This window comes from Eurytemora carolleeae, unplaced genomic scaffold (genome assembly GCF_000591075.1).
Source record: "Eurytemora carolleeae unplaced genomic scaffold, Eaff_2.0 scaffold202, whole genome shotgun sequence".
In the NCBI taxonomy this organism is placed as follows: Eukaryota; Metazoa; Arthropoda; class Copepoda; order Calanoida; family Temoridae; genus Eurytemora; species Eurytemora carolleeae.
In genome coordinates, this window is record NW_019396233.1 from 50,836 (window position 1) to 265,316 (window position 214,481).

Genomic DNA, 214,481 nt, shown 5'->3' on the forward strand with positions numbered 1-214,481 from the left:
CAATTCCTTTGCTTTGTTTTTAAACATTGTGTTCAGTTTAACTCTTCCCCCTTGGCTGAACAATGAACATGATGATATAACTTGTCAATTCCTTTGCTTTGTTTTTAAACATTTTGTTCAGTTTAACTCTTCCCCCTTGGCTGAACAATGAACATGATGATAGCATGTCAATTCCTTTGCTTTGTTTTTAAACACTGTGTTCAGTTTAACTCTTCCCCCTTGGCTGAACAATGACCATGATGATATAGCTTTGAGATTAAGAGATCAGGATTGCAGGTACAGGATTACATATAAAGGATGAGATTTAAAGACGACCTAAAGCTCTTGTGAAATATGACAATGCCACGGTCGAATTAAATCTGCTTAGATATAGTATTTTATGGCTTATTTATTGATTGGGCTGAGAAAAAGCATGTTTAAAGTTATAAAAAATTGATCTAAATTGAATTCAATAATTAGATAATTATCATAGTCATAACGACACTTAGGTAGCATGTGGTCATAACTTTTAATATCAAAAACATGGATTAGGACAACCTTGCGTCGATAATATAGACGATGGTTGGAACACTTTCTAATATTATTGAAAAGGGTTGGGACACCTTGTTATATTATAGAGAAGGGTTGAGACACCTTGTACTATTATAGAGAAGGGTTGGGACACCTTGTACTATTATAGAGAAGGGTTGGGACACCTTTTACTATTATAGACAAGGGTTGGGACACCTTGTTATATTATAGAAAAGGGTTGGGACACCTTGTAATATTAGAGAAAAGGGTTAGAACACCTGATTATAAACATGGGTTAGGACACCTTGTAATATTTAAGACGAGGGTTAGGACACCTCGTAATATTATTGACAAGGGTTAAGACAACATGTAATGTTAAATACAAGGGCTAGGAAACCTTGACAAGGGGTTAGAACACCTACTTATAGACAAAGGTTAGAACACTTCTTGTAATATTTAAGACGAGGGTTAGGACACCTCGTAATATTATTGACAAGGGTTAAGACAACATGTAATGTTAAATACAAGGGCTAGGAAACCTTGACAAGGGGTTAGAACACCTACTTATAGACAAAGGTTAGAACACTTTGTAATATTAAAGACAAGGGTTAGGACCTCTTGTAATGTTAAAGACAAGGGTTAGGACACCTCGTAATATTAAGGGCAAGGGATAAGACATCTAGTACCGTTATAGACAAGAGTTAAGACAACATATAATATCATAGACAAGGCTTTGGACAACTTAAAATTAAAAATTAAAAGATGAAATAATGTCATGAACTTGACATCAAATGTAGTGCTTTCATGAACTTGACATCAAATGAAATGATTTCATGAACTTGACATCAAATGAAATTATTTCATGAACTTGACATCAAAAAATGAAATGAATTCATGAACTTGACATTAAGCAATGAAATGATTTCATGAACTTGACATTAAATGAAATGATTTCATGAACTTGACATCAAATGGAATGATTTCATGAACTTGACATAAAACAATAAAATGCTTTCATGAACTTGACATCAAATGAAATGATTTCATGAACTTGACATCAAATGAAATGATTTCATGAGCTTGACATCAAATGAAATGATTTCATGAACTTGACATCAAATGAAATGATTTAATGAACTTGACATTCAAAGATGAAATGATTTCATGAACTTGACATTCAAACAATGAAAGCTTAACAATTTAAGGATCCCAAGTGTAGAACTGGATGCTCAAGGGAACTGTGTTGGTGTATATTATACAAATAAGGTAATTGGAAAATAAAGGTTTGTTTTTCTTTTTTATTCCTAAATTATTTAATTCCTATAATCATAGAGAATAGAATATATATATATAGAGAGGAATTTACTAGAAAACAGTGTAAAACGGCCATTTTGTTGTACTGTTTCCATACTGCAGGTGTACTTCACATATTTATGCTATATAACCTTTTGGGCCCTGGAATATCATTTTATAGAAAATCTAAAATTATTGTTAAAAGAAAACCAAATTATGAAATAGGCTGGTTTCATAATTGACCAATGATCATTTCACATAGACTCTATGCCTTCCACTTTACAAACGATGATTTTCCGTTATAACTATAAATCAAATGATGTTTTTTATTCACCTAATTCATTATAAAGTTTATTTAACAGTTAAAAAAATTCGAAATTGAAATGAATAGTCTATGGAACATACTGTATGAATGTACTCTATTGCATATAATTTGTGAACATTTACATTATTTTGTACACTTTGAATTCCCTTTCAGGCTGAAAGGGACTGAAAAAATTCATACCGAGAGATTCTTTAATTTCCCCTCTAATATATATTCTATTCTCTATGCTAATAATTCAAACTTTTACTATTTTACTATTTGGTTTATTGAAAAATTCATAGTTTGGAATATCCTGTCTAATGTGTCCCAGATTCTGAGCTATTATTCATTGAAAATGTATTTCATACACAGAATATGAAAATAGTATGAAAAAGCTTTTACAAAAAATTATATAGTATCTTCATATTTTTTCTTTTTTATTTCTAAGACAAAAAGTTTGTTTAATTTGTTGATATTTTCCCATTTATAATATAAATTTTTCCCATTTATAATTCAAATTTTTCCCATTCATAATTCAAATTTTTTCCATTCATAATTCAAATTTTTCCTATTTATAATTCGAATTTTTCCCATTCATAATTCAAATTTTTCCCATCTCTGATTAAAATTCTTCCCATTTATAATTGAAATTTTTCCCATTCATATTTCAAAACTTTCCCATCTATAATTGAAACTTTTCCCATTCATAACTCAAATTTTTCCTATTTATAATTATAATTTTTCCCATTATAATTGAAATTAAACAATTTATAATTTAAATTTTTCCCATTTATATTTAAATTTTTTCCCATCTATAATTGAAATTTTTCCCATTCATAATTCAAATTTTTCCATTCATAATTCAATTTTTTCCCTTTCATAATTCAAATTTTTCTTATTTATAATTCAAATTTTTCCCACTTATAATTCAAAATTTTCCCATTTATAATTGAAATTTTTCCCATCTATAAATAAAATAGCAAGTTGATGTTTATCCCAAGCTGATTAATAACTGTTTATGATAGAGTATTGAGATAAACAGCAGTGACATAAATCAGCTGATATTTGATCGTGCAATCATGCGCAGTACTCTGGTCGAGGAATACCAGTTTGTCTGTGATAGGTCAGTTGTCACTGTTACAGTTTAATGAATTTGAAGCAGGTCTGAACTCTGGAGACGGAGTTCAACCATACATATCTTTAATCGATGATTCAGGATTTTTCCATGTCCATTATAGACGATGACTACACTTCAGAACTACAGAAACGTATTTGAAACGACTCTAGATAGTTCAGCGGCCTAACTTAGATTTATTTGATTTAACCTACCAGAGGTCCAAACTTTTGAGTGGTTCAAGAATCTTTCCATATCTTGATCAGTCCTATATTATAATATCAGTCCTATAATACCTCTTGAATATTAATTGGTGGTTGTATCCTGCAACAATAGCTAAAATTGGGGGATTAAACACTTACCTCTTATTAAAGATAACGTGTTGTAGATTAGCGTTATTCCACGCCCAAGGTTTCAATCTCTGAATCCTTATTGCAATGTTAGCAACATATCAACATTAAATTAAAAAGATTGACTTAATTTTTTGACATTTTTATTCAAGTCTAGATGGGTACATTCAATGCTTATTGACTATTTTTTTTTGGAAAACTATTGGTAAGCTTACAGGACTTTAACAGTATTTTAGGACGCCTCGTGAGTCGTGGCCCATTTCCTGTTAACAATTTTAGCTTTAAACTGTTGATCTAAAAGTGTCCATTTTCTAATATTCTAAAATTTTGGCGGATTTTTCTAATTAAATGTGCGCATTTTCAAAATATAGATTGTCGAGATTTTTTTCCGGACAATATTGTTCAACTTTGACAAACCTTTCCTGGGGTCGTTTGAGTTGTTTTAACCCTATCTCTGCTGGGGTACTTGAAAACCAGGATATGCTGGGGGGGGGGTAATTTGCCCCCCCCCCTCTAAATCCCATGTTTGATGTCTAAATATGACAAATGATACATCATTGGAAAACTCTTGTGCTCTACTTTTAGAATCTGCAAACAAATTTGCAATTTTGCAAAAATTGAATTTAATATCGCAAAATCCAGTAAAAATGTTTGCATAAAAAAATTTGTCCAAAAAATAAAAAAGATATATACATTTTTGAAAAGCCCTTGACCATGCCATCTCAAATATGCAAAATATTTGGCAAAATTTTAACCCTATTCCTGCTGCGGGGGGGGGTCAATTTGACCTCCCCCTGTATTTTTTTTACATAACTCAAAAAGTATTGGTCTGAGGCTGTTGAAATTTTCTGACTTTTCTTACATACCCAAAGCCCTCCCTTTAGGCCTAAAACCGGGCTTTAATACTAACTGCCTGAGTCCTTAGGCACACTGCATGAATGACTGCTTTTGCCTGTAACAAACTAAATCTTTGTTTTGACCCACTTTCACCTGTCAGATTTTGATAAAATTTAGCTTTTTGGAAAGCCTATGACATAAGGAAACGGATTGCTTAAGTTTTGCGAAAAGAAAATTGCAAATTTTTTGCAAACAACCTGTCAAAATAAATTTGCACATTTTTAGTTTTTCTTGATTAAAAATCAGGTTATTTAAAATTTGGCAAAATTTTTTGCATATTTGAAATGGCATGGTCAAGGGCTTTTCAAAATTGTATATTTTTTTATTTTTGGAGAAATTCTTTTGCAAAGATTTTTAATATATAAATGGATTTTGCGAAAAAAAAATCCAATTTTTGAAAATTTGCAATTTTTTTTGCAGATTCTAAAAGCAGAGCACAAGAGCTTTCTAATGATGTATCATTTGTCATATTTGGACATAAAACATGGGATTTAGAGGGGGGGAGGGGGTCAAATTGACCCCCCTCAGCATATCCTGGTTTTCAAGTACCCCAGCAGGGATAGGGATAAATAACCTGATTTTTAATTAAGAAAAACTCAAAATGTGCAAATTTCCTTTGACAGGTTGTTTGCAAAAAATTTGCAATTTTTTTTCGCGAAACTTGTGCAATTCGTTTCTTTATGTCAAAGGCTTTCCAAAAAGCTAAATTTTATCAAAATCTGACAAGTGGAAGTGGGGTCAAAACAAAGATTTAGTTTGTTACAGGAAAAAGCAGTCATTCATGCAGTGTGCCTGATGACTCAGGCAGTTAATATTAAAGCCCGGTTTTAGGCCTAAAGGGAGGGCTTTGGGTATGTAGGAAAAGTCAGAAAACTTCAACAGCCTCAGACCAATACTTTTTGAGTAATGTAAAAAAAACTGTAGTGGGGGGGTCAAATTGACCCCCAGGAATAGGGTTAAATGCGGGCATATTCTGTTCAGCCATGTTGACGTTTATTGGATACAAACACAAAAACAAATAATTCCTAACAGACAAGCAAAGTATATATACAGATTAAAAGAAATGAAAACTATTGAGCTATTCTCAATTCCACAAAAAAAGTATAAAAAAATAACCCAGGAATTTTCATGCAGGGTTGATTTTAATTTCAAAACAAGCTCTAATTAAACAAATTATTTCCATCTAGTATAAAACTTTTTTAAAAATAAATTTTACTTTTATTTTTTTTAGATCTTATATTCGTCCATACTACAGTGCTCTATACATGCTAGGAATGCTATTTGGATCATTCATATTTGGATTTCTATCAGACACTTTTGGAAGGTAGGAAGGTAGTTTATTTGAAACTAATTAATAAAAAAAAGGAGAAAAGGGTTTTTGATTTAGAAAACCTGAAATTTATCCAAGTCCAAAAAATGTCACTGGAAATAAAATCCTGTGTTTTGTATTCCTGGGACTTTTTAACAGAATTAGTGTGGGGTCTACCAGTGTCATTAAGGTCTCAGGAAAAATATCAAAGTAATAATTTTCGAGGATGTTTTAGTAATAAACCATACTGGAACAAGACACAAATGTCAAATTCTCTTTTTTCCACATACCTTTTATTTTGAGAACTTGTTTTTTGCAAAACCTTGTGCAGAGAACTCTCTTGTTGGGTACCATTGCTTTACTGTAACAACAAAATTATCTCAAATTATTGATTAAGAATTAAAACCCTGATGCTGGCTATTCTCTGGGTTTCGATGGCTGGATTTTTTGGGTAAATATAACTATAATATTTAGGTCATTTCTCAAATTATCTAAAACTGCAAATCCGAGATGCAAGAATAAGAAATTCCATGATAAAATTTAGTAGTTCAGACGTATCTTCTTCTCATTTAAAAATGTATTATTCTTACTGCACAATAAGCAAACTAATTAAAACCAGATCTAGAATCTATATTTTTTTAGTATTTATAAGTAGATTGATTTGAACCTTTATAATAATTGTAATCTCAATAAAAAATGGTTAAAATTCCCCTTCTTAAAATAAAGCTAAATTTCTTTTGATCAAATAATCATTTTTTCTTCTTTGTCCAGCGCTTTCTGTTCTGGGGCTTCAAGCTATCATGGATTTGGAGTGCTAAGATTTTTAACCGGTGAACATTTTTTTTCTAACTCGTTTTTTTCTGCAACTTTTGTGAACATTGTTTTCTCATGAATATTGAATCTTAATTTCAATTTTAACAATTATTTAAATCGATTCTTTTGCAAAAATAAATAAAATAAAATGTTTTCTTTTTTATACAAATATTCCTAAAGGTATGGGTGGAGTGGGTTCCTTCATGGTTTGCTTCGTGATTGGGGTAGAACATGTAGGATATAAGGTATGTCACTTAAATTAGTTCAAAGATTTTAAATCTTTTTTGTGACTAAAGCTACAGATCTAAAGATATATTTTTGAAAGGCCCTTGCAAAATGGATTTAGAGACATGTATATATAAGATATTTGTTAAAAACAAAACAAAAATATTTTTCTAATTTTTCTGACCTTTTTTATGCATTTTTATTAACCCCTCCCTAGCACCCAAACATTAAAGTTATCTGTGCAATATTTTTCAATAGCTGGCCTTGAAAAATTGGGCTTTGAATATTATTTTAACCCTATACCGATCTCTAGGGCCTTTTTCTAGGATAGGCCCCCCCCACCCCAGGCTAAACAAAGATTTAGATCCCCCAGCCCCCATCAAAATTCTTCCCTGAGGTTGGAATTTTTACCTTACTTGGACACACACAAACAAACAGACAAGTAAAACAATAAAAATACAATTTTGTATATGAAATGATGAGAATTTTTGTTAAACAGTTTAAATTTCTAATATTTTTGATTAAGTTCACTATGCTGATGGGAATCGCTATAGAGATACCGTTTGCTCTTGGTGAAGCTGTTCTTGGCCTCGAAGCTTATCTGATCAGAGATTGGAAGATTCTTCAGATAGTTGCATATCTACCAATGGCATGTAAGCCATAATTATTAGTCTTATAGGGCATGTCAATGTAATTTCAGAAGATTCAAAGCGGACCCCATAAACCTTTGCTGATCAAGTCTAAATAAAATATACGTTTATATCTCTCAGAAAATATATTATTTTAATATGTGGCGTCTCTATGAATGTTTTTTTTTGCATATATTTTCTCAGGGTCTTAATTTGGCATAGTGTAAGAATGTAATTAGAATAAAATATTTCAAAATGTTGAACTTAACTTAGATTTTTGTTGAATCTTTTAAAAGGTAAAAACCCATAAATTTTGTTAAATTATGTCCCATCAATAATTGTAATTACTATTGTGTACTTTCAGTACTTCTAACAGTTTACTGGTGTGTACCTGAATCAGTAAGATGGCTGGTAGCTCATAACAAGATTGATCAGGCAAAATCAATCATTAGGTGAAAACAATTGTTTCCTTTATCATAATTTGTAAACAATTTACAATGAGAGTAGGAAGACAACTTAAAGACCCAAAATTTGACTTTAAAAAATCAGATGAATATAAGGATACAGATTTAGCAGATGATTGATAGGTTATTTAATAAGTTACCATAATATTTAACTATTTGCTTGGTAAAAACATAAATATACTTCCTTCTTACATAAATGCTGTCACCTCATATTACATTTTTCTTGTTCTGACTTTAGCCAACTGAATTATTTTCAATTAAACCAATTATACTTCAGTAATTTCTAATATTAAAGAAAGGTTGCCGAAGAAAATGGAAGAAAGTGTCCAGAACATATTTTACAGGTAGATGCATTTATTGTAAATATAATATCACTATTTAAAGTCACTCTAAAATCGAGTTCATTCAAAAATCTAGCATCTTTAAGTCTCTAGTGAGACATAGAGAGTAGCGCTTTAGACTTTTCTATCATTTGTTTAATATTCCTAAACAACCCGTTTGTAAAATTTTTTGAAAAAAAATGATTTTTTTCGTTGTCACAAATTTTGGCAATTTTTCATTTATTTCGTTTTGTAAAATTGTTTGTTCGGTAAAATCTAAAGTTTTATTAAAAATTTGCCGAAAAAATGGTTTGTTCAGTAAAAAAAACGTTTTTTGAAAAGTTTTTCCCCAAAAGTCTTTTCTTCACTTGAAAACAACCATTTTGTCAAAATCTTTTGTATAAGTTTGTTTTTAAAAAACGACAATTCTTCCTTTCTTTGATCGATCCAAGTTGTTCGTCCTCATTCTTTTTTTTTCTAAACGAAAAAATCTTTTACAAAATTTTGTTCCTTCACAAAAATGTTGATAGATCAATTTGTACCGTACAAAATTATCGTCTTAAAACAGTCACTTTAAGAATTGGCAAAAGCTTGAAATAATTCTATTTTGTTTTTCTTAATTTAGCACTTAGCTCCAAACGATGATAAACCTATTTCTACAAAGAAAACAAAGAAGACGACAATTCTAGATCTCTTTAGCACTAGGGTTATGCTAAACAGAACTCTTAATATGTCCTTCCAGGTAAAAGAATCATAACATATTTTGCATGGTGCATATCAACCTTGTAACTAGAATTTGCATTTTACAGAACAGAAATTTATTTTGGAAATGGAATTTACTAGAATTAAAAAAATAACCCTGAAAGCAAAATTCCAATTTGTATCAATCCAAAATACAAAACCGTAAAATATTTGGTTTACATTATGGAACTGTAAAATTTGTCCTATCTATTCAACCAAAACTTTTGACAGTTTCCATTGCCTACATTTTTTTGAATTCATTAATGTTAATTGTTTTAAATTGGTTTACAATATCGTTCTATACCTGTAGAGATAGAATGGTCTGCAAATCAATATTACAGAAAATGCTACATGGAAAGTTATGATATGGTCTTGTTTTTCTCACTGGATTGGATTAATTTTCTTGGTGTACTGTTCCAAATAGTCATCTAAAGTCTATATGTACACTGAACAGCTGCCTGGAATTATCTTACCTCAAATGAACTGAGCCCAAAACTTAAGACAAGTATTGTCATAAAACCCAGTATCGGAAACAGGGTTTCACATATTTTTGAATTTTATAGAAACTAGTATATGTTTCAAGACATTATGATTTTATATGGATAGTTTTATATTCTCTTTCTATTTTCTAATGCTGAATGTAAATCAACAAAAATGTTTATACCCAAAACAGGAAATTTGAGATTTAAATGATATTTTTCTGGCTCTGGAGTTTACAGTGTTGTGAACAAGCAAGCCAACCTGTCCTGTAAGTATTTGTTTATCTTTGAATTATGAAGGCTTTCCAGATGAACACAAAAGCATAAAATGATGCATTTGCAGTCCATTCATTCAAGGTAATTGGTTCATATTTCTATGATGATCTCATTTATCTCCTCTGATTATGTTTTGTTAGTGGTTTAGTGTTACTATGTGCTACTACGGATTGACATCAGCATCAACATCATCCTTTGCTGGCGATGCTTATGGAAACTTCTTTCTCAGGTTAAACTAGTTTTTGAGAGATAAATAAATTGATTAACAGGGAGCAAACTGCTTTATATCAACGAACTAATGAGGAATGAACCATCCAGATCAATGCCCTAGATAACCTACAGGGTGTCCCACGAAACATGACAATAGCAAGACGACTTGAAAGTCGTCTTTGGTATTTGAATTTATTTATTTAGTCTTCTATCTACTTTAACATGTATGATTCTTGAAACAATTATCACATAATTCTCCTAGCCCTGGCATTTCCAAAAAGTGGTCTGCGTTTTTTGTGCTTTCAATATTACCGGAGATATAAAGAGTTTGGTTCAGATTTCAATTTTTTTAAATAAAAGCAAAATTGTCGAAATCTGAACGAAATTCTTCATATCTCGGGCAATATTGAAAGCACAAAAAAGGCAGACCACATTTTGGAAATGCCAGGACAAGGGAAATTTTGTGATTATTATCTCTAGAAATTTACTTCTAAAATTAGGTTGACAAATAAACGCAGCAAATTATATCAAAAATCAAGACGACATTCAAGTCGTCCTGCATACTGTCATGTTTCGTGGGACACCATGTATGCTAAGTGCTGACTGGATAAAAATATACCCAGCCCTTCTTATAACTGATAAACTTTTTTAGTGTTCTGATTGAAATCCCAAGCTACATATTTTGTATCTTTCTCATGGATATTTGGGGGAGAAGACCAATTCTATCCTTCTGCCAGGTACTGGATAGCTAGCAAGGAGAAGGAGGTTTCTGGTATTAGATAGAGGCAGAGGCTAGCTAAAGGCAGGTCAAAAAGGTTTCTTGAAGTATATATTTGTACAGGAAACCTATAGAGCTGGGTCAAGAGGGTTTCCAGCAGTAGATGGCTATCTAGAGCTGGGTCAATAAGGTTACCGGTATTAGGGACGGGGGTAAAAGTGAGCTGAAATTAGTTAAAATGGTTTCCTGTAGTAGATATAGGCAGAAGTAAGCAGAACTTGGTTAAACAAATTTCTGGTAGTAGAAAGATGTAGAGGTGAATTTAACAAAAAGGTTCCTCTAGTTGACAGAGGTTAAGATGAGCTAAATATAATTAAGGAGGTTTCTATAAACTGTAGATAAAGATAGAGGTGAGCTGAATATAATTAAAGAGATTTCTGGGTGTCGATGGAGGTAGAGGTAGGCTAAATTTGGTAAAAGGTTCCTGGTAGAGGTCAGGTGAGCTGAACTTGGTTAAGAAGGTTTCTTTAATAGAAAGAGAAAGAAGCTGGCTAAAGCCAGGTCAAGAAAGTTCCTGTATGTATATATCAGTGCGGGATAACTATAGAGTTGAGTCAAGAGGGTTTCCAGCGGTTAGTAGCTAGCTAGAGCCGGGTCAATAAGGTTTCTGGTTGTAGATAGAGGTACAAGCTAGCTCTAACCATGTCAAAAAGGTTTCTGGTGAAAGGCAGAGTTTAAAGCTAGCTATATAACCAGGGCAAAAAATTGTCAAGCAGTACATAGAGGTGGTGGTAAAGGCTAGCTAGAGCCGGGTTAGTAGTGGAATATAGAGGTAGAGGCCTGCAAGAAGGATTTTTGTATTAGAGGGAAGTAACTTCAAAAATATTCTTATACTCTTTTGTCAATGCTTTTAGATAATTTCTGGTGTATCCTGCATCATTATTGCATTCTTGGAAGGTTCAGGTCTTCAAGGCTTAGAGGTAATGATTTCCAATTAAATAAAATTTTATGTTGAAGTGAAGCATTGAATCAATTTTACAAGTTGTTTCATGTGGCAAAGCATTCAATTCTAAATATAATGTAATTTAGATATTTTTGTCATTGCTGGGGAAATTTGGTGCTGCTGCCTCCTTTGCTATTGTTTATGTTTACACAGCTGAGCTGTTTCCAACTGTTATTCGGAGTCAAGCTGTAGGAACCTGTAGTCTTGTAGCCAGGTTGTATACACTATACAGTTATAAAGTCAAGCTGTAGGAACCTGTAGTCTTGTAGCCAGGTTATATACACTATACAGTTATAAAGTCAAGCTGTAGGAACCTGTAGTCTTGTAGCCAAGTTATATACACTATACAGTTATAAAGTCAAGATGTAGGAAACTGAAAGCTATTAGCCAGGTTATACACTATACAGTTATATGGAGTCAAGCTGTAGGAACCTGTACTCTAGTAGCTAGGTAATATACACTATCCACTACAGTTATATGGAGTCAACCTTGAAGAACCTTAATTCTAGTAGCTAGGTTATATATAAACTATACTGTTTTACAGAGTCAAGCTGTAGGAAACTGTAGTCTAGTAGCTAGGTAATATACACTATCCACTACAGTTATATGGAGTTAAGCTGTAGGAACCTGTACTCTAGTAGCTATTTAATATACACAATACAGTTATATGGAGTTAAGCTGTAGGGACCTGTAATCTAGTTGCGAGGTAATATACACTTTCCGCTACAGTTATATGGAGTTAAGCTATAGGAATCTGTAGTCTAGTAGCTAGGTAATATACACTATCTACTACAGTTATATGGAGTCAAGCTGTAGGAACCTGTAGTCTAGTAGCTAGGTAATATACACTATCCACTACAGTTATATGGAGTTAAGCTATAGGAATCTGTAGTCTAGTAGCTAGGTAATATACACTATCCACTACAGTTATATGGAGTCAAGCTGTAGGAACCTGTACTCTGGTTGCTAGGTAATATACACTATACAGTTATAAAGTCAAGCTGTAGGAACCTGTAGTCTAGTAGCTAGGTAATGTACACTATACAGTTAGACAGAGTGAAGCTATAGTAATCTGCAGTCTAGTAGCTAGGTTGATAATATGATTCCAGACTTGCATATAGGAATAAATTCAATTCAGCAAATGATGAATTCTCATCCTTAGTGGGAACTCTGTATAAATAGATTACATGTAACTTAATCATTATTTAGAATTGGAGGAATAACAGCCCTCTTGCTGGACCTGATTAAAAAGTTCTGGGAGCCAGCACCAGTATTTATTATGGGGTAAGCTTTACAAATCTCTACAGTATGATAAGCTAGTAGGATTTAAATCATTTCTTTGCTTGGTATTCATCGACCGGGAAATGTTACGTAGATTTGAGAAATGTTTGGAAATTAACCCATGACCCATGTTGTGTCATAACCCTATCCTGGTTGGAAATACTTTTGTCCTTGACACTTTTGATTTTACCCTTGGTTTTGAGATAGGGCCGGGAGTTAGAGACAATTCACCACATTTTAAATCATATTAAACCTTTAACTTTAATTGTCATTGTGCTAAGGAGGTTTCAAAAACGTTGAAAATGTACTACGAAAAATTGTTAAAAAATATTTATGTTTGTTTAACAAGTATACTAATAAATATCTACAAATATTTTCACATACATTTTAACGGGCTCTTGAGCTACAAGTACTATAGATCAAATAATAAAAATATTTGGACCAATTTGTATTTTCTGGAAGCAGTTACTCGCTCTTTGATTGTTGAAATAAAAATGAAAATGAAAGAGACTGTACGCGGAGGTGGCTCGGACGAGAATCTGAGAAGAATGTGGCTCGGACGAGAAATTGTGTGGCTGGCCTTCCTCCCCTCGTACGCGTAATTTCCAGTGCCCCTTTATGCAATGTTAATCATGCCCGATTCACAATTTAAAGGGAGTGACCGACTATGTAAGGTAGTTGAACTGGGTATGCAGTGTTTTGGAAAACTTCTTTAGGATTCATTTGAGACATATTAAACTTTTTAAAGATCTTCAGATCCTGAGTTTGAGCGCAAATTCGACGTTTAAAACTCCTACTTTGGGGATGGATACGTTTTCAGATTATTTCGTTTTCGTTATTACATTGAATTTCTTATTATTTGCAGATTTCTTCAAATTCTTCAAATGCCGTCTTTTCAATAATAGTTATAGAAAATCTGCAGAAAATCTTTGTGAATAATGAGAAACCAGAATAATGAGAAAATAGAAACTAATAATTGAACAAGATTACTTATTTTCGATGATAAAATTCATTTTTATTTTCTCAACATGTTCGTCTGTAGTTTATTGTAGAACTTTTTTACATGTTATGTCGTCGTTATTTAATAATTTCAAAAACTAATTCTGAAAACGTATCTACCCCAAAAGTAGAAATTTTGAACGTCGAATTTGCGCTCAAACTCAGGATTCACAGATCTTTAAAAAAGTTTAATATGCCTCAAATGAATCCGAATGAAGTTTTCCACAACATAACATACTCAATTCAACTACCTTACATAGCCGGTCACTCCCTTTAAGTTTGCATATTTCTTTTTAATTTCAATGGTGGAAGTAAAGAGTATGTACATGTGTGTGCTAGTGTTTGCCATTTTTAAGTTAGTAGTAAAACCTCCAATCTATAGCCCCCATCCCCTCCTGGAATTATAACCATATTTTAAATTAGTAGTAAAACCTCCAATCTATAGCCCCCATCCCCTCCTGGAGTTATAACCATATTTTTAAATTAGTAGTAAAACCTCCAATCTATAGCCCCCATCCCCTCCTGGAGTTATAACCATATTTTTAAGTTAGTAGTAAAACCTCCAATCTATAGCCCCCATCCCCTCCTGGAATTACAACCATATTTTTAAGTTAGGAGTAAAACCTCCAATCTATAGCCCCCATCCCCTCCTGGAATTACAACCATATTTTTAAGTTAGGAGTAAAACCTCCAATCTATTGCCCCCATCCCCTCCTGGAATTATAACCATATTTTTAAGTTAGGAGTAAAACCTCTCAATCTATAGCCCCCATCCCCTCCTGGAATTATAACCATATTTTAAGTTAGGAGTAAAACCTCCAATCTATTGCCCCCATCCCCTCCTGGAATTATAACCATATTTTTAAGTTAGTAGTAAAACCTCCAATCTATAGCCCCCATCCCCTCCTGGAATTATAACCATATTTTAAAAGTCGTCAAACATATTTTAAACAAAAAGAAATTAATTTATTAATCTAAACTTGACATTTTAGTTTTACTTTATGTCATAAATTCTCATTTCAAATCTAACTTAATTCAAAACATTTGTTTAAATTAACTTCACAGAGTACATAATTTGTTTTAGAGGACTGTTCACTTCATGATATCAAGTGAATTTTTAAATAAAGAGTTACCGTTACGATTCACAGCGATACCCTTATAAGCTTTGCCTGATCAATAATGCTTAAATCCATTATTTACATTGTTTATTTTAATTTTTGGTTTGCTTTAAACCAAGTTGAACAAGAAAACAGATGGAAAAACATCGATTTATGCAAAGTAGGATTGAAAGGAGGGGCGTATTCAGGAATTTTTCCGCCAGAGGGGGGGGGGCTTAACATTTTCTTTACAGGGGGGAGGGGACTCAAAACCCCCTAAAGTCCAAAGATTTTACTGGTTCTGGGGACGGCTGAGGCCCCTTGAACACGCCTCTGATTGAAAAAGTACCATTTTGAATCACAAATACCTCTCCTTTCAAGAATTAAGTTAACTTGGAAAAGGACAGCCATTTAAAATAAATTATGCATTGTTGAAAATTAATTTAAGAAAACGATTAAGATTTATTTAAAGCCACAAACTCTGATTTTTTTCTATATATATTTGCGAAACAATGTCGCAGACTTTATTTCTCCAACTTTGAATGGTGTCAGATCAAATCGTTTAAGTTCTAAATATCTAAAATTTAAACTGACCAGGGTTGCAAAGATAATGTTAAGTTAAGTTGCATCAATTTTAAGAATCGTGTCGAGTTTGATTTTACTAATTCTCTTATGCTTTTTCGCGTCTCTAAATGAATACAGTTTAGAACTAATAGCGCTTGTTTTTAACCTTAGTTTTTAAAAAATAGTTCGCAACCTTTTAATCACAGTGAACTACGTACCACTGGTTTAAATCCTGAATCACTGATTCAATCAATGAGGATTTGAACCGACCGTAAGGAGTTCAGCCACCTTCTCAATTCATTAAATTCGGTCACTGTATAAACTTTTGATATTTCAAACTTAGACTATTGATCTAATAGAATTCATAGTTAGCATGTTTCCACGACATTTCATTGGGTTGCAGAAATATTGGGATTAAAAAATAAGAGTTTGTGGCACTAACCCAGTTCCTTTATCTAAAATAGCTAATTACTAGGTGTACTGCAACTGTTGCTGGAATGCTGGCTTTACTATTCCCAGAAACCCTGGGAGAAACCTTACCAGACACAATCGATGATGCTGCTAGGTACAGTGGTCGGCAATAATAGCAATACATTAAAGACGACTTTTTATTTACAAAGCTTTGATCGCTAACAAGTATTTTTTAAGTTACAAGTAAATTACAAAAAAATTTTATTGACAAATTCTCTTTGTTTAAATTTTACTGTCTATTTGCTGTTTGAAAGATTCGAAGTCATCAAAAGTCGTCTACATTGTACTGAAAAACAGGGTCTCCCACGAAACATGACAGTTGGTAAATAGTTTAGAATGTCATCTTCCATAATTTGTTAAGTTGATTGATACCAAAAACAATAATAAAAATATTATATGGGAGTCATATTATAGTAAAATTGATTTCAAAGTAAAATATATTTGAGCAAAAGATTTTTTTAACGAAATAAACTGAAAAAAAACTTTTAATATCATAATACAGTATATGTAAGACGACATTCAAAACTATTTATCAAGTTTCATGTTTCGTGGGACACCCTGTATCTACGAGGACTGTAGAAATTCTAAAAATAACACGGCAACTATTTGCAAACAATGCAATCATGAAATTGAACCGCTTGTTTCATCTATAGGCTAGGAACTTGTAAACTAGATGATAGTAAGCTCTAAAGCTACAGGGTGTCCCACGAAACATGACAGTTGGTAAATAGTTTAGAATGTCGTCCTTATATACTGTATTAGGATATTTAAGGTTTTTTGCAGTTTATTTCGTTAAAAAAATCTTTTCCTCAAATATATTTTACTTTGAACTCAAGTTTACTTTAATATGACTCCCATATAATATTTTTATTATTGTCTTTGGTATCAATCATCTTAACAAATTATGGAAGATGACATTCAAAACTATTCACCAACTGTCATGTTTTGTGGGACACCCTGTATGCTGTTAATTATATTGTTTTGTTGTAACTCCATAAGCAGAGTGTCTATGTATATACTGTATTCGTCCAAAGTTTCAAATTACCTTCGGTGTTATAGCCAAAGAGAATAGAATATATATTAGAGGGGAATTTAAAGAATCTCTCGGTATGAATTTTGTCAGTCCCTTTCAGCCTGAAAGGAAGTTCAAAGTGTACAAATCATGTAAATGGTCACAAATTATAAGCAGTAAAGTACATTAATACAGTATGTTCCCTAGACTATTCATTTCAATTTCGAATATTTTAAAGTTGTTAAATAAACTTTATAATGAATTAGGTGAATAAAAAACATTATTTGATTTATAGTTATAAAGGAAAATCATCGTTTGTAAAGTGAAAGGCATAGAGTCTATGTGAAATAATCATTGGTCAATTATGAAACCAGCCTATTTCATAATTTGGTTTTCTTTTAATATTAATCTTAGATTTTCTATAAAATGATGTTCCAGGGCCCAAAAGGTTATATAGCATAAATATGTGAAGTACACCTGCAGTATGGAAACAGTACAACAAAATGGCCGTTTTACACGTTTTCTAGTAAATTCCCCTCTAATATATATTCTATTCTCTTTGGTTATAGCTGATTGCTATCTCACTCAAAAACGTTGAGATATTTTCCTAGAGTTGTAAAAGTTCAATTTCACGTATTCAAAATATCTATTTTTCTCTCCACTCTTCACTAAAATCCTTTATTTCTTCAGTCAGAGAACTGCAAATTATTGCATTGAAATTTAATCACCAAAGTCTTATTTTAGGATAGGAAAAAAGAATTCCCGAGGCCTGTGTCAGTGCACCTATATTTCACCTTTTGCACTGTATAAGGTAAAATTAAAATTTCTATTACACATTTAATTTTAGTTAGCGATTCTTGAATATTTTGAAGTGTACATTTAAAAGAACTGTATGCGTAATTCATGTGACCCTATTTGCGAAGATTGTAACGCCCGATTCACAATGTACCCTTAAAACTTTTATCTGATCAATAATGTGGAAGATATTACCCTTTTTTAGGTTTATAAGTGTTTTTTAAATGTTATCCTGTATTAAAAATAATTAGTTTTAAAATTTTTAAAGAATGGAGGCATAAATTCAAAAAATATTTGAAAGCCTAAATAACCTTTATATTTTAGGATGAGTTAAAAGACATACCGGACAATTTATGAAAATAAACTATAAAGAGTAAGAATTGGAAAATAAATAATGCTGAATAGATTTGAAACATAAAGGAGATCGCTCAAACTTTATAATTTTTAAAAAAGGTCGTCTTATTACAATATTTTGATTAGATTTATAACTTGTTATGAATATGTTTAGGGTTCATTCACGACAAACTAAAACATTATTGTGATTAAATAAGACAAAGATTATATGTAACACTGATTTGAAAATAAAATATACAGGGTAGTTCTCTACAACTGATATTTTTGATTTGCTAAAATTTAATTGAAAAATGCGCAAACTGGGTTAAAAAATCCGGGAAATTGACAAGCTTGAAGGGACTTCATATTCTGGTTGAAAAAAATGACTCCAGACCAAATTGATAGATCAAATATAGATTAAATTAAACGAAAAATATTATATGAATTTCTAGTATGTAACTGAATACATTTTTAAATTTCAACATTTCTGATGAAAATATAAGATAAAGACGACTATTCATTTTATGCAGTTCTGGTTACTATTTTAATTTCCTGGAGTCTTTTAGATAAAATCATCAAAAAATGTATTTATTCTTAATCTTGACAAATCATGTATCCTTAAATCATGTATCCTTAAATCATGTATTCTTAAATCGATAAAAAAGATGAATCATAAAAAAATGTTAGAAACAAACAATTGTCAATTTGTTAATTTCAACATTTTTCGCTACATTTATAATACTAGGCTTTTAGGGCGGTTCGCGCCTATCTTCTTTTTAAATTGTGAACCTGTTCTTTTTCTTTACATTTTAAAACAAAGAAGAAAAAAATTTTGCGGATTTTTTAAAAAAAATATTCGAGGATTTTCAAGAATTTAAATTAAAAACCTTTAAATCACATTTTTTTAATTTTTATCAATCACAAACCTTCGCTGTGGTCAAGTGATGTCCCATAAAAAATTTGGGCCCGATCGGTTCAGCCGTTTTGACGTTTATTGGATGAAAAGAAAGAAAAAATATAATAACCTATCTATAACTTCTGTTGTAAAAAGAACAAAAGAATAAGTTTTTGAATTACCTCAAAAAATAGATTAAGGATAACTCATGAGATCTAAAATAATATGAAACCTTCACATAATAAGAAACGATTTGAAATTTTTTTTTACAAAATAAAACAAAATAATTTGTTGTTTTTAAGATTTGCTTTTAAGCCGCTTCGCACTTACTCTTTAGTAAAAATATAATCTCTTAATGTTTACATGTTTAAGGGACTATCTTATGAGCAGTATATCTATAGAGAATAGAATATATAGAGAGGAATTAAAAGAATCTCTCGGTATGAATTTTTTCAGTCCCTTTCAGCCTGAAAGGGAGTTCAAAGTATACAAATCATGTCAATGTTCACAAATTGTATGCAGTAGAGTACATTAATACAGTATGTTCCCTAGACTATCCATTTCAATTTCAAATTTTTTAAACCGTTAAATAAACTTTATAATGAATTAGGTGAATAAAAAACATTATTTGATTTATAGTTATAACGGAAAATCATTATGAAACCAGCCTATTTCATAATTTGGTTTTCTTTTAACAATAATTTTAGATTTTCTATAAAATGATATTCCAGGGCCCAACAGGTTATATAGCATAAAAATGTGAAGTACACCTGCAGTATGGAAACAGTACAACAAAATGGCCGTTTTACTCTTTTTTACAGTAAATTCCTCTCTATATATTCTATTCTCTATGAGTATATCTATATATGAATATTAGCTGAAGGGCCCGGCGTTGCCCGTGAAAAAAAAAATTTAAAAAGAAAAAAAATTTGAGAAAAAAAGATTTCGATTTTAGTTCAATCGGTCCAGTCAACAGCATATATATTTACGAATGTCTTGTTTTATTATGTACTAGCTGAAGGGCCCGGTTATACCCGTGGAAAAAAATTTAGAATCTTTTTTAAATAAAAAACTTTGTTGAAAAAAAATATTTTTGATTTTTTTTAGCCTATAACACTCCCCGGCCACCCCTGAGTGTCCACAACAAATTTCAGTCTAATCGGTCCACCCGTTTTGCCGGCTATACGCAACATATATATACGAATTTCTTGTTTTTTTATATAGATATAAAGTAATAATCTCCAAGTTGACTTATGTGGTCGATTTACAAGGGGTTCCATTAATGCATCAATAATATCAGCATCAACAATAACAGCATCAATAATAGCAGCATCAACAATAACAGCATCAATAAAAGCAGCATCAACAATAACAGCATCAATAATAGCAGCATCAACAATAACAGCATAAATAATAGCAGCATCAACAATAAAACCATCAATAATATCAGCATCAACAATAACAGCATCAATGATAGCAGCATCAACAATAACAGCATCAATAATAGCAGCATTAACAATAACAGCATCAATAATAGCAGCATCAACAATAACAGCATCAATAAGAGCAGCATTAACAATAACAGCATCAATACAAGCAGCATCAACAATAACAGCATCAATAATAGCAGCATCAACAATAACAGCATCAATAATAGCAGCATCAACAATAACAGCATCAATAAAAGATAAAAGCAGCATCAACAATAACAGCATCAATAATAGCAGCATCAACAATAACAGCATCAATAATATCAGCATCAATAGTGTCAGCATCAAAAGTTTCATTACAACTCTTTTCTGATCAATGCTGACAAAGATCTTTGTAATTATCTGGCTGAAAATCGATTATTTTGAATCGTGGTTTCTTAATCAAAATATCTATTTAGATAGAGGGTTAAAGGAAACCCTTGTACCCAGATAGAGGGCTGTGTAACAATAAGATAGAAGATATCGTCGCTTTTTCTTTTTTATTTCTAAATACTTTTAAATTTTTGTTTTGTTTCCGCATCATAAATAGATACTTTGATTAAGAAACCAAGATTCAAAATAATCGATTTTCAGCCAGATAATTACATAGATCTTTGTCATCATTGATCAGAAAAAAGGTGTAAATTAAACACACCACGCCTACAATCTATGTTTCCATTAAAGAGACAGACCGGCTATGTTAGGTAGTTAAACTGAGTATGCATTATTGTGGACAAATTCTTTAGGATCCATTAGAGACATATAAAACGTTTCCACGATGTATAATTACTGAGTTTGAGCACAAAGTCGACGTTCAATATCATGAATTTGGGTGCGTTCATTTTCAGGTTTTCAGAATCGTTTTTTTTATTATTATATAACGACGACGAAAAATGTAGTAACAATTCTTTAGTAAACTAATAGTATGTTCAGGAACATATTTCTCAAAAGAAATTTGTCAATATATCGAAGTTAGAATTAATTATTTCCTTTTTCATCATTATATTAAATTTCTTATTTTCTATGAATGTGTTCGCAGATTTCTTTAAATTCTTCAAATGTCGTCTTTTTAATAAAGATTCCAGAAAATCTTTGTGATTAAAGAGAGATTTTTAAAACTAATAATTGAAGATTACTTATTTTCGATGATAAGAGTTTATTTGTATTTTCTCAACCTGTTCCTAAATAGCCGGTCTGTCCATTTAAATTAACATTTTGTTTTGTTTAGTTTTGTATTCGTTGTATAATTGTAAATGGAGTGCAACCATTAAACTAATTATTACATAATCATTTGTCTAATTAACAAGCGTTCTCTCTAGCAAGGGCTGGAAGGGACCAGCCACAATAATTCTTAGTCCGAGCCGCATTTTCCTCATTTTTTTATACGATCCAAGTTCTAGGGTTCTTAATCGTTTTTGCAAACGATTGTTAAACGATCGTTTTTTGTTTTGTTTTTCAATCGTTTTGAACTTTTAGAAAACAAACAACGATCGTTTTAGAAAACGGTTGTTTTTTTTAAAAAAACGATTTGTGATTGTTTTTTATACCGTATCACGCAAAAAATCTGTAAGAAATTTGAAATCAGCTTTGAAAAATTACATCTAAAAACGAGTTCTAATATGTACATGTTCACAAAAGTTTTTATTATTTTAAAACGAACCACTCTTTCAAAAAGCGAAACACTTGTTTTTGAAAACTAATAATTCTATCGTTTTTGAAAAAGACCGTTTTTAAAAAACAATATTTTAAAAACGATCGCTTTGTTTTTAATTTTTCTTTGTCGTTTTTGAAACAAAATAATCGATTTTCCAAAAAAGGTTGAAACGACCCATTCCTCCGTGCTGGGTTACCACACACAATGATACTTTTACTTAACTTTTTTATCTCATGCATATGGCTTTCTACAACCTTCAACTTGTTTTTATTGACAAATTCGTAGAATATTTTATTCAACATTTTTTTAAAAATTTGTATTATCAAAGGGATTTTCTAAGTCCTGTGTCTTTGCAACCTAATGGTGTGAAATATTTAAAAGATAGACTATTTGCTTTAACAGAATGTTTTAGTTTGAAATATCGTAGGTCTACAGCTTTGGGTTGCAAAAAGGGTATTCGGCGAACGAAACGTTTCACGAAAAAATGCGAAAATTTTCATTTGTATCTCGCTAACTTTTTTGCGAAATTTCGCATTTTTTCACAAAGCTGAATGAAGCGAAAAATTCGTAAACAAAGCGAAATTTCGCGAAAAAAAAATTTTGCGAACAATATTATCACGAAAACCAAAAGTTGAACACAGCTGTATTTTGTCTTTTTTGATGAATTTTCGCATTTTTAATTTCTGAATTTTTTCGCGAAATTTTCTATTTTTTTCGGGGAAATTTTCGCATTTCTTATTTCACAATTTTTTCGAATATTGGTCGGCCATGTTATTCTTTACTTACTGCCTAATTACGCATCTTCCACAGTGGTGCAGGTTGATATATTAATGCAATGATGACGACATTTTGCTTTCTAACTGTAGAAAACTGAACTTATGAACTTTATAAGATTTATCTCCAAATTAGGCAGATCTTAGGATTAATCTCCATATTAGGCAGATCTTAGGATTAATCTCCATATTAGGCAGATCTTAGGATTAATCTCTATATTAGGCAGATCTTAGGATTAATCTCCATCTTAGGATTAATCTCCATATTAGGCAGATCTTAGGATTAATCTCCATATTAGGCAGATCTTAGAATTAATCTCCATATTAGGCAGATCTTAGGATTAATTTCCATATTAGGCAGATCTTAGGATTAATCTTCATATTAGGCAGATCTTAGGATTAATCTTCATATTAGGCAGATCTTAGGATTAATCTTCATATTAGGCAGATCTTAGGATTAATCTCCATATTAGGCAAATCTTATGATTAATCTCCGTATTAAGCAGATGTCTGTTTGTTTGTATCCAATAAACGTCAAAACGGCTGAACTGGTCAGGCCTAAATTTTGTGTGGGACCTCACGTGGCCCCGGGGAAGGTTTAAGAATGATCAAAATTTCAAATATTTGTCTCCATCAAAATTCGATTTTCATTAAAATTTTGAAAATTTTGAAAATCCACGAGATTTTTTGTTAAAATCCGCGAATTTTTTTTGTTTTGTTTTACAGTGTACACAAAGGCTAGTTATATATCTCTCCTCAAATTTTAATCCTCATGATCAAGCGTTTAAGTTTAGAATAAACACAAGTTTTGACCTTGTTGGCATTATTTCTTATTAAAATTATATCAATTGTGTTAGTTTGAAGACTAAGCTTTGACAGGAGTTTACTCACTAAACTGAGACTTGCTAAACTAAGTTAAGAACATTTCTATTAGAATTTCAATATTTGTGGCAAATCGGCCATGAGGTTCATGAGTTATGATCAGAAATTCAGACAAACAGAGATTACTACTTTATTTATAAATATAACACGAAATATAGTTAAACAGCTCTTGAGTTAAAATGTTGTAACTCCGAAATCGAATATGTCTGGATCATGTCTTTTGGAAAAGTTTTGATGTGAATTCAGTTCTCTGAAATATGTTGGAATTGTTGCAAACTTATAGAAACCATTCTCTCAAATCTCCTGATTTCAGCGAAAGTTAAAATGTATACAGTCTCTCAAGGCAATTCCATGAATCACAGAAAAGTTCTTCTTAACTTTCAGCTTATTAAAGAGATTCCAGATTTTATTTCAAATGAACCTTTATTCAGACAAGCACTCTTTACAGGAACTGTACGTGCATTTTAAAATGAACAAGTTTAAATTCACAACGATACCCTTTAAACCTTTGAATAATAATCGAGGACAGAGTTCTTGAATAATGCGTAAAAAGCCTTTAAATCATCATAGTTTCAGTAGAGTAAATATTTCATTTACTAATAGCGCCGATTGAAGGATTCATAACTCTGATTGGATAAAGAGATAGATAGAAATATAGATGTTACCGCCAAACTTTTTCTATTGGTTCAGAATAGACAACAAACACATGATTGAACCCTGATTGGACCAGGCGATAATGGAGTGAAATTTAAGCTTACACTAGCATTCTATATAAACATGACTTCACATTTTTTTTTTAATTCGAATCTGAATATTTATATATTCTACCATTATTAGAAAGCAATTATTAGTATTCCTTTAAAAAATATCTTGCAAACAAAGTGTTCAAAAAGTAAGGTAAATAAACAAGGAATAGTCAAAATTTAATTTAAATATTTATTTGTACTAAGAAATGTGTCCAAAAGAGGGGTAAACATGATATACTTATTAATCTAAAATATATTTCTCCTTCCCTTTCACCAAATTTTAAAACCAGCAGTATTCTGAGGGTACAAATTAAATAAAACTAGGTTACAGCATAGATGTAGGTAGATTTATAACAAGAACGTTGTAAAATGTGTTTAAACATCTAAACCACTCTAATATCCCGCAGCGTTCGAATATCTAAATAAACTTTGTCAATAGGAATTCCTGTATTACATATGCTCCATGCTACTCAAAAATAGGTTTAAGTCATGCTGTTACTATTGAGCGGGTGATACTTTTGATGCTGTTACTATTGATGCTATTACTATTGATGCAGTTACTTTTTATGCTGATACTATTGATGCTGATATTATTGTTGCTGATACTATTAAGGCTGATACTATAAATGCTGCTATTATTGATGCTTCTTCTTGTGATGCTGCTACGATTAATGCTGATATTATTGATGCTGTTATTTTTGATGCTGTTACTTTTGATGCTGTTATTATTGATGCTGTTATTATCGATGATGATATTATTGATGCTGTTATTATTGATTCTGTTATTATTGATGTTGAAACTTTTTATGCTGCTACTATTAATGCTGATACTAGTGATGCTGATATTATTGATGCTACTCTACTATTGATGCTACTACTAATGATGCTGCTACTATGAATGCTGATACTTGCTGATATTGCTTTTATTGATGCTACTTATAGAACAGTTTCGCGTTTTTGTGCGAAATTTCGCATCATTTGTCTTAATCTATGTAGATAGGGATGCATTTCTCTTGTTTGTCTGTCTGTTTGTGTGTTACCTTTTTCCGTTGGCTGCACTAAATTGTCTTACATTTTTGTGCAAGAAACCTTGTTAGTGATTAATTAGTGAGAAATGACATTAATTGCTGGTAATCGGTATTGTTGGTACGGACCAGTGACCAAAAACAATAAACGTGAGGTTCACCAGGGGTGCAGGGATTATAGTGAAGTGGGCGGCTCTGATTAGTTTAATTTTGGATGAATTTATTTGCTGGAAGTGTTTCTCAAAATTTAACAAAATAGCTCAAATTAACTAAAGAGCAGAAAATAAAGAAATGCGCAAAAACCAATATTTTGTCTAGAATTTGCGCAAAATAGCTTTTGTGCATCAATGTGAAATTATATCAAAATTTCATGCACATTTTACTGTTAACATAAAAAAATCTTTGCGCAATTATTATACAATTTTCGTGCAAATAATTTTGATTAGAAACCCAAATTACTGTGCTTTAGAGGCTACTAGTAATAAAGCTGATAATTGTGATTCTGCTATCATTGATGCTACTGTACTTATGATGCTGCTACTATTAATGCTGTTACTTTTAATGCTGTTACTATTAATGCTTTACTATTAATGCTGTTAATATTAATGCTGCTACTATTCATGCTGTTAATATTATTCCTGTTCACTGTTGATGCTGACACTATTGATGCTGTTACCTCGCTTGGAAGAAAGAAGATGCTGAATTTGTTCTTTTGTTATCAGATTTTCTACTTCTCTCTTACTTAGTCTCACTCCTGCTGATTGAACTAAAACAAATATAATTTAAAAAAATAAAATCAAAAACAACATTCTATATTTACAGTATGTAATATCTACCTAGTGTAGGGATGATACCAGCTTTTTTCCTGAGTCGAAGGGTTTGGTTTTTATAGTTTGATCGTCTTTGCATTGAGTTTTCATTGGCTCGCTTCATTAGTCGGAGAGCTTGGATTGTTCTCTTTTCTTCATTTTCTGACAATAATCTTATAGCCTGGTTAATATCATGAGAATCATTAAAGGATGAACTTGTGATCCCTAGTTCTTTATCCCGCTTCATTAATCGAACCATCTGATCCCTTTTCAATAGTCTAAGAGCCTGATCCCGTTTCATAATCCGGAGTGCTTGATCTTTTTTCATAAGTCTTAGCGTTTGATCCTTTTTCATGAGTCTAAGAGTTTGGTCTTTTTTAGCTAATTCAGGAAATTGATCTTTCTTCATAAGTCTAAGCGTTTGATCCTTTTTCATTAGTCTAAGGGCCATGTCCTTTTTCATGAGTCTAAGTGACTGGTCCTTCTTCATTAGTCTTAAGGACTGGTCCCTTTTCATGAGTCGAAGAGTTTGATCCTTTTTCATTAACCTCAGAGCTTGTGATCTTTTTTCATCTTTATCCTCCACAAGGGCTGGGCTATCTTTCTTCAATAATCTTAGCACCTGGCCAGATCTCTTCCCAAATTCTGGGCTGTCATCTTGCACGCTTTTCTTTGATAACCGAAGCACCTGGCGGGAATCAGGTTTCTTCATCAACCGATATGATTGTCTGGGTTCCACGCTATTCTTCTTGTTAAGCGAATACCATCCTGCGTTGTTTGGTGTATAACTAAAGCCCATGAGGTCGTTCTCCTCGAACTCCATGTCTGGGGCACTTCTTTTGATTAATCTGATGGTTTGTCGACTAATGCCATCTTTAGCTGATCTTCTTAAATAAAATATCTATTACCTGAGTCTTAAACGTAAGTTTAAGTGTTCCCCCATTAAAAAACGGTCCTTTTAAATCGTAAACTAAAATATAAAAAAATGGCAAACCTTTTCTGTGGTTGGATCTGAGTGTACGGACTGCTGGACAACCCAATATTTTCTAGAAATATAAATGATAAAGAATTTTCATGGGCGGCTTATGGTGTATTCTGTGGATAATAGCTTAAAGATTCAGGGGGGGGGGGTATAAAATTAAAATATTTATGTAAAAAAGCAGGAGTAGGAGGGAAAAAGTTTTACTCACTTGTCATTTTTTATATTTATTTTTAATAATTTCATTTAGAATGTTTAAGTGATACAGCAAAAAATTTATTTTTAAAAGTTTATTTATAAAATCTATGTGAAAAGCTAGAAAGTGCCTCAGCCTCTAGTTCCTCCCAAAAGTTTTCCAAGGGGGCATCCCTTCCTTCCCCCACCCCTCATTAAACCTGATAATGGTATATGCCAATTGCATATGCAAAGGAATATTATTACAAGTAAAAGTTTCATTGAGATTGCAATGGCTCCCAAAATTCTTCGTCGCCATTTAAACATCATTCTCAGTTATCTTCTGTTAACAGCTGCAATATAGTTAAATTCCAAGCATTTTCAAAACTCATTAATTTGTTCTTAATTTAGAGGTTTTCAGATTTAAATTTTATTATTTAAAATTGTTTTTTATTAAACTTCTGACCTGAAATCTTGAGCTTGGCCATACTTCTGTGTCCTGGGGTGTTGGAAGCATTCTAGAGGGAAATTATATGAATAAATTATATTAACAAATAAGTCACAAGAAGACGACCTTCAGATTTTTATCGGGAGTGGGACACTCTGATTCGCACGGTAAAATTTCGTTTTAGTTCTTTCCTATCAAGATGTTTCAAGACTAAATAAAAAAGTCTATAAAAAAGTTTACACTTATAGAATATCACAGAATTTCGATAAAAAGTATACAGTAAAAATTGCAAGTTATAGAACTATAAAAGAATTTACAGAATCCAGCGGTGTCTTTTCGTCTTTTTTAGAATTTGCAATAATGAAGGCGCCTTTTACTCTTTACAATTCATCTTAACTCAGTAGCAAAATAAAAATGTCCTTTTTCACAAAATTTGTAGAAATCTTTTTTTCTTCATTTTTTTTATGATCCCACTTAATCATGAGATACATCAAATCATCGATAAAAAGAAATTAATCACTAGCTGAAGGACCCGGCGAGTGCGTTGCACGTAAAAAAAATTTTTGAAAAAAATTTTGAAAAGAAAAGAAAAATTTCCGATTTTTTAGCCTACAACACCCAAGCCTACTCATGAGTGTCCCAACAAATTTCAGCCCAATCGGTCCAGCCGTTTGGCCGGCTATACGCAACATAGATGTGAATGTCTTGTTTTATTATATTTAGATATATTTATATATGCTACATCAATGTGTTTGAAAAGTCAATATACAGACTATACAATCTATATATTTATATATATATATATATATATATATAAATATATAAATAGTACATATATATATATATAGTACAAACTACAGTACGACTAATAAAACTACGGAATGAGAAGACGATTGTTACACTCAACTTATAATCTTAAATAATCAAATGAACAGAAAACCTAGAAATCATGCAGTGTTTTTTGACCCGATTTTTTCCCTAGTACGTTGATAGTCAAGTTACTTGTTTCCACAGTTTTACAACTCATAGAAAATATAAATGTATATTTCGGTAATATTTTACATACAACGATTTATATTTATGTTTATTTAGATTTATCAAGATATGAATATTTGCAGATTTATGGGTAAATAGAGATAAATCATCAAATAATTCAGAAACTACTTTTATTCTATACTTTTCATCCGAATATACAGATCTTAAACATATTTATTTATATACGTCACTTCTTATAAAACATCTTCCTTCATTCACATTTTGAAACTTAGCGCACTTTTGGTGTACCAAGTTAATTTCTTAAAATACGTATAATGTTCGTAGAGAAAAAGTTCTACACTAAAGTATTTCCAGATTTTAAGCAAATCCGCGAAAACGTTTATAAAAACTCAACAAGCTTTTATCTGATGAGATAATTTTTACAAATAATTTAAAACAATTTCGAAAGATTAGTTTGCACATAAAGTTTATTTAAATGATTTGATGTATGTTAGTTAAAAACAAAGTAGAAATATAGATTCTATAAAAAATGTCCCGGGAGCTTTTTTCAACAACCACTCATTTCATTCGATGTTTTTTTTCAGTTGTTTAGAATTTGCTATTTTACCCTTTTTATTTTGGTTGTTTTCTAACTGAATAATCGTTTATTAAAATTGCTTATAAAAAAATTGTTCCTAAAGCTAAAAATGGGAACGATCATTAACGATTTTTAATAGTTTAGAGCTGAAAACTTTAGAATGGCGGATTTCGAGATTAATGCTTGATCCTCTCTTTTTCTTAATATCGAGACTAACCTAATCTTGTACTTGTAACCTGAAAAGTGTATAAAATTCAACCAATCAGGTCGCGCATATGAAGCCGATAAATTTGAAATTTTGCGCGACATGCAAGCTTATATATAGAAACGGGAAAGACTCTCTAATTTAAAAAACCGGTTTTTGATTTTTCTCTACTATATCCAAGTATCCATTGGATGACTACTATGGCTAAATAATCGGGATTAAGGATATTTAATTCTTAAGGTTTCAGGTCTGTTTTTTTTCATCATCTTTTTATTTCTTTGAACAATTTAAAAACGTTTAATGATAGTAGGTTAATGTTTCTAAACGACACTATTGTTAACAAAAAAATTTGAAAAAATTTGTTCGTTTACAAAAATGCTGTTCATCTCCACTAGTTGCGCTTTTCTGATCATTAACATTTTTGTAACTCTATTAAGTCCACGAAGGATTATAAATATAAAAGAGAATATCTTTGGAATGCAATAAGGATAAGAATAGAATACAAATTAAATATGAAAAGTATAAAATAGTCACACACTCAGTTACCAAATTGTACTTACAAACTAACATCCATTTACATTGCTTTTTGGTCCGTTTTCAAAATTCAAATTTTCAGACTTGGGCTCCATAAGGATTTTAAACAGATAGATTTTGAGGTGAAAAAAAAAATTTTATACAGTTTTTGATTAACATTATCTTATTTGAGATGGTTTAACACTGGTTTCTGGTTTATAGAAAATTACCAGAAAAAGTTTTTATGTTCTATTTATATACTGTTTGTTACACTTTATATTGCTTTAGTTAGAGCATGCTAAATAGATTTTGGACCCAAATTTAAAGGTCGAGTGTTCGCGAAAAATGAAAGGGGGTATAGGCTTAATGCGATAAAAAAGCGCTTTGATCGCTACTAATCTTACTTCTATCTGTTACGTCTATAAGGAGAAAATTGTTAAAAACGACTCACACCGAAGAACGCAGCGTCCATACAAATTCGGAAAGATGCAACATTCAACTCGGATCGTAAACAAATCAATTTAATTCCAAACAAATCATTCAGATATTACAAACAATAGTCATCGATTATTTTTCGACGCATTCGTATAAAGTTAAAATTTCATAATATTTTTGATTTTTTTGTTTAAAAATAATTTTCGCTGGTGCTGGGTTTTCGAACATTCCTGGAAAATATGAAAATGTCGTCTTCATTATCAAAAATCCTCGAAACAGAAATAAATGTTTTCAAACGTAACTCTCAGATCATGAAAAATACAAAATATTATGAAATATCAACTATTTACAAATGCGTCGAAAAATAATCGATAACTATTGTTTGTAATATCATTCCATTTAAGTCAAAACTCTTTATTACATGCATCGTGTTAACATAATTGTGTTATAGGTAAATTTCTGAAAGGCTTGTGCACTTGTCATTATGAAATACTTATTTCTAGATATAATAAGCTTGTCAACAATGAGAAATAAAATTCATAAATTCCATTTAAATTGGAATTTTTTTTTGAAATATCCCAAATTTTTAAAGTTTATCTAAAAAGATAATAAAGTTATGCATTTATAACGGTAAATTACGTAAAAAACGTAAGTTTTTGGTGATTGAAATGCTTAAAACGTCCTACAATCTTTTTAAATTATAGAAAAGACGACATTCTATGGCTTTTTTTCAACCCAATTCAGGCGTCTGGTTTTTCGTATAAATTCCAATGCCTACTCTTTATATTACAAAGCTCTTTGCTCTCAGGTATAATATAAAACCTAGGAAGTTCGTAGTTCGCAAAGTAATCCCGCAGTACACATTCACCTTGTTTATGTTTGTAGCAGCGTGCAGTACAGTACAGAGTACATAAAACCAACACAATAAAACCTTAACAACATAACAGAATATTTGAAAATAAAAACAAATTTGAAATTTGGAAATATGTTTGTCTGAAACCATTTTGAAGTATCTATTTTCAGGGCCCCGTGTAAAAATAAATTTAGTTTCAAGAGCTTTAATTCTTGTAAAACGAGGTGTACATAAAACCGTGGAATAAGAAGACGACATTTAAGCAATCGCTTCCATATTTCATGTATCTAATTAGAAATCAATAATTTTATCAGTAGCTCTAAAATCCACTTATTAAGTAAAACAATTCTGCACACTGTACACTGCACAGTTGCCGTGTTTTATGTTTATTGGACCATTTAATATCATACCTTACAGTCGTCTTCCTTTTCTACAATTTATTGGGTCCACTTTTCTTTATCAATATTTACAGGTTCCAAAGATCGAGGTATTTTAATTCAATTTTTGAGTTAATATTTGACAATTTTTCTAAAATTATTTTAATTACATGTTTTACTTAAATTAATTAATAAATTGATTGATTGATTGATTGCTAGTTTTCTGTATGTTCCTGGGTATTCCTGCCATACATTACTGAATAGAGACTCAACAGTTTCTCTCATTTTATACTCTTCTCATCTCCTCTCTTCGCAAAATGTGTTTGTTCCTTCGCTCTCTACTCAAACTAGGGTTTACACTGAATTTTCAGAAACTCAGAATTTGCAAAATAGACGAAATATGTTTTTTTTAAGATTTCGTTTTCAGGAAAATCTTTAATGAATCTCAAAAATCTCAAATATTTGAAGTAATCGCTGAGATTGACTGCCTCCCCTATAAAATCATTATTTGCTTTTTTTAAAATTTTTTTTTAAATTCAAAAAGATTGATATAAAGTTTGAAAAAACATTTCGACCTACTTACTTGTTAATATTTTTTCATAATATCATCCTGGTTTCTTTTATACACCCTATGATATGTTACACATTCTTTAAAGGGACAGAATTAGTCTAATTTCAAATGACCCTTCATGCTAGGTTGGCAAAACCCGATTCACAACTGATTCTTTATAAAATCAACTATGTAGAAGCTATTGACGATATGTGGAAAGTGTTTCATTTTAATAATTTATATAGGTTTCTATGTACAGTGAAACCCCTTAATAACGAAAAATCGGAAGAATTTATTAAATGTCGTCTTCGCAATTGTTCAATGGGTTTTATACTATATTTCGTAAATTTCACTGTGTGCGAAAATAAATAAATAGCCATGAATATGCGGGAACAGTTTTAAAGAGATCCAGAGAGCTCAGGAATTTCAAAGAAATTCTTAGACATTTCTTGGAAGAAATCTAGTGAAATTCTCAGGATTTTATCGAGACTAATTCTACTCTTAATCAGTTCCCCAAAAAATCCGTAAAATTGGTGACCAAGTATAACTGAGAATTTCTCAGGAGCTTCCTGAGAAATTTGCACTATATTTCTTGGGAAAAAATTGCGGAGAAATTCTTAGATATTTCTCGAAAGTAAGACTCAAAGCCATGATACCCAAAAATTGGGGAATAATTACGGATCATTTCTCGAGAATTTCCGAGAAATCAGTCACAAGAACTTGTTTTCGAGAGTTTCCCAAAGTTCTTCAAAGCAAAATGTTTTTGATATTTCTTAGAGATTGTTATGAAGGCGTATAAAAAAATAGATGATTTTTTTACAAAAAGAATTTTCAAATCCCTTTATCGATGCAACCTAATGGTGTAAACCATCGATATTTCAACTAAGATTATTTAATCTAACAGAATTGATTTAGTTTGAAAAATAGAAGATTTACTACATTGGATAGCAAAGATAAAGGAATCAGAAAATCAAAATGTGTGACAAAGAATCAATTCCTTTGCAAATTTTCAGAAAGTATTTTTTTAAAAAAATCCAACATGTGTTTTTCTAAATATATAATGATTATTTTTAAAAGTGCAAAATGAAAATGTCTAAATACGTCATTAAAATTGAACTGTCAATAAATTAACCATTTTTGAAGTTATTTCTAAATAAGAACATTTTGGAAGAAAACTAACGAAACAATTTTATTTTTCATTTCTAAGGGTAAAGGGTAATGTGCAAGTACGCATCAATAAAATCGATGATTTTGAAGCTAATTTTACTAACAAAAATGTGAAATTATAAAATATTCAGAATTGGGATTGGGATTTCCAAAAAGTTTAAAAACATCATTCTCAGTCAATATCTTAAGATTATACGAAAGATTAAAGAAATAAAATCAAAAACGTTCAAAAATCACGTTTCTACTGGTGGCATGCAAAATATTTTTGATTTTTCTTAGTTTAATATATATCTTTTAACCCTATACCTGCTGGGGTACTTGAAAACAAGGATATGCTGGGGGGGGGGTCAATTTGACCCCCCCCCTCTAAATCCCATTTTTTATGTACAAATATGACAAATGATACATCATTAGAAAGCTTTTGTGCTCTACTTTTAGAATCTGCAAAAAAATTGCAAATTTGTAAAAATTGAATTTTTTATCGCAAAATCCAGTTATATAGTAAAAATGTTTGCAAAAAAAATGTGTCCAAAAAATGAAAAATTAAACATTTTTGAACAGCCCTTGATCATGCCATTTAAAGTATGCAAAAAATTTTTCAACATTTTAAATAACCTGATTTTTAATCAAGAAAAACTAAAAATGTGCAAATTTCCTTTGACAGGTTGTTTGCAAAAAATTTGCAATTTTTTTTCGCAAAACTTGAACAATCCGCTTCCTTATGTCATAGGCTTTCCAAAAAGCTAAATTTTATCAAAATCTGACAAGTGAAAGTGGGTCAAAACAAAGATTTAGTTTCTTACAGGCAAAATCAGTCATTCAGGCAGTTTAACTGAGGGCTCAGGCAGTTAGTATTAAAGCCCAGTTTTAGGCTTAAAGGGAGGGCTTTGGGTATGTAAGAAAAGTCAGAAAATTTCAACAGCCTCAGAGTTCAGACCAATACTTTTTGAAAAAAAAACTACAGGGGGGGGTCAAATTGACCCCCCCCCCCAGCAGCAATAGGATTAAAAAGAAAAGAAACCACCACTAACCAATTTTTACTGGCCACCCTACCCAGCCCCCATCCAGTTCATTTAAAACTTTTTACTTTCCACTTGGAAAGTTTATGTAGATAATTTTTGTTACTTTCCTGCATTACATCACATTATACTTTATTATGTAATTTATTGCATGTAGCAAATACCTACTCCAAAACAATTTTACTAGAGACATATCCAGGTGTACTAGATACCAAGATTAAACAGGATAAATTCTCCGATTCTAAATGACGCACAGACAATATCTCAACCATGATTAACTCTCCGGTTTAAAGGACACACAGTCCAAATCTCAACTCGTATAATTCAACGAGGACCCAAGCTATCTTTCAAGCTATATTTGATTCAAGTGCCAATTATCAAGGCAAGAACTACACATGTATGTTTCAACGAGAACCCAAGCTATCTTTCGAGCTATATTCGATTCAATGCTAAATCAACTAGCAATTTCACAGACTATCATGTTTATGTACTTTTTCCTACATGCATACTTAGTTTGTGCCAAATTTCATTTTTCATTAAAAACCAGTGCACTCCATTATGGGAAAACTTACATATCGCAAGCACAATAAGTCTAGTTGCCTATAAAGATGTATGACATATTTCTCATTCCATTTTGCAGAAAAAAATTGTATTCCAAAAGTATGTTTGAAAATTGTATTGGATTCTAAGGCATTTATATAGTGTATTGAAGCATTTTTGCCCTAAACTGATAATAATACATAATAAAAAATGTTTGAAAATCACCAGTATANAAAAATGTTTGAAAATTGTATTGGATTCTAAGGCATTTATATAGTGTATTGATGCATTTTTGCCCTAAACTGATAATAATACATAATAAAAAATGTTTGAAAATCACCAGTATAAGGTAATATTGAAAATTCATATTATTTTCTTGGATTTTTTTACAAACCCGTCTTGTACAAACCCCTTAGAATATGGAAGCATAACTCCAAATGTTGTTAATTTCTGTTAGGTTTACCTAACCCATTCTTCAGAAATATTATGTCTTTGAAATTTAAAATTAAAGAACCTTTAATTAAGATTGGCAAGGTTCTGAATGTCTATAATTTCAATTTTACAATCAAATGTTTCAATTCTACAGTCATCCATGGAAGTCTAAAAAAAAAAATCAGAGACTTAATCAAGACATCTCTAAATCTAATTTGAAATCCTTTTGGAAAATTAAATTTTATTGAAAATTCAATCATTTATCAATTACAAGTCCTTCATGTAATTTACATAACTTCCCCAGAATTAATCTGGAAGGAATTCCTGATTCTTGTTCCGGCAAATCCAACGGATATCTTACTAACTCTCTCCATGTCAATGAGTTCAGGATTTTCAATCTAAACATTGAAAATGTGAAAAATCATAAAATCTAACTATTGTCTTATATTTACCTTAAAAGAAAATAATCCATCAGGTGCAGGTTTATAGTTCTTCTGAGAAAACTCCTCATCCACCTTGCACTCACTAGTCCACTCTATGTCTGAAAATACAAAAAGTTAACCTAAATCTTTATCCATTTTGATTTTAAGTTCAGTACCCGAGCCATATGTAATGTAGTCTGAATTGCAGGCAAAGTTGAGGGCCAAAAAGTTGCTTCTTTCTCCATTTATGCCCATGTCAGTAAATATAGTTGGATACTGTACTTTGATTTGAATCTCTTTGCCAAATGTTGTGCCGTTGCTTTGAATGGGAAAATTTGAATCATCTAAAAGAACTAAACTTAATGTTTCAATCCTAACTCGCCAAAAATCATCAAAATGGTTTGTATCATCCAGTTCTCGAAGATTTATGTCTACTTCTCCAAATGCTTTCAAGTTTTGAACCATATAACTCTTTTTTTCGCCATACATGGCATCACTGCTGTCAATTATAAATCTTCCCGAGAATTCTATCGGAGTCCCATCAATATTCTCATTTGCAGTGACAGAGTTCCACTGAATATCATTTAGTTTCCGTAAAATAATGTCTATTTCATCAGACATGAAAGGTAGGCCATGGTCATCACAGGGGGTAAATGTATGATAGAAATCTGCATCACAGTACTCCATAAACAAGTTCATTATCATTGCTCTTTGATTCATGCTATGTTCTTTAAGACCATACAATTTTTTATGAATACCTCCCATAAGGGAATAGATTTGGTTATTGTAAGCCTCAGCAATTCCTTTAAAATTGTCTTTAAATTTGGCAAAGGAAGCCGTTATATTTTTTCTGTATTCTTCTCTTAGCTCCTGTGTCATATTGGCATAGCGTTCTTCCATGTCCTTTAGTTGATTTTCATAGTCATTTCTTGACTCATCACGGTTCTTTTCAAACTCCTCCTGTTCTTTCAGCAGGGTCTCAATCATTTCTTGGATATATTCAATCTCTGCAATGGTTCTGTTTTTGTCTTCTTTAGCAACAGCTAGTTCATCATTTCTCTCAGCTAGTTGAAGCATTATATTCGCAAAGTCAGAGGCTTCAATGATCAACTGATGCCCAACATCAGACACACTTGTACAGGCCATCATAACATCATCTGCACCTTCAATTTCAAAATCTGTTGCCTGATTCATAGCATCAATTTTGATAGTTGCAGTTCTTTCTATTTCATCAAAATCTGACCCTTTAAGTTTCATATCTACTGCTGTCTGTAGTACATCTTTGAAGCTTGTACTCAGGTTTATATCAATATCTGCCAGGTCATCTAAATCCATATCTTCTATCATATCTTGGATTTCATTACAACTGTCAATCAGAAAAATCAGTTCTATCAGTAACTCTTCTATTTCTATAATGGCATCAATGGCATCTGCAATGTCTTCAGGTTCAAATTTACCTGTAGCCAACCCAATTCCAAAACTAAGCATTGCCTTAAAGATACCCCAAACAGCTTTAACCTCTTGTTCATGCTTCCACTGTTCAATGGCAATTTCAAATTTATCAAATTCAACACTCATTGTCTGAGAATTCTCTTGTAGTCTTTCAATAAGTGTGGTCTGTACATCAAGAGATGCCTTTGTCATTAGACCTAGTCTCTCCACCTGCGTCTGATACTTTTCAATGACCGCATCTATATGAGCAAGAGAGTCTTCAGCAGCTTTCAATGCTCTGGTTAACTCATTCTTTTGCATTTCATACATTTGGCTTTGTATATCATTCAGAGACCCTCCAATCTGGTCCTCAATTCCATTCCTATGCTCAAAACTAAAGTTCCAATTGTTATCAGCAGATGCCCAAATAGCATCCAAAATAGACGCTTCCATTTCAAAATACATCTGTTGTTGTTGTTCAATTATTTCAAATTGGATTTTCATATCTTGGACTCTACCACTAGTACTGAACAAATTACTTTCTTGTTGGAGTTCATTCAATTTATAATCTAGCATACTGCTATGCATAATACTTGCTAAGTCAGAAATTGTATCCACAGAATAACTTGGAACATTGTGCACATTACTTACTGAATTCAGCTCAAGCAACTTCTTAAACTTTTGTGCTGCTAAAAAGGTCTCCCTTTTATTTACAATTGTATCATTATAAACATAGCCAAGCATGAATGTGGAGATGTTGTCTACAAGTTTTGGATTTCGCTGCTTGTTCAGAAGAGTGCGGGCACAAACATAGTTAAGATTTACAAGAGTTGTGTCATACCAAGATGCTATGTCTAATCCTGATCCTTCTACTGAAATAATGTCTGGTTGACAAACTGAATTTCCCTGGATGCCTACAAGTTGATTTACATTCTGCAGAATGGTCAATAGCCCATAGCTCCTCTTATTCATCAGAACTTTTCCAACATGGTAAAATTCCTCCTTAGCCGCCCAGGCTTCCAAATTTTTATTATTCAGAAAACTTTCCTTGGTCATGTTCATTGTTATTGGATATGACAATGAAACAACTCTAGCCTGAATATTAAGCTTATGATTAATGGTTATTGGCTTGGATGTGTAAATTGTATCTGCTTTGATGGTTACTTCTTTAGTTCGGAAAGTGGTGTAGTCCTTAAGAAGACTGAGATCAAATTTTGTTTCATAAAGTGTGAATTTATCTATATATTTTATGTGCTCAAATGATCCATTTTGGGAATTAAAATCTTGGAAAAATTTGTTTGATTCTCCTTCATAATAGTTATCCACAGTGCTTGGCTCCAAATCAGCTGGAAAGTTAAATAGGATATGGGTAAAATTCATATGACTCATGTAGCAGGGTGAATCTCCAAGTCCAATCAGGTTAGAACAGTCAAGAGTCTCTCCATTTTTTTCGCAAGATTCCAAATGAAAGTTGTTCACAGTTGTACAATAATTTGGGGTTAATGAGCTTTGTTCAAACTGCTTGTACACATCTATGTCGGACAAAGAAAGTTCATTCATATCAGCTAACTCACAGAAATGCCAAGATGTTGTTGTATACCTTTCTAGCTTTGGGTTTCCCCGAAGGTCTATAAACTTTAAATTTATCAAATGATCCAGGGCTCCATTTTGAATTTCCATAATGGCATTGTTTTCAAGAATAAGTCCAGTTACAGAACTTAGACCAGCAAAGGCATCCCTCTGAATAAACTCAATTTGGTTGAACGGCATTGAAATCTGAAGCAGGTTAGAAAACTTTGCAAAAGCATTGTCCTTTAAAATGCGCAAGGGCTGGTTTTTAATCTCTAATGCCCATACAGAATCAAAATCAAGGGTGCACCCTTCTGCCAGTAAATCTTCTGGAAAGTTGTTTACTAGTCCTTCCGAGCAAGTAAGTCTACCAGACTGAATAGAGCAGGGGCATATAGCATGAGTGCTGCTAACTACAGCTGCAGCTAAAGCAAAGAGAAGAGGTCTCACCTCCTTCATGTCTAATAGATAACTAATTATCTTTTATTGTAATTTTAGAAATATAGCTTCTTATCTTTAGCTACAGTTTATTTTTTTTTGAGAAAAATAAACTTTCCCATGAACACTAACAAAGCTGTTTATTTCTTTTATCTAGTTTATTACACCTTTGATCGGATTTTTATCTTTCTCGAGGAAAACGGTGGAGGCAGAGGGTTCGTAATCAGGATGAATCCTACCATCCCTATGTAGATTTAACCATTTGATTTTTATTTTTATTTTTATCAATAAAGTATTCGTTTTGTGTTCATTGCGTTATACTTTGGATATTGTGAAGTAAACTAGTAAAATGAAGATTTAGTATGACAGTGAGGTCCATATCTAACATAACAGCCGTTTCAGAGTTTATTTTTGTATACTTTCTTCAAGTGAATGAAAACAGCAATTATGAATGAGTTTGTTTACATTAAAACCAGCTTAGTAAGAGTAGATAGAAAAATATTTGATCAATTATTATTTGTCGATCACACTTTTTTCACCATAGAGCCAAAACAGTCAGATGCATTACTTTCTTTACACCTTATATATAAAACTTTATAAAAAGTCAATTTACAATTTAATCATTTACTTTTAATTAGAACTGTTGTTGCTACAGCAAAATTAGAAAAATAAAACAAACATTACAATGTGTTTTCTTCTTTCAATTGAACGTTGCACAATTCTTGTTCACTCAGTATATTTTATTTCAATTCAAGCCTTTACAATATATCTGAAAATTAAATGGTAAAAATTATTTTCCGATTCACAATGGTACCCTTTTAATATTTGTCTGAGAATATGTTTTTAAGTCCAAAATTAATGGAGCGGTTTCTCTTTAGAATTGAGCAAGATATGAAATTGGAAGTATCTAATTCAAGATATAAACGACAATATCTTCCTTACTTGTACTTCATTTATACTTTTTATTTACACTATTCTAATCTTTGAAGTTGTTTATTTGCATTGAATATCCTTATCTTTTTTCTTGAAAAAAAAAACAATATTTGATTAAGAAAAGTAGATCCATAGTTATAGGGCTAGATAGTAGGGGTGAGACATTTTTCTAAAATCCATTTTACAGAACCAAAATAGTATTCCACTTGGAATTTTAAAAAAACATTTTTCATTAAATACTTAAAAAAGAGTGTTTTTTTTTTAACCTAACTCGGTCAAATTTCATTATTTTAATTCTGTAAATTGATTTGAATTCAGAATTTTCATTTTAACTTATATTAGTGACTTTTTCACAAATTTTTTCATTAAACCCCATTTAAAACAGCCATTTTAATATTTGGGAAAAAATGTATGTCATTGTATTCCAAGAAGAATACTTTTTTATTTCTATAAAAATGTTTCAGAAAAATGTTTTATAATCTGTGTTAGTTAAAGATTATTAAAATTAATGCAAAGAATGAGTCCATCAAATGACTGTTTCCTTGGCATAATTTTTGTTTATTTTTGTGTAAAGGACAAGGTTTAAAAAAATAGAATAATGAATCCAATTTCAGTGCATTAGACATACTTGAAAAACGTTATTTATTATTTTATTTAATGATAAATTGATAATTTTGTTGCTCCATAAAAGCTTTTATTGACAATCCAATATTGAAATTTTTGGAAATTATTCATAAATGTTTAGTTTTGCATGTTTATTTTTCCTCGTAGATTGGCATTATTTTTCATTATAATTGAGAAAGGTAACATATGTATTTTCAATACATTTTTAAATCTACAGTGTACTTAAGTTCAATACGGATGACATGCGATATGGGCGTATCCAGGAATTTGTCCAGGGGGGCCACTTTTTAATAATGCAAAATAGCCCCTGGAAACTATAGTTTTTACTTGTCAAGGGGGCTCATTCCCTACAACCCCCCACCCAATGTACGCCCCTGCAAAGGAATGTGTGTTTAATTAGAACATTTAGTTTCCGATTTCTTTTACCCATTTCGCCCCTGGACATCATCAGGTTCTATTATATATTAAAGGAACTGTTAGATATATTTCGCCCCCGGACATCATCAGGTTCTATATTAAAGGAACTGTTAGATATATTTCGCCCCCGGACATCATCAGGTTCTATATTAAAGGAACCATGTTCGCGTAATTTCAAGTGCCACTTAATGCAAAGATGCACAGTTTACATCGTGCATCCCTTAAAAGTATGAATCAGATATTAATGTGTGCTATTTTAAAACGGATTATTTTTAATTGTGGTTTCTCTACATTTACTTGTGCAATGCGCAGTTCTACTGCAGAAAATCCTAAATGAATCATCAAATGTCATTTTTGCATAAAAGGTCATTTAACATTCCGTTTAGTATCCTTTATCATCCCTTATTTGACATTTTTCACTGTAAAAAAAATTGAAAACTTAATTTTGCAAAAAAAATATCACTGTTTACTTGAGACGTCGTTTTTGCAAATTAAAAAATGTCCTCAGTCTGAGCTGAAAACTTTATAATTGGTGAAATGAAGACTAATGCTTGAATCTTGATCTCTTCTTTTGATTAATCTGAGGATTAAGTTAATCTTACATTAATGTTCGTGCGCGCACGAAAAGAGATAATTAAGAAGACAAGTGCACCACAGTGGATACAGAGATTTAGAAATGTGTATCCAAGTATTCTCTGGTTGGTTGCAAAGTTGATGCTGAACATATGATTTTTTGAACGAACGGAAATTCAAAGAAAGAACGAAAATCGCATGAAAATAAAGATCACACAATGAACGAAGAATAGTCAATTAGAACTACGAATCACAAAATAAGCGAAGAAAGTGACATTCCAAAAAATGAAGTTGAACTAGTAAAGGGTTCTTAAACTACAAGAGTGCTTTCCTAAACGCACTTTAGTTTAACTATCCGCACCTTGTTGAGCAACTTCTGGTATTTCGTTAATTGAGGTCTTTTATAACTATATTATATATTATAAATGATTTTTGTTAAATATAAAAAAAAATTTGAAAATAAGCGAGTTTTTTGTTGAATATAAGAGATTTTTTGGTTAAATTAAAATGATTTTTTGTTTAAAATAAACAAGTTTTTTTTAATATAGGAGATTTTTTGGCTAAATTAAAACGTTTTTTTGTTGAAAATAAACGATTTTTTTAAAATAAAAAATCTTTTGGTTGAATTAAAACGATTTTTTCAAAACAAGCGATTTCGTTAATAATAAGCGGTTATTGTGTTAAAAAAAAGAGATTTTTTTGTTAAAAATAAACGATTTTGTGTCGCTTATTTGGCAGTTACCAACTTTTTCTGCAATAAAAGCGATTTTTTTGTTGAAACAAAGCATTTTTTAAATAAGCGATTTATGTTAAGCGATTATGCGACTTTTTATCGCTTAATTACGACTTTTTAATTTAGAGTGTAAAGTTTACCAAAATATATTTATAAATAAATTTAGATAATAGAAATTATAAATTTCCAGAGTTTTCAATTTTGTTTCCTTCAGCGCATATTAGCTATTCTTAGTTAGTTTCTGGTAATGATATATTCTCCAAGATCTTCTCTTTCTCTAGTCTCCTTGAATTGAAAATCCGGTCTGGAGACGTATCCATATCCTTCAAATCCTTCAAGATTTTGTCGAACTTGGTGACTCTCCTTCTCACGTGCCTCTTTCTCCCAGAGAAGGGAATTTACTTCTTCTTCAAGTTGGTTCAGAACAACATCACTTTTATACTTCTCACACCTAGGATGTAAAATCATGTCAAACTCAAATAGATTATCAAGTACAAGTGGCAACAGAGAAATAGACCAATTATATACGACGTCACAAGTGTCAAATAAAACAAGGAAAACGAAATTTTCTCACATTAGTTTACATGTTTTCCAAGATTAAATAAAAAGTTTAAAATACAGAAAATAAAGAACACATATTTTACTGTAAGATAAGCACTTTATTCTAAAATGATTAATATCATTTATAATTTGACCGCACAAAAAATCTGAATTGACACTTGTGACGTCAGAATACAGCTGTACTGAGAGTGTACAAATTCTATGTTGCCATCTATTGTACTAGAATCTATTTGGTCAAACTTAAATAAATTGCAACGTACAGTTAAATTCTTGTATGTTTTCAATCATAACTCTTTTAATTATGAAGAGCTATTTAGAAGAACAATGACTGTTTTGAAATTCTAATTTATAACAGAACAATTATTTGATTTTTTCATGTTTGCGTGTTAAATCAAATCTAGATAAGCTGCGAGGACACAAAGTCGTATCCAGTGAATTCACTTATATTTTTCCTTCCTCTTCGGTCTTATAGTTTGCAATGAAATATTAAAGAAAACTGTGTTTGTTTATTGCATAACTTATCATACAGGGTTACCCACAAAGGATGAGACTTCAGAGCCGATTGTACGGAATTTTGTTTCGTCCGTTTTCTTGCATTACGGAATCTTCGTAGCCGTAGGCCAAAACTGACTTACTTCTGTGCTTAATTATCCAATAAGCCATCAAAATACTTAATTGAATACAGAAACCGATAATCCAGCTTCCAATTGTCATATTTTTATTTTTGGGTCGTCTTTACAGTCTTATGCTTTGTGGGTAACCCTATATGTAGATTAAAGAATACTGTTGTGAATCAGACATGCCATTTTTTTTTAATAGAGGGCCACTTTAGGTAGGTTACAACTTTACAGTAGTACATGATTAAAGTACAGTATTCTACCTGGGGTGTACTTAAAGGTCAGTGTACTGAGTAAACAATGTTTTCCAGTCATATCTACCGAGTACATGATTAAAGTACAGTATTCTACCTGGGGTGTACTTGAAGGTCAGTGTACTGAGTACACAATGTCTTCCAGTCATATCTACCGAGTACATCAACCCCAAACAAAGCTGAAAAATATGAAAATATTTTTAATCGTAATAAAGGAAAAAGATATTGTTAAAAGACATAATACTTTGTCAGTAAAAGTAAACAACGCTATCTATTCAACAAAAGAAAAACATTTAAATAAAAAGATACGGGTTGACAAATGTATATAATACTACGTTTTTACGATAGGTTTTTAGAGTGCCATCTCACGGCCACTTGTTGAACAAAATACCCATTCAGGGGTTAAGTTTTACAACTTTTAAAAAAATACTCCAATTTTTAAAATGAAACATAACATTTATGAATTCAGTATTTTTTTGAAGATTTTGTATTTCGTATCAGAAGGATCCTTAAATATCCCTGAATACAGATGTTTGCTGATTGGTCGTTTACAGTACGTACACAATAGAATATGCTGTGGAAAATATCGCATATTTTAGCTGATAATCGATCTCTGTAACTCTCTTATCGATCTCTGTAACTCTCTTATCTCTGCTAAATAACAACATTAAGAGACGGCAGCTCTTCAATTTTATCAAACTCGATTTTTTAAATATTCATCTAAACTCAGATTTTATTGAATGATAGAGCCCAAAATGTCTGAAACTTATATACACCAGGGCCTAAGGGGGAGGGGGGGGGAGCTGGGGACAAGATTTTTTTACAGAATTAAATCATTAATTATTACTTTTTTCTCCTTCCCCCCCCCCCCAAGGCTACATAAATAAATCATTAAAAATTACGTTATTTTCTGCGTTCACCCCTTCCCTGTCAGGAGCTAGGAAAAGGTGCCCCCCCCACTTAAAAGCAAAAAAACGTTTCAGACGTTTCAGAGTAAACAAAATATTTGTTAATTCACAAAGATTAACATTTTATTAGAAATAATGAGCTATAACTCACCAATACCTAAAAGTTATTTGCATCTTTTCAAAATTATAACTTGAGTCTAAAAGCAGTCTCCCTCTTCCACATATTCACGATCCCCCTGTATTGGTGGTTGAAATTATACCTGCTAGAGTACATCCTGGTAGGAAGGGGTAAAGTAGACAGCCTGGATGCTTTAACCGGGCTCCAGGTACCCGGTGAGCAGTAGGTTGACCTACGCATACAGATATCAGAGTCAGGGTGTAAACAACCTTCATGTTTAGTAGTCTAGGGTTAAATGAAAACTAATTAAACCTGGACAGGGTTAATAAAGAGGAGGGGGGGGGGTCAAGAAACTCAGATGATACGCCGGTAAGGCTATGATACCGGGTAGCAGGGGGGGGGGGGTTAAAGGTTAGAGGGTTAAACACCTGTAGGCCGGGAAACCCGAAAACCATGGAAATTTGTGCATTCATTTTTTATTGGACTGTTTGGTTGGGAAATTAGGATAAGTGCACCAACGTTTTGTTGAATAGAAATTCGAATTAAATCAAGAATATTTTTTAATGACAACCTGAAACACTTTAATATACGGGACTGCAACAGTACCCTTAAAATATGTTAATGATCAAAAATCAATATCCATGTTTTTCTCTGGGATAATTGATAATTTTTAACTAAGGTTTTTGGTTTCTCTAAATCAACAAACCCCAGTCCCATGCAAGTGTAGTGTAATTACTAAATAGTATCTTAAACAGATTTTCAAAGAAAATAACATTGTTTACAACTTTACAGTTACAGTAACATTGTTGACAACTTTTCAGATACAGTAACATTGTTTACAACTTTACAGATGCAGTAACATTGTTTACAACTTTACAGATGCAGAAACATTGTTTACAACTTTACAAATACAGTAACATTGTTTACAACTTTACAGATGCAGTAACATTGTTTACAACTTTACAGTTACAGTAACATTGTTGACAACTTTTCAGATACAGTAACATTGTTACAACTTTACAGATGCAGAAACATTGTTTACAACTTTACAAATACAGTAACATTGTTTACAACTTTTCAGATGCAGTAACTTTGTTTACAACTTTACAGATGCAGAAACATTGTTTACAACTTTACAGATATAGTAACATTGTTTACAACTTTACAGTTACAGTAACATTGTTGACAACTTTTCAGATACAGTAACATTGTTACAACTTTACAAATACAGTAACATTGTTTACAACTTTACAGATGCAGTAACATTGTTTACAACTTTACAGATGCAGAAACATTGTTTACAACTTTACAGATACAGTAACATTACTTACAACTTTACAGATGCAGTAACATTGTTTACAACTTTACAGATGCAGTAAACCAAAAATATAGAGTAAAGCCTAAATAGATTCGGTACAGTCGTTTCTGAGTCTCATTCTTTGTGGGTAACCCTGCATATTGCTCATCTAATTATTAAGATTTTAAGATTTATAATCTGTATTAGTTTAATCAGTTTATGGTCAAAAGAATATTCAATTATAGATGGGGAGCCGGGATGGGGGGTGTACGATGGGCAGTATACAGATGGAAATGGGTGCATGAAACTCTCAATTGAAACTGCAGTATATAGCCAAAAAAGTTTTGTAGAATCACAGTATATGTCACTCCCTAACCCTTCCCCCTCATCGTAGGTAGTTAAGTGCCTTTTTTGGAAATAGGGGGAGGGTGCTATAAAACATAAGAAAATTTTTCAGAAAATCTTAAAACTTTCTTTTGTTGGCAAAATTTAGATGTACGTTTTGAGAAAGCTTTAGAAAGTAAGTGTTAGGTTTGTTACAAAATACAAATCAGTTTCATCAGTTTTACTAGTAACATCGCTCACAAGCAAAAACATTAAGAAACATTTATCTATCATTTTACATATCATAAAAAAACTTTAGACTGAAATTTCGAATCTTTATAGCTTAGTAAACTTGGACTTTTGATATTTTAAACTAACAAGATTAACCATAATGTTGCAAAGATGCGGTGTTAACCAGAAAATTCTGATATAGGAAGACGACTTTACAGCAATGCCTAAGTGTATTTGATGTTTCCCAAGCTTATTGTATTATCTAAAGTCATAATTTAAGCCTAAAAGTCCAATTTTACTATTTCAAATTTTCTGGCTATCACTGTATAAAAATAGATATTTAGAGTTCCATGTGATGCCACACAGCCAAATGAATTACATATACGAGTACATGAGAAATAGTGAATTCATGAAATAAAAATTTAATTTTCTTGTCTAAACGGTTGTTGAGAGTCTCCATTCTAATTACAACCTATGGCATGATAAGGGATTGTCAACATAACATCTATATGTTTAAGCATTTTTTAAATCTTAGGAATTTTAAAGCCTAAAACGGGTTGAATTATGTCTGCATGCCAAGAAAAACCGATTAGTTGAAATGATAAAATAATTCTCAAAATCGTTGTATTTGTATAGTGTGTACACTTAACAGTTCATTAAAAGATTATTTTTTGTCAGAATAAAATGCCGCTCTACAAACCAGTTGACAGTTTACTTAATAAATGTTTCCTTAGTTTAGAACTTTTAACAGCACAGCACACATTAGAGATTTCTAGAAGGATCTGTTCTAAAGCTGACAGATTGGAAAGGTGACAATGCTTTGTCAGCTCAAATATAAATTATGCAGGGTGTCCCACGAAACATGACATTTAAGAAATAGTTATTTTTAGTTAAACAAATCTTTTGCCTAATTATACTTTGAAATCAATTTTAACATAACATGGCTCCCATTTTAAGCTATTCACCAACTGTCATGTTTCGTGGGACACCCTGTATATGAATCAATGTTTAAAAATTTGACAATTTTCAATTGTGGTATTTCTTCAAAAAAACATTACGCATTTCTATTGCAGATAAATCCATGGAAATTATCATAATTAGACACTTTTAACCCAATTTAGTCTGGCGTATGGTTTATGGGAAATATGAGATCGAAGACGACAATTATTTTTTCTACATTGGTTAGGATGAGTAAGCAGGAGACCCTGGACTCCCAGACCCTGATAGAGTTGACCAGAAACCTAACCAAGGAAGCGGCAAATATGTTCAGGGAAGTTCATCATAGAAATTCATTTCATCGCCATTCATAAGAAATATTTATTGTTTTTTATTACTTTTTGATTCCATTGGGATAAAAACGTAATTTCAAGCGACCATTCAAATTTTCATTAATATTGTGCAAGCTATCATCCTTTTTTGGCTTAAAAAGTGTTTAATTCTCAATAATTTTGCTATTGTTTTTGTTGCAGAAATCCGCTTTTATAGAGACGTACATGCATGAATTAAAAGAATTACCATTTTTTAAAGAATCCATTTGGGAGATCTCATTCGTTTTTACTTGAGAAAGTTTTTAAGGTATAAATGATATGAATCTACCACACCAATTTTAAAATGAACGGTCCCTTGAAACGGACGAACCGAACTATTCGGCAAAACAAATTAACTTTTTATCTGTATAATATAAAGCAATATATTCGCATGTTCCCTCCGAATGGTTGGACCGAATGGGCTGACAATTTTTTTGTGGACATTCATGGATAATTAACCTGGGGGTGACAAAGGCTAAGCAAAGTTCGATTTTTTCTAAAATCTTTTTTCTTTATTATTCAAAAAAAATTCTAAAAAATATTTTTTTTATTTCATGGGCAACGCCGGGCACTTCAGCTAGTATATATAATAAGAGAATCAGTTATAAAATATTTTTTTTCAGTGAGCTTATTTATTCATGTATTCCTGGCCATCTAATACAGGTATAAAGTATGTCATAATTTTGAACAGAGAAAATATGAAAATCATACAGTGAAACCCTTAATAACGAATACATCGAAAGAATTCATCGAATGTCGTATTCTTCACTTTCTGATAATGGAATGTTGCAGATATTTAGTTTTTTAATTAAATGATTATATGGAACTCTTTAAAACTGTTCCCGCATATTCATGGATATTTATTTATTTTCGCAAATACTGAAATTTACGTAATATAGTATAAAACTCATTGAATAATTGTCAAGACGACATTTGATAAATTCTTTCGATGTATTCGTTTTCAAGGGTTTCACTGTAACTTATTGCGTTTGACTCGGCCCTCAAAACTTTGTCTATCCAAAAAGTTTGAAAAGTCCTTCCTTTGTAAATAGGTCCAATATGCTATCAGGGACAGGATTGTCTCCCTTTTAAATTATCCTGGTCCGAGGATTTTCATTTTTGTAACTAAAAAGAACTAAATACTTGCCTACAACTCTTTTTTAAATAATCCCTATATCTTTACAACCTGATTAGAAAACATTATTATGTTTTTACTTAGTTGAGTAAACATTATTATGTTTTTACTTAGTTGAGTAAACATTATTATGTTTTTACTTAGTTGAGTAAACATTATTATGTTTTTACTTAGTTGAGTAAACATTATTATGTTTTTACTTAGTTGAGTAAAATTCCATTATATATTCTTTGTAAAGAAGTTGTAAATATTTATGATACCGCCTGTTGACCAACATTACAGACCCATGATTCCCTGAACAGATGGAAGTCAAGGTTCTTAAAGTCCCTTGGGACATTCAAGTTTTCATGAAATTTTCGGGAAATTAAGGATTTATTTATCCCGCGGGTTCTCCTGGATGTTTTCGTGGCAAACTTGGTTTAGGAAACCCTTTGAGAAGTTTAGTTCTGTAAATTACAATTTTGTACTCATGGCTATTTGAACATTATACTTTGAGGCATATTAATCATTTAAATTCCACAACTAATCCATTTTAGACTACAAGCCTGCATCTACTGCGAGGGCTGGAGCGAGCAGTCAATATAAAAAATGTTTTTCTAAAGAAAGTTGACTGTGATTCAAACATGTGAGTGTTTTTTATTATATTATTATTTTTATAAATTTTAAGGTCTGGAATACAGCACAGTAGAGAGATGTCAATTATTATTAATTTCTCCGATATAATTATTACAGAAAGGTAAAGCTGAAAAGCAACAATTGATAAATAACAAGATGGATTGAAATTATCCGTTTGTACTTTTCTTATCCTTACAGGAACTGTAAACGTTTAATTTAGAATTACAATCCATTTACAACATGGCATTTACAAAATAACAACAGGGGTTCAGAGGGATAAATTTTACGTTGCAAAATTCAAGATAATTTTTTTTGCAATAAAGTTTTTATTCACAGTTGATTTTAAATGTTAAAATTGAAATATACAATCTATTTTCGAATGATATATTATGAAAATGTAAATGGAAAATGTGTGTATTTAAATTAAACCTAATTGATTAGAATATTGCACATATCAAATAAAATAAACAGAATATAATTTACATTAAACTAGAGTAAATTAAACCTAGTTGATTAGAATATTGCAGATATGAAATAAAATAAACAGAATAGAATTTACATTAAACTACAGTAAATTCCACGTAAAATTTACTTCTTATACAGGGTGTATCACGAAACACGATAGTTAGTGAATATTTTTTAATGTCTTCTTCCATATAATGTATTAAATATTTAAGACTTTTTACAGTTTATTTCGTTAAAAATCTTTTACATAAATTTATTTGACTTTGAAATCAATTTTACTACAAGATGACTCCCATACAATAATTTCAAGTAGACTGTTTGGTATCAAAGAACTTAACCAATTATGGAAGAAGACATTTTAAACTATTCGCTAATTGTCAAGTTTCGTGAAACACCCTGTACAAGATGTAAATTAAACATTAAAAACCTTGACCATAGGCGGTTTCAAGGGGGGGGTGGCAGTCCATTACCCCCCCCTGAGTGAAATTAGGGGGGGGTGTACCCCCCCCTGGATTTTTACAAATCAACAACCCAGAAAAGCTTCTTTAAGTTCTAAATATTTTTGTTCAAAATAAAAATTCTGTTTGGTTTGGCAACTTTTTTTTGCAGAATCTTTCCTACTTTCTAAAAGGTTTTACATCGGTATGTTTGACTCAAACTCTTAACTAAATGAATATAGAAAAAATATGCCGGTTTAAGAAAGTTTTAGATAGATATTTGCAATCATCCAGAACAAAAAGTTTTATCAAAAATTAAACCTTAAAAAGTTTTATAGAAGTTTTTAAATATATGCAAAAAAATCATTTCTGACACCCCTAGGCTTTGTACGCCAATATAATTCACCAAAACATACTACAGTCCTTCAATTATCATACAGAGAAATTTTCATCTTTTTAAACATCCCAACGAATGATTTGACAGGCTCTTTTGTTTAATTAAAGTGACCTCAAAGTTTAGTTAATTTTACTTTTTCTTCCAAAAGTGTAAAGAAAACTATTTGAAGAAAGATCAGAGTTTATTTGTTTGTTTGATTTGATAAATTATTGACACTGAACAAGACCAAAGAAGCACATTACTGCATCTGCATTGTAATACTTTAATTATGACCTCCTAGCTCCTGTATTGTTTTTATCTAATAACAAAATAGAAATTCAAAACATTTTTCATTCTTACTTTAGTTGACGTTTATATCCAGGTTGACTAGCTTGGATTTGAGTGAGATACCGAAAATAATTCGAGCACATCTCTTCGATAAACTGGATTCCTTTACAGGTCGTAAAATCTTAGTCGTGTATTAATACAATGAAGACGACTTTCCATTTTGATTTATTCCAAGCTTTCAATTAATAAGAAACAAAATTATGTAAACAAATTTGCAATATAAAAACCGCTTGTCAGGGATCAAAGCATTATTAATAACAAGTCGTTTTCATTGTATTGGTATAAACGCCGATTTTTCATGGCCAGCTCAAAGAAAAAAAAAACCGATGATTTTAATAGTTTGGGTGCTAGGAAGGGTGGAAAAAAATGCCTAAAAAAGGGTAAAAAAATGAAATTTTTATTTTTTCTTTAAACAAATCTTAAAGTGTGACACATGTTTCTAAATGCATTTTTCAAGGGCTTTTCAAAAATAGAGTTTTTAGGTCTGTAAATCACAAATAAAGTTATGGGCTATTTCAGATTTTTTTCACAGACCGGACTTTTTTACCGCCCTGTACCCTACCCTTTAAATTAAAAAAAAAAATGTCAACGAAAAAATTCTTTAAATTACTATTCATTAAAAGTCACAAAATCTCAAGGTGATAGTGTCAAAAATGAGAGTGCTAGGACAAGAAAACTACAGAGGGGTTGTACCGAACGCCCCCCCAGCCTGTATAGGGTTAACCTAGGATCAATTTATATGAAGATTGATTTATATAAAAATCAATTTATCTGAAGATCAATTTATCTCATATCAATTTATACACAGATCAATTTTTATGAAGATCAATTTATCTGAAATTCAATTTCTCTGAAGATCAATTTCTCTGAAGATAAATTTATCTAATCATCAATTTTTATTAAGATCAGTTGTAATGAAGATCAATTGTAATGAAGATCAGTTTATCTAAAGATTAATTTATATAAGGTTCAATTTATATACAGATCAATTGTAATGAAGATCAGTTAACTAAAGATCAATTTATCTGAAGATCAATTTATCTAAAGATCAATTTATATAAGGTTTAATTTATCTGAAGATCAGTTTATCTAATCATCAATTTATATACCGATCAATTTCTATAAAGATCAATTTATAAAAAGATCAATTTATATAAAGATCAATTTGTATAAAGATCAATTGATAAAAAGATCAATTTATCTAAAATCAATTTATCTGGAGATGTATCAAATAGATATAAAATATTTTAATTTTTATCACTTTTATGGATGAACTTTCAAATGCTTAAATATATTTTAGGACTGAAAATATTAAACCTGGGCTCAGGCAAGTATTTTATGAATAGATTTTTTATAATTTATATTATAATTTTTTATGATAGTATTTTATAAATAGATTGCAGAATATTATTATCTCATAGAAATCAGGACTGAATGCTCCATAATTTGTTTAACTTGCCATTAAAGATTTGGAAATCAAACACAATTTTATAGATGAAATATTACACACAAAATAATGCAACAAATTATGTTACGTTCTGCTGCGTATTTAAGGGCTTTATATTTTTATATTTACTAAAAAGTAAATTTAGATTATTTATCATATAAAACCTTTAAACTTTAAATTTTATGATTTTTTTATCAAATTACATATAGTTAAACCCTAAATGAGCCAAAAATCGAAAGAATTTATCAAATCGCGTCTTGAAAATTTTTCAATGAGTTTTATACTAATTTATGTAAATTTCAGTATTTGCGAAAAATAAATAAATAGCCATGAATATGCGGGAACAGTTTTAAAGAGTTCCATATAATCATTTAATTAAAAAACTAAATATCTGCAAAATTCCATTATCAGAAAGTAAAGAATACGACATTTGATGAATTCTTTCAATGTATGGCTTATTTAGGGTTTAACTGTATATCAATTTGTAGGCTACATTACAAAAGTACTCAAGTTGTAATTGTTTCAATTTTTAGCATTTTTGTTTTTTCAAATGATAAAGTTCTTTAGAGTTTATATTTATGATAAAAAATCAATATTTGAGAACCATGATCAAACTGTCATAACGATTTGTTTGACACACTATATTTTGATTGTTGTTTTAAAGGTAGTGGTGGTTGGTCTGATTTATATATCAGTAAATTCATCTCAGGAATCAGGGATTAACATTTTTAATCAAAACTTTAAATTTTTAAATTTTTCAAATTTCGAACAGAATTATTTGGAAAAAAAGATATTTGCATAAAAAAGATGTAATAAGAATATCATAAATCATGACCATAAAACAAAAATATTAAAATAAATTGAAATTTTTTTTTGTAAAAAAAATGTCATTCAGACAAATGAAGTTTTTAACTTCCTTCTCTCTCTGCTACGATTGCAACGACGACATTCTAAAAATTCTGACGAGAAACTGTAAGACGACCCTTCGGTAGGATTTAGGAAAAACGCATATTATGGTGTACACCAGGGGGATGATAGTTCTCTACCTGTGTGCTCAGTTAGCTTTACTGTACACTTACAACTGTTTTCTAATATTGATATACTATAGGTTAGGCCAAGGATGTAATGCAAGGAAAGTTATTTCAGAAGTGTACGCATTTGTGTACTTCAGTGTACTGTCTCTGGGTGGTAATGTAAACACAAGACGGATGTTACAGCCTGACATGGGATCCATCTTTCACATAAAAAAAATCAATGAAATATTCTGGTCATAGGAAACTATTATGTGAATTATCAAAATTATCAAATATAATGCTTTTAACCTCCTCGGATACTAAACGAACACTGATGCATCTATTCTTGTTTACAAATTCTGCCCAAAGAGAACTGGTTTCAATATGTATGCAGAGTATACACGACCGCAATTAACTTTCCTTGCAATACACCCTCAGGTTAGGCCAGAATCTCCTTATAATAAACAAATATGCAGTACGCTCTCGGTATAGTTGATGGCCTATTCACATAGAAAATAGAATATATATTAGAGGGGAATTTAAAGAGTCTCTCGGTATGAATTTTTTTCTGAAAGGGAGTTCAAAGTGTACAAATCATGTAAACGTTTACAAATTATATGCAGTAGAGTACATTAGTACAGTATGTTCCCTAGACTATTCATTTCAATTTCGAATTTTTTAAGCTGTTAAATAAACTTTATAATGAATTAGGTGAATAAAAACAATCATTTGATTTATAGTTGTAACGGAAAATCATCGTTTGTAAAGTGAAAGGCATTGAGTCTATGTGAAATGATCATTGGTCAATTATGAAACCAGCCTATTTCATAATTGGGTTTTCTTTTAACATTAATTTTAGATTTTCTTTAAAATGATATTCCAGGGCCCAAAAGGTTATATAGCATAAATTTGTGAAGTACACCTGCAGTAGGGAAACAGTACAACAAAATAGCCGTTTTACACTTTTTTCTAGTAAATTCCCCTCTAATATATATTTTTTTCTCTTTGCCTATTCAATAAGTAAAGGATTAGCTAACCTCATCACTCTGTACAGTATAACCTCGTTGGTGTACAAGCGCTTATATAGTTACTATGGGAATTTCTCATAGCATACCCTGTATGGTTCAATAACAATAAGAACACCCTGTAGGATCACAACAGCAATTCAATCATCCCGGAGGCCGTAAGGTTGCACTACCATTTTGGACACTCTGTATGGCTACAATAACAATTAGCATACCCTGTACGGTTGAAATAGCAAGTTGGATCGGTAACCGCCAAAAAAGTCATTGGAAAAAAATTTTTCGGAAAAAAAGTCCTAAAATTTCACACTAAAAAAGTCCTGTGGAAAAAAGTCCTTTTATTAAAAAGTCTCCCAACTCAAGACTTTATTTTCAAGGACTTTTTTTCTGGCTCCAGTATGATTTTATACAAAAAAGTCCTCGGAAAAAAGTCCTCTAACAAGTGAAAATGCATGATTCACAATTTTAGGTTTTTCTTTTCCTCTGATTTATTTTCGTACTAGTACACAAATGGCCATGGACATTGGTACCGTTCCAGTTAGACCTGGTTTGGTCACACTTTGAACGTGAAATGGGAAGCTTTAGGATTTTTTTTCCTGAGATCTTTTTTCATGAGACTTTATTGGCATATTAGGAAAAAAAGTCCCAGGAATCCAAAACACAGAACTTTATTTACAGTGACATTTTTTCCAAGGACTTGATAAAATTCGGACTTTTTTCCAAAGTTTTTATTTCCAGGTTTTTTTTCCAGAAACTTTTTTTCCCTGTATGGGATTTTGAACACCCTGTTTTGTTACAATAAATATTTGGACACCCTGTACATTTAAAATAGACTTTTATACACCCTGTTGTCAGATTACAATAAATATTTGGACACCCTGTAGAGCCCGAAAACATGAATTAATAGTTCCGAGGAGAAGAATGAGAATCCTGATTGACCAAATATTTTTTTAGTTTTATTTTTCTTGAGAAGTTGGAAAATATTATTTTGTATGTTTTCCGTTTCCGCTTAAAGCTATCCATAGCTGGTATAAAGACGTAATTGAAGAATACAAATCTGGGATTTAGAAAAATATGTTTTTCAGAATATGCATCATAATGGAGGTCGACAATTTTTTATGAAATAGTTACTGCATCAACTGGATTTGACAGCAAATCTGAACAACTTTGAGAAGAAAAAAGGTTTTAAAATCAATTCAGTTGGCCGAAAAGTATTAAGAAATTATTTCGTTTAATCAAACTATTATATAGACATCTAAAGCTGAATACCTCCATTTTTTGTCTCATAACATTTTCGAAACTGTTTGATTTGAGACAGTAAAACATTTTTTTAAGTAAAACGATTTAATTCGCATGGTTTGAATTTAGTGTTTATAGATTTAGATTTAGAGAAATGTTCAACAAAAACATTTTTAAATAATTGAGTTTTTAATAATAATGTTTTAGTGTTGTAGATGTGGAAATGTGTAAACGGGTAACAAATCAAGGTAAAAATAAAGAAAAAAAATCATGCTTCATTTTAAATTGCGCGGGAATTTAAATTTTAAAAAATCAAGTTGCCCTAAAACTATTTTTAAAATGTTCATCTATCGATTTCGTATTTCAAAGGAAAATAAGGCACTGATAAGGACGGTCATCATATAAGTGACCTCCTGTTTAGTTTGAAATGTCTAATTCACAATTTGATATTTTTTTTGGATTTATGCAGCATAGACAAGGGAAGAAAATTCAGAGAGCTTGTATAATTGTCAGTAAAAGGATGAAATGCTGAATGATACTGCTGTGAACCGGGTGATTACAGGACGAAATGCTGAATGATACTGCAGCTGTGAACCGGGCGATTACAGGACAAAATGCTGAATGATACTGCTGTGAACCGGGCGATTACAGGACAAAAGGCTGAATGATACTGCTGTGAATCGGGCGATTACAGGACAAAATGCTGAATGATACTGCTGTGAACCGGGCGATTACAGGACAAAATGCTGAATGATACTGCTGTGAATCGGGCAATTACAGGACAAAATGCTGAATGATGCTGCTGTGAACCGGGAGATTACAGGTCACCACTTGGAGTCACTTGAATTTTGTGAAGAGTTTCTTTGAATTTTATTTTTATCAAGTTTAAAATTTGTTTAATGAAACTTTAAATCTCCCAAGAGTTTCATGTCTCCAAACCTTGGAACAGACAGTGAAAACTTTAACTATTTTATTTAACTTCTCTTCCCATGTGTTTATATTAGATTCTAACTTTTTTACTCGTCATGCACAGACAACAGATTTTTAAATTTAATTATCTACAAGTTTAAAAGAATCCAAACGAAAGAGAGTCTGAATTTTTCTTTCCGCCCTTTTTCTACCATAAATTTTCCACAATGTTTTCTTAAAATACCTTAACAAATTTTTCACAGATTTCGATCATTTTGGGTCGAGTCGAGTGACCTTAAAAAATCGGTGTTCCCGATTTGACGCCTGTTGGCTAAAAACAGCGAAGCCATATTTACATGAAATGAGTTTTTTACTAAGTTCTTCGCTGTGACCTCTCATTGGTCAAATCATGGATGCTAAATATAAGAGAGAGCTAACACGGCGAGTTGAATTCAGTATGTCTATCTAAAAGTTCCAAGCACAGATCAATTAATCTGTTGCGAAATCATTGGAAAAAAATTGTCAAAGAAATGTTAAAGCAGAATTTATCAAAGAAATTTTGTAAACAAATTTTAGGCTAAAACTTTTTATTTTTTAAAGTAAATTTTGGACATAATTTTCTAAATGAAATTTTGAGAGATAAGAATGTGGTAATTCTGTGGTTTTTTGTTCCACCAATTACTTTCCTAGACTGTATTTGTTCTTAATCGGTAGGTTTAGTGCAAAGACACCTAACATTTTTTATTTTAACACAATTTTATTAAATAATAAGATTTTTACAATAAAGATGGTTGTACAATTCTCGATAAATCATGTATACTTCTTACATCCTAGAAAACCAAGGAAGTACACACTGACATGATTTTGTTGTTCAGTGGATTTCGAATACAAAAAAGTGGCAGTTGAGAACTTTTTCAAAAGCTATTTCATCAAAATTATATATTTGTTTTATATCCAAAAGAAAGTCTTTTGCAACGACTTTAATTCCAATTTCTGAACATCTCTATGTACTTTGTTTATAGCAGAGATAAGAGAGTTACAGAGATCGATTATCATCTAAAATATGCGATATTTTCCATAGCATGTTCTATTGTTACAAGTACTTTACATGACCAATCAGCAAACATCTGTATTCAGGGATATTTAAGGATCCTTAGGATACTAAACACAAAATGTTAAAAAAGACTGAATTCATAAATGTTATGTTTCATGTTTCAAATTGGAGTATTTCTTTAAAGTTGTAAAACTTAACCCCTGAATGGGTATTATGTTCAACAAGTGGACGTGAGATGGCACTCTAAAAACCTATTGTATAAACGTAGCATGTCGTGCCGGGTCAACTTAGGCCTACGTAGCCCACCCTGTGAAAGTAGATACGCAGTCTGGTATTCTCAACGGTATTCTGTGCTGCCTCCTTTTTACTATTTATTGGCCGAATAATACTGTTCATGGAGTTTGGACAAAGAGTATGAAATATAAGGGAGCTGGAAACGACAAGGCCCGCACTACCATATGATTATACATGCTTTTCAGGCGGTACTCCGTTTGAATAATAGATATTTGTCTGGTGTACAGATACCACGTACATGTATTTAGAATAGGTTATTGTATACATTGAACAGTGAAAAGGTAGGCTAAATAACGCCAAATGAACACATTTTTAAGATGCAAAAATATTCGCAATAGCAACATATATCTTTATAATATAAAAAATCGGTTTTATTAGATATGGTACATAAAAAAACAGCATTTAAAAAATTAAAAGGCGACCTTAAAAACTCTTTTTTTGACCCTCAATAAAAAAAAACTAAAATTACTTTTTTGACACTCCTGGCATATAATTTCTAGTTATTCACCAAATCAAAGTTTTATTTGAAGCTCAACTACTCTTAAGGAAAATAAGAATTACTGAAAATGTACAGACTATATTTAGGCGCTGAATATTTAAGTAGCTGCAACAAGATTGAAAATGTACAGACTATATTTAGGCGCTGAATATTTAAGTAGCTGCAACAAGATTGAAAAACTTCACCTTTTTCATACAGGAATAAATTCGCAAGGTTGGTTCCAAAAATAATTTTATTTAATTATTTATGAAACATGATGTTATCAGTTAAGTGTTGTGAATCTTATGATCAAGCATTGAACTCATGTGATTGTCAACACACCCTATAGGGATATATATATATATATATATATATATATATATATATGTATACCCTACAGGGATAATTTTAGTTAAGAAATCAATCATTGAAATTTACAATTTACAATTACAAATTTACATTGGATATTGAGATCAAATGTTCAAGATAAGTAATATCCACACAAAAGCTAAGATCTCTTATCGAAAGGATTCCTTGTTTTCCTTTGAAAATAATTCTATATTTTTATCTTTTTTAAATTCTAGGGCATATGAACTTGGTTCTTTCCTTAAAAAATCTCAAGATACTGGGTAGGTACTTAGACATATGTTTTTCATTCTCCTAACATGAACATATAATGGATTAGAAGTGGTTTTTTCTTTAAGTGACTCTCCATGTAAAGATTACAATGCCCGATTCACAACGGAACCTTTGATACCTTTTCTAGGGTTTGGCATGTTCCATTTTTTCAAACCGTTTCGTTAACAGTTAGTTCCTACCGTTTTAAATATAAAATCTCAGTTAGCCGTTATTTTTAGATGAAAAAAGAAAGTTTGTTTCGTTAACGGTATTTTGCCATTGATTTTTTTAGTTAACGATCTTAATTTGATTAACGGCGTTAACGGTACATGGTCAACTGTTATTTCAAAATTAAAGACGTTAACGGCGCGAACTCCATTTCGTTTTGTTTTCAACTGTAATTTTTTTTTCAAAAAACGGCTAATCCGCTTCGAAAACAATTTAAGAATTGACGGTTTTTGTCGTTTGTTAACGGACTCTTCTGTCTATTGTCGAAAACCTCCGTTTTGTTACGGAGCTTTGCTCCTCCCTGCCTTTATCTGATCAATGGTGTGGAAGATACCTTTGTTTCTTCTAGAACCAAAAGTTTTAAATTCTGATAACATGATGGGACACATGAAGTTACGCTCACAGTCCTTTTATATGCAGTGCTCGCTAATAATTTCTAAAATCATTAGAACTAGAACGATTTATAACAGGAATTAATATCAATTTATTTAACAGAAATATTTATAAAACTATTCAGTTTCAATAATGTACTGCAGGGTTCTTTTCTTTTCGTAATTGCAGTACACTTCGTAAAAGGTTGTTTTTATTTTTTTATTTAATTTTGTTTTGAAGTTAGAGGAGATTTTTTGTGTGAAACTCTGGAGTTAATTGATAAGGAATCATAAGAAAATCTGAAGTCAGCAAAAACTAATCAAATATATTTCAAAAAACTGAAATATTAATTTTTTTCAACAAATTGCAAAATACTTTATTTTTGTAAACAATATACAGTGATAGCCAGAAAATTCTGAACTAAGAAGACGACTTTAAGAATCAAGTTATAAATTTAAAAATACCATCGAGTATGAAACATAGCAATAATAGTGTAGTGTAAACAGACCCATTCACTGAATTAGTGATTTAAGTTTTTAGTTAAACTATTTGCTTTGTAACATCATCAAATACACTTAAGCATTGCTAAAATGTCGTCTTTTAATCCATTGTTTTTGGTTTTCACTGTAAACAAACCCCTAATTCTTGTAATTTGTTATCAATACTAAACCTTTTGTACGAATCAAAGATGGTTGTTAGTGTCAAATAACTCAATTTACTCTAGCTAGATCACTCTATATATATTTGTTAAACCCCTAAAATAACTTAAATTACCTAAAAGAAAGCTCGCAATTTCTATGAAGGATAAGAGAATAAAGAAAGTAGAATTAAGACTTGAAGAGTTCTGGAGTTCAGAAGAATATTATTTTCATGATCTGTATCAAATGCAGCTGGTGCAAAAGGTAAAAGGTGTTTCATTTAAATCGTCATAAAATCTTGAAAAAAAAGTTAGTGAGAATAAAGGCGAGTGTTCAAGAATTCAGCCAGGACGGGGGGGGGGGGCAAGATCATTGTTGAACCCTTCCTCTGAATGCATGCACCACGCATGATGGCTTTCCAAATATTGTAAGAGGTCTATTGTTATTGTATTTTGAAAAGTCTAGTCCTGAGAATCATGGAGTCAATTTTAATGTCGTCATTTCATTCCCATGTTTATTATGACACCCACTACACAATCTATAAACATTCCCATGTTTATTAGGACACACACTGCACAATCTATAAACATTCCCATGTTTATTAGGACACCCACTGCAAAATCTATAAATATTCCCATGTTTATTAGGACACTCATTGCAAAATCTTTAAATATTCTCATGTTTATTAGGACACCCACTGCAAAATGTATAAACATTTCCATGTTTATTAGGACACCCACTGCAAAATCTATAAATATTCCCATGTTTATTAGGACACCCACTGCACAATCTATAAACATTCCCATGTTTATTAGGACACCCACTTCAAAATCTATAAACATTCCCATGTTTATTAGGACACCCACTGGAAACATTCCCATGTTTATTAGGACACCCACTGCACAATCTATAAACATTCCCATGTTTATTAGGACACACACTGCACAATCTATTAACATTCCCATGTTTATTAGGACACCCACTGCAAAATCTATTAACATTCCCATGTTTATTAGGACACCCACTGCAAAATCTATAAACATCTTTCATATTTTTTGAGTCTCACTGTTTAGGAGTAAATCACTTTCTTTTTACAAAACAAGTAAATGGCCATTTTGTTGCTTGTTTTTCTTTAGGAGGCAAATTTACACTGAAAACTAAAGGAATTGAGTCTTTGCCCCTAATACCAATTTTCTAATACCTATATCTTTACAACCAGATGATGTAAACCTTTGATATTTCAAATCAAGATTATTTGATATAACAGAAGTCATAGGTTGTAAAGAGAAAGCAATTTAACAACCAGAGTTTGTGGTAAAGGTAACAAAATCATTTTTAAGATATTCATGTTAATATAGGGTCTGTTAAAATGATTATCTTAAAAATTATTTAAATTTTTTTTTTTAAATAAGTCAAGTTATGTTTTCAGTACTGTCCACTCCTCAGAAAAATAATGTTCCAGTTCAGGTAACTTATCATTTCATTTTTATTTTCATTGTTCTTCATTTATTAGACTATTTTATTATTTATATCTTTTTTTGTTTTAAACTGATAAAGATGTTCTAAGGTGTTAAATACATTAATAGAAATATTTATACTTTTTTGTTTTAGATTAAACAATTATTTTATCATTTATATTTTTTTATGTTTTATGTTGATAAATATTTTCCAGCAAAGAAGTGATGCAAAATGTTCTTTTCTTGGCTGATTTCAAATATCTTTCAGGAATGGCATTTTTTATTTTCCTGGTCTATTTTATAATAATTTTTTATTTTCCTGGTCTATTTTATAATAATTTTTTAAAAAATCTAAATTAATTATAAAATTATTTTTCTTTCTGTGTATTAACACACATTTTCTGAAAAAGGCTTGTTGGTAAAAAATGAAAGGGAGTATAGGTCAAACCCAATTTGAATTCAATATCTAATGTAACAATCTTTTTTTATCTGTGGTTTTAGAATTGTAAAAAAAAATTTGTCGTTCAGAGCAAGTTAGTCCAAACCGGCCCCGTCGCTGGAATTTTGCATTTAAATCTTAAGTTTTTTTTCCAAGAACACTCTCTTTAATTGTGAAAAATTTAAAACCGTGTTTTACAAATAGAACCCCACACATTACTAATTTTTGGAATTATCATTTTAACATAAATGTTACAGATAAAAAAGCAAAAACCATTGAAAATATTTAATCTTTACAATATATTTGTTTGTATTTCTTTTTTGGCCAAATCTATGACAGGATAAATGGTAAACACATAATTTACTTTAACACAACCTCAAATACACCGTAGCTTTCTTAACCCTATCCTTGCTAGGCTTCAAAATTGGTAAACGCCGGGGGGGGGGGGGTCAACTTGTCCTCCTCTAAATCCCATGTTTGATGTCCGAATATAACAAATGATACGCATTTAAGAATCCGAATTTTTTGTTGCAAATGTGCAATAATTAAATTTTTTTTGCAAATCTGCAGATAGTAAAAATGCTTTAAAAAAGGTCCAAAAAATCAATTATACATTTTTTCCATGCAATAAAATTCCCACAACCTCTATTTTTCATTAATAACTTAATTTTGTATGTTTTTGTAATTTATCATAAATGAATAATTACTTACTTACGTAATACTTACAATTTCATAGATTTGTGCAAAATTTAAAACCTGATGTGTAATAAGAAAAAACTAAAATGTTCAAAAAATGTGCAAAATTTATTTTGCGAAATTGTGTAATCTGCTTCCTTATATTATGGATTTCAACTTTTGCTGAAATAAAATGTCAACAAAAGATTTACATTTGTGGGGAGGAGACTTCTATGAGGATGGATTAAATCAGCTTCTAGAACAGGTGTTCATTCATTCAACACAACAAAACTAAGTTTATATTTTCTCAAAATCTTATTTACAAGGATTTTATGACACTTTTGAAGTCTCCATTTCAGATCGATTTCAAATTTTCGCTTATTTCTTTGTTTAAATTTGTGAATTTATAAAAAAATATTTCGACATTTTTTTTTTTCTGGGGTCATGTTAGTTGACTTAAAAATATTGGGCTCAATCGGTTCAGTCATTTTGACGTTTATTGGATAAAAACGGACACACAGACAACAGAAAAGCAAAGTATATAGATAGATGTAATGTTCTATATGAATTTCATAAAATGTTGAAATGAATTTTTTTTATATTATTAGCAAAATGTTCTATATGAATGAGTGTTGAAATGAAACTTAACATTTTGTTGATATTATTTAGTTTTCAACAGCAACAAAAAAATTTATTTTCTTAAAATCTTATTTACGTAACTTTTAGTATTTCTATGCGGAAAATTTTGAAATAAACCGAAATATATGTTGAATTAATTAAGTTATACAATAACAAAAAAATAAATTTTCTTAAAATCTATTTCTGTAACTTCATATTGTATCGGGATTTTTTTTTGCAAATATCAGAAATAAATTTAAATTAAAAAATATAGTAAATTTTTATAAAATCGAAGATTAACCAAAGAAGCTTTTTTAAAAACTTTAAGGAAAAAATGTAATAATTATTTTTTTAGATAGGACCACAGTTGATTATACTTTACCTCATTCATACTGAGAATATGGATAAATCAGCGATCATTTTGATATCCAGGTATGTGATATTTAGGTTTATAATTTTTATATCTTGGAACAAATATAACTTTGATGTCCATGTATAAAACTTTTTTTTTCAATTCTTATATTTATATATATATATATATATTTATAAATCAGTGTGAAATAATAGATAAACGCAAATTTAACTGCAGTTTGGTTCCTATCCCAATAAGCTGCAGACTTTCAATCCCACTTTGACCTATTTAACATGATTTTTTCACATTTTTTTGTATTCTATTTTATTGTAGGCATATGCATTTTAAATTAAAAAAGAATACCAAGAACCAAGAAGTCTGGGTCAATCCATATGAAATCAGCAACCCCCGAGTAGGCACCATCTTCCAGTTTTGTCAAACTTAAATATGGAAAGACCTATGTCAGACATTATATAAATAGAAATTTTAAGACTCTGTTGACCTCCGGGTGCGGAGCACAGGTCAATAAAATTTTGACCTCTGCAAAGAGTTTGCTCTTTTCAATTTACCATGACTTTTTTGCTATTTGAGATATCGGCCTCATTTAAACATTAAATATGTAATGAATATTTATTTGTTTTTTTTTCATAAAATAATCGATAAAATTAATTTGAACATTTGATATTTTGAAATAAAAACTTGTTCCTAAAAAAGAGACATAGTATACTTTGTTTTTTTGTTAAGTTCACACAAAACACTCTTTTATATGTTGAGAAATACTGTAAAAATCCCATGCTTGAGAAATTATCGGTTCAGAAGATATGCACGGTTATGTGACTCACCGGTTTTCAGTGATTTCTGCCCAACCAGCAGAGATAAATAGCTCGCTAAAATAAGAATAAATCTGTATCACATGATCTTCCTTAAATTCATAGATAAAGTTTCTTAATATGTTAAGAATACACTATCAAAACTTTGAGAGTAAGAACCGATTGGTTCAGAAGCTATTTCAGTTTTTATGATCGTATCAGTGATTTCTGCCCAACCAGCAGAGATAAATAGCTCGCTAAAATAAGAATAAATCTGTATCACATGATCTTCCTTAAATTCATAGATAAAGTTTCTTAATATGTTAAGAATACACTATCAAAACTTTGAGAGTAAGAACCGATTGGTTCAGAAGCTATTTCAGTTTTTATGATCGTATCAGTGATTTCTGCCCAACCAGCAGAGATAAATAGCTCGCTAAAATAAGAATAAATCTGTATCACATGATCTTCCTTAAATTCATAGATAAAGTTTCTTAATATGTTAAGAATACACTATCAAAAATTTTTAGATTAAGAACTGATTAGTTCAGAAGCTATTTCAGTTTTTATGATCGTATTTTGTAATACTTATGGTTCACTATGGACATGTTACTTTCGGTTCAACCTAGACAAGATACTTTCTGCTCAACCTTGACAGAATACTTTTGGTTCATCCTATAAAGGATTTTGTCTGACATATTATTAATTTTAGAGTCTGTCCGAATCTTCAAACTCTTGGTTTATACAATTGTGAGCTTCAAGAAGATATGCATCAGGTGTTAAACACAGTAATATTTAAAATAATCAAAAAATATTAGTTCACCCCAACACCTCCGGGCTTAAAAGAGGGACTGAGCTGCAACTGGCTTAATCATGCAGACAAATATGGTAAAATACTCGAGTTTTTGCTGGGGTAAAAATCTGAGCAAAATATTATTAATTCAGTTCAACTTTTCTCAAGAATTAAGAGAGAATTGGGTGAGAAGTCAAAAGTTTAGTTTGAAATATCTTTAATGACTTGTTTTTGATAGGTTTGAAAACTGAGTTTGAGAAAGGTTTTTAAACAGGCTTAAATCAAACTTTAAAAATAGTTTTAAAAACAGGTTCAAGAACAGGTTAAAAACAGGTTTTAAAACATGTTATTGAACAGTATCTAAAAAGGTTTAAAAACAAACTTTTTCAGGATGACCATGAAGGAGAAGACGTTGATCCGTTTGGACCCAGGTAAAAAATATATGGATCCGTTTAAACTCGGACACTAAAGCCATTATGCAAAATTTGCTGTTGCAAAGAGTTTATCCACGTATAAATGTCCATTATTAAAACGTTAATAATTAAAACATTGCATACCAAACCGATTAATATAAGTTTGCCCGTGATACAGTCGACTGATACAAAATGTTCAAATTATAATTTTTCCTAGAGACATAACAAGAAAGACCCAGAATTAATTTACAGTTTATAGTTTACAGGTAATTTCAAACGCACACTAAAGGCAGACCACCTATTGGAATTGGCAGGACTTGGAATATTTTTAAACCATATTTTAAAAAACTAGATTGTAAAGTTGTCTAATTAATGCCGGGTCTTTCTATAATTACACCTATAATTACATTTACTAAAATTTACATTTCTTAAACTTCAGTCTTAATTAACCCAACATAATGTATAATTTTTAACTGTTTAGATTTTGTAGTTAGTACAGTAAAGAATTCAAGGTGTTTTGTTAGATGTTTGTAGTTGTACAGTCAAGAATTCAAAGTTTTTTTTGAAATGTTAAGTAGCTGTATAGTCAAGAATTCAAGGTTTTTTGTAAGATGTTTTGTAGCTGTATAGTCAAGAGTTCAAGGTTTTTTTTTGTTAGATGTTTTGTAGTTGCTTAGTCAAGAACTCAAGGTTTTTTGTTAGATGTTTTGTAGTTGCTTAGTCAAGAACTCAAGGTTTTTTGTTAGATGTTTTGTAGTTGCTTAGTCAAGAACTCAAGGTTTTTTGTTAGATGTTTTGTAGTTGCTTAGTCAAGAACTCAAGGTTTTTTTGTTAGATGTTTTGTAGCTGCATAGCCAAGAACTCAAGGTTTTTTGTTACATGCTTTGTAGCTGTATAGTGAAGAATTCAAGGTGTTTTGTTAGATGGCTTGTAGCTGTACAGTCAAGAACTCGAGGTTTTTTTGTTAGATGTTTTGTAGCTATATAGTCAAGAACTCAAGGTTTTTTGTTAGATGTTTTGTAGCTATATAGTCAATAATTCAAGGTTTTTTGTTAGATGTTTTGTATCTGTATAGTGTAGTCAAGAGTTCAAGGTTTTTTTTGTTAGATGTTAAGTAGCAGTCCACTATTTGTATCATCGAGGTTAATTGATGTTTGTATAACAAGTTCAGAATTGTCTCCTCCTTTTTAGGACAAAATTCTATGACTTTTGTTTCTTTTGGACGTATTCACTGGTTAAAATTAGGACATTTTCCTACTTATTTGATTATTATTTTGTGACATCTGTATATTTCTTGGATCTAGGAATACAGGGGGATTTAGAGAATTTGGGTACAAAGAGCCTCAAATGGAACCATTATTAGAGGTATTCGATTTTTAAAATCATATATATATAAATATATATATATCAATGATGAAAAAGTTATGTATGTGTTGTTGTTTTGTGGTAATACCGTTTATTCCATAACGTTCTGCATATTGTTTATTTATATTTATCTAAACTTACTGCAAAATGTTTTTTTATGTGTAAGTAAGCGTACTGCAAATTGTTTGTTTATGTTTAAGTAAGCGTACTGCATATTGTTTGTTTATGTTTAGGTATGCTTACTGCATATTGTTTGCTTATGTTTAGGTATGCTTACTACATAATGTTTGTTTATGTTTAGATAAGCGTACTGCATATTGTTTGTTTATGTTTAGATAAGCTAATGTTTGTTTATGTTTAGATAAGCGTACTGCATATTGTTTGTTTATGTTTAGATAAGCGTACTGCATATTGTTTGTTTATGTTTAGATAAGCGTACTGCATATTGTTTGTTTATGTTTAGATAAGCGTACTGCATATTGTTTGTTTATGTTTAGATAAGCGTACTGCATATTGTTTGTTTATGTTTAGATAAGCGTACTGCATATTGTTAGCCAATGTCCTGAATCTATTTTTCTTCTTCTCCTCTCCTCAACATTAAACGTAGAAGAAGGTAGAATTTTCAACCTTAAAGGATGTTACATAATCTCGACACTGCTAATCAGCACCAAGGTTGTAATGCAAGGAGATGTACGCATCTTTTGTACTGCAGTGTACTGTCTCTGGGCGGTAATGTAAACACAAGACGGATGTCGAAGCCTGACATGGGATCCATCTTTCACAAAAAAATCAATGAAATATTCTGGTCATAGAAAACTTTATTTGAATTATCAAAATTATCAGAATTTAATGCTTTAAACCCCCTCGGATACTAAAAGAACAATATTGCATTAATTATTGTTTACAAATTCAGCCCAGAGAGAACTGGTTTCAGTATGTCCGCAGAGTATATGCAGCTGCAATTATTTTTCCTTGCATTCCATCCTTGATCAGCACCAACTCCTCTCAACTCAGATCTGTGATAGGGTCTGGACATAGCACTGGTGGGAATCAAGGAGTATGAAATAGAAGGGAGATACAACTGACGTGGCCCGCCCTTTCATATGATTATGCATGCTTTGCAGACTCCAATTGTACTCCATTTGTATAAGAAATATTTATAATAGGTTATTGTATACGCGGTAATTGTACATCAGACAAATATTTCTTATTCAAATGAATTACCGTCTGCAAAGCATGTCAGCGGGCCGCGTCAGTTGTATCTCCCTTCTATTTCATACTCCTTGGTGGGAATGCATACACTCTAATTTGATTGTAACTACATTAGACAGAATCAGAAAATACAGGGATTTAATCCTAAATCTCAGCAGTCAAATTTTAATTTTGAAATTTGTATCCACGAACCCTTTTCTCTCTACCCTTAGTAGATATTCTGAATTGAGTTTAAAGTAAATTGCAGTGCGGTATTTGTTTATCATAAATTAGTTTAGTTCAAAGCTTTAAACTTCAACCAGCTCTATGTGTGTTTCCCGTTTACTTTGAAACTAATATCCATAGGTTTAAACCAGTGTGAAATAAGTGATTTAGACGATTTTTTTTATTTTTGGGTTTTCATAATCATACCATGCAAACTGTATTAAAGGACTTTTTAACCTAATGGATACAAGCATTACAAAATTTAATTCCTTGCACCACGCAACATTAGCATGAAACTTTAAAGAGTTTTATCTAGAGTATTTCTAAAATTTAAATATAAATTTTTATTTATTACGCTTTAAAAATATTAAGTTGCTGATTTGTTTTCAAAATTACAATCAATTATTTTGTTGGAATTTGATCTTTTTGTGCAAAAGAATGAAGAAAAAGGAAAATTCACAGTATTTCATAGAGATTACTGTAGCCTTCTAAAATCTAATTAACTAGGCTTTAAGGGAGCTTCGCGACCATTTTCTATTTAAATTGTGAACATGTTCTTTTTGTTTACATTTTAAAACAAAGAAGAAAATTTTTTTTAATTCGCGGATTTTCAAGAATTTAAATTTTTTTACAAAATTTAAAACCTTTAAAACACATTTTTTCATATATAGATTACTTTTCAAGAATTTGCCTCAACGGATTTTCTATTAAATTCTCGTCAACTATAAACCTATTCCAATTAAACTCATGATGAAAAAAAAGTTTATAGTAAAAATTGTTAAAACACTTTCCGTAAGTCTGATTCACAGAAATACCCTAAATGCTTTGTCTGCTCAAAAATTAATGAAATATCCATGTTTATCTCCTTAAAAACAATATTAATCAAATAAAGGTTTAAATGATACCGTTGTAAATCAGACATGGCTCTGTTTTAACGAAGAGTTACTTGTAATTACAAGGATAGTCATTTTAAAGCTATAACAGAAACTTAGTCCATGAACATAAGACACTCGCACAGCAAATGTGAAAGGTAAACAGACTTAACTGAATTTAAGTGATAGACATTATAATTTTGTTAATTTCCTAGAATACGATTTTTGGACCCCCNAATATCTGTGAAATTGTATACTAGAACGAACACTTTAGTTTTACTGATATCTACATATCTCCTCTCTTGCAGTAAAAACTGGAATCCATTGCAAAATATCAGATGCAACAATCAACAAACTACTTCAACAAAATAGCCTTCGTCATCTCCAGGTTAAAAAGACATATTATTAAAGGGACTGTAAGTGACCCTCCATGCTAAGCTGGCAATGCCCAATTTACAACAGTAGCCTTGAAACCTTTTGTTGATTAAGTATGTATTGGATATCAATGTTTTTTTCTTTTACATGTCTATTTTCATTTGCGGGTTATCTGCGAAAGTGACTTGCGCATGCCTTCTTAATAAGAAACAACGGAGTAACTCACAGAAATAAACTCTTATTGAGTCAGTAAACCGACGGTATCTTCCACATTCTTATCAGATTATGGTTTCATGGGTAGGATGTAAATATGGCATTGTCATCTTTGCATCTTAAAAATACGCTTGCAGTCCCTTTAACGGGACTCTCGATCTAATTTCAAGTGACCTTTATTTTTATGCGTTCTACAAGCCCAATTCGCGCACAAAAATACGCGTCAATACGATGTGAGATATCGTCGTTTACTGTATTGAAAATGTTTCAATTCTCTCCATTCTTTTGTTGTCTTTGTTGCCTTAATTAACAAGTCGCTTATTTAGAGAACCACATTTGAAAGTAATTAATTTTCGGATAAAAACCCTTTTTTTCCCGTCAGGACATTTGTTGGAAAATGTACGCCAGATTCTGACGTGTGTATTTAGCTTCATCAACTGCACTGATCATTGTTATTAGGTGCAGTACGTGGAAAAGGGATATGAAAATAAACCAAAATATCTGGGGGTGGGTGGGGTGATTTTAATCATGGTCTATTTGGGTTATAAAAAGAATTGTAACCTTTTCTTCAACTTAATCTTTCATGATAAATTGGTAAATGAAGACGACTTTTCATAAACATATAGTGCTTCTTGAAAAAAGATTGCACATTAGAAAAGGTCGTCTTCACTTCAACATTAGTGTATATTTAAGAAAAGCCATCAATGTTTACCATTCAATTTTGGGAAGAACTGTTTATTTAATAAAAGTCGTCTTTATTTTCCACTTTATTTTAGAGAGCACTGAATATTAATGAAAATCATCATAAATTTCATATAATAAATATACAGTACTCTTCAAAATAATATATATATTCAAAATAAATGAAGACAGCTTGATAAAAAATATACAGTGCTTCTTAAAAATAAAATTTCTCTCTTCCTTTCTTTTCTTCTTTTTTCCGTTTTTCCTTTCTTCCATTCTTTCTCTTTCTTCCAATCTTTCTCTTATTTCTTCTTTCCATCTTTCCTTGCTTTCTCTTCTTTCTTCCTCTTCCTTTTTTTCGTTCTTCCATTTTTACTATCTTTCCTTTCATTTACTCTTTCATTTTCTCTTTCATTTCTTTCTTCTAATCTCTCTTCCTTCCTCCCCTTTTTTCTTTAATTTCCTTCCTATTCTCCCTTTGGTCCTTCCTATCTTTCTTTTTTCTTTCATTCTTTAACATATTTCTCATCCTTCAGTTTTTTTTCTCTTGGATTGTGGTTGAGAGAACTCTCCTGAAGTTAGTTCACCATGCTTTATTTCGGTGAATTCCACTTCTCTTTTAAATCGTTTGAGCGCCTGGTTGGCATTGATTAAAATTGCCATTAAAGGCCTCAAGACTGTTGTTAGTTGTGCTGGTGTGTGTTTGTTAACTACGTGAAACATACACCACATATCAATGGGAAATACAGGCCGTTTAACTCTTCCATTTCTGGCTTTTTTTTCCCTATATATGTAGCCTTAAAATATGTGAAGAAGGACGACATTTCGTTTAAAACGTTATTTTGGCATATTCCTTGATAATATCGGTATAAACATCTAGTACAAATCCAGGTGGGACAAACACCAACGTTTTCACTAGCTCAAATGTGTTTTGGGTGTGCCCATTTTGTCTGTAACTAGAATATTTCTTCATAATGTTTTTGAAAAGGTTGGTTTGGAAATGGTAGAGGCATCCTGTCACTTTTACCCCTGGATAAACCTTTCGCAGAGCATTCCTGGTGGCCAACTCAAAATCGATAATAACTTGAACTGGTTTTTTTTCAGAATGCTTTGAATAACCCAAATAGACCATGATTAAAATCACCCCCACCCACCCCCAGATATTTTGGTTTATTTTCATATCCCTTTTCTACGTACTGCACCTAATAATAACAATGATCAGTGCAGTTGATGAAGCTAAATACACACGTCAGAATCTGGCGTACATTTTCCAACAAATGTCTTGACGGGCTTTTTTTTGCCGTGACTACCTTTAACTTTTCAAAGGTGAACAGGGTACAGGGTGCAACAGGAAAGCAATTTTTCAAAATAAAGGACATTTGAAATATATCGCCAGTCAGTTTAATATAAAAAAATCACATTTTAAATTATGAATAATTAAGGTATTTTATTCTCACACAGTCATTTCTATAATTTTTATTGTCAAATTAAACTATAAACAGTGAGAACCAGAAAACTAGGACAATTACTTTTAAACAAAAGTTACGAACATAAGTTACTACAATTGTGTGTTGTAAACATTTCGCTTAAAAGCGCTTTAGTAACCAATAAGTTACTAGTAAAACTATTTAGTTTATAACAACATCAACTGTCATTAGGTATTGCTTTAATGTCGTCTTCCGTTTCCACAGTTTTCTGGTTCTCACTGTATTGTATCTAGAGCTTATCAATACCTGGAAATGAAACACTGACTTACCGGTCAATCTGGTCTCTTCTTTATACCTGTACAAAGGAACACGAATAATAATAATAATAATAATAATAATAATAATAATAATAATAATAATAATAATAATAATTATGATAATCATGCTAAATTACGCTAAATATGCACAATTAGTTTTACTGAATAAAAAAATGGTGTCTTTAAGTTAAAATATCTAAGAGACCTAGATTACTGGACAAAATTATCTATAAAAGAGGTAAATTAAACTTCACAAATTTACTGAATTATACTTTACAAATTTACTGAAAAATACATTAATTTACAAACTTACCGAAAAAAAAGACATTAAATTACAAACCTAACAAAATTTACTAAATTACTAAAAAAATACAGTTACTTACAAAGTTACCGCAAAAATGCAGTAAACTACAAACTTCCTGAAAAGAATACATGAATTTACAAACTTACGAAAAAAATTACGTTTATATCCAAACCTAGTGAGAACAAAATTTATTTACATACCGCTTTTAGTAACAGATGAAAAAGGAGGAAAAATTTTGTTGTTTCATCTTTTTTTATCATTATTATTGTAATCCCTGTTAAAAGATCCATAATTCCTTTACTTTTTACAGGTAATAACTACTAAAAATGAAATAAAAAACTAAGTAAAATAACTGAAGATGTATTTGAAGCACTAGTAGTTTTCAATGAAAGGAATTTAATTATTTTATTTTTATTCATGAATTTTGAGGGTTTCTCAAAATTTAATAGAATTTGAAAAAAATGTTCTCTCAATTATTAAGATGTTGAAACCTTTTGATTCATGATTTGAACCCTTCTCAGGCTGGTTTACCCAAATTAATCGAGGGGGGGGGTCCCACGCATTTGTATGCCGATTCCATGCTTTCGCCCCTGATCCAATCAGGGTTCAGTCATGTGTTTAGTGTCTATTCTGAACCAATGGAAAAAGAATGGCGGCAACATCTATCTTTCTAGCTATCTAGAACCCCCCCCCCCCTCATTTTCCTTATTGTGATGTAAATCTATAACATTTGAAACATTTGCTAAAAAATGCAAATTTGCAAAATTTCAAATATTTATTGAATTATCAAGTTTTTAAGAAAAAATGTGCGAAAACAAAAGGTGCATAAAATATGATAATTTAAACATTTTTGAAAATGTTTGCAAAATTTTTCAAAAAAATTTTTTAAAATTAAACCCCCGAATTAAACACTTTTCTAGATAAAACAATTGCAATATTTGTTTTAAAATACTGAGAAAAAGGCTAAAAGCTTATCGTTATGCACTCTTTTAATGAAGAGTGAATGCTTGAAATTTCGTTTACAGTCCCTTTAACTTGTCACTTTACGAAGGTTACATCAATATCTGAATGGATTGTTGAGAACAACTTCAAACTAGATATTGGACAAAGGTATGTTACAATATATTATATATTATTCGGGGTCTCTCTGAAAAAAAGTATGTTAAACCTTATTTCGTTTTATCAATGATGTTTCAATAAATCAATTGAAAAATCTACGGTTCCATGTTTTTACAAAAGAATGGACTAAATTGGATTAACTAATTCCAAATTTTTTCTTTTAGATGGCAGAATAATTTACAAGTTTTACAAATTTTACAAAAAATTCTACTTGAACATAGTGTTAATTTTTTAATCCAACTATCTTTGCCACAAAACCATTTTGGCATTTCAACATGATCGATGTAGGAAAGAAAATGAGTTTTTGCCACAAACCCGGATTTTCTAATCCCAATATCTTTGCAATTCAATGTCGGAGACCTTTGATTTTTCAAACTGTGAATTGTTTTAGATCGTGTAATGATAGTTTATAATATTTAAGGTTTATGCCATCAGTTTGCAAAAATACAGGGATTAGAAAATCAGAATTTGTGGCAAAACCTCAGTTCCTTTATAGATATTTTAATTGTTATTTCAGTTTTCTTTTACAAATTAAAAACATATTTTGCTTTTCTTTAGTTAAAATAATTGTCTATTTGTTAACAAAACTTTCCATTAGATAACCAGAATTGTTAGTAAGATAACAGATTTTTCCATTAGATAACAGAATTTTTCTTTGGATAACAGAATTTATTGTTTAATAACCGAACTTTCTGTTAGATAAAAAATCTTTTTTTATCTGTTAGAAAACCCAAATAACAAACTTGTCCGTTAGATAACAAATTTAATGTTTATATTTTAAATATTTGTAAAAGTTCTAATGAATATTAATTTGATTCAGAGGAAAGGAGCCGGAAGAACAAAAGTATTTGGACAACCTACCCTCCAGTATTATTAATTATCTCATGGGAAAATAAAAAAATAATAAAAAAAATAAAATTTGAAAATAAGAATGTTGGTTTTAGTATTCCCTTTTGGACGATTTTTTTTGATTCAGACGAAAAGGTGGATCGACTATTTGTTTAGGTTACAAAACTGGTTTTATGAAATTATATATAGTTGTGAACCATATCCCATAAACTACCCTGTTGTAAAAGTCGTCTTTGACAAACTACATCTCCGTCAGACCTCCGTCCACTTTCTTCTCCAAACCAAATACTGTTCAAGGTTTCTGCATAAACGTAAACAAAATCCTCGTGCAACAATAAGATTTAAATTCGTAAAAAAATAGAAACAATTTACGCTTAAAATTCAGTGAATCATTTTGCAAACTAATAGTGAATTAATTTTTACCAAATGAATATTTTTTTTCAGAAATTGAATAGTTTAGACTCCGATTCCAACCACTATTCCCGTACTATACGACAATAGATCGTAAGTTCATGTTTGATTCACAATAGTACCCATTTAAAATATTTCATTTATTAATTCCCATCAGTACCTTAAAATATTTCTTGGTCGATTCACAACAGAACCTTTCCTTTAAAATTCCTATTTATCAGTTTCAATAAACATTTAATTAGTTGTAATCAAATAGTTACATTTTATTCACATTTGTTCGTCAATCAAATAGTTACATTTTATTAACAATTATTATTCACATTTGTTCGTCAATCAAATAGTTACATTTTATTAACAATTATTATTCACATTTGTTCGTCAATAACAATCTGTATTTTGTAGGAAACCTCGTTCCTGAAATATATTTTCACCAGAAGTTATCGTCTACGTATATGTGTGGGACTCCGCCTAGAGTTTGTAATTCTTGAGAAGCGCCTTTACCTTGGAGAATATATATCCCGTTCTTACTTTTATTCTCCTACCTCCTGCTTCGAGTTGCATTGCTTTAGCTCCTATTTATCTCCATTTCGAGCCTATATCCTTTTGTTTGGTTCACAATAGTATATATTGTCCAAACCATTTTGTGGATATTGAGATATCTTAACCGTGATCAACTTATCATGTGCCGACTAAAAACTATAATTATAAATCTACATATACTTTTTTATCATAAAATTGTTCCATTTTACCTTTTTGTACGAAATAAGATCTATAATAGTTATAGTAAATTTCATTATATGTAGAGGTGCTATAAATCAATCATCGTGAAATAATGTTAAACTAACCTAATATTAAAGTACGGGGATGTAAAGATTCATTGGTTCCCGGATTTTCTGCAAAAAAAAAATTTGAAACTTTTTTGTAATAATTGCTCTTATAAATAATCAACCCATTACTTTCTACTTTGTGTGGGGGCGGGGGGGGGATGGAAACGAGACCCAGCGAGACCCATGCATACACCTGTGGAATAGGAAGACGACTTTGATCAAATATAGTAATAATGAAACACAACAATTGTAAAATGTGCACTTTGAATTTAACTTCATTAGTTGATGTCCAAGCTACTTAAAAACCTTTTGCTGGATACCAACAAACGGAAATTTTTTGAAATTTAATAGAATCCGTTGTGGATCAATTATAAAATGATGGGAAAAAAAGTATGAACGATTGTTTTTTATAATAATACATAATTATACAGAGGCGTATATAAGCATTTTCTAGTGGGGGGGGGGGGGGGTCAGTTTTAACGTTTTGTGAGAGCAACGCTCTGATCCCCCCCCCCAATCTAATTCCCCCCTAGAAATTTTTAACCCCTTCCTAGACCATTCTGGGATTAACAAACTCTATCAAATAAAAGGCTTCCTTTACCGCCTATCAGATTTCACCTTTCTTAATGTATGCCGTAAAGGTTTTCCACTATAAATTGAGACTTTTTAAACAGCTTATATAAAATAGCAAACCCATCAATATGAGAAATCTGCAATGATCAGCCACCTGTGCCCTAGGAACAAATTAAATGCAGTGTTTTAAAGAATATTCATCATAAAGAAAATTAAGGACATGAAAGAGGAGTGGATGAAAATGCGTTTTGGTAGGTTTTACATTAAAAACTACCATGCAAATTACAACTCATATTTTCCCCTGAAAATTAAGGGCCTTACTGGAAAAAATATACATCCACAGAGACTGCCTTTGGAGTTAGTGTTTCTCATGAAATTTCTCCAAAATCTAATAACCCAGTGTAAATATAAAACTGATAATAAGTAAAAGCATCTTTTCAAAAGTCTCTATTTATAGTGAACACCTTTATGATATATTCATTTATTACATTGACCACATTTATTCTATAAAAAAAAAACTGAATTTAGTTCAATCATTGCATATATCGTAAAAAATGTCTTACTTTTTAGAATGTTATTCTTAATAATCTTGATCTTTAAACATTTTATTCCCCCCCCCCCAAAAAAAGAGCTTTATACCTAATTTGACATGGTACGCTACTGCATCAAAAAATCATGAATTTTGTCAAATTTATTTATGTTACTTTGTTAAAAAAATTAAATATTTTTACTCTTAATGGTAATCATGGACATGTAGACTCTAGGGGGTGGGGATAATTTCCCCCAAGAATTGGAGAGTGGGGGAATTAAACCCGATAACCCTTCCCCCGTATACGCCACTGCATTTATATGTTTTAAAGGGTTTAAAAAATTCTGAACATGCCCACATCTACTTTTACCTATGCATTTATCCTATTTATTTCAATTAATCTCAAGTGTACATTACAGCGTTAGTTCTTTCCATAGAAGATTTCGGAAAACCCAATTCTCATTTGGACACCCTTTATAGTGAATAATGTGCGTGCGTAGGTATAAGTTTGGCATATGAAAATATGAGAAAAAAACATGTCATTTTCAGCTGGTTGTTATTTTATTTTAAAACGACGTAAAAAAACACATTTTTTCATATCTATATATATAAAGTTACAATTTTTTTTGTCCGATCATAACTCATGAACCCTTGGACCGATTTGCCTTAAATATTGATTGGGGAACTCGGGTAACCCACAGTAATGTTCTTAGTTTGGTATGGAGCACTTAAGTTGAGTGGGGTGACTTTAATAGCAAAAATTTATTTTCTCGGTAAAATCGGGTAAAGTTTTACAACCTGGGCAGAGCTGGGTTCCCAATCTAGTGTTCTATAAAGAAGGAGTAAAGAACTATTATAAAAAGTGTGTTTGTATGTTTCCAACTTTGTATTTCCATTTACAGAGTTTCTCTAGTTCTAAGACGACCTTTTAACAAGTGTTGAAATTTCCTAACACCAAGCCAAATCATCTTGTTTATAATATGGTTTCATTAAAAAGGTGTTCTAATCACGCAAAGTCACAAGTGTAGAATTTGAATCTCCAATTTTCCCATTTTTTATGATTATTAAATTAATTTTGCGACACTTTAAAGTTAATCCATCCTTGATAATAATGCAAATATTTATTACTTTTGAATAATTGATGATTAATGATGATGATTGAAAATCAATGATTTAAAATTAATGGAAATAACAGAAAAAAAAAATTTCCCCATTCTTTCTCTTATTATACCCTATTATCATCCTAGTAATATATTGTTAACGTTTGTTTTTATTAATTAGGTGTAAAGGTGTAAGGTAATCTCCACCTAATTGCTATAATACATACATAAAGTAAACAATATAAAGTTCACATTATTTGCCTGTAACATTATAATTATATGTACTGTTAGCAATAAAATATATCTTATATTATCTTATATTACCAGACAGAAAGACAGACAGATAGACAGACAGGTAGCCAGACAGATAGACAGACAGATAGACAGACAGATAGACAGACAGATAGACAGAATTTATGAATGATAAAAATTTTAAAAAATGTGTTTTAAAGGTTTTTAATTTTGTAAAAAAAATTAAATTCTTGAAAATCCGAGAATTTTTTTTTTTAAATCCGCAAAATATTTTTCTTCTTTGTTTTAAAATGTAAACAAAAGAACATGTTCAAAATTTAAATAGAAGATGAGCGCGAAGCGCCCTAAAAACCTAGTAGTCTAAAAAGGCTGTTACATGTGTAGTTATAACATAATAACATAATGACTGAAGATGTTGGTTAATATACAAAGGACCTCATTGGACTACCAAGAACAATACAGAATCTACTTTACATACATTAAAGAGACTATTGCGGACCACAGAAAGAAATTACAGGACTTTGGGGCCTAAAAAGGGCTAATAAAAGATAATCAAATAAAATAGAGGACTTTTCAGACCTGGAAAGGACTTCTTAGGACTACAGAGAGAATAAAATGGCGTTACAGACCTGAGATGATCTTCTTCCCAGGTAACAATTTTGCGGAAAATTTGCGGAAATTCCTAGGAATCTTTCTCAAGAATCCGCGGAAGTTCCCAGGAATCTTTTACAGGAAAATACGGTGAAAATTTCGACAGAGATTCTGAGGAATTTCTCATAACCCATTAAGTAAGGGCAGTACATAATAGAAGGAATTTTTGGGTGAAAAATTTCTGAGAAATTCTCAGGAATTTCATGAGATGATGTCTCTTATTCAGTTCCCCAAAAAATCTCTTAAATTAGTTACAAAGTCCTCAGAATTTCTCAGAAATATATATATGGAGCAATATTTCTGAGAAATTCTCAGGAATTTCTTGGGGAAAAATTCCAGAGAAATTCTCAGGAATTTCTTCAGACTATCCGTGAAATTAGGAACCAAGTCCTGAGAATTTCTCAGGAATTTCCGGAGAAATATTCCAGAGAAATTCTCAGGAATTTCTTGGAAACATTAGTGTGAAGTTTTCAGGAATTTCTCGAAACAAAGTCTCAAAAATATGACCGCCAAAAATCTCTAAAATTGGGGAGTAATTCCAGGGAATTTCTTGGGAATTTCCAAGAATCATTTACAAGAAACTGTTCTCGAGAAATTCCTCGAAAATTCTTAAAAGCAAGTCACAAAAACTGGAGAACTTGGGGAAATTCCTCACTTTTGTTACCTGGGTTGTGATTCCACAAATGAAAATAATTAAATTTTAAAGAAGCTTTACAGGTACTGTTGTATCTCGGGACATTCCACCCTACAAAAGATTGTCACTTGAAAAGTTTAAGTTACATCTACTAGAGATGTCAACGATAGTGTAACGTAACGTAAAATGTACGAGATAAAACGTAACGTTAACAAAAAATATTCTTTGCACTGAAATGCATTGTAACGTACAGAACAATGCCCCAAGGACGTTTCATTAAAGCAAAACGTTTGTCATCTTTAAGATCTTAAACCAAGTGAAAGTGTAACGTAAGGTCTCTGAAAATATTTACCTTGCATGAAAGTGGAACGTTAAAAAATTGCGGTTATATTTCATAAGCTTTAACGCAACGTTGGGGAAGTTTTCTAAAACATCAAATGCAAAAGCGTAACGGAGCTTACTGTTTTTTCAATAACATTTACTAAAGCTTAACGTTGTATAAGGTATTCAAGTGCAGAAAATTCATTACGTAACGTTACTCTATACCATAAAATTTCAAAATGTGCAACGTAACGTTTCAAACGTTAATACTTTTGATGAACACTATCGTAACGAAAGCTAAAATCTAGAAAAATCAAAACGTTGACATCTCTAACATCTACAATTTGTTTAACCCTAAACAGGCTTGTTTTTTGCCCTATCACTCTTGTATTTTAGACGCTATCACTTTGAAATGTTTTACTATTAAAGGGAGTGTCTGGCTAGACGTACGTACATGGAAGTTGAGCTGAGAAAGCAGTATTGTAGAGAAATGTTTAAAAATTCATTTGAGACTTTTTTATGGTATATATTTGTTCAGCAAGGGCGCAAATTCAATCTTTAAAATCCTCATTTGAAAGGGATGATATTGAGATTTGGTTTTTTTCTTAATTATTTAATAACTTTGATGAAAAATGTAACAAACTCTTAAGTAAACTTATTAAATGTTAAGGAACCTATTTCTCAATAGAAATTTGTCAATAAATAATCATCTAACTTATTCATCGTTATAATGAATTTCTTATTCTTCATGAATTTGTTTGCAGATTTCTTCAAATTCGTTGAATGTCGTCTTTTCAATAGAAATTCCAGAAAATTTACGGAAAAAGTTTGTGAAGAACAGAACATTACAAAACTCATAACTGATTTATTTTCAATAATCAGTATTAATTTTTTTCTTAATCTCTTCATACAAGGAGTGTTCGCGAAAAATGAAAGGGGGTATAGGCTTAATGCGATAAAAAAGCGCTTTTGATCGCTACTAATCAATTACTTCTATCTGTTTCAACTATAAAGAGAAAATTGTTAAAGACGTCTCAAACCGAATAACTTAGCGCCCATACAAATTCAGAAAATTGCAACAATTGACTTAGACCGTAAGAAAATCAATTTAATTTCAAACAAATCATTCAGATATTACAACCTATAGTCATCGATTATCTTTCGCCACATTTGTATATAGTTTTTATTTTATAATATTTTTTTATTAATTTGTTTCGAATTTGATTATTTCGGTGGTGTATTTTTCGACCTACACATATCCGCTATACTCCACTTCTGACCTACGCCAAATCCGCTNGGTTAAGACCAGTATGAGGCCAGTTAGCCTAACCCTCAAATAATACAAAAATAAACAGCTGGCGTAGGTCCGATATTGCAGTAGGTCGGAGAGTTAGTAGGTCGGAAGTTCAGTAGGGGGGATATTGCGTATAGACGATGTAACAGTACCGATTATTTCTCTTGTCGCTGACCAAAACAAAGTATATAGTATTTAGAAATAGAAATATGCACTTTGACCCCAACAGTTGTAATATATCAATAGGAAATGAGAGGATTGGTAATGACTGTGTGAACAAATATTTCAAATTTGTTGGACTTAAACTTAAGACGAATTTTTAAACTGGGATTTTCAAATTGAACATATCTCGAATAAAAGTGCTAGCTCAATATTTGCTTTGTCTCAAATTAAGAATATCTTACCATTAAATATTTGTCTTCTTGTTTATAACTCTAGCTTGTAAGGCCTCACATTGAATTTGGAATTGTTACTTGGGGAGGGGTTAAAAACTCTAATCTGCAAAAAATCAGATCTTTGCAACAAAAAAAAAGGCAATCAGAGCAGTTAATAATAGTACTTTCAAGGCACATTCAAATCCATTATTTTCAAAACTGAAAGTTATTAATTTTGATGATACATACAAACTTTGTGTTCTGACATTTATGCATGGATATCAGACCCCAACCATTTATTAGGCCTCAGATTCAACAGATGGACATTATTGATAAAACCTTGGAACCATTGCTGATAAATAGACTGGTTCCTATCAAGAATTTTCGTGAAATTCGTACTCATCTCCAAAGTAATCCCGGTCCCTTCCAAGGATCTATAATTATTACTCCCTAATTTCAATCTATTTGGAGTTATATTATTGAAATTATTCCCCCTTGCAATTGGCAAATTGTCGATTGCATTGGATATCCTAGAGAATAATGTGTCCCACTGAAGGCAGGTGATGAAGAATTCACTCCCAACTTCTCCATGGTCTCCAGGAGAACTCTGATCCTTCTTTCTACTCGTCCTCTCTCTGAGTGAGCCATAGGATACTTTGATCTTAATCCCTAAATCTTCCTGGATCATTGCATCCAAATCTCTCACAGAAAATTTTGCATACTGCAATGCCTTAAGCTGGGTTCCGTTCTCAACATAAATAAATCCAGGGACTCCATATCTGTTAGAATGACGTTCCAAGTCTGCACAGATATCTTGAGTTTCAATGCCTTCAGAGCCATTATATTTGTTGCCCCTGTCAACAGACATACTATGACCAATCCATAGATCTTGATAACAGTTTGAGACCTTTTAAAAGTTTGACCTTTGAATCCATAGCATATGTCCATCATACAAGAACGGAAACAGGGAGTGAAGACAGTTCTTGCTTCAGGGTGATTTACTAACTTTATTATGTTTAGCAAATTTTGCAGCATCTGCTAAACATAATAATCTAATTTTTGAATTAGATATTTCCTTACTTGGTAGACAAAATCTTGGGATTGTTATCTCTGGTAGGTTCACATACTCTGTCTCCAGGTTTCTTGATCTTGCTCAGGCAGTACTTTGTCCCATTTCTTTCCTTTCATTGAACTAGTTTGCAGTACCATCTGAAGTTTGACAGTTTCGAAAGAAACCACAGGGATCATAGAACTCATATATTTATCCTACTATTAAGCTCCTGGTTAATTTAACTACAGTTAATAATCTCTCCGCATCCATTGTAGTCTTGACTGGTTCAATGTTGGGTTTACGCTCTCCTCTTAGTTTCTTGTTGAGGTTTAATTCACCCAAACCTGGTGATAACTCGTCCTTCTCCTTTATAGCCTAAGAGTTTCATTGTTTCTCCGTCATTACTGGCCTTCTCCGATGGTTTTTCTCCGCTCTTTACAAAAAACTTCTCTAGACTACATTCAATACATCAACCAAATACAATTCATTCATCAATTCATACTTACATCCTAACCTATACCTGCTACAGATGTTGTAAAGAACTTCTATTTATCACAAAATTCACAATTTACTGACATTGATTTTTCTAAAAACATCAATTAATTCTGTAAAAATCAAAGTTTTCAAAAATATTATTTTTTCAAATATTTGGGTATAAGATAAGATAAGATAAGATAAAGTTTATTGCTAAAATACATATATCTGTGTACAGAACGAGTTTACAATTACAAATTGATGATTATATTAACAGTACAAGTATAAAGCAATTAGGTGGAAAATTGCTCTTGGCTGTTTTGATTATTTTTTCCACCTAATTTCAATAATAATAATAAAACATTTCAATTAAATAGATTTAAGCAGAACGATTAGAGATCTGGGTGCGAATTAATCTTATGCAAAATAGTTTATACATTAATTTGAATAACTAGAGTTTAAAGTAATTTTCTGACATGTACACAACAAATATCAAAGCATATTAAAACATATCTAATTAGTTTTACATGAATAGCAATTCGGTTTATAACACATTGTCATATAATTTTCAAAAAGAGAATTTAGTAGTCTATTTTTAAATATACTTTATATATTGAGTTGCTTCTTTTTAAGTCAAGAGGCAAGTCATTCCACATCTTAAGAAGAGAGCTTGATGGTAAATACTGTAATTAGCACATTTTGAGAATGTCAAGTTGATAGTTAAGCGATCTTACAGATTATATCTTACAGATCAATTCTTTGGAAATAATTATAATATTTGAAAATTCTAGCAATCCAAGGCCAAAAAGTGGTTCTTATTTAAATTTCAGGTGTAGAGACATCTAGTGGCGAAACTCAGAAGGTCCTAATCTGACCTAATACAACCTAAATCCGACTTAAGGGCACTGATTAGGTTTTGACCAGTTATGACCAGTTTGGTAATCCAACCATGCAAGACTTAATCTGACTTAAGGTTCAAGTTATGAACAGTTAGGACCAGTTATGTAAAGCAACCAAGACCGACCTAATCCAACCCAATCCAGTTAGGTCTCCTGACTTAACTCAAACAATCTTGACCAAATCTGACCTAAGTGGATTGGTTAGGTTAAGACCAGTATGATACCAGTTAGGTAACTCGACCTAACCTGACCTAACCTGACCAAACACAACCTAGAGGGACTGGTCATGTTCCAACCAGTTAGGTCTCCTGACATAACTCAACCAATCACAAACAAATCCGACCTAAGTGGATTGGTCAGGTTAAGACCAGTATGAGACCAGTTAGGTAACTCATTGATTTGCATTTTCTACTCATTTCTGGGATTTACAAACTCAATCTAATAAAGGCTTCATTACATACCTTTCAGCTTCCACCTTCATTTATACACTTCATTATAGTCATTCATTTTACATTAACTACAAAGATCTGTAAAAAAACTGAATTTATTTTATTTTAAAGTAATATAAAAAAATAATAGTTTTACTCTAATAGTTTTAAATCTTTAGAAAAACAGAAGAGGGATCCAACTGTTCTTCAACTAAGAATGTCAAGAACGGAATGGAACGGGGAAGACCGTTCTTCTACTCAGAATGGAACGGAATGGGACGGAACAGAACGAGAAAAGAACAATAAAAAAGAGGAACGAGAACGGAACGATTTAGCTGAAGGCCCTCGTTCTAGAACGGAACGGAACAATTTTAAAAAAGTCGGAACATGCCCAGCCCTACTATAAATTGGAATTCATATAAGTATTAAACCAAGAATAGACTCACATGGACATGGACATGGACCATACAAGTGGCTTGATATTATATGAAATACAGATGTACTAGAACCTGGAGCCTGAATATTGGAAACCTTATATTAGTGTCTTAGATAAATGTATATGATATCTGAAAAGTAAAAGCATAGCAAGTAATATCTACATGTACACGTATCAATATCCAAAATCTTTTATGACTATTATGTCGCTATAGAGGTATTAATTAAAAATCATATAGTACTAAACCAAGGATAGATATGCACGGACCTGGAGCCTGAATATTTTAAATCTCATACGAGTGTCTTAACATTATATGAAATACAGACGTACTCGAACCTGGAGCCTGAATATTTTAAACCTCATACAAGTGTCTTAATATTATATGAAATACAGACGTACACGAACCTGGAGCCTGAATATTTTAAACCTCATACAAGTGTCTTAATATTATATGAAATACAGACGTACACGAACCTGGAGCCTGAATATTTTAAACCTCATACAAGTGTCTTAATATTATATGAAATACAGACGTACACGAAACTGGAGCCTGAATATTTTAAACCTCATACAAGTGTCTTAATATTATATGAAATACAGACGTACACGAACCTGGAGCCTGAATAATGTAAATCTTATATTAGTGTCTTGAGAGTTTGCTTTTACTTTCCATGTACAAGTGTGTGCCGGGTAACTGTTATGCAAGATGCTCCAGTAACAGCATGTGAAAACTACTAAAGCCAAGCTGGGACAACTTCTACCGGAAATCCCTTTATCCAATTTTACGACCTGAATTGAAGTCGGTCAAATGAAGATCAATGCTATCGGTTAGCACACATTGTTAACCGATGGCACTTGTAGATATTGGTGCACTTTGATTTTACTTGATCCAAGATTACTCATTTAATCGTAAAATCGAGAATTTTACAAACCTTAAATTGATTCAACCTCAAACTGCATGTATATAGCTCTTAGTAATTACCTGCATCTCGCAGAATAATTTAGTAATGCACTATGTGCACTACAGTTTTCCACGGACTAAACGGACCAAATAAGGTTCCTAGAATGAAATAATGCCTTAAAAAGTTTACAAGCCATAAAAAAGTCTCCATTCATTAGGGCAGCAAACACGACGCAAAATATATAAGTCCTGTTAACTCTTATCGATTGTTTGAAAAACCAATATTGTGCACAGTTTAATTGCAATTTTTGTTAAATCAAAGTGTACCATTATTTTTATCTTACACAAATGTAAGCAACTCTATTGCAAAAAATGCCGAAAAATTAAGACCAGATTAATTTCCAGACTTGGAAAAAAGATTTTTAAGAATATACTTAATAAATTTATCTTTTATTTCTCGAATCGCATCGACGATACATCTAGCTATAAAAATATAGCTCTGCATATATATATGATATAAATGATTTTTCATGCATAAACAATGTAATTAATATATGTAATTGTTGTTAAAACCATAACTCTAGAAAAATAAAAAAATATTTTGTCTTAAAAAATTCAAGTGGGAAACTAATTAGAACTAGTGGTAACATAAAAATTTTAAGTGGGAACTAGTGGGAAACTAGTGGGAACAAGTGGGAACTAGTGAGAAACTAGTGGGAACTAGCGGGAACTAGTGGGAACTAGTGGGAACTAGTGGGAACTAGTGGGAACTAGTGGGAACTAGTGGGAAACTAGTGGTAAACTAGTAAGAACTAGTGGGAAACTAGTGGGAAACTAGTGGGAAACTAGTGGGAACTAGTGGGAACTAGTGGGAACTAGTGGGAACTAGTGGAAAACTAGTGGGAAACTAGTGGGAACTAGTGGGAAACTAGTGGGAAACTAGTGGGAAACTAGTGGGAACTAGTGGGAAACTAGTGGGAAACTAGTGGGAAACTAGTGGGAACTAGTGGGAACTAGTGGGCAACTAGGGGGAAACTAGTGGAAAACTAGTGGGAACTAGTGGGAGCTAGTGGGAACTAGTGGGAACTAGTGGGAAACTAGTTGGAACTAGTTGGAACTAGTGGGAACTATTGGGAACTATTGGGAACTAGTGGGAACTAGTGGGAACTAGTGTGCAACTAGTTGGAACTAGTGGGAACTAGTTGGAACTAGTGGGAACTAGTGTGCAACAAGTTGGAACTAGTGGGAACTAGTGGGAACTAGTGTGCAACTAGTTGGAACTAGTGGGAAATAGTGGGAAACAAGTGGGAACATTCAAATTTCAAGTGGGAACTAGAGGGTACAAGTGGGAAACTAGTGAGAATTAGCGGGAAATAGTGGGGAATTTTTTCACCTTTTTTGATAATTTTCGACAATCATTGATAACTGTCGACAAACTTGCATCTCAAACAAGATAATTGGGGTTGGGGGGGGGGGAACTCTGTGTACGCCATGAATTGAAGACGCCAATATTAACCCATTAATACCGACCTCGACCAGCTCCCCAGGATTACATGAAATTTCAAGGACAGCTTCCTTTGGGTCCTTAAGAATTTTTTGTTTCCAAACTCTTTTGCTAAAATGCATAGCGCAAAACTTTTTTTGCGTCTATATCAACGCATTTGGATTAACCTTTTATGGTACATGTCCATAATATGTCCTAATATTAACATATATAGACAAATATGCAGACACATATAGAAAAATATACAGACACATATACATAGACAAATATATAGACACATAGATAGACAAATATACAGACACATATATAGACAAATATAAAGACATATATTTAGACAAATATACAGACTCATACATAGACAAATAAAAACAAAACACATGTATAGACAAATATACAAACACATATATAGATATACATATAGACTAATATACAGACACATAGATAGACTAATATACAAACTCGTATATTTACAAATATACCGACACGTATAAATAATTATATAGACAAATATATAGTCTAGACGACAGTTATTTTAGGGAGATAACCAAAATTCTACTCCGGGTTAATGTGAACACTCAAACCTGATTTTTTATTATTTTCACTTGCGGCATTGAATAGATATTAGAACGCTATATATATATATATCAACAGACGCATAAATAGACAAATAAACAAACTCGTATAAAGACAAATATACAGACACATATATATAGAAAAATATACAAACATATGTAAATAAAAAAAATTTGACGACACATCCATATATATTGACGGATGTTGGCTTCCACCTCACTGGCCCTCCCCCCCCCTCTGCTGTTCCCTCTCTACTATCCCCNCCACTGACATATAAAGAAGATAAAAAGGTGCGCAGTTCTAAACTATTCAAATATTCTCCCCTTCAGAACATACAATTAGTGTTAATGTGGGTGCGCAGTTCTAAACTATTCAAATATTTCTGGCATACAGAATACATATACAGGTTTATATGTCTCATGTATTTTGTGAAAACAACATTGAAGCAGGTGTCTCAAAAAAATGATATTTTGAAACTAAAGTCTTTCGACCTTCCTGTCCCTAAACTTTATGCAGGTAAAGGAGTTTAATTTACGTTGCATATTTGTTCAGCAAGAACACAAATTCAATCTTTAAAATCCTCATAGCTCGTTCATTTGGAGGGATGATTTTGAGAAATTTTTTTTTCATTATTTATTAACAACGACGAAAAAAGTATCAACAAACTTAGAGTAAACTAACTGTATTTTTAAGAACATATTTCTCAAAAGAAAGGAACTGAGTTCTTGTTACAAACATACATTTTCTAATAACTATATCTTTGCAACCTGTGGTGTAGTCCTCTGACATTACAAACTCAGATGAATTTAATAGTTTTAAATATCAAAGGTCTACTATATGGGTTGCACAGATACAGAGATTGAAGAACAGAGCGTGTTGCAAGAATTAAGAAATCAATTTCTTTTTCGATAAATCAATGCTAGAATAGATTATTTATATCATTTTCATCATTAAATTGAATTTCTTTTTCTTTGAGAATTTGTTCGCAGATTTCTTCAAATTCTTAAAATGTCTTCTGTTCAATGAAAATTTCAGAAAATCTAGGAAAATGTTTGTGAAAAATGAGACATATACAGAAATATATAGAATAAGATTTAGAGAATAAGAGTTATTTGTTTGTTCTTAATCCGAACATAAACAACTACATTTGTTACATTTTTTGTGGTCATCCGTGAATAATTAAAAAAAAACGACTCCCAAAATCATCACTCCAAAATACATTTAATCTAGGTAAGGATTTGAAAGATTGAAAGTGCTCTTGCTGAACAAATATGCACCGTAAAACCTTCTCATAGGTCTCCAATGAATCCTAATAAATAAATAGCCACTCCTTAAAACAAATGTTGAAATAGATATTTTTAGTTACTTCTCTAATAAGTCAAGAAGTTTAACGCTTAAAATCAATATTGTAGCAAAGATGCTACAATAAAAAAGGAGGAATTAGCTTTTCCAGAAAATCTAAATCTAATATTTCCTCCGAAACAAAATAAATATACAATACTTGTAAGGCGAAGTCAAACCTTACACTGTAAATATACATCAGGAATATTTTTTAAAATTTGTTTCTTAATTTAATTTTTTTAATATAATATTCAAAAATTATGTTTATTTGAAAACTAAAAATATTTTTTCCTTTTATTAAGTTTTTTGTAAAAGATATGTTTTTTCAACAAATGAAATTTGAAAAATTACAAAAATTTTGTANATTTTATATTATTTATTTGATTTTCAAATCACAATTTAATTATAGTTATATTTTAAATTAAATATCAAATGCATGGTATTTCATGTTATTAAGTATGGAGTATTTCAATGAATTTTTATATTTACTGTATGTTATAATTTTTTTCCTCAGTACAATAAGTATAAATAATCTTTTCTATGGTAAATGCGCACAAACTGCATGTGAACAAGGGTGGGGCTGTAGGGAGGGAGGGGGGGAGGGGACAGGAGAATACCAAATGCTATTTTGTACTGTTTACGTATTTATTCAATAAATCTTATTTAATTACCAATTTGTTTTTTTCTGTTTGTGTTTTTATTTAATTAACTTAATATGTGTATAATTCATGTGGAAGTTTTTTGAAATTATTAAAAAAATCTGAATAGTTTATCCAGAAATTTTGATTCGAGAGCTGCCGCATTTGGCCGCTAGGTGGTGTCTACTCTAAAATGGAGGCGGCGCGAATATGTATCCTGAAATTGTTATATTTTTATCCAATTTTTCTTAATAATAATGACTCGCATTATTAACAGTTTTAAAAATATTGTTCTGCATTCAGTTTTTCTTATAAAAATATTAAAAAAATGTGGATTTTTTTTTATTTGCGCCGTTTTCAAAATATTCAAAATTTATGGATAATTTATTAAGAAAAACTGCTGTGATATTTTTTTCCAAAAATTCTTATTTTTGTATTACGTTTTAATATTTACAGTGTATAGAAATCCAACGTATAAAAACAGCTACGTATAGCAACAAGGCGTATTTTCCGGGAGAACATTTTTATATTTTTGAGAAATTAAAAGTTTTTGTAAAACATTGTATTTTATCATTATCATTATCATAATTTCTATTTTTTTAACATACCCTAGACATTAAAGGAGCAAAATAGTGTGCTTAAGGTCAGCAGATTTCATTATGTACTGTCAACATAAATGAATGATTATTTGGTTATACATAAAATTGCATTTTACTATTTAAAAAAATATTTTATAAAAATGCTATCTACAGTTTTATTTTTAGAAAAAAGGAAAATTATGAGGTGAGAAAAGGTTCGGATAAATTAAGTAACGACTCAATTTCAAATGAAAAAAGGGAAACAAACTCGGATTATGATTTGTAAAAAAATGTGTAACCATTCAGAGCAAAGAATGTTTGATATTTGTTTCTAAACTAAAATATTAAAAAAAAATATACTGAATTTAAGTTTATAATTGAATAAAAACTATTTTCTTTAGTTCACTCCTCTACTTCAGTCATAAAGTCTTTAATCTATTTAGAATCTCATACTTGAAGTAAACTCTCACAAGATCCCAAACCTTCTCTAGTTTGCTAACTTTTATATGGCTAATCTCGGGTCCAGTAAGGTAGACATGTTCTCCTGTAGGCTGGTTTACTTAGTTTCATCTAACAATCTTGTTCTCTGTCCTGTGGTAGTTTACATTTCTGACAGTGACATTGAATCAGTTTATAGTATTCCAGTTTATTTTGTCAGTTCCACGTATTGTAATTTACATTTCTCACATTTAATTCATTAATTTTATTCTGTTTTTTTAGAGGTTTGCGCTGTACATAGAAAAGAACTGTCAAACTATTTTTTTGTGTTTTTCATTTTCTTCCAGAAATCGAAAATGTGTCATTTACTCTCAGACAAATTAGAATCAATGGACGCCCTCGGGTGTATCATTGAATCCCGAGGGGGTTTAAATTTCCATTGATTCTAATTTGTCTGAGAGTAAATGACATTCCTTTTTAAAGAGGGGATTCAATGATAAACCCGAGGGCTTGCGGATTTTGCGGATTTTTTTTGCCTTTGTATAAAGGAATGGGTATTCTATTATTCTCCAAAGTTTCATAAATGTCTATTAATAAATATGAGTGCATTTATGCATATGCAAGTCCGGTTTTCTTACTTGCCCTGTAAATAGATAGATCGCTGACTGGCTGGATATATGAATATATAAAGATAGATAGATAGATAGATAGATAGAGAAGTAAAGGGGGGGGGGCTGGAAAGGGGGGGGCCAAAATTTTTTTCGCGCTTCGCGCGAAATATTTCCCCCTAGCCCCCCTCTAACCAAATGTCTAGTTGCGCGCCTGAGTATAAGTTGTACTTGAGTAGAGCGTGTTTGTAGGTTAGTATTAATATTATTTTAGTATTTTTGGTTTTTGTCTCAGAAACTATCTAAAAATTGATCATTTCTATATTTGGTCTCTCTGTAAAAATGACTCGGATATTTATGTAAAGACGAAATTTGTCCAGGGCCTTATACAGGATTTTGTCTGGAGAGTTACTTGAAGTTAAATCTCTTTTCTTTAAAGTTTTAATATTTTACTCCATATTACTATGGAGAAAATACCCCCCTTCTTATATAAGCAGAATATGTTTAAAGCATATTCTGCTTATATAAGAAGGGGGGGGGGAGGTGTTCATTTTTGTAACTTTTTTCTTGAGACTTTACATCTTCTTAAGCAAAATCTCAAGAAAATAGCTCAAAATATGACGGCATCACCCGCAACCTCAAGCGTTAGATACCTGCAGGCACATAAACTGAATTTTAGCCAAGACGGGGGCAAAATTCGATGTTACGTACTTTCCCAAAGATTTTTCCCAAGTGGAAACTTCCCAAGGGTATTTTTCCAAGTGGCAACTTCCCAAGGGTATTTTTCGAAGTGGCATCTTCCCAAGGGTATTTTTACAAGTGGCAACGCCCCAAATGTGCAATTTCCCAAACAGCAACTTTCCAAGTTGTCCTAGCCTCAGCGCTCAGCCCTCGATCTGTTCTTGCCGTGGCGCTTTGCCCCCTAGCCCATCCTAGCTGCTGCGTACGGCCAGAATTTAGCCTGCGGCGCCTCAGAGGGCCTAACCTAACCTTTGGGAAGTTGCCGCTTGGGAAATTGCACATTTGGAAAGTTGTCACTTAGGAAATTGTCACTACAGAAGTCGCCCTTACCGACCCCTGGATGATTTTTGCCCTCAAAGACAATAAGCACCGTCCATGACATTCCTTAAAGAGAAGAAATTTTTTTGTTTTATTTTATTGTTTATTATTTAATGCATAAGGACTTCCAAATAAACATAAGGACTGCCAAATAAACATAAGGACTGCCAAATAAACATAAGGACTGCCAAATAAACATCCAAATAAACATAAGGACTGCCAAATAAACATAAGGACTGCCAAATAAACATAAGGACTGCCAAATAAACATGAGAATTAACAACTTTTGAAATTGTCTTCAATCAACTTTAAATTCTTTCAAAGGCAAATGCAAAAGGCAAAATTTTGAGAAAAATAGCAAATATTTTAAACTCGTTTCCTGGGGGGGAGGGGGGCAATGCCCATGAAGGGGCAGGAGCACTACTGTTCTCCCTGTGGACGCCTATGTCCCTATTTAACAATTATATAAACGGAAAATGCGAGTTCAGAGTCAAGAGTTGTCATAAATATTTAAAGTCCACTTTATATCTATAAACAGTTTTCATGGCAGACACACTTTAAAAAAAAAATTTTAATTAAAAAGGCTTTTTGTTTTTACTTTGCTCGACATATTTTTAATTACAAAGGAACTATGATTTTCTAATCCTTATATCTTTGCAATCCAATCATAGACCTTATATATTTTAAATTATGTTTGCGCAAAATATCTAAGTTTGAATTATCAAAGGTTTACAACATTACTAGGTTGTGAAGATATAGGAACTAGAAACTTATTGATTAAAACTTTTGAATAATAATTTTCTTAAAACATTCTTTAAAAAGAGAATATTTGCAAACTATCTTTTTTCCATTTCATGATCTGAGTTTTGTCCATTTAACAGCCCATTTTTTTAAATAATCTTTTTTGTTTGTTAATTTTCTTGTGGTTTTTTAACATTTTTTATTATCGATTTTTATGGTTATTATAGCGTTAGAACTGAGGAGGGTCAACCCAAATCGGAATATTTTTCTATAAAATGTGGAATTAACTTCCTCTTTAGAGGTTTGGACCATTATTTTAACCCTATTTGGCCTGAGGGGTGAGGGGTTCAATTTTTTTGCGATAAATCAAAAAATGTTTTAGCCAGGAAGCCAGGTTTTTCTAACTAACACATGGCCTCACAAAAGGCTAAAAGCTGGGCTTTTATAACTTAATGCCTTATTTTACCTTTACCAGACTAAATCTATATTTAGACCTATTTAAAATTTCTTAGCTCTTTGGAAAGCCTATAACAAAAGAAAGTAGAAGTAGCACAATTTTTGCAAAGATATTTTGCACAGAGTTTTGCATAGACGCCTTAAAAGGGAATTTGCACATGTTCATTTTTTGCTTAAATACACATTTAGGATTTAAAAATTTTGCAATTTTTTTTTCACGTTCGCATTTGCTGTCTGAAACGCTTTTTTTAAAAATGCAAAGTTTGGTGCAAGTTGCGCAGTTTTTTGCTAAAACTATTTGGATTTTTGCAAATTTGCCTTTTTTTGTCAAATTAATAAAGTAGAGCCCAAGGGCTTTTCAAAAACGTATCAAATGTTTTTATCAAATGGTTGCAAAGTCATAGAAATTGTCTCTACCTACATACATCTGAAAAAATAATAATGTAACCACATCACATATGTATTAGAAAATATTGATCTAAAGGTTGCAAGTTCTCGAGCAAAATTTTGCCAGTTACTTCTTAAAAACTGAAACAAAAAACAAGTTTTATATAATTCTAAAATGCACATGTCTACTGTCTAGGGCTACGAAAAGTAATTCAGTGAGTTAATAAGGTAAAATCAAAGGCTGCAGGGCGTTGCAACATTTCATAGTTTACTCGGTCTTGAACATTTTTTTTCTAGCTGTCTGGATCTATTTGAACTAATTTAAAGTTATTGGGGGCCAGGAGGGGGGGCAAAATAGTTTTTCGAAAATACAAAGAAACAACTACAAAGAGGTACAGAAAAACTATGAACATTGTCTGTATAATTTGTGTTTTAATATACTTTAAAACTCTCCTAATATTTGTTAATAAGTTAACTTAATAATTTTCCTAATATTTGTTAATTACTTAACTTGATAACTCTCCTAATATTTTTTAATTAGTTAGATTTATAACTTTCCTGATATTTTTTAATTAATGAACTTAATAACTTTCCTAATATTTGTTAATTAATTAACTTGATTTCTTTCCTAATATTTGTTAATTAATTAACTTAATAACTTTCCTAAAATTTGTTAATTAATTACTCAATAACTTTCTTAATATTTGTTAATTACTTAACTTAATAACTTTCCTAATATTTTTTAATTAATTAACTTAATAACTTTCCTAATATTTGTTTATTAATTAACTTAATAACGTTCCTCATATTTGTTAATTAATTAGCTTAATTACTTTCCTAATATTTTTTAATTAATTAACTTAATAACTTTCCTAATATTTGTTAATTATTTCACTTAATAACTTTCCTAATATTTGTTTATTAATTAACATAATAACTTTCCTAATATTTGTTAATTAACCAACTTAACAAATTTCCTAATATTTGTTAATTAACTAACTTATTAACTTTCCTAGTATTTGTTTATTAATTAGCTTAATAATGGTCCTCATATTTGTTGATTAATTAACTTAATAATTTTCATTATATTTGTTAACTAATTAACTTAATAACTTTCATAATATGTGTTAGTTAATTAACTTAATAACTTTCCTAATATTTGTTAATTAATTAACTTAAAAACTTTCCTAATATTTGTTAATTAATTAACTTAATTACTTTCCCAATATTTGTTAATTAATTAACTAAATAATTTTCCTAATATTTATTAGTTAATTAACTTAATAACTTTTATAATATTTGAAGGATCTTAAATAAGATGAGAACACTTTTTGTTCTTTTTATCTTTATTGCCGGAACTGCTGCAGAGTGCTGTCAAAAAAGAAGGGTAATAATAATAAGAATAACAATTTTAACAATAGTAATAGTTTGATTTTCACTCCTTTTTAAATCTGTCAAATTACTTTTTTGTACATTACAATGCACTTTAAATTAACATTTTTTCCTATACTTTTGCAATACATTTTATAGAAAGATTAAAGTTTTTAATTCATTTTATATAAACTAAATGCAAATGTTTAATTTGTTCTCTTATTCTTGCTTAGTTTTACTTATACATTTTTTACAATTACTATGCAATTTAACATAAATAAACACATAATTTGTATATACATCAGATTGAGCCAGGTTTGGGAACATTTGTCTTCACTACAAAGCTAAGCCTACCATTTCCAGCAGGCTGTCATAACAACTGCGGGTACCTCATGGAGGGGGATACTAGAGGTATAAATTAATATCAATAATTTTATATTTGAAGAGTTGTCTTTTTCTTTATAAATTTCCAACCTGATATAATAATATAATAATTGATAATACCATATCAGAAGTAAATGTAAGAGAAAAATGAACACAGTCCCAGGAATTTATTAATAATCATGTAACATAAAGTCTTTATAAACATATTAAACCCTTTCTGGATGGGGGTGTTCTGTTTACCACCCCCCCCCCTTATGTTTTTTTCTTATTAACTTAAAAACGGCTTACATTAGATTGCTAACACTTTTTTAATAATAGGCTATTTCAATTGTGAACATCTTCATGGATTCCGTTAACAAATTTGCGGATTTTGAAAATTTTACAAAATTTTACAAAATAAAAAATGTTTAACACAAATTTTTTAATTTTGATCATTTACAAACCTATCTGGGATGATGCGAAGTGCCACAAAAAATTTGGGCCCGATCACTGATCAGTTCAGCCGTTTTGACGTTTATTGGATTCAAACAGATAGACAAGCAAAGTATATATAAAGATTAATTTTGCTAAAAAAATTTTTGTTGATGCATAGGGTAGGGTGGAGAACAGTCAAACGGAGGGTTGGTGTTTCAAAAAATTATTAATTTACCCTATAAAAGCTGGGGGGTCTGAATCTTGGCCAGCTCAAAGAAAACAAAGTTAGACCGATAACTTTAATTAATGTTGTCTTACATGAAGTTAAACAGTTGTAGGGAATCTGAACCTTCTTGATATTTTCTTATAAACTACTCAATGATAAGTACAGATGCCCTTCAGGTCTGTTTCCTCTCTTCGTTAATGATCGTTAAGGAAGGGTTGTTGTTAACGATCTCTAACAAAGGCTCGTCGTTTGTCGTTGACAATTGTTAACGAAGAGTTGTCGTTAACGATTGTTAACGAATCTATGAGTTTTATAAAAACAACCATTTTGTAAAACGATCGTTTTTAAAAACGATCATTTTAAAAACGACCATTTTTAGAACACAAACTTTTATAAAATACGATCGTTTTTAAAAACAATCGTTTTGTTTTGGATTTTTCGTCATCGTTTTCAAAACAAAACGATTAACATCACTAGTCATAAGTAAAACTGTTTTTGAAAAAAATTGTTTGACATACTTTTTGAACTTTTTTATATCCTCCCTTAAACCCTTGCCATTAAAGTTAGAGGTAGAAGCTGAACTAGGGACATGTAACATACTCTCCTATCATAGGGGGTGTGGGTGTGGAAAATACCCCCCCCCCACTATACTAGACAAAAATAGCCCAAATGGGATAAGGTTAAAGATATTTTGAATCAATAAATGCGGATGCTGGATTTCTGCAAGTTGATTTTTTTTACATTGTTGGAATAAGATTTTAACAACTCTTTTTTTCATTTATTATATTATGTCACAAACTTATATTGTTTAACCTTTGAGGTTACAACATGTTAAACTCTAACACTTTGTTTTAACTGAATTATAATATTTGAAAAATGGAAAGAAAGTTTGTTCAGCAAATAAATTATTGTTTATTTTTCAAGTATGTTAACGGTCTGATCCATAAATTGCGAACAATCATTACAATTTTAAATAATTCGTTTTTAGTTTTCTTAAAAACACAATTGTTTTTATTTTTTAAACCATTCAATTCCTTTAATTGTTCATTTTATAATTTTTTTCTGAATGACACCATATAATTTGTGACATTTAAGTGAAGTCAACACCACAATTTGTTCTTGGCTCAAGGACTAAACAAATTCATACCAAAAACAAGACACTAATTTATCTCTACAAATATAAACTACTTTAAAATAAATTGATCTTTCTTGATATTTTTCATCAGAACTTAACAAATGTATTGACCTCCCTGATATATTTCTAGGGTTTCCAGTCGTAATTACGTTACGCGTAATTACACGTAATTACGCGTAATTACGCGTAACACTTTCTTTCACTTACACAGGAGCATTTTGCGTAATTACGTGTTTATTACGTTTACGAAAGAAAGTCTAGTTTCGCGTAATTAATGCGTAATTACGCGAAATTACGTAATACGAAATAATTCCGTAATAAATAAAGTACAAATTAATTATCAGAAATAATTATAGTGGGAAAGTATGTGTAAGGATATGCCCGCTACAAACAAATTTTGACGATTTTATTGACATTTTTTTTCAAACAAGGAAGGTAAACTTGAGAAAGTAGGTTGAAATATTAACAAGTCGTCGAAAATAAAAAATTTATAGATTATGTATTTGTTTGATAAAAATAAATTGTTGGCCCTTTGTTAAACTTTTTAGTTGTCGACCGTGAAAATTACATCAACATATATTGGCTGAAATTCTGATTCAACTTGCGTGACATTATTTTCCTTGTAAGTTAGTTGTTTTATCTAAATTAAAAGTTAAAACTTCAAAATTTCATAGATGTAATTATTGCAAAATTTCGCAAAATTACTTTGTAGAAATTACGCGAAATTATGGCGTAATTTCGCGAAATTGAAGTTTCGCTAATTAAGGGTAATTAATACAAAATTTCGCGAAATTACATTGTAATTATAGTTTTGCTTATTACGCGTAATCAATGCAAAATTAAGTTATAGAAATTACATTAAATTACGCTGTAATTACGCGTAAATATAGTTTCGCTTATTACGCCGTAATTTCGCGAAATGGATATTTCCCCAATTTCGCGTAATCCTGCGAAATTACACGAAATGAAAATTATTACGCGTAACTGCACGTAATTACGCGTTAGAGAATAATCTATTACGTTGGAAACCTTATATATTTCAGAAGAAATCTACTGTTTTGATGATGCTCCAGCAACAACTGAAGAGGTAACAATTCCCCCTTTTTTTTAAAAACGACTGACAACGAATAACAATCGTTTTTATAATAGGATTAGCAACCATTTTTTATACGATTGTTTTTTTTTTATAGAAACGGTAATTTTTGAAAAAACAATATTTTTGAAAAAAAATTACATGCAACTTTATTGAATGTTGTCTTAAATGAAGGTAAAAATTGTGGGGGAACTAAAACTTAATAATATTTTCTTTAAAATGATAAAAATCGATGCCCTTCAGGTCGGTTTCCTCTCTCCTCCTCTTTTTGTTAATAATCATTAAAAAAGAGTTGATGTTAACGATCATTATCAAAAGGTCATTGTTAACGATCATTAGATCATTTTAAAGAATTTCTAGAAGATTGCAACAGTGTAAAGATGTTAAAATATAAAAATTGAGGTTTATAAAATTGGAGAAAAAAATAAAATTTCATGTGATCTTAATTTCTTTTATGGAGTTGCATGTCTGGCTTTCATATACAAGAAATAAAAAGCCTGGTATTTACAAATTATCAATTAGATAAAAGTTTAAAGGGTACCAATTGGGAATAGCCCTCTTTAAATGGAGTATCAATTAAAATTATCATCATGTTATCCTAGATAAAAATATAAAACAAAATTTAACCAAAAACTATTAATTTAAAAACGCAAAATTATCAACAATTGTTTTTGCCTTATATTTTCTTCTAGCCAGGTGTAAAAATTTGCATGTTTGATAATAGCAAACTTTTACAGAATACAGTTTAAAAATGTTAAAAACCTTCTCAAATTTTAAATTCTTAAAGCATCAAAAGCTTCAGTAAAACGAAAATTGGCTATATACCACCATACAGAGATGGACAAATTTTTCAAACAATTTTAAAAATAATGTTTTTCATGTTGAAAATTCGTTTTGGAGATTACTATAAACATCTAAATAGAATTTTTATTTGGAATGAAATGTTTACTATTCAGAAAGACACTGGGATACTACTTATTATTCAGGGTAAGTAAAATTAATATTTTTATTAATTACTGTATGAAGTTTATTCTAGTAAACCCTAAATAGGCTTCCCTGTATTTTTTTGGAGCCCTTACAAAACTTATCTAACAACAAAACTTATCAAAACAAAACTTATCATCACGAAACTTATCAAACTACAAAACTTATTAACCACAAAACTTATCAAAACAAAACTTATCATTACGAAACTTATCAAACTACAAAACTTATCAAACTACAAAACTTATCAAACTACAAAACTTATTAAACTTAAAATATATTATAATAACTACAAATTTCATTTTTCAAAACATTTTTAAAAGTTGTTACAACTAAAACTTGACTTAGAATTTATATATATAAATCATTATTCATTTGCTAATAGGCTGGCAATATTGAACAAATATGTGTTCAAGGGTACACTATCAAAGCTTGCACACATAACCTTCAGGTCTTGTTCTTGTTCTCTTTGTATTTGTTGTACAGATGATTTCCGTCATCCTTAAGTAAGTTTGTACCCTTCTGTGATAGAACAAAATTAGCATCCATCTCGGTTGAAAGGGGCTGGGAAACTGAGAGTTCACCGAATTTTCTCTTAAAATTCGCGGATTTTTAAAAACTTGTTGGAACATTTCCATGATTTAAAAATTTAGATTCATGAATTTTATTGATAAGTTTTGAGTTTGATACGTTTTGTAGTTTGATAAGTTTTGAAGTTGATAAGTTTTGTTTTGATAAGTTTTGTAGTTTGATAAGTTTTGTAGTTTGATAAGTTTTGTAGTTGATAAGTTTTGTTTTGATAAGTTTTGTCGCTGATAAGTTTTGAAAAGATAAGTTTTGTGGTGATAAGTTTAGTGACAATATGTTTTGTATGGGCTCCATTTTTTTTTGTCCTAGCACTCTCATTTTTGACAATGTCATAATAAAAAAGTGCAACTTTTAATTATTAATAATTTAAAGGATTTTTGTAAAAAAAAAACTTTTAATGCACAGGGATGGGTACAGGAACAAAAAAGTTCAGTTTTTGGAGAAAAAATCTAAAATAGCCCATAACTTTTTTGTGACTAAAGCTACAAATATAAAAACTATATTTTTGAAAAGCCCTTTAAAAGTGGATGTAGAAACATGTGTCTCGTTTTGATATGTTTTTAAAACAAACAAAAAAATATTTTTTTTTTTTTTTTCAGAACCTTTTTTTTGGCTTTATTTTCAACCCTCCCTAGCACCTAAACTACTAGAGTTATTGGTCTCATTTTTTTTTCAATGAGCTAGCCTTGACAAGGTTATATATAGATTCAGACCCCCCCCCCCAGCCTATAGAGGGTTAAGTAAATAGAAGTTTGTAGAAGATTAATAGGTTAATGAAGTTGTAAAATCAAAACCAAAGTGGGGGAAAATTATTTTTTCCCTGATTTTTCCCGCTTTTTTCAGAGATGTTTTTTAAAGTCATTAACATTGGATCAGGAAATTCTATTGGCCTTTAGGAGGGGGAAAATGCAGGAAAGTGGGGGGGGGGATGGTTTAAACAGAGGGGGAAATGCAATATAGAGTCCAAAATTGCGTTTCCTGACCCAAAGTTAGTGAATTTAGATACCACATGTGGACCATCACCAGGGGCGTACAGTTTTTCAAGCAAAGGAATAATTTTTAGACTCTAAGGTTAGTAACACCCAAAAAAGTAGTCTTTTTGGTGTATTTTTATGGTGAACAAAATAAGTACAGGTGGGAGAGGGGGGGCAAAAAAAATTTAAAAAAGGTATTAATATTTTTTCAAAAAAGGGGTTTTTAAGGGGGGGGACCAAAAAAATTTTTTGCGCGCTTACGCACGCAAATTGTGCCCCCCCCTAAACAAAAGCCCTCGTACGCCCCTGACCATCACAAAGTTTTTGAGAAAATGGCCGAAAAAAGCAAGACTTTTTTATCCCCAAAGTGTGTTGTTTGATTCAAAAACTAGATCAAAATTCAGGTCTGCATGTAAAAAGTCAGAGAGAAATTTCAAATAATAAAGTCGGAAGGCTTCTTTGGCCTTTAGAAGGGGAAAATGCGGAAAAGGGTAGAGAAATGGTAAAAAGAGAGGCGGAAATTCATTATAGAGCCCAGAATTGAGTTTCCCGATCCAATGTTGATGACTTTAGACACCCCACATGTACCTATCACAAAGTTTTTGAAAAAATGGGGGAAAATTATATTTGCCCCACATTGGTTTTTGATTAAAAAACTAGATCACAATTCAGGCCTGCATGCAAAAAATCAGAGAGAAATCTATAAAAATAAAGTCAGAAGCCCCCCCCCCCCCTCAGCCTTTGTATAGAATGTGGAAATCCCCCTTTTGTACTTAGGTCCAAACTCAGATCAGAGTCATGAATGTGACATCACACCGGTTGATCTAGTAGAGTTAAATTCAGGAGGAGGTAGGAATAACATGAAATTTATCAAGAATACATAATTTCTCATTTTTTTCAATGTGAAAATGATGCAAAAATTGTTATGAATCAGTTTTCTGTTAAGTTTATGATGTTTTCTAAAACATTGTTTGTTTCCAATCAATAAATAAATCAATAAATCAAGTAAACTACAAGGTCACAAATTTTTAAAGAAATGATCGAGAAATTTTGTATAAGTTTGACCTTATTCTACGGTTTAGTTAGCATAGCAGTGCCATTATTGATTCTATTCCTTATTTGCATGTATTATTCTTTACTCATATATTCATCCACCTATTCATTCTTACTCACATCTACATGTTTTTTCCAAAAAAAAATTGTATTTTTTCTTAGCTAACTTTAACAATGTTTATCTAACAAATAATTATTATTTAGTAAACTGGGAAACCATTAAGCTACCGGAGAAGATCGAAGCTCAGCAAGGCAACCCTTTTATTCTTACAATTTTTTTAAACAACATATTTGTATATATTATGATTTTAAAATTTACATTTGCTTAGTACATCATAAAAGGAGATTATACACAGGTGTAAATGATCACTTACTTATCCATGATATTCCCGGCTCTCCTATTGATCCGGATGAATTCAGGTAGTTTAATCCTAGTTTCATTAATTTATCAAGGAGAACATCATATTAGTAGATGTACCTCCCACTCTCTGTTAAAACCAGCTGTTTCTTTGGCCAATTAACTGCAAATCACTGCAGCAAGCACCAAAAGCTCAGTTGAATAGTAACTACTGATATGTACATATTATTATATAATCATAGTACAGAAATTTGTAATGTTTAAAAAGCGCAAAACTTTTACTCTTCCCCATTGAAATGTGGAAATTGTTAAAAACCCTTAACAGTAAAACCAGAGTTTTAGATTTATGGAGTTGCAATATAGCAGCCAATACTCTGGTAAGTTTTAAATGATCTGTCACAAAAACTATTTATTGAAAGCATGCAACTTTTTGACTTTTCAACAATGTACTCATTACAGGATGCATAGATAAAAGTAAATTAAGTAGATTAAAAAGTAGATTAAACACACTGGGTCCACGACACAATGGATTCCCAGATAGACTGGTAGAAGTTAATGAGTATGTAATATGAGTACACTAGACCAGAAAATCATTGTATTATACTGGTAAGGATCATTCAAGTGCAACAATTGGAGCCATGAACAGCTATTTTTCACTTAATTTCTCACAAAAACTTCCTTTAAACATCAACATTTAGAGCATCTGAAAATTTGGGCGATGAATTCTTTGGTAAAGACAACCACAATGATCCTATTGAGAGTGCTGGTCTGTTTGAGGGTGATATTGATAATGTTTCTATGAATGGACTTTTCAAAATCAAAGGATTAAAGGTGAGTGCTAATATTTTTTTTCATAAGCCCAAAGTAAACATTTTCTTTTATCTCTAACACCTGGAATAAACATATCTCTGAATCTCACTAACCATGAGTAAGCATGTTCTCAAATTTCATGAATGGAGTGAGTGAACATATATATTCTGAATTTCTTAAACCTGGAGTAAACACATTCTTACATCTTCTGAACCTGGGATGATTATATTCTTAAATCTCCATACCTAGACTAAACCTAGGATTATGGAATTATAAGGGAGATGGAGATGACATGTGTGACACTTTTGGATTACATGATATAAAAAAAAGTCAGACAATATTAAAAGAATAAAAAAATTACTTCCTCAAACTGCTTATTCTTGAATTTGCTTTCTGTTTAGATATATTCAGTAACCTTCTTAAAACTTAAACCCTTACAGCCTGCCCTTCCAGTTTTTAAAGGTTGTATTTCAATTTTTAAATGTGGTTTTTGCTATACCATTTTAAACAAAACTAATTTTTTTATATTATAAAAAATAAGCTTGTATATATTTTCTCAAAAATATGTATATCTGTTTTATTTTTTCCTTGTTTAATGTATATAATCTATTCTGATACATGTTTGTGGTATTTGTACATTAGTCAAATATTTGATATTTAAATGGAATATCATCTTCAGAGCATGTATTGTATAATCATATGGTTGAGCAGGCCGTGTCATTTCCATCTCCTTTATAATCCTATACTTCTTGGTTTACTCATATCTTGAGTCTCACATACATGGATTAAATAAGTTCTGAAACTAATAAACCTGGAGTAAATACTTAAGGAGACTTCAGACATAATTTCTTGAGACCCTCCATCTGCAAAATGGAATGTTTAATTCTTTGAAAATACTTCCTTCTCATTCTCTGTTGTATACATCCACAGTAATATTTTCAGAGAAATCTCAATTTTAAGTAATTAATTCTGTCTAATAAAAAAAGGATATCTCATTTGTTAGTGATCAGAAAATAGCTGAAACGGTGAAGATGTAAATCTGGCATTCCACTCAACTGAAATTTCATCAAATGTTTTGATTCATTTTATTTCCTTATATTATTTTTTTATTCTAGAATGCTCTCAAAGACGGCTCACGAAAGGAACACTTCTTAAACAACTAATTTAGAAAAGTAACAACTGAAAGAAATATTTTTGAGAATTTTAATTTGAGAAAACAAGGAGTTAACATTTTTACAAGAAAAAGTATTTTGGAACTTATTGAACAATTGTCACATATCATGTTAATTGCATCTTTTCAATAGCAACCTTTTTATGAAGCACATTTAACGATTTTCTCCAAAGCCTTTTTTTGTATTAAAAATAAATATTCTCTTCTTTTTAAGTAAATCAAAATCAAATATTCTCATAGCTAAATCTTTGCAACCTGAGACAGTGTGAACTTATCATATTTATAACTTTTAATTTATAGTTTGAAATATCAAAAGTTCACGATATCAGGCTTCAGAGACAAAAAAAATCAGTGCTTTTGTATGGATAGTTGTAGACATACAAAAAACAGGGTTTGTGACAAAAAAAAATAGTTTCATTTATTACTGAAAATGAAGTATTTGTATTGGTATTGGTAACCTATCTTAGCAATTATGTAAAAATTTCAGTGGACTAAAAAAGACATTAAATCTAGATACAGTTAAACTCCTCTTTCAAAGTATGTTTATTGTTTAAAGAAGAGATGGTGTACAGTGGCCGCAGGCAACTATACCCTATCTTATATCTTCCCAGTTTTCTCAGTATGAAAGATCTGTAATCTCTAAAGCAATGAAGGAATTTCATATTTTTAACATTTGTCTCATTCAACCATTGGAATAACACTTAAACTAAGTGCTGTAGTCAGCAAATGAACAAAACAATCTTTCTTTCAAATATTTTGAGTGTAAACGCTAAAAAAAGCATTTTTTTTTTTTTTTTTTTTTTAATACTTGTATTAATAGGAAAACTCATCTATCATTCTTATTTTTTACATCTATCTACCTTTTTCTTTTACAATAATTAAAAATCTTGCATCTTAAATTATTCAGTTTTTATCTTTATTTAAATTTTTTCCCCTGAGTATAAAATAGATAACTGGGGTGGAGGGAGGGGGGGGGGTTCAATCAGGCTATCTGAGAGAATTGATAGACTCAATGATACCTCCCCCTTCCCCCCCTGCGCTTATAGTATAAAGGTGAGAAAAATTCAATGTCAATAACAGAAAAAAGAAAGCTAAACTAAAACTGTTTAATTGTGTTTAATATACAAACTTAGACTGGGGGGGGGGCCCAAGTCGAAAAATTGACGGGGTCCCCCCCCCCCTCCCACAGTTTTTATCTCCCCTTGTGAATCAACTAGCTATAGACAAAAATCACAAATTAAGTGAGTGGGGAACAGGGGTGGGGGGAACGTTCTGTCCCCCCCCTCCCCTTTCCCTCCTCAAATAGGGTAAATCTAATATCCTCTTTCTTTTTTCATAATTGTAAAGATTATGAAAGTAAGAAACTAAATGAAGACAATCTAAAAATTGTATTAACATAATACTATAAAACGTCTGATATACGTATATACTTAAATGGTTTATCATTCTAAATATTTGATTTCTTTTTCTTTTTTATACATAACATGTTATCTTATTCCAAACAATTCAGAGGTCACTTTCTTTAAATTCAATTCCATCCTTCCTCCATCTTTTCCTTTCTAACAAATCAAAAAAATAAAAGGTAGTACAAGTATTTGGTGTAATCAATTGATAAATTAACAATTAAAATGTCAAAATATTACTAACCATGATGATAAATTAATATGAAAAGTAACAATGCTTTGGAGTACTGAAAAGGGAGAGAATTCTTTTCATATCCTAACACACTCTTCTTTCTGGTTACATTATTCTTCTTTCTCTTTTTTATACTCTTCTCTTTCTCTTCCTATCTTTGATCTATCCTACCATCCTATCATCTTTCTCTCCTTAACATTTCATGTTCCTTTCAACCATACTTATCACTTTCTCCCCTTAAAACTTCTTTATCCTGACTCCTTCATATCCTTCAATTCTTATTTTTCTATCTATGAATATAGAGCAAATTCTTTCTTTTTCTTTCTAAAAACATATTCCTTCCAATTTCATTCTCATCCTCTTTCTTGTGCTCATTAGGTATTATAGAGGGGGGGGGGAAGAAAAGGATGATTTTCTAGAATCTTTTTCTTCTCTCTTTGTTTCTTTCTTTTTTTGATGAATAATATTTTGACGCATTGAAATGGGATATGATAAGAATTTTTTCTATCTTTAAACAAAATATATGCTGACAAATATGAGGTAATGAAATTAGAACATAGTAATATGATATACACTGAATAAAATCTAAAGCACCAAATAACTCACTAGGGATGGTCATTGAAGTATTAACTTTTATTAAATTATTTCATACACACATTTTTTCACTTCGTAATAACACAAATTAAAAAAATGATGCCCATCCTTAGCAAACACAAAATTAGTTAGAAAAAGAATATAGCTAAAAGAAAGGACAAGTATAACGTAGAGTTAGAGTGTACATTGAGTAAATATCAGGAACAAATTCTACAGTTAAATCACAAGAGAATTTAGTTGAAAGATCTCATGAAAAATAACCAAAAAACCTGTCGCTTAAAATTAAAGAATAAACAACTTTATTTTTATTCACCAGGTGTTAATATTTCCTTTTTCTCCTTTTCGAGTGTTTTTTCCCCCTCTGTTTTTTATGAATTGAAACCTTCTCTAGGGCTGGGCGCGTTCCTGGTGGAACGATTGTTCTTTCCCGAGAACGAACGGAACGATCAAGAATGATCCCATCGTTCCGAAAAAAAAACGAACGCTTAGAACGCGTTCTTAAAAATGTTGGAACGATTAGTAAAAGAACGGAACGGAAGGTAACGGGAATTGCTTGAAAAGAACGGTTAAAATCGTTAACGCGTTCTTATTATCAAGAACGCATTCTAAGTTGGGAACGCATTTCAAATCAGGAATGTGTTCTTAAAGTAATTATTTTATTTTAAAATCGTATGTTTTTACTTTTAATCCAACTCTTTTCTATAAAACTTTTGTCTTGGATGGAATTGTTCTTTACTAAGAATAGAAAGAGGGATGGAAAAGTTCTTTGACTAAGAACGGAATGAGAGGGATGGAACCGTTCTTTAAATAAGAACGCCAAGAACGGAACGGAACGGGAAGTCCGTTCTTCTACTCAGAACGGAACGGAATGATTAAATAAAAAAGGAACGAGAACGGAACGATTTAGCTGAAGGCCCTCGTTCCAGAACGGAACGGAACGATTTCAAAAAAGTCGGAACGTGCCCAGCCCTAACCTTCTCTACTTAAAATTCTAGTTAGACCTTAATTCCTTATCAATTGGAAAGAAAATTAAAAAAGTAAAAAGCAATGAAAAAGAAAAAAAGCGATTACACAAATTATCTCTTTAAACAAGTAAAGAACTGGTCCCCTCTAACATGAGCCAGTCTCATTTTTAATTTTTTCGTAGTTTTTATTTTAATTTTTATCTCCTCTTTTTACTTTTAAACTTGTTTAGTTTGCGGTTAATAGTATTTAACAACATGAAACCATGAACTTAGCCAATGAATTTTATCTTTTATACATAATCAATATATTTATTCTTAATCCTTAAAACTAGTAAAATTTAAATATAGTAAGACAAAAATATGAGAACTTGAGAGCCTGCGAAGACAGTATGCGTACAACTTGGGAAAGAAGTATAAAAATCCTCAGGTTACCCCTGAACCCTTCTTTTTTTTTCTTTTTTCTCCTTCTTATTCTACCTCCTACAAAACTTCAACACTTACATCCTTCAACTAATATACCTTCAATCCAAACACCTATTCGCTAAAATCCTCACGCATAATAAAAAATACACAACTTATTGAATAGATCATCCAAATTATCAGAAACAAACAGTGACATAACATATGAGAATCACAACCTGGAATACCAGAAGCCTAGGAACGAGACAAGCCGGCATCGAAGCAACAAAGAAAAGATTCATAAACAATGCCAGTAATGACCAAGATCTCATCATTCTAACAGAAACCAGACATCTTGAACGAGAACCATTCAAGATTAAATGGATTAAAGGCAGAGAAACCATACTACAAACCCCAGCAAGAAAACCAAATCAATCTATAGAAGACGCAATAACTGACGGAAGGGAAGAAGAACCACATATTCCAAATGCCAACCCGATACAATGACACCCCCCGCCACTTAATGGAGAAAGGTGCAGAGGAGGGGGGGGAATAGTGTTCCTTGAAAAGAAAAAAGAAATGATAGTGTTAAACATTTCTGGAATCTGCCGGGACATGGCATTATTGCTCACATCCAACAGCACAAGACTACCAAGTTCTTCCTAATTGCTATCAATGCTCCAGTTGGTGTTGTACAAGCTGTACAATACAGAAGAAATTGAACATAATGTGTGAATATTCTCTCTCCCCCCCGCTCCTTACTGAACTGCAGGGACCCTGGAGAAGGATAAATTATATACATAGAATCCTGATTGTAAACCGGTATATGTACAGTGTATACTGTACAACAATAAAACTGATTCAAATACTTCAGTTTGCACTAAACCTGCGCTGCAACTCTTACATCAGAATTAATATTCAGGTATACAATTATCTGATATACTCACTCATCTTCTCATGAAAACATATTCGAAAGTCTATATTTCTATTCACTATTATAAGTTTTATAGCGCTGAGTTCGATAGTAAATACAGGTCCATTCAAAAACCATTACTCTCTAACAAGAAACAAACAAATTTATATTTATTCTATTATTTAGAATCGCTGGTAGAGGTAGAGTGGGCGTTCCTCTCTCCCCCTCCCCCCCTTTATACTTTGTCTCTCTGCGTCCTGAGAGCTCGGAGTATAGAAGCATTAGAGATGTCAACCTGCACAACCTCCTCGGAAAGGTCGTTATCATTTATTTCTGTCTTCTTATCTTGAAATAAATGATTTGTATAACTTTATTGCACAGCTGTATTTCTCTATCAGTGAATGCACTGAAATAATTCTGGTTACAAAAATATAGAGGTTTTTACGTATAGAGAAGATAATCCTCTTTAAACAAAATCTGGTCTATATGACAGTTGGACTTAACCAACAAAGAGCATTCTGGCAAACAACTGAACAAGAAATGACGATCTTCATCAATCAAAATGATCCAAACCACCAAACAGAAAGCATATTTATGACAGGTGACTTCAACCTTGATCCATCTGACATCGAAGACAATGTTATCTTACAATGTTTACAGAACATTATTCAAACGTGGGATATAGAAGATATTGGAAAGAAATATGGCAAAGACAAGCACACATGGAGAGGAGATGGCAACAGAGCTACTCAGTGCTCAAGAATTGACAAAAACCAGAGTCAACAGGCACAATGGCTGGTCTCACAAGACCAATCACCTTCTGATCACGAATGGATAACCTTCAAGATTAAAAAAAAAAAAAGTGTCAAGAATCAAACCAGAGTAAAGGATTTCATCTTACTTAAAGATGAATTTCTTCTACAAGCACAAGATGAAATAGCCCAAACATTAATACTTCACTCTGAAGAACGGCTGACAAGTCAACAGACCAACTTTGAGGATCTACTAGAGAAATACTCCAATCCAACTTAAGCAGAAAAAAAGTTAGAATTTAACCTGTAAAATAGTCCAGCAAAAATAATGAACCTGATTATCCACAAGGTCAAAAATGTGTACAATAAAGTCGCCAAAAAAGAGAAGAACAAGACAAGAAAAGAGATGATAGATCACAATCACAAGATCATGGAAATAATAAAGAGAATGAACAGAGCAACCAATGATGTAGCCGAACAAGAAGCAAAAGATGATCTAAAAGAAGAAAAGAACAATCGAAGAAACCACTTGAGAAGAACAGAAATTAGATTTAGGGAAAAGATTGATCACTTCTATCGAAATGAAAATGGCAAAATGACTGCTGCAACGTTTAGACATACAAAAGAAGAAAAGTTTGAATCAAAAATCATTAGTATTGAAGAAGATAATCAAGTTATCACACAGGAAGAACAGATCAGGGAAAAATTCAGAGCTCACCTAGCTGTGTCAATAGCTGATCCAAGCAGAGAAGAATCCCAACCAATCTGTCAAAGAATGTTAAATATCAATATCCAACATCCAGCATATATTCCTTCCCAAGAGGAAAGTGAAGAAGCAAACAGAGAATTCTCAATTGACGAGATCATGAGAGTTTTAAAAAATATGCAAAATGAATCTACTCCAGGACCATCAGGAACTACAAAGAGCTTTTTCCTATGGCTGATATCCATGATCCCCAACCTCTTTGCTAAAGGTCTAAATGAATACTTAAATCACCACACTGAGAACAAAGCTTTTGAATGGATCAAGAAACGCAAAATTGTCTTTATCCCAAAACCTGGAAGACCAAGAAACAAAATAGAGAGCTACCGTCCCATCAGTCTCCTTGAAGTTTATTATAAAATCATTGCAAAACTCTTGGTTAATAAACTAGGAAAATGTGTTTACAAAAATATCTCAAAATCACAGTTTGGATTCATTCCAACTCGCACAGTTTCTGAAGCCTCGACATACCTGCAAACAGTAATCAACAGAGCTAGAAGGACTGGAGAAGCCATCAAAATTGTTTTCTTGGATGCAAGAGCTGCTTTTGACCTCACAAGAATAGAAGCTACTTCAGAGATGATGAAACACCTAGGTGCCCCAGATGAATTAATAGATTAACTCAATGCACTTACAAACAAGGGAGTCTTCTGTGTAGAAATGTACGGAGCTAGTTCAACTGAAACTGAAATCCTCAGTGGAACCGGACAGGGAGATCCTGCCAGCTCAGACAAGTATGATGCAACCCATGAAGGAAACACTTTACTCTACAAAGCAAAGGAATTTGACTGGGCGCTAAGAGACGGAGATGATCTTGTTGACCCGGTCAGCTTTGCAGATGATACAAGTATTCCAGTTCAACTACAATCACTCGAAGACTACAAAGAACTGCTGAATTTCTTCGACTCCCTCAGTGCAATCACTGGAGATGCAATCAATCAAGCAAAAACAGAAATATTAGCCTTCAACACAGATCCAGCGCTAATCAATGATATCAATAACTTTGGAAAAGGAACAATTAAAACAAGAGTAAAACATCTCGGTATATGGTTAACCAGCACAGAAGAAGACATGGAAAAATTCAACTTTGATTACCTGATAGGCAGAATGGAGAAAGCAACCAACAGAATAGTAAAAAGAAACCAGTGCTCCGTATATACTAGAGCTCTGCTAATTGAAGCAATTCTACACAGCCAAACTAATCACATTATAATGAGTCTGAAACTGTCCAAAAGTCACCTTGAAGAGATACAAGAAATCATCTACAAAGCCTTGTGGAAGAAAAAAAATAACGAGGATGCATACGTGGAAGGTAGACATAAAATTGCCAAAAGAAAGGACACACGCTCCGATTAGAGTGGGAGGATTAAACATGAGAAGAACTAAAATAAAAGCGGAATGTCTGTACTTTGATTCAGGAATTATACACATTAGGAAATTTTACAATGAAGAAGCACCAAGAATGATAATAAAAAACTTCAATAGACTCCTGGAAACCGATGCCATGCAAGTAGATGATCTACTAACAATGGGATCAAGAAAACTCAAAGATCTGAGCAAAAGAAAAACCGACCTGGCAAGAATATACACAGACACAATAGCACAGCTAGCTGAGATAACTCAGGAATGGGAAGAAAATCAAGACACATGGGAAGCATCAGCCATCGGAGGATCTGTCTATGATCACCCATTTGCTCTCACAAGGATCGAAAGACTCGAACTCAAAAGAGCAGGATTCACGACCGTCAGCCAACTATTCTTAACGGATGAGCAGAGATCATTCGAGAAAACAGTCACAATATACCAAATCAAAGCATACAAATGAAGATCACTAATATTATCAAGAATATCAAGAACAAGAGAAGAGAATTCAGGAATGCCCCCCTTACCAAGAATCATCTAGAAGCAATACTTATTGAAAAAAAGATCACATTATCAAAGTACATGAAAGACAAAGAAAAAAGGAAACAAGAACACAAATGGGACAATGCTCTGTCTAGACAAACAAGAATCAGAGATTGAATTAATATTCCAGAGAAAGAAGTTTACAATCAAGCATACAAGAAGAACTACAAATCCAACTTCTCAGAATATCAGAAAGCTCTTAACCTTTCTATACTGAACAGGACTACATGGACAAAATCAAAAGCATTCAAGTCTGGAAAGGAAGATAACAACAAATGTGAAAAATGTGATCAAGTTGAAACAGTCGAACATCTATTTTTAGATTGTGATGAATATGCATACAAGATATGGGAAAACCTTCAATTCATTGTCCAAGAAACAAAGTCAAACCCAGGAGTAATAAATATAACACAGGAAAACATCATCTACATGAAGGAAATCCCACTCTTAACGCACTTGGAGAATGAACAACTGTCAGAAATCATCCAAGAAGTCAAACAACAAACCTATTCATCTAGAAGAAATGAGAGACAAACTTATGAAGCCATCAGTAGGAATGCTCATCTCAGAAAAAGCATGATCCAAATAAAAAAATTCAGAGAAGCAAACTCAAGAGACATCAGCTTTTGAAAAAAACTAATTGAAGCAAATGACAGAAGAGCCTAAACAAATTAAAACTACACCATGATTATACCCAGGAATAGTCTTGTCTGTGAATACATTATTCATAAGAATGATATAGAGTAAAGATTTATCATGCCGTGCAGAGCAGAGAAAGCCAGACCGCTCAGTAGCTCACTAAACATGGAGAGAAGAACAATAACAAATGCAGTCATTACTGCATTTATTGTAATCATGCACAACAACGATTCCAACGGAATGGCAGTGAATTGGAAACACAACACGGACATTCTTCGTGGAGAAAAGCATGCAATACCAAAGATTGTTGAGATTCCAATGGTAGATACCATCGAGAAAGTTATTGTAACACTTGACTATGGCACTATTGAGTGAGAAGTACAAGGACTTCAAGCGGCGTCAAAGCTCTCTAGTATACATTATGATCATCATCAACCACAGATACAAAAAATGCAACACAGACTCCGGATTCTAAAACAGCAGATTAACTATCTACAGTGTGACAATAAATCAGTAACCCAAGAACAAAACAAACGAGCAAGAAGATCTACTTTTGTCTCATCACTCTTCGGAGTCGCCACTGAAGGAGATTTACAGATTGCAAAAGGAAAAATCAAAAGGACACAGCAAATGATGTCATTCCTAATTTCACATGAATCCTCCTTCACGAGGAACATCGAATCTCTAATTGAAGGGGAAGAGAGCCTCAGTGAAAGAAATCAGGAGCTTTCTGGGCTCCTGTACAAACAGATGAAGGAAGCTACCCTGGTTCTGATGGCTGATGAGACGGACAAGCTCTTGAACGAAGCTGAAGAAGCTTTCTACAGCTACAATGGAATAATGCCAAACGAAATAATAAAAGTAGTGAGCAGATATGGAATAGGGCTTAACCAAGATCAAGCTATCAGACCTCATAGTTTACGAAATTACATGACTCCTTAGTAAAACTTGAATTCAACCTCATCAAGACAAAGCGAATTAAGGCTAAGATTCTAAACCATCAAACGGTACAAATAGGTCAGCTCCTCACCATCATGCAAAAAAACGATCAGCAAGCCGTTATTGAATGCATGTGGACGTCAGATCTGAGATGTGTTGGAAGAGCAATCAGACATAAAAATATTCTGACAGCACGAGGAATGAAAAATGTAACATTAAGCATCAGAACTACTAACCAACAATCACATAGGCAATGTGAAGCAACAAACGAAGAACTCAAAACCAACTGCAGAACGAAGAGCAACTTCAATGCAAGATCAGTGATTAAAGGGTTCCTAACAACAGAAACCGGCATTGACATTCAATGTCAATTTGAAACCCCTCACCCTGATACTGTTTTTCAGATCCAGGGATTGGAAATTGTGCTGCAAGATGAAGAAAGGAAACAGGAAATGGAGGAGATGAAAGCTCTTAGAAACACGGTAAGAAGATAGATTTCTCCTCCCAGAAGGAACATCTGAAATCTATGGAACAGGTAATACACAAAACTTCCTGCAGGCTATAATGGAATCGAAATCATCGCTCTTACTGGAGTAGCTATCCTCCTAGTTATCAGGTGTGGAGAATGCTTATGGCTCAGAAAAGGAAACAAATAGCTAATGTCATAAGATCTAGCGAGCTGGTTAATCAACCAATTGGAAAATATTGTGTCTTCTTTCCTTCTTATTCAACAATCAGGACAACTAATATAATCTTATGATCAGAAAAGTATCTATATAATGGAAATTAATAAATGATAAATTGTATGCTTTGTGTCTCATTAAAATCAGAAAAAAAAAGAGAACTAAGGAAGAAATGGAATTAATGAAGGAATCAGAGGATGTGAGTACATTATATAAGGATAAAATAGGATTAGTCAAACTAAAAGAATCAATAATATATATCCCAACAAAGTAATTAATAATAAACTAACACTACTAACACATCCTTTCTAACTTTCTCCATCGTAAAATGTCTTAAATCATTTCCTAAATATCTCTAAATTCTTTTTTTTTCCTTTTTCTTCTCCAAGAACTAAATGAGAACTTAAAATTAAAATACTCTTGCTTCACCTCTATTAAAAAAATATAATTCTTCATTATTTCTTTTTCATTCACTTATTATTGTATAAACACAATTCATGAAGCAACAAAAAAAAAGCAAACTTAAACGATAAACCATTCTAAAAAATAAAGATATTCTCTTTATCAGTTTTGCATCATACTTGTTGCAATCTAGTGTGTTTGATGTATATAGATTTTTAAACATATTACAGTTATTTTAATAATAATTAAAACTAATTCCTAACAGTTAATGATGTCTTTTCTTCCATTTACACAATTCAAAATTCTTTATTTTATTTTACAAGAAGATTGAGGGGAATGTATTCTGGCCGGAGTGTTGTGTTTTTGTCAAGCAATAGACTAATGATGGGCACTGATGAACATCTCATTTGCACAGGCTGATCCAATTAAAGTGCAGAAAGGATAGCACTAGTAAGTAAGGAAAAGTTAAGTAGGAGAATTTAAGAGAGAATCTTTTATTGAGCCAGTGAATACAGAGAACAAAAAAGATAGGAAAGGTTAGATGGAAGAGAAAAGACAAAAGAAACCAAATCAATTCTTAAAAGGAAAAAATGTTTTCCTTATTTCTTTCTTTTTACTTTTCATGACTGACTGAGAAAAGGACAAAAGAACATAACTCAATTATGTTTGAAAATCCAGCTTTCTACAAGTCATTGGCAAATCAACGCTTCATGCGATTATTAAAAATCATATTATTAACCAAACCAAATAGTTAAGCCTAAGGATAAAAAGGAAGCAAGATCAGCCCACGCAAAATAAGTGTTCACTATGGTTTACAGGGTTACCCATAGTTTTGACTTTTAACTAATCTTGAGCAGAACAAAATAATAGAAAGACTTTGATAACAAACTGGAAATAGATTTATTGATATTTTGTTTTTATTTGTATGCGTGAGCTTGTGCCCACAACCCTTATCCAAAAATAAATTATTAAAGTTAAAAAACAGGTTACACAGAAAGGATAAGGATGAGACTTCAGTCATGACTTGAAAAATAACTTGGTCTTACATTTGTAGGTTTTTTCTTACTTTTAGTGAAATACTGTTTTCAAGTCTTGAAACCAAATTCTACCTTTGAAAAACCAAGCTTCATACCATAATTAAAGTTTCATGCATTGTGTATGTACAGTTAACTTTTAACCCTATAAAGGTAGGGGGGTCTGAATATATGTATAGCTGGGTGGGAATCCCGGCCCCTAGAAAAAATGTCTTAGAGAATAGGAATAGGTATAGGGTTGAAATACATGTTCATAACCCAATTGTTCAAGGTCAGCTCATTAAAAAAAAATTAGAACAATAACTTTAATAGTTTGGGTTCTAGGTAGGGTTGAAAACAATGCAAAAAAAGGGTAAGAAAAATGAAAAAAAAAATTTTTGTTTTAAACAAATATCAAAGTGTGACATCCATTTTTCAAGGGCTTTTCAAAAATAGATCTGTCTAAAATGAGAATCGTTGGACAAAAAAACTACAAGAGCGGGAGGNTTTCTATGGTTAAAATGAATTTATTCCAAACTTTAAAATATGAATTAAAATCAGAACTACCATGACAACACATGTATCAGGTGACTTAAATAGACAATTTGTTTTAAAAAGTCTATTTTAATTGAAATTAAAACTCCTTTTCTTGTTTTATAAATTTCATAAATTCCTTAACTTATTAATAACTATTTTTAGTTTATGTAATGATGAAGAAATTTGATATTATTTTTCAGTTGTATCTTGTACCAATTCACAAAATAAAATAGTTTGTGAAAATACTTGTATCATATGCCTTTTGTAAACTTTTTAACAAGAAAACAAGTTAAGATTAATTAAATAAATTAATATTTAAACTTTGTGGATTAAACATTTCTTTAAACCATTGTGGATTCTACTATGAAGAGAGATATATTTTGATTATTGGTTGGTCAAGCCATAAAAATAAGCAAAAAATAAGCATCAGACAATAAAATACATGAGGCACAGAGACGGTTTTGTGGGGCATGGAAGCAATTCTGCTAATCAGGAGGCTCTCAAGGTCTCTTCATATAAGGCTCAATGCAGCACTGCAACCCCTCCAACTTTAATCACTATGTTTGATTGGAGAACAGACAATTGAATCAAACAGTAGGAGAACTTGTTGGTCTAATTCAGTTTCTACGTTTACAAAATATTTCCTTCCTTTTACACTCAAAAAAAATATTTTTTCTGCTCAGGAGGTCAAAGTAGGTGAACTAATCATTTTTTTCCTTTACAGACCTATAAAAAAATTGAGATTTAAGTTTTTGAAAAAAGTGGAAAAAAATCTAAAATATGAGGAAACGGACTTAAAATTTGAGGAAGCCTATCTTAAATATGAGGAAACAGATCAATCTTTAATTTTTTGAAAAAAGAGGAAACAGATCTAATATAAGGAAGCAGACCAAAAGTTTGAGGAAACCAATCATCAAATTGAGATTTTTAAAGTTTTAAAAAAAAAGGGGAAACAAATCATAATTATGAGGAAACGGACCTAAAAGTATGAGGAAACCAACTAGGGTTTCCATTCGCAAAACTTTTGCACAATTTTTGCAGAACGGAAGGCAAAATTTTTCTTTCTTTGCGCATCAGTTTTGCGCGAAAAAACAACAATTTGCGCAATCATTCGCAAAATTGCCCTATTCTGCTTTTGCGAAACTCAAGTTTTGCGCAATTCCACAACTAGAGTTTTGTGCAATTTCGTAAAAATCGAACGGTTGTTGACAGTGTGTGTTTCTTATAATTCAATTCTGGAAAAATCTTGTTTAGGAATGTCTTCCTATTGGTCACGTTTACAGAATTGACCAATGACAGTTAAGAAGAGTTCAAATCTCACAATTTTCTCGACAATTTTAGTTTTGGACATTCATATTTCCTAAAAGTGGATTTTTCAGGCATTGGTTACTTTCTTGCATTATTTTATACGAGATTAAAAAGATTTCATATATTTGATTAAAAAATCTTAAGAATATATAATTCATACTTGATTAGGCAAAGCTTTTAAGGGTCACTTGAAATTATTTAATAGGATTAAAATATTGCCAAGTTTCACACTCTTTAATTTCTAATTTAATAATTTTGGTCCCTTAATTTAAACTTTTTGTAACTGAAAGTAACCAATTGAGTATAGTATAATCGTTATCATACCTGTATGTTAATATTTTTTTATGTATGGATTAAATCTTCAGTTGTTTAATTCTAAGCTTAGAATATCAATTTTTGACAATTTGCCTAAAAGTTACATTTTGCATAAAACTTGCAGTTTTGCGCAAAACTTAACTTTTGCAAAAAATATTTCCGGTTTTGCTCAAATTGTGCAAACAAAATAGCGCAAAACCGCGCAAAACTCATTGTGTTTCATGCGCAAAAACAGCGCAAAAGTTAGCTAAAAAAATATTTGCGCAAAAATAGCGCAATTGCGCAAAAGATTTAGCCATTTTGTGGAAACCCTAAAATAAGACAAACCATTCAACTATAAATATTGATCTTAAAATATTCGGAAATCCCTCAACAATTGTGAACTTTTGAGGTATTTCCTTGAAATTCTAAAATAAAACTAAAATTCCTCTAAAGCAATTTTAGATCCATTTCCATGTCGAGGTGTTTCCATGCCACCACTATTTTTAATATACTTTTCTATTATTTCTTATGTTTAGATTCCAACCGCGTATATCAGAGACTGCTTATATTCACATTGTAAAGGGTACAGGATGCAGTAGTTCTATTGGTAGAACCGGTTCTGCACAAGCTGTCTCCCTGGGTAATGGGTGTGTCTACACAGGTCAGAGAACACGCATGCCAATGCCCACCTTACAACTGTACCCTTTAAACCCTTTAAACTGTTATATCTAATTAGTAAAGTGAACTATTTAAATTCTGCAATTGAAGATGATCAGTTTTCAAAATTTTAAACATTGATATGTAATTCATACTTGATCAGAGAGAACCATGGTTATTTAGGCATTGCCATCTAGGGCTGGGCTTGTTTTAAATTTTTTTTAATCGTTCCGTTCCATTATAGAACGAGGGCCTTCAGCTAAATCATTCCATTCTTGTTCCTTTTTTCTTGTATCATTCCATTCCGTTCTGTTCTGTCCCATTCTGTTCCGTTCTGAGTAGAAGAACGGTCTTCCCATTCCGTTCCGTTCTTGGCGTTCTTATTTAAAGAACGGTTCCATCCCTCTCGTTCCTTTCTTAGTCAAAGAATGTTTCCATCCCCCCGTTCCGTTCTTAGTATAGAACGATTATTAAAACCGGGTTATACCTTAAAACAAGGGGGTTTACAATTTGGAGATTTTTGAAAAATATTTAATTTTCATAATCAATATTTCAATAATATCAAAAAGATATAGAAATAAACTATAGAAAACAATTTCTTTCAACCTAAATTCTCCCCCCCCCCCTCTCCTTTTTCCCCTTTCAGCACCCATTCCTTTTCTCCCCCCCCTGCTGGCTAAACTTACTTACGCTTGTAACACACGCTTGTAACACATACTTAAGCATAATTATATTCTTACGCTTTTATAACCGTATTTTTTCCCTTTTACCCCTCCTTACTTACCTATCTATATTATTGTGTCTAATGTCATTTACAATAATATATCTCGTCATTTACAATATTCAATTTCGGTTCACTACATACAGAGAAAATCTGAACTGGAAACACATTCCTGATTTAAAATGCGTTCCCAACTTAGAACGAGTTCTTGAAAATAAGAACGCGTTAACAATTTTAACTGTTCTTTTCAAGCAATTCCAGTTCCGTTCCGTTCCGTTCTTTTACTAATCATTCCAAAATTTTTAAGAACGCGTTCTAAGTGTTCGTTTTTGTTTTGGAACCATGGGATCGTTTTTGATCATTCCGTTCGTTCTCGGGAAAGAACGATCCTTCCACCAGGAACGTGCCCAGCCCTATTGCCATCTTTGCATGGAGGGTCACATGATATCACAAATGTGTCCAGCTAGCCACTTTAATTTTGAGATAGGTTAGAATTTATAAGACCCCATAGTACAGTTCCAAATCCACAACATCTCTATTTTCAGGAATTGTTATGCATGAGCTTATGCACGCCACTGGATTCTGGCATGAACAGAGCCGAGCAGACAGGTTTACCAATTAAACCTTGTCTTGCTAATTTTTCTTTTCTTTGGTGAAAAATCCAAATTAAGATCAGAGTTTGAAGCTAAAGAATGGGCGAAATTTAAGTTATAGCTTAAAAGTTCTGTAAAATAATGAGTTGCTACTTGAATATTAAACTTTTTCAATTACTGCAAACACTGCAGGGAAATTTGAATTTCCTGGGAAAAATCTGAACCCAATAGAGAAAAGCATTTACAAACGAAGATATTAGGTAACCATTGCTCATCAGCTGTTTTTTTTTTTACTTTGAATTATTTATGTAACCGAAAACAAAACGTATTTCCAGTAACAACCCTTTTTTGGCTTTACATGCAAACATTAATTAATCTAAAATGTGAAATTTATTCAAGCAAGGTTTTCACTTTTAAATATATCTTAAAGTTGAATGCCTCTTTCTCAGCTGAATGATGATTGATTTATAGACAAATTAGGAAATGCAAGATTTCAAGATCTTAACCCTGGATTTAAATTTTAACTCTTTGATTTTGGGGTTTAAATTCAGGTTTAAATTAAGTCAGAAGTAACATTTAAGCTGAAGCTTAACATTTAAGTTGTAACTTTTAGTTCTTCAGTTTTAGAATTAAATGTAATGAAATTCAAAAGTGCAGTTTAAACTGAGATGTAAGAAATAGTTTTGAAGCCTTTTACTCCTATTTTTTTAATCAATTAAAATTATTGTAAAAACCAAGGGCGGGCCACAGAGAAATTATACACCGTACAAATAAGAATTTGTTAATGCACAACAAACTCAGTTTTGGGGACTAAAGACTGGTTTAGCCATATGTTCACCAACAATCTTAATTGGCTTAGTTCGAAACAATATCCACAGTTTCAACATTAGAGGGGGTGGAATAGGGATGGCTCTATTCTATTTAACACAGATCTTTTACATTTTCCCTTGTCTGTTTAAATGTCCATTTATTGCCTATTTGAATACTTGCTTTTAAATTTTAAGTTTCCATTCAAATCCACATTTAGATGCCTTTGTTGAAAATTGTAACCACCATACATACATTAGCACAGCCCCAGAAACTGAGTTTTTTGTGAATAAATATTTTGGTGTATTCCAAGTACTTAATTCTCATAACTATCTCATCAAGCTTGTCGTTTTCAGAGATAACCACATCAGGATCAACTGGAGTAACATCATTAAAGGTATAGAAATGATCACACGCTATACTAGCTACTCTAAGGTTGTCTTGGACCTTTACATAAATTATATTATTTTCTCTAGGTTACTTCAATTTCTTGAATTATATAAAGATTAGTATTTCTGTGAAATTTGCAGATCTAATCTTGGTCCCACTTACAAATCCTTGTTTACAGGGATGGAATTCAACTTCTTGCGTTACAACTTAAACAAGATTGATCATCTTGGTGCTGATTATGATACCTGCTCTATTATGCACTATGGAGAATATGCCTTTAGCAAGGTAAAAAGGACTAAATTCAATTGAGAAACAAGGAAGCCCTCAGCCAAAAATTTATTTAATCTTACCTTTGATGAGAAGTCTGACCCTCACCTAGCGCTCCTGTAGGTCACACCCCACATGTGTTCAGCTAATCACATTGGCTCCTGATTGACTAGCATGACATCACTTATCATCAAGATTTCCAATCAACCAATATGTTAGGTTTACTTGGTACTGAGTTTTTGACCTTTCAAACTATTTTTTTTTCCAAAGGTTCAAAACCAAAAATCAAAACTGTAATCACAGCTATGAACAAAATGTTTGTTGACTAGGCCCGAGACCCAACCATTGTACCCTTAAAGCAGGGTAAATGTCAACTAGGACAAAAAGAAGGATTTTCAGACACAGACATCAGGAAGCTCAACACTTTTTACCAGGTGATAAAAATGTTGGATGATTTTATGAAGCTTAAAGGAAGTGTTTACGAAAAAAAGAAACAGGGTTTAGGCTTATGTTGAAAAATATTCAGTGCGGATTGCTAATAATCCTACTCCTAGTTGTTAAACGACGATTTTTTGTGTCTTTGCTACTTGGAACCAAGCAAAAACAACAGAAGCAGAGACACCTGGCATCCAACAAATCACATTTAAATTAAAAACAAATAAAGAATATCATGAAACTTATTAACTTTATATGAATGCATTAAAAAAAACGATGATTAAAGATTGTAATATCTGATTTTTTTGCCAATACTCCTTTTAAGGTTCAAAAGTAATAATGCAATTTTGTTGGAAACAATAGCATATAATTTACAAACTAAACTCCATTGCATGATTTGTTATCCAGATGATGCATAAATATTGTTGTGGTAACCCTGAAGATGGAGTAAATGATATGCTATGTACATATGGTAGATCAATATATTCTCTAAAAAACGGCCCTATAGTATATTCTAGCCACAGCACTCAGCCCCCTAACCTGTCCTAGCTGTAGCAATCAGCACAAATATTGTCTTAACCTAACCTTACCCCACAGAATTTGATAAAAGAGGAAACAAATTTAAGTTTTTAAAGTTTTTTTGAAAAGCAGTAACTCCTCAAAATTTTGCGTAAACCCCTCAAAAAAAATAGCGAAAACACCTCAACTAAGTAGAGTCTTTCAAAAAAAAACGGAAACAAAAGTATGCCTGATGGTATACATTTTACGAAATTGTTAGTTATGGAAAATTTGTATCCATTTTTATATATTGTAACTTTCCTTTTTATAATTCTTTAATTCCCCCCCCCTTTAGGATCTCCTAGGGGAGGGGGAAAAGTTTGAACTGTAAATTCAGATACTTTAGAGGTACAGTCCAATCACCTTGCAAATACTACTTTATTCCTCCTTTAAACAAAACTTTGTAAACTTAAAAGGGAAAATTAGGTCACAGCACTGAAATAATATGTTTTTTTTTGAGGTGGGGGGACTCCCCTCTGTTCTTCAGTCTTCACTCTTCAGTTTAAGATTTGAAAATAAAATTGTGATAGCTCTGAGTTCTAGGAGGGGCACTGCCCCCCCTTGCCCCCCTGTATATGCCCTTACTACTTAAGGATAAATGATCATTAATCAATGTTAATATTTTAGTGCTCTGGCTACCCACAAGTTGATAACTCTGTGACTAAACCTGAACCAACAACTACTGTGAAACCTTGGGTCAAACCTAAGTGTGAAGATCAAAACCAGTAAATACTCTTAATATATATCAATATGCTAACACTATATAAGCGTGTAAAAATTCCTTGAGAAAGTTTGCTAAGCTAATTATAGCAATCAATAGAATGTGATTGGCATGTCAATAAATATCTGTTCAGGTACTGTACCATGTGGGCCAAGGCTGGTGAGTGTAAACAGAATCCCAGGTGGATGTTGGTGTACTGTCCATTTGCTTGCAATCAGTGCAAGGTATCAATGTAAATATATATATTTTTCTTGATTGTATCTAAAATAAAATGTCGAATTGACTGAACCAATCGGGCCCAATTTTAGGGGTAACTAACATAATTGTAGGGAATGATTACACAAAAAAATTTGCCTGTAAAAAATGTTGTAAGATATTATTCCTTCAAAGTCAAAAAAGGTAAAAGAGAGAAATCTATTAAATAAGACATGACTATTTAAGTCCCAACAAGCTAAATCACATTGTACATAAATTAGATAATGTTCATTTTTAGGAACAGTATCATTTGTTGACGTCATTTATTAACATTACAGGAATGAGAAAGCATACCCCAACAAACAAAAACCTGTGGAGTACATAAGATTTTCTGGTGTATTTGACAATAGTGGCCTGTGAAGAAGCCGTGATTTTTCATGTGTTGTTGAGGTGAATGTCGATGATTTGATCACGGGCATTACATTACTCATGATTAACACTTTGAAAATATTCGAGATCTTGCACTGGTATCTTTTGCTACGAGCACAACATGTAAAAAAACGACAAGAATTGAACTATAGAAGTATCTCAAATATATTACACGTGATAATTACGAGAATTAAAATCTAAAAATTCTGGCATAGCATTACTTGTGTTTAACACGATAGGAGTATGCAAGATCTTGCTCTGGTTTATTTTGCTACATGTACAACATGTGAAATAACGACGAGAATTTTCAAAGAATATTTTTGCGTGCTGTACACAGGAGGATTCTTCAAGAGTATAACACATGGAGGGTCCATGAATTAATCACGTGAATTATCAACCAGTTCTCCATCATGCTAATATCGTTGAAAACCTGTGTTTTGTTTGTTGGGGTCCGGTGACCTAAAACCTGAGCTCCGAGCAGGCTGAAGTATAGTTGACTCTGAATCTGATTGGTTTAATTTTGATTTTTTTCATCATTTCTTGGAATTGTTTCTTGAAATTTAACGAAATAATGAAATAGCTCGAAATAACTAAATAGCAGGAATGAAAGAAATACGCAAATACCAAGATTTTCTTCAGAATTTGCGCGAAATAGCTTTTGCACTTCAATGCGCAAAAACATCGAAATTTCATGCAATTTTTACTCGAAATGTAAGCAAATCTTTGCACAATTTTTGCATGATTTTCATGCAAAAAATGTTGACTGGAAACCTTAATCTGTAGGAAGGGCGGAAATGAAACAGGAGGACATTTGGTTTAAAAATGAAGGAGCTAAAAAATAAAAACCTTGCCTTGTCAAAATTGACCGTCTCGTCACTAATGGATTAACCCTATCTCTGCTGGGGTACTTGAAAACCAGGATATGCTGGGGGGGGGGTCAATTTAACCCCCCCCCCTCTAAATCCCATGTTTGATGTCCAAATTTGACAAATGATACATCATTAGAAAGCTCTTGTGCTCTACTTTTAGAATCTGCAAAAAAATTTGCAAATTTGCAAAAATTGAATTTTTTATCGCAAAATCCAGTTATAAAGTAAAAATGTTTGCAAAAAAAATTGTCCAAAAAATTAAAAATTATACATTTTTGAAAAGCCCTTGACCATGCCATTTTAAATATGCAAAAAATTTTGCAAAATTTTAAATAACCTGATTTTTAATCAAGAAAAACTAAAAATGTGCAAAATTCCTTTGACAGGTTGTTTGCAAAAAATTTGCAACTTTTTTTTTGCAAAACTTCTGCAATTCGTTTCCTTATGTCATAGGCTTTTTAAAAAGCTAAATTTTATCAAAATCTGACAAGTGGAAGTGGGTCAAAACAAAGATTTAGTTAGTTACAGGAAAAGCAGTCATTCAGGCAGTGTGCCTGAGGACTCATGCAGTTAGTATTAAAGACCGGTTTTAAGCCTAAAGGGAGGGCTTTGGGTATGTAGGAAAAGTCAGAAAATTTCAACAGCCTTAGACCAATACTTTTTGAGTTATGTAAAAAAACTACAGGGGGGGTCAAATTGACCCCCCTCCCCCAGCAGGAATAGGGTTAAAGATATCCTATTCTAAAGTTTTCAGCTCGGTTAATTCTGAATATTGTTAAAGTGAGGAGCGCTTTTACAATATTTTTTAAAAATTATTCAAACAGCCGGAACTATCTGGATTTGGAAAAATTTAAACTTAGACAGAGTCTTCATCTAAAATTTAATCATTATAAAATAAAAAGAAACAGGGTATAGGCTTATGTTGAAAAATATTCAGTGCGGATTGCTACTAATCCTACTCCTAGTTGTTAAACGACTTTTTGTGTCTTTGCTACTTGGAACCAAGCAAAAACAACAGAAGCAGAGACACCTGGCAACCAACAAACCACATTTAAAATAAAAACAAATAAAGAATATCATGAAAATTATTAACTTTAAATGAATGCATTAAAAAAAACGATGATTTAAGATTGTAATATCTGATTTTTTTGCCAATACTCCTTTTAAGGTTCAAAAGTAATAATGCAGTTTGGTTGGAAACAATAGAATATAATTTACAAACTAAACTCCATTGCATGATTTGTTATCCAGATGATGCATAAATATTGTTGTGGTAACCCTGAAGATGGAGTAAATGATAAGCTATTGTTGACCTTTAAAAAAGGTCAAAAATATTCTAATAAAGAAATCAGAAAAAACCAAATATTCTATAACATTTATTTATGAAAAATAATATTGTTTTGAAATATTTGACCAAGACATAAAGATTGCAAATTGGTTGGTTAAGAAATTAATAAAGGAAAACGACAGACATCAGCAGCAACTTCATAAAAAAAATTTGCCTGTAAAAAATGTTGTAAGATATTATTCCTTCAAAGTCAAAAAAGGTAAAAGAGAGAAATCTATTAAATAAGACATGACTATTTAAGTCCCAACAAGCTAAATCACATTGTACATAAATTAGATAATGTTCATTTTTAGGAACAGTATCATTTGTTGACGTCATTTATTAACATTACAGGAATGAGAAAGCATACCCCAACAAACAAAAACCTGTGGAGTACATAAGATTTTCTGGTGTATTTGACAATAGTGGCCTGTGAATAAGCCGTGATTTTTCATGTGTTGTTGAGGTGAATGTCGATGATTTGATCATGGGTCTATGACCGAGATTTACACAAAGAAACCTTAAGTTTATTTCACAAGATGTGCACAGGATTTTTACATGAGAAAATTAATTTTCTCACATCTACTTAAATTACATTTTAAAAAGGGGGGGGGATATATAATTGATTTCTGATATATAAATATATTATAAAATATACTGTGTAAAAGTATATAATTATTAAAAAATGTTTAGAAACTAAACATTTTAGTTTATATTTTTCACATTAAACATCTTGAACATGTAAACTTTAAACTTTTCATATCACAAAGTGATATTTTAAGTCTAAATAATGTTCAAATATGTTAATGTGTTCATAATTATAAGAATGCTCCTAACTCCATATATCTAAAAGATCGATTTTCCAAAAAGGGGTTGTTAAGAAATACAATACAAAATTTAATGTGAAACTTTTCTATACATTCTGCTCATGCTTGTTAAAATCTGAAAAATTTATGCCAATTAAAATATTTCATTTTACTACCATAAACTTTTAGTTTCTAAAAGATGAGCAGAGACACTAAGTGTTGTGATTTTACAACTCTATTAACCCTATCTCTGCTGGGGTACTTGAAAACCAGGATATGCTGGGGGGGGGTCAATTTGACCCCCCTCTCTAAATCCCATGTTTGATGTCCAAATATGATAAATGATACATCATTGGAAAGCTCTTGTGCTCTACTTTTAGAATCTGCAAAAAAATTGGCAAATTTGCAGAAATAGAATTTTTTATTACAAAATCCAGTTATATAGTAAAAATGTTTGCAAACAAAAATTTGTCCAAAAAATGAAAAAATTATACATTTTTGAAAAGCCCTTGACCATGCCATTTAAAATATGCAAAAAAATTTTGCAAAATTTTAAATAACCTGATTTTTAATCAAGAAGAACTAAAAATGTGCAAATTTCCTTTGACAGGTTGTTTGCAAAAAATTTGCAATTTTTTTTCGCAAAACTTGTGCAATTCCTTTCCTTATGTCAAAGGCTTTCCAAAAAGCAAAATTTTATCAAAATCTGAAAAGCGGAAGTGGGTCAAAACAAAGATTTAGTTTGTTACAGGAAAAAGAGTCATTCAAGCAGTGAGAGTTTGTGGCAAAAACACATTTCCCACGATAGTTTCAGAAGAAGCAAATATTTCCATTTACTGTTAGCGCCGATTGAAGGATTCATAACTTTGATTGGATAATGATATAGATAGAAAGATAGATGTTACCGCCATACTATTTCTATTTGTCCAGAATAGACAACAAACACATAACTGAACCCTGATTGGATCAGGCGCTAATGGACTCGGCATACAGGAGTGTTACTTTAAGCGGCAACTCAAATTCTTTAAATTCGGTATCAGTTCAGAATCATGCCCCTGCCAGTGCCTTATTCTTTCATCTACTACTTGGCCCATCAGTTGTGGAAGAAAATAAACAATGCATTTAATTTGGTTTAATTATAAATCCAGATAAATTATGATGTATTGTGAATGTTAGATAAACTAGCTAGCAGTAGTATAGTATAAAAATAAACCTAGCATATAATTTGGTTTAATTATAAATCCAGATAAATTATGATGTATTGTGTTAGATAAACTAGCTAGCAATAGTGTAGTATGAAAATAAACAGTGCATTTAATTTGGTTTAATAATAAATCCAGATGAATTATGATGTATTGTGAATGTTAGATAAACTAGCTAGCAGTAGTGTAGTATGAAAATAAACTAATTATAAATCCAGATAAATTTAATGTATTGTGAATGTTAGATAAATTATGTTTTTTGTTAATTATATCAATTGTTATCATATCTTAAATTATTTACAAATATTTTGTTATTATAACATGTGTTTTTAAACCTTCTGTTACTGACCCAAAAAACATAATTTTTACTTACCCCGACCAACCAAGAGGATCCTAGTTTCTTTCTTAATAGTAAAACATATTTTATATAAAAACAATTTTTTTACTCCATATATAACAGGAATAGAGTTTCCCCTCAAAATCCGATTTTCTAATCCCTTTATCTAAACAACCTGATGTTGATATTTTTAAATAAAATTCTGGTAGATCAAGTAGTGTTAGTTTGAAATATCTTTTTTAAACGAAATATTTTTTATTTTCGTGAGCATATTTAATTTTACAATATTATACATATATTGTTAAAAAGTTTACACGAAAAAAGCATTTACAATATAGTTTTGCTATATTTTATTTAACGCTAGTGTTACAGTTAAACTATTCAAGATATTAAATTCTATGTGTCTCATTAAACAGAGATGTTTTACATAGTTTACATCATGGAATGCAAAACAAATTTTTTTGGCATTTCCTCATTAAGAGAGCCTTATTAGGTTCGTATAAATCCGTAAGAAATCAAAAGTGAACAAAGTGCATTCCGAGATCAGTCTGCTAAACGCATGTAATTTTGATAAGCTGAGTTGATATGAACACTGATCAAGATTGTATAATTTTAAGTCTGTTGGGATTCTAGTTAATCCAAATAGTTAAAAAAACAATCCGAGTTAAGAAAATAAACAAAAATTCGCTGAAATATGAATGTGAGGAAGGCTAACATTGAGAGTTAACCGCTCGCATACAGTTGACCGATTTAAGATCAGAATGGTTGGGATAGATTTTCAGGTAGTGTTTGGCCCTCCTTGTGTGCCTTAGTTGTCTTCGTATCCTTGCTACCGGGACAGCGTGCGTTACAGTTACTCAGCATACACCTGTACATAGAAAGTCTAAGTAATTTATCAGGACACTTATATGAGGTATACGTTACAACGGGTTCCAGGTTCGTATACCTCGGTACTATATGGGTATACGTTACAACGGGTTCCAGGTTCGTATACCTCGGTACTATATGGGTATACGTTACAACGGGTTCCAGGTTCGTATACCTCGGTACTATAAGCAATTATATTCATAGTTTAGTACTAATGTATTTCAATTAATTATTAATTTAAATTAAGATACTTGTACGAGGTTTATCCATGTCTGAGTACGTCTATCCTAGGTTTAAAACATTATCGGATTTCTAATTTATAGTACGCCTCTAGGCTACATACTTGTTATAAAAGATTTTGGATATAGTTACGTGCACGCATAGATATTACTTGATCTGCTTTTACTTTTCAGATATTTCATACATTATCTGAGACACCAATATAAGGTTTCCATTATTATGGATCAGGGTTCATGTACAGTCTACATTTCATATAATATCGAGCGACATGTATGTGAGGTTTACATTATTCAGGCTCCATGTCCGTGTGAGTCTATCCTTGGATACATACATATGTATGAATTATAATTAATACATTTACAGCGACGTAATAGTTAAGAAAGATTTATGGATATTGGTGAGTGTACGTGTATATATTACTTGCTATAAGGTATCTTTATCTCTTTGTAAAATGCCTACCTTAATTTAATAAGCTTTGATTTTGCTAAAATTAGTTTTAAGGGGGAAAAGATTGAGAGAGTCAGATAACCTTATACGTAGTTTGCATTCTGTTGTTAAAAAAAGAAAATTATTGAAAGCATGTTTTTGTTAAAATAAAAGAAGAATAAGAACCCTTGAAAAATTTCTCGAATCAGCTCTCCTCGGGGAACTCTATTTTTTACCGAAAACTCTATTTCTTACCGAAATATCAAAGGTTCACACAATCAGGTTGTAACGATTTAGGGAAAGAAAATTTATGTTTGTGGCAAATACTCAATGCCTTTACAAAGAGAAAAACTATCTATTTTTCAAATGGTTTAGAAAACAGGGCTAAATACAGGACTCCCAGAAGACCGGTGAGTTTTAAAATCTTATAACTTTTGTTGTGTATTTGAAAAACCCCGTATTAGGAAAAATTGTAAATAAGATTAAAGTATAATTGAAAGAATTAAAGTAATTTAGCCTTTTTAATGTTTTTTGGATTTAAACAGACAAACAGAAAGAAAAGCAAAGTATATATTTTATATATAAAATATAAATAGATAGATGCATTCTTCCTATGGGCCAGGGAGGGACATGCCTATTCAGTGCAAAACTGTGTAGATCTGAAGCCTATAATAAGACTCATCTCTAATTCAACTTCTAGGTTTACAAATTACAATATTTATTTCACTATTATGCAATTATGAAAAAAAAATTTAAATACTATTAAACTACAACTATCAGAATTTCTAAACATTTCGTTTAAAACACAATTTAAACTAAATTATTAAGAAATTCGAAACATTTTGTTTGAAATACCATCTTACTAAAGTATTCAGAAATTATGAACATTCTTAAAAAATACCCATGAAACTACAACAATCAAAAGTTCTGAAAATTTTGTTAGAAATATCGTGTAAACTAAAACATTCAGAAAATCTAAGCATTTTGTTTGAAATATCATAAAACTAAAGAATTGAGAAATTCTGAGCATTTTGTATGAAATACCATTCAACTGAAGCATTCAGAAATTCTGAACATTTTGTCTGAAATACCATTAAACTAAAGTATTAAGAAATTCTGAACATTTTATCTGAAATACCATTAAACTAAAGTATTAAGAAATTCTAAACATTTTGTCTGAAATATCATTAAACTAAAGTTTTAAGAAATTCTAAACATTTTGTTCGAAATACCATTTAACTAAAGTATTAAGAAATTCAAACATTTGTTTGAAATATCATTAAACTAAATATTAAGAAATTCTAAAAAAATTTGCTTGAAATATCATTAAAATAAAGTATTAAGAAATTCTAAACATTTTGTTTGAAATACCATAAAACTAAAGTATTAAGAAATTCTGAACATTTTGTTTGAAATACCATAAAACTAAAGTATTAAGAAATTCTAAACATTTTGTTTGAAATACCATAAAACTAAAGTATTAAGAAATTCTGAACATTTTGTTTGAAATACCATAAAACTAAAGTATTAAGAAATTCTGAACATTTTGTTTGAAATACCATAAAACTAAAGTATTAAGAAATTCTAAACATTTTGCTTAAAATACTATTAAACTAAAGTTTTAAGAAATTCTGAACATTTGTTTGAAATACCATTAAACTAAAGTATTAAGAATTTTTAAACATATTGTTTGAAATACCATTAAACTAAAGTATAAAGAAATTCCAAACATTTTGTTTGAAATTATCAGTTATCAAGACATTGTCCTGCTAGAAAAAACTGTTTAGTACAATAAGACGTAGTTAGCGATTAAGCTTAAACACTATTTTTTAAAGAAACACCAAGTATATAATAAAATGATGATTTGTATTCTTATTTGAAAGAAAATGATAACATTTAGGAGTATCTCTCATCATTATTTTTATAATTTGACAGTGACGCGCACTGCAAGGGTAGCCTGAGATGTAACGATATAATTTTCTGGAGCTGCGGATTGGACTGACTGCTGTATATAATGCTGGTCCTGTAGCAGTATTAGTGTTTGACTTTTTTTTAATTTATAGCATAACATTTGTATTTAAAAAAACTTATTTCATGCATTGGATCAGGTACAGGTTGGTCTAAGGGTGGGCTGTTTTTCAGAAAAACGTCTAAAGTAGCTTTTTTTTGTGTGATTTAAGCTAAATCTAACAACTATGAAAAGCCCTTGGGGAAATAACTTTAAAAGCATGTGTCACGTCTTTTAATTTGTTGAAAACTAAATTTTCGTTTTTGAAATTTTTTTGAAATTTTTCGTTCTTTTTTCAAATTTTTTTAGTACGTTAACTATTTCAGTAAATTCTTGTTTTGGGAGAGAAGGCCCATTATACAGCAATTTCAATAAAAAACCTATCAATTTTTAAGTTGTCAATAAACAAAAAGAGCAATTTAATGGGACTGTAAACCTAATTTCAAGTGACCCTCCATACAAAGATGGCAATGCCCGATTTACAACAGTATCCTTTAAAGCTTTGTCTGATCAAGTATGAATCAGATATTAATATTTGTAATTAAAAATATTAATTATTTTCAACTGTCAACTGTCAACATATACATTCAATGTTATTTAATAATTATAAATTGGTGATGATAATAAAAAAATTACGGGATTTGCATCATTATTTTTAAATTTAAGATTATTTTGTTAAAGAAAATAAAAAATTACAAAAAATTGAATATTTTATTCTCAAAAACTGTTTGAAATTATATCATTAAGACGACATGTAATTTGTCTTCTGCGCATGCGCCAAGTAAATATTTCGCTTTGCGCATGTGCTTAATTAATTTAAAGTCAAATCATTAGAACCCAGCCTCTCGCAGGCCCTATTTGTCGAGTGCATCTACCTGTTAAACGGGCTATAAACCAGAAACAATAACATATACATATCTGTATATTAAGGACAACCAGTGAAAGGAGAAATTTAAGCTAACCCCCAACCCAATTCATCTTTTTGCATTTTCCGCAAAAAAATATCCACAACAAAATTTTGTTCAAATTAAGATCTGTAAATGCAATTTATATTTACAATTTCTTAAAGAATTATTTGCTCAAAATTCCCTAGGTGGCATTTCCATAAAATTGAGATTATACCTAAGTTGACTGCATGATAAATATATTTCAAGGAAAAAATATAAAGTGTTTTAACTCCAAACATTATAGTCCATTTTTACCAGTGTGTCTAAGGATATTTAATTGCTCAACGTCAACGCTTTACTAGAATTTACTATCAATTTTTAATATATTTACCAGTTTTGAAAAATAACTTTAACAATTGTGTAATGAAACATTCTTGGACAATTGAACATTGTTACTCAACATATCATTTTTTTATATCATCACATCTTTAAAATTCAAATATAATGGTTGTTAAACTGTAATTTCCCCATTTTGTTTCTTCTACCCCCCCCCCCCCCTTCTTCCTGCTCAACCAATATGGGGTAGTTTTACTCTAGTATATGGTAAAAATTCTAGGCAACAACTCATATTATCAAATATTCAGCGTGAGACGGTTTTACAATTTATTATTATTATTTTATACAAACACGAATAAATGAGATGATACTATACGATCGATGTAAATGAATAATAATCAGGGTGAGGTGGATCTTCAGGGTAACCTATTATTCCCGGAGTTGATTCACAACTAACTCCTCTCTCTCAGGGTTCGCTCCACCCTAGCTTAGATCTTAACCCTAGCTCCCCTGGCTGGGTGGGCCGACTCTCCTGCCCCTGCCCTCTGGAATAACGGAACAATGGCGTCACTTGGGTTATTTATAGATATGTTTTGGCTTGTTAGAATTATTACGTAAACACAACTAAAACCATTATAATTCTGAAGTTTGTATAAGGGGTGGAGAGGGGGGCATGATAACTATGATTGCAGCGATCTTGAGGTCTTTTGAATCCCTGATCGTAAAAGATCAACAAAATCATACCATCATTACATTACATAGAGTCATACACCTCCGCCTTTTTAACCCTATCTCTGCTGGGGTACTTGAAAACCAGGATATGCTGGGGGGGGGTCAAGTTGACCCCCCTCTAAATCCCATGTTTGATGTCCAAATATGACAAATGATACATCATTGGAAAGCTCTTGTGCTCTACTTTTTTTAATCTGCAAAAAAGCAAAAATTGAATTTTTTATCGCAAAATCCAGTTATAAAGTAAAAATGTCTGCAAAAAAATTTGTCCAAAAAATTAAAAATTATACATTTTTAATCAAGAAAAACTAAAAATGTGCAAATTTCCTTTGACAGGTTGTTTGCAAAAAATTTGCAATTTTTTTCGCAAAACTTGTGCAATTCGTTTCCTTATGTTAAAGGCTTTCCAAAAAGCTAAATTTTATCAAAATCTAACAAGTGGAAGTGGGTCAAAACAAAGATTTAGTTTGTTACAGGAAAAGGCAGTCATTCAGGCAGTTAGTATTAAAGCTCGGTTTTAGGCCTAAAGGGAGGGCTTTGGGTATGAAGGAAAAGTCAGAAAATTTCAACAGCCTCAGAGCAATACTTTTTGAGTTATGTAAAAAAACTACAAGGGGGGGTCAAATTGACCCCCCCCCCCAGCAGGAATAGGGTTAAGGTTAAATAATGACCCTACAGACATCTTAACTGAGAACATTAAGAGAACACTTATTCTTTTAACATTACTATCCTCTCTTCTCTCGAGTCAGAACAAATTAAATAATTTTTTATTTAACAAAACATACAGATTTACATCAAGAAATAATAAAAACGATTTTTTTTCTAAATCACATTAAAAGATAAAAAGTAAGATGCTAACTGCTATATTAGTAATTATGAAAAGTATTTTCCCTGCACTACAAGAATAACACTTGTTGTGACAAAATTGAAAATATCTAGAAAGCAGAATCCGAAGAGTATTCCAACACAGCCTCCAAACTCTGCAATAAACTCCCAGAATGTGTAGATATACTCACTCTTCAGAACCTGGATATTCCTGGGCTTCCTGATTATTAGATAGTTCTTCTGATCAGATATCTAAAAGAAAATAATAAAGACTTCTTTCATTAATATAATAACTATGTTATCAAAAAGTAAATTAACAAACCAAATCACTGTAGAGCAGTTCAACATTCAGGATACTTTTCCTGCAGGGTTGCAAACATTTACTGAGACCAAGCTTAACATTTTTAGAAAGCTTGGTCAGTTCATTTTCATATGCTTCTATAGCAGATTTATATTCCTCTAAGTAGGCAATGACAGATAAAAATCAAGCCTATTTTACGCATTATTTTGATTAGCCAATCACATTTGTTTAATGAATTATTTCCTAATTTGACCTTATCCCAGGAGCAGGTGAAGGCAGTCAGCCATGAGCCACCACTATTTCCCCTTCCATGCCACATAATAGCTTTTTTCTGTTCCGGCAGCCATGAGCCACCACTATTTCCCCTTTTGTACCACCACATTTGACTCTTCCGGGCAAAACTACTTTTTTAAATGGTATATTTAGGGCATTAAAGTGTGATTTTATAAAATCCAGACGCGTCACGCAAAAAAAGCACAACTCGAACCATTTTTTCAATTCTACTTAAGATTAATATTTTGTGTGTTGAATTCTTAAACTGTTTTACAATGAAATTTTTGACAAATTTGACTGAGTATTACATCTTGAAATATCACAAAGTCTAATGATTATTCAATTACTGAATTATTATTCTAAATCCATCTTAAAATCACTCATTAACCACCTTTGTGATATTATGCAATACTCAGTCAATGTGACACATGTTTGTACATTTATTAAAGATATTTTACTCAAATGATAAGAAATAATGGTCTATTTTGATTTTTAAACAAAGACTCCCCTTTTTTACTATCTTGTAAATGGCAAAAAGAGTTTCTCAATTACAAAGTAGGAAAAGTAAACAAGGTTGAGAGTGTAACATGTAGGGTAGAGACATGATTGAATTTAGTTTAATGATATTTAATCTCTTGTTCAGTGAGAAGGAATAATTTGGCCACATTTTTTAATGTTATTGAGAAAGTTTACTGTCAATATTCCTGAAATAAATTGTGGAAGTGTCACTGGTGGTGCTGGTCCTGGTGGTGGTGGTGGTGGAGGCGGTCCCTGTGGTGGTGGTGGAGGTGGTGCTGATGTTGATAGAGGTGGTAAAGGGGATGGAGGTGGTCCTGGTGGTGGTATAAGTAATTCTGATATTGTTCCGGTAGGTGACAGAACAGTTTCTTTGTGTAGACGTACTGAGGTATATTTTGCTGGTAGAATGCATTTCATATACCTATTTCCTGGATTCCTTAACATTATTCATATTACCGATTAAAAAAAATCACTGTTTTTTTAAGTGTTTAATTATGGTTACAAATAATTTAGCTGCACAATTATTTAACCAAGTGCGCTTGAGCTCTACTTTTTATAATCTTTTGTGTAAAAAGATATTTGAACAGCCCCAGATTATCTATATAATAAACAAGACATTTATATATATATATATATATATGTTTCCTATAACTGGCCAAACGGCTGGAAAATTGGGCTGATTTTTTTGTGTAAACTCATGGCCGGCCGGTGGGTGTCTTGGCTAAAAAAAATTTAGATTTAAAAAAAAACTTTTTAATTTTATTTCAAAAATTTTTTTCCACAGGCCACACCGGTCCCTTCAGCTAGTTACCTTCAAAATAATTGTAAACACCAGTAGGTACTGTTAAACATATCATGTTATATTTTTTGAATTCTTACTTCATATTAAAATAGATGCATCCAAATGTAGTGTTAAACTCTTGTGCTATATATTCATCTCTGCATGAATCATAGTCAACTGAATTCATGCAGAAATTATCTTCTTCAATACTGTGAATCTGTTTAGCATTCATAAGAAGAATTTTGTTCTTATTTAGCGTTTCTCCTGGAAGCTTTAAAGAAGTATAACCAGTAAGAAAGCTGGGGTCATGAAGGAAAACAGCATCAAATCTATTACATTTATGAACCATTTTGATTTCTTCTTCAGTAAAACTCATTGTTTTACACTGATAAATAATTGAACTATCTTTCCATATAACCATCTCTTGTAAAATATCTGTATATTTAATCCATTCAGCATTTGCTTTACCTTTTTGAAATATTTCATTAAATCGTTTAACAACTGTAATATTGTCCATAGGCCAGGATGTCAATATATTGCAAATTGATATTGAAATGTTCAGGTTAGGATCTGTTTCCATGTATTCTACTTTAGTTCCTATCAAGTTACTCTGCAGCTTCTGTGTTGAGAGTGTAAGCTGGTAAAGTAAAGCAGCAAATATTCCAATAACAATACAAAGAAATATCTTGAATCCAATATTTTGACCAAGTTTTCTTCTGATTAAAAATGCAAAACCTAGCACACTAAACACAAGATTGAGGGTTTAGTGAACATTAAAATACATACTTTATTATACCTGTATCCTAGTAGTAACCCTGCCCATCCTCATATTTCTCCAATAAGAGAAATCATATCATAGGATGAATAAACCTGGTAAAAAAAACTGTTGAACTGTAGTTTTGCAGCTTTCAGGTGGCTAGTAAAAGTTTGCTCATACTTATAAAATTAATACAAGGGACTATTTTTCATACTTAAGAACTCTAAACTAGACACATAGTCATTTTTAACAAACATTTTGTATCCCCTTAACTTTTGTTTCTGGGTTCACAAATAACAAAAATGTTTATCAAACAATTAAACTTGATTATGAGGTAAGTAATGGGTGGCAGATCTTGTAGGGTTGTTAATCCTTTTTGAAAATGGTCTTTTTTTATTCATTTTTCAATCGTTTTATAAAAAAGATTGTTTCATTTTGAAAAAAAACGATCATTTTTTAAAACAATCGTTTAAATGATAAGCAACCATTTTTTATATTATTGTTTTTACAAAACCATCGTTAACAAAGGGTCGTCGTTAACAATCATTTTTTAAAACAATCATTTTAAAAACAACCATTTTTAAAAACAATTTCCATAAAAAAACAATCTTTTTTAAAACGATCATTTCATTTTTTGTTTTTTTTGTCCTCGTTTTCATAACGAAACAAACATTTTTAAATAAAAAATGAAAACGGTCTATCCCTTATCATGAGTTGTCTGTTTTTAACAGTGTTTACATATAGAGTTAAGTATTTTTACTATGAAATAAAAATGTTCTTTATCTACACCAAACATTATCCTGGTATGTAAATTCTGGTATGTAAATATCAAAAGTGAAAGTTTAGCCTACACACCTCTTTTACCAGTGCTGATGAGGGAAAATCTAGGCCAAATTGAAAAGGTTTACTAAAACCACGATTATCGAAGCTGAAATATTTGTCGTCCAGACTGGTAAGAGTAAATGTTGTCTGAAGCTTTATGATTGGGTCATTGCAATCACTAGTTTTTTTCACATGCTCTAACTGAATTGTTAGATCTTTAAATGAAGATTCATCAATGCCTTTAGTAATGGCTTTAGTTTCTGTAGATTTCAAGATATTCTTTATGTCATAATATTGATAGCTTTTTGCCACTCCGTTTAGAATGCAATCATCATATGAGTAATATTCATTATATCCATCTTCAAAAAGTCTGGTTTGATTCAAAACATCAAGGTGAAACAAATGTGATGAATAGTGAATAAATCCTCCGTTTCCCCTAAAATAATATGATAAAGGTTAAAAACTATTAAGCTTAAAAAACAACAACATTTTCACTAACATAGTTGTAAGAGAATGACAAAACTTTATAAATCTAGTTTCTATATTCAAAAATAAAACTGCTCAACTATCCCTTTTTATTTATTGACTACTGTGTGATTCTTTATCTCACTTGAAAATCGGAACTCAAAGTTCTGGTCTCACATAAACAAGTTAAAAACATAGAAGATATTTTATTTATCTTTGAACCTGACACAATATAAATCCTTAAAAACTAAGTACTAGGGAGAAAATACATGAATACGAGCCTTGGAAAACTTGGAAATAGAAAAGGGGAGCAAAAGCAAAAGTAATAAAGAAAACTTCAAAACCTGAATAGACGGAATCACACGCAGTTTCACTCTGGAGAAATTTCTGTTCTGAATTCGAATTGGGGAGAAATCAAGCCCCTTTTTTATACTCCCAAGGAAGCAGGAATCTGCGCGCGATAATTAGACTATATGGATTTTGATTGGTTATTGATATTTATAATGATACATAATTGGGTAGAAAGGGTTCCAATTGGTGGGGATAGGGGAGAAGAGGGTCTTTTAATTATCGCAATTATTATAATTGCGTGGCATGAGCTCTGATTGGCTGAGGGGTTCAAAAAGAAGGGGAGAAATTTCACCATGGAGTAATTATATGTCATTCAGTGGGGGAAAAGCGGAAGTTTTATAATTAGAAAAGAAGGGGACGTATCTCACCCCTCAGTAATTATGAACAATTAAATTCATTCAGGAATTTGCTAGAACATGGATAGTGAATATATACATAGTTAAAAGAATTGACAAATTAAATGAACATACCTTCCATATAGAAAGGTTGTATCTTTGTTCATGAAACTGAAGCCCTGTCTTCCTGGTCTAAGAAGCTGGCCTGTTATATGAACATATATTGTTAATTCTTTCTTTGCTATAATTTCCATTCTCTTGATTCTATTCCAGTGTTTTAGATCCAGTGTATGACAAGTCTCAATAAATGTCTCAAACTGTGGTGTGTTGATGGAATATGAAATGTACTCAGAACCTTGATTTTGTGATGAATCAAAGATAGTGATAGAATTTCCATCTTCCAATACTAATTCCATCCATTCTAATTTATCTCTTAGTCTTGTTATGTTATTCCAAAATGATGTGGAATCCCCCACATAAAGATCATTAGGTTGGTTGTCTTGATAAATATTCTCAGCAGAACAAAAGGATATGCTGATATTATTAAGATTATCCACTATTTTAACATCCATTAATTTTTCCGTTTTTATGAGTTTGACTCCACATTGAATCACTATAATAAGGACTCCCAGCAAACATGCAATTTTTAAAATCAATCCACTCTTTGATAAAATTGCTTTTTTAAATGTAACAGTCATAGAACTACAAATTTGACTCTCTACAAATTCAAAAGCTCCAAGTATTGAGACGCCAAGAAAAAGTCCAACCCATCCACCAAATTCAGTAATAAAGGAAATCAAAGAATAGCTTTCATTCATTTCTGAATACATAACAGATGATGGAATTTTGATGATGAACCCTGGGGTAAATTGTCTGAAATATTTAGCTGGATTTGTCAATATATTAAGCCAATTCACTGGGTTTTGTTTCAAGATTATTTTTACTTTCATACAAGGAGGGATGCATTTGTTTAAACTTGATTGAACTACTTTCATAGCTTCTGAAGTCCCTGTAGAGTTAATGCAGGATGACTCATTATTTAGTTCGTTCCAAAAGGAAAGATGACATTGATTCTGAAGTTGATGAAATATTGTATTTTCTACACAAGAATCAAAGGTTTGAGCATGAGTATCTTCTGTACACTCTGTGCTTGATGTAGAAATATGTTTCTTGGCATTTACATCTAACTCTATTTCAACTTTGTGGTCAATATTTTTAATTTCTATCAGTTCATTTCTTAGATCAGTCATCAGAAGTTGTTCTCTCTTGTGAATGTATAAATAAACTTCTCCTAAACATAAATATTTCAGTATTTTATTTTATTATTTATGTTTGCTACAATAACCACATATTACAATTAGACATTTTAAGATTTCTATGACATAAACTGATTTTTAACAGAACCAATTAAACCATAAATGGCTGTCTTTAATGATTGGCCCTAGACTTCAGGAGGGTCAAGAGACGGACATCCAGGAGGTTTGGAGATTGAAGAAGGTTGGTGGAGGGGGAAATACTCACAAAATTTATTTAAATATTTACTTTGCTGAAATATTTGTGCTGCTATGGTTTCATGTACCAAATAAAAAAAAATAGAATGTGTAAGTTTTAAGGCAAATATAACTCAGCAGTAGGAGTTTTAGATTAACCAAATTGACTTAGATACTACCTGTGTCTTTAGTCGGATTAATGCTTAGTTTTGAAAACTGCGATAAATTTTGAGTCCAAGTATAACAAAGCAAGGTATAGTTATCTACATAGGGGTACATCTTCCGTCTAGCAAAATGAAAAATTAAGTTATATTGGAAATATTAACAAAAAATTCTCCATTGCCTATACCTGAAAGTAAATTCGTCTGATTTACTCTGTAACTGTGAAATCCAATCTGTATCATTGATCAACACTCCATCAAACTGTAGTAATAGATCTGAGATCCTGAATTTGGTTCCTGAAAGTGCTAAAAACTGGTCAAGTCTTGAATCCTCATTCATTTCACAAGATTTGTTCTAAATATACAAATAAGTTTAGCATAGAAATAATCCTGCAATGTTAATTTTCAAATATGTGATTCTTACCTCTTTTGATGCCAAGCAATTTGTAGGATAACCTATAAAAAACATGTTTTTCAAAATCAAAAGTCAAATTTAAAATGATATAAAATATCCATTCCTGTTGTAAAATGAAGATATTGTTCAACATCAATTCTTTTACATAGAGACAGCATTAGATCCGGCACTGCTTCTAAACAGAGTATCCAGAAAACATTGTATGCTTGACTTAATTTTGTGCTGTTAAAGAAACAATTAAAGAATCATCTTAATAATCTTTAAGTCATACACTTACCCTGCAAAGCAATCTCCTGAACTTGAGTTGACATAGGGCTTCTCATATATTTACATGCAGTGTTGTATCCTTGTCTCATTGTTATACCAATACATATCCCAGTAAATATCATCTATTGTACATCACCTTAAATTTACTTCCTTACAGTTAATAACTTTAAGTTAAAGGGAATTGGTTTTATCATTTGGACAAGAATAGGCTTATAATTAGGGCTGGGCAAAGTTCCATTAATTAAAAAAACGGTAAATGCTGTTAAGGAATGGACATCCCATTCTAAACTTTAAAACGGCTACTGAAATTTACTTTTTTAATGGTTGGAACTAACAGCTAGCAGAACGGATAAAAAAAGTTGGAATGTGCCCAGCCCTACTTATAATCTGTAAATACTAAAGAAAATTTGGTTAAGACAATTTAGTAGTCCAAAAAAGAAACACTTTATACCACAACATTGGTTTCCAAGGGAAATACATTGCATACATTTGTAATCGATTGTGTGTAATAATGATTTAATTGTCAAAATTGCATTGCAGGGGCTTCCTTACAAGAAAAGAAGTGGAGACTGAGTACAGGAAATACAGGAAATATGAAAACACAGGGTAAATGGGAATACAGGGAATATAAAAACAGCTGGAGACAAGGTAAATGGGAATACAGGGAATATAAAAACAGCTGGAGACAGGGTAAATGGGAATACAGGAAATATGAAAACAGCTGGAGACAGGGTAAATGGGAATAAAGGAAATATAAAAACAGCTGGAGACAAGGTAAATGGGAATACAGGGAATATAAAAGCAGCTGGAGACAGGGTAAATGGGAATACAGGGAATATAAAAACAGCTGGAGACAGGGTAAATGGGAATACAGGGAATATAAAAACTGCTGGAGACAAGGTGAATGGGAATACAGGTAATCTATTAAAACAGCTGAAGACAAGGTGAATGGGAATACAGGAAATACAAAAACAGCTGGGGACAGGGTAAATGGGAATAAAGGGAATATAAAAACAGCTGGAGACAAGGTAAATGGGAATACAGGAAATATGAAAACAGCTGGAGACAGGGTAAATGGGAATAAAGGAAATATAAAAACAGCTGGAGACAAGGTAAATGGGAATACAGGGAATATAAAAGCAGCTGGAGACAGGGTAAATGGGAATACAGGGAATATAAAAACAGCTGGAGGCAAGGTAAATGGGAATACAGGGAATATAAAAACAGCTGGAGACAGGGTAAATGGGAATACGGGGAATATAAAAACAGCTGAAGACAGGGTAAATGGGAATACAGGGAATATAAAAACTGTGCTGGAGACAAGGTAAATGGGAATACAGGGAATATAAAAACAGCTTGAGACAGGAATACAGGGAATATAAAAACTGCTGGAGACAAGGTGAATGGGAATACAGGTAATCTATTAAAACAGCTGAAGACAAGGTGAATGGGAATACAGGAAATACAAAAACAGCTGGGGACAGGGTAAATGGGAATAAAGGGAATATAAAAACAGCTGGAGACAAGGTAAATGGGAATACAGGGAATATAAAAACAGCTGGAGACAGGGTAAATGGGAATACAGGATATATGAAAACAGCTGGAGACAGGGTAAATGGGAATAAAGGGAATATAAAAACAGCTGGAGACAAGGTTAATGGGAATACAGGGAATATAAAAACAGCTGGAGACATGGTAAATGGGAATACAGGGAATATAAAAACAGCTGGAGACAAGGTGAATGGGAATACAGGTAATCTATTAAAACAGCTGAAGACAAGGTGAATGGGAATACAGGAAATACAAAAACAGCTGGGGACAGGGTAAATGGGAATAAAGGGAATATAAAAACAGCTGGAGACAAGGTAAATGGGAATACAGGAAATATGAAAACAGCTGGAGACAGGGTAAATGGGAATAAAGGAAATATAAAAACAGCTGGAGACAAGGTAAATGGGAATACAGGGAATATAAAAGCAGCTGGAGACAGGGTAAATGGGAATACAGGGAATATAAAAACAGCTGGAGGCAAGGTAAATGGGAATACAGGGAATATAAAAACAGCTGGAGACAGGGTAAATGGGAATACGGGGAATATAAAAACAGCTGAAGACAGGGTAAATGGGAATACAGGGAATATAAAAACTGTGCTGGAGACAAGGTAAATGGGAATACAGGGAATATAAAAACAGCTTGAGACAGGGTAAATTGGAATATAGGGAATATAAAAACAGCTGGAGACAAGGTTAATGGGAATACAGGGAATATAAAAACAGCTGGAGGCAAGGTAAATGGGAATACAGGGAATATAAAAACAGCTGGAGACAGGGTAAATGGGAATACAGGAAATATAAAAGCTGCTGGAGACCAGGTAACTGGGAATACAAGGAATATAAAAACAGCTGGAGACAAGGTAAATGGGAAGACAGGGAATATAAAAACAGCTGGAGACAGGGTACAAGAAGAACAGGAAATATAAAAACTGCTGGAGACCAGGTAAATGGGAATACAAGGAATATAAAAAACAGCTGTTGGAGGGTACAGGGAATGCAGGGAATTTAAAAAAAAAGAGCTGGAGACAGGCTGGAGATGTTCCATTCAGTTAACAGTAAACCTTGTGGTTTAAATTGCCCAACTTGTTCCTACATAGAGCCTGGAACAGTTATACAATCCTCTAATTCCAGCAAGAAGATTGAGATTGATGGAACTTTCAACTGTAAGACCAGAAATGTAGTTTACTGTATTACATGTGAACACTGTAAACTACAATATATAGGACAGACAACAAAGAGAAGTAGAACCAAAAAAGGAAACAGGAGAGTTTCATTCAACGATACTCACTGAAATTTTTCATTGTATTTACGTAAAATTTTGTTAATTAGATTGACCCCCAAGTACATGCCCAGTCCCCACCACCACTTTATGCACATACATCTAAACAGTTTGTTATCTTCGTGACAGAAACAATCTCAAGGAATAATAATTGTCTTAAAACATTTTTTTAAAGTGAATAGTTGCAAATTATCTTTCTTTCATCTCATGACCTGAGTTCGATTCCCTTTTGTCCAATTTTTTTTTAACAATCTTTTTTGTTTATTTATTTTCTTGTAGTTTTTAACAAAATTTTTTCTAATCGATTTTGATGATTATCATATCGTTAGAACTGACGAGGGTCAACCCAGACCGAAATATATTTTCAATAAATGTGGAACTAACATCTACTTTTTTTACTCTACAGAGGTTTGGTCCATCACTATCACCGAATTTCAAAAGTATTTTTGTTCTTTTTTTCTTAGGGATATCTATCTTATTAAGGACATAAATACAGGGAATATAAAAAGCAGCCATGGAGGCAGGGGTATGGGGAATACAGGAAAAATAAATAACAGCTGGAGACAGGGTACTTGGAATATATGAAATATAAATAAACAGCTGGAAGTAGGGTACGGGTAATACAGCAAATATAAAAAACAGCTGGAACCAGGGTACGGGTAATACAGCGAATATAAAAACAGCTGGAAGCAGGGTACGGGTAATACAGCGAATATAAAAAACAGCTGGAAGCAGGGTACGAGTAATACAGCTAATATAAAAAACAGCTGGAACCAGGGTACGGATAATACAGCTAATATAAAAAACAGCTAGAAGCAAGGTACGGGGAATACATGGAATATAAAAAATTAGCTGGAGACTGGGTACAGGGATTACAGGGAATATATAAAATCAGCTGGAGAGAGGGTACAGGGAGTACTGGCAAAATAAATAACAGCTGGAGACAGGGTACTGGGAATTCAGGAAATATAAAAAACAGCTGGAAGCAGGGTACGGGTAATACAGCAAATATAAAAACAGCTGGAAGCAGGGTAATGGTAATACAGCGAGAAACAGGGTACGGGGAATACATGGAATAAAAAAACAGTTGGAGACAGGACACAGTGAATACGGGGAATGTAAAAAACAGCTGGAGACAGGGTACAGTGAATACAGGGAATATAAAAAACAGCTGGAGACAGGATACAGGGGATACAGGGAATATAAAAAAACAGCTTAAGACAGGGTACAGGGAATATAAAAAACAGCTGGAGACAGGGTACAGGGAATACAGGGAATGGAATATAAAAAAAAACAGCTTGAGACAATGTACAGGGAATACAGGAAATATAAAAAACAGCTTGAGACAGGGTACAGGGGATACAAGATATACCAGGAAATACAGGGAACATAAAGTCAACATCACATTTTTTTATCTTTCAGTTTGTTCAGTTCTAATTTATTTCTGTTTGTTTTATGTGTAATTTGTATTTTCACTTAGTTTTTGTTTATTATTTAATTTAATAATCATCCAACAAATTTTTTCTGTATAATAGTTTGTTCAGAAAAATCATTCATGTAAAATTTAAGGTTTTAAATCTATAATTTTTTTTTTTTTGATTTAAAAACTTAAAACTTAAATTTTTAGCATTTCGTTTTTTTATAAATTAAGGTTTGATATTTTTTCTAAACCCCAAATAAAACAAAAAACAATAGCAAGTTTTACAATCGTTTCTGAAAACTGCCTAACCTTAGACACATTTCTTTATGGGAACTCAATTGACCCCATGAAATGTTGATGTCTGAATTTTTCTCAAAAATTTTGAAATCCCCATAGGAAACCCTGAAAAAATATGCGACATTTTTTAGCTTTATGAAGACGACATAAAAGTGTTTAAATGTGTATACCCATGTATCTATTTACAGTTATCATTCGTTCATAGTGGGCCAATAAAAACTATAAAAAATGTAATTTAGTAATTTTTTAAAAAAGAGTAATGTTTATGTCTAATTCTAAAAAGGTTTAAATACCCTGCCTAGANGATTTACGTAAAAGTTCGTTAATTAGATCGACCCCCACCATCACTTTATACACTTTACATATAAACTTAACAGTTTGTTTTTAATCTTCATGACAGTAACAATGTCAATGAGTAATAATTTTCTTAAACATTCTTTAAAAAGTAAATATTTGCAATTATCTTTTTTAAATCTCAGGATCTGAGGTTTCCCTTTTGTCCAGTTGACAGCCCATTTAAAATTTTTTTTATGATAATCTGTTTTGTTTGTTTATTTTCTTGAGGTTTTTAACATTTTTTATTTTTTATTTTGATGGTTAGAACTGACGAGGGTCAACCCAGACCGAAATATATTTTCAATAAATGTGGAAATTGAAATCAATTAAAACAACCTACTCTAATTAGGCGGGTCCAAAAGTACATAGCAAATTATGATTTTTTGTTTGTATTATCTCGTGCTTTCTAGTTGAATAAAAAATATAAATAAATATGGAATATGTTGTTACGAATTAAATAATTTTACAAGTAGTTTAAAAGTTCCGTATCAAGTGAAATTGGTCTGTGCACACTGCACAATTTTAGTGTTTCATGTTTATTGGACTGTTTAAAATCATAACTTTAGTCGTAAAGTCGTCTTCCTATTAGACAGTTTTCCAGTTCGTAATGTAGTAGAAAAAAATCTTTAAAATACATGAGAAAAAGACTTAGATTAAACTGTGGATTAAAGTAATTTCAAATAGCTCTCAATGTAAAGATTGGCATGTCCGATTCACAACGGTACCCTGAAAAGCTTTGTCTGATAAAGAATGATGAAGATGCATTTGTTATCTTTGAAAATGGATATTTTTGAGTTGTAGTTTCTATTTATACATTTTTATAGTTCTAGACATGTTATTTGAGAACTACAACCAGCTTGTTTGTAACTTCAGTTTTAAAGCCGAGTATGACTTTTTAAATAAAAAAATTTCTGAGGAAGTTGAGTTTTGAGTCGCGGAAATTCAATGTGCATATTTAATATTTGTGTAACAGAAACTTAAGTAAATTGTAAGAATTAAGCATGTTTACAGCTTGAGAAACGAAGCTATATCCTCCAAATTATTGGTCAGATAAAATGAAAATGGGAACCGTTGTAAATGGTGCATATTCCACGATAAATAGAACGCCATTTTATAGGACAACAGTCATTAGAAAAAAATTAAGCAAGCTGCAAATTTGTAAATTACATTTAATATTTGAAATAAAATTTGGTTATACTTAAAAATAAAATGATTTTTTACTTTAAAAGAAGAAAAAGTTATAATTATATAAGATCCTTGTTTACAATACAATTTTACTTTTTTATTTTTTTCAAATAATTTTGCATATTTGAATTCACAGTGATCATGGCTTTTCAAAAATGAAATTTTATGATATTACGCGAACATTTCTATTTTGCACAATATTTGCTTAGAATCTTGATTTTGCAAAAAAATATTAAAACGTTTTTCAGATTTGCAAATTTATTTGCAGATTAATGAAGTAGAGCCCAAGGGCTTTTCAATATGTATCAAATGTTATAGATTTTGGGTAAACCAGATGTTGGCCTAAAATAAATGTTGCTTATACTAAAAACTTAAATGAATTTTTTACAAAAAAAAGAAAAAGTGATAAATATATACAAGACCCTTGATACAATACAAATTTATCTTATTAAAGTTTGTAAATATTTTCGCTTATTTAAATTCACAGTGATCAGGGCTTTTCAAAATTGAAAATTTATCATATTTCACAAACTTTTTGGCTATGCACAATATTTGCATCATAACTTAATATTGCAAAAAATGTATGAAATTTTGCAGATTTGCAAATCTTTTTTTGAAGATTAACGAAGTAGAGCCCAAGAGCTTTCCAAAAACAAATTTGGGGTAAACCAGACGTCAACCTGAATAGGGTTAATATTTCAAATAAATGTTGCTTATACTTAAAAAAAATTATTTCTTAAAAAAGAAGAAAAAATGATAAATATATAAAAGATAATAGACCCTTGGGGATTAAAAGATGGCATTCCTTGAGAAAATGAATTGGTGCATTGCAAAACTTTGGTTTTACTAATCCATCCATATTTGACAAGCATGCAATCCCCGATATAGTTGAACACACACTGATCATGTTTACTTATTGGTCAGTCTTTAGGGTATTTAAATTTTTTTTATAAACACATTTTTAAAAAAATTTTATACACAATTTATTACATTCTTATAAATCTTTTACGACCGAAAAAAGGTTTAACCTTTTTTGTTTGTGTTTTGGTTATTTTTTATTTTTTTATTTTAATTTCACCCTGCTTATAGGTAATGTGTGGGGTTTTCCAATTTTTCTTTTCCAAAGATAACAATATATAGAATTGGAAATTGATAAAATATCTATTTAATAAAGAATGAAATAATTGATAATCAATTCATTCAATACCTATGTTCGTCATACATGGTGTCTAATCCAATGACAGCTTGAGATGGGGGGGGAGGGGAGTCCTTGCTGTAACTTTGGGTTGTCTTCCATAGTGGGAGGGGGGAGGGGAGGGGGGGAAGGGAAAGGCTGTATGTATAAAATGCCATATTTTTCACAGTAGCTTTATGGTATATAGAAGGTTGTTAAAGTAGTAATATTTTAAATCTTAAAAAGATTTGTATTGATTTATGTATATAACTTTAAAAATTAAATGGTAGAAATGGTTTAAACAACAAAATTTAATAAATGTAAATATTTTGAAAAGTCGGTGGTAGCGGTACCACTGATTTATTGAAATCTTAATTTATTCAAGAATTTTTTTTTTCACTTTCCAACTACCGTCACTTCCTAGACTAAAATCAAGCAAGTCGTAAAGAAAAAAAAGAGGCAGTTTAAAGAATTTTTATATTTGAATTTCTTGCTAAACATTTTATTTTTTTTAGAATTTTTTCATTAAATTCTTATACTTTTGGAAGAAAAATGGTTGCTAACTACCATATTTATCTACTTTTATAAAAAAAAAATCTCCTACAGTGAAACCCTTAATAACGAATACATCGGAAGAATTTATATGAGTTTTATACTTTATTACGTAAATTTCAGTATTTGCAAAAAAAAAAAATAGCCATGAATATGCGGGAACAGTTTTAAAGAGTTCCATATAATCATTTAATTAAAAAACTAAATAACTGCAACATTCCATTATCAGAAAGTGAAGAATACGACGTTTTATAAATTCTTTCGATGTATTCGTTATTAAGGGTTTCACTGTATTTTTTAGCAAAAAAAGCAAAGGGGAGGGGGGAAAATCGAATATGTCCTGAGCTGGGAACTTTAGAATGGATAAACTTTAATCCTGACTTCTTGATCCGAATATCCACTGTGGAAACTTTTCATTTTAGTCCTTAATCCACTCTTTTTCTCTCTCCCTGGATATCTCCAATTCTCCAATGAGAATATTTCTGTTCTATAATTGGTTGTCCGCTTTTCTCTGATTGGCTGCTACAGTTTCTCAGATGATTACAGTTTTTCATACACTTTTAAGATAATCTTGCAAGATTATGTTAATCTTGAGATTAACAAAAAGACAGGATCAAGCATTAATCCTGATATTCAACATTCTAAAGTTTTCAGCTCTGGTTAGTAAATTTTAGGAATATGCTGAGAATATTTATTCCTGAGCTAGTACAATATTACTGCACATTCTACATACTTTTTATATTTATATATGTACTTTGCTAGTCTGTCTGTTTGTATTCAATAAACGACAAAACGGCTGAACCGATCGGGCCGAAATTTTGTGTGATACCTCACATGACCCCATGCAGGTTTCTAAATGATCATTTTTTCCAAATTTAGCCTCCAACAAAATTTGTTTGTCAAATTAAACTTTGAAAATCAACGAATTTTTTTTTTATAAAATCCGCAAACTTTTTGTTTTGTTTTTGTTTACCTTATATACAAAAAGGAAATGTTCAATTTAAATAGAAGATGGTTTCGAAGCACCCTCAAAGCCTAGTGTACACATAAATCCCAATACAAGTATAATGTACAATCCACCAATTGCATATTGCACTTAATGCAATTCTACAAGATGTATTGATCAGATAACAAAAAAAAGATGTTATCGTTAAATTGTGAGAAAAAACTTTTTTTTAAATCATCACACTAACCTAGCCCCACCCCTTCCTCCCAACAGGTTCCCTTAAATTCAGTTTCTGAACTAGAAACGTAAAGGGGAATCTCTGTCTGTATCCTCTGTAGCTATAGTAACTAAACTTGATTTATGAAGATTAGAAATCCCGCAGGAAAAACTGGAATTGGTACACTCAAACCTAAATATATCTGGATCCCTCCCCTCCCCTCTCCTCCCCCCTTCATACCTACAACCCCATTAAATTGGGAAGACTGTCATGCATGCACTAAAAAAAATAGATTTCTCATTTAAAACTGAGAAAACAACTTTGTAATGGTTGGAGAAAATTCAATATTTAAATGTAAACTATGAATGCTGGAAAAGCAAAACAGGATTTTAAACTTTAAAAATTCACTAGATCATTGACCCCAGACCATGTCAACTAAAAAAAGAAATTTTTTCTCACTTTCTCACTCTAAATTAGATAACAATCGATAAATGAGAGTGGGTGGTTAGAAGGTGGATAAAATTTGGTGGGGGGGGGGGGGGTACAGATGAAGGGCAAACAAAGGGGAGGGTGTGGCGGGAAAGTCGAATAATGAGCAGTCGTTTCTTTCTCGTAGAGAGGGAAAGACCTGGTTAACTTAACACAGACAAAAAGGTAAAAAACGCTTAAAAATAATTTGCTTGGTTTTGGTTGAAATAAGAATCGGCTGCTTACGTGAAAAATATTAAATACATGTACATATTTCAAAATTTGTACACCTGAGCATACAATACAACAAGATTTTTACTCAAAAATAAGATTTTTTTCTGTTTGGCCTTTGATCCTTTCTAGGCAGGGCGCTGCACTAAAATATATATGTATGTTAAATAAATAGAAGAGGAGAGTCGCTAGAGGAGGATGAAGTCCTTTATAGTATTCCTGGTTAGCTTGTCTGCCGCAGGTGGAAACCCCCAGGGCGAAGTCAAGACTCTTAATGATGATCCTGAAAACAGCAAACAGGTATTAATAGGAAAACAGGAACTTTTGGAGTTTTTGGAAACAGTATTTGTTTTTCAGGTGAATAATTTATATGTCTACCCCTTACCTTTTTATCATAACTTCAATTCTTTAAATATTTTAAAACTTTAAAAGTTTTTTTTGGTTTAAATCAAATTTAGTTTCAAATCTTTATTTAAGTTGAAATGTCTCCTGAACTAATCCCTTGAATTATTCCCTACACAATTTATGATATTGCTGGATAAAAACAATTTCTAATGATAGGTCCATGTAATGTTTCCAGCATTAAAAGTACTGTAGGCTCTAGTCTCAAGAGACTGGCATGTCCGATTCAAGTTTTAACATTTAATATCCTCATTCAAGTAACAATGAGGATAGTATTTATGTTTCCATGTGCCGATGTGAATCATTCTTAGCACTAAATGGAGATAATGTCCCTTTAACTTAAATTTGACCTAAAAATGAAAAACCTTAATCAAGTTAAGTTAGATTTTATTGGTCTGTTAGAGATTATACTCGGTGGAGACCTAAACATGGTTTCTGAAGATAGTATTATTTCAGCACAAAATATACTAAACTTAGATATTATTAACATAAAACATGTGCCAAATATTAGATATTATTAACATAAAACATGTGCCAAATATTAGATATTATTAACATAAAACATGTGCCAAATATTAGAAATACTAAAACTCTCGCAAAATGGGGGGAAGATGAGTATCTATATGATATATTTGGATATAAATAAAGAAACCAAGTCAAACCTATGAGTAATAAACTTAACAGTAGAAAACATCATCTTCATGAAGGGAAACCCACTCTTAACACACTTGGAGAATGAACAACTGTCAGAAATCAACAAAGAAGTCAAAAAACAAATCTATTCATCTAGAAGCAATGAGTGATAAACTTATGAAGCCACAAGGAGGAATTCTTATCTCAGAAAATGCATGGTCCAAATCAAAAAATTCAGAGAAACAAACTCAAGAGACGCCAGCTTTTGCGAAAAACTAATTGAAGCAAATGACAGAAGAGCCTAAACAAACTAAAACTACACCATGTTTATACCAAGGAATAGTCTTGTCTGTGAAAATATTATTCATAAGAATGATACAGAGTAAAGATTAATCATGCCCGTGCAGAGCAGAGAAAGCCAGACCGCTCAGTAGCTCTTTAAACATGAAGAGAATAACAATAGCAAATGCAGTCCATTATAATTTAATCAAAACCATTGCTCTTACTGGAGTAGCTATCCTCTTTGTTATCAGGTGTGGAGAATGCTTCTGGCTCAGAAAAGGAAACAAATAGCTCATGTTAAGAAATCTAGCGAGCTGGTCAATCAACCAATTGGTAAATGTTGCGTCTTCTTTCCTTCTTATTCAACAATCAGGACAACTAATATAATCTTGTGGTCAGATATGTCCTATAAAATGGAAATTAATAAATGTTAAATTATATGCTTTGTGTCTCACTAAAATCAGAAAAAAAGAAAAGAGAACTAATGAAGAAATGGAATTAATGAAGCAGCAGGAAATATGACAATACATGAAATCAGAGGATGTGAGTACATTATAGTAGGATAAAGTAGGATTAGTCGAACTGAAGGAATTAATAATATGCCAACAAAGTAATTAAACTAACACTACTGTGCCCACAACCCTTATCCAATTCTTATGCATCACATGGTAGATCGTGAATGGATATGTTCTTATGTTCCCCTTAATAAATACTTTTCCAACATTGATTACTTGCAAAGCCTTTCTTCTAATTTTGATCACACTCCAGTAAAATTAACCACAGGTAGAGCATTAAAAAATAACAGAGTATACCCAAGCTCTTTAAATATTAAAGGCATGCTAGAGATAACATTAATAGAAACTCTTAACACATTTTCCGACTACTTATGTCCTGAAACTAATAGAGAACTCATAGAAGAACTCAAAGAGAGCTGAATTGATAGTAGAACAATTTTTAATGATCTAAAATTGATGCTTTTTATAAAAGACTCAATCTCATTTGATCTTCTCTTAGATATACTTACAAATAAAAAGCTTGAGACAGTTAATATTATCTTAGCTTGTTTTTCTGACATTGAATTCTTGTGTGAAACACAACGCTAACAATTGACAATGACAAATTCTTTGAAACACTATTAAACAGTTAAACAGTTAGCAATCATTTCCAATCAAAGAAAGCATAAAAAAGAGTCAAATATTTATTTATAACACCTAATAAAGAATTAAATAGAATTAGCAATGAAGCCCCAGAACAAGATAATCCTTATTTTGAAAGACAATTATATTTAGAGAAAAACTGTTGGACATTGAAGATTTTATTAATTTACAAAATTGTGAAAAAAATCGACAATGCCATCTATTTAATAATGAGAACCCAACTCGTAGTTTTTCTAGACTAGCTAAAGCTATGAAGGTAAATGACTCTCTATCCCAGCTTAAAAAATCCAATGTTGATGGCACTACGTCTGATTTTGTTTGTAAAGACGAACAAAATAAGGAATCAATAAACCACTACAAGAGTATATACACAGTTACACCAGAAAGCTTAACAATGTTAGATGAAAAAAAATTACTGGATGATTTGTCTGAACAACATAATGTATAAATATCTCTTGAGGAACTATCTGAAGCACTTGATCAAACCAAAGTAGGATCAGCATCAGGGTTAAATGGTTGGAACTATGCAGCCCTAAAATTCTTATGGAAATATATAGGTAGACCAATGCAGAAAGGTTTTGAAAAAATGATAGAAAAAGGTATTTTCTTAACAAATTTCAGATGTGCAAGCATAAAACTGATCCCTAAAAAATCTTGCGAAGAAAAAATTAATAACTGGTGTCCAATTAGATTACTTAGCAATGTGTATTAAGTATACTCCAAGGCATACTCAAATAGTCTATAGATTAAAGAAAAATTTGGATAGATGTACTTTGTCAACGCAAAAAGCTTACTCGTCTACTAAAGTGATTCAGGAGGCAGTTTTTAATATTATAAATGTAATAGCAAAATGTAAGGATGAAAATAAAGCAATAGAACTCTTGACAATTGACTTTGCCAAGGCATTTGACACTGCTCAATATTATCATAATCATTTTCATTATATGTCTCTTGTCTAGTTGAAAGGAGTTTGCATAACACCAGGATGTGTGAAGTCAGCTGCTACTCTTCTAGAGATGATTAATCCTGAAATGGTAAACAAACTGATTTTATTCCGTTTAACCCTTTCTCTGCTGGGACACTTAAACCTCTTTAAAAAGGGGGGCATGCAGACCGTGAAATTTCAAAGAGTATCGTTTAACAGAACTCCCCAGATTCTACATTTGCGTAGATTAACACCAAGAAGTAGATAATAAAGAGAGAACAACATAGAACAAACCATACAAAATGATATTTCTTAAAAAATGTATTAATATCTACAAAATTTCTTTACTCCATTCATAAAACGGGGTTTTTGATACTGGGTTTCATGACTATACCCTGGCTTATGTTTTGTGCTCAGAGCCTGAAATTTAAAATAGTACCGTTGAACGAAACTTCCGAGTTTCCATTTTGGGGTCTTATTATTTGTGTAGATTTTGATTCAAGAGATTTGATAAAAATGGTAAGATATAAAGGATTAAATAAAATAATATATCAAAACAAAAATATCGATATCTACAAAACTACAAACCCATTTGTGAAACCCGGGTTCCAAAACTGGTTTTCATAACGATACCCTGTCTTAAGTTTTGGGCTCAGAGCCCAAAACTTAAGACAGGGTATCGTTATGAAAAACCCGGGTTTCACGGATGGGTTTAGGCAGTTTTGTGGATCTCAGTATTTTTGTTATGAAATATTATGTTATTTAGTTTCTTAATTTTTTCCATTTTTTTCGAATCTCTTAAATTAAAATCTAAACAAATGTTAAGACCCCAAAAAGGAAACTCGAACGTTTTGTTCAACGATACTCTTTTAAATTTCGGGCTCTGGGGTAGATTTTGTACGCACTACGCTGTCGAGATAATATTAAATACAGTGAGGCCTAAAAAACTGTGGTATAGAATATTTAGGCATCATGTGTATATGATTTTGTTCTAGGTAGCTTTTTAAATCAACTTATTAATTAAAAGGGTCTGTGTACTCTGCACTCTGTGTTTAATGTTCAGTGGACTATTTAAATCAAACTTTTAGTGTAACAAACGTCATCATATTTCACTGTGTTATGGGTCTTACTGTACTTTTGCAGGAACCTTAAACTTTGTTTGTTTTTAAACTTTAAAGATTTTATAAGGTTCAACAAAAACCTGAGAAGTTTTTCAAAGTGTTAACACTTGTTTTCCTTTATACATTTTTAATCCTTACAGAAAAAGAATTATGCAAACTTAGCAGAAACTATTTTTGAAATATTGGACCGCTCACAGATTGTGTGCAGTGTCATTAAAATGAAGAAAAAAGACCTTTGCACCCGCCTGACGGATTCAGGGTGGGGGGCGTACGCCCCTGAGATTTCAGAATATCTTCTCAATAGCACCTGAGGGAAAGAAACCCAAGAGAAAAAAAAATAAAAAAAATATCCATCTTAAAAAAAATTTCGCCTGCGCCGTGTATTTTGGTTTCTAAATCTTGTTTTTTGTTTTGTTTCCGAAATATATGTAGCACTTAAATCCTGTATCCGCCCCTGCCATTCATTATATATTTGTGCTGGGTACTCTAAACATGGGGGGGGGAGAAGTTGATGTCTTTATACTTGATACTTTGCTTTTGTAAAAAAAAATATTTTTTATAATTCTGTTTAGGATCCTTGTGAAGACTTTTATGAGTTTGCGTGTGGAACTTTTATTAAAGAAACGACTATTCCTGATGATAAAACTAGTATAGGTAAATAATTACTATTATTATATTTTAAAAATAGAAATTGTTTTTTATTTTATTATTCATAGACTTATAGCTCGCAGGCATAGATTAATTAACAATAACAGATATAACACTAAATGTCGTCTTTTCAAGATTTTTGTTCACAATAATCCTGAGGCAGAGGCCAAAAGCAGTTACGCGTATACTATCTTACAGTCTTGTAATTCAACGCTGCCGTGGAACTGCTTAGGGCTTCTGCCTCAGGGTTATTGTGAACGAAAAACCCTTAAATCTTAAAAAGACGACATATAGTGTTCTATTTGTTATTATTAATTAATCTATGGTCACAGGGAAATAGATTTTCTAACTTCTATCTGCATAACATTAAAAATGAGTATGTACATTTTACCAAGGTTATAATGAAAGGCAAGTCATTTAAGAGGTGTGCGCATCTTTTGTACTGCAATGTACTATCTCTGAGCGTTAATGTAAACACAAGACGGATGTCGAAGCCTGACATGGGATCCATCTTTCACATAAAAAAATCAATGAAGTATTCTGGTCATGGGAAAGTATTATGTGAATTATCAAAATTATCAAAATTTAATGCTTTTAACCTCCTCGGATACTTAACGAACATTGATGCATCTATTCTTGATTACAAATTCCGCCCAGAGAGAACTGTTTTCAATATGTACGCAGAGTACACGCAACTGCAATTAACTTGCCTTGCATTAAAACCTTGCATTGTACAGGGTTACCCACAAAGGGTGAGGCTTAAATAACGACCCTAAAATATTCGCTTAAATGAGCTAGTTCAAAATAAATACCTTAAATACCACATTTATTTACATTAAATATCAAAACACATCAAAATCAGGGAATAGGAATAAAGGGAAAAAAGGAAATGGCGCTGGTCTTGCATGAGAAAGCCAATCGAACTGCTTTGCAGACAAGTTCGGTAAACCTTACACACACTCACATGACGTTTCCGCCCCTGATCAAAATATTATGATTCTCCAAGTTTGATTCGAACAACGACGATATTTGAAACTTACTCGAAGTTAAAACCATATCTTGTACAGAATTTATGAAGCCTTTTTTTCTGAATTTAATCTTGTTAAAACTTTCTCCCAAAAAACTATATTTTCACCCCTAGGTTGTTATACTTCAAACTTGTATAGATCGTCAATATCGAATCTTATCCTGTTTGGGTAACCTTACAAGTTGCAATAAAAATCCAGTCTTATAATTGTTCACATCAAAAAAAACATATTTCTTATTGTACAGGGTGTCCCAATAAGCATGGGAATTCTGTGACGACTTTGGTATCGTCTTCGATTCATGCGGCATTTTTTCATTAACACAATTATTGCTGTACAGCTTAAACATCTAATATTGAAAACGCTTGGCCTTGAGCTTTTTAAAATGTGGTCTACAAGAAAAACTCGTCAGACGTACAGTATCGACTATTTACTTTCTTTGCCATGCATTAAATATCAGACATTAAAGACGACTTTCAAGTTATCCCTCAATTCCCATGTTTATTGGAACACCCTGTACGTAAAATGCAAATTTACATTTTTCTAACATTTTAGGATCATTTACTGTACTTGGAGAGAAACTAAACATGCGACTAAGGTCAGCATATTTCCTTTACAAGAAAGAAAAAAGTTAACAAAGGGACCGAATTTAATGCATTTGAGCTTGGTCGCTGAACTACCTTCAACTGGTTCAAATTCTAAATTACCGATTTTAAGTTTTCGTTTTATGAGGATTTGAACCTGATATTCAGGAAACTGTGAATCTAATCCTGAACCTGATATTTAGGAAACTGTTCAAATCAAGTCCTAAACCTGATATTTAGGAAATTGTTTAAATCAAGTCCTAAACCTGATATTTAGCAAACTGTTTGAATTAAGTCCTAAACCTGATATTTAGGAACCTGTTCAAATCAAGTCCTAAACCTGATATTTAGGAAATTGTTTAAATCAAGTCCTAAACCTGATATTTAGCAAACTGTTTGAATCAAGTCCTAAACCTAATATTTAGGAAACTGTTTGAATCAAATCCTAACCCTGATATTTAGGAAACTGTTTCAATTAAGTCCTAAACCTAATATTTAGGAAGCTGTTTGAATCAAGTCCTAAACCTGATATTTAGGAAACTGTTTGAATCAAGTTCTAAACCTGATATTTAGGAAACTGTTTGAACAAAGTCCTAAACCAGATATTTAGGAAACTGTTTGAATCAAGTTCTGAACCTGATATTTAGGAAACTGTTTGAATCAAGTTCTAAACCTGATATTTAGGAAACTGTTTGAATCAAGTCCTAAACCTGATATTTAGGAAACTGTTTGAATCAAGTCCTAAACCTGATGAACCGGAAGTATACAAGTCTGTGCGAAAGTACTTTTCAGCTTGTATGGATGAGGTATAAAAAACAGAAAAATATTGATAAGTGTTCAGATAAATAAAGTATAGGGCTGGGTACATTCAAGATTTATTCCTTTCTTTTAAAACCAAAATGAACAGGCTCATCAAATTACTATTCATTTAAATTAAAAATGTTATAAGCATTTGCTTGTGTTTGCCTGGCTGAGCCATTTGTCAAAATCATATTTGTTAACAAAATTAGGGTCATCACTAAAACTCTGAAAACCCCAGAATTCCAGAATGATTTCCATAACCCGTAAGCTTTTAAATCCTTTTCTGGATTAATGGGATGATACAGTACGTATGATTCCAGAAATTTTTGTGACATAACGAGAAATTTTTGTTTTAAATGACACTGAATTGCTGTGTTTCATGTTCATTAGACTGGGTTAATAACTTATCTGAAGTCCAAAAGCATTCTACCTATTAGGGTTTCCACGAAATGGCTAAATTTTTTGCGCAAAATTTGCGCTATTTTTGCGCATGAAACGCAATGAGTTTTGCGCGATTTTGAGCTAGTTTTTTGCGCAATTTGCGTAAAACCGGAAATATTTTTTGCGAAAGTTGCGCATGAAACGAAATTTTAGTTTTGCTCCATTTTTTGCGCAATTTGCGCAAAACCGCAAGTTTTACGCAAAATGTAACTTTTTAGGCAAATTGTCAAAAATTGATATTCTAAGCTTAGAATTAAACAACAGAAGATTTATTCCATACATAAATAAAATATTAACATACGAGTAGGATACCGATTATACAGGGTGTCCCAAAAAAAATGGGAATTCAGTGACGAATTCGATATCGTCTTTTTAACTAATTCTTTGATTTAGTATAGTGATACCTACTAAGAAAGCTATAATCTGTAAGAGTTTCGTCTGCTATGTTCACATTTTGTTTGTTTATGTTTTGACTGCATACGGTTATACTTAGTAAAACAAGCAAATTGCAGTATACAAACAGAGTAAACTTGTCCGTATTCACTCTTCATCTTGCGGAGACATTATAGACACATATTTACAGTCTTTTACCCCTTTCATAAAATAAACTCTAGCAGACATAATAATATTATGGCTTTTGAAATTAGGTATTACAATGCTAATTCATAACAAAGACGATATCGAATTCGTCACTGAATTCCCATGTTTTTTGGGACATCTTGTACTACACTCAATTGGTTACTTCTGCAGTTACAAAAAGTTTAAATTAAGAGACCAAAATTAATAAAATAGAAATCAGAGAGTGTGAAACTTGGCAATATTTTAATCCTATTAAATATTTTCAAGTGATCCTTAAAAGCTTTGCCTAATCAAGTATGAATTATATTCTGAAATTTTTTAAATCAAATTTCTGAAATCTTTTTAATCTCATATAAAATAATGCAAGATAGTAACCAATGCCTGAAGAATCCACTTTTAGGAAATATGAATGTCCAAAACTAAAATTATCAAGAAAATTGTGAGATTTGAACTCATCTAACTGTCATTGGTCAATTATGTAAAAGTGACCAATAGGAAGACATTCTAAAACAAGATTCTTCCAGAATTGAATTATAAGAAACACACACCGTCACCAACCGTTTGATTTTTTACAAAATTGCGGTATTGCGCAAAACTCTAGTTGCGGAATTGCGCAAAACTTGAGTTTCGCAAAAGCGGAATAAGGCAATTTTGCGCGAAATGACTTTTGCGAATGATTGCGCAAATTGTTTTTTTTTCGCGCAAAACTGATGCGCAAAGAAAGAAAAATTTTGCGTTTCGTTCCGCAAAAGTTGCGCAAAAGTTTTGCGAATGGAAACCCTACTTCCTATATCACAGTTATGTGTCCAATCTGAAGTTGTACATAAATAAAACTTAATTTCAAATTTCTTTTCTTTTCTAGGATAATATTGAGGAGACAGGAAGACAGGAACTGCTGAGAATAATAAATGAGCTTGGCGGTTGGCCTACCCTGCAGGAGGATCAGTGGAACCAAGATAACTTCTCCTTTCATGACTTAGAGGAGGTTGCTAACAGAATAGGGTTGTTTACCGGAGTCATTCTCAGTTTTGGTATTTCAACAAACCTGGACAACAGCACTAGAAGAATAATGGAAGTAGACCAACCAGGACTTGGCCTTGATCGAGAATATTTAATCAAAGGATTTGAGGATAAAGATGTCCAAGCATATTACAGTTATATGGTAGATACTGCAGTTTATCTAGGTGCTCAAAGAAAAGTAGCAGAGCAAGAGTTAAAGGAGTCCCTAATGTTTGAGTTGAAGATTGCAGAGATAACTTTACCCCAAGAAGAGCGCAGAAATACTTCAGCCTTAAACAATCAGATGACTATAGAAGAAGGTAACAAGTTGTACCCCGGATTTAATTGGACCCAACATATCAATAACATGCACAACAGCCTGGAAGTACCATTGACCTCAAATGAAGTGATAAATGTTGCAGTACCTAAGTACATAATTAAGTTAGCAGAGTACCTACCCACTGTACCAGCACGGGTGCAATCTAACTATCAAGTCTGGAGATACATCAAGAGTATCCTTTCTCTTATGGATAAAGAGGTCCGCCAGATACAACTAAAGTTCTCAAAGGCCCTTACAGGAAAGGAGGAATTAAGCCCAAGATGGGAGACCTGTGTTAAAGCTACTTCCAGTAAATTTTACTTTTACGAAGGTTCTCTGACAAATGCCATTGGTTCTATGTATGCAAAAGAATACTTCCCTGAAAGCAGTAAGCTTGTTGCTGAAGAAATGGTAAACAGTATTAAGGATGAGTTTAAACTGATGTTGGATGAACTTGAATGGATGGATGCAATAACTAAATCAGCTGCTCAGACTAAAGTGGACAAGATGGCCCAAATAATCGGTTATGCTAGAGAGATAATAAATAATACGCTCATCAATGAGTTTTATGAAGGTTTAAGTATCTCCTCTACCAGCTATCTGCAAAACTATTTAGACCTGTCAAACTACATAAGTAACTACTATATTAGAGAGTTTAGAAAACCAATTGATAACCAGAGTTGGAAAAATCGTGGCGGAGCAGCAGTTGTGAATGCTTTCTACAGTTCAAAAGAGAACTCCATTAAATTCCCAGCTGGAATACTAGATGGTATCTTTTTCAAGGATGACAGACCAAGTTACATGAACTATGGTGCTATTGGTTCAGTGGTTGGACATGAGATCACACATGGATTTGATGATAGAGGAAGTCAGAAGGATGGCGATGGAAACCTTGTCAACTGGTGGCAACAGGAGACTAAGCAGACATATCTTCAACGTGCTCAGTGCATAATAGGTAAGAATAAACATTTGAAGAGACTGTGGACAATAATTTTTCACTATCCCTAGTATTATTTCTAGTTACAATTTAATGGATACTAAGACACATTTGAAACTTGTTGGGGATTTAGTGTTAATATCAAGAATGATAGGATACCCTATAGAAAAGAGGCAGCTCACGGCCGCCTGCCTTCACTGCTCGCAATAGACATAACAAATAGATTAAACAAAAAAAGGGTAGTTTTACTATGCTAAGAACCATAGGAAAAAGTAGAAAGGGGAATAGGGTTAAGCGAATTTTTGTTTACTAATATTGACAGGATTTCTATTTAGAACAATATGGAAACTTCACTGTTGATGTTGCTGATGAGGTGTTGAATGTGAATGGAATTAACACGCAGGGAGAGAATATTGCTGACAACGGAGGTTTTAAACAAGCTTACAGGTAAACTAATGCATGACAGCAAAATATTTGTTCCTGAAATCTTTGATGGTTCCCATGGCAACTATGTCTGGTAACAAAATCTGGACTTCTGATATTTGACATTTGCATGGCGGAGACTAAATGTTTGGTACAACCTTAGAAGTAGGATAAACCTCATTGGCAAAAAAAAAATTTATTTGAGAGCTTATTAACGTTACTTTCAGCATTGAAAAACTAGTAAGAAAGCCCACAAAAAGTCTGGATAAATTTGGCTTCGTGTTAAGCAATGAAATTTCTAGACTAAACATTTTAAATTGTATAAATATTTTAAACCTAAAAGGTAAAAAAAGGCTTAATTTATGACTAATGTATTTTTATACAAATAGTAACTAGCGTCAGAAAAGTTCCCCATTTTGATAATTCTAGGGCATATGAGAGGTTAGTTAAGATGAAGGGTGAGGAGTTATCTTTACCGGGACTACCGTACACCCCTCGTCAGCTGTTTTGGCTCTCAGGAGCTTCAATATGGTGCAGCTCAATCCGGGATGAAGCCTTGAAGAGCAGAGTTCTTACTGACCCTCATTCACCATCCAGGTATCAATTTATTCTGGGCTGGGGAAATTTTCCCTCTAAGCACAACTGGAAGCACAAATCAGCTGTTTTTTTAAATAAAAGGAAGTTTTGTAAAAAAAAAAACAGAAAAAAAGAACTTAATTTTAGTAACTGTTAACAAGCGGATTAAAATAAGTACTAATGTGCTCAGGCCTTACTGTATACAGGGTGTCCAAATATTAGGGTTTCCAACTCAAGTGGATTTTAAAATTTCAATTTAAACTTTGGCATACAATAAATTGAACTTGCAGCTCCGCGCAATGAAATGGCGCAAGCGGAAGCAATCATTGCGCGCAATTTTGCGCAACGGAATTTCAATTGGAAACCCTACAAAATTTACATGAATATTGAGAAAGCACTTAAAGATCTTCTTTAATATTTGTCACAAAAAAAACACAGAATACATTTTGGAATGCCAAGGTTAGAGGTATGTGTTATTTTTTTTTAAGTAGTCTCTTATGCAACGTCATATTTAATGAAACACTAATGGTGGATGAGTGCCCTGGGAAGTAGGGGGTGCAGAGGCGCCATGATCCCCGCAAAAATGACCTCCAAGCCTCCGGATTTGCAGAATGGCCTCCATGCCCCGGGAAACCAGCTCCCAGCCTCAGTAACGTCACCAAGCCTCTCACCATTCTGTCTCCAAAAACTTTTTTTTCAAAAATTCTCAACATGATGAAATAGTTCAGAATGATACGTTAACAATTTGAATCAAATAGTGCATTTTAATTGAAATTAAAGGCTTGATTTTTGTTTTTCTAAATGTCACAAATTCCTTAAATTGTGAAGAAATATTGCAGTTTTGTAGTTTTTGTGAAATCCTTGTATTTGGGCTTTTATTGTATGCTTTAGAAAATATTGAAGAACAACTTTTTTTAAATCGAAACAAAGAATTAAAATAATCTAAAAATCTATTACATGCTATACTAACAGAATAGGGCAGCTTCGTGTCTTATCCTATTGTTTTAATAAGTTCAATTTAATTATAAATATTTAAGTATATATTGAAAATTAGAGGAGTTAGTCATTTAAATAAAAATTGATACACAGAGAGGGGGGGGGGCGTAGAAACTTGTATACTTTAGGACATAGGACAGATCCTCGTTAATTTGCATTTTTATGATAAAATGTAATGCTAAGGAATCAATAGAGTTAATATAATCTTAAAATCATGATGTCTTCAAAGATATTAGATAAGTCGTTTATAAAGGTCGTCTTTTACTCATTCCATCTTAATGTTAACTTTCACAGAAAAAACAACTTCAGATCAATTGAGTTAATTAATTTGTCAAATTTGTTGATTAGACGATTCTTTAAACTATGACTGAGTCTACTATGAAGAGATATATTTTGATATTTCTTTGTTTAAGCCAATAAAATTAAACAAAAAATAAAAACAAGAAGCGGAGACCAAAATGCTGGGCGTGGAGACAGAATGGCAGGAGCATCGAGATATTAGTAATAGAGGGGGCATCTGGAATTTTAGACTTCTTGTTGTACAGCCACTGTACACAACGACCCGATCAGAAATTCTACCTGGGGGGATCACAATTCGTAGATTAGTGTTTTAAGACATTATAGTTTGAATCCGAAGCCTACAATATTCAAGCAAAGAAAACAAGCCCATATGATTTTTGTATAAAAATGAGACATGACAAATAGAGAAAAAAAATAAAATCCTTCTCAATAACTTCTTGCTTCTTATCAAATTCTTTACTTCTGAAATCTACATTGTGCATTAACTCTTAGTAATATATGTTTCTGACTTCTAGAATGAAAAGCAATTCTCAACTAATAATAGATCTAAATTAGGTTAGACTTAATTTTAAAGTTATTGAAGAACTGAAAACTGTTGAAATATTTATTTTACATAAATGAACTTAACGTGAAACAAGTCATTTTTAATTATAAATAATCTATTGGTTTTGTAGGAGAACCAGTTTTGAAAGCTTTTGACGCAATCCATTTTTTTACATTTTTGTTCACTGCATATAAAAATTGGGTTTTTTGGATTCCAGATAACTTGTTCTATCCACTCTTTTCGTATGTTATGAAAAATTTCGAACCCGAAACATCGTTGTTTACACAATTCTTGACACTACAATATCTCATTGTTGAAAAATATTAAAATTAACTGTCCACACAATACCGTACAAATAGATGTACTTAGGATTAAACCCACTGTACTCTATGATACCAACTCAGTCATAAGGAAACATTTTTCGACAAAATTCACTGTACAGTATAAACCTAGCCAGGCAAAATTAGGAGAGTTATGCCCGCCCCCTGGGCAGGAGGCTTGGTGACGTCATGGAGGCCGGGAGACAGTTTCGCGGGGCCTAGAGGTCATTCTTTACATCTGGAGGCTCGGAGGTCATTATTGCGGGGATCATGGCGCCTCTACACCCCCTCCCTCGTTCTGGGCGTTTTCTTGCAGTGAGTTAGCTGCATCAAATTAAAGCTTCTTATCCCAAAACAGGAGGAATGTATGGTAATCCAGGTAAAGGCCACTCTTTACCCTTCGACTTAAACAATCTCTCATATGCGTTCCCAAAGGATTTTCAGAATGTTGAATTCTAGTCACACAATGATTATAATATTAAGGAGATTTTGGGACAAAGTTTTCAGAATTATACTTGGGTTTGACTAAGTCATTTCAAGGTGCATGACAGTCGGCATTCTGCTAATTTTAGGGCATATGAGAGGTTAGTAAAGATGAAGGGTAAAGAGTAACCTTTACCAGGATTACCATACACCCCTAGTCAGCTGTTCTGGATCTGAGGAGCTTCCATGTGGTGCGAGCGGGGAAAGGCCGGCTATGAGCCACTACTATTTCCCCTTCCGTGCCACATATTAGCTTTTTTCTCTTCCGGCAGCCATGAGCCACCACTATTTCCCCTTCCGTACCACCACATTTGACTCTTCCGGGCAAAACTACTTTTCTAAATGATATATTTAGGGCCTTTAAAGTCTGATTTATAAAAATCCAGCCGCGTCACTCAAAAAAGCACAACTCAAATCATTTTTTCAATTCTACTTAAGATTAATATTTTGTGTGTTGAATTCTTAAACTGTTTTACAATGAAATTTTTGACAAATTTGACTGAGTATTGCATCTTGAAATATCACAAAGTCTAATGATTATTCAATTACTGACTCATTATACTAAATCCATCTTAAAATCGCCCATTAACCAACTTTGTGATCGCTGTATGCCTCCCAGATTTGCTTTTTATACATAGTATGATGGGTTCCCACAAAGGATGAGACTTTAATAACTGTATGAAACTCTTTATTATCGTCTCTCCGAAGGTAAAGTTTGGTCTCCAGTCTTTAACGTGATTTTTCATAGGTGGGCTTAATAATTTGACAAAGAAAACAAAATGATAAAAGAGGCAAAGGGAATCATCAATTTGAAGAAAAATAACGTAATGAAATGGTTGAGACAAGTCTCATCCTTTGTGGGTAAACGAAGTACTTTTTTATGCATGGAAATGACGTTACTTAGAGAACAAATTCTGAAATGAATTTTATTTCATCTGTTCTAATCTTTGATTGAAGTAATATGTTTTTTATTAGATGCATAATAATCTATTGCTAAAAAAATCTTACAAATTTTCTAAATCTGAACTTTTTTTGCATTAAAACTATGGCTTCAATCAAAGATCAAACTGAATTCAATCCAGAATTGTGTTCTTTAAATATTTTCCTTGTCCACAAGAATACAAGTTAAGCAATATAGCCGAGGCTCATGGCGGCTTGGGTGTCCCTCCCTCGCAAAACAAGTTTAAAACCTTTCTCTCAATACAATTTCCGAATCCAACTGATGGATTTTTTTAAGGTTTCGTGTTAATGGTTCATTTCGAAACCAGAAGGAATTCAGCAAGGATTGGAATTGTCCTAGAGAGTCTCCGATGAATCCAGAGAAAAAATGCACTGTATGGTGAACTTCAAATTCAAATTAACCAGGGGCGTACACTTACAGTCTACAGTCGTAATTCCAAGTGACTCTCCATGTATAGAGAGTGTGATGTCCGACTATCAACGGTATTTCTAATTCAAAAATGAGAAGACGACCGTCATTTCGCTGTTCAAGGATCTCGTAAAGTTACTTATTATGTAAATTTCTAAATTTCATATGCAATTCTTTCAAATTTTAACGAGTTATCGGATATTCCATTTTTTCTAATTACAGGGTGTCCCAGGAAACATGACAATTGATGAAAAGTTTTAATGTTTTCTTCCATAATTAGTTAAGTTGTTTGATATTAAAGAGAATGATGAAAAAATTTATTACAATGTAATATATATTTGAGAAAAAGATGTTTTAAACGAAATGACATGCAAAATGTCTTTAATACCCAATATAATATATGGAAGAAGACATTCAAAACTATTCAACAACTTTCATGTTTAGTGGGACACTCTGTATATTAAAAGAATTACTAGAGGATTGTATAGTAATTTCATTAAAACCTCAAGATCATTATTATAAAGACTAATTGATCAAGGTCATTATTATAAAGACTAATTGATCAAGATCATATTATTATAAAGACTAATTGATCAAGATCATTATTATGAAGACTAATTGATCAAGATCATTATTATGAAGACTAATTGATCAAGATCATTATTATAAAGACTAATTGATCAAGATCGTTTCATAACACAACTAATGTGTTCAACTGATAATTTAATTATCAAAACGACATGTCGGTCTTACACTGAATTTAGATTATAGATTACACATTTTGAATTTAAATTTTAAAAATAATCATGCTTAGTTTAATCACACTTGTATGTAAACGTTTTATGTATAATAATAAATGAACATTTAAAGGCTTATAATAATTTTTAAAAAATAGTTACTTAACTTTATTTAGCCTTTTTTTGTATGCAGGGTTCCATCAGACTGTGAAGACGACATTTACGCAATCTTGTGCGTTATGATGTTATAATAAAGCAAATTTAGTAGCTTGAAGTTCAAAATATGAGCTGAAATAGCGATTATTATAGCAATACGTTGAAAACTACTTACGATTTGAATTTTGATTTATATTAAGATGTTAAACAGCATGGATACACATAAACATAGAAGTCAAAAGATGATGTAAATTAAAAAAAATTCTCTTTGATTACTTGTAAACTTTTATTACGAAAATATCTTGTTCTATCAACCTTAAAAGGTCGTCTTCATTTTATTGATATAATCGCCTACCACTGTAGATCAAAATGTTATTGCTGTGAATCTCAGGTAAGCATTAATTTCCATTTATTCAGACCTACAAATTAATTACATTCCTGATATCTCCTAACATAGTTAACTTTAACTGAGAGATTAAGCATTTATCTTCAGATTTACAAGGGAACCAAACTGGATATCGAGATCAAGTGTTCAAGATTAACAATGTTCATACAAATCTTATGTCAACTACCGGTTATTGGGTTTGCTCGCATTTTTGCAATTCTCTGAAAAACAGGTGATAACGATGATTTAATTTTCATAAGTAATGTCAGGTGTTTTAAATTCAATTTAAACGCTCAATGATCAAAAATCATAGAAAGTATTTGGTAAAACTAAAGGTTTAAAAGAAAGTAATTCAATGACAAAGTTAAAATGTGATCCTTGACTTAAAAATATAAAATATAATTATTAACATAAAATAAAAGATAAAAATATTTCACATTAAATTGAATAACTGATATATCTATATCCGCTATTTATTTATATGATACGAGAGCTAGGAAAGATAAATTTTTAACATTTAATAGTGATATCACAAATATTGACCTAGCCTAGACTTTAAGCTAAATATTAGCCGGCCAACCGACCGAAAAACTGGAATAACGCAAAAAGAAAATCAAGACGACATTCAAGTCGTCCTGCATACTGTCATGTTTCGTGGGACACCCTGTACATAATGCATATTATATGACATATATATATTATATTTATATATTCTAAGGAATTCTGAGTTTACAGAAATATGTCATAGAGCTCAAACATTAAACGTCACAAAGATAAAACGCGGAGAGAAAATCTGCCAGAAAAATCATTGAGCGTCCTTTTTTTTGGTAGATTCTGAATGCAGCACTCGTAGATATGGAAACTCAGTTTTCGCGGATTGCACGGTTAGGAAGTTGTGCATTCGAAAACCAGTTTGGAGCGGAATCCGGTCAAACCGGAAGAAACAAGGACTGAAGCAATCTAACTCCGGGGTGATTTAGAGCAGGGGAGTAATAACAGCAGTTTTTAAAACTGAAATGTAAAATTTGAAATATTATCGAATCCGGGAGCTGCGTCCGGGCATGCTAACGTTGGGAGGGAAACATCCTTCCCAACGTTAGTAACGTTAGTGACGGCCATCTTGGTGACCGCCATCTTATTAGTGACGGCCATCTTGTTTATAAAGAATGAAGCACACCCTGGTTTTCTGCAGCTGATCAAGACATCAAATCTGAAACAAAAATCTAAATATAAAATCAAATCAGAGAGTTAAGGATGTCCTACATGCCATGTCCCATAACTGAAGTGAATGTAATAAATATACAGTGGTAAGCGATTATATCAATACAATTAAGGCGACTTTTGATTTCGATTTTGATTTATATCAAGCTCTTAAAGGGCAAGGATACACATAAACATAGAAGTACAGAGATGTTGTCAATCAAAAAAGCGTCTCTTTGATTACTTGTAAACTTGTAAATTGAAGAAAGTTTGTTAACAATCAAAACTTAAACAAAAAAGTCGTCTTCATTGTATTGATATAATCGCTTACTACTCAGGGAGTAAGGAATAGAAGGGAGATACAATTGACGCGGTTCGCCCTACCATATGATTATGCATGCTTTGCAGACGGGTACTCCATTTGTATAAGAAATATTCAGAATAGGTTATTGTATACGCAGTAATTGTACATCAGACAAATATTTCTTATTCAAATGAAGTACACGTCTGCAAAGCATTTATAATCATATGATAGGGCAAACCGAGTCAGTTATATCTCCCTTCTATTCCTTACTCCTTGGTCTTACCCTAACCAATAGCTGATGCAGGAATAATCGTTTGGTAGAGAGCTGGGCTCAAATTCAAGCTTCGGAGGTTGGAGGAAAACTGTCGGAGGCGAGGAATGACCTATAGTTTGAGAGCTCGGCATACAAGTATCAGAGGTTAAAAGAAATTTGTCGGAGGCGTAGAAATACCAGTAGGTTGACAGCTGGGCTCGAATTCAAGTATCGGAGGTTAAAAGAAATCTGTGGGAGGCGTGAAATAACCAGTTGGCAGAGAGCTAGGCTCAAATTCAAGTTCGGAGGATGGAGTAAATCTGTTGGAGACAGGGAATTACCTGTGTATTGAGAGCTGGATTCGAATACAAGTATCGGAGGTTAAAAGAAATTTGTCGGAGGCAGGGAATTACCTGTTTATTGAGAGCTGGATTCGAATACAAGTATCAGAGGTTAAAAGAAATTTGTCGGAGGCGGGGAATTACCTGAGTATTGAGAGCTGGATTCGAATACAAGTATCGGAGGTTAAAAGAAATTAGTCGGAGGCAGGGAATTACCTGTGGATTGAGAGCTGGGCTCGAATGCAAGTATCGGAGGTTGTGGAGGCTGCTGGGAAGAGGTTTTATTATCCTCTGACCCAAGATCTAAGATTTCATCAAACTCTGGAAATAAATTCAATTATTTAGAAATTTTGAAAAGATGTGTTTTTGAGATAAAAAAATTAAGTTCGTTAATTTCTGTTAATTTCTTACCAATTTCTAGAGCTGACATTTTAGAGCTACCGTTTTCTAACTCAATAAGCGAACTGAAACAAAAATATTATTATTATAGAGAAGGTAAAATATTGTATTCAATATACATTTGATATTTTGCTATTTATATAATGTAGAAAATTAAACATTTTAAAATCAGTTTGAAAAAATATGCTCCAAAAAGTGGTATATCATGATAGTTAATTGATATTCATAATCTACAGCTTAGCAGACTTTAAAATTGACAATGAGTAAATTTTAAATATAAAAAAATTAAATCTCATTGATTTGTACCAAATTAACAGTGCTTAGGATCCATTTAATTTTGGTGCGGATCCGGATCCTGGATCCGCACTGGAAAAAAATGGATCCGGATTTCTTTAAGATTTACTAAATTTTCATTAACAAAAAAAATAATTTCCAAATTTTTATTTTACTTTTTTTCCGCTTATTTTTGTCCTAAAACTTATGAACCATTCAGAAATGAGGAATTTTTTTAATCTCTCTTTTTTTTCAAAAGTTCAGATTTGGGTTTTAGGAGTAAAATAGTTTTTTTTTTTGCAGTTTTTGGTTGATATTTTACCCCTTGGATCCGGATCCGTGGATCCGCATATTTTTGCCAAAATATTCCGGATACAATGGATTAGGATCCGGATCCTAAGCACTGCAAATTAGGTTTACAAATATTGAGTGTAGCGCCAATCTTTCTCACAACATATTTATCTCGATTAAATGTTTTTGTTTCTATGTTATTAAAAAAATAGGGTTACAAATTTTCGCGAATTTTTCTGTTTTTTTTTGGTGGATTTCCCAAATTTTTCACAATATTTATTGAAGTAAAATTTAAAATTTTTCAACTAGCCAGTGGTCATAATCCTTCCTTGGGTTGTTCGTTACCACAAAAGATTTGGGCCGTTTTGACTTTTATTTAAATATAAACACACTAACCACCAAACGAAACCCAGAGCAGCCAAAGAAATAAATATTTATATTACCTTTGCAATGAAGACTGTTTATTTGAAGCTTGAGAATCTTCACTTTTGTTACTAAGAGAGTCTAATGCTCCCTTTTCTAGCTCACCATTAGAGTCACATTTAATCAAATCACCATTGCTGGCTGAATCACCGCCATTTTGGCTGCTGTGGTCGCCATTTTGGCTGGAATGGTCGTCTTTATGCTCATCGCCATTTTGTATTAGATTTCGCTCATTTTCTGTCTGCACAGAACTGGAGAGGTCTCCCAGAATATCTGGAGTAGTAGGATCCACGTTTGTATCCAAACTGAAAAATATAAAAAATTATCAGAAATATTTTTAGTTTTTAGTAAAAACTAAGGTTTAAATCTGTTTTCATTAACATGATTGAATTTGAAGATTAAGAGGAACCCCCCCCCCCTGATTACTTTTAACACTAAAAATTTTTGAAAATATTTTTCTATTTTTACATGATATACAAGGGAATAAAATATGATTTTTGAAGAGGAGTGGGAGATTATTTTCAGGTAAAATATATTATACTAACTTGGTAACCCAGTATTGCTTAGGATAGTCATAGTAGGTCCAAATGTTTACCCGCGCTTTGACGTAAATTACGATTTTAGCTATTTTTCCCTACAAAATTGGACCTTCTCAATTTAGAATCTCAAAACCAAACCAAGAACATTCCCGGGGCTATTCCGAGTTTCCTGATCGAAATTTGAGGCAAATCGGTCCAAGTGTTCCTGAGTTATGATCGGACGAACAAACAGACGGACAAACAGAGATCACAACATCTTGTATATGATACCCCAGAATTCCATCTGACCTCTGTGGTTGTGATGGTTGACTAGGAATATCTGCAGGTTTATCAGACTCAACCTCCTCCTTCTTCGGAGTCGAGGTCGGCGTCTCTTTGGCAGCTCGAGTCCGCGCCATTATCTCCTAATTTAACAACAGTTTTTTTACTAAAATTTAAAGAATCTGTATTATAATTTGACAATTTATTTTTTTAATTATACTACAGTGATAACCTGAAAGACCTGGAATTACAATAGTCTGAAGATAGACCTAGTCCTGCCATTTCCAAACTGTGGTCTGCATTTATTGTGGGTTTAATATTACCAGAGATATATACCTAAAATCGTCTGATAATTTTTATATCAATTCAGGGTCTTTCAGGTTATCACTGTAGATTGTGTTCCTTCCATGATTTAATGGGAAGGTCGTATCTAAACCCAAACTGACTGGTTTTTTGACTTGTCAGATTTTCCAATATAATTTGGAAGAATTCCTAATATTTAAATTGACGGATTTTTACAATACTGCATTCTCAGCTCAACTACCATGTCTAGCCGGTCACTCCCTTCAAATTGGTGAATTTGTATCCTAAATGGCTGATATCTTATAGAATTCAAAATTAGCAGGTCAACCGGATTGTCTAGGCCGGAGGAACCTTGTCACAGGTCAAAAACAAGTAAAGCATTGTCAAGCAGACGATAAATTTGATATAAATGATTTATGTGTCATAAGTGATTGGGATTCATTCCATTTTGATTTACTGCGGATCCAGGTCCAGCTTAGTAGTATTTAATCAAATTCAAGTTTATAAATATTTTTCTCTGTCTGGAAGTATTTATATCCAAAACTTAATTGACCATTAAATGTCAGGTTTCTATTATTGAAATTATGTTTCGAGAGAAGATATAATCTATTATTTGGTTAATACTTTGCCCCACATTTTTTTTGGGGATCTGGATACAGGATAACCAAATGTATTTAATTGTTTACCTCAATCCTCTTCTTCCTGGCCTGCCTCTCCTCCTCCTCCTTTTTAAGTTTCTCCTGGAGATCTGCTTCCCTCTTCTCCTCTTCCTCCTTCTTCCTCTTCTCACTCTCCTCCTTCTCCTTCCGGGACCTCTCTGCCTCCTCCTTCACTCTCTTCTCCTCTGCTTCCGTCTCCTGGAGAACAGAAGGCAATCAATCAATGAATCAATCAATCATGAATCCATCAGTTGATGAATAAAATCAACTACTTGATGCAAATATTGATGAATCAATCGATAAACTACAAAATAAATAGATAAATAAATAAATGAAGCAGTTCATCAATGAATTGATTAGATACTTCGAGGATAAATAAGTTTAAAAACTATTAATTACTAAATGAATTATTGAAATAGATCAATCAAAGAAAAATTTAACAAAAAAAAGAATTAAACGTCCAAGCAAGCAATCAATTCGACACCAATAAATGAATCAATTTTATACTAAACCGATAAATTGATAAAATATTCTGTGTAAAAAAATTACAAACAAAATTCTAACAAATTTTTTTAATTCTCTACCTCTATGGCTCTCTGTATTCTCTCTTCTTCCGCCCTCCTTGCTTCACTTGCAATCCTCTCTGTTTCCTCAACCATCCTCCTCTCCTCTTCCTCCTCTATCCTCAACCTCTCCTGCTCTATCCTCTCCTCTTCTTCTAACCTCAGTCTCTCAACCTCGGCCTCTCGTTCCTTCTTCTCCTAAAATAAAAAAAATAAGATAACATATATGGCTTTCAAAGCATTTCATGCTATTTTTTTTTAAGTAGCTCTTTAATGTTTTATCGTCGAAACCATTTGTTTTGTGCATAAAATTGTCTTTTCTTTTATGTTGTAAACTTCAAAATTTTGTTGTGGCAGAATTTTTAATTCTTGCGGTCATGAAAGGTTTACATTTGACCTTTGAGGCGAATAAGTGAATAATATATCCGTTATCTATATATAAATTTGGCTTGTTTGTCTGTCTGTTTGTTTGTATCCAATAAACGTCAAAACGGCTGAACCGATCGGGCCCAAATTTTTTGTGGGACATCTAGGGACTCCAGGGAAGGTTTATGAATCATCAAAATTTCAAATATTTGTCTCCATCAAAATTCGATCGTCATTAAATTTTTAAAAATTTTGAAAATCCGCGAATTTTTTTGTGAAAATCTAGGAATTATTTTTGTTTTGTTTAACGATGTAACAAAGAGAACATGTTCACAATTAATTTAGGAGATTTCGCGCCCTCTAAGGCTAGAAAGAAGGGCGCGAAGCGCCTTGAATTTCTAGTCTATATATAAATTTGGCTTGTCTGTCTGTTTGTCTGTTTGGGTGTCTGTTTGTTTGTATCCAATAAATGTCAAAACGGCTGGACCGATCGGGCCCAAATTTTTTGTGGGACATCACGTGACCACAGGGAAGGTTTATGAATGATCAAAATTTTAAAAATTTGCGTTTAAAAGTTTTTTTATTTTAGTAAAATTTTGAAAATGCGCGAAAAAAATATATGAAATCCGCAAACTTTTTTGTTTGTTTTTGTTTTATACTGTACAAAGAGAAGATGCTCACACAACACCATGAAAAGTTGAAATAGATGTAGGGCGCGAAGCGCCCTAAAAGTCTAATTTTTTGTAAATTTCGCCAATTTACAAAGAATGTTCGGCACACTTTTTGTTGAATAAATAAAATAAAATCTTGCAATATCAATAAAAAAATTGTCCATCAACTGATTCATTTATGTTTAATTTTGAATTCATGCAAGAGTTAAAAAAAACATTTGAAGTAAAAATGTTTTTTAATTTGATTTAATTTTATTGCCTTCATTTCCCTTCTCTTTTCAGCCAATTTAGCTTTTGCCTCTTCTTCACTGGAAATAATCTTTTTCTCTGGTTTATCTTCTTTCTCCTTCTCATCCTCATCCTTCTCATTCTCAGCCTCTTCCTTCCCTTCCTTATCATGCTTCTCCTCGCCTCCTTCCATAGAGATAGAACCATAACTGTTCTTTTTCCCGTTATCCTGAAGAAGGAGAAATATAAAGTTTCCTCTTAAGAGAGAGTTTAGGGATTATTTTACTTGAAGCGTTAAAACTTTTTTCTCTATTCTGCTTTATTTCAATATTTTAAATGAACTATTCCTTTCTTTTAAATATTTAAGTTTTTTAGGTTTTCAGATAACTCGCAAATTTTGACGCTGTCATAAGATATAGGACTGACCGGAAAAAAAATTGATTTTTTCTACTGTTAAAGGGACTGTGAGCGTAATTTCAAGTGACCCCCCCCCCCCATTCATGCAAAAGATGGCAATGCCCGATTTACGAAGGTACCCTAGAAAGCTTTGCCTGATCAAGCATGAATCTATAAATCAATGTTTTTGTTTCTTTGAAATGTTTCTTTTCATTTGCGATTTCTCTGCGAAAGTGACTTGCACATTCTTTGTTTATAAGATGCAATGCAGAATCTCACAGAAATAAACACTTTTCAGTATAACGATAGTATCTTCCACATTATTGATAAGATTGAAGTTTCAAAATAATGCTTAATTTGATAAAAAAAAACTTGTAGAATGCAGAGTATAAGATTTTGCTATTTTTTAGATATATCATCATAGATATTTGAGTGACGCATAAAAATAGAAAAAAAACTTGATTTTTTTTAAATACGGAAAGAACGTGCTGCCCAGAGCTGGCGATTTAAAAACTTCTAAAATATACGACTCAGGTCTAAGTTGTCCTTGGGCCTTACTTACGGCTTGAGCTTAAAGATTCAAGCTGCATCTTATTTCCAGAGTTGAGTTTAAAAACGGTTTAATACTCTATTTGGCGGATTTTCATGGTAGGAATTGGCGCATTCCGAGTTTTTATGAGAGCAAGACTCAACATCGAGCCTTATTTTCCACTAAAACCAACCAAGGTCGGTTTTTTTTCATTGAGTCTAAGATCTCGCAGCTGTAAATCAGTTGAGTCTAAGATTAGGGTTTAAAGCTGGGTTTAAGGAATTATGAACCGAGCCGAAGCTTTTTAAGCGCGGGCTCAGGTTAGGAACTTTCCCGAAGGATTTTCCCAAGCGGCATCTTCACAGGGGTATTTTCCCAAGTGGCAACTTCCCAAAATGTGCAATTTCCCAAGCGTAAACTTCCGGTTACCTTAATAATATCTGGGGTAATTTGTCTCTTTCCCTCCTCCAGTCCCTCCCCACCTCCTCCATGAAGCTGGTCCGAGGAGAGAGCGGGACTAACAGAGTTGGATCCTTTCCCTGTCTTTGGAGGGCCTGCTCGTCCAATGACCTGAGAAAAAATCCAATAAAATTCGCAAATCATTTAACTGGAAAAAAAAGTCTAACTTAAGATAGATATGATACAGACTAATTACGATAAAAAATGATTTAGTTCAGCTTCAGGGGTATTAACTGTTATCTTTGTGAAATCTTTTTTTTTCTATCATTTTTTGTCCATGTACATTGTACAATGTGCATACGACTGTACAACATACCTTTGATCGTCTCGCGGCTGCTTCTGCTTTGACCTGCGCCGGAGTTTTACGCGCACTACTCGGCCTGACCGGAGTACTGGCTGAGTTGATCGGCCCGCTAGCTGTACTACTACTGTTACTCCTACAAAGAACAAATCTATAAAACAATTGACATGTTATTGTTAAATCACTTATTTATCAATTCAAATGCATGTGGAGGCTTTAAGGACTGTAACCGTAATTTTTACTAACTCTTATAAAAAGGGTGGCTTGTCATTCTCACAGTGGTACCCTTTAAACCTCTTTCTGAGTAACAAGAAAAATTTTTTGTTTTTCTTTGTGTTTTTTCCGACTATTGCCTTTCTTGTCTCTATAACATAAATCCGTTAGTCTTAGAGAAACCAAAACTGAAAATAATCATTTTTCTGAGAGAAAAGCTATTCAATAAGTTCCAAATAAAAATATGAGAATAAATGAGAAAAAATGCATCTCGAAAATTCATGATCCTTGCTTGAGATTCATAAGTTGTTACCTCTGATCATCCTCAATTCCATGCTCGCTGGTCACACTTTTAGCTCTCTTCATCCTGTCCATCTTGGGAGTAGCAGCTGAATACAAAATAGATTTTTAGTCACAAGTAGAAACAAATGCTCTAAATCTCAGGGGAAATAATGGATTAAAAAGATTTCATTGAAAAAAATGAAAATATTCGGACTGTGAAGTTATTTTCTCCGTTTTCTGATCCAAATTGTTTTTGTTTTCTCTCCTTAAAACATAAATTCAGTGATAAAAATAACACTAGAACATTTCTGATAAAGCAGGGGAAAATAATTTTCAAAAAAAAGAAGGGGGGGAGGGTAGATTTCTCAAGAAATTGTGTAGACATTTTAATGTTCATGTCAACCCCAATTTTCTAATCCAGGAAAGCGTTAACGCCTAAGCTAAGGTCAAATCAAATCAAATCAAATCATTCTTTTAATGTTAACTATCGCCCCCCCCCCCCATAATAAAAAAGAAGAGGAATAAAACAAAATCACACAATGTTTCTATCTAGTGTAAATAGTTAGTTTCACTCACAAAAACAAAAGGTTAGTTTAATTCTCCACAGCTAGTAATATATTGTGGAGATAATATCGTCTTCCTCGTAAAAGTAAAAATGCGGGAAGAGTCATAAATCAGCTGAGTGTACACTGTACAGTGTACATTGCTTGCCGCATTTTTATTTCTAAGAGAAAGATAATATTAGGTCTTAACAATATATCCTCAATTTATACAACTACTTATTCTGTACAACACCCGGTTTTATAGGAAAGGGAACAATGTTTTTGTTTTTTATAGGGGGTATGTATTTTGAAGAACTGGGCCGTTACCATAAAAAATTTTAATTTATTTTCCGCTAAAAATAGTTTTTTGTTCCTACATACTAAAATTTGCAAAAACATTTCAAATATACTAGAAACTGTGTACCCCTGAAGATGTCGTGGGGAAATGTACTTCATGTAAATCTAGGCGTGTAAGTGTAAAATAATAAATACAAACACACGTACAGGCTTTATTCCGCAGCTGAGGTCGCTGTCTGTCCTCAAACATAGAGGTCGTCATCCCGTTGGTAGAGGACGTCATTCCTGTAGTTGCTATGCTCAAGGGACGAGGACGACGTGTGGGGGCGGAGCGAAGGCGAACCTGACCCCGCCCTCCGCCTGACATAGCACTGGAGGGCCGGGAGGCAGTGCTGTTCTCACGGGATAGGCCTAAAGGCGGGGTATACGTTAGTAAAGCAATATCACACAAACCAATCAGAAAAGAAAAGAAAAAATGAAACAGATAAAATCCTTTCTGTTAACAATGCTTCAAAGACATATCTGTTACACGTTTTCCACAGAAAATTGAAAGAACCCAAGTTTGAAACATGAATTTATTTCTGGGAAATATTTTAAATTTAGAACAGAAATCAATAATAAACTTGTTTAGGAAGGAAGAAGTTCAATGGAATTTCATGCAGTCAAACTATTATATTAATACTTTGTGTAAACTAATCAAGTTGTAAATTAAAATACATAAAAAAATCAAAATTAATCCTTTTAAACTTTTATCAATGACAATGACTTCAAGATTTAAGAGAGAAAAAATCAGACTAAATTATTTCCTATATTTATTTAGAAATAATTTGCATCTCCTTAAACATCTAAACCAAGTTAAATCATTCTAAATATTATAAACTATGTCTATGATTAAAAAAAACTAGAAGAGTTCGTTTTAAACTATCGTGCAGAGGTGTGGAGTATATTTCATGCAAAATTCAAGCAACATACATGATACAATATTCATGCAATTACCTTTGTGCTGCCTCCAGAAATGTGCATAGAGAGCCCTTTAGAAAATAATTTGGAAATTTTGAGAGAAGGGGGGGGGGGGGAGCAATCCCAAGCCTTTGAAAAAAAATGACATTGGGAGTTTAATAGTCCATAAACCGAAATGGAAGAGAAAGATTTTTAAAAACTTTACATCGCGCGACAGGAGAGGAAATTGAACTAACTTTCTTTAATTCCTGTCGATTAATGTAAAGGTTGTTTGGAAGAGGGTTGACCCACCTGGTTTTCTAGCTGGCTGGGCTGCTGTAGCTGCCCTCTGATGTCCTGTAGTCCTGTTAGCAGCCTGGCCACTTGTCTTCTTCAGGGCCAGGTGGGACATGCTCTTACTGTTCACACTCTTAGACATGCCCTTACCAAGCTGGGAGCGGGGTATAGCCAGCTGGTCAATACGGGACATACTGACCGCTCTACCTGGAGTACTGGGCGTGGATCCCCTGTCCCGCCCCATCAAGATGGTAGGTATCAGATCAGTTCTACGCCTATGCGCACCCATCTGTGCAGCAGTGAAGCTGTTTCCAGTCTCATCCCCTGCAGACAATTAGGAACTGAAATCTTTCCAGATCCAGCATTATGGCGGCCATTTTTATTGCTAGATTTCAAAATGACCGCCACGACAGAATTTTATAAATGCTGTAAATAACACAAGAAAATAAAAATAAGAAACTAAGAAGAAAGAAAGAGAAAAAGAAATAAGTGAAAATCAAATTTCATCTAGAGGGGGACCCATTAATCAGGATTAAATTAAAAAACAGCATTTTTTTAGTTTGCAGTGTAGAATCTGTCAAATATTATCATTGGGAGGATATTTATGATAATTATGCTAATTATGATAATTATGCAAATTTATGCATAGACTTTAGTACTAACAGCTTGAAAATATTCAAACATATTTTACATAATCACCATGCCATTTAGAAACTACATCCATCAGAAAACTTGAAAAATCGATGTAAATCATAAATGCACAAAAAGATAATTTAGAGATGAAATATTTAGTAGAAAAATATTTTTTGTCCTGGGAAAGAAGAAAAATCCCATTGCAAGTTTTTATGTTTCCTTCAAATCTTATTTTGTGATTACAATTATGAACACTCTTTCTGTACTAATACTTGGTACTATTTTTCTGAACAACAATGCACAGTGTGCTTTCTATGCATAATTCAACTAAATAAAATAATTCAAAGCCACACCTTGCCATTTCAGAATCCAGTATTTGGGCGAAAATTCGCAATATTTCAGCTGTTGTGTACACTCTAGTGGCCTTTGGTAACTGCTAGAAAGGCAGAAAGGGCGGGAGGGGGGGGGGAGGGGGGGCAGCCTCCAACAATCTGGAAGATACTTCTTCACAATATCGTTACAGAGAAAAAAGATAAATTAAAAACAAACCATGAAATGATTTTTTCATTCTTTGCTAAATTGTAAAGGATATATATGTTCCCCATTTCGTGATTTTAGAATACATAATTTTGAAAATATTTTCTGAACATTATCTCAGGCTGCAAGTTTTGTTTCAGTCACATAACTTAAGTATCTTGGTAGATTTTCATTGAATTGAGTGTCATTTGTTCAATTAGAAATGGCATATGCATTGAAATAGTTAGACATGAAGAACATGGCCTGCGGTGGAGATAAGTGCAAATCTTGTTGCAAAATATTCAACAAATTGCATGATACTGCAATAAATGATGACGTCAGACTCTGGTCTTGCCCAAATTAAAATAAAAACAAAATAAAAAATAACTAAATTCAACCGATAAAACCAAATAAAATTCAAACGTGCTGAAAATGAATAAAATTATTTAAACTGATTGATTGATTAGTTTACCCCGGATAAATGAAGTTCCCCGTTCGAAACTGCAGTCATGTCTGGACCGTGTTCTAGGAATGGCTGCTCGGAAAGATGGCGGCCAAAATCTTAAATCTTCCGTGGATTTGTTATATAATCGGATCCTATTGTGACGGGTACAATGTTCTACAAACCGTTAAAATAAAATAACAATTGTTTATTTAAGAATGTATACCCCGAATTTCAGAGACTTTACAGCAGTACCTTTAAGCTTTGTCTAAGGGGAAAAAAGAACTCTAATGTCACTTTTTATCTTGGAAGTATAAAATGTTGTACTTTTCCTTCCTCTTCAGTCTTTTCTGCAGCATAAGTCCGCAAGTCACTTTTTTTGTGACTGAAAATACAATTTATAATTTTTTGAATGCTAAGGTTTTAAAGGCATGAAGGCACCGTTGTGAATATTTTCTTTAACTATTAAAATTGAGAATATTGAAAAAAAAGTATTACCCTGAAAAAGAAATTGACATTTTACCAAAATTTTATTTTGTCTGAACATTGTACCCGCCACAATCAGACTTTGTGTCTCCAATGTCAATGTCGCGCACGACCCAATTCCAAGGAGGAAGCGATTCACGACTTGGAGACACCGGTTGCGATTTAGATTTAGATCTTGGCTTGATTAATGGCTCGCCAATACGAGCAGCTCGAGAATTGCGAATCCACTTTGAGTCTAGGAATAGCAATTAGCATGAAATTATAGTGGTTGGTTAGTAAAGAAGAAAAAAGATACAGAAGGAAGGTTTTAAACCATCACCTAGATTACAACGTTTGCTAGGTCACAATATTACAATATTACAATATTATGGCTTAAAGTAAATACAAAATACAATACTAAATTTACATTGTGAGGCAGGGGTATATATTTTGTAGAATTAGTCCCCCCCACACTTCTAATGAAAATTATTTTCACAGATTTTTTGGGGAAATCAAAAATTTGGAAAACTGGCAATTTCAATCCCCTTTTTCTGCCATTTTCCCCCAAAATTCATTTATTTCCCCTATTTCAGCAACAAAAAACAACTTTACAAACATGCTGAAAAAAAAATATTTTAAAGGGGGGGGGGGATAATTTCTCAGGAAAATGTATACCCCTGGTGTGAGGCAACCTCGTTAGATCAAGGTGTTGATACTTTATTGTGGTAAGTGCTAGCATTTACGATATCAAGTTGACTGTAGGCATGGGCCGATATCAAACCAGTCAAGTTTGGACCATGCCTTAAATTAGTTTGTGCTGTGCTTATATTATTACTTCACAAGACTGAAAAGTTTCATAGACATAGAAATTTTGTTATACTTTTTTTTAAACACAATTTTTGAAATCAGCAGATTTTTTTTAAAAGATGGCGCTAGGTTTCTCAACAACGTTTTTGTACTTTGCTGATTTCTCAAATATTTTGTTGTACCATACCTTCGTTGTTTCTGTCAAGAGCCTGGGCTGATGCTGTTCTTTTGTTTTTTAAATCCACATCACGTTCAACAGATCTTCGCTCGAATATACTACACAACAAAAAGTAGAATTTTAAAAATACCTAAGTGGCTATATTTTATGTGACCTCTTACGGCCCCAACTGTGGTTAATGGTCGAACAGGATTCAAAGATATTAATTTTAATAAATGTTTTTGAATTTTAAAATTCATTTAAAGTTGATATTAAATTATAAGAAAAATAATCAATTGAAAATGAAGTCAACGATAAATTATAAAATTTTCACTCGACATAAGTAATAGGGTTTTCTTACGTAAAGAAATTCATTTTTTATGAAAAATGCCGTTTAAAAATGTATAAAAAAGTACCTTAAGAATTTGTTTTAAATGTATTCAAAAAATCGCAAATTGAAAATACTGAACATTGTATTAAACAGTAAATAATTCAATTTCATGAACTAATTGTTAAAAACCAGATAAAGTAAAACTGAGTAAAAATGACATTGAAAGCTTTTATCTGAAAAGTTTCCACTTTGCAAATCCGAAACTAATTACCTTCTTGAGCCCCAGTGTGAGGAGTCTCTTTGATCTGTCATTCGTGGCGCAGAGCTCCCAAATGCAAATTCCATATTTCCGCGTGAATTTCTTCTCTGTTGATTTAATCGTTCCTCGCGCTCCTAAAATTGGTGTTTAAAAAATCATAACGAAACTCTTGAACATTTATTTCTGTTAGCTAAAGTTGTCAATTTCTTAACGTTGGTTGAATTTTAACTGCCAGTAATACCAATAACTAAAGTACCATTTAAACATTTCAATGAGCACCGTTAAGATGAATATTTTTTCTTCTGAAAATTGATTATTTTAACAAATTTAAAAAAAGAATTTCGAGAAATCAGACTTTTTGTTTGTTTATGCACTGCACTGTTGTAATTGATGATGGCGCTCATAAAAATTGGTCACTTGAAATATCCTTTCACTAGTGCCTCTAAAAAATAAGTACCTTATTTTTTGCAAGAATTGCTTCTCTTCTCTCTAGTTCTGTTCTCTCTAACTCTTTACGCCTTTCTTCAACCTGCTGCCGACGATCGAAATCCCTAAAAAAAAGTCTAAAAATACGCAAGAATTATTAGAAATCCGCGGGAATAATTTTTATGCCGGAATGTTTGAAATTGGCTGTAATTATTAGAAATCACCGTAAATTATCAGGAATCCCCGGGAATTATTATAAAGCTACGGGATTTATCAGAAATCACCGGGAATTGTTATAAAGCTACGGGAATTATTAGAAATCCCCGGGAATTATTATAAAGCTACGGGATTTATCAGAAATCCCCGGGAATTGTTATAAAGCTACGGGATTTTTTAGAAATCCCCGGGAATTATTATAAAGCTACGGGAATTATTAGAAATCCCTGGAAAAGGAAAAAAACTAACACTATGAAATAGATATCATATTTATTGTATAGTTCATGGTCTGAGTAGCTTATTAGGTTAAATAAAAAGCCTCTTATTATTACAACAACAATATCCATTCGCTAGACAATATATAAAATAAATCAAACAAGGAATCCAAAAAAATTAGAACAAAGTTTACACAATCAATTAATCAATTATTTAATAGCCCAATCAACCAAATAAAGGATGTTCCAAATCAAAAATATCAACCCATCAATAAAAGATTAATACAATAAAACAACTATCCAATTTATCAGCCAATTAATTAACCATTAAACCGACCAACTAATAAACAAACTAACCAATTGATAAACTATCCAATCATTAAACCAACCTTGTAATAAACCCACCAAATATCTAACCAACCAAATTTCAAACCAACCAATTAATAAACCCCCCAATTATCCAACCAACCAAATTACCAACCAACCAATTAATAAACCCACCAATTATCTAACTAACCAACTTAAAAACCAACCAACTAATTAACCCACCAATTAATAAACCCACCAATTAACAAACCAACCAATTAATAAACCGACCTAATAAAAAACTTAACAATAACCAGAACAACCAATTTAACAATCAAGCAATTAACCAACCTGGATCTTAAATCTTCGATATGTCGTCTTCTCTCGGCCTCTTGCTGTTCACGAAACTTTTGCGCATTTATCGCCTACAGACAAATAAAGTATTTTACGTAAATCATAAAAATTTAAACTAACTGATCTAATTATTAATATGAGTTTAGTCTATTTAGTTAAATGAAAGAATTTTATTGCAATTAGTTTAAACTAAAATTTAGTCAAAAATATTAAAGCCTGAACATTAAAAACAAGTAAAAAAAAGTAAAAATGGAAAAAAATGTCCATTATTATAATTTGCAATGAATTTTCTTTACTGGCGGTGCGCTAAACTACGTTGTAAAGCGACCTTTGTCATATTTTTGAGGGCCACCCAGTACCGTAGCCCACTACAAGTAAAATGTGCCCCGTAGGTACCCTAGGATAGGTGTTATTTTGAGCAAATTTACCGTTTTCTGACAATTAAAAAAATATGATTAATGATGGGCACTGGCAGTGGCAACCGAACAACAGAGGTGAATATCCCCCCCCCCCTCCGTTGAAAATAATTTTTTCCCCAGATTTTATTTATGCCTGCGCGAATTCTTTTTTTAAAAGTTTTTTTTCCCTGAATTAGTAAAAAAACTATTTAAAGGGAAAATAATGAATTTTTGGGTGAAAAGTATAAAAAAAGAATGAAAAAAGTTGCCTTTTGATTTCCAATTTTTCATTTTTTTCCCCGAAATCATCAAAAAACAATTCCCCTATCATTCTCATAAAATAATCAACCTTGCCGAACAAACTTATGTGTATGGGCAATCCGGTTACTTATGCTTGTATACAATAATCATCTAATAATAATTCTTACATATTTCCAATCGTGCATTAATAAGTTACTACCTACACATTTAAACCTATTGCCAGCTCCTACGTAAATCCAGGACTAATTATAAAAGTTCCAACAAATAAGTCAATGTTAATTTTGTGATTTCTTTAACAAAAAAAATGTATTTATGTAAAAAAAATTCTTACATGGAGCTTCAATTCTTCTAACTTTTTCTTTCTGTCCTCCTCCTGTTGCTCCTTGATTCGTCGTATCCTTTCCTCTCTTTCCCGTTCTTTGGACGCCAAATCCACTCGACCTAAATATAGCACAAATTAGCGGATTTTCCTCATATGGATCGGCACTTTTTTTATTTAAATTTAAAGATTATAAAAAACCGAGCTCAGTATTGTAAATATCGAGATCAATGCTTGATCTCGATCTTTTGTTAATCTGCAGATTAATTTAATCTTTATTTATAATACCGCCATATATAATACCCTGAAGGGATAACTAAAATAACTATCGAGATCAAGAATCCGGGATTATTAGCATAAGTATCCAATACAAAAGTTCTCAGCTCTGGTTAGTGGTTAATAATAAAAGCTTTTAAAATCAAGGTACAGGCAACCAACCTTTATTTGTTAATTTATTAATATAACTTGTTAGAAAAATATATTATTTTTAATTACTGCCTCCCCCCCCCCCCCCCCCCCCCTCTAAATACCGACTTATCATTTAAGTGTTAGTAATGTTAGTCTAGACATTAGCTGATAATGAAATATAATCTTGTGTTAACTTATTTTCATAATAAACAATGGTTTACAGAATGGAGGAGGGAGGAGGGGTAGGGGACTTTCTCCTTCCCCGTAGAGGAATATTATTCTTAATTCAGTATCCTAGTGTCTATTATCCTAGTGTCTTGTATCCTAGTGTCTAGTATCCTAGTGTCTAGTATCCTAATGTCTAGTATCCTAGTGTCTAGTATCTGGTATCCTAGTGTCTAGTATCCTAGTGTCTAGCATCCTATTGTGCAGTATTCTAGTGTCTAGTATCCTAGTGTCTAGTAACCTAGTGTCTAGTAGCCTAGTGTCTAGTAGCCTAGAGTCTAGTAGCCTAGTGTCTAGCAGCCTAGTGTCTAGCAGCCTAGTGTCTAGTATTTGGTATCCTAGTGTCTAGTATTCTAGTGTCTAGCATCCTAGTGTATAGTAGTCTAGTGTCTAGTATCCTAGTGTCTATTATCCTAGTGTCTTGTATCCTAGTGTCTAGTATCCTAGTGTCTGGTATCCTAGTGTCTTGTATCCTAGTGTCTAGTATCCTAATGTCTGGTATCCTAGTGTCTAGCATCCTAGTGTATAGTAGTCTAGTGTCTAGTATCCTAGTGTCTATTATCCTAGTGCCTTGTATCCTAGTGTCTAGTATCCTAGTGTCTGGTTTCCTAGTATCTTGTATCCTAGTGTCTAGTATCTTGTATCCTAGTGTCTAGTATCTGAAATCCTAGTGTCTAGTATCTGGTTTCCTAGTGTCTAGTATCCTAGTGTCTAGCATCCTATTGTGCCGTATTCAAGTGTCTAGTATCCTAGTGTCTAGTATCCTAGTGTCTAGTAACCTAGTGTATAGTATCCTAGTGTCTAGTAGCCTAGTGTCTAGTAGCCTAGTGGCTAGCAACCTAGTGTCTAGCATCTGGTATCCTAGTGTCTAGTATCCTAGTGTCTAGCATCCTAGTGTATAGTAGTCTAGTGTCTAGTATCCTAGTGTCTATTATCCTAGTGTCTATTATCCTAGTGTCTTGTATCCTAGTGTCTAGTATCCTAGTGTCTGGTATCCTAGTGTCTAGGATCTGGTATCCTAGTGTCTAGTATCCTAGTGTCTAGCATCCTAGTGTATAGTAGTCTAGTGTCTAGTAGTCTAGTGTCTAGTATCCTAGTGTCTAGTATCCTAGTGTCTAGTATCCTAGTGTCTAGTATCCTAGTGTCTAGTATCCTAGTGTCTACTATCCTAGTGTCTACTATCCTAGTGTCTAGTATCCTAGTGTATATTATCCTAGTGTCTAGTATCCTAGTGTATATTATCCTAGTGTCTAGTGTCCTAGTGTCTAGTATCCTAGTGTCTATCTAAGCTCTCAAGCTTTCACCATCACTGTAAGGAATCATAAGGAATTGGAATCTGCAAGAGACCCCATTGTGGGCCCCCCAGACCGCCCAGATCACTGTATATTCCCAATTTCTAACAATTCTCTACTTCCGAAAAATATCACCAACACCCCCCCACCTTCCTTGATTTCAACCACCTGGTTACGCTACTCTGCACCTAACTGGTCATGTTCGATTTCCGGTGTAATATCTATCTATCTATCTAAACTTTACTGTTACTTTCATTTCGTTCATTTCGAGTTCATTTTCCTCAATTTCATCCATTTTGTTCAAGCATTTCTCCATTTCTTCCATTTGTTTCATTTCTTTATATTAAACATTATTTCATTTTTTTTAAATCCATTATTGAATTTAGTTCATATAAAGTTGAGTTTAGCCATCTTTTTTAAGATCAATTGAATTATTTTTTTTTCTTTTTGGTAAATTTGTTAATTAAATGCATTTGGATTTTTTTGTTCATCTTGCATATTCAAATTTTGCTCAATTCGTTTGTTCTGTCAATTTTTATGGATCCCTTACGTTCGCATTTTTCTGTGTTGCTTAAATTCTTTAAACGAATGTTCAAATATTTACCAAAAAGATATAGAAATAAAAAGCTATCCGAATATATCTGACTGAGAGTTTAAAAATTACTCAACCAAAAAGATAAAATTTGGCACGTTCTAATCTATATTCTGTATACAAAGATCTAAATATAATGATTTAACCGTTACACACCTGGTCTTTACTGGGACCCTGTGTTTGTTTTCATGCTTTAATTATAATTAAAATCCAATTCGGGGATTAGCTAAGCTGTTTATAATCAATAATTAAGCTAAGCCCCTCCCCTGAAAACTAAAAAGATGGTTTTTTTTGGATCTATTAACTTAGCTAATATATAAACCTGTAAGGTGTTAACAATTTTGTTTAATTTTTAACGAATTGTATAGTGTACAGTGTACACCTATTGAAAATTCCTAAATTTCATTGTCCATGAATTCCCCTTAGGCGGGGAAAATTCCCCCTTACTTCACAATTCATATTAAAGCCAAGACAGGACAATAACATTATTCAAATATTTGCGCATTTTTGACGTCAACTTGGTGGATTATGACGCCATCAAACGTAGAGAAAGTTGGGTTATAGGTTCGTCGTCTTTCATTTCATTCTTTGTATTCTCTTTCAGACTGTCATAATAGTCTGTTAGTCTAGCTTTTTACACGCACACAGGGGTCAACAAATGAAAATTTAAACATCAAAAGGCATGCATATCCTTTTTTATACTTCTTAACTAAAAATAATTTTATTTTATTATAAGTTATATATTTATTTCTACTAGTTTAATACTTATTTTATTATTTATTATTTATTATTAATATTTTATGAAACAAACCTAACTTCAGGGGGGAAAATTTTTTAAAACGGGGCTTGAATGATTTTTAAAGAAATTTACACCCCTGCACTGACAAATCAAAAATAGAATAAATAAGAGAATACAGGGTAAAGATTAGACTTTACTGATTATGATTTAGATTTTAGAAAGTCGTCTTTGAAGTGATATTTTATAGGTAAGCCCTGTATATGATGATGCTTGAACATGCTTGAAAGCTGCTTGTAAGTTAGTATGTGCGTAGTTAACTGCGTAGGATTATGTTGTAATTACATAAATTTATGCGTACACAGGCACCCTGCTGACTCTAACTGTGTCCATGCATTAGATGATATAATCAGACAAATCAGACAATTGAGGAAAATAAGAAATATTGCGATACAAACAATTTGGACAAAAATACAAACAGGACTCCCCAAAGTACATCGGTGTTCATAATGATCCCTAAAATTTGATCAGAATCCGTGGTTTGTAAAAATATGGATCCTGAAACCGGTTCCTTCTTCAATTTCTTTTGTATAATTACACATTAGATTGGATTATAGATTTTTTCCTTACGGCCCTGATCCAGGGAGCAAAATATCCAGTGGATCCGGTTCAGCTAGTTCTGCAGACAATATTGGACAAACAGACGGTTCAAAAGTTCCAGTACCCCAAGCTCAACACGTTAAGCAATTCATTAATTCACATGGCAGACGTTTGAAAAATCCACAAATTCCTTCAGAGATGAAAAAGGCATAATATGAAGAGAGAACACATAATATCTAGAAAGAAACGTCTTAGATTGTGTCAGTCTAATTAAATACAGCGAACAAAGAAAATATTTCTCTTCAAAAGAAAACTAAATGATAATTCAAAACATGAAAAGGATTAAATGCATAAAAAGGGGGCGGGGGAGGGGCGGATAAGTAAAAACATTTTAGGGGAAAATGTAAAAACGCGTTAATCATATCGTAAAACAGGGGAAATTAACACTTTTTATAAATAATCTATAATGACCTATTATTCATTTTTACTAAAGAGGTATTGGGGGGGATGAAAGGGGAGTTTTAGTCCTGGAGGAGGGGGTAATAAATTCCTCAGTAGGGTGCTATTAAGTCTATCAATCCAATATATGTATACCTGTCTATGTCGAAAGGCAGGGGGGGGAATTAGATTTAATATTAACCCTAGAAATTTATTACATATAGAAAAAATCAATATTGAATTCCAAAAAAAAGTGATCTGTAATGAAATAAAGAAATGTATTAAAAAATAAATTAGACCAAAAAAAATGCTATATAAAATGAAGAAACTAAATAAGAGTTAAAGAACAGTTGTTGGGAATTTTTTTTGGAAAAAAAGACAAAAAAAAGGAGATATAAACTAAGAATATGAAGAAAAAAAAGTGTATCAATTCTCACCCGTATTTTTAATTGCCTCTGCAGACCCTGCTAAAACATCTGGTAGGTCTTGAAACCCAATCATTTTAAGTTTAATCTATCTCACTTCGATTTTATCGTCTTGAGTCGGCGATTAAGATCATCGAAACGTCAGCAAAATATATATTTTCTCACTTGGTTCGCTGTATCTTTTACTACATTTTAGCCTGAAATTCGTTTGGTTTATAAAGTTGTTATTTAGGTTAAGATATTTTATTGGTTTGCTTTATGCACAGAGTTAGATAGAGGTAGGGTCGGCAGGGCCAGAGAAGAAAGGGAGAGGAGAAGGAGAAGGGGTGGCACGTTCTAATCTATATTCTGTATACAAAGATCTAAATATAATGATTTAACCGTTACACACCTGGTCTTTACTGGGACCCTGTGTTTGTTTTCATGCTTTAATTATAATTAAAATCCAATTCGGGGATTAGCTAAGCTGTTTATAATCAATAATTAAGCTAAGCCCCTCCCCTGAAAACTAAAAAGATGGTTTTTTTTGGATCTATTAACTTAGCTAATATATAAACCTGTAAGGTGTTAACAATTTTGTTTAATTTTTAACGAATTGTATAGTGTACAGTGTACACCTATTGAAAATTCCTAAATTTCATTGTCCATGAATTCCCCTTAGGCGGGGAAAATTCCNAGGATGAAAGGAAGATAAAAAGAAAGGATGAAATGTTAAAAAGGATGAAAGGAAGATAAAAAAAAGGATAGGATGTTAAAAAGGATGAAAGGAAGATAAAAAGAAAGGATGAAATGTTAAAAAGGATGGCGAATGAGTGAATGAATGAAAGAGTCAATGAAAAAAGTAAACTTCACGACAAAAGGGAAGAAATATTTTAAAGAGGAATGAATTATTGGAATGATGAATTAATGAATTAATGAATTAATTAATGATTGATAACTACAGAAGATGTATAGAGATATATATATGCACACCAGGGGTTTAAGAAGAGGAATGATTGATAGATAGATAGACAGATAGATGGATAGATAGATAGATAGGGGTTAAAGGAGAGAAATGATAGATAGATAGATAGACAGATAGATAGATAGATAGATAGATAGATAGATAGATAGATAGATAGATAGATAGATAGATAGATAGATAGGGGTTAAAGGAGAGAAATGATTGATTGATAGATAGATAGATAGATAGATAGGGTTTAGAGGAGAGGAATGATTGATAGATAGATATGAGTGAATAAAAAAGGGATGTTAAGGCCAAGGGTATTTTTTTAATTAACTAATTTATGGAAAAATCGATAATGTATCTAGGCAGTGTGCATGAATTAGGAAAATTAGGAAACCCAGCACCTGCATTCATGATGCATAACTCGAGGGGAGGGGGCGTAGCAGAGAAGAGGGGGGGGTATTGGTAAATATGTAGAAATCAACCTTGAATAAACTATATAATTTTTCCCCGATTTAGGAAGTAACAATTTCCCTGCATATACTGATGAAAATTGGAGGGCTCGGATTGTTTCCTTCTATGTCCAAAATATCTTTGTACTACACCACTTTTAAGATGGTTTGACCAGACCCCCCCCCCCCCTCTAAACCATTCTACCAGCTATTCAATTCTGAAATTGCAACTGTTTGAAAAACGGTTTTTGGAACCTCGTTTTGTCGATAAAGGGGCGCGGTCAATATAGAAACTTTCCTTGCACCCTGGCGGTTTACTAATGATATTTCGAACCTTATTTTTCCATTTCTATTTGGGAAAAATAAATATCACTTTGAATTCTAAGTATTGATGAAAATTGATAAATAAAATAGGGATGAGGAGGTGTATTATTTGGTTTGGTTAAAGGATGGATCAAGCTTTGGTTTGGTTTGGATGTGAACGGTTTGAAGCTCTGAAACCAACTGAGCTCCATGATACCAGCTGTGAAGCAACCACCACCAAAACCAATAAAAAGAAAAAAAATACTTTCACCCAAAAAAATCCGCCAACAGTTAAAGCGGATGCTGTTCTCTCGTAAACAAAATCTCGCAATTTTTGTTTTTTTCGCGGATTTTTGTATTTTACGTTCACCCTCTCGTGGAGAGAGGCCTGAGCCACACCGCTACAGGCGTATAACTACTTCCGGTCTAAGGGACTAGAGTACACTACAGTCCAGGGATAATTTACACAAATTCTGATCAGGACTTTGCCAATTACTCCATCAAAATGGACGCTAAAAACAATAGATTTTCATCAAAATATATTAATATCCCACACTATAAAAAAGTATCATGGATTGGAAAGGTTAGGACAGAGGCCTAGGCCTGGAAACGCTTTAAAGTTAGTTCAGTCTTATTAGTTGGTGAATCATTTTCATAAGTGTGTAGATTTCAGTAATAGTCAACGGGTAAACCCATCAACCAATGAAGTTTAATAAGTTTGTAAACCATAATTATTTAACTTTTGGTAATTGCTTCTAAAGAATTATTGAGAAACTTCCTATACAATTTATCTAAGGGTAAAACTAAATCAAAAATATTTTCAAGGAAAGTAATTAAGATTTTAAACCAAATTGAGGTCAGAAAAAAAAGAAAAACAATTCGTGTTCATTTTTTAATGATTTCACTGAAATAAACTTTATGTTCGGAAATTTAGTTTTTCCCATTTAACCCAAAATACATTTCACAAAAATATGTAAAAATATTTTACACTGCTAGATTTGTTTAAATCGGCATGATTCTAAATATTTAAAGAATATTTATAAGATTAAATATTGATAAGCTTTAAGATAAAATTGATAGAAATTCGTTGATAAATGATTATTTTTAAGTACGCTTCATGATGATTGATCCCCGCAACAAATTTGAAAGGAATTAAAAAGGATGAAAGGAAGATAAAAAGAAAGGATAGGATGTCAAAAAGGATGAAAGGAAGATAAAAAGAAAGGATGAAATGCTAATAAGGATGAAAGGAAGATAAAAAGAAAGGATGAAAGGAATAAAAAAGGATGAAAGGAAGATAAAAAGAAAGGATGAATTGTTAAAAAGGATGAAAGGAAGATAAAAAGAAAGGATAGGATGCTAAAAAGGATGAAAGGAAGATAAAAAGAAAGGATGAAATGTTAATAAGGATGAAAGGAAGATAAAAAGAAAGGATGAAAGGAAGATAAAAAGAAAGGATGAAAGGAATAAAAAAGGATGAAAGGAAGATAAAAAGAAAGGATGAAAGGAATAAAAAAGGATGAAAGGAAGATAAAAAGAAAGGATGAATTGTTAAAAAGGATGAAAGGAAGATAAAAAGAAAGGATAGGATGCTAAAAAGGATGAAAGGAAGATNGACTGAAAACCATTCTTGTAAATCATACATTTCGCCAATTTGAACATATATTAATGTTTACATGTAATTACTATTGAACTGTGGAAAAAATGGCTTGATATGTTTACAAATACATCATATATATCGATAACAATTCTGATTATAAACTAAATTATAATTTACACCACAGCCGACCCTCCATCCCCACCCCCTTCAGCACTGAAAAATCCACCCCCTACTAAGCTAAGTATAAGGGATATCGATTTTACAACAAACAAAAAACATTTTGATTGTTAGTGTGATAAAACATTAAAGCAAAACAAACTGTCTAAACTTTTGTTAGGTTAGAACATTTTTTTTCCGACAAAAAGATAGATTTTTAAAGGATTTTTAATTTTAAATACCCCTGAGCCCCCCTGGTGACATAAACTGCCTGGCAAACCCTAACAAAGAGAAATTGAATTAAAACTGTTATAAACTACAATGTGTTGAATGTAGACAGTAGTTGCAATACTAGTCAAACTGACGCTAAAAATCCCTGAAATATTTAATTTAAAAATCTTCGAAAATAAACCCATGAAACATCCACCAAAAATTATTACAAAATGATTACATGACCGACATTTTTCGATTTAAAACTACATGCTATTGTGTGCGAATTATTGGTTGAATTTAACCATGATTACGAAATGAAAAAAATCCGCTCGGAGAAATTGTTTCAGATAAGATAGCGCCGAATGCAGTGATGCAGAAAGGGCAAGGTTTTAAGAGTTACGAGCCTGTAAACACAACCTGGGTTTGATAATGAATACTAGGACTTGCCAATTCATTTAAGGCTAGCGAGGAAAGGTTTAGATTAAGGTTCAGGGGGAAATAGTTTCTAGAAAATATTTCCCCAACTTCAGGGATAAAAAGTAACAGAAAAGGGGGGGGGAAATGTTGTGTTTGTCAAATTAGTCCTGCACAGTTCGAAACAATAGAATGGCTTTTTTGACTTATTCAAGAATGAATGAATGAAAGGATGAATGAAAGGAAGGAAGGATGAATGAATGAATGAATGAATGAATGAATGAATGAATGTATGGATAAAGGGAAAATGAATGATAATTAAAATATAATGTATAAATATTAAATGAAAAAATATACTATAAGCAAAGCTACGAAGTGGAACAACATTTTTATCTGACTCTATTCCAAACGACTCCGAGATTTTTAGTTTATGGACAAAAAAACTAGCCGCATTATATGTGGCAATTCAATTTCAAACGGTTCTCTAGAAAGTCTTGTCTAATCAAGAATGCATGACAAATCAAATAGGTTAGGTTAAGACACTTTCTGGGCCGAGCGCTGAGGCTAGGACAGGCTAGGGGGCCGAGCGCTGCGGCCACATGTCTTACATTTAAGATCCCTGGAGTAGTTTANCTGGGATTTACTCAAATTCAATTTTTAAAAAGTTAAAAAGAATACTAACAATTGTAACAATGTAAGTTAAGCTTATCAGTTTACGGCCTACACAAGCTTAATGTTTACATTGATAAAAGTTAATAATCCATAAAGGCTGTTATATTTATACATTTTTATCAACACCTATTAAAAAAAATATCATAAAAATATTGGAAAGGAATTTTAAATTCATAGAAATGTTTTTACAAAGTCTTAAGCTTAAAGAACCTGTCGACATAAATCTCAATTTAAAGATTCAAATTCGAAAAATGGCGTCGTTTTCTCTCCTTAAAACGGTAAAATATGACAAAAATATCCATATTTTAGCTACATAAATGCACTTTAACTTATCAAGATAAAAAAAAAAACAATCATGATCAAACAAAAATGTATTGAACAAAAAGTAATGCATTTTCTATTGAATAGGATTGGATTAGAAATTAGTTTGAGAACAAAATGATAGGAGAAAATTGCAGGGGTTACAGGGCAAAATTTTCAAAAATCAAATTTTGTTAGAGGCAAATTTTTGAAAATTCGATCATCCATAAACAAAACCTTGTGTCACGCAAGGTCCCACAAAAAATTTGGGCCCGCTCGGTGCAGCCGTTTTGACGTTTTTTGGATACAAACAAACAAACAGACAGACAGACAAGCAAAGTATATATATAGATAAATGAAAGGTGAAGGTGCTTGGAAGGATATATTTTCAGATTTGTACACAAGGGGACTATGGGAATTCCGACACCCTCCTGAAATTTTTTTTTTTTAAAAGAAATTTCTGCGTATTTATCATATTTTAAAAAACGAATTTCTGTCATTTTCATTTCAGGTTGTTTTGACAAATAAGACTTAAAGTTTCACATGAGTCACGTCCAGTTCAGTCTTCTAAACTGATTAATCTCATCTGCTGGTTTAAAATATAATTATCAAGAGAAATAGATAACTCATGTTACAACTTCAATTAAAAGATGACAGATTGCCCCCCCCNCTTGAATGTAAAATAATAAACATAGAAACAAAAAAGTTTGCCATAAAATCAAATTAAAATTTTAGTCTAGATAACAAAATTTTCATGATCATAAAAATGTAATTCAGATTTCTTTCTTAAACAGTGAAAATAAGTGTTAAAGCGACGAATATCATAATTATTAAGTCGCCAAAACAATTTCAACTTGACAGACAGTCTTGTAATCGATAATTATAGCGGAATTGTTACTAAATCGGCGACATATAGCAGATTTTCTGGAACATGGGTGTTTTTTTAACTGTGTGTAAAGTGTACTGTTTCACACATGCGCGCGGCAGTGCTAGCTTCGAACTGCCTAAACTCTCTGACACATCAGGGCCCTGGAATAACTCTCTTGAAAATATGAGCCCTGAACTATTAAATGATAATTTTTATATTTAAAAATGGAAAAATTGGTAAAAAATTTGGTAAAAAAGAAAAAAAAATTTGGGAACAATTTTTTTTTAATTTTAAGGAGGACCTTATGAATATCATTTAAAAACACTTCATATATCCAATTTTATCTACAATGACAAACTGCGCCTTAAAACCAGTCAAGTTTACAAAAACTAAGATTTTCAAATACTTTCCAAATCCATACAATGTAAATAATCAAAAGAACTTGATATTTACGCATAAATATGACGCAGATTTGCCATGTAACAAGTCCTTCATAGAGAGGTTTTGAAACATTCAAACAATTTATGATAAAGGAAACAAAAACTGATCATACTTGTATTGTATTCAGATACATGATCAAAGAATATATTAAAGAATATAATTTAACAAAACATGAACATGAGGTTTCGAGATTTCGAGATTTATAGAAACATTATAAAACATCTTATTTATCAATGATTATTTTCAATTGTGGGTTTTATGTAAAAGTAACTAGTGGGAAGGGGTGGGGTTAGATTTTATGCCCCCCCCCCCTCTTCTTTCATCAAATGACAATGGACTAAAAGTTGATATTAGAAGATGACTAAAGTACAGGGTGTCCCAAAAAACATGGGAATTCAGTGACGAATTCGATATCGTCTTTGATATAAATTAGCATTGTAATACCTAATTTAAAACCCATATAATTATTATGTCTGCTAGAGTTTATTTTATGAAAAGGGTAAAAGACTGTAAAGATGTGTCTATAATGTCTCTGCAAGATGAACAGTGAAGAAGGACAAGTTTAATCTGTTTGTATACTGCAATTTTCTTGTTTTACTAAGTACAACCGTATGCAGTCAAAACATAAACAAACAAAATGTGAACATAGCAGACGAAACTCTTACAGATTACAGCTTTCTCAGTAGGTATCACTATACTAAATCAAAGAATTATTTAAAAAGACGATATCGAATTCGTCACTGAATTCCCATGTTTTTTGGGACACCCTGTATATATATACAGCATGAGTACAAGGCTATTATAAGCATATATTAAGCATTAAACAGCTGTATGCAGTGCAAAACCAGGCCTAGAACGCATGTGCAAAATATCTATAATTATTGCATTGTTATTAAATAATAAAATATAAAACTGTATATTTATGAAGTAAATTTTGATGAAATAAAATGCTTCATGTTAGACTTCATTATCAATTATAAATCAAAACAATTTTAATACCACACAAAAAAAACACACTTTTTTAATTTCCTAGTGAGTAGTTATTAAAAAAGAGACTTTTTTATTTTATGGTGTTTTTTTCAATATTTTTTAAAAATTTGTAATTTTTTTTGGTACTCTAATGGCCCAAAAAAATCTGCAAACCTTTTTTCTTTCAAAATCAAAAATTCAGAGAAACAAAAAATGTGTAAATAAATTATTTCTATCGAAATCTAAAATTTTAAAAAGATTGAATCACAGAATCGCAGAAAATTTGCAAAATTGTAATAAGAAAATTCGCAATTTTCAGTTCTGGTCTAATTTTTACGGAAAAATTGTTTTTCAATGGTTCTTAAGGTTTCAACTGAACATATATTTAATACTTTAGAACACAAATTTTCAAAAAATATTGAAAAAACACCATTCAGGAGAGCTGTACAGTTTTGCACCAGGCACTGCAAATCACACTTTTTTTTTGTCTCACCCTGTACATATTATAAAAATATAGAATAAAAAGTTAAAGATCTAAGATTCAAAGAACTACTATCCTCAGAAATAAAATCCTGCAAACGAAAATAAAACGTTATCTAATTATGTTAATGTTTGTTTATGTTGAAACGTTATTCTAATTATGTTAATGTATGTTTATGTTGAAACGTTATCTAATTATGTTAATGTATGTTTATGTTGAAACGTTATCTAATTATGTTAACGTATGTTTATGTTGAAACGTTATCTAATTATGTTAATGGGTGAACACTGAACTAGGTCTGACTTAGAGCTGGACAAGCTTGTAAATATAAATAAAAGAATTTAGGAAAATATAAAATTTACTAAAATTTTTAGGAATTTCTTTGATATTGTGCGAACATTAAAAGATTAATTTCTGGATGGCCACATCCCCCAAAATCCATATTTTTCTTATTTATATACTTTCCCTCCACTCTTCCCCCACCTCCTTACCTTTAAAATTCAGTTTTCCCTAACTTTAACATTCAAAAATATGTGTAACTACCTCTATATGCAACCCTCAGAATATACAGGGTGTCCTAAAAACATGGGAATTCAGTGACGAATTGTATATCGTCTTTGTTATGAATTAGCATTGTAATACCTAATTTCAAAAGCCATAATATTATTATGTCTGCTAGAGTTTATTTTATGAAAAGGGTAAAAGACTGTAAAGATGTGTCTATAATGTATCCGCAAGATGAACAGTGAAGACGGATAAGTTTTCTCTGTTTGTATACTGCAATTTTCTTGTTTTACTAAGTACAACCGTATGCAGTCAAAACATAAACAAACAAAATGTAAACATAGCAGACGAAACTCTTACAGATTACAGCTTTCTCAGTAGGTATCACTATACTAAATCAAAGAATTATTTGAAAAGACGATATCGAATTCGTCACTGAATTCCCATGTTTTTTGGGACACCCTGTACATATTCTGAGATGCAACCCCTCTCACCCCCCCCCTCCCCCCGTGAAAGTTTTAGGAGTATGAAATTTTTGGCGCATTCTTCACAAGTCTTTGGAAGATTTTGAAAATATCAATTAGTAAAATATTTAGGTTTTTACCCCGCTGAGCGGAGAGACGTTTTTATGGTGAATTATTGTCGACCAAATTTAAGCAAGTTCTAGTGGCTTGAATAACGGAGATGAGACATAAAGTCGTCTTCATTTCGATTTTGGAGATTACAACCGAATAGTTTGAATATGTTAAGAAAAATACATTAATAACTATAATGCAAAGCATTAAAGTTGTCGTCTTTAAACTTTATATGGATTTCATTTACAAATTCTGATTCCAGTTTGTTCAAATAAGACACCTGTTTTAAAACATATTTGTATACATAGATTACAGCTTGTAATGAAAACTGTCATTTTTGAAATATTGATTAGTATTGTTTTTACAAATAAACAGTACTTAAAATACATGCAATTATTCACAGTAAAATCAGTGGGGGTATCTATTCAAGTGAAACAGATTTATTCAGAAGGCATTCCTTTTTATTCAATCCCTCTCTTGGGCCTTTTTTTGATAGTGTTTTGCCGAGGAAAAAATACTCTTTCCTTATATATAAATGGTGTAAGTACGAATTTTCAGTTAAATGGGGATGGAATATTTATAAAATTTTAGACTCCCCCGAAATCTTGATAGTTTTTAACTTGTTGGATACGTTTTATGATGTACAGTGAGAAAAACCAAACTGTGGAATGGAAAGACGACCTTAAATCAATAATTCTTTACACCGCCCCTGTTTTTAGAAATAAGTTATTTTAATGTTTTTCAGGGTACAAAAGACATCTAACTTTTTTTGGTTCAAAATCTACAAGATTTAAGATTGTAAGGTGGTAAACAAGGATAGGTTTCTGTGGAGCGAAATAACCAGGGGGCGGGCATAACTCTCCTAATTTTGCCTGGCTAGGTTTATACTGTACAGTGAAATTTGTCGAAAAATGTTTCACTTCACTTTCAAACAATAACTTTCAAAACTGATCTACGAATTATGATCCCCCCAGGTAGAATTTATGAGCGGGTCATTGTGTACAGTGGCTGTACAACAAGAAGTCTAAAATTCCAGATGCCCCCTCTATTACTAATATCTCGATGGAAATAACTTACCTAAAAATAAAAATATAGATTTTAAAAAATCCTTTAAATACTTTCATGTTCTTGTATTTACAGAAAATAAACAAATAATAAATCATGAAATCTTACTTAAAGTTGTAATTTCAGAAAAAAAAAGAAAAAAATAATCCAGAATTTAAAACACAGAAAGAATCTCAAAAGATTTGAATCACAGAAAAACTGGAGCATATTAGAAAGTATTCTATGAGTATTATAATTTTGTTTATGATTTTGAATCTGAACAATTATAGTCTATATATAAATTAAGCTTGTCTGTCTGTCTGTTTGTTTGTATACAATAAACGTCAAAACGGCTGAACCAATCGGGCCCAAATTTTGCGTGGAACTCACTTAGACGAAGAATGATTAAAATTTTTAAAATTTACATTTAAAATTTTTTTATTTTTGTAAAATTTTGAAAATGCGCAAAAAAATATTATGAAATCCGCAAACTTTTTTTGTTTTTGTTTTAAACTGTGCAAAGAGAAGAGATCAATGCTCACAGATAAAGCCACAATTAAAAGTTGAAATAAAAGATGGACGCTAAGCGCCCTAAATGCCTAGTAAGTATAAAATTGAATAAATGGGACTGTACATAATCTTTAAGTGAACCTCCATTATTTACCGTATAATTATATTCCTTTATACCTTTATATGAGTCATATGAGTAACATTAATATTGGCGTTTTTAGATTTAGAAAAGTTTTAAATTCTATTTCTATTAGATAAGATAAGATATAGTTTATTGCTAAAAATAAACATACAAGTTATAATGTTACAGGCAAAAAATCTGCAACTATTTTTATATTGTTTACTATATTTATGTAATTCTAGCAATTAGGTGGAGATTAGCTATTTAATTCCCAGACTGAATGATTTTGTATTAAAGGCAACTAATTTGAAGAGTTTAGCACATGTTTTACAACCCTCTAATTCTACTTTTTAAGTGTGAGAACACCCCTCCCATTCCCTAAAATAAAAATGTAAAAAAGAGAAGGCATGAAAACAAAAGGATTAAGGAGAAAAAAGTAAAAGAACTATAGATATATTGCAAACTTTTAATTAGAAACAAAGAAAGATTATGGGGGGTGGGGGAGGTAGGGGACCTGGAATCTACATTGGTCTTGCTAAGGCTTGATGCGAAAATATTTAAAAAGTTTGATGATTGCAGATTGCAAAACAAAGAAAGGAATTCAGCTGTAAGAAGGATAAAAATATTCCAAATATGGATTGGAAAAAGTAGTTAACAAGCTTTAACAAGCAGGATAGTTCAAAAATCATTGACATTTTGGAGAAGTTTGTTAGACCAATTCTTTGTTATCAATTTAGTTGTAAGTTTTTAAATCAAATTCATAGAAGAAAAAAAACAATAATGATAATTTATAAAATCAGAAAGTTTGCAATGTTTTATATAGTTTGTTGGCAACATCTGAAAAATATTAAAATTTAAAGGAAAGACTGATTTAGGCAAAAATAACTAAAAATCTATACGGAAGGACTGTGTAAAACCAGGATTAATGCCCGTATAACCTAAATTCAATCCTATTCCATGAATTTTACTTCTTATTCATGGTTTAATTTCAACCAAGAGCGTAGACATAGAACTAAACATGAATTGCGTCATTTTAGGCGTCATTTAAGCGTCATCTAAGCGTCAATTTCTTTCAAGTCACCTTTTTAGTTTGAGAACAAGCTAAACTGCTAGTTTACAACTCTTTATCTGACCGCCATTCGCCATTTTCCGCTTTCACTAGCATACTTTTTTCCCGGCTTGTATGTCCCCCAGTTTAGTTTTTATACTTTTAACTGCTAAGAGACTCGATATAACAAATATCTGAAATGTGAATCCTATTTCTGAAAATGTTCTTTTCAAGGAAACAATTTTGCAATTGTATCAATATCTCATATCTTTTAAAACACTTTTAACCTCAAAAAAAAAAACCAAATATGTCTCAAAAAGAACCTCAAAACGATGAAAAAAATATTTTATTTGTTTCTGTTTGGAAACGTGCCTCAAGAGGCAGGGACTTCAATTTTTATTTTTATTTGTACACACATTGTACAAGACCAATTTAAAAAAAGAGTTTTCAGTGTTTACTGTACAGTGCGTTCTATGCATGGTGTATGTAGAGTATGATATTACTTTACTATTACTTTTCATGATTAAGCACTTTCAAGTCATTATTCCGACATAATACCCACTTTTCACTAAACCTGATACACCCTTTCAGTTTACACATGTCACATCTAGAGAATTACATGGTTTTCTTTGTTATTTTGCTAGATAGTTTTTGTCGCCTAGATAACTAAAGAATTAACAGAATTAACACACTTCTAATTCTAAAGTTTAAAGATTTAATTATTTAATTACATTTAACAGGTTATTGGCAGTTATCTTTTCATCAAAGCTCGTAAAATGATCGGATATCATAGGCAGGATTATTGAAAATATTAACTTGGGCCATCAAATATGAAAAATGCTCAAAAACACGGCCATTTTTTTGTTAAATCAAAATATACGACCCTCAATTCAAATCCAACCCTATGTTATATTTTTGTAGTTTAAATGGCGTATTAAAAAATAATTGTCCAAAAAAGTAATACATGGAATTGTTATGAGTATTTTTATGGTAATACAAGGGCTGTACAGTGTACACCAAATAATTCTTTCTTCGTGACTCTTTCCCTAAGGTACCTGAAAGAATCCTGAAAGGTTGAATTTATGTTAAAAAACTACATTTGACTTTACGGTCGTACTCTTGGTTCTTATTTCACTGTGGAATTAGAAGTCACGACAAATTCAAAGTACAATCAACAGGGGGTTAAAGGAACTGAGTACAATCTACAGGGTTTAAAGGAACAGAGTACAATCTACAGGGAGTTAAAGGAACTGAGTACAATCTGCAGGGGGTTTAAGGAACTGAGTACAATCTACAGGGGGTTAAAGGAACTGAGTACAATCTACAGGGTTTAAAGGAACAGAGTACAATCTACAGGGAGTTAAAGGAACTGAGTACAATCTGCAGGGGGTTTAAGGAACTGAGTACAATCTACAGGGGGTTAAGAGTACAATCTACAGGGGGTTAAAGGAACTGAGTACAATCTACAGGGGGTTAAAGGAACAGAGTACAATCTACAGGGTTTAAAGGAACTAAGTACAATCAACAGGGGTTTAAAGGGACTGAGTACAATCAACAGGGGTTTAACGGGACCGAGTACAATCAACAGGGGTTTAAAGGGACTGAGTACAATCAACAGGGGGATGAAAAAGACTGTCCTTGTTATTTCAAGTGACCCTTCCCCTAAAGTGGGCCATGTCCGATTCACAGAGGTACCAGTAAATGTTTTCTGATCAATAATGTGGTAGATATCGACATTTTACTAGCTTGAAAAGTGTTAAGTCTAACTTTTCCTCCGTGTTTCTAGAGCAAATTTACTTTTACCAAAAATCTATTTTTAAAAAAACATGGATGTCTTTTTTTATTTTCAAGATCAGACAAAGCTTTTACGGGGACACTATTTACATTTAGGGTACCTTGACTTACGTCTACAGGTTCTTGAAGTGAAAGTGGGTTAAACATTGTAAAATGTATGGAAGGATTTTTAATGACTCAGATTTAAAAACATCACTTAACATGACTTAAAATTGATTGCTGGGTCATTGTTGTAGGCTAAAGATACATCGTCATTAGCAATGAACAATAGCATGAACCTGAAGATTACATTTCAGTTGCTAAATATCGTCTTCAAAAAAGAATCGTGTGTTTATTAGGTAGTTCTGCAGGATTTTTTTACAGGCCCAAAATTGTACAAAAAATCACATATTAAATGTTTGATTTCAAAAAGAAATAAACATTTAACTTACATGGTCTTGTTTCACAATAAACTTTCCAATTTGAGAAATATTTAGATATCTATTATCTACATAGATATTTTGAATGTCTTAGAAAATTTTCATGTTTTGTTATCTTTTTCTTTATTTATCTATCTATCTATTTCTCTATCTATCAATGTATCTATCTATCTATCTATCTATTTATCTATATATATAGATGCATAATATTCCAAAATTTCAGGGGAACTTTCCTTTACTATTTGCCACAAACCAAAATTTCTATAAAATGGTTTAACTTTTTTTATATACTTTTTCTTTGTTTAAGGGTCTACAGACTCGTTTGTAATCGTATTTTCAAGATTGAGACCATTTTTGATATCTATGTACAATTTCCGATTTAATGAGACAAATTTTAGGCTTGTAGATTTAAAGTAACAATTTTATAGGCTCCTAAAGTTTCCAACTGGAGCGAAGTAAAAAGTAAAAGATAATCTCCGTTTGAACAATTTTATATTCAATCTTAGGTAAAGGTTACAGTTTATTACAGTACAATTGGTTTTTTTTAGATCTATAAGCCTAAAATTGGGCTCATTAAATTGCAAATGGAACGTAGATATCAAAAATGGTCTCAATCTTGAAAATACGATTACAAACAAGTCTGCATAGGCCAAAGACCCTTATATGCAAACATATATAATTGTATATTGGAAATGTACCTTCTATAGAATTATGATATAGAATGTCATTTCATTCTTAAAATTTGACAAATTTGACATTTTGACATTTGGACAGTATTTGTTTGGAAACAGACCGAAGGCTAAACAAAATGAAAGTTTAAAAAATAGATAGTTTACAGCCTAAAGACAGGGTGTAAATAGAATAAAGTCTATTTTAAAATACAGGGTGTTTATCAAACTCTAAGGTGTGTAGAACACGATACATATTTGCCTTCTATATGCACACTGTGCAAATTGCTTTAGCTGACTTGAAATATAAAATTTTACTTTTTCAATTTTTTTTTTCATATGTGAGTCACCCTTAACTGCCTGCTGACAAAATAAAAATATTTGAGACACCCCACACTGTATACTGACAATAAGAGATATTTGAGACATCATACACAGTACACTGTCTATTGAAAATATTAAGAAGTTTGAGACACCATACACCGTCTGCTGACAATTTTAAGATATTTGATACACCCGGTTCAATGTCTGCTGACAATATGAGATATGTCTAAATATATGTCGCAGGAATCCTATCGTTTGACAAAAAACTATTGACCGTGAATAAAAAAATTCTTTTCTTTGTACTTTGTGTTTACAAATTAACAAAGATGTTTCAACCTTGTTTTTAAATACTTGCCTTAACATATAAAATCTTCAATCCCAATTCCCAATCCCTATATATTTGCAACCTTAAACATTTCAAAGGAATTAAACCTTTGTCAAAAACTAAAATTTTCTATGCCTTATATCTTTGCAACCCTTGATATTTCGAACAATTAGATTATTTTATCTAGCAGAATTCATATTTTGAAATATCAAAATATTCTAAAGAAATTACTTTCATGAATAAATAAATCAATTTTTACATTTATGAAGCATGCTAATTTTTTTTGCGAATATGCATTTTTTTCAATATAAAAAAAAATTTTTTTTTCCAGAATATCAAATTAAGATTTCATAATTGAGTATTTGTCACAAACTCAAAATTTCTACTACCTATCTTTGCAATCCGATTATGTTAATCTTTAATATTTCAAACTATGATTATTTGATCTAACACAATCAATAGTTTGAAATATCAAAGGTTACGACATTGGGTTGCAAAGATAAAGGGATTAGAATATCAGAGTTTGTGGCAAGGACTCAAATCCTTCTAGTTCTCCATTAACAAAGAATTTGAAAGTCAGAAACAAAAAAACTAAACCATTTCTGTTTTTGGCGTTTTTCAGCCCATGACAGAAAACCAACAGCAAGAAAATTATAAAATTAGACAAAAAAAAAATTTAAAAGTTTATAAAAACTTTAAAATGAAAATGGATGAAAACATGTAAAAAATACTGAAACAAAGAGAAAATATTAGATATGCGCGTAACACTGTAATCTTGCAATCTAACATTTTCCAAATTCATTCAACCATAGGTTAGTGGGTGAAATCATCCGTACTATAACATCTATACTATATATAAACATAGTACTTTTTGAGAAAAAATCTTTGCGAGATATACTACTTAAAAATCAGCTGTTTTTATAAATATAAAAAGTCAAAACTTTCCCCGCATTTTGCATTTTTAATCCATTAGAAATGCGCATTTTAACAAACACACAGTTCAGCGAACACACAGCATCACTCGCACAGGGAAAGGTTTTAAAGAAATTGATAAAGCGTGCGACCTAATGGTTTCCCTTTGACGCATCGTAAAGGTTTCTCAATGACGCAAAAAAATAATTATGAAGATGCCACTTTGACACAATACATTTTCTCAAGAAAATTCGTCATTACAATTCTTTTTTTTTGTGCATCTGGTTAAAACAAGTCGAACTACTTTTGCGGATTTTCCTACTTTCAGATTGTGGATTTTTTCCTCTTCTCTTCTTGGATATCAAATGCTTATTAAAATTCAGGAGTTTAGGCATTAATCTTGATATCCACCATTCTAAAGTTTTCAGTCAGTTTTCTTGGAAAATAATACTTACCTAAAATAAAAATAAAAATTAATGATGGCAATATGATTCCGATCGGTTCCGCCGTTTTGGCGTATTTTTTAATACAAACAAACAGACTAGCCAAACATACATATATCGTATACAATTATGCTTTAAACTAAATTTTAAGAATAGTTTGTTTGAAATGAATATCTTTTTTTAAAGTAAAATCTAATTTTTATTGCTATATTTAATGTTTTATTCACTTATCTTTAATAATGTAAAAGGCCCGTAATATATTCACATTATTCAAAAAGAACTGCTCACAGGCATAATCTATTAGTTTTCCAACCATAGAAGGAAGGAGAGAGCTTATTTGTAAAAAATTATCAATAATTTGATAGGAGTTTGGTGTTTGAAGAAAAAATTTTGAAATTATAAATGTGAGGAGCCCAAAGTTTGATGATAATGAAAGGCTAGGCTCTGACTCATGACACGACGCTGCGTGAAATTCCTAATATTTCAGAATATTAATTAGCTTGTCGAGGAAAACGAGTTTAAATTTAAAGGGACTGCAGAACAACGACTTTCAATTTTCTAATCCCTATATCTTTGCAATCCGATGTCGTAGACCTTTGATATTTCAAACTATGAATTCTGTAAGATTAAAAAGTCTGCAAGGTTTACACCATCAGGTTGCAAAGAAATAAGGATTAGAAAATTTGAGTTTGTGGCAAAAACGACCTTTGCGCAACAAATTTATAAGAACAATTTAAAACGAGATAAGAATTTTACATAACAACAACGAAGTGAAAAGGAAAAGTCAAATAAGAAAGTGAAAAGTAAAGAATCCATAAAACTTCTAGCTTGTAAATTAACGCAAGCTATGAAGTGTGATATTGGGTAATAAATACTTCAATTCTTTTAAATTGGTTAACGTCAGTCTTGTCTTGAATTTTGTAAAATAAAGTTTTAGTTTTAAATAATTACATACATTTAGTGTAATTACGATTTAAACATTGAGTTTTAAGTCTTTAAACTTACAAATTGTAAATGTTTATGATTTTGAAATACTTAATGTTAAGTTTGATACAACAAATTAAATTTTTTTGTAGATACAATTATTTTGAATAAGCCTTTTCGTAATGTTTATAACAGGATAAATAATTACTAAATAATAAACATTAGCAATTAATAATTCAATTAAAAACATAATTTTCTCTCTTATCCTTAATATTGAATTATAAGAAGCAAAACCTAACACAAAACAGCTGAAATATCTACTCTTTCTTGCGTCACATTTTTGTCTTTTTGCGTAGCGTTTAACGCAATGCAGAGAGAGGTTTTTACGCTTTCTGAAAGGGGTTTTTATATCGACTTGTTCCATTTTCTTACAGGGGTTTACGTTCCAGCATACCATTCTGACATTATAACACTTATATTTACATTTCGTAGCATTAAGGTATACTACAATAGTTCTCCTCAAATCTATTTAATTGAAATATTTTGTTATTATTATTAAAATTAGGTGGAAAAAATAATCAAACAGCCAAGAGCTATTTTCCACCTAATTGCCTTATACTTGTACTGTTAAATTCGTTCTGTACATAGATACATGTATTTTAGCAATAAACTTTATCTATCTATCTATCTATCAAATGTTAATGCATATTTATTTTAAAAAAAGACTAACATTGTCATTGTCAGTGTTAAGAATTTTTAATACTGTACTGCACGTATATTTGCTACTTATAGCTATTTTATTTAGTAAAAGTAGATTTTAAGCACATGCAATCTTTCAGTTAAAAAATGATTTACTATAATTTACAGCAATCTTTTACAATAAAACAATATAACATGTAAACTCGTAAAACTGTAAACCTGTAAAACTGTAGACCTGTAAACCTGTAAACCTGTAAACATGCAAAACTGTAAACCTGTAAACCTGTAAACCTGTAAACCTGTAAACCTGTAAACCTGTAAACCTGCAAACCTGTAAACCTGTAAACCTGTAAATCTGCAAACCTGTAAACCTGTAAACCTGTAAAACAGTAAACCTGTAAACCTGTGAACCTGTCAACTTGTAAACCTGTAAACTTTTTAACCTGTAAAACTGTAAACCTGTAAACCTGTAAATCTGTAAACTTGTAAACCTGTAAACCTGTAAAACTGTAAACCTGGAAACCAGGTAATCTATGAATTGTGTAAGACTGTTTTTATAAACCATGTTACTTTAAATTTGATCAAAATATGAATTAAAGTTAACCAAACTCTTATTAAAGAATAAGATTAAACAAAGGCAAGAATTAATAAACAGAAATTAAATTTAGAATATATAGAAATATATAATTGTATATTTAATTTGTCTATCTGTTAGCTTGTATACAGCCAAAACAGGGAAGGTTTACGGCTGGTTGAAATTGAAAAAATGTTGTCTGAAAAAGTTTACATTAACTGATATAGAAAATCCACCAATTTAAACAGAAAATTACGCGAAAACTTGTGCTTATAATTAAAAAAAATTGCGGCTTGAAAATTAACAGTTAAAAGCTTAAATTGTTATTAGAATAGAATAGCCCTTTTTGTATAATTATGGACATAAAATAGATATATAAAATCATTTAATCTTTTAGTAGTGCATGAAGTGTTTCATTATCAAATGGATTATGAAAAATACCCCACCTCCTCTCTGAAATACCAAGGGGGCACTACCCACCCCTCTCTACAAGACCAAGGGGGTACTACCCGCTTGCCCCCCCCCGTATACCATAGCTGGATGTTAAAATTTATCAATTTAATCAGTTTAATGAACAAGTCATCTTGGCTAATTATCAGTGGTTCTAGTTAGATAGGTCATTAATACTATAAATAAGGCGTATGCAGGAAGTAAGTGTATGTACATTGTAGCCTGTATCCCTTTTACGTACAATGTAGACCTTATCCAATCAAACATAAAGAGGACTTTGGAATAGGAAGACGACCAATAATCATGAAACACAGCAGTTTTCTAGTGCACAGGCTCAATTTATTTCATCTTAAAAGTTAATTTCTAACCTACTACAGCAAAACTATTTTCTAATAATCATAAAAAAAACACATAAGATTGCTTGAATATCGTCTTCCTTGTCTTCTTTTTTATAACTTCCACTGTATGCGTATACTTAATATAGACTGCAGGAGCAGGTTGCTATGTATTTTACCTATATGGGGGTTCATATCCTCCTAGGTATAGATTTATGTATAGCATACTGGATAACCAACTATGATTTATTCTGGAATAATTGCCCCAACTGACCATATCCATTAGACCTTGAATCTGAAAACGAATCATGATATTTTTAGAACACGTACACACCCATCTATCATCACTCAAATCAAAAACCCAGTTGCTCCATCCACAGTGTGATAAATTAATAGAGAGAAATAAAAAAAAGTTAGTTTGGTAACCCAGCTTTGCCTTGTCGAGAGATTTTCAGGTTTTGACATATTTTCTGACATATAACATGTCCATTCTGTCCATTGTCCAATGTAATACTGGTAGGGGTATAGCATGTCCATTCTGTCCATTGTCCAATATGTACTGGTAGTGGTATGACATGTCCATCCAGTCCATTGTCCAATGTAGTACTGGTAGTGGTATACTATGTCCTTCTGTCCATTGTCCAATGTAGTACTGGTAGTGGTATAACATGTCCATTCTGTCCATTGTCCAATGTATAGTGGTAGTGGTATAACATGTCCATTCTGTCCATTGTCCAATGCATACTGGTAGTGGTATAACATGTCCATTCTGTCCATTGTCCAATGTATACTGGTAGTGGTATAATATGTCCATTCTGTCACTTGTCCAATGTATAGTGGTAGTGGTATAATATGTCCATTCTGTTACTTGTCCAATGTATAGTGGTAGTGGTATAATATGTCCATTCTGTCCATTGTCCAATGTATAGTGGTAGTGGTATAATATGCCCATTCTGTCCATTGTCCAATGTATACTGGTAGTGGTATAATATGTCCATTCTGTCACTTGTCCAATGTATAGTGGTAGTGATGTGTCCAGATTTGCATCAAAATACACAAATAAAATTCTTGTATAAATGATTACTACGTTATTAAAACTATGCTATTTCCTAGAAAAATCCCATTTTTCTCAAAAAAACAGGTTTATTTCAAAATTTCGTTTCGTTAGAACTGATAAAGGGCCGTAAAAACCTAAACCCTGATTGCCCCCCCTTCCCCCCAGGCCCACCGGCATAAAAATGTTTAACATTGTGTATAGATATATAGATATTATATATTTACTTGTAGACAATGACACAAGGTTTTATATATATGTAGGAACGCACCCTTCTGTCATGTCCCCTTGTACACTATGAGAATATTCATATATATAATTCCCCCCCCCCACAACACCCTTCCTTAGTCAAGAAATGTTTTTTTAAAGGAGAGTTAAAGAGAAATGTCGGCGTAATTTCGTCACCCTCCATTTTAGAAGTTATATGTCCAATTAGCTTGTGGCATCCTTAAAAACTAAATCAGTAAATTGTATTTTTGATAAAAGGTATATTGCAGATGAAGTTATGCAGCAGAAACAGGAAAGCAAATTATCTGAAATTCTACACTTTTCAACACTACAGTTCCTTTGATAAAAAGTGGCGTGGACGCAAAAAAAATGGCTGTTATTTACACGTTGAAAATAGCAGAAAATTGCGTAAAAAACATATTTTGACAATCATTTATATACTGGGTGGAGTGTTGCAAAAAGCTAAATTGAATATAGCTAAAAAATATGCTTTAAACAGGCTAAAATATCGATCTAAAAAGAAATAAACTTCACTTACTATACAAACTAGTCAAACCTACATAGTGTCGCATATCATATTAAACCAGGTATTTTCGGAAAGAAAACTTTTATATAAGTCATATACATTTTTTTTAATGATACATTCTATTTAAATTTTCTGATTATTACCTTAAATCTCAATTTAGAGATATAAACGATCTAATATAATGCTGGACACCCTGTAGTTGAACCACATTTATCTCGATATTAATGTCTTAAAGGCTGGACATGGTCCTGAACCAAGAAGTATTTAATACCATGGAGAAGGAATCGAACGTTACGCCTCACTATGACATGCTTTGCAGAATGGTACTCAATTTGTAAAAGAGTCTTTTTTTAATGTCGTCTTTTTTAATGTGGTTTTCTAAATTAGAATAAAACCGACTTTTAAAGTATTTTTAATATGTCTTTAACTATAATTAAGGGATGAAATATAGAGAAAAAGACGACATTTAAAATTTCTTTTTAAATGGAGTACCATTCTGCAAAGCATGTAAAGGCGGAACAACTCCTGGTCCTTGTTAATGAATACTCCCTGGCCTGCATCTACATAAGGTCAAATCCCACACCAGGAATACATATATTTAATTCCTCCACATGTCACATAAGTTTGGAGGAGATTACATTGAAAAAAAAATCTCTCTCTCTTCTTTATTGCAACCAATATATAATGCACACAGTGAAGGTCATAAGGCATTGCAGTGCAGTGCGAGAAAAATAATAATAAAAATAAATAACGTGAATTCATCTTATAGACCAATTGTTGCAAATTGCTTCAACAAATTGTGAAAAGGGCTCCAGCATCTTAGGAATCGTTTTTGGGACACTCTGTATATTTGAATAGATTTCTAAGAAATATGGTTAGATTTTGTTTGCTTATTATATAAACATATTTTTAATTTTAATTTTTTCCGCGAATCACAAAATTTGTCTATTCAAGAATGAACTAGATTTTCATGTTTTAAAAACTGTTTATTTTCATTTGCGGTTTCTCTGCAAATGAGCATTTCTTGCTTCAGTAACAATGGAGAAATTAGCATAATTAAACAGTTTTCAAAGTAAAAATCGACTTAAGCTTCCACATTTTTATCAGAATAAGGTTTCAAGGATACCATTGGATATCTTTTAACGAAGTTTACAGTAATTTTACATATTTACCATAAATCATGAAGGAGGGGGGGGGGGAATTAACCCACCCTAAAT

The 214,481-nt window shown here is 31.8% G+C and overlaps 9 protein-coding genes across 16 annotated transcripts in view; 5 read left to right on the forward strand and 4 right to left on the reverse strand.

Annotated features, from left to right (window-relative positions):
• LOC111698834 (organic cation transporter protein) overlaps positions 1 to 18,760 on the forward strand; it is a 20,768-nt gene extending 2,008 nt beyond the window's left edge. The window contains exons 3-21 of the mRNA XM_023469283.1: positions 205 to 276; positions 1,716 to 1,776; positions 3,133 to 3,230; positions 5,700 to 5,792; positions 6,175 to 6,228; positions 6,549 to 6,607; positions 6,771 to 6,835; positions 7,342 to 7,468; positions 7,809 to 7,896; positions 8,204 to 8,252; positions 8,854 to 8,970; positions 9,865 to 9,953; positions 10,587 to 10,671; positions 11,567 to 11,632; positions 11,742 to 11,869; positions 12,865 to 12,939; positions 16,072 to 16,161; positions 17,824 to 17,890; positions 18,199 to 18,760. Of these exons, the coding sequence (XP_023325051.1) occupies positions 3,187 to 3,230; positions 5,700 to 5,792; positions 6,175 to 6,228; positions 6,549 to 6,607; positions 6,771 to 6,835; positions 7,342 to 7,468; positions 7,809 to 7,896; positions 8,204 to 8,252; positions 8,854 to 8,970; positions 9,865 to 9,953; positions 10,587 to 10,671; positions 11,567 to 11,632; positions 11,742 to 11,869; positions 12,865 to 12,939; positions 16,072 to 16,161; positions 17,824 to 17,890; positions 18,199 to 18,231 (1,329 nt within the window). The 5' untranslated portion in view covers positions 205 to 276; positions 1,716 to 1,776; positions 3,133 to 3,186 and the 3' untranslated portion in view covers positions 18,232 to 18,760. The remainder of the gene's footprint in view (positions 1 to 204; positions 277 to 1,715; positions 1,777 to 3,132; positions 3,231 to 5,699; positions 5,793 to 6,174; positions 6,229 to 6,548; positions 6,608 to 6,770; positions 6,836 to 7,341; positions 7,469 to 7,808; positions 7,897 to 8,203; positions 8,253 to 8,853; positions 8,971 to 9,864; positions 9,954 to 10,586; positions 10,672 to 11,566; positions 11,633 to 11,741; positions 11,870 to 12,864; positions 12,940 to 16,071; positions 16,162 to 17,823; positions 17,891 to 18,198) is intronic.
• A 6,042-nt stretch (positions 18,761 to 24,802) lies between these two features.
• LOC111698839 (uncharacterized) lies at positions 24,803 to 32,481 on the reverse strand. 2 transcript variants are annotated; one of them, XM_023469291.1, is made up of 7 exons: positions 32,251 to 32,481; positions 31,656 to 31,718; positions 28,080 to 28,131; positions 27,455 to 27,506; positions 26,488 to 27,344; positions 26,328 to 26,417; positions 24,803 to 25,044 (listed from the first exon to the last, which is right to left on the reverse strand). In XM_023469291.1, exons 1-7 carry the CDS (start codon positions 32,269 to 32,271, stop codon positions 25,010 to 25,012), a joined length of 1,170 nt encoding a protein of 389 aa, XP_023325059.1. In that variant the 5' UTR covers positions 32,272 to 32,481; the 3' UTR covers positions 24,803 to 25,009. The 2 variants fall into 2 exon arrangements, with proteins under 2 accessions (XP_023325059.1, XP_023325058.1); XM_023469290.1 differs by having other exon boundaries at positions 26,488 to 27,347; positions 32,251 to 32,468.
• Positions 32,482 to 35,934: 3,453 nt separating this feature from the next.
• Positions 35,935 to 39,622, reverse strand: LOC111698831 (uncharacterized). The gene is made up of 3 exons (XM_023469279.1): positions 36,324 to 39,622; positions 36,178 to 36,266; positions 35,935 to 36,123 (listed from the first exon to the last, which is right to left on the reverse strand). The coding sequence occupies exons 1-3, from the start codon at positions 39,604 to 39,606 to the stop codon at positions 36,013 to 36,015; spliced, it is 3,483 nt and encodes a 1,160-aa protein (XP_023325047.1). The 5' UTR covers positions 39,607 to 39,622; the 3' UTR covers positions 35,935 to 36,012.
• A 3,390-nt stretch (positions 39,623 to 43,012) lies between these two features.
• On the reverse strand, positions 43,013 to 45,613 carry LOC111698836 (uncharacterized). Its single transcript, XM_023469286.1, has 3 exons — positions 45,466 to 45,613; positions 44,395 to 44,476; positions 43,013 to 43,316 (listed from the first exon to the last, which is right to left on the reverse strand). Exons 1-3 carry the CDS (start codon positions 45,596 to 45,598, stop codon positions 43,100 to 43,102), a joined length of 432 nt encoding a protein of 143 aa, XP_023325054.1. The 5' UTR covers positions 45,599 to 45,613; the 3' UTR covers positions 43,013 to 43,099.
• Positions 45,614 to 47,750: 2,137 nt separating this feature from the next.
• Positions 47,751 to 76,605, forward strand: LOC111698835 (uncharacterized). 2 transcript variants are annotated; one of them, XM_023469284.1, is made up of 27 exons: positions 47,756 to 47,984; positions 48,362 to 48,445; positions 49,106 to 49,145; positions 50,154 to 50,242; positions 50,285 to 50,353; positions 51,893 to 51,969; positions 53,159 to 53,185; positions 53,970 to 54,021; positions 54,201 to 54,293; positions 56,787 to 56,827; positions 59,477 to 59,548; positions 59,899 to 59,943; positions 60,773 to 60,816; positions 61,336 to 61,434; positions 62,600 to 62,637; positions 62,843 to 62,895; positions 63,948 to 64,006; positions 64,715 to 64,791; positions 66,233 to 66,296; positions 66,704 to 66,744; positions 68,031 to 68,091; positions 68,623 to 68,704; positions 70,688 to 70,767; positions 73,372 to 73,443; positions 73,583 to 73,633; positions 74,751 to 74,809; positions 75,639 to 76,605. In XM_023469284.1, exons 1-27 carry the CDS (start codon positions 47,860 to 47,862, stop codon positions 75,712 to 75,714), a joined length of 1,770 nt encoding a protein of 589 aa, XP_023325052.1. In that variant the 5' UTR covers positions 47,756 to 47,859; the 3' UTR covers positions 75,715 to 76,605. The 2 variants fall into 2 exon arrangements, with proteins under 2 accessions (XP_023325053.1, XP_023325052.1); XM_023469285.1 differs by lacking the exons at positions 70,688 to 70,767; positions 74,751 to 74,809; positions 75,639 to 76,605 and having other exon boundaries at positions 47,751 to 47,984.
• Positions 76,606 to 91,890: 15,285 nt separating this feature from the next.
• On the forward strand, positions 91,891 to 105,715 carry LOC111698828 (uncharacterized). Its single transcript, XM_023469277.1, has 10 exons — positions 91,891 to 91,986; positions 96,451 to 96,532; positions 96,822 to 96,927; positions 99,719 to 99,762; positions 100,725 to 100,755; positions 103,092 to 103,163; positions 103,572 to 103,619; positions 103,697 to 103,787; positions 104,424 to 104,556; positions 105,651 to 105,715. The coding sequence occupies exons 2-10, from the start codon at positions 96,464 to 96,466 to the stop codon at positions 105,696 to 105,698; spliced, it is 642 nt and encodes a 213-aa protein (XP_023325045.1). The 5' UTR covers positions 91,891 to 91,986; positions 96,451 to 96,463; the 3' UTR covers positions 105,699 to 105,715.
• A 567-nt stretch (positions 105,716 to 106,282) lies between these two features.
• On the forward strand, positions 106,283 to 124,881 carry LOC111698830 (zinc metalloproteinase nas-13-like). The gene is made up of 9 exons (XM_023469278.1): positions 106,283 to 106,359; positions 117,870 to 117,895; positions 119,987 to 120,111; positions 121,374 to 121,437; positions 122,585 to 122,625; positions 122,797 to 122,903; positions 123,215 to 123,319; positions 124,506 to 124,603; positions 124,733 to 124,881. Exons 1-9 carry the CDS (start codon positions 106,354 to 106,356, stop codon positions 124,833 to 124,835), a joined length of 675 nt encoding a protein of 224 aa, XP_023325046.1. The 5' UTR covers positions 106,283 to 106,353; the 3' UTR covers positions 124,836 to 124,881.
• Positions 124,882 to 152,564: 27,683 nt separating this feature from the next.
• On the forward strand, positions 152,565 to 168,767 carry LOC111698826 (neprilysin-2). The gene is made up of 10 exons (XM_023469270.1): positions 152,565 to 152,635; positions 152,856 to 152,980; positions 156,114 to 156,188; positions 157,773 to 157,854; positions 159,429 to 159,471; positions 160,179 to 160,263; positions 162,141 to 163,551; positions 163,869 to 163,980; positions 164,386 to 164,553; positions 168,413 to 168,767. The coding sequence occupies exons 2-10, from the start codon at positions 152,879 to 152,881 to the stop codon at positions 168,516 to 168,518; spliced, it is 2,184 nt and encodes a 727-aa protein (XP_023325038.1). The 5' UTR covers positions 152,565 to 152,635; positions 152,856 to 152,878; the 3' UTR covers positions 168,519 to 168,767.
• A 1,745-nt stretch (positions 168,768 to 170,512) lies between these two features.
• Positions 170,513 to 187,411, reverse strand: LOC111698827 (ensconsin). Of its 6 annotated transcripts, none has more exons than XM_023469272.1 (20): positions 187,269 to 187,410; positions 186,276 to 186,349; positions 185,219 to 185,312; positions 184,774 to 184,895; positions 184,202 to 184,290; positions 183,295 to 183,463; positions 182,773 to 182,897; positions 181,359 to 181,475; positions 180,123 to 180,326; positions 179,108 to 179,183; positions 178,597 to 178,717; positions 178,251 to 178,391; positions 176,928 to 177,125; positions 175,653 to 175,829; positions 175,096 to 175,266; positions 174,134 to 174,249; positions 173,327 to 173,611; positions 172,332 to 172,384; positions 172,137 to 172,241; positions 170,513 to 171,032 (listed from the first exon to the last, which is right to left on the reverse strand). In XM_023469272.1, the coding sequence occupies exons 4-20, from the start codon at positions 184,845 to 184,847 to the stop codon at positions 171,019 to 171,021; spliced, it is 2,235 nt and encodes a 744-aa protein (XP_023325040.1). In that variant the 5' UTR covers positions 184,848 to 184,895; positions 185,219 to 185,312; positions 186,276 to 186,349; positions 187,269 to 187,410; the 3' UTR covers positions 170,513 to 171,018. The 6 variants fall into 6 exon arrangements, with proteins under 6 accessions (XP_023325040.1, XP_023325039.1, XP_023325041.1 ...); XM_023469271.1 differs by having other exon boundaries at positions 181,167 to 181,475; XM_023469273.1 differs by lacking the exon at positions 180,123 to 180,326 and having other exon boundaries at positions 181,167 to 181,475; positions 187,269 to 187,411.
• Between the last annotated feature and the right edge of the window lie 27,070 nt (positions 187,412 to 214,481).

Coding starts and splice junctions, on each gene's coding strand:
- LOC111698827 (XM_023469271.1), bottom strand. CDS start 184,847: ATGGAATTTGCATTTGGGAGCTCTGCGCCACGAATGACAGATCAAAGA. Junction 182,898..183,294: donor ACAAAGTCTGATTGTGGCGG/GTACAATGTTCA, acceptor CCGTCACAATAG/GATCCGATTATATAACAAAT. Junction 174,250..175,095: donor CCAGGAAGAAGAGGATTGAG/GTAAACAATTAA, acceptor TTGTTAAATTAG/GAGATAATGGCGCGGACTCG.
- LOC111698839 (XM_023469290.1), bottom strand. CDS start 32,271: ATGTATGGCAGGAATACCCAG. Junction 31,719..32,250: donor TGTATGGCAGGAATACCCAG/GAACATACAGAA, acceptor TATGTTGTTAAG/GTTTTATTGTGTTGGTTTTA. Junction 27,507..28,079: donor GGCCAAGCTCAAGATTTCAG/GTCAGAAGTTTA, acceptor TTATATTTCTAG/AAAATATTGGGTTGTCCAGC.
- LOC111698830 (XM_023469278.1), top strand. Junction 120,112..121,373: donor TAATGGGTGTGTCTACACAG/GTCAGAGAACAC, acceptor CTCTATTTTCAG/GAATTGTTATGCATGAGCTT. Junction 123,320..124,505: donor AGCTCAACACTTTTTACCAG/GTGATAAAAATG, acceptor TTAATATTTTAG/TGCTCTGGCTACCCACAAGT.
- LOC111698836 (XM_023469286.1), bottom strand. CDS start 45,598: ATGAAGGTTGTTTACACCCTGACTCTGATATCTGTATGCGTAGGTCAA. Junction 44,477..45,465: donor ACCAGGATGTACTCTAGCAG/GTATAATTTCAA, acceptor CATATTTTTCAG/CTTTGTTTGGGGTTGATGTA. Junction 43,317..44,394: donor GACCTTCAAGTACACCCCAG/GTAGAATACTGT, acceptor TTTACATCCTAG/GTGTGAGAAGTATAAAAGTG.
- LOC111698828 (XM_023469277.1), top strand. CDS start 96,464: ATGAGAACACTTTTTGTTCTTTTTATCTTTATTGCCGGAACTGCTGCA. Junction 99,763..100,724: donor CTCCAGCAACAACTGAAGAG/GTAACAATTCCC, acceptor TTTACTATTCAG/AAAGACACTGGGATACTACT. Junction 103,620..103,696: donor GAAGATCGAAGCTCAGCAAG/GCAACCCTTTTA, acceptor ACATTTGCTTAG/TACATCATAAAAGGAGATTA.
- LOC111698835 (XM_023469284.1), top strand. CDS start 47,860: ATGCCGCTCTACAAACCAGTTGACAGTTTACTTAATAAATGTTTCCTT. Junction 64,007..64,714: donor TAAATCAGCTTCTAGAACAG/GTGTTCATTCAT, acceptor TTATTTTTTTAG/ATAGGACCACAGTTGATTAT. Junction 68,705..70,687: donor AACATTAAACGTAGAAGAAG/GTAGAATTTTCA, acceptor CCTCTCTTGCAG/TAAAAACTGGAATCCATTGC.
- LOC111698826 (XM_023469270.1), top strand. CDS start 152,879: ATGAAGTCCTTTATAGTATTCCTGGTTAGCTTGTCTGCCGCAGGTGGA. Junction 160,264..162,140: donor TTTCAGCTTGTATGGATGAG/GTATAAAAAACA, acceptor TTTCTTTTCTAG/GATAATATTGAGGAGACAGG. Junction 164,554..168,412: donor GACCCTCATTCACCATCCAG/GTATCAATTTAT, acceptor GATTTTTTTAAG/GTTTCGTGTTAATGGTTCAT.
- LOC111698831 (XM_023469279.1), bottom strand. CDS start 39,606: ATGAAGGAGGTGAGACCTCTTCTCTTTGCTTTAGCTGCAGCTGTAGTT. Junction 36,267..36,323: donor CTACATTACATATGGCTCGG/GTACTGAACTTA, acceptor TTGTATTTTCAG/ACATAGAGTGGACTAGTGAG. Junction 36,124..36,177: donor ATGGATTATTTTCTTTTAAG/GTAAATATAAGA, acceptor TTCAATGTTTAG/ATTGAAAATCCTGAACTCAT.